The sequence below is a fragment of the Lepisosteus platostomus genome, chromosome 2, assembly GCF_059453375.1.
Source record: "Lepisosteus platostomus isolate fLepPlt1 chromosome 2, fLepPlt1.hap1, whole genome shotgun sequence".
NCBI lineage: Eukaryota > Metazoa > Chordata > Actinopteri > Semionotiformes > Lepisosteidae > Lepisosteus > Lepisosteus platostomus.
The window spans coordinates 33,085,567-33,364,629 of record NC_142612.1 but is presented as its reverse complement, the minus strand read 5'-3'; the positions used below and the strand labels follow the sequence as shown (position 1 = coordinate 33,364,629).

The window sequence follows — 279,063 nt, the reverse complement described above, 5'->3', positions numbered from 1 at the left end:
CCTGACTTTATTTAGATGTATTTAATGTATTAAATTGTGACAGCTCTTTTACAAGTACAATCAAGAATAACTTGTAATGATGCGGCGAGTTGAAAAATAGCTGCATCTGACTGAGAACACACAAGGAGGTCTCAGGCAGCGGTGAGGTGAAGAAAAATTTAACAAGGCACGCGACATATACTCAACACTCAGGGCTGAAAGGTGGTAGCGGTTAAATACAGCTTAAGTGCTGAAACGACAAAAAAAGTGCAAAAAATAGAAAGCTCACTGGCGAAAAAACTATGAAGTAGCAAACGCACAGCAGCTCAGCTAATGACAGAGCCCTGAGTGATGAAACTAGTCAAAAGACTGCTGTTAAAGTCTGCCTGAGTATGTTCTAACAGCTACAGGAGGTGTCCTGTCCCACATGTGCAAGTGGGACTGATCAGCTGCTTACCCCGGGACATGACATAATTGAGAGGTTTTTGTAAAGATGGTACTTTTCTGATTTATAAAGCATTAAAGATTAATGAAATCTATAATATTTCTTTGTGCAATGCCATTACAAATTACTGTACTGTACAGTTGTTTTGTAATCAAATTTCAGTTCCAACTGGTAAAGCTGTTATTAATGATTAATGAGGACAGAAAAAGAAAACATTATGTTACCAAAATAATTTTAAAAGCTAATTAAAACTTAATTTTAAAAGATCAGCCGTGTTTTAAGTGTGATCAAAGATTGCAAATACTTTAAAATGCTTCAAGGTCAGTTTTTCATTTTGAACTTCCACAACTTGTCAAGAATCCCCGTGATGCCTCCTCTGAGAGTGCTCAGTGGGTGGTGTGCTGATTTTGTTGAAAATACTGTGATTTTTGCTGAATTTAAGCATGTTACTTTGATAAAACTGAATTATCATAAATTTAAAGAGCAAATGTAAATTATAAAACAATCAGGAGGAAGACAGTGCACCCAGAATTTACTGATTGTAAAACTGGCTGTATTTGGAGGATCTATAGGCACAAACTCCCTTGAATACAGGGAATATGGAACCAGGGCTGAGTCTGGACCAACCCTAGCCTGGTCCTGAATCACCCTGCAACTCACAACTGGCAACCCACTGAAGCTAAGCAGGTGTGAGCCTAGTCAGTACCTGGATAGGAGACCTCCTGGGAAAAACTAAGGTTGCTGCTGGAAGAGGTGTTAGTGGGGCCAGCAGGGGGCGCTCACCCTGTGGTCCATGTGGGTCCTAATGCCCCAGTATAGTGATGGGGACACTATACTGTAAACAGGTGCCGTCCTTCGGATGAGACGTAAAACCGAGGTCCTGACTCTCTGTGGTCATTAAAAATCCCAGGGCGTTTCTCGAAAAGAGTAGGGGTGTTACCCCGGCATCCTGGCCAAATTTCCCATTGACCCTTACCAATCATGTCCTCCTAATAATCTCCATCTATGAATTGGCTTCATTACTCTCTGCTCTCCTCCCCACTAATAGCTGATGTGTGGTGAGCGTTCTGGTGCACTATGGCTGCCGTCGCATCATCCAGGTGGATGCTGCACATTGGTGGTGATGGAGGGGAGACCCCATTACCTGTAAAGCACTTTGAGTGGAGTGTCCAGAAAAGCTCTATATAAGTGTAAGCAATTATTATAAATTATTATTATTACTTGCCTTTATGTTTCCCCTCAAGTCTGAAACCTCTGACCTGATCTCTATTTGTCAGTGACACAGCTTGTACTTTATTTCTCACCATGAGACTGAACCTTTTCTCTATATACAGTCTTGCTACAAGACCTGTCTGTCCCAAAACCAGACCAGATAACTCTTTCCAAGGTTTGAACTTTCTATACCCATAGGCTTGTGGTAGTATGTTGATGGCAATCCTCTGACTTTCATCACGAAACAGCTGGATCCCTGTATAAATTAATTACTAACTACCAATGGACTGAATGAACTCCTGTTTGTGACATTTTTATGATCAGATTGCAAACAAGGGATTTGTCTCCTAACTTCATGTAAATATAGAAAACCTATCAAGTTTTCTCCCTGAACTGTACTTCAACTGCCCTCTAGTGGCGTAAACCAGCATTGACAATTTAGATCCAGCAGCTCTGTTACACTAGACTTCCAATCCAGTTTTTTGCTTCAGTTGTATGTGTGTTGATGTACAGCAATTTCAGGTGAAAAGCATTCTTAAATCAAATTATTCTTCTTATCAATCATAAGATTAATTAACCTATAGAATGTAAGGTAATTAAGCACATGGATTGAAAACTGGTTAATAATCAGGAAACCTCAGATCATTTGGGGTGATGTAAGTAGTGGTGTGCTGCAGGGATTTGTTTTGGCCTTATTCATTTTTCTAGATTGATCTTTATCCAAGATGCTGATATAGATAAATTAAATTTTGCAGATGATGCAAACATAGAGGTAGTGGCAAACAGAAACAGCAGTAAGTGAATTATAGAAAGTCTTAGATATAATCAAGTAATGTACAAACACTTGCAAATGCAACTGGAATTTAATGGTAATCTGTCAAAAGTGATCAACACAGTAGACTAAACTGAAGAGGGTTTAGGTTGTCTTAGAAGATTTTACTGTGTACTTATTTCTGTATCCTTCTGTGTCCAATTATTTTGGGGAAAATAAATATATAAGGAAACAGAATGATTCAACAAATAACTAGGAGTGTGGAATGTAATCCCGGACAAATTATGCAGATGCAGAATTATGAAGATCTACAAAGCACTAGTAAAACATTATTTAGACTGTTGTGCTCTGCTTTGATCACCAGGATCAACCTTTTGAATTTTCTCCATGGTATTATGCCACACTTGTTTTGAAGGTTTGCATTGTTGCCGCCAACAATTTTTCCATAACACCATTTCACTTTTCAAATCTCTTATCATCTGTGCAGTTTTCCTACACTTTGACTTTAGGGTGTCCCCACAAAAAATCTAAAATCTGTTTTTGAAATCACTCAATCCTAAAATTGCATCATAATTGTTGGGGTCAATCCTTTAGTGTTCCTGTGCAAAAAGCAGATCGGCTCTGTCAATAGGACAAAATAAGTTGTTCACTGTTTTCTTGTATCTTGTATGTAAAAAAGACACATGAAAGCACATCCCAGAAAAAAGAATGAAGCACCTGTGCAACCACTCAGTTCTTTTAACCATGTCCTCACACTACATAAAACCACAAGCTGAGTAATTCCTCCTTTAGGAGGACAGTGTTCTGCAAAAGCATGCATCATTGAAATAAACTTTTCTCCAGACTGAGCAGCTCTGCTGAGCAGACACCCACAACCTTCTTCCATCTTCAAAGACCTGTCACTAGCCACAGTCTCTGTTGAGTGTAAACTCCAGGCCAATATTGACTATTGCTTTGCTTAGCTAACTTGCTGTGCTTTGCTCAATCACTCCACTCCACCCTAATCAAAGACTAGTGGCTTTAAAAGAGTGATATGGTGAATTCCGATTTTTAGAATACTTTTCTTCCTCTGAAAAGATGAATTATCAAATTTCAGGCTGTTGGCATTCAGGGAAATGATAGTGTTTGGACTGAAAATTGTTTAATAAAAAACTGCACAGATAAGGTGTGAATAACACAATTTGGAATGATGTAAGCAGTGGAATACCATAGGGATCTGTACTAGGACCACTGCACAACTTAGTTTATATTCATGATCTAAATCTTGGTGTAGTTAGTTAACTAGTTCAGCTTGCTAATGACACCATACTAACAAAAATTGGAGAAGCTGCAAATTAAATTAAAAATAGATAATCTGGCACATGGCATTTAATGTAGAAAAGTGCAGGGTTTTATATGAAGGTAGCAAAACCATAAACTAAAAGAGTCTACTTAAAAAATGACATTCACATTCACAAATCATGTTTGCATAGGTTTCCTCCAGTTGCTCTAGTTTCCTCCCACAGTCCAAAACATATTAGTAGGTTAGTTGGCTTCTGGGACAATTGGTCCTATGTGTGAGTTTGTGCATGTGTGTACAGTATGTGTCTGTGTGTGCCCTGAAATTGACTGGCATCCCTTCTAGGGTGTATCTTGTCTAGCACCTGTTGCTTGCTGGCTTAGGCAGATACTGTATAGCTGTTTTTAGCACCGGCTCAAGGGATTACACCTGTAGAGTTCCGAACAGAGACGATTACGAGGGGACATGATACAAGTAATTAAAATAGTCAAATCAGTAAGTCAACCCAGTAGATGTCTTTAGAATGAAAAGTGAAACATAAACTAGAAAACACAAGTAGAAACTATGTGGAAGTGCATTTAAAACCAAGAACTGGAAGGAAGCACTTATTTACCCAAAGTGTTGAGAGAGCTACCCAGCTGATACCCTGGCTTCTTTTGAGAAACATCTGGATGCAATCTTTGGATCAATTAGGTACTTACTTCCAAATGCACCAGATGGGCCACATGGTTTGTAACCTTTCATATGCTCTTAATCTATGTTCTTATCTTTCTGATGTACAGTACCTTTACCTGTAGCTTTGTTTGGAGAAATATTTAACTTTCACCCATTTAGCTTACACCCATTCCATTCAGAACTATAAATGGAGGTAGTAGTAGTTTCATCAGAAGGACTTTGCTAATTCTGCAGTGAATTTGCAAAATGTTACCAAATGTCTCACAATCCATTATAGAGTCAGCAAAATACAGGACTTCCATTTCAGTTATGACCTTGAAACTAAAGAACTGTGAGAGTACAGAATCTATACCTCAGTTTCTGATCAATTTAGTGAGAGGAATGCAGCAAGCCATTCTTTAAGGTGAATCTATTTTGAAAAAGATATGTAAGTGACAAAGGCAAGACACTGAAGATCAAAATTAATTTTCCTTTTTTAATTACAATTAAAAATTGATTACTTTTATCTCCAATTTATAGAGCTCCCAAAATGGTGATTCTCCACCATGTCCTCAGTGTACCCTGTCATTTTCCTAAATAATATGCAAGACAGGAGGCCAAGCTAAAAATCAATACAGTTTTCCTGAGGCCACTTGGTGGTTTTATTATTCCACGGCATTCTGGAAGTACACAACAGGAAGATAAAACATTTGATAAAAGACAATGAATTGTCATGAGTTACACGACAATTGTCATGAGGATTAACTTGCAAGTCTGCATGAATTCTGAGGCGAGAGCTGTCCAAAGATCACATGACGTAAACGAAACCAAGTAGGTTTTCGTTCTGTTACTGAGGTAGAGTTAAAGCTGACTTTGTCTGCAGCAACGCCTGTGGTCTGAAAATTACTTTATCTGCCTCATGAGGTGAGATTGCAGGTTTGCTAGTGTACTTGTATAAGCAGTGTTTTAAGGTGTTTTCTTGCTTTATTCTTTCTCTCTTGACTCTACATTGTCCGGTTTATAACTAATTTTGAAAACTATCCATTGCTTACAGTCTTGCTTGTAAGAAGTGAAGACTTTTACACCTGTTAAAATATGGCATCTGTTAAAGAGTGCTACAGAAATAATATGATACAAGGTCATAGTGGCTTTCAAAAGCTGGCTTTCATTTACTCAATAACTTCCCCACTTCCAGAATAGAATGTTGACACTTGCAGGTGTCAAGTCAGTGTGAGAGAAAAGTACTGTAAGTGCGTTGCAATGACAATTATTTGGGCACTATGGACAGTCATTGATGGAGCTCTTTCTGATACCACAAAGCATGCAAGGTCAGGGGGGGAGCTGGGTATTTTCATTGGAGGAAAGAAAGGTACTCTGTAGAAATCAATTGATGGTAAACAGCTGTTTGTGAAATCATTAAAAAAGAACTGTGCTGCTTGTGTCTATTTATTTCTGTAGTGGTATCTGGTAAAATACAGAATTATTTTTTAAAGATGTTATTCCAGAACCTTTCAGAATCTCACATAACCATTCTACATTGTATTTGAGGCAGCTCCTGCAACAAGCTATCTCTCTCCTTTCTGTTCAGAAGTTTGAAGAGGCTGCCCTTCTGGTCTACAGCCTGGACCTCAAGCCACATACTGAACTGCAGAAGATCAAGCTTTTTCTGTGCAGCTCAGGTGTGTGATTCTCTGTCTATACCAAATCCTTATAATAACTAAATATTTAAAAAATCGCTCCAAAGACCCACTGTTGTACAGTACTTCTGCCTTTAACTTATCATCTTTTAATTTTTTAGGTTTTGCTTCTTGGTTTTTTTTCTGTGTTTTGAAAGTCATTTATTGTAAGAAATAGCACTTACTGTAACTAAAATTTGGTTTGACTGACCCCTTAAAAAATAATAAAAAAGTATTTTGCCTAAAGGCAGTGCATAGATATTCAGAATAACGTTACAACTATATCTTCATTTGCTTGTTGCTTTCATTGAGTAGTGTTGAAGGGTCGAGTCACTTTAATTCTCTCCTAAAGGATATTGATTTAGACAAGAATCTATAAAAGAATAGAGACACAACATGCTTTTACCCATCATTTAGAAACTGCTGATTTGGAGAAATAAGAAAATGCCCATTGCTTCCTTATATATTGATGGATTATATATGGATTATGGGTCTCTATGTATTTCATGCATTACAATTTGATTGCAGATTTGTTCAATCCATACAAGGGAGCCCTTGGCGCAGCTCATTGTAATAAAATGGGGATAAGGCAGTCCCACTAGGGTGTAATGACAAGAGATTGGCCACTAGAGGCCATCCAAATTTGCCTAATTTAAAAACTCAATATAATCTTAGAAATAGCTGAAAGAGGTTACTGGGCTCATATTAACTAATGAATTCCAGCTACGTACGGGAGGTTTGAACTCTTTTTTAACACGGGTGCTCAACTCCAGAAGGTCTTTAAATCAGGGGATCCCAGTCCTGGGCCTGAAGGCCGACTAGCTGCCGGTTTTCATTCCAGTCCAACTTAATTGTTCAGCTCTGAAGCCTTATGTGAACTTTTAAATTGGAATATTTTTTTTTAGTTTACTTAATACATGTAATGGTTAAAAGCCAAATTCCAACATATTTAAAAACAGAAAAAAGTCAGACAACTCAAAGAAATCCCATTATTCAGTCCATTAAGGGTGCACACTCTGTGGGACAATCTGCTGGTGAACTCCAGGTCTGGATCACCATTTTTTGGTCACATTTGGAGTAATTTCTCCCTCTCATAAATAACGTAGGCATCAACTTGTCATGATCGTCATCCTTCCTCTTAAGGACGCTTTGACCCTTTCGAATTTCAGTTAATTATGTGCACCTGCCTGTTATTAGTTAAGCCTGGCGCTTTCGCTATTCCTCGCTTAGCATTGGAAGATCGACGCCACAAGGCTTGCCTATTCCCCGGGCTCGTGGGTAGCCCATGGGTAGGCCTTATTCCCTGGCGTCCTGACCATCTGAGTCTGGGGCTGGCAGCGCCAGGCCTCGTTATCCTCTTTTTAACTCCCTTTTCCTGTTCCGGATCCCATTCTGGATTTTAAGCTTGTATGTCTTGGATGGTTCTCCTGGCACCATGACCCTCGAATGCGCCCCAGTTTCCCTTTTGGACTGTTTGGACTTATTCGCTTGCGAACTTGGCCCCCAAGTACCGGATCACCGTCATCAAGACACCTGTCTGTCATCCTGTCCTGATACTCAGTGTATTTTCCCAGTTGTCCTTTTCCAGTTACAATGGATATTAAAGGTCTACACACCCTTAATCAAATTGCAGGTTTTTGTGATGTAAAGCCAGAAATCAAGATAAATCATGTCAGACATTTTTCCATCTTTAATGTGACCTTGCAACCAACAAAATTCAGGAGAAAAACAAATAGATAATTATTAGGAAAAATAATTGAAATTAAAAACCTATGACACCCTGGTTGCATAAGTGTGCACCCCCCAACTAATACTTTGTGGAAGCACCTTTTGCATTTATTACAGTATTAAGTCTTTGTGAATAAGTCTCTATCAACTTTGCATACCCGGACTTTGTAATTTTATCCCACTCTTCCTTGTTAAAAAGTTCAAGCTCCTTCATATTGCCAGGGGATCTCCTGTGTACAGCTCTCTTAAGGTCATTCCACAGGTTTTCTATGGGATTGAGGACTGGGCTCTGATTGCACCATTCCAAGACTTTGATCTTCCCTGTCTGAAGCCATTCCTTGGTTGACTTGGATGTGTGCTTTGGGTCGTTATCATGTTGGAAGTTATAATTCCTCTTCATCTTCAGCTTCCTGACAGTGGCCAGCAGGTTTTGTGCCAAAATATCTTGATATTTGGACCTATTAATTATCCCATCTGTCTTGACTAGAGCCCCTGTCCCATCTGAAGAGAGGCAGCCCCAAAGCATGATGCTGCCACCACCATGCTTCACAGTAGGTATGGTGTGCTTTGGATGATGAGTTGTGTTGTCTTTGCACCAAACATATCTTTTAGAATTAAGGCCAAAAAGTTCACCCTTTGTCTCATCAGACCATAAGACATTTTCTCCATGTGTTTTAGGGTGATTGAATGTATTTTTTTGCAAAATGTAGAAGGGTTTGGATGTTCTTTTTTGTGAGAAATGGCTTCTGTCTTGCCACCCTACCCCATAGCCCAGACGTGTTCAGAATAGGGGAGATTGTTGTCACATGCAAAGAGTGACCAATACCTGCCAGAAATCCCTGCAGCTTCTTCAATGTTGCTGTAGGCCCCTTGGTAGCCTCCCTGATAAGTTTTCTCCTTGTCCTGTCATCAACTTTGGATGGTTGTCCTGATCTTGGCAATGTCCCTCTGGTGCCACATTTTCTCCACTTATTGATGATAGTCTTCACAGTGCTCCACGATACATCCAATGCCTTTGATATTATTTTATACCCCTCTCCTGATCAGTACCTTTCAACAATAAGATCCCGTAGATGTTTTGTCAGCTCCTTGCTATCCCAGTAAGATGCAACCACGAACATTTCAAGGAAATCCTACAGGAACAGCTGATTTTTAATTGGGGTTAATCAGAATCACTTTCATTGATGGCAGGTGTGTGCCACTTACCTTTGGACATGATTTTAAATGTGATTGGTTAACTCTGAACGCAGCTACAGCCCCCGTAATAAAAGGGTGTGCTCACTTATGCAACCAGGGTATTGTAGGTTTTTTAATTTCAATTATTTGTTAGGAATTAGTAGTGAGGACCCTATGCAGAAAACCAGGGCAAACTCCAAAAGGCGTAGTCAAAAGAACAATCTGAGGTCAGAAAGCCGTAGGTAATCTAGCCGGTGCTAAAGTACAAATAACCAGAGGCGGAGTCGTAATCCATAAGGAAGCTGAGAGTCAAAACCAGAACGAGAGCAAAAGTACCAAAACCGAAACCAGGAGACGTAGATGGAGAACAAACCAGGATCAGGAATCCAACAACCAAATAGTAAATAACAATAAGACTGGGAGTAGCTCTAGCCAGGAAAACCCTACGTCTGTCTCCTGAGGGCATAGGCCTTATCTCCGACACCTCCCACTTCCTGAGCCCGGGGTCTGGAGGATCTCACCCTGTCACCCTTGGACCTCCATCTTTTGGCCGTGTTTGTGTTTTCCCCCTTCCCGGGAATTTTAACCTTGTCGCGTCCCAGGATGGATTACTCGCCGCTGGACTCCCGGACTGTGTCCTGACCTGCCTTTGGACCCGTTTGGATTTGGATGCCATTCTTTGTCTCCCCCGCTGACTGTCTCACGGATTGTCACTATTATTTTGTGCACTATTAAACCCCTGTGTGTTTCCTTTTACCACGCCTCCTGTTTTCTCCAGCTCTTACCGCATCATATCATACAAGACCTGGCACGGATCTCAGTACGTGGCCGTAACATTATTTGTTTTTCTCTTGAATTTTGTTGGTTGCAAGATCACATTAAAGATGGAAAAATGTCTGGCATGATTTGTTTTGATTTCTGGCTTTTCATCACAAAAACCTGCAATTTCAATAAGGGTGTTTAGACTTTTTATATCCACTGTACTTCTGAATTATACCATGTCCATAGAGTTCTAAACTATGCACTTCACGGGACCCTGGACCAGCACCCGTAACACAACTATTGTAACAATATATATAAACACAACCATCAACAACAAAAACACTGCAATGCTGCCATTACAGTATTAACAGTCAGTTCTTAGAGCTCATGTCACTGTAGATAGTGCTGCTATTACAGTACTAACAGTTTCTTACAGTTCATGTTCATCACTTTACTGCAAAACATTTTCATAAATTTCCCTGCATTTCCAAAAAATTATCTGCAAGTACCGAAAACTACCTCTTGAAATTAGAAGAGTAATTGAAATGAAAAAAATGGCCACTTTGCTGACCTTCTCAATAATCAGGACTTTGCTACAGCAAGCTATTGTGGTCGTATCATAAAAGCTGAAACTTTTGTGACTAGACAAAACAGAAACGAAATCTGCCACTATCTATAGAGTTCCCCTATTAATGACACACGGGGACTGAAACCACTGTAAATTAGCACTCTGATGTACAATTAGTCTGAAACTTAGTGTGTAAGTATTAGATCTTCAATCCTTGACTTTTTCTGAATATTGGAAAAAACATATACCAATAACAGTTGCATGTTCCTCTCATTCATTTAAATACAGGTATCAAAAGAATCATTTTTACTGTCACAAGATGTGTGTTTACTGCACAGAGATACAAAACTTGTCTTCCATTAGGTGTGTTCTACATTGCTACAGAGCTGTAATAAGCCTTGGGGTTCTCAATTTACCTGGAATAATTACTAATTGATAGTTAATTATTATTGCTTATCTAATGTCCGAGCCCTCGACACAGAGCTCGTTTTAAGGCTTAATTTGATACAAAAGGTTAGATGGCATAGCAGCTCATCACTAAAATTAAACTATCAAAAATTAGAACACGGGATCTTACAAACTCTCGGAGTAAGGATGAATAGTAGCTTGTTTTTGTTTTTGCAGCTACTGAAGAAGTTTGGAACACTTCCTGATTTGATTACTGAAGTCAGTGGCTGTTTCCTTCTGGGTTTACCACTGAAGACACACTGAGTTTGAAAGTTGGAGAGTACCTGAGCTGCACAGACTGCTTTAAATAATTACTCAGGAAAATCATTTATACATTCAGTCTTTAATTATAGTAGATATACTACTATTGTTGATGAAAATTCTTTTTCAATTTTTATTTATGTCAAAAAGAAGATTTTATTTATTTTCCAAATAAATGTAATGAAATCAGACTAATAGCACATAAAAATAATGTTTGTATGAAAAAACACAGTTTAGAATAGAAAACGAGAAGCATTTTTTCTTGTAAAAAAGGACTTTTAGTTCATTTCTTGATATGGGTACTTTTCTGACATTAAAACATTTTATAGTTGTTAGTATTACTCAGAGAAATGCCCGTGTCTAGATCAGAAAAACATTAAATATTTATAAAATGAGTAAAATTTTATGAGTAAAATTAGAGGTGTTAACACATTGATGAAGATTTATTAGGTTTCGTTCATAGTATGTAGCTATTATTTTTGTTAATTGCTGGAAAACAGTAATTATGTGAAGATACATTTTCAGCATTCTTTTCTTTGGTGGGAATATGTGCATAGTTATTTACATAGATAATTGTGTTTTCCAGTTAGAGTACGTGATGATGATGAATATTGTATGCAATGTCAAGGTGTTTTGCACATGGCCTTTAGTCCTTTAGTCCTTTAGTCCTTTAGTCATTCAGAGAAAAGAAGAAAAATGACAATGAATGACTTAATGTACACCATTACAGATTTGTGCCACAAATATTTATTTATATTCTAAAAAAAGATCTGTATTTTGATAAAGACCTTGTGCTGACGTCCAGTGATGTGTCCTGCTTATGCTAGAACCTACGGTGTGCAATTCATTTCGCAGTGGAGTCTGGAACTCAAACCTGTTAACTCACTGTTTTGGTATAGTGATGCACTCCGCTGGGGGATTTTATTGCAGATGGCCTCAGTGTCTCAACACTGACCTCATCTCCTCTAATGTCTTCTGCATACAAGGAGAGATGGGCACCCAACAGGACTGCAAGAAGCTGAAATGAGACAGTATTGAAGTATTGACCTAACATTCAAATTGGCCCAGCTGGAGAGCATAGAGGAAGATTACATTTTGCCAATTTTTCTGCTGAAAGGGATACCATCACCTGCCACCACCAGGCCCAATGAAGCTTTGAGAGCACATGGGCGATCTGGAGCTGAGATACAATTCTTGTAAGATATAAGTTTTAAAGAGGCATTGGAGTTGACATTAAAATGCAGAGACAACAAATTTGGGAAAGTAACAATGACTGCTTCACTGAGGCCGCTTTCACTTAAAATAATGCTTTAATTTATGGAAGGTTATACCCATGGTAATTATAATTAGAGAGACCCAACCCAAATCAGAAAATAATTGGAAAATGCGTGGTTTCATGCCAGCTTGTTCTGGGGGGTGGCAATTTATCAGAATGATGGTAACTTCTGTTTCTAACACAGTTGCTTTCATTTCTTGTTTTGTTCTGAAGCACAGTACAGAAAACTGTTTACTACCTTTGTTTTCGTCTTTTTTGGGCACACAGTCAAGCGTCTGAGCAAACTCAAAGCATTAGGCTATTAGAGGTTACTTACGTAAATTGAGAACCACAGTTTCCTTGAGCAGGACGTTAAAATTTCTATTCTGTCTGCTGGCTTACATTCACTTTAATAGAGTCCAGCAATGCAGAAGCACTGAGGTAAAACTGTGACTTGCCTGTGCAGTAGCCCTGTGCAGGGGTACGAGCTCCTGCTGTAAACTGTATGTCTCTTTTAATTCTGCAGTCAAACAGCATGCAAGTGGACACAGTTGTCTGTGCTTTTGTTCTACTGCTGAGACAAATTCAAACTCAAGGTAAGAGAAACAACAGCTCCAGTAAATAGTAACAACAGAAAATATCTGTAGGAAGGTAGTAGCCTTATCATTGCTGTTAAGAGCAGACAGAGCTGGATGGTTTTTATCACTGCCCTTGGTCATGCTCATGTCTTTGCATAGCACAATATGGCAGAACTTGGTGAAACATAAAAGCAACTTCATACCAAAACCTTGCCAAAAGACACAATTATTAAAATGTGCTCCCTTAAATGTCTAGAGAGAACACTGGAACTACACTGATAATTATATTTAAATGTTTATTTATTATTTCTTAATACTTATTTTGGTCACAATTCAAGTGTACTTGCCATTCATACTCTATACTTTACACTACAGAGAAGTGCATTCAAAAACTGTTTTAGCAAAAAGACTGGGAGTCTGGAACACAGTACTTGCCATTTTGCTAATGCCAATACTATGGTATCTTTCAAGAAAAGGCTGAATGAGATCTGTAGATTAAATCTGTAAATCTGTAAAAAATTACTTTTTTTTACTAAGTAACTAAGTTACTAATTACCTAATGGGCTAACGGAACATTTGGCCCAAGTAGTCAAACAGGTTGATAGCAGTTAAATACTGGCCTCCTCCCATTTGGAATATTACTAAAGTTATTAATTTGTCCATTTTTTCAACTTTCATTTTTAATTAGTTTTTGGAGGAGATCATCATAAATTGTGCTCTAGCTCATAAACAAATGGTACACAATGGAAACGTTTAATTATGTCACAATACTCTTTTTCGATAACAATGTTTAAATTATTTTTTACAGAAACTCAGCATGTAAGTTTTATCACGGGGACGGATGTGTCTCTACAATGTTTGAACTGGACAGTTAAGGAAGTAGTGCTTGAAAAATGGGAATTCAAGAGGACCAGCAGGACTGGGTGTTCGGTGACTTTACGATCTGAAAACAATACTGTAAGCAGCACTTGTGGTGATTCCAGAATAACAATAATGAAGGAGAAAGACAGTCACTTTCTTCACATATCACACTTTCAGAGTTCTGATGAAGGGAGTTACAATTGTGAGGTTACTGAGCCTAATGGAACGCATATGATGAATTTTAGCATATCTGCACAGGGTGAGTGAAAAGATTGCTGACACTTGACAATACCAAATACTCTGTGTGTGGTGTGTTTTTTTTTCTTTTTAAACAGTTCATCATTTTCTAAAGTCACATTCATGACCAAGAAATTGAGAAAACAATGGAGACTCTAATAAAATAAAATTTAGTTTAGATGAATGCAGCAGAGCATATGGATGGGACTTACAAAGTTAAAAATAACACACAAACACTGTTGTATTTTTTTTCTGGCTGCATTACCTGAATGCAGAAAGGAGACCCACTGCTTTGACCCCTTAGACTCCTCGGCCTGGAACTGTATACTCAGCTACACTGTGTCATCAGTGTACATCACAAACCTTTTATTTAACTACCCTGTCTTACCTACTGTAGTACCTTGTGTGTAAAAGAATTTTAAAAATGTTCATAGCAAGTTAAAGATAAGTCCACGGTTATGGGTAAAGTGTCCTCGAGTGTCCTAAAACCATGGAGTGTTTCTACAATTGCAATAACATCTTACAGTTTTTGAATTTATCTACAAAAGAGTTAAGTGCCTTAATTCTACTTTTTTTCCTCAGGTAATGAAAGTGACGGAATAGTATCTAGTGAAGCCAGTTTGGACAAACACTTGGGGATATATGCTTCTGCTGGAGTTATAAGTGCTGCATTGATTTTAGTCATAATTTTCATGACAAATATAAAATATAAAATCAGGTAAGAAATTCAGATTTCATTTTTATTAAAACTTAAGTGATTTTGAATTTATCATGGTGTTTATGTGTTCGTGTACTAGAGCACACAGTGAACCCCGTTCTCAATTGTTCAATGTTAATGATAATTGGTTCTCCCCTGGAATGTTGATTTAAATTGAATAATGAATTTTTACTCTCTTTGCAAGACAGCATTAGAATCCCTTATAGTTTTTTTTTCAATTTAATTCTAATTCTGTATTCGTGTTTACAGATATTTGTAGAAATGTCTGCTAATTCTGCAGTGAACATATAAACTTACAAATTATTACCATCAGCACACCATTTTGTACTATACATACTGGTAAAATATTCATATAAATAAATAATAATAGTAAACTTAGATCAAATACAGAAGCACATAGATCAAAATACAGAATGTCAACCAGTGGACATGCATCTTAACAATACAAATGAGCATATACAATTAAAAAAAATAATTGCCTATGCAATCTGGCAATTTAAAAATGGTTAAATGAGATGGCATTAAAGCAAAAGAAATTAAAAATATTGAAACTGAAAATCTCTCCAATAAGAGTAAAAAGAAGAACTACTATATATCATTACAAGAACTGAAAAAGATACAAGTGCTCATTGGAAGTGTTTTGAGTACTCTAAAGCATTATAAAGAAATAGGATAAATAAATCTCAAAACAATAAATAAAGATGGAATAGGTGCTGTAGGAAGAATACATTTGCAAAGAAAATACACAGACAGGACCATATTAGACTTGGATCTCCCCTAAAGATCTGCCCTGAAAGGATGCATTTATTAGAAACACAAGACATAAGAACAGTTTTATTACAATTTAAACCCTCAAGCAATTGAGTGAGATTCTACAATGAGTCTGCACTGCCATGATAACAGTGAATTACTGATCTTACAAGACGCTGCACAATTATGTGTACAGTATATCAGTACAGTACAGTAGCTGCAAAGGCATGAAAACAGAAATGTTCCATATCTCTTACTAAACTGCTTGTGATTTAATTTAATCTTAAAGGAAACGCAGCAAGAGAAAGAACTCTGCATTTTACAGCGAAGAGGTAATTAACTTTTAACATGATAAATTCATGCAAGGATGCAAAATGTTTTTACATCCCATTCAAAAGAAGGATATTTTAGAGATAAATCTCTTTTATACTCATTGCTTGAGACATGCATTTTGAAGAGCACATGGGCAATTAACTCTTGCAGTTAAACACCTATCTGACATCTATTTCTAACCAAACCCCAGTACAGGATATTGCACTCAAAGATTTCTTTTGAAATGTGAATAAGAATAATGTGAGAAAGTTCCTACTGTATATGCTTTTGACTAATATGTCCAAATTTTATAATGTAATTATAAAATGTAGTTACATTTTAACTATTGCTGCAGTCTGCTGTTAAAATAATTTGAACCTTAATAAAGATATTGTCATCATTTCTCATCTGATTATTCTGCTTGCAGAACATTGCTCACCTTTAAAGAACCTTACTTTGGCTGAATGACTACAGAACCCTAGCTAGCTAGCACTCATGGGGGTGTTACATGTGTATTTATCTATCTAATAGATTTACTGGACCTATATTGTGATTTTAATATAATGGCCAGACACTATGAAATTGCAGAACAATCCATACTTAATTACAATTACTGGCATTCTGATTGGAATTACTGGCAGTGCAAAATATAATTGATTATATACTGTATGAAGATACAGAACCAAGCAATGAGAAATATATATTTTAGTCTGAATTTACATATTTATCTGGGTTTCATGTGCAATTCAAAAATATAGTTACCATTAACTGTTTTTATTGTTTGGTGGAAGTCTATAGCAAGTATTTTGTCACATCACAACTTTCAGCAGTTTTCAAATACATTCATGAATTTTGAATAATATTATTCTCTTGACTTTCCCTTCTCTGATGTCTGCATGCACTTGTCATTAACATTTTTGGTTATTCATAGCCCATGTATTCTGACACCCACACAGCACTAAACTAAGCGTAGCCTCCAGAGCAGGTGATAATGTTATACTTGTGAACAAGATGTCTCATGTTAATGAAAAGTAATGAGTAGCTATGAATATGAGAACATATGAAACAGCTGCATGTACCCATGATCTTTATATGTGACAATTAATCTGCAGGTTTCAGATAGGTATTGAAGGTACTTATTACAAGTTAAAATTATCCCTTTAGTTGAGCAATATCTCCAGTTCCCAAGGGGGTTGCTTTCTATTAGTAACTTTTCTGGATATACTGTCCTTAAAGATGCAAATATAACACTCCTTTCTGCACTAGTAAAATAACTTACAAATACATACAGTATATAAAGTCACAACTATGATAATGTGCTCTGCTGAAGGCTTATGACTGTTTTGGCAAAATATCTGTCTTTAAAGCCTGTGTTAAAAGTCTTGAGCACTCAAGTTAAAGACATTTAGTAATCTTTACATCTCAACAAATTATGTTTTTTCTTCTTTTTTGCAGGATCTGCATGACTTTGAACCATATTCTGTATATATGGAAAAGACCAATACAATCTACAACTTATAAACTGGGGTGAGATTGAGGACAGTTCTGTGACATAGTGCAGGACAAATATAGAGACTTGCATGTATTAATGGCTTTACTGTTGTTTTGCTCTTAATATTGGACAAAGATAGAAAATGTACATTCTTTATTAAATATGTGGAAAGGTTTTTTGAAATATCGAGAACTCTCTTGAATAACTAGTAAATAGTAAATAAACTAGTAACTAGTAAATAAAAAGCAATTACTACTTTGTGTATGACACAGAAGATAAGACATTTCCATTAAGGATTTCATTTTACATCATCACTCACTGCTGTGTATACCAGATCCTTGATGGCCCTGTGCTGAAAATTTGAGTTTGAGCCCCCAGCCGAATAGTATTTCACTCTTATTTTTCCCTCAAGGGACTTTCTAACAAATATATAATTGGTAAAACTCCTTTGTATCTCATAAATTGATTTCCACTGTCTGTGTCATCATACAATTCAACATACTGTATTTTTATCAGACCAAACCTCTTAAGATCAGCTACTGGATTTGGTTGCAATATTTTCAGTTTGCCCCTGCCAGGGACCGGAACAACCTGAAGAGAAAGCCAGAGCTTTCATACCAGTGGTCATTTTTGGTTGTGATTAAATCTTTCCTGCCTGATACTCACACTTGTTAGTATGCTCTTATTTTCTGCTATGTTTACTTTTTTGATTGCTTGATATATATTGACTTTTGTGTAACATTGGTCTAGGTCTACAATAGTTAGGCCCTCATTGTAAATGAGCCTTTATTTTCGACGGATTTATTGGAAAAATGCAATTCAATTCAATTATTTTTATATGGCTTCTTTCACAACAAGGTTGCCCCAAGGCACTTAACAAAGCTGTGTGACAATACATGACGTTGCAATACAGAAAGAGAAAAGGCCAGAAGACAATGGAGAAGAGGAACCAAAAACCTCTAGGGGCACAAGTTCTCTTACGACCACGCACAGCACCTGCCATATTGAACCTCATCACCTCGTCAATGTATCACACCTGCCTCCTTCACGAGTTAAACCCTTACATCCCACATTCCCATGCTCTGTATTGGAGTGTCTTCCCATAGAGAGCTTTATCTCCTGGTCAGCCATCCCGGCTTTTTCGACCTAGATCTTGACCTTCGGATTTCACACCACTCGGACCATACTTTTCAGACTTGTTTGCTTTCAAGAATACCAACACGCACTGCATTGGGTCCTGTTTGTTCATCGGTGTTCAGCCCTAACAAGGTCAACTGGCTGCCCAATCCCTCTGGGCATGCTAAAATTATGCAATTCAAAAAAAGTACTAAGTGTGGAGTATTAAGCATTCCATCATGTCCTTCTGTGGTAGTACTCCATGCGGATCTCTAAAGATCAGCAAATCCTTCTAAATGATAGCTGTATTCGCGATGTCCCTCTTGGATCTATGGCAGTGATGCAGCATCCAACTCAGATGGTGCCCAGCCTGGGGACATGTGGGGAGGAGAATAGGATAGTTTGTTCAGAACAGATGTATCTACCTGGCAGGCCAACACTGAGACACACAATGGCATGTACAGCAGCACCAGCAGTGATAGTTGCAACGGGCCATGATGTAAGGTGTGAGTAGGCTAGGCTGAAGTAATACGTTTTCAGTCTGGATTTAAATCTTAAGATTGACTTAAACATGTTTTTTATTAATATGTGGAATAAGAAGAAGACCTGCATCTGTGATCTAAGTGGGTGACTTTGATTGTATACATTTATCAGCTACTTGGTACCTAACAGGAAGCCACAGGAGAGAGCTAAGTATAGGTGTTATGTGGTCGTACTTTCTACTCCTAGTAACAATTCTAGCTGCCATGTTTTGAATTCGCTGTAAGGTGTTGAAAAGTACAATAGGTGCTCCCTGATAGTAGGGCATTACAGTAATCTAATCTGCTGTATATAAAAGTATGTATTAGTTTCTCTGTCTTGAGTGGAGAGGAAATGCCTTGGTTTGGAAATATTTCTTAGCTATAGGAAGCATGCCTTCGATTCTGCATTAACATGAGAGTTAAATGAGAGCCTTGTGTCTAAGATGACGCTTAGGTTACATGCAGAGTTGAGTGCTGAGGCTATAGCAGTCCTATCAGCATGGTTGCCTACAAACAACAGAAGCTGACTTTTATCAGAGTTGAGTGACAAACATTTTTCACACATTCAAAACTTTACTTCATTAATGCAATTAGCTAAAGTGACAATTGATGAGTTGTCATTAGGTGTAAATGAAATATATATGTATATTTAAGTGTCATCAGCATATGAATGAAAGTTAATATTATGCTTTCGTATTATCCTACCTAGCGACAAAATGCACAGAGAGAACAATACTGATCTGTGCACTGATCCCTGTGGTGCTCCAAATTTTACTGGTGACAGTGACGAAGCAGTAGAATTATTAGATATTTGAACATAGTGAAAATGGTTAGTTAAATAGGAGGTAAACCACTTAAGGATGGTTCCATATACAGTAGGCCAACCTCAGACTCAAGCCTGTGTAATAAAATACAATGGTCAACCGTGTCAAAGGCAGACCCAGAAAACACAAGCACTGTTGCATTCCCTGTGTCAGTTGCTAACAGAATATACAGTAATTTAGAACTCTTGTTAATGCAGTCTCAGTACTGTAGCCTTGGCAGAAACCAGATTGGAATTTCTCAAGTATATTATTTGAATCCAGATATGACTGAAGTTGGGCCACAAGTATTCTCTCAAGAATTTTAGATAGAAATGGAACATTTGAGACAGGTCTGCAGTTGTTAAGAACTTGTGAATCCAAATTTGGTGTCTTAAGCAGCGGTCTAACCACCATTACCTTAAATTGATCAGGTACAACGCCCGATGCAAGGGACATGTTCATCATACTAAATATAGGTCCTGCAAGTACATCGAGGGAATCTTTAACTAGTTTGGTGGCAATGGGATCTAGCGGACAGGTGGTGATTTTGTCTTAATAATTAATTTCTTTAGTTCTTGTTCATTAACTAATTGAAAAACATTGAAAAGATGGGCACATTGCTTTTGTACCAGACTTCTTTGTAGCCTGTTTGATTGTATTTGAAGTCTGATGTTGTTAATTTTATTGTTAAAGAAGTCCATGAAATTGTCACTACTAAAGTTAGCTGGTACGGTTGAATCTGCCTTATTTGTTAGATTAGCTATTGTCTTTAATAGGTAGTGAGGGTCATTTTTATTGATTTCTATAAGTTCAGAGTAGGAAGCTGAATGAGCTTTCATATAGGTGTAGCGGCGAGGCTTAATAATAAGACAGAATTAAGTGTTTCTGAGCTTTCCCAAATTAGGCCTCATTTCTCTGTTCATCTCTGTGGTGCAGCCACAGAGAAACCATTCATGCAAGGTGATTTAAGGTCCAAGGACAGCTCCCAAAGGGGGATGCACTTAGCTAAGCCTGGCTATCATGATCAATGGTCATCCATTGGTGCCCATCTGTCTAGGGAGTGCGAGTTGGACATCTGGATTGCATTCCTAAGTGTCAGGACTAAGTGACTCATATCTCACCTTGATCAACCAATCAGGGACTGGTAGGGCCGAGTAACCCACGTGGGACTCTGATGCCCATGGAACTTTCAGCCAATCAATGAGCTGAAGTTCCTCCAGGTAAAAACAGGCAACACAGAGAGCCTGGGAGATTCAGATTCAGATTCAACAAGATTCAGAAGGGATTCTGGAGAGGATTCTGTGGACTGTTCTAAAGGGAATTCAAAGGAGAATTCCAGGGCAGGACGGCCCAGGAGCAGAAGGCTCCCAAGGGCAGGACATTCTCGCAGCGCGCCTCCTGACCATCCTGAGACTCAGCCCGGACAACCACGGAACGGCCAGTGTGTCCGAGTGCCAGAACTTTCCTTTGTTCTAAGAGTCTAGAGTGGAGGTTGCCAGAGAGTAACCAGCAGCAGGCCTCGTGAACAGGTCGGAACTGTGGAAAGCTGAATCACTATTCAGAACTAGCTCTTCATCAGGAACGAACCGGTCCTCTTCCTGATTTGCTGGGACCCACAGTCATCTTTTCTCCTGTGCACAAACTTTGCTAGTTAAAGCCAACAATGAGCATCAGCAGCGCACCGTTGCAAGCCGCACAGCACAGCCTGGCACCGAGCCAGAGAGCGCGGATTGGACAGCAACAGCCTGCAACTGTTTCTTTGTGCCCGCAGGAGATCTGAATCCCCAAAGATTGGATGAGTATTCAACTTCAATGCATTACAGCTCAAGAATTCAATTGTTATCCCAACCAGTTGATATCAATTTAATTCCTAAGAGTTATGTACTTGTTTCGAGTATCTAATGTAGAAGTTATAACCAAGTTCATTTATGAAACGGTCTTAATGAATGATATACTGAACGTATGTCCTCTTGATATATGTAACACTTCGTAACTGATTGAATATATATCTTTTGTATTCTGATGACCCTCTCGATAAGATCTGTTAGTTTAAGGCATATTCTATGTATTAATAAATGTATCCTCGTGTATTAGTACCTGTGTGAGTGCGTTGTTTGAGTTATGTCGCATGGTTGGACTCTAAAGCCATCAAAAGAATCAACTTTGTGATTTACTGCTACAATTAATAATTGTCTCAGTAAATGCCCAAACCCTACAGAACTGGTGCCTTCAGAGAGCCACTATGATTACATATTTGGCGTCCCTGAACCGGTTTTCCCTACATAGGGCTTTCTTATATTGTTGCAGGCTATCAGTCCATGCCGACTGGAATACTTGCAAACCAGTGGCCTTCCATTTGCGCTCTAGCTTGCGGCACCCCTGTTTAAGGGATCATGTGTGATAATTACACCATGGAGAGTGTCTAGTGGTTCTGACTACCTTAGTCTTTTAACGAGGCTATTTAATCGAATCAAGAATTATAGTTCTTATTTTCCAAAGCCTATAAGATCTAGCTTAAAGCCAGCAGTTACAGATTATATCAAACATGGATATCCTGTGTGGACACTGTAGATGTTAGGGAATTATTAAAATAATTAATTAATACCTAGTAATGCCCTTTTGAATACCTTTTTAAGCAATTATCCTTGCTTGAAAAGGCACCTGGTTACTAATACAACATTCACAGGCATTTCTACCTTAAGGTCTAGATGTGGGTATTGTGAAATGCAGCAGTGTTTTAAATTATATAACTGTAGACGAGTCTAATAGCCCCCTCATATGTGACCCTGTGGATTACTGTACAGCAGCAGAATACTGCATGTCAGTATCCCGGACACCCATAGATGGTGTTACAGTTATGTAGAGTCTCACTACAAGAGTTGTAATTTTTAAATGCCTAATAATAATAATAATAATAATAATAATAATAATAATAATGTATGTGGTTAAGTACTGAGGTAATTGAAATATTAAAGTCTTTAATTCATTTACAGTCAGTTGAATGCCTTGCCACATGTTAGGGACGTAATCAGTCTTGGTTACAGGAAAGTACTGCAGAGATGGGGCCTGTTCTGCGGTAAAAATGTGCTCTACTGTTTATTTTCAGCTTCATCTGTTTCATCTCTGATAATGATCAGAATTGTGTTTCCCTCCAACTCAAGCGGCAATATTACGAGTTTACATTTAATTGTCCAATATGCTCACAGTGAGCTGTAAACCACAGCTTACTTCGGTTACTCTTGTTTTGCAAATTGATGTTAATTGAGATTGGGGCTGAAATCAACTCAATACACTCCTGTTTTCAACAGACAAACCTTGACAGGAGTGAAATTTGGAAGAGATGCTGAGCTGTTAACCTGTGTATTAAACAGCCCTGGTTTATCACAAAGAACCACATTCAAACTTATACTGTAGTTCTCACTGACTTGCTCTCTTGTTCCTTGAGTACTAATGGATTAGTTACCATTTATTAACTGCTATGTTAAAAGAGTCTCACATTTTAATTTTGGAACATGTGAAGCAAATCTCATAGTCTCTTTTGCAAATATTAAGGGTTAACAAATAAAATGAAATTAACTTGTTAGAATTTTTCAATTAAGTAATTCATCTGTGGATTAAGACCCTTCCTGTCAATTTGATGTCGAATGGCTGGTTGAAACTGAATGTTATCACAGCACAACCAACCATGTCAACCAGGTCAGAAAGATTAACCCGATATCTGTTTCAGTCTTAAAGACGTAGCTCACCACAGATAGGAAAATGATTCTTTAAGCACTTAAAAAAGGAAAATGTGGGAAACTTCTTTAAGCTTCAGGATGGGAATGTGACTGTTATCAGCAAATGGTAGGATTTCTTTGAAAGCTGCAGACGAGGCATTCAGGAATCTTTCCAGAAACGTATTTTGTTAAAAATACGTTTTTTTTTCTGTGATCACTAACAAGCGCCTCAGTGCAATGTAAGGGTATAGGCAATGGGCCTTAAAATACACGTTCCCATCAAGACAAGCTGGATCAGTTTAGATCAAGCCATGTACTGCACCGAGTAAAGGTTTAGACAGCTCTGTGGCTTGACTTTGAGATTGTCAAAGAATACAAACCGTTGATCCCTCCATTGGGGCCCTCTTTTCTGATCGCCCTATCATCTCATATCGCCGACCACCTTATCACCTCCCTCTCCACCTTTGTTCTCCCGCTACTTTACCTTTGCCTACTGCCCTGTCTCTCTCACACCTGAAGAAGGCTCCACGGCCGAAACTTTGTGTTCTCTTTCTTCTTTTTTTCAGCATGGAATAAACCTATTACTTGTTCCTTTGCAGCCTACGCATGCTGACGCAGCTACCCACCTGTATTTTGTTAAATCTGGATAACTAGCATCACATGTACTGTAACAATTCACAAGAAAGGATAAGACAACTGAGCTAAAGAGTCTGAAGTTCACAGAGTCCTTAATTCCCTACAGCAGACTAGAAGTGCTGAAGGTGTGGGAATTCATTGTGCAGTAATACATAAAGTAGGTCTCTAGAATGTTGTATCATCCTTTGGATGGGAAATTGTATTTTAAGACCCATTGCCTGATTCATTGCATCGCATTGTACTCAGATTTGGTTGTACTCAGGCGTGGGATTTGGGTCCCAGTCATTGCGGGGGCGTAGGTTCAAATCCCACTGCTAGCTCTTTTGAGAACTGGGAGTATGCAGACCTTAGGTGTTATGGGCCCTCTCACTTCTTTGTTTCCTGCCCCCTCCCCCTCTGCCCAAGGGCTGGTTCAGACTGGCTCAGCAGCCACTCACACCTCTGTGCCTTAGTACCTAAACTGTGTTAATTGCTTCCTGTCAGGACGGCCAGTGTGTTCTTAACCTGTTGCTGATTGTGCCCTGTTTGTCTCTCTTCTTAGAAAGTAGAAAATCTTGGGGTGGAGGCATACATTTCACAATCCTGGCAACTAATACAACCTAATTAATCACAGCCTGTTCCTCCTTCAACGGTTTGTATTCTTTGACAATCTCAAAGTCAAGCCACAGAGCTGTCTAAACCTTTACTCGGTGCAGTACAAGGCTTGATCTAAACTGATCCAGCTTGTCTTGATGGGAACGTGTATTTTAAGGCCCATTGCCTAATGCCCTTACATTGCACTGAGGCGCTTGTTAGTGATCACAGAAAAAAAAAAGGCACTTTTATGGGTGGGCCTTCGCCGCAGCATAGCTAAGTGGTCTTAGACACTGGATATTAGCGTCCAGTTCCTTCAGGGGTACTGGTTCAAATCCCACTGCTGCCAGAGCACATTGCAACACACTCGACGTATTTTAATGCCACTTTACAGAAAAATAGCAGGAACAAGAGAGGCACATAGAAGCCTTCTAAAAGGAGGGCTTCTACGCCAGTGAGAGCACACTGGCTTCATGTTTCTTAGGTCTTTCAGACTCTTCAGGGCAAACGCCGTAAGTAGCGCATGGTTGTATTTGTGAAAGGTGAAGGGGCAGAGAAGAAGAAAAACACTCCACAAAACAAAGCAGTCAGTGAAATAGTTTTCGATTGAGATCAGTTTGCCTCCCAACCTTTTTTTACAGTATGATATCTTTAAGTAATATATATGTAGTCCGACTATACCACCCTCAATACAGGTGAGAGAACTTTTTCCTACAATGCTCAGGTTCTTTTTCTTTTCCAGACTAACATAACATCACTTTATTAGCCCTATACAATGTATTGCATTAGGATTTTGTTTTTTGCATACCCCAGCTTGCTCTCCATGAGACACACAGACACAGAGAGAACCCTGGGGTCAGATCACAGGGTCAGCTTTTGTACAGCACCCCCGGAGCAGTTGGGGTTAAGGGCCTTGCTCAGGGGCCCAATGGCATAGGATTCCTCTGACAGCTGTAGGATTTGAGCTAGCAACCTTCTAGCCACAGGCACAGGTCCTTAGCCACAGAGCCACCACCCAGCTCAATAATTCCCAGGGAAGACACCAACATGACTTAATCCGACATGTATTCAATTCAGACAGGACAGAAGCACCAAACAACTCCAGCCGTGTTAGGTGAATGCCTGTACACAAACTCCAAGGAACAAAAAGTTAAATGTGACCAATGAAGCCAATGCTTTCACAAGTATTGAAGCCACCCACTCACTCCATTTCTGAAAGGCCACCCAAAAATGTTTTTGTTGTAAGGCCAGCCACACCAAATTCAACTCAAATAATAAGTTACAATCTCCGGCCACTTTCATTTTGTGTATGTACAGTAAAAGCAAAAGAATTTTACCAGAAAAACACTTACATACCACATTGCATTACCTACTTTATTGGCTTACAGTACATACACTTTCTTTCCCTGTGCGCATGCATCAACTAACACCGCTGGATATATAGATTCATTATTTGTATCACTACAGGAGGGATGGAAGTTCTGGAAACTATCACTATAAAAAACTCCAAACCATCTGCTGTAATACTTGATCAATCCAAGCGGGAAGAAAATAAAACTAAATACATTACTGATCCCTGTCTTTCTCAGCACTCATCCAGTACAATCTCCCATCTCAAGTTCCCAGCACAAGAAAATATGCCAGTAGGCAAATGCAAAACACAGGTCTGCTCTGCCCCACTCATTCAAACCCCAACTTTAAAATCATCCATCACCACATAAGAAAAGCAAGCCATAGTAAAAACCCAATCCAACCTGTGGCCACCCAAGCCAGCAAAAAACACCACAAAGACCTGCTATTTCAAATGCTTTCTCTTTACAAGCGATCTTGTGGATTTTTTTAAATCTTCTGTGAAATGCTTGAGGGAAGATGACAAACGGCTGGCTGCATGTCAGACTCCTAGAGACAGATTTTCCTGAATGCAGACCTGTTGCGCACACATGCAGTAGCTTGTCCTCTTTCTAGTGGGAAGCAAAGCCACTTTTCTACTCAGAAGGACTAGAGAAGGGAGTGAGTGGGAAAGAAAAGCAGCAAAACAGAGTGTGTCCCCAGGTGGGCACAAACCACCAACCTTTCACTTAACAGCCAAACATGCTGACAGGTTGCACCACAGAGATGGTGCCACACCTGCCTCTGGGTGTTTGGACAGTGAGCACAAAGAGTAAGGAGACGACGGACGCGAGGTTTCGAAAGTAAAAGTAGCCAGCAATACCATTAAAAATGCATACTTCCATTCTTGTCTTGTCAAGGAACTCAAAGCACCTGAAATACAGGCCCGAAACATGCATAACAGCAGTGAACAGAAGGAGACAGGAGCACAGGAAGTTGGCCTTGTATAACATGCGATTCCTATAGGCTATACATTGTCCTCTTTATTCAAAGCTGAGGTCCCTAGGTGACTTGAGTCACTCAAGTCCTTTTAAAGCAGAAAATAACTTAACTATTTGAACAGAATAAAGACTTAACTAGTTCAGTTCAGTAGATAATTAGATTATTGTAAGTAGCTCTGGTTAAATGAGGATCAGCAGATGTCACAGCATCCTAGGACTGAATATAAACAGCCTAGATGTTAAAGTCCATATAGGCATACAGTATGATCATGGATTTCCTACAGTATATTTATCACTCATCTTTCCATTTCAGTAAGAATACAAATCCAGCAAAGGCACATCTCCTTTTTGATAGAATCCTGTATCAACAATGTTTAAACATACTGTACAACACAAAACATATTAGTGAAACGGATGGAGAGGTTTCTAAACTCAGATTCAAAAGATGACTTTCCAATTATCAAGGACTGGTAGAGACAGTAGCTGGCAGATTAAAGATGAATATAGTCAGGGAATGTCATTTTGTAATTAACACTTTTTTTCTAACAGATTATTACAAGTGATATCTCACAGTCTAAAATTTGTATAAAGTGTAGTATATTAAAAAGTCCCCTAAATTTGTCATCTACCCTACATACCAACCGCCACTGAGAAAAAAATCCATTATTGCACTTAGTGTGTAACTTTGATCTAGCTCAAGCACTATCAGAAGGGTGAGATTTTTGCAAGTAAATGATCTCTCTAATAAACAACTAGGAAACCTTGAGCAAATATTGTCCAGTTGAAGTGTAAACATATTATTTCTGACATTTTTGCAAGCATGCATTTCCTCAGTTACAAATGCTTTAAGCAAAACATTGTGTCTTAGTCTGTGGTTTTAAAGAAGAATAATTTCTTTAAAACATTGCATAAGAGGGTATAGTAACAGATGATTGGAGCAGCATTTGCACCATACAGCAAAGTAAAATAAAACAGAAGGTTTAATTTGTTTATAAAAATAACAGAAGCTTTCATAGTGAGATTGTCCTTTCAGTCAAACAGTAGCACAGGAAACGGATGAATGCTAGGCATTAAGGGCTTTGAAGAACAAACGTCTGAATCCTTATAACTGCCAGATTAATACACATTAACATTGGATTTAAATAGTCCGCAGAACACATGTGCCTAGATGTAAAATTTCATTCCTCAGTTTATTCTACACAGTGAGGTCTAACAAGACCTTGTTAGTGACCAAACAAGGTCTTCTAAACATTTTTTCATTATATGATCTTTCACCTCCCTTGGGGAGCTCTTTACTTTCCAGCAGTTTAGGAAATAGTACATAGCTGAGACAGAACTGCTCTGTGAGATTCACATTGTTATAGCATCCAGGTGAAACAGGTGACAGCTCTTGGTCCTGCAACCTTAGTGGTTTGATTGGCTGGATCGACTGACATTACAGCAGGTTGTTTGGAAATCCAAATACGTGTAACAGCAAAAACCTTCTCTTTGATTTTGGTTATCCTCAAATGGTAGTAATTCTTCTAGAGCAGGTCGAACTGTACAAAATGAAAACAGAAAATGTTTGTGTGGGACACAAGCCTAAAAAATATTTTTGCATGGTGTTTTTTTGGGCAACAGTCTACTCTGGTTCTGTTTTGTAACTAAAGTACATGTCCAGAATTCAGCATCTGTGTCTTGCATTTCCTGTAACACATGATTATTTAAACCTTGTGTATAAAACAGGCTCATCCTTTTCTGCTTTATGTGTGTTACTGATGCAAGTCCCATATGTTATTCATATTGAGAAGAGTTCCATTTAGAAGTGTGAACTCTATTGTACTGTTTCTTTTCTTCTTGTGTTATTCTTTTTAAATGGACAGTCTTGGGGAAGGGTGCAATCTGAATGCTTTTCTCTAAATAGGGACTTTTTTGCATTTAAAAATGAACTTTGAAAATAATGTTGGTTGTCATTTTTCCAATTTCATGTTATCATTCATGGGAGAAGATGTAAATGTGTTAATATAAATGATCAACATACTATTTGTGTCTGTTCTTTAACATTAAAAGTTAAATGATGAATTCAGCCTTGAGCAGAACCTATTTTAATTACTGCTATTCAATAGAAGTTATTAACTGCTGTTTGGGAGGGATAACAATGACAAGGCCATCTCACACAGCTGTTCCTAATCACCATCATTACAGAAATATATATAGATCACCATACTTGGTGAGAATACTGACCAAGTATTTCAAACATTCTAGGACGTTGTTGTCAATAGTGAAAATTAATTAAAGACTACATGCAAGACAATTGTGAAAATACAAACTGTGATGAGGCAGGTGTTTTGAGACAACTGCCTTGTTACAAAGAACAGTATGTGACCAGTGGAGTCATGCACCTTTCCACAACATCAAACATTTCTCACGTCTTCCTTGAGGTCCATAGCCAAGTGTCTGGATGTTTGTGTTTATTCCGTTTGTGCTTGGAGATGTGTTATTTCCTATTTCTAGGATGGTCAATAAACTTTGTATAAGTTTTCCCTCATTCAAAAGGGTGTTCATTATTTAAATGCTCAGTTAAACAGCGCACCAAAGTAGCTCATGAACAAGTTCCACTACCCCTAACTCATGGTTATTATTAATAAAATTTTACTGATGGAAAAAAGAAATGCAACACCTCCTCCTCCACATTCTGGCCCTCCTGTCTGCATGGAACGGGCTGAATAGTGTCTCATCCGTAAAGAGGACCTGATGCCACTGCTTACGAGTCCAAAGAAATGTTATGTTGTACAATATTATGTCACTAGAGGCCGCTCTAGCATTTGTTTAGAAAATACTGGAAAAACGAATGATCAAGGAGGATCACACAGGAAGTGGTTAAATTGTGGTTGTATATATACAGTATGTTAAATTGAAATAATTAGAACTTCACAATAACTTATTTATAGTTTATTCCTATAACAATAAACATTTCTTCTAAAAATGTCACTGAAAATGTGATAGGCATAATCCCTGCAGTGGACTGGACCGTCGCCCTTCGATCCCTTCCCAGCAGCAGTTTCCACTTCCTTCCATAACAGCTGTATAAGGGGGGAACCCGAGGCATTTACTCTCTTTCTCCCTTGTGGCATGCCAGGGTTACCTCACAGCTGTGAGTTCCTTCTTCCATCCCCCACCTGCCAGCGCACCTCTGTATACAAAAGGGCAAAACATATCTCTCCTTACTGCTGCAACTCGCCTTCTGTCAGCTCATCCTCTCCCATCCTCACTCTAAGTCAACCAATTTGCCACAATATCATAAAATCAAACATCAATTACTTCAAGTAGGCAGCTGCATCTGTATGTGTAGGCTGCAAAGAACAAGTGAAGCCTTACTCCATGGTGAATAGTGAAGAAAAGAAAAACAATGTTTTGGCTGTGGAGCCTTCTTCACTGTATATATACGATATAACTGTTTTACATATATGTTTTACACATACTAGAAGACTGCATGGAAGACTAGAGCTTGTTGCTAATTGAAGAAATATAATGTAACCTATCATGATTTTTTAGGCAGTGGAAAGAGGGGGGTGAGGAGGCTGTTGTCTTGGCTCTTCAGGAATCGTTAGCAAGTTTTATTATTCTTTTTATTTATAGAGGGCTTGCTATTGAAGGAGGGGGGAATTGTGGGGGGTAGGAAAAGCGGGATGAAACGAAGAAGAGAGAGATGCTGTTCCGTTCCAGGAGGGAAGAGAGCATGCAGAGGTCTCTCAGTGATATTATGGGGCTTAAAAGGTGGGAAAGTGTTAGAGCCAGAGAGGGAAGGGCAAGGGGCACAGCAAGAGTCCATGTTGGGGAGGATCGGATCACTACAATAACATTATATGCTGTTTTATTTACTTGTGGTATTTGAAGTCTCTAATATTGGAAAAGACTAATGTCACTATTGTAACTCCATTTGCAGGTGACGTAGCCAACTATGCCACCTACAGATTTAAGAGCTTCTCCCCTCAGGAGCTGTTGGATGTCCCAGAGCCACTGAGCAACAAAATGTCTCATTAAGCCCTTTGTCCAAACACAAACATGAATTTGATCTGGAACACGAATGGAAGTAGAAGCTATACATGCAGGTACTCACAATCAGTAAATATTTTTTTAGTTTTTGGTTAAATCCAAATTAATGTTGCTTTTTCTACTGATGTTTATTGAACATTAAATAATACAAACAAAGGAAAACCTGTTACAACACAGGCACTGGTTGCAGAGCTGCAGCGAGAGACAGGACAAGACCCAAGCGCTGGGCTCAAAAAAGATCCAAGAGAGATGAGCAGTTAGTGAGTAACGAAGGAGAGATTACCTAAGAGAAGGCAAGGAGATGTACCCGAAAATAAAAGTAGAAAAATCATCTTAAATTAAGCACATGATTGTCTCAGTTCAGCAGAAAATAAGCTGTGAGACAGTGACGCATCAGCAGAAGCTAACATGGCAGCTGTAATGTCAGAGTGCCGATGAAGGAATGAATTCTGCCTTAAATATCCTGCTTAATGAAATGATTGCCCAGTGGGTTGGTTGCCACTAGCAATGGCAGGACACAAGCAGCTCCCAGCACGGCCATGATAGTACCCCCTTCCAACAAACAGGCACTGGATAAATCTTGAGGACAATTTAAGAGAGGTCAGGTAGGGTGTATGGATCCTGTGCAGGACTCAGGAGAGAGAGAGATCACCAATCCAAATCACTAAGCAAAAATGAAACCAGGAAGCAAGTGAGTAGGTCAGAACACGGGAAAGACAACGAGAGGGCAACAATCCAAAACAAAAGGCAAAGTCGAAAACGAGTGGCAGGCTAGAAGATAAAATACGGAAATTAAGTTTAGTAAGACAATAACTTGCACTAGAGAGCTCTAGGAGTATACACAATAGTAAGCGGGAAGTGAGGAAAGAGGGGAACTAAAATAGTGACAGGAGTAAACGTCAATAGGTGTATTACTTGTGGTGTAAGCGTTTGTTAAACATGGCGCATGTGGGAATGCAAGATGGGACAGAGACGTGTGTGGAATGCATAACAGACCAGAAGGATAACGGGCATGAAATGCTCAGATTGATTGCGAATTGTTAATTTCCCAGACTGGAAACAAAGTATGTTTTTCAGGACCTCTTTGTTCCCAATGAAACAGATACTAAAGACATCACTGGGCTCTGTGGGAGTCTAGGATGCAGTTAAGGATGATTTCCACGGTGTTTTTCACAGGCAGAGAAATAGTTGGAGACCCAGTAGAGATCATTGCAGGTTTCAGCAAAGAAACATAAAACATCGAAGATATCCATCTAATTAGAGATTGCGATAAAGCCAATCACCTGTTTTGTGATATTGTACTGGCTGATGAAGGGGGCAACCAGAGAGAAGGTGTAATGTAGAGAGCCACATCCATTGTTCAGGTCTTAAGGGGGGGTGGCCCTTTGACAACAGATGGCTGTCCTCTTCTGTGGCTGGATGGCCTGAAGGGGGGCCGTATTATGTGCCAGACTCCTTCTAAGTCTCTGGCAGCTTGGGTGGCGATGGGGACATTAATTCATTCGAAAGACAATCTGAGCAGAGGAGGCTTGTACTCATATTGGCATTCAAATGGTTAGATGCCTGAGGACGAGTTTAGTAGGATATTTTGGGAAAATTCTGCACATGGCAAGAGGGGTTCCCAATCATATGGAAATGTCAACACTTGACAACATAGGTAAGTTGCCAATTTTTCATTTGCATGCTCTGTTTGGTCATTGGATTCTGGACAGTATCCAGAAGATAGGTTGACTCTGATTCCCCGTTTCAGGCATAGGGCTCTCCAAACACATGACATGAACTGGGGACCCCTCTCGGAAACTATGGTAGTAGAGAATCCATGTAGCCAGGACACTTTCTCAAAGAAGATGTCTACCATCTGAATGGCAGATGGTAGTTCTTGGACTTGAACAAATTGTGTGGCCTTGGAAAACGGTCGACAACAGTCAGGTTTACAGAGTTGCTGCAGGATCAAGGATTACATGATAAAGTCTGCCAAGATGTGTTGCCACAGACAGTCGAGAATAGGTAGGGAGAGGAGATGGCCTGCTGGTGCTTGCCGGGAGTCCTTACTTTTATTGCAGACAGAACAAGCAGTGACAGTCTGTTGAGGTGGAATTATGGGCATAGGTTTGTAAGGATTTTTGCCAGGAGCGTGGATCCTTGACAGTGCATCAGCTTTAGTGTTCTTTGTTCCTGGTCATGGGAAATAATGAAATAATGAAATCAAACCTGGAAAAGAAAAATAATCAGCACACTTTCTGTGGGTTGAGACATTTAGCCTTGCAAAGGTTCTTGTGGGTGTTTAGAATGTTTCCATTCTTCTCCACTCTTCTAGATGTGATCTCCTACATCATAGTTTTGCTTGACTTGGGACATTTTCTTGGAGAAATAGCAAACTGGGTAGAGCTTAGGTGGCAAAGCTCTGTGAATGGATGGCTATGACATCAACATCTGTGGTGTCTACCTCAACCACAAAAGGTTGAGTGAGGTTTGGATGTTTGAGAACAGGGGTTTAGATGAATCACTTCTTTAAATTTTTGAAGGCCTTATGTGCCTTGTTTGTCAATTTTTTGTGGTTAGCTCCCATTTTGGTGAGATAAGTAATAGGAGCTATTACGGAGCTGAAGTATCAAAAATATATATAATAGTTCTCAAACCCATTTAAAATGAATTTGTTTTATTTGTAGATGGCATGTTCAACAGCTGCTGCCTTTCCAGGGTTCATGTTAAGGCCCTCTGGGGAAATGATGAAGCCCAGGAAGGCCACCTTTGCCAAAGGAATTCACATTTTTCTAGATTAGCATTGAGGTGATTTTCCATGAGCTGTGGAAGGACCTTGCAGACATGATGGACATATTCGAGAATATATTAAATGTAATCTAAGTAGAAAACCAGAAAGTCATCAAGGAAGTCACAGAAGACTTGGAACCTCTAACACTGCTGGAGCATAACAGAGACCAAAGGGAATGACAAAGTATTCATAGTACCTTGTGTGTGTGTTAAAAGCCAACTTCCATTCATCTTCTTCTTTTATTCTGATTATTAGATTAATTCTACTGAATGTAGTTGCCTGGTAGGCTCTGTCCAAGAGAGATGGGATGAGGGGGAGAAGGTATTTTTGTGGTGATCATATTAAGTCCCATATAATTCAAGCATGCTCATGGAGAGCTGTCTTTTTTCAGAACAAAACAGGGTTGATGGGCCCTGTTGGAAGATTCTCCTCCATATAGGTTTTTGTGGCTTTAGTTTCATGAAAAGAAAGAGAGAATAGATGGCCCCTAGGAGGGGTAATTTCCAGAAGGAGATCAATGGTGCAGACATAAGCATTGTATGGTGGTAGGGTTTGAGCCTTTTGTTTAGAAATAACATCAGCAATATCTTGTTAAGCAGGAGGCAAGGCTAAGATGGCAGACAGGTCTTAAAGCACTTCAAACCCCAGGCTGTGAGTTCTGCTGATGCTCGGTCAAAGCTGGAGTTTTGGCTCTGAAGCCCGGGGAAGCCCAGGACTAAAGACATTGAGGTGAAGAAATGCAGAGGAGTTTGATATTTTCCTCGTGCTGTACCACAATACTGAAGGTAAGGGGTTTGTTTTCTTAAATTGCACCAGACCTGATTCCAAAAGACTTCTATCTATGACTTGAATAGGTAGAGGAGGTGAACATGAAACAAGGGGAATGCATAGTTTTCAAGAGGTTTTGATATTCAGGAAATTATCTGTGGCATAGAATCTATAAAGGCTTCACCCTGGCAGCTGACTGATACGCAGACCACACGTCATACTCAGCACTCAGCAGACCCTCCCCTTTGTCTCGCAAGCGGGTGTTTCCCTGATGGATCGGACACATGGAAACATTTTGTTTAGAATGCCAGCAGTATGTACAGAGGCCCTTTTGGTTGCTCTTCATATATTCAAAGGAGGGTAATCAGGTCTTGCCTAATTGCATTGGCTCTTCCATTGTCTTTCACTGCTTGTTTATCTGATTTCACTTCTCGTGGAGGGTTGTTAAAAGTCAGTGATGAAGTGTGTCCAGAGACAGGGGCTGCTTTTGCAAACATCAGTCTCACTAGAAATACGATGGCTACTTCGGTGCACGAGATTGCTAACAATCTACAAGAGCAGCTTTCAGAGAAAGCGACCAAATTTATTGCATATTCACTTGCCGTTCGTTGCCGTTCAGGATTTTATGCTAAGATTAGACTTTCTTGCATTAAAGAAAAGAGCTCAAGAGGCAAAGCAACAATAGGCTAACAGTTTGTGATGCAGACCTATTCTTATTTGAGTTTGTTAGTTTTTATTTATTTCAATTCATGTATTTATTTCAATTCATTTTGTGCAATTTACTGTAGTTACGTTGCCAAAAATTACCTCAAATGTTTGATCTTATTTTTATCTTGAATACATTTTCTTTTATTAAATGTTCAACCATATTCTTAAATAGAGGAATACTGAAGCAATATTTTTTTGTATTGGCTACATTCACTTGCCTATGTGGAAACATTTATAATAAAACTTTAATCAGTATTTATCTCTGCATCTCATTTAGGCGAGCTGCATTTTTCAAATTCTCACGAGAAAATCACTGAATTGGCTGTACCTGGAATCTCTAGAATAATTTAAAAGCAGTTCCTGAGACAGAGGTTGGCTTTACACAGACCCTCAGGGTTAAAAATAACAGTGAGTATTTAAAGGAAGATATGGAGGTTAGAGAGATCTTCTTGTACAACTAAATCACAGGAAGATTATAGTGGGATAATGTTGGTAGCGGACTCTGTAATTTTCCGGGTCGGGATGGCAGTAAACAAGAAGGCGGTTAATGAGTGCACCTGGCCAACTGGAATCAAACAAGTGGGGCTCTTGCCATTGATATCTGGGGAACTATCCAGTTATGGCTCGTGTGCAGAACGGCTTGCCACGCTATCAGAAAGGGGGATCCTTCCCACTCTATTTCTATCTCTAGGATCATGAATGACAACGTCCCCATCTACAGGATGATCCCTCCACTAGTACCTTTTTTTCTGACTACCCCATCTTCTCATATCACTGATTACTGTAACGGGAGCATTCTTTCAGGACCCTATGCAGATGACACAATCCGGGGTAGAGTGAGGAAAACACGGGGAAAAAGCATGTGGGAGTCGGGGATGAAAACAGGGGGCGTGTCCATGGTGTGCTGGGGTTCGGGGAAGGTGTGGCCGAGGCAAACAATCCAGAAATAAGTCCAAGGGAGAATCCAAGAGTAGGCGAAAATCCAAAATCGGGTGGCCCGTCCAAGATGAACAGATTAAAAAACGGGAACCAGGTCGGAACCGGCAGGAACAGGAATTTAAAAGCTTGACGGGACCAGGCGCTTCCAGGTCCTGGACTCACCTGGTACAGAAACCAGTGTAGAGCCCGGAACAGAGGAGGTGTCTGGCTTTTAAGGGTAACTGAAAAGGGGTCTGGAAGAGGGAGCAGGTGTGGGAGATGAGTAAAGAACAAGGAAGGGCTGGAGCGTCCTTAAGAGGAGGGGTTTACGAACGTGACAACTACCTAATCTGCATAATCATCTACACAGCAATTCAGAGCTCCCTTGACTGTGCACAGCATCCACACCGGACGCCTTCCCCTGCAACAGAACTTGCTGCATCACCTGTAAATATATATCCAATACCACATACATTCAAGGTCCTCTGGACAATTCTGGATCACTCAATGTCATTTTGTATTAGCAACCCTATTAACTGCATCTCTTGTAGAAAATGCTCAACTGTTTACATTGGTGAGACAGGAAGGAGACTGGGAGACCATTTCAGGGAACATGCCTGGACTGTGAGGAGTCACGATCATACTGATCTCTCCGTCTGTCTCCTCACAGAGGGGTTTTGGAACTCCTAGTGCAGAAAGACATCTGAAACCAAAATTATCCTAAAATAATCCCAAAATAATCACATAGAAAAAAAAACCTGACAAGATGTTTTGGACATCATGAAAGGAGAGTCTTTTATGAAGTGGGCTTTAGTGCATGGGAAGGTTTTACAAATAGGACAGATTATGATACATTGGCAGGCATAATGGTAGATAGATTGCCGGGGAAAGGTTTTGTGTTACAAGATATTTTTCAAGAATAATTTAACCCTCACCACTAATGGAACGACATAATATGGACAGATTCATCAGATACAGAATTCACAGAACAGTGGAGTGCTGAGTTTGAGAAAATGACAAGTTCAGTGGAGGTGTGCTGTAGAATGGCATGATGGGGTGTCAGAGGGCTCCAGCAGGGGGCTTGAACCTGCACTAAACATGAATGCAAGCTGTAAGAGGGACTTTGGCATTTTGGAAAACTTGCTTAATGTTAAGGCCAGAGAAATAGCAGTTGAGGGATGCTAATGTTTAAGGAGAACTGGTCTTAGCAGTGGCTAACAAAACTAGATTATCAGAAGAAGTTTCTTCTATGGCTAGGTGAGAGCTGTGTATTGTGAGAGAATGGTTACAATAAGAGATGTCATATTGCAGACCCTGGAAGAAGGAGGAAGAAAGGGTTGAACAGGAGGCAAGGTATGTATGGACATTACAAATACTAGTATTAGAGTTAGGAAAGTATATAGGACTTTGGAACAGCGAGGAAGAAAGTTGTTACAGTGATGAAAAGTAAAATGAACTTTTGATATTTTCGAGGACAGGAAAAGGCTTAATCTAGAACAACAGATTGATAACTTGAAAGGTTATGTTTGCAGGTTATGACAAATGCCAGGTTCAATAGGAGAAGAAAAGCCAATTTGGTGGTTTTTTTTTCCAAAGAAGCTGTTACGCAGCATTTTAAGGTTAAAGATGTGGACAGGAAAAAGGTAGATTTGGAAAAGCTTAGAACTCCCCTGATAACAAAGCCAGAGCATTTGCTGGGATGGTGAGTTATTCAGTCATTGTATGAGGGAGGCAGGGAGGTGTGGTATAAAGACACTGTTCCTCAAATTTTGGGTTGTTGAGTAGTGTTATACTTTGTGTGGGATGCAGGTAAATTTAACAATAGGCAAACTGCTTATAGGTGATGCAACAGGGAGGCTGGTTGAAAAACTGATACCTGGAGCTAGTTCTATAAAATAATTTATCCTCAATTCATAACAACTGGAGGAAACAGCTGTGCTTCCCAAAGCCATCTGGTGCAGTAGCTAGTTTCCAGTCCTGTGTATAGTTGTTTAACTAATACCCTTAACTTTTATATACTTTTACTTCCACTGATATTCATTCGTGTTGCCTGTATTTCATTTACTTCATAGAGTATTGAGATTTATTTTATTATGCTGATATTGCCATGTGGTGACATTCTTCTTTTCCATCAGCTCTACAAAAAGCATATGTAACAGTAACTGTGTGTTGTGGGGCCTGGAAAAACTGATGGCAGCAGAACAGGTGTGGCTGCACCCTGGCACAGCTGCAACACTGTGCCCACCACACCTGTATCACCTCCAGGCCTTGCTGGTTACTCATTTAAGGAAAATAGCTCACATTTATAATAACATAGTTCATGGTGACTCTTCTCATGATGTCCTCAAAGCTATGAGAGAGAAGGAAAAAAATTAAAGTTATTAATTACTAATCATACTTTATAGTTTATACTTATATCTGACTTTATTTAGATGTATTTAATGTATTAAATTGTGACAGCTCTTTTACAAGTACAATCAAGAATAACTTGTAATGACGCAGCGAGTTGGAAAATAGCTGCGTCTGAGAACTCACAAGGAGGCCTCAGGCAGCGGTGAGGTGAAGAAAAATTGCAAAATATACTCAACACTCAGGGCTGAAAGGCGGTAGCGGTTAGATACAGCTTAAGTGCTGAAACAACAAAAAAGGCACAAAATATAGAAAGCTCACTGGCGAAAAAACTATGAAGTAGCAAACGCACAGCAGCTCAGCTAATGACAGAGCTCTGAGTGAAGGGTGAGGGAAGTATTTCAAGGTAATGGAAGTAATAAAGAAATAGTAAACTAGTCAGAAGACCGCTGTTAAAGTGTGCCTGAGCATGTTCTAACAGCTACAGAGGTGTGCAGTCCCACATGAGCAAGCGGGACTGATTAGCGGCACACACCCGGACATGACATAATTGTGAGGTTTTTGTAAAGATTATACTTTATATTAGATTCTTTTTCTTCATGGAATGCCAATACAAAGTACTGTACTAGAGAGTTTTTTGGTAATCAAATTTCAGTTCCAACAGGTGAGAAAGCTGTTAATAATGAATAATGAAGGTAGAAAAAGAAAAAATTATGTTACCAAAATAATTTTAAAAACTCATTAAAACTCATTTAAAAAGATCAGCTGTGTTTTAAGTGTGATCCAAGACTGCAAGTACGTCTAAATGCTTCAAGGTCAGTTTTTCATATTGAACTTCCACAACTTGTCAACAATCCCAGTGATACTTCCTCTGATAGTGCTCAGTGGGTGGTGTGCTGATTTTGTTGAAAATACTGTGATTTTTGCTGAATGTAAGCATGTTACTTTGATAAAATTGAATTATTGTAAATTTAAAGAGCAAATATAAATTCTTATATGATTGTAGCGGCAATGCTTGTTAATAAGACAGAATTAAGCGTTGGTATGCTCCTAAAAGAGGCCCCATCTCACCCTCCATCTCTGTGGTGCAGCCACAGAGAAAGAATTCATGCAAGCTGATTTAAGATGTTTTCTTGTGATAAGAAACCAGCTCCCAAAGGGGGATGCACTTAGCTAAGCCTGGCTATCATGATCAATGGTCGGCCATTGGCGCCTATCTGTCTAGGGAGTGCGAGTTGGACATCTGGATTGCATTCCTAAGTGTCAGGACTAAGTGACTCATATCTCACCTTGACCAACCAATCAGGGACTGGCAGGGCGTGGTAATACCACGTGGGTCTACAATGCCCGCCAAACTCTCAACCAATCAGCACACATCTGGGTCTTGATCAAAAAGGGAGCGCAAGCTCAGTTCTGGGCTCTCCTTGGCCATTTTCGCGCATCCTCAGAGACAATCACGTGACAACTGCTGTTGTCTGCAAAAGGACTTGGACTTTGTTCAAAGCGCGAGGCCGAAGATCCCGTACGTACTCAGAATTCTACCAACGTGAATGCTCCGCTTGATCAACGGCAGCCTACAGTTGGACCCTCGTCGACAACCTGAATAGCTTATTCAGAAGCAGCGCTGGACCGGGAACGAACCAGTTTCTTCCCAGGCAAAAGAGTGACTTGTGAGGACTCGCGGTCACACTCTGTGCATAGAGACTTTCTACTAGCCAGCCGGACTGCTGGTAGATCCCCTCGGAGCAACGACTGCCCTGCGCGCCGCAGTCAGATTCCTCCGCCCGTCCTACTCCGAGCTGCACCTCGACTGGTTGGCCGGTAGCCAGAGGACGCCGTCACAACGCCCATTGGACAACCGCTGCAACAGAGGCTGCAACAGAGCCTGTCAGCTGGTTTGGTGTTCGTGCCGGGAAACTCCAAATCCAAACACAGTGGATAAGTAAACCCCATGTTCTACATTGCGTCTCGAGAATTCAATTGTACCTCAACACAAGTTGTTATCAATTTAATTCATGAGTAATGTATTTACTTCCGAGTTTAGAGTAACAGTGGGTAATAACACTGATTAGCGATTTGGTAACCGAACGATATATATTGACATATATTCTCTGTTGTGTATCTCTTTGTGTTTGCATCTCTTCGAGATTATATACCTTGTATATTGATTACCCTCACCGTAAGGTCTGCCGCTCGTATCCAGGCAGACTAGTATATGTTTGTTGCACAGTTATATTAATAAATGTATCCCGTGTATTGAACCCGTGTGTGTGCGTTGTTAGTTGTTCTGACGATTGATTTTCTAAAAGCCCCAACGAACAACCTCGTGATTACTGCTACAATTAATAATTGTCTCAGTAAACCCATCAAAACCTCTACATGATCAATAGGAAGACAGTGCACCCAGAATTTACGGCTTGTAAAACTGGCTGTATGTGGAGGATCTATATGCACAAACTCCCTTTAATACAGGGAATATGGAACCAGGGCTGAGTCTGCCTTTATGTTTCCCCTCAAGTCTGAAACCTCTGACCTGATCTCTATTTGTCAGTGACACAGCAGGTGTTGGCTTGTACTTAATTTCTCACCATGAGACTGAACCTTTTCTCTATATACTGTCTAGCTACAAGACCTGTCTGTCCCAAAACCAGACCAGATAACTCTTTCCAGGGTTTGGACTTTCTGTACCCATAGGCTTGTGGTAGTGTGTTGATGGTGATACTCTGATTTTCATCAAGAAACAGCTGGATTCTTGTATAAATTAATTACTAACTACCAAATGGACTATGTGGACTGAATAAACTCCTATACTGTATATAACATTTTTTTATTAGATTGCAATCAATGGATTTATCTCCTAACTTGGCCAGCATTGACAATTCAGATCCAGCAGCTCTGTTACACAAGAGGTCTAATCCCGTTTTTGCTACCGTTGTATGTGTGTTGATGTACAGCATTTTCAGGTGTAAAGCATTCTTAAATCAAATTATTTTATTATCAGTCATAAGCTTAATTAACTTACTAAGAACATGGATAGAAAATTGGTTAATAATCAGGAAACCTCAGATCATCTTAGAGACGCAACCACCAGTTGGGGTGATGTAAGTAGTGATGTGCTGCAGGGATCTGTTCTGGGCTCATTCATTTTTCGAGATTGATCTTTATCCAAGATGCTGATATAGATAAAAAAGATATTAAATTTTCAGATGATGCAAACATAGAGGTAGTGGCAAACAGAAATTGCAGTAAGGGAATTATAGAAAGTCTTAGATATAATCAAGTAGTGTACAAACAATGCAAGTGGAATTTAACTGTAATCTGTCAGAAGTGATCAACACAGTAGACAATACTGAAGAGGTTTTTAGGTTATTTTTGAAGATTTTACTGTGTACATATTTCTATATCCTTCTGTGTCCAATTATTTCGGGGAAGGAAATATACTGCATAAGCAAACAGACTGATTCAACACATAACAAGAAGTTTGGAATTTAATTCCAGAGAAGTTTTGCAAGTTCTACAATGCACTAGTAAAACATTATTTAGACTGTTGTGCTCTGCTTTGATCACCAGGCTCAAACTTTTTAAAATAAAATTATTTTGCTTTTTCTCCATGGTCTTGTGCCACACATGTTTTGAAGCTCTGCATTGTTGCCACCAACAATTCTTCCATACTGCCCATTTTACTTTTCAAATCTCTAGTCATCTGTGCAGTTTTCCTACACTTTGACTTTAGGGTGTCCCCACAAAAAGTCACAAATCTGTTTTTGAAATCACTCAGTCCTCAAATTGCATCAAAAGTTTTGGTGTGAACCCTTTAGTGTTCCTATGCTAAAAGCAGATCAGCTCTTTCAATAGTACAAAATAAGTGGTTCGCTGTTTTCTTGTATCCTGTATGTAAAAAAGACACATGCAAGCACATCCCAGAATAAAGACTGCACCATCTGTGCAACCACTCGGTTCTTTTAACCATGTCCTCACACTAGTGTACATAAAACCACAAGCTGAGTACTTCCTCCTTTAGGAGGACAGTGTTCTGCAAAAGCATGCATCATTGAAATAAACTTTTCTCCAGATTATGCAGCTCTGCTGAGCAGACACCCACAACCTTCTTCCATCTTCAAAGACCTGTCACTATCCACAGTCTCTACCAAGTGTAATCTCCAGGCCAATATTGGCTATTGCTTAGCCAATAACTTGCTGTGCTGAACTCAATCACTGCACTCCACCCTAATCAAAGGCATTTTCTTAAATAATATGCAAGACAGGAGGCCAAGCTAAAAAGCAATAGTTTTCCTGAGGCCACTTGGTGGTTTTATTATTCCACGGCATTCTGGAAGTACACAACAGGAAGATAAAACATATTATAAAAGACAATGGATTGCTATGTGTTACATGACAGTTGTCATGAGAATTAATCTGCAAGTCTGCATGATTTCTGAGGCGAGAGCTGTCCAAAGATCACATGACGTAAACGAAACCAAGTAGGTTTTCATTCTGTAACTGAGGTAGAGTTAAAGCTGACTTTGCCTGCAGCAGCACCTGTGGTCTGAAAATTACTTTATCTGCCTCATGAGGTGTGATCGCAGGTTTGCTAGTGTACTTGTATAAGCAGTGTTTTAAAGTGTTTTCTTGCTTTATTCTTTCTCACTTGGAGATGGAAGACCAGGGGAAGAGCTGGGCATTTTCATTGGAGGAGAGAAAGGTACTCTGTAGAAATCACTTGATGATAAACAACTATTTGTGAAATCATTAAAAAAGAATTGAAAGGCTTAAGCAAACAGCAGAATTGTGCTGCTTGTGTATGTTTATTGTTGTTGTTTTATTTGGTTTGACTGACCCCTAAAAAATCATTAAAAAGTATTTTGCCTAAAGGCAAGTGCATAGATATGCAGAATAATGTAAGCAGCAATAACTATATCTTCATTTGCTTGTTGCTTTCATTGAGTAGTTAGTGTTGAAGGGTCGAGTCACTTTAATTCTCTCCTTAAGGATATTGATTTCGACAAGAATCTATGAAGGAAGAGAGATACAACATGCTTCATATAACATGCATCATTTAGCTGATTTGGAGAAATAAGAAAATGCCCATTGCTTCCTTATTTATGGTTTATGGGTCTTTATGTAGTTCATGCATTATAATCAGTGCATTTTAATTTAATTGCAGATTTGTACAATTCATACATGGGAGCCCTTGGAGCAGCTCATTGCAATAAGAAGGGGATTTGCCAGTCCCACTAGGGTGAAATGATAAGAGAATGGCCACTAGAGGTCACCAAGTTTGCCTAATGTAATACCTCAATGTAATGTTAGACAGCTACATTTCCAATACACTATATGCATTCACAGTTTCCATTCACTGGAATGCAAGGAGGAAGAAATAGCAGAAAGAGGTTACTGGGCTCATATTAACTAATGAATTGCAGCTAAGTAGGGGAGGTTTGAATTCTTTCTTAACATCGGTGCTTAACTCCAGGAGGTTTAAAATCTTCACCTCCACCTTCTTTCAAGCAAAGAAAAGGTTTTTCAGAGGGTAAGAAAAGCAGTAATCTTCTGCCCCAACAGGAATTCCAGGATTGACGTTGTGCAACCCAGGTTTGTAAGCTCAGAGCTCTCTAGATCAGAGGTTCCCAGTCCTGGTCCCGAAGACTAGCAAGCTGCCCGTTTTCATTCCAGCCCAACTTAATTGTTCAGCTCTGAAGCCTTATGTGAACTTAAGTTGGAATAATTTTTTTAGGTTACTTAATACATGCAATAGTTAAAAGCAAACTTCTAACATATTTAAAAACAGAAAACAATCAAACAATTCAATTTGCATTATTTAGTCTACTAAGGGTGCACACTCTGTGGGACAATCTGCTGGTGAACTCCAGGTCTGGATCAGCATTTTTTGGTCGCATTTGGAGTAATTTCTCCCTCTCATAAATAATGGAGGCATCAACTTGTCATGATCGTCATCCCTCCTCTAAAGGACGCTCCGACCCTTTCAAATTTCAGTTAATTATGTGCACCCGCCTGTTATTATTTAAGCCTGGCGCTTCCGCTATTCCTCGCTTAGCATTGGAAGATCGACGCCACAAGGCTTGCCTATTCCCCAGGCTCGCGGGTAGCCTTGGGTAGACCTTATTCCCTGGCGTCCTGACCATCTGAGTCTGGGGCTGGCAGCGCCAGGCCTCATTATCCTGTTTTTAACTCCCTTTTCCTGTTCTGGATCCCGTTCCAGATTTTAACCTTGTATTAGATGGTTCTCCCGGCACATTGACCCTGGACTGCGCCTTGGTTTCTGTTTTGGACTGTTTGGACTTGTTCGCTTGTGCCACAGCCCCCAAGTACCGGATCACCATCCTCACGACCCCTGTCTAACATCCCTTCCTGATCCTTCAGCGTATTTTCCCAGTTGTCCTTTTCCAGCTACAATGGATATAAAAAGTCTACACACCCTTTTTCAAATTGCAGGTTTTTGTGATGTAAAGCCAGAAATCAAGATAAATCATGTCAGACATTTTTCCATCTTTAATATAACCTTGCAACCAACAAAATTCAGGAGAAAAACAAATAGATAATTATTAGGAAAATAATTGAAATAAAAAACCTACAACACCCTGGTTGCATAAGTGTGCACCCCCCAACTAATACTTTGTGGAAGCACCTTTCGCACTTATTACAGCAGTAAGTCTTTGTGAATAAGTCTCTATCAACTTTGCACACCTGGACTTTGCAATTTTATCCCACTCTTCCTTGTAAAAAAGTTCAAACTCCTTCATTTTGCCAGGGGATCTCCTGTGCACAGCCCCCTTAAGGTCATTCCACAGGTTTTCTATGGGATTGAGGTCTGGGCTCTGACCGGGCCATTCTAAGACTTTGATCTTCCCTTTCTGAAGCCATTCCTTGGTTGACTTGGATGTGTGCTTTGGGTCGTTATCATGTTGGAAGGTATTATTCCTCTTCATCTTCAGCTTTCTGACAGAGGCCAGCGGGTTTTGTGCTAAAATATCTTGATTTTTTGAGCTAGTCATTATCCCATCTATCTTGACTAGAGCCCCTGTCCCAGCTGAAGAAGCCCCAAAGCATGATGCTGCCACCACCATGCTTCACAGTAGGTATGGTGTTCTTTGGATGATGAGCTGTGTTGTCTTTGCACCAAACATATCTTTTAGAATTAAGGCCAAAAAGTTCACCCTTTGTCTCATCAAACCATAAGACATTTTCTCCATGTGTTTTAGGGTGATTGAATGTATTTTTTTGCAAAATGAAGACGGGTTTGGATGTTCTTGTTTGTGAGCTTCTTCCCTGCAGCTTCTTCAATGTTGCTGTAGGCCTCTTGGTAGCCTCCCTGATAAGTTTTCTCCTTGTCCTGTCATCAACTTTGGATGATTGTCCTGATCTTGTCAATGTCCCTGTGGTGCCACATTATCTGATTGGGTAACTCTGAACACAGCTACAGACCCCGTAATAAAAGGGTGTGCTCACTTATGCAACCAGTGTCTTGTAGGTTTTTTAATTTCAATTATTTGTTAGGAATAAGTAGTGAGGACCCTATGCAGAAAACCAGGGCAAACTCCAAAAGGCGTAGTCGAAAGAACAATCCGAGGTCAGAAAGCTGTAGGTAAACTAGCCGGTGCTAAAGTACAAATAACCAGAGGCGGAGTCGTAATCCATAAGGAAGCTGAGAGTCAAAACCAGAACGAGAGCAAAAGTACCAAAACTGAAACCAGGAGATGTAGACGGCGAACAAACCAGGGTCAGGCAGCCAAAAACCAAGTAGTAAATAACAATAAGACTGGGAGTAGCTCTAACCAGGAAAACCCTACGTCCGTCTCCTGAGGGCATAGGCCCTATCTCCGACACCTCCCACTTCCTGAGCCCGGGGTCTGGAGGATCTCACCCCGTCACCCTTGGACCTCCATCTTTTGGCTGTGTTTGTGTTTTCCCCCTTCCCAGGAATGTTAACCTTGTCGCGTCCCTTTGGACCCGTTTGGATTTGGATGCCATTCTTTGTCTCCCCCGCTCACTGTCTCATGGATTGTCACTATTATTTTGTGCACTATTAAACCCCTGTGTGTTTCCTTTTACCACGCCTCCTGTTTTCTCCAGGTCTTACCGCATCACATCATACAAGACCTGGCACGGATCTCAGTCCGTGGCCGTAACATTATGTTTCCTAATAATTATCTATTTGTTTTTCTCTTGAATTTTGTTGGTTGCAAGATCACATTAAAGATGGAAAAATATCTGACATGGTTTATCTTGATTTCTGGCTTTTCATCACAAAAACCTGCAATTTCAATAAAGGTGTTTAGACTTTTTATATCCACTGTACTTCTGGATTATACCATGTCCATAGGGTCCTAAACTATGCACTTCACAGGAGCCTGGACCAGCACCCGTAACACAACTATTGTAACAAAATATATAAACAAAACCATCAACAACAAAAACACCGTAATGCTGCCATTACAGTATTAACAGTCAATTACAGCTCATGTCACTGTGGGGACTGCTGCCATTACAGTATTAACAGTCCGTTCTTACAGCTCATGTCACGGTAGATGCTGCTATTATAGTATTAACAGTTTCTTACAGCACATGTTCATCACTTTACTACAAAACATTTTCATAAATTTCCCTGCATTTCTAAACAATAATCTGCAAGTACAGAAAACTACCTCTTGAAATTAATGGAGAAATTGAAATGGAAAACAATGGCCAATTTGCTGACCTTCTAAATAATCAGGACTTTGCTACAGCAACCTACTGTGGTCATATCATAAAAGCTGAAACTTCCGTAACCAGACAAAACAGAAACAAAATCTGCTACTATCTATAGAGTTCCCCTGTTAATGACACACGGGGGGACTGAAACCACTGTGAATTAGCACTGTGATGTACAATTAGTCTGAAACTTAGTGTGTAAGTATTAGATCTTTAATCCTGGACTTTTCCTGAATGTTGGGAAAAACATATACCAATAGCAGTTGCATATTCCTCTAATTAATTTAAATACAGGTATCAAAAGAATCATTTTTGCTGCCACAAGATATTTTTACTGCATGGAGATACAAAACTTATCTTAGTGCCTCCTACATTGCTACAGAGCTGTAATGAGCCTTGGGGATCTCAATTTACCTGGAATAATTACTAATTGATTGTTAATTATTATTGCTTATCTAATGTCTGAGCCCTCGACACAGAGCTCGTTCTAAGGCTTAATTGGATACAAAAAGTAAGATGGTATAGCAGCTCATCACTAAAATTAAACTCACAAAAATTAGAACACGGGAAACTTTACACTTACAAACTCTCGGAATAAGGATGAATAGTAGCTTGTTTTTGTTTTTGGAGCTACTGAAGAAATTTGGAACAGTTCCTGATTTGATTACTGAAGTCAGTGACTGTTTCCTTCTGAGTTTACCACTGAAGACACAGTTTGAAACTTGGAGAGTATGTGAGCTGCACAGACTGCTTTAAATAATTACTCAGGAAAATCATTTTTACATTCAGTCTTTAATTATAGTAGATGTACTACTATTGTTAATGAAAATTATTTTTCAATTTTTATGTTAAAAAGTAGATTTTATTTATTTTCCAAATAAATATAATGAAATCAGACTAATAGCACATAAAAATGATGGTTGTATGAAAAAACACAGTTTAGAATAGAAAACGAGAAGCATCATAACTTGGAAAAAAAAGGAATTTTAGTTCATTTCTTGATATGATTGTTTAATGCAAATGGGTACTTTTCTGACATTAAAACATTTTATAGTTGTTAGTATTACTCAGAGAAATGCCCGTGTCTAGATCAGAACAACATTAAATATTTATAAAATGAGTGTAAAATTAGAGGTGTTAACACATTGATGAAGATTTATTAGGTTCCGTTCATAGTATTTAGCTATTATTTTTGTTAATTGCTGGAAAACAGTAATTATGTGAAGATACATTTTCAGCATTCTTTTCTTTGGTGGGTATATGTGCATAGTTATTTACATAGATAATTGTGTTTTTCAGTTAGAGGACGTGATGATGATGAATATTGTATGCAATGTCAAGGTGTTTTGAACATGGCCTTTAGTCCTTTAGTCCTTTAGTCATTCAGAGAAAAGAAGAAAAATAACAATGAATGACTTAATGTACACCAATGTACACAGATTTGTGCCACAAATATTTATTGATATTCTAAAAAAAGATCTGTATTTTGATAAAGACCTTGTGCTGACGTCCAGTGATGTGTCCTGCTTATGCTAGAACCTACAGTGTGCAATTCATTTCGCAGTGGAACCTGGAACTCAAACCTGTTAACTCACTGTTTTGGTATAGTGATGCACTCCACTGGGGGATTTTATTGCAGATGGCCTCAGTGTCTCAACACTGACCTCATCTTCTCTGATGTCTTCTGCATACAAGAAGAGATGGGCATCCAACAGGACTGCAAGAAGCTGAAATGAGACAGTATTGAAGTATTGACCTAACATTTAAATTGGCCCAGCTGGAGAGCATTGAGGAAGATTACATTTTTGCCAAACTTTCTGCTGAAAGGGATACCATCACCTGCCACCACCAGGCCCAATGAAGCTTTGAGAGCACATGGGAGTTCTGATGAATCCAGTGCAAAGAGACACCTTTATCTTATACCTTCATCTTTAAACTCCCTCACTATGTTCCCTTACTCTACAACTTATTAGGTCGGAGCATTATCATCGTACAGCCTGATCTTTATAGATCTCAGCAACTAAGCAGGACAAGACCACGTCAGTAGTGGGTTACCATTAATGCCTTAAGCAATAATACTGAACAATAGTGATCAACTCAGAAGTACATTGAACATGAACCTAACCGTCCTGTAAATTTTGTTTGAATTTTCCTGTGAGCTTCACCAAACCTTTGGTTATGCCTCTAAAAATAAAATTATCTGTACTCTTTTTCTTTTTACTCTTGATTTGTGAATATTGCTACACATCTACAACACATGGAAGAGAGTCACAGTTCGTACTGGAGACAAATCTGAGGCCGCTTTCACTTTAAATGATGCTTTAATTTATGGAAGGTGATACCCGTGGAAATTAAAATTACAGAGACCCAACCCAAATGAGAAAACAATGGAAAATGCTTCTTCTGGGGGTGGCAATTTATCAGAATGATGGTAGCTTCTGTTTCTAACACAGTTGCTTTCATTTCTTGTTTTGTTCTGAAGCACAGTACAGAAAACTGTGTACTACCTTTGTTTTTGTCTTTTGTGGGCACACAGTCAAACGTCTGAGCAAACCTGAAGCATTAGGCTATTAGAGGTTACGTAAAGTGAGAACCACAGTTTCCTTGAGCAGGACATTCAAATTTCTATTCTGTCTGCTGGCTTACATTCACTTTAATAGAGTCCGGCGATGCAGAAGCACTGAGGTGACACTGTGACTTGCCTGTGCAGTAGCCCTGTGCAGGGGTATGAGCTCCTGCTGTAAACTGTATATCTCTTTTAATTCTGCAGTCAAACAGCATGCAAGTGGACACAGTTGTCTGTGCTTTTGTTCTACTGCTGAGACAAATTCAAACTCAAGGTAAGAGAAACAACAGCTCCAGTAAATAGTAACAACAGAAAATATCTGTAGGAAGGTTGTAGCCTTATCATTGCTGTTAAGAGCAGACAGAGCTGGATGGTTTTTATCACTGCCCTTGGTCATGCTCATATCTTTGCATAGCACAATATGGCAGAACTTGGTGAAACATAAAAGGAACTTCTTAATTTAGAATGATGCAAGCACTGTTAATTTAAACTCAAAGGAAAATCTTGCCAAAAGACACAATTATTAAAATGTGCTCCCTTAAATGTCCAGAAGGAACACTGGAACTACACTGATAATTATATTTAGATGTTTATTTATTATTTCTCATTATTTCTATTTTGGTCACAATTCAAGTGTCCTTGCCATTTATACTCTATACTTTACACAACAGAGAAGTGCATTTAATTATGTCACAATACTCTTTTTCGATAACAATGTTTAAATTATTTTTTACAGAAACTCAGCATGTAAGTTTTATCACGGGGACGGATGTGTCTCTACAATGTTTGAACTGGACAGTTAAGGAAGTAGTGTATGAAAAATGGGAATTCAACAGGACCAGCAGGACTGGGTGTTTGGTGACTTTACAGTATGATAACAATACTGTAAACAGCAGGTGTGGTGATTCCAGAATAACAATAATGAAGAAGCACGACAGTCACTTTCTTCACATATCACACTTTCAGAGTTCTGATGAAGGGAGTTACAGGTGTGAGATTGTTGAGCCTAATGGGATGCATACGATGCATTTTAACGTAGCTGCACAGGGTGAGTAAAAAGATTGCTGACACTTGACAATACCAAATACTCTGTGTGTGGTATGTGTTTTTTGTTCTTTATAAACAGCGCATCATTTTCTAAAGTCACATTCATTACCAATGAGAAAACAATGGAGACTCTAATTAAATAAAATTTAGTTTAGATGAATGCAGCAGAGCATATGGATGGGACTTACAAAGTTAACAATAACACACAAACACTGTTGTATTTTTTTGTCTGGCTGCACTACCTGAATGCAGAAAGGAGACCCACTGCTTTGACCCCTTAGACTCCTCGGCCTGGAACTGTATACTCAGCTACACTGTGTCATCAGTGTACATCACAAAACCTTTTATTTAACTACCCTGTCCTACCTACTGTAGTACCTTGTGTGTAAAAAATGTTCATAGCAAGTTAAAGACAAGTGCACAATTATGGGTAAAGATTTTAACAAAATTCAAAAAGTGTAATCTCAGTCTGTAACTGACAAAAGAATTCAGTGCTTAATCAAGACATATTTAGAAGAAGATATTACAAAGCGACACATTGACATGAGTGACTGTTTATAGGCCAACAATACAGGCAGTATGTGGTACAAAAAAGTATTCATCAGATCTGTTCACGACTTGGTTTGTATCATTCAAGGTGGTTTCCTTCCTGTGTTCAAAGAAAAGCAAATTAAGAAACAAATAAAAAATCACTTTTGAAATCTGAAATTGAAGTGAGTGTACATTATATACACCCATTCAACTCTGCTGTCCACATGTTCACTGAGTTAGATTAACATGGCTGGCTTCCTTCCCCACAGGCAGAAACACGTGAAAAGTCTTGGATGGTTTAAGACAAGGGTGTCCAAATTTTTTTATTGTGGGCCAGATATAAAACAAAATATGGAGTGGCGGGCCACAGGCTACCCCTAATAATAAAAATAAACAAATAATACCCGATATAAGTGCATTCCAATAACCAAATTGCCTTTTAATTAAGGATACCACCGTAATAGGTGAGTTTTTATGCATTTCGTACTGTAAGCTTGAAATGACCTATATAAATAATAATATTATCTCATTTTTATATAACTGTAAGATTTCACAAAGTTTAGTCACTAGTGATGACTCTACTAATGGGAACAGTGATGCTGTGCCTTGGACTGCAGAATCGCTATTGAGTCAGGTGTGAGTGTTGTTGTGGAGATTCGGAGCACATCACAGACACACTTGCCTCTGAACTTGGGGGAAAAGTATTCATTTTATCAGCGTGGCTGGAATCTCCTGCATTCGCTGTCAATTTTTCGATTCTTTGGTTCTGCGATTTTGAAAAGCTTGCTAACCTTAAGGTACAGAAATAAAGTTTTGAGATTTGATTTTATCCGATGGCGACACCTAATGTTCAAAATAGGAACTGCATATTTTACTTCATACTGGGCCAAATCTAATTATAGTTCTCGTGGGCCGTTTCAGTAACAGTGGCGGTCTGCAACTGGCCCGCGGGCCATAGTTTGGATACCCCTGGTTTAAGACTTCGGTCCAAGCTACTCAAATTTGAGTCAAATCCAACCCTTAACATTTCACTTTCTCAATCTTTTAGCGCTCAAGTGTCCAATAACCATAGAGTGTTTCTACAATTGCAGTAACATCTTATGGTTTGTGAATTCATCTACAAAATAAGAGTTAGGTGCCTTGACTCTACTTTTTATTTCTTCAGGTAATGAAAGTGATGGAATAGTATCCAGTGAAACCAGTTCGGATGCACGATGGAGGATATATGCTTCTGCTGGAGTTATAAGTGTTGCATTGATTTTAGCCATAATTTTCAAGAGAAATATAAAAGCAGGTTAGAAATTCACCTACCACCTTGCTCAATCACTCCACCCTATTAAAGTATTTAAGCAGTATTCCTTTTGAGCTTTCTACCTGCTTTGGTGTTCTCTCTCAGTCTACACGGCTCCTGATCTTTCACATTTTGAACTACTCACCTTGGATCTGGCCTGACGTTCGGACATTCCAAGATAAAGGACTTCTGACTCCCGTTTTCGACAACTCTTTGGATTGCGACTTTGTTTTGGCTGCTGTCTCGCCTCCTGAACTGGAACAGGGTCCTACTCCATCTGCTCTGTAAACCCATCCGCAACAGAACCCTATTCTCAATTGTTCAATATTAACGATAATTGGTTGTAATGGAAAGTTACTGAGAGAAAGTGTTTTATCCTAAAAATGTTGTTTACGGGCAGAGCTGTGCTGCAGAAGCAACTGGATTCTTAGAACAAAGTGAGATTGCACCCAGCGAGTCAAGGGCATGGGATGTTTTAATAACGTTTATCTCTGCCGCATGAAAAAGGTAGTTTTTTGCGTAACTACTCTCTTTCTTTGCTTAAAGCAGAAACCTATAATGAATGGAAAATTACTCCTTCGCCTATCCTTGAAGTGTTGTATCAGCAAAAGATATAAAACAAGGCACCCTCCCGACGCGCTTTGAATCTGCTTCCACTGTCTGCACAGTCAGAAGGATGCTGTTCCCATATTGCAGTATGAATAAATGTCCTACTGAATGAATGAGAACACCTCTTCTGGTGTAACGCTGCTCTGTAGAGGTGAAAAGGATCCGATGCAGATGCAGGAGTCGCAGGGAGGTAAGTAAACGTACCGAGCAAATCCAGGAGCTGAGTCGTAGTCTGAAGGCGAAGGTAAGTCGAGATCCGGTAAAGGCACTGGTGGCGAACAATCCAAAACGTGAGACAGAATCGAAGTCGAAAAGAGAGCTACAGGGTCAAATCCAAAACAAGCAATGATAGCAAACAATCCAAGGGGCGAGACGAGATCCGAAGTCCGAAGGCAAAAGGTGCAGGCAGAATTCCAGGAAGGCAAAAGAGGGGTAAGAACGCTAGGCTGAGCAACCAGTAGAGAACTCAATACCGAGCAACGGGAATCAGGTACGAATGGTATAAATAACCCGGCGTGCCGCACGGTAGAGCAATTGCAGGTGTGTTAACTCGTGCGGCGGCGCTTGTTAGTAGTAATCCGCTGCTGGTGCTGATTGGCTCACTTACGTGTAGATCTCCGCTGGCTGGTGGTCGTGACAGTACCCCCCCCTTCACGGGAGGCTCCCGACGCCCGAGACGGCCGATTAGGATAGTCCCTGTGAAAGTCACTGATTAGTGTAGGGTCCAAAATATCCTTCTCTGGAACCCAAGATCTCTCCTCGGCACCAAAACCCTCCCAGTCGACTTAATACTGAAGGGTACCGCGGTTCCATCTGGAGTCAATGATCTTGTGGACCGTATAAGCCGGGCGCCCCTGAATGCGACGAGGAGGTGGCGGGCGATGTTGGGGAGCCGCAAGGGGCGAGCGGTAAACAGGTTTCAGGAGGGAGACATGAAATGAGGGGTGGATTCTGAGGGTAAGGGGGAGAGCAAGGCGGAAGGTAACCGGGGTGATCCGGAAACGAATCCGGAAGGGACCAAGGGCGGTGTGGGATTGGAAGCGGGTGAAGGAGGCCAGCCTTCCTAGAGCGCGGAGTCTTGCTCCTGGCACAGACCGGGCAAGCCCGGACGTACTCTGCTGCATCAGATCGCATGGAAGGCCACCAAAAGTCCCTGGTGAGGAGGTCCAGAGTGCGTCTGCATCCCGGGTGGCCGGCAAACCGGGAATCATGTCCCCACTGCAAAACCGCAGAACGTAAGTTGTTCGGGACGAAAAGCTTATCCGGGGGGCAGCACAGAGGAACTGTAGTTCCGTTGAGGGCACGCCTGACCTGATCTTCAATGGAGCAATGAATCGCTGCCACGATTCTGTTAGGAGAGATGATTGGTTCAGGTGTGTCATCCAGGTCTGGGGGGTCATGGAGCCGAGAGAGTGCATCAGCCCTCCCATTCTTGGAGCCAGGAGTGTAAGTGATAACAAAATTGAATCGAGAAAAGAAAAGTGACCAACGGGCCTGACGCGAGTTGAGGCACTTGGCAGATTGAATATAGGACAGGTTTTTATGGTCCGTGATAATGACAAAGGGGTGCTGAGCCCCCTCCAGCCAGTGTCTCCATTCCTCGAGGGCCAGCTTGATAGCTAGGAGTTCCCGATTGCCCACATCATAGTTAACCTCAGCAGGAGAGAGCTTCTTGGAAAAGAAAGCACATGGATGAGGGAGGCGATCCTCTTCGAGGCGCTGGGAGAGGACTGCACCAACCCCATGGGCAGAGGCGTCAACTTCAACAATGAAAGGCCGGGAGGGATCCGGATGCCGTAGGAGAGGAGCGGAGCTAAAGAGACGTTTCAAGCGCAGGAATGCCTGGTTAGCCTCCGGATTCCATTTACCCCGACTAGGACGGTTGCGGGTCAGAGCCGTAATGGGCGCCACCACGGAGCTAAAGTTCCGGATGAATCGCCTGTAGAAGTTGGCAAAACCTAGAAAGCGTTGGATTTGCTTCAAATTACGTGGCACAGGCCAATCATTGATAGCTGCCACCTTGGCTGAGTCCATCTCGACTCCAAGAGGAGAAATAATGTAGCCCAGAAAGTGAATCTTAGAAGCATGAAAAATGCATTTCTCAAGGTTGGCGTAGAGCTGGTTGTCGATGAGTCTGGACAAGACCTCCTGGACGTGATGGACATGTTCCTGAGGGTCGGTGGAAAAAATGAGGATGTCATCCAAGTATACCAAGACAAATTTTCCAATAATGTCCCTAAAGATGTCATTTATGAAGGATTGGAAGACTGCCGGGGCATTAGCGAGTCCAAAAGGCATCACCTGATATTCATAGTGGCCTTGCGTGGTCATAAAGGCCGTCTTCCACTCATCCCCTTCACGGATCCTGATTAAATTATAAGCCCCCCGTAGATCTAGTTTTGAGAAAATGGAGGCTCCACGTAGGGACTCCAGAGCGGCTGGGATTAAAGGCAAGGGGTAGGGATGTTTGACTGTAATGGAGTTCAGGCCTCTGTAATCAATACACGGCCTCAAGGAGCCGTCCTTCTTCCCTATGAAGAAGAACCCAGCACAGGCTGGGGACGAGGAGGGACGAATAAAACCAGAATTCAGGGCCTCCTTGATATAATCCTGCAGGGCTTCATTCTCTGTCTGAGTGAGCGGGTAGATCCGTCCTTTGGGTGGGAGTGCTCCTGGAAGCAAATCTATTGCACAGTCATAGGTGCGGTGAGGGGGGAGCGATAGAGCTTTCTGTTTGTCAAAGGCTTGCTTCAAATGTGCATATTGGGGGGGAATAATAGAGTGTTCTTCCAAGAGGTTTACTGAAGCAGCAACCTTGAGTGGAGGACGACAACAGTTGTCACGACAGGCATGGCTCCAGGCAATGATCTCATTCTTGGCCCAGGAGATGGGGGCATCATGCTTTTTGAGCCAGGGAAGGCCCAGGATCACAGGGTAAGCAGGGGAGTCCAGGAGAAGGAGTGAAATGTCCTCCACGTGAGTGGCACCAACAGTAAGGGATAGGGGAATGGTCTGCCAGGAAATACGTCCAGGAGCGATCGGTGACCCATCCAACGTTTGAATGCAGATAGGGGGTGAAAGCGGAGCAAGAGGAATATCCCACTTCTTAGCAAAAGAGGCATCCATAAAATTCCCAGCTGCCCCTGAAGGTGCGTGTCCATCCAGGAAATCTCAGCTGGGAATAAAGGCCCTGAAGAGGATTGTGAAAAAACAGCACTACTGACACTAACAGTAGGCAGTGGGGGAGCTCGAGGTGGATGTGGGGGTCTCAAAGGACAAGTAGCGAGCAGGTGACCCGACGCAGAGCAGTACAGACACAGCCCCTCCTGACGGCGCCTTTCCTTTTCCTCCAAGGACAGGGGTGCATGTGGCAGGGTGGGCGTCACGAGGGGAGGACCCATGGGGCGCACAGGTCTGCTTCCTGGGTGTCTCTCCGCTCTCCGCAGCCGAATGCGAGTGTCCAATTCAACTACCGCAGCGATAGCCGCCTCTAGAGACCAGGTTGGTAAGGACATGAGCACCAGGTGGTCCTTTAGATCCTCCGAGAGACCCTTAGCGAAGAGGCAAACCAAAGCTTCCGGGTTCCAGGCAGACTCCGTGGCGAGGGCTTGGAATTCAGCCACATAATCTTGCAGTGGTCTGTCGCCCTGGCGAAGAGAGGAAAGCCGAAGGCAAGTCAAATCCGGGTTGCTTTGAGAAAAACGCGCCTGGAGACGGTCAGCAAAAAGCTGAAAGTCAGAGAACAGCTGATCTCCTCTAGCAAGCAATACTGCAGCCCAATCCAATGCTTTGCCTGTGAGCAAGGAAAGTGCGAATCCGATCCTCTGTCGAGAAGTAGAAAAACGCTCAGGCTGCAGCTGAAAAGCCAGGGAGCACTGGGCAATAAAGCCCCTGCAGCCTGCAGGATTGCCGTCATACTTCTCCAGGAGTACAAATGGTAAAGTTGAGGGAGTGGTGGGCGGGGCCGCGGTGGTTGGAGCAGGTGTTTGTAAAAAAGGCGTTGTAGGAATCGGTGCGGGAGCCGGCGAAACAGGGGAAGAAAAAAAGCCAGGCGACTTGGTTAGTGAGCAGTTGGAGAGAAGATTGAAGCTGGGCGATGGTTTGGGATTGCTGCGGGAGAAGGGAACGAAGGGTCTGTGCGTCTGCGGGATCCATAATTCGGCTCGGTATTCTGTAACGCTGCTCTGTAGAGGTGAAAAGGATCCGATGCAGATGCAGGAGTCGCAGGGAGGTAAGTAAACGTACCGAGCAAATCCAGGAGCTGAGTCGTAGTCTGAAGGCGAAGGTAAGTCGAGATCCGGTAAAGGCACTGGTGGCGAACAATCCAAAACGTGAGACAGAATCGAAGTCGAAAAGAGAGCTACAGGGTCAAATCCAAAACAGGCAATGATAGCAAACAATCCAAGGGGCGAGACGAGATCCGAAGTCCGAAGGCAAAAGGTGCAGGCAGAATTCCAGGAAGGCAAAAGAGGGGTAAGAACGCTAGGCTGAGCAACCAGTAGAGAACTCAATACCGAGCAACGGGAATCAGGTACGAATGGTATAAATAACCCGGCGTGCCGCACGGTAGAGCAATTGCAGGTGAGTTAACTCGTGCGGCGGCGCTTGTTAGTAGTAATCCGCTGCTGGTGCTGATTGGCTCGCTTACGTGTAGATCTCCGCTGGCTGGTGGTCGTGACATCTGGCTCTTCTTTGATAAAATTCCATGACACGGTTCTCCCCTGGAATGCTGATTTAAAATTGAATAATGAAATTTACTCTTTGCAGAACAGCATTAGAATCCCTTTTTTCAGTTTAACTCAAATTTTGTATTAATGTTTAATGTATTAATTTAAATTATATTAACATATTAATGATGCATGCCTCACCTAATATATTGCTTGACTGCATTTGTTGTCTTTTCATATTGCATAAGGAATCAAATGCATGTTTTGAAGCCTCAGTCCATGATAATACTGGTCCTGAAAAACAAAACAGTCACATAGTTGGGCCTAAAGAGAAAATCAGATAAAATACCCAGTGCTTAAACTGTAACAAATATATTACTATTGTTTAATGTCATTCTTAAATGACAATGTGAAAGCTGGAGATTTAGTTGGAATGTAAAGTGTTTTAAGAGCAAGATATTGCAGCATCAAATCCATAGTGTGTGACCTACTGACAGCACTTAATTTTTTCAAGTACACTCTGAGCAGAATCATTCAAGGGATATCAAAACCCTCTAAGCAGTGTTCGTCAAAGCAAAAACTGGTGATGGAATAGTTGCTGCAAGCAGAATAAAGAATCTTATGTTTGCAAAAAAATACACAGATAGGATTATATCAGTCTTGGATCTCCCCTGGAGGTCTGCCCTGAAAGGATGTTTTTCAGTAGAAACACAAGACATTAAAACGAATAATGAAAAGGAAAGAAAAGAGTTTGATGATACATTCAATTATACATTCAAACCCTTAAGCAATTAAGAATTACAGCCTTTCCACTGGAGCTGGAAATCTACGATTAGCCAGGGGAAAACTGAGTGAGATTCTACAATGAGTCTGCACTGCCATGATAACAGTGAATTACTAATCTTATAAGAAGCTGCATAATTATGTGTACAGGATCTCTCTGAAGCATTTTGTGGCTGAAAGGTAAGGGAAACAGAAATGCTCTATATCTCTTATTAAACAAAAAAATAATTAACTTTTAATATGATAAATTCATGCAAGGAAGCAAAATGCTCTTAAATCCCATTCAAGAAAATAATATTTTGGTGATGAATCTCTTTTATACTTATTGCCTGGGACATGCATTTTGAAGAACACATGGGCAACTAACTCTGCATTTGAATATGTTTTTGACATCTATTTCTAACCAAACCCCAGTACAGGATTTTGCTCTCCAAGATTTATTTTAAAATGTGAATAAGAATAATGTGAGAAAGTTCCTATATGCTTTTGACTAATATGTCTGAATTTTATAATTTTGTTATAAAATGTAGTTACATTTTAACTATTGCTGCAGTCTGCTGTTAAAATAATTTGAACCTTAATAAAGATATTGTCATCATTTCTCATCTGATTATTCTGCTTGCAGAACATTGCTCACACTTTAAAGAACATTACTTTGGCAGAACCCCAGCTAGTTAGCTGTTACATGTGTATTTATCTATCTAATAGATTTACTGGACCTATATTGTGATTGTAATATAATGGCCAGACATTATGAAATCACTGTGCAATCCATACTTAATTACAATTACTGGCATGCTGATTGGAATTACTAGCAGTACGAAATATAATTGATTATATGTGAAAAAAATGGGACCAAGCAATGGGATAAAATATATTTTAGTCTGAATTTATATCTGTATGGTTTTTACCTGTAATTCAAAGATATTGTTACCGTTAACTGTTTTTATTGTTTGGTGGAAGTCTGCATAAGCATTTTGTCACATCGGATCATCAGTAGTTTATCAGTAGTTTTCAAATACGTTTATGAATTTTGAATAATATTATTCTCTTGAATTTCCCTTCTCTGATGTCTGCATGCACTTGTCATTGACATTTTTGGTTATTCATAGCCCATGTATTCTGACACCCACACAGCACTAAACTAAGCATAGCCTCCAGAGCAGGTGGTAATGTTATACTGTGAACAAGATGTCTCATGTTATTGATCAGCAATCTAGTGCTGAGTATGAGTAGCTTTGAATATGAGAACATATGCCCATGATTTTTATACTGTATGTGACAATTAATCTGCAGGATTAGTTATTGGAGGTACAGATGTAGCCATTCAAAATGCACGGTAAAGCCCCATTACCATGGGAATTGAGCTACAGGCTACCGCAGTACGTGATTCTCTGGCCAAAATGATCAACAGGTGGCACTTGTGGTGCATTAGTTATTAGTGAAATTATTTCTTCATTTAATCTCTGTACTGTGCATGTTTAAAACTGCTTAATATGGAATTTTACAACTGAATGGGAATTTTGGTAGCTGAGCATAAAAATAACAGGAGCATAATGTCTCTGAACGTCATAAACTATATCAATTTGAGAATATAAAAATATTATACAAACCGTATATGGCTGGTGGTGGTAGTTTAAAAAAATACACAACAGTCCCTGAATTTCTTATATAGCTCAAAGTATTACTGCAGTTCTCTTTCTTTGTAAACATCTGCATCAATTTGACTCATTCACTCATGATTACTTTGGAAACATTTTGCCTGTCCCTTTAAGCTCTGGGACATGTTTCGAAGTGGCATGTTGATTCAATGGCCTTGGTACCTGCCTCGTATTCTGGACGCCTGTGTTTGATTCCTGCTCAGGGCACACATTTTCCTTTAACAAGTAAAGATTCCTTTAAAAAAAATAGTAAATATTATGGACACACTATAATGATTTTCTTTTTGGTATTTCTAAATATCACAACGTGTTCAAAGTTAAGTTATATTGAGTGGGCAAACGTGAATACCGTCAACAGTGGGAGTAAAAAACAGTTCAACTGGTTTAATTCAAGTCAATTCAAAATACCTTCTTCATTCAAGTGGGACAATTAATCGAGAATACCGAAACGGTATTAAAAAGGTCTGCTGAAACTGAACTATAATAACGTATCTGATCATTATTAACACTATGAATTTATTAATAACAACTAATAATTTCAAATTGCTTTATTTTGAAATTGTATTTTGTTCAGGGTGTTTTGTCACTGTTTTCACAACCTTCGCTTTTTTTATTAAAATGCCTTTTGTGAGACAGGGTGTTCCAGACCTCTCTTTAATTTCTGAAACTCCCTCTGTATTTCCTGTTTTCACAGAGATAAGAATAAACTACATATGCAAACCTTTTCACAGGTTGAAAGATGTTCTGTACTCAATAGCTCTTTCTCCACAGTATGCGTTATGTTACATTTTTAAGCATCAGTCAAAGCACTCTGAAGACAGTCAAAAAATGTAACCAAAAAGTGTGGGTGAGACTGGTACCTGTCCTGGATAAAACGGTAAGAAAATAATTGGGCTGGTGGATTTACACTTGTAAAAATGTTCCAATTTTAATGCGATACATAAGATATTATTAATAATATTAATAATGAATGACCTTGGACAATCTGTAAGATGAAGAAAAATGGTGGACACATGCTGAGTCTTTTTTCAGTTTTTTCAGTTTGGAATGAACTTTTACGTATTCAATGAAGCTCCGCAGTTCTTTAACATTTTGTCACAAAGGCTAGGAGTGTTACACACCGCTGTGTTTGTTATGTAAAATATACAGTTTTGCTTGGGGATGGGGACGGGATTTTCAGTAGCATGCCCTCTCTTGTCAATGTTTGTTATGCTTTAACATAAGGCAATCGGCAATCAAACGTCCTGTTTTTATAAACACTGTACTGTTTTCTGCACTGTAGTTTTAAAACAAAGACATGCCACATGCATACAGTGTAATGCTGTATGGTTTTAAAGTATTGTGGGAAATACATTTATTTGTACTGTATCAAAGTGGACCTCATTCGCAGCACCCTGCATTACAAACTGTGAGCGTTTCATTGTCTATTGCAAAATAGACAACGCTGCTGCTGCACCCACTGGGCTTCGAGCTTTGAGTCACCTACTTCTTCGACTAGCTTGCAGGAAAATAACTGAAGAAATTTACTATCTAACCATTGCAAAGGGTGCAACTGCAGCAGCCACAAATAAATATTTTTTTTTCTCCTGATCATACCTGTAACACGTTTCACTTCCTTGTGTAACAATGTCTTTTCCGAAATATAAAGCTTCTTTTTTTAAGAATTCGCTACCAATACGTTTCTGAGCGCCGTTAAGAATATTAATTTAATTTAATTTAATAAATGTATATGTATTCAGCTGGTTGTATCAGGGTATTAATTTTATATATCACAGTATTTAAATGTTCAATATACATTCATGTTCTCATAGCGGGGTACTGGGCTCCCGACCCCCCTGACAGACAAAGGTGATACGTGTGTTACTAATTCAAAGGGAAGCCTGTGGCAGAGTTCAGCGCATTTTAAATTAATAAGAGGCTATGAACAGCAGCAGCACCTGTATCAATGTTAGTGGTTTTATAATAAATATAATAATTATTATTATTATTAACAATAATAATAATTAACAAATAATATAATGAATCGCATTTCAAAAAGATTAACTACAGAACGTCTTCTTTTTCTGTTTCAGCTTAATGGGGCAAATACAAAGTCAAATCAGTCAGGATCTCGGAGTTTATCAAGTGCAAAAACATTTCACGTAACAAAAACGTGAAAAAAGCAGACCTTCAATTTAGATCAGGTATCTCTGTAGGTGTCCGAACAGTTCAATGAAATAAGCTGCTGTCACGGACGTCCAAAGGGACTAACCATGGGGAGCAGGAGAGCGGAAAAAGACCCATATGCGTAGCGACGAGACGGGAAAAAGGCCCGGGCTCATTAGTGCAAAGAGTTCAGGAATGCCGTATAGAAACCTATGCCCTCAGGGAGCGGACGTGGGGCGCCCTGGTGCTAGGCGGGTCTCAGGACATCCGAACATCAATGCTGAGCCAGGACAGAGTGCAAGACCCAGAAATATATAGCCCAAGGGAAAGAGAGGGACAGGAAGGACAGCAGACCGGAAACTAGGGACAGGACAGAGAAGGAGTGCCCCCTGGCTGCAGAGGGCGTGACAGCTGCAATACAGTCAGACAGATTTTAAATTCTTGAAGCAAAATAAGCTCTTTAAGGTTTGTCAAAATCAGATTATTTGCAATCAGTACACAACTTCTCAAAAGATACCCGTTTCTCTCATCCATAGGTTTGATTTTTTTTAAATTTTGAAACCTTGGATGGTATGCCTCAGGGACTCATTCATAGTGTAATCCAAATAAAAAAACTGCTGGGCACACCATGATCTTCACATGCAGGTGTGAAGTAGAGTTAAGAGTCTCTGTTTTAAAGGGTTTTGGATTTTTTGTTACGGATTGGCTCCGTACATTAGACCCTATGCGAAGCGGTAAGGGCTGAAGGAAACAGGGGGCGTAATTCGGGGGGAAAACACACAGGGTTTTAATAGTGCAACAAAGTAACTGTGACAGTTCGGGAAACTGGCCCCCAAATCCGAGCGGGTCTGAAGGAGGGTCAGTGCACAGTCCATGAGTCCAAAGCCATCAGATCCTCAGGCATACAGCAGCCTGGTGATAGGCGGGGCCTCGCGACATCCAAACTCTAATGCTGAGCCCTGACCACTGGAGGCACTGGGAATAAATGGAGGGAGACAAAACAAGGCACACCTGGAGAATATACCAGCAATCACGCAGAGCTAATTACGGGAGTAGTGGAGCACCCTCTTGGGGAGGGATGTCGACTATGACATTTGTGTTAAAATTTGTATTTGTTGTAACTTTTAATACAATGGTGAATATAATTGAGGTTCTATGTTTTAAAGTTTAAGCTTTTAAAATCATGCAATGTTTAAGTTAGGCAGGGACATGTCATTGTTTCTTATTTTTGATTTTCTTTAAAAATTGTTTTAAAAATCAGCTTCCCACTTCCACCTTGCCGTAACTATAGTGGGGATGTTCAGGATCTTTGATTTGTTTTGTGGAGTTACTTTTTTTCCTTAGTTCACGCGTGCTGCACTTGGGGTTGTTAATATTACTTATTATTATTGTTAGATATTAGTTGTATTAAGGGTAACTGTGGTGTCCATCATGGCATTCGGTTCATTTTACTCTGCGCCTGACTTTGGAGCAGTTTGAGAAATGTCGCAAGCCAGATGTTAAATCGATAGCGGGTTTTAGTCTCTCGGTTTACTGGGGATGTATTGGATGTTAAACTGAGGAATCGATATACCCCCACGCCCCAGAAAGGTAAAGGTGATAAAGGTGATAAAAATACATTCAAAAGTGTGCAGTATGTTAACACAAACTCTAACAGAGCCACTTGTGAGAGCAAGGTGACTTTCTGCTCAATTACGTGAGAGCTACAGCACAGTCAGATAGATCTTAAATTCTTTAAGCAACATCAGCTGTTTGTCAAAATCACCTACTTTGCACAGTACACGACTTCTGAGAAGATATCTTTTTCTCTCTTGCAATTTCACCCAAGGTTTATTTTTTATAATTCTGAAACTTGGACAATGTGCCTCAGGGACTCATTCATAGTCTATTCAAAATAACCCCCCCTCCGGGTCTCATCTCCCGCTGTTCCGTGAATCCATGAAGTCAGATCCACAGATATACCAAAACAGTAGTGCACATGGCAATGAATGGCAGTGAGTTCATATACTGTATAAATATACTGTATATACAGTATGAGACAGTACGATACAGTATATGTGAAATATTTTTTCTTCATCCAAATTTAAAGTTAAAAAATATAACTGTAATGTAAAAAATATAGCCAAAAGGATCGCTCTAAAGGTGAAATTCCAAGCTAAAAAGACAAAACTCAACGTGTCTTCTCTGTAACACTTCAGTTTACAGCTCGTCCATGGTCATTCATTATTAATAATATATTCCTTATTGCCTTTAAATTGGAGCATTCTTACAAATATAAAAAGAGGTGATACACAACGTGTATCCTCTATAACTCTTCAGTTTACAGAATATATGGTTTAAAGTTTTAAATTTAAAGTTAAATTGTTAAATTCTGAAATTTGGATTAAGACAGAATATAGATTTTCTCAATTCGGATGTAAACCTCAAAGAGATACATCACATTTACAATAAGCTATAATAGTGGACTATTTTTATCTATTCAGCTATGTAAGCTGTAACAAACCAAAAGTAATTCTCTGATCGGGCTTTGATTGGCCTGGGTGCAGCACGCTACATTACAGTCTATTGCCCATTACGACTATAAGGACAATAAAAGCTTTTTTTTAAAAAAAACAAATGTGAAAATGTTTCCAAAACATCCATTTTACCTGCTTAGTTACGTGAATCCATATTAGTATTACTATCAAGTGGTATCTTTTTTTTTACAATAATACAGTAACAGCAAGTGGTGTTCTTACTACGTACTCTTAGAAAAGGATAAAACGTTATAACTTTTTATGAAGTACAGTATAAACTTTATAATGTTAGAACAAGTACATTAAAACCATAACCCACTGTAAGTCACCAAGTTAAAGACTTTGATGCATAAAGTATTTATGAAGAAAGTGGAATACTGGTGTGTACTTTTTTATATTTAGCTACCACTACCATCTACTGTGTGTACATTAGGTACATATTACATTATACTAATGTTTTTATTTTCAGCTACCAAAATTTACCTTTGGATTTTCTGCAAGTGGAGGTAAACCTGAAAGAGGCACATCATGGATAAAAATAAACTCTTTTTTATATATCCAACTGAGCAATCTTGCTTTTATAAAATTTACCTACTTTTAATTTGTGTTTAATTAATGTTTAACATGCTGTAATACACAGTTTAGTAAAACTAATAAAAGTCTAAGCAGTACAACTTAAATTCTTTAATTGGAAAAAGATTGTCCGGGATATGAAACCTGGTGTTTTCTGGCGAAAGCCCAAATTCTTCATATGCCATGTTAAGCTTCCACCTGGCGGTTTCACAAAGTAGTGCAACCCTATTTGAAAAAAACTATGCCCGCAGCCCCTGAACTGCAAACTACTGCAGTATTCCCTGTGCATTTTGAATGGCTGGATCTGTACTTATTACAAGTGAAAATTATCCCTTTAGTTGAGCAATATCTCCAGCTCATTGATAAGACCTGAGTGCAGAATTCATGTTATCTCCCAAGGGGGTTGCTTTCTATTAGCAACATGCTAGAACAATTCTGGATATACTGTCCTTAAATATGAAAATAACCCATCACAAAAACCCATCACATATCCTCCAAGTCAGTGGTTCCCAGTCCTGGAAAATAAAATCCCTGCACTATAAAGATAACTTACAAATCCATATATAAAGTCACAACTATGATCACGTGCTCTGTTGACTTGGAAATTATGTCTCTTTTGGAAAAATGTCTGTCTTTAAAGTCAGCATTGACATTATACAAGTAACATGGTTGAACATGTCTGTGCTAAAGGTCTTGAGCACTCAAGTTAAAGACATTTAGTAATCTTTACATCTCTAATGAAAATTATGTTTTTTTTTTCTTTCTTGCAGGATTTGCCTTACATTGAACCATAATATGTATATGTGGAAAAGACCAATACAATCTACAACATGTAAACTGGGGTGAGATTGACTGAGGACAGTTCTGACATAGTACAGGACAAACATAGAGACTATCATGTATTCATTACTTAACTACTGTTTTGCTCCCAATATTGGATAAAGCTAGAAAATTAATACAAATCTTTATAAAATGTTGGAAGATTTTTTTAAATATCGGGAACAAGAGAGTTCCCGATATTTAAAAAAATATTCCAACATTTTATAAAGATTTGTATTACTTTTCTAATGGAAAATTAATTCTTCAAATTCTTCAAATTAATTCTTCAAAACTTCAAATTCTAATGGAAGTGTCTTGTGTGACATATACAAAGTAGTAATTGCATTACATATTTGCTAGTTATTCATAACTAGCAAATATGTAATGCAATTACTACTTTGTATATGTCACACAAGACACTTCCATTAAATACTGTATTTCATTTTACATCATCACTCACTGCTGTGTAAACCAGATCCTCGGTAGCCCTGTCCTGAATAGTATTTCACTCTTTCTTTCCCTCAAGAGACTTTATAACAAATATATAATTAGTAAAACTCATTTCTATCTCATAAATTGATTTCCATTCTCTGTGCCATCATACAATTTAACATATTGTATTTTTATCAGACCAAACTTCAGAAGATCAGCTACTGGTTATGGTTGCAATCTTTTCAGTTTGGCCCTGCCAGGGACTGGAACAACCTGAAGAGTAAGCTAGGGCCCACCTTCTTACCTGAGGTCATTTTTGGCTGTGATTAAATCTTTCCTGCCTGATACTGTGCATCAAACAGCTTTGGTTTATCATTAAATACCACATTCAAGCTTATACTGCAGTTCTTACTGACTTTCTCTCTTGTTCCTTGAGTACTAATGGACTAGTTTTCACTTATTGACTGTTATTGTTACGATCCCTGCCTCCCGGCAACATGGCCTTACTTCATCAGTCTACCTATCAGTTTACTTATTCACCACCACACCCCCGTCTCATCCTGTACTTAAACACCTGTCTTTTCCTACCTCCTCGCTCGGTATTAGTTTTCCTTTCGAGCTTCCTAGTTGCGCTACTCCTTCTTCTGCTTTGTGTCTTTCTTGGTTTTCGGATTACGGTTTTTCACCCTTAAACGACGGTTTTTCGGATCACGGCTTGGCTTCAGTACTCACTCTCTGTTTTGGATCTCTGGCTTCCCCTGGACTCTCGGGTTGCTCTATTATCTATGGTTTCGGATCACGGTTCACGGTTTGGCTTCGGTAACTCGTTCCCTGTTTGGATCTCTGGCTTCCCCTGGACTCTCGGCTCGTTTCTTCGACTACGGCTTTCTTTGGATCACGGCTCCTGCAAGTAGGTTCCATCACTGGTTTCGGTTTCTCTTACCGAATCTCTTAACAGAATACTGAGCCATTTAACATGGACCCAGCGGAGCAAGAGGAGATTCGCTCGGATTTGGATCAGCACTGGCAAGCCTTACTCCAGTTACAGGCTTCCGTCCAACAGATTTCCGCGCACCTGTTGGCAATGCCGTCTACCAGCAATCGAGAAAGTAACGCTGGAGCTGCCGCTTCATCTCTGCCCCCGCCATCTCCTACACCTGATCACGGCTTGGCTTCAGTACTCACTCTCTGTTTTGGATCTCTGGCTTCCCCTGAACTCTCGGGTTGCTCTATTGTCTACGGTTTCGGATCACGGTTCACGGTTTGGCTTCGGTAACTCGTTCCCTGTTGGGATCCCTGTTGGGATCTCTGGCTTCCCCTGGACTCATACGAATCGCTAACAGTTATGTTAAAAGAGTCTCATATTTAGAATTTGGACCATGTGAAACAAATTTCCTAGTTTTTTAGCAGTCCTTTTAGGTAACAAAGAGAGGGCGTTAGAAAGTCTTTGACGCTACAAAGAAGAGCAGCTGCACATAGAAGAGGGATGCACACATCCAATTTCCCAAATCTCTCTTTGGGCTATGTGGGGAGTCCTCCTGCAGGCTGCACCACACATTCCCCTCATTTCAATAGCGGTTCGCCGGGCCAGTTTCTATGGTCCTTGCCTAGAGCTAATCAAAGTCTCTGCACAGTACCTCCATTCCACTGCCAATGGCTCGTGTGATCTGCAGTTCCTGGACCCATGGTTCCTCTCCTGTGTGGTCTCGCAGCCTGCGATTCCCTTGCACTGCCTGTCCTGGGTCGAGGGCTTTGCGGAAAGAGAGAGTGCCCCTCTATTCAGGCTTCGATCTTCTTAGCCCTTCCGTTAGCCACTCCCCCCCCCACCCAGGGGGTTTTCCGCTGCTTATCAGGAGGAGGCTTGGGTCGTTTGAGAACTGGGAGTATGCAGACCTCAGGTGTTATGGGCCCTATCACTTCTTTGTTTCCTACCCCCTCCCCCTCTGCCCAAGGTGTGGTTCAAACTGGCTCAGCAGCCACTCACACCTCTGTGCCTCAGTACCTAAGCTGTGTTAATTGCTTCCTGTCAGGACGGCCAGTGCGTTCTTAACCTGTTGCTGATTGTGCCCTGTTCGTCGTCTGCATGAGGCGATCGTCAGTGCTCGCGGAACAAAAGAGAAGGGGGCGCTTTTAGGGCTTGGCGGTCGTGCTTCGACCAAAGCCATCTTCTGAGCACCTTAGAAGACGCTCAGACGCATCCAGTACACACCATAAGGAGAAACACGTTCCACAGCAGAGGGATGACACTTCTACTTGAAATGCGAGCTCTTTCAGAAAGAACAAGCACAATATAAATTAGTGCAAGAGTCGACTCTGGTGGGACTCGAACCCACAACCTTTGAATGCCTTCGCATACACCACGTCTAGAAGTCCAATGCGCTATCCATTGCGCCACAGAGCCACTGTGCACCTGACCTTTCACCCGAACCTTTAACCCTACCGTTCTGTGACATCACCAGTTACTTCGGAATTCTACACATTCCTGTATCCACGGCACGGAGGACAGTGACCAGATCTGAAGCAGGAAAATCAGAAGCAACAGACGGTGATAGGGAGGAGGATCAGCTGGAATACCGATCGTATTGTACACTGTCACAAGAGGGGTTCCCGTGCGGATCCTATTCCTTCTGGAGGCAGACTCTGTCCTGAGGTTCCATAGTGTAGTGGTTATCACGTCTGCTTTACACACAGAAGGTCCTGGGTTCGATCCCCAGTGGAACCAAGATCTTTGCTCCTCCTAACCCCGTCCCTCGAAAGCCATCGCGTCCTTCCTTTAACGTGATGAGTAAAATAGTAAAGATGTCTCTACCGTGAAATACTTGCAGCCTTAATGGTGTCAGAGCAAGGTGATCGCTCGGACGTGGTCTACTCCTGCCTCGTGTACGACTGCGCTTCCTAGCAAACACAAAGGGGATGCTGGTCTCCCTCAACTTTTCCACAGTTCCTCTTCATCTCCCAGAATCACCAATGCACTCACTGACTAGAACAAAACAATATCACACGAGTTCCCCTTTTATGTTCTAAGTACATCAACATTCACTATTACCCCAAGACACACAAAACCAGCATCTGCAGCCCCAAAAGATACTTCCAAGGGCCACAATGGATTCCCACGGGTCAGCAGTCCTTTTAGGTAACAAAGAGAGGGCGTTAGAAAGTCTTTGACGCTACAAAGAAGAGCAGCTGCACATAGAAGAGGGATGCCACACATCCAATTTCCCAAATCTCTCTTTGGGCTATGTGGGGAGTCCTCCTGCAGGCTGCACCACACATTCCCCTCATTTCAATAGCGGTTCGCCGGGCCAGTTTCTATGGTCCTTGCCTAGAGCTAATCAAAGTCTCTGCACAGTACCTCCATTCCACTGCCAATGGCTCGCGTGATCTGCAGTTCCTGGACCCATGGTTCCTCTCCTGTGTGGTCTCGCAGCCTGCGGTTTCCCTTGCGCTGCCTGTCCTGGGTCGATGGCTTTGCGGAAAGAGAGAGTGCCCCTCTATTCAGGCTTCGATCTTCTTAGCCCTTCCGTTAGCCACTCCCCCCCCCACCCAGGGGGTTTTCCGCTGCTTATCAGGAGGAGGCTTGGGTCGTTTGAGAACTGGGAGTATGCAGACCTCAGGTGTTATGGGCCCTATCACTTCTTTGTTTCCTGCCCCCTCCCTCTCTGCCCAAGGTGTGGTTCAAACTGGCTCAGCAGCCACTCACACCTCTGTGCCTCAGTACCTAAGCTGTGTTAATTGCTTCCTGACAGGACGGCCAGTGTGTTCTTAACCTGTTGCTGATTGTGCCCTGTTCGTCGTCTGCATGAGGCGATCGGCAGTGCTCGCGGAACAAAAGAGAAGGGGGCGCTTTTAGGGCTTGGCGGTTGTGCTTCGACCAAAGCCATCTTCTGAGCACCTTAGAAGACGCTCAGACGCATCCAGTACACACCATAAGGAGAAACACGTTCCACAGCAGAGGGATGACACTTCTACTTGAAATGCGAGCTCTTTCAGAAAGAACAAGCACAATATAAATTAGTGCAAGAGTCGACTCTGGTGGGACTCGAACCCACAACCTTTGAATGCCTTCACATACTCCACGTCTAGAAGTCCAATGCGCTATCCATTGCGCCACAGAGCCACTGTGCACCTGACCTTTCACCCGAACCTTTAACCCTACTGTTCTGTGACATCACCAGTTACTTCGGAATTCTACACATTCCTGTATCCACGGCACGGAGGACAGTGACCAGATCTGAAGCAGGAAAATCAGAAGCAACAGACGGTGATAGGGAGGAGGATCAGCTGGAATACCGATCGTATTGTACACTGTCACAAGAGGGGTTCCCGTGTGGATCCTATTCCTTCTGGAGGCAGACTCTGTCCTGAGGTTCCATAGTGTAGTGGTTATCACGTCTGCTTTACACGCAGAAGGTCCTGGGTTCGATCCCCAGTGGAACCAAGATCTTTGCTCCTCCTAACCCCGTCCCACGAAAGCCATCGCGTCCTTCCTTTAACGTGATGAGTAAAATAGTAAAGATGTCTCTACCGTGAAATACTTGCAGCCTTAATGGTGTCAGAGCAAGGTGATCGCTCGGACGTGGTCTACTCCTGCCTCGTGTACGACTGCGCTTCCTAGCAAACACAAAGGGGATGCTGGTCTCCCTCAACTTTTCCACAGTTCCTGTTCATCTCCCAGAATCACCAATGCACTCACTGACTAGAACAAAACAATATCACACGAGTTCCCCTTTTATGTTCTAAGTACATCAACATTCACTATTACCCCAAGACACACAAAACCAGCATCTGCAGCCCCAAAAGATACTTCCAAGGGCCACAATGGATTCCCACGGGTCAGCAGTCCTTTTAGGTAACAAAGAGAGGGCGTTAGAAAGTCTTTGACGCTACAAAGAAGAGCAGCTGCACATAGAAGAGGGATGCCACACATCCAATTTCCCAAATCTCTCTTTGGGCTATGTGGGGAGTCCTCCTGCAGGCTGCACCACACATTCCCCTCATTTCAATAGCGGTTCGCCGGGCCAGTTTCTATGGTCCTTGCCTAGAGCTAATCAAAGTCTCTGCACAGTACCTCCATTCCACTGCCAATGGCTCGCGTGATCTGCAGTTCCTGGACCCATGGTTCCTCTCCTGTGTGGTCTCGCAGCCTGCGGTTTCCCTTGCGCTGCCTGTCCTGGGTCGAGGGCTTTGCGGAAAGAGAGAGTGCCCCTCTATTCAGGCTTCGATCTTCTTAGCCCTTCCGTTAGCCACTCCCCCCCCCACCCAGGGGGTTTTCCGCTGCTTATCAGGAGGAGGCTTGGGTCGTTTGAGAACTGGGAGTATGCAGACCTCAGGTGTTATGGGCCCTATCACTTCTTTGTTTCCTGCCCCCTCCCTCTCTGCCCAAGGTGTGGTTCAAACTGGCTCAGCAGCCACTCACACCTCTGTGCCTCAGTACCTAAGGTGTGTTAATTGCTTCCTGTCAGGACGGCCAGTGTGTTCTTAACCTGTTGCTGATTGTGCCCTGTTCGTCATCTGCATGAGGCGATCGGCAGTGCTCACGGAACAAAAGAGAAGGGGGCGCTTTTAGGGCTTGGCGGTTCTGCTTCGACCAAAGCCATCTTCTGAGCACCTTAGAAGACTCTCAGACGCATCCAGTACACACCATAAGGAGAAACACGTTCCACAGCAGAGGGATGACACTTCTACTTGAAATGCGAGCTCTTTCAGAAAGAACAAGCACAGTATAAATTAGTGCAAGAGTCGACTCTGGTGGGACTCGAACCCACAACCTTTGAATGCCTTCACATACTCCACGTCTAGAAGTCCAATGCGCTATCCATTGCGCCACAGAGCCACTGTGCACCTGACCTTTCACCCGAACCTTTAACCCTACCGTTCTGTGACATCACCAGTTACTTCGGAATTCTACACATTCCTGTATCCACGGCACGGAGGACAGTGACCAGATCTGAAGCAGGAAAATCAGAAGCAACAGACGGTGATAGGGAGGAGGATCAGCTGGAATACCGATCGTATTGTACACTGTCACAAGAGGGGTTCCCGTGCGGATCCTATTCCTTCTGGAGGCAGACTCTGTCCTGAGGTTCCATAGTGTAGTGGTTATCACGTCTGCTTTACACGCAGAAGGTCCTGGGTTCGATCCCCAGTGGAACCAAGATCTTTGCTCCTCCTAACCCCGTCCCACGAAAGCCATCGCGTCCTTCCTTTAACGTGATGAGTAAAATAGTAAAGATGTCTCTACCGTGAAATACTTGCAGCCTTAATGGTGTCAGAGCAAGGTGATCGCTCGAACGTGGTCTACTCCTGCCTCGTGTACGACTGCGCTTCCTAGCAAACACAAAGGGGATGCTGGTCTCCCTCAACTTTTCCACAGTTCCTGTTCATCTCCCAGAATCACCAATGCACTCACTGACTAGAACAAAACAATATCACACGAGTTCCCCTTTTATGTTCTAAGTACATCAACATTCACTATTACCCCAAGACACACAAAACCAGCATCTGCAGCCCCAAAAGATACTTCCAAGGGCCACAATGGATTCCCACGGGTCAGCAGTCCTTTTAGGTAACAAAGAGAGGGCGTTAGAAAGTCTTTGACGCTACAAAGAAGAGCAGCTGCACATAGAAGAGGGATGCCACACATCCAATTTCCCAAATCTCTCTTTGGGCTATGTGGGGAGTCCTCCTGCAGGCTGCACCACACATTCCCCTCATTTCAATAGCGGTTCGCCGGGCCAGTTTCTATGGTCCTTGCCTAGAGCTAATCAAAGTCTCTGCACAGTACCTCCATTCCACTGCCAATGGCTCGCGTGATCTGCAGTTCCTGGACCCATGGTTCCTCTCCTGTGTGGTCTCGCAGCCTGCGGTTTCCCTTGCGCTGCCTGTCCTGGGTCGAGGGCTTTGCGGAAAGAGAGAGTGCCCCTCTATTCAGGCTTCGATCTTCTTAGCCCTTCCGTTAGCCACTCCCCCCCCCACCCAGGGGGTTTTCCGCTGCTTATCAGGAGGAGGCTTGGGTCGTTTGAGAACTGGGAGTATGCAGACCTCAGGTGTTATGGGCCCTATCACTTCTTTGTTTCCTGCCCCCTCCCTCTCTGCCCAAGGTGTGGTTCAAACTGGCTCAGCAGCCACTCACACCTCTGTGCCTCAGTACCTAAGGTGTGTTAATTGCTTCCTGTCAGGACGGCCAGTGTGTTCTTAACCTGTTGCTGATTGTGCCCTGTTCGTCATCTGCATGAGGCGATCGGCAGTGCTCACGGAACAAAAGAGAAGTGGGCGCTTTTAGGGCTTTGCGGTTCTGCTTCGACCAAAGCCATCTTCTGAGCACCTTAGAAGACTCTCAGACGCATCCAGTACACACCATAAGGAGAAACACGTTCCACAGCAGAGGGATGACACTTCTACTTGAAATGCGAGCTCTTTCAGAAAGAACAAGCACAGTATAAATTAGTGCAAGAGTCGACTCTGGTGGGACTCGAACCCACAACCTTTGAATGCCTTCACATACTCCACGTCTAGAAGTCCAATGCGCTATCCATTGCGCCACAGAGCCACTGTGCACCTGACCTTTCACCCGAACCTTTAACCCTACCGTTCTGTGACATCACCAGTTACTTCGGAATTCTACACATTCCTGTATCCACGGCACGGAGGACAGTGACCAGATCTGAAGCAGGAAAATCAGAAGCAACAGATGGTGATAGGGAGGAGGATCAGCTGGAATACCGATCGTATTGTACACTGTCACAAGAGGGGTTCCGGTGCGGATCCTATTCCTTCTGGAGGCAGACTCTGTCCTGAGGTTCCATAGTGTAGTGGTTATCACGTCTGCTTTACACGCAGAAGGTCCTGGGTTCGATCCCCAGTGGAACCAAGATCTTTGCTCCTCCTAACCCCGTCCCACGAAAGCCATCGCGTCCTTCCTTTAACGTGATGAGTAAAGTAGTAAAGATGTCTCTACCGTGAAATACTTGCAGCCTTAATGGTGTCAGAGCAAGGTGATCGCTCGGACGTGGTCTACTCCTGCCTCGTGTACGACTGCGCTTCCTAGCAAACACAAAGGGGATGCTGGTCTCCCTCAACTTTTCCACAGTTCCTCTTCATCTCCCAGAATCACCAATGCACTCACTGACTAGAACAAAACAATATCACACGAGTTCCCCTTTTATGTTCTAAGTACATCAACATTCACTATTACCCCAAGACACACAAAACCAGCATCTGCAGCCCCAAAAGATACTTCCAAGGGCCACAATGGATTCCCACGGGTCAGCAGTCCTTTTAGGTAACAAAGAGAGGGCGTTAGAAAGTCTTTGACGCTACAAAGAAGAGCAGCTGCACATAGAAGAGGGATGCCACACATCCAATTTCCCAAATCTCTCTTTGGGCTATGTGGGGAGTCCTCCTGCAGGCTGCACCACACATTCCCCTCATTTCAATAGCGGTTCGCCGGGCCAGTTTCTATGGTCCTTGCCTAGAGCTAATCAAAGTCTCTGCACAGTACCTCCATTCCACTGCCAATGGCTCGCGTGATCTGCAGTTCCTGGACCCATGGTTCCTCTCCTGTGTGGTCTCGCAGCCTGCGGTTTCCCTTGCGCTGCCTGTCCTGGGTCGATGGCTTTGCGGAAAGAGAGAGTGCCCCTCTATTCAGGCTTCGATCTTCTTAGCCCTTCCGTTAGCCACTCCCCCCCCCACCCAGGGGGTTTTCCGCTGCTTATCAGGAGGAGGCTTGGGTCGTTTGAGAACTGGGAGTATGCAGACCTCAGGTGTTATGGGCCCTATCACTTCTTTGTTTCCTGCCCCCTCCCTCTCTGCCCAAGGTGTGGTTCAAACTGGCTCAGCAGCCACTCACACCTCTGTGCCTCAGTACCTAAGCTGTGTTAATTGCTTCCTGACAGGACGGCCAGTGTGTTCTTAACCTGTTGCTGATTGTGCCCTGTTCGTCGTCTGCATGAGGCGATCGGCAGTGCTCGCGGAACAAAAGAGAAGGGGGCGCTTTTAGGGCTTGGCGGTTGTGCTTCGACCAAAGCCATCTTCTGAGCACCTTAGAAGACGCTCAGACGCATCCAGTACACACCATAAGGAGAAACACGTTCCACAGCAGAGGGATGACACTTCTACTTGAAATGCGAGCTCTTTCAGAAAGAACAAGCACAATATAAATTAGTGCAAGAGTCGACTCTGGTGGGACTCGAACCCACAACCTTTGAATGCCTTCACATACTCCACGTCTAGAAGTCCAATGCGCTATCCATTGCGCCACAGAGCCACTGTGCACCTGACCTTTCACCCGAACCTTTAACCCTACTGTTCTGTGACATCACCAGTTACTTCGGAATTCTACACATTCCTGTATCCACGGCACGGAGGACAGTGACCAGATCTGAAGCAGGAAAATCAGAAGCAACAGACGGTGATAGGGAGGAGGATCAGCTGGAATACCGATCGTATTGTACACTGTCACAAGAGGGGTTCCCGTGTGGATCCTATTCCTTCTGGAGGCAGACTCTGTCCTGAGGTTCCATAGTGTAGTGGTTATCACGTCTGCTTTACACGCAGAAGGTCCTGGGTTCGATCCCCAGTGGAACCAAGATCTTTGCTCCTCCTAACCCCGTCCCACGAAAGCCATCGCGTCCTTCCTTTAACGTGATGAGTAAAATAGTAAAGATGTCTCTACCGTGAAATACTTGCAGCCTTAATGGTGTCAGAGCAAGGTGATCGCTCGGACGTGGTCTACTCCTGCCTCGTGTACGACTGCGCTTCCTAGCAAACACAAAGGGGATGCTGGTCTCCCTCAACTTTTCCACAGTTCCTGTTCATCTCCCAGAATCACCAATGCACTCACTGACTAGAACAAAACAATATCACACGAGTTCCCCTTTTATGTTCTAAGTACATCAACATTCACTATTACCCCAAGACACACAAAACCAGCATCTGCAGCCCCAAAAGATACTTCCAAGGGCCACAATGGATTCCCACGGGTCAGCAGTCCTTTTAGGTAACAAAGAGAGGGCGTTAGAAAGTCTTTGACGCTACAAAGAAGAGCAGCTGCACATAGAAGAGGGATGCCACACATCCAATTTCCCAAATCTCTCTTTGGGCTATGTGGGGAGTCCTCCTGCAGGCTGCACCACACATTCCCCTCATTTCAATAGCGGTTCGCCGGGCCAGTTTCTATGGTCCTTGCCTAGAGCTAATCAAAGTCTCTGCACAGTACCTCCATTCCACTGCCAATGGCTCGCGTGATCTGCAGTTCCTGGACCCATGGTTCCTCTCCTGTGTGGTCTCGCAGCCTGCGGTTTCCCTTGCGCTGCCTGTCCTGGGTCGAGGGCTTTGCGGAAAGAGAGAGTGCCCCTCTATTCAGGCTTCGATCTTCTTAGCCCTTCCGTTAGCCACTCCCCCCCCCACCCAGGGGGTTTTCCGCTGCTTATCAGGAGGAGGCTTGGGTCGTTTGAGAACTGGGAGTATGCAGACCTCAGGTGTTATGGGCCCTATCACTTCTTTGTTTCCTGCCCCCTCCCTCTCTGCCCAAGGTGTGGTTCAAACTGGCTCAGCAGCCACTCACACCTCTGTGCCTCAGTACCTAAGGTGTGTTAATTGCTTCCTGTCAGGACGGCCAGTGTGTTCTTAACCTGTTGCTGATTGTGCCCTGTTCGTCATCTGCATGAGGCGATCGGCAGTGCTCACGGAACAAAAGAGAAGGGGGCGCTTTTAGGGCTTGGCGGTTCTGCTTCGACCAAAGCCATCTTCTGAGCACCTTAGAAGACTCTCAGACGCATCCAGTACACACCATAAGGAGAAACACGTTCCACAGCAGAGGGATGACACTTCTACTTGAAATGCGAGCTCTTTCAGAAAGAACAAGCACAGTATAAATTAGTGCAAGAGTCGACTCTGGTGGGACTCGAACCCACAACCTTTGAATGCCTTCACATACTCCACGTCTAGAAGTCCAATGCGCTATCCATTGCGCCACAGAGCCACTGTGCACCTGACCTTTCACCCGAACCTTTAACCCTACCGTTCTGTGACATCACCAGTTACTTCGGAATTCTACACATTCCTGTATCCACGGCACGGAGGACAGTGACCAGATCTGAAGCAGGAAAATCAGAAGCAACAGACGGTGATAGGGAGGAGGATCAGCTGGAATACCGATCGTATTGTACACTGTCACAAGAGGGGTTCCCGTGCGGATCCTATTCCTTCTGGAGGCAGACTCTGTCCTGAGGTTCCATAGTGTAGTGGTTATCACGTCTGCTTTACACGCAGAAGGTCCTGGGTTCGATCCCCAGTGGAACCAAGATCTTTGCTCCTCCTAACCCCGTCCCACGAAAGCCATCGCGTCCTTCCTTTAACGTGATGAGTAAAATAGTAAAGATGTCTCTACCGTGAAATACTTGCAGCCTTAATGGTGTCAGAGCAAGGTGATCGCTCGAACGTGGTCTACTCCTGCCTCGTGTACGACTGCGCTTCCTAGCAAACACAAAGGGGATGCTGGTCTCCCTCAACTTTTCCACAGTTCCTGTTCATCTCCCAGAATCACCAATGCACTCACTGACTAGAACAAAACAATATCACACGAGTTCCCCTTTTATGTTCTAAGTACATCAACATTCACTATTACCCCAAGACACACAAAACCAGCATCTGCAGCCCCAAAAGATACTTCCAAGGGCCACAATGGATTCCCACGGGTCAGCAGTCCTTTTAGGTAACAAAGAGAGGGCGTTAGAAAGTCTTTGACGCTACAAAGAAGAGCAGCTGCACATAGAAGAGGGATGCCACACATCCAATTTCCCAAATCTCTCTTTGGGCTATGTGGGGAGTCCTCCTGCAGGCTGCACCACACATTCCCCTCATTTCAATAGCGGTTCGCCGGGCCAGTTTCTATGGTCCTTGCCTAGAGCTAATCAAAGTCTCTGCACAGTACCTCCATTCCACTGCCAATGGCTCGCGTGATCTGCAGTTCCTGGACCCATGGTTCCTCTCCTGTGTGGTCTCGCAGCCTGCGGTTTCCCTTGCGCTGCCTGTCCTGGGTCGAGGGCTTTGCGGAAAGAGAGAGTGCCCCTCTATTCAGGCTTCGATCTTCTTAGCCCTTCCGTTAGCCACTCCCCCCCCCACCCAGGGGGTTTTCCGCTGCTTATCAGGAGGAGGCTTGGGTCGTTTGAGAACTGGGAGTATGCAGACCTCAGGTGTTATGGGCCCTATCACTTCTTTGTTTCCTGCCCCCTCCCTCTCTGCCCAAGGTGTGGTTCAAACTGGCTCAGCAGCCACTCACACCTCTGTGCCTCAGTACCTAAGGTGTGTTAATTGCTTCCTGTCAGGACGGCCAGTGTGTTCTTAACCTGTTGCTGATTGTGCCCTGTTCGTCATCTGCATGAGGCGATCGGCAGTGCTCACGGAACAAAAGAGAAGTGGGCGCTTTTAGGGCTTTGCGGTTCTGCTTCGACCAAAGCCATCTTCTGAGCACCTTAGAAGACTCTCAGACGCATCCAGTACACACCATAAGGAGAAACACGTTCCACAGCAGAGGGATGACACTTCTACTTGAAATGCGAGCTCTTTCAGAAAGAACAAGCACAGTATAAATTAGTGCAAGAGTCGACTCTGGTGGGACTCGAACCCACAACCTTTGAATGCCTTCACATACTCCACGTCTAGAAGTCCAATGCGCTATCCATTGCGCCACAGAGCCACTGTGCACCTGACCTTTCACCCGAACCTTTAACCCTACCGTTCTGTGACATCACCAGTTACTTCGGAATTCTACACATTCCTGTATCCACGGCACGGAGGACAGTGACCAGATCTGAAGCAGGAAAATCAGAAGCAACAGATGGTGATAGGGAGGAGGATCAGCTGGAATACCGATCGTATTGTACACTGTCACAAGAGGGGTTCCTGTGCGGATCCTATTCCTTCTGGAGGCAGACTCTGTCCTGAGGTTCCATAGTGTAGTGGTTATCACGTCTGCTTTACACGCAGAAGGTCCTGGGTTCGATCCCCAGTGGAACCAAGATCTTTGCTCCTCCTAACCCCGTCCCACGAAAGCCATCGCGTCCTTCCTTTAACGTGATGAGTAAAGTAGTAAAGATGTCTCTACCGTGAAATACTTGCAGCCTTAATGGTGTCAGAGCAAGGTGATCGCTCGGACGTGGTCTACTCCTGCCTCGTGTACGACTGCGCTTCCTAGCAAACACAAAGGGGATGCTGGTCTCCCTCAACTTTTCCACAGTTCCTGTTCATCTCCCAGAATCACCAATGCACTCACTGACTAGAACAAAACAATATCACACGAGTTCCCCTTTTATGTTCTAAGTACATCAACATTCACTATTACCCCAAGACACACAAAACCAGCATCTGCAGCCCCAAAAGATACTTCCAAGGGCCACAATGGATTCCCACGGGTCAGCAGTCCTTTTAGGTAACAAAGAGAGGGCGTTAGAAAGTCTTTGACGCTACAAAGAAGAGCAGCTGCACATAGAAGAGGGATGCCACACATCCAATTTCCCAAATCTCTCTTTGGGCTATGTGGGGAGTCCTCCTGCAGGCTGCACCACACATTCCCCTCATTTCAATAGCGGTTCGCCGGGCCAGTTTCTATGGTCCTTGCCTAGAGCTAATCAAAGTCTCTGCACAGTACCTCCATTCCACTGCCAATGGCTCGCGTGATCTGCAGTTCCTGGACCCATGGTTCCTCTCCTGTGTGGTCTCGCAGCCTGCGGTTTCCCTTGCGCTGCCTGTCCTGGGTCGAGGGCTTTGCGGAAAGAGAGAGTGCCCCTCTATTCAGGCTTCGATCTTCTTAGCCCTTCCGTTAGCCACTCCCCCCCCCACCCAGGGGGTTTTCCGCTGCTTATCAGGAGGAGGCTTGGGTCGTTTGAGAACTGGGAGTATGCAGACCTCAGGTGTTATGGGCCCTATCACTTCTTTGTTTCCTGCCCCCTCCCTCTCTGCCCAAGGTGTGGTTCAAACTGGCTCAGCAGCCACTCACACCTCTGTGCCTCAGTACCTAAGGTGTGTTAATTGCTTCCTGTCAGGACGGCCAGTGTGTTCTTAACCTGTTGCTGATTGTGCCCTGTTCGTCATCTGCATGAGGCGATCGGCAGTGCTCACGGAACAAAAGAGAAGGGGGCGCTTTTAGGGCTTGGCGGTTCTGCTTCGACCAAAGCCATCTTCTGAGCACCTTAGAAGACTCTCAGACGCATCCAGTACACACCATAAGGAGAAACACGTTCCACAGCAGAGGGATGACACTTCTACTTGAAATGCGAGCTCTTTCAGAAAGAACAAGCACAGTATAAATTAGTGCAAGAGTCGACTCTGGTGGGACTCGAACCCACAACCTTTGAATGCCTTCACATACTCCACGTCTAGAAGTCCAATGCGCTATCCATTGCGCCACAGAGCCACTGTGCACCTGACCTTTCACCCGAACCTTTAACCCTACCGTTCTGTGACATCACCAGTTACTTCGGAATTCTACACATTCCTGTATCCACGGCACGGAGGACAGTGACCAGATCTGAAGCAGGAAAATCAGAAGCAACAGACGGTGATAGGGAGGAGGATCAGCTGGAATACCGATCGTATTGTACAGTGTCACAAGAGGGGTTCCCGTGCGGATCCTATTCCTTCTGGAGGCAGACTCTGTCCTGAGGTTCCATAGTGTAGTGGTTATCACGTCTGCTTTACACGCAGAAGGTCCTGGGTTCGATCCCCAGTGGAACCAAGATCTTTGCTCCTCCTAACCCCGTCCCACGAAAGCCATCGCGTCCTTCCTTTAACGTGATGAGTAAAATAGTAAAGATGTCTGTACCGTGAAATACTTGCAGCCTTAATGGTGTCAGAGCAAGGTGATCGCTCGGACGTGGTCTACTCCTGCCTCATGTACGACTGCGCTTCCTAGCAAACACAAAGGGGATGCTGGTCTCCCTCAACTTTTCCACAGTTCCTGTTCATCTCCCAGAATCACCAATGCACTCACTGACTAGAACAAAACAATATCACACGAGTTCCCCTTTTATGTTCTAAGTACATCAACATTCACTATTACCCCAAGACACACAAAACCAGCATCTGCAGCCCCAAAAGATACTTCCAAGGGCCACAATGGATTCCCACGGGTCAGCAGTCCTTTTAGGTAACAAAGAGAGGGCGTTAGAAAGTCTTTGACGCTACAAAGAAGAGCAGCTGCACATAGAAGAGGGATGCCACACATCCAATTTCCCAAATCTCTCTTTGGGCTATGTGGGGAGTCTTCTGCAGGCTGCACCACACATTCCCCTCATTTCAATAGCGGTTCGCCGGGCCAGTTTCTATGGTCCTTGCCTAGAGCTAATCAAAGTCTCTGCACAGTACCTCCATTCCACTGCCAATGGCTCGCGTGATCTGCAGTTCCTGGACCCATGGTTCCTCTCCTGTGTGGTCTCGCAGCCTGCGGTTTCCCTTGCGCTGCCTGTCCTGGGTCGAGGGCTTTGCGGAAAGAGAGAGTGCCCCTCTATTCAGGCTTCGATCTTCTTAGCCCTTCCGTTAGCCACTCCCCCCCCCACCCAGGGGGTTTTCCGCTGCTTATCAGGAGGAGGCTTGGGTCGTTTGAGAACTGGGAGTATGCAGACCTCAGGTGTTATGGGCCCTATCACTTCTTTGTTTCCTGCCCCCTCCCTCTCTGCCCAAGGTGTGGTTCAAACTGGCTCAGCAGCCACTCACACCTCTGTGCCTCAGTACCTAAGGTGTGTTAATTGCTTCCTGTCAGGACGGCCAGTGTGTTCTTAACCTGTTGCTGATTGTGCCCTGTTCGTCATCTGCATGAGGCGATCGGCAGTGCTCACGGAACAAAAGAGAAGGGGGCGCTTTTAGGGCTTGGCGGTTCTGCTTCGACCAAAGCCATCTTCTGAGCACCTTAGAAGACTCTCAGACGCATCCAGTACACACCATAAGGAGAAACACGTTCCACAGCAGAGGGATGACACTTCTACTTGAAATGCGAGCTCTTTCAGAAAGAACAAGCACAGTATAAATTAGTGCAAGAGTCGACTCTGGTGGGACTCGAACCCACAACCTTTGAATGCCTTCACATACTCCACGTCTAGAAGTTCAATGCGCTATCCATTGCGCCACAGAGCCACTGTGCACCTGACCTTTCACCCGAACCTTTAACCCTACCGTTCTGTGACATCACCAGTTACTTCGGAATTCTACACATTCCTGTATCCACGGCACGGAGGACAGTGACCAGATCTGAAGCAGGAAAATCAGAAGCAACAGACGGTGATAGGGAGGAGGATCAGCTGGAATACCGATCGTATTGTACAGTGTCACAAGAGGGGTTCCCGTGCGGATCCTATTCCTTCTGGAGGCAGACTCTGTCCTGAGGTTCCATAGTGTAGTGGTTATCACGTCTGCTTTACACGCAGAAGGTCCTGGGTTCGATCCCCAGTGGAACCAAGATCTTTGCTCCTCCTAACCCCGTCCCACGAAAGCCATCGCGTCCTTCCTTTAACGTGATGAGTAAAGTAGTAAAGATGTCTCTACCGTGAAATACTTGCAGCCTTAATGGTGTCAGAGCAAGGTGATCGCTCGGACGTGGTCTACTCCTGCCTCGTGTACGACTGCGCTTCCTAGCAAAGACAAAGGGGATGCTGGTCTCCCTCAACTTTTCCACAGTTCCTGTTCATCTCCCAGAATCACCAATGCACTCACTGACTAGAACAAAACAATATCACACGAGTTCCCCTTTTATGTTCTAAGTACATCAACATTCACTATTACCCCAAGACACACAAAACCAGCATCTGCAGCCCCAAAAGATACTTCCAAGGGCCACAATGGATTCCCACGGGTCAGCAGTCCTTTTAGGTAACAAAGAGAGGGCGTTAGAAAGTCTTTGACGCTACAAAGAAGAGCAGCTGCACATAGAAGAGGGATGCCACACATCCAATTTCCCAAATCTCTCTTTGGGCTATGTGGGGAGTCCTCCTGCAGGCTGCACCACACATTCCCCTCATTTCAATAGCGGTTCGCCGGGCCAGTTTCTATGGTCCTTGCCTAGAGCTAATCAAAGTCTCTGCACAGTACCTCCATTCCACTGCCAATGGCTCGCGTGATCTGCAGTTCCTGGACCCATGGTTCCTCTCCTGTGTGGTCTCGCAGCCTGCGGTTTCCCTTGCGCTGCCTGTCCTGGGTCGAGGGCTTTGCGGAAAGAGAGAGTGCCCCTCTATTCAGGCTTCGATCTTCTTAGCCCTTCCGTTAGCCACTCCCCCCCCCACCCAGGGGGTTTTCCGCTGCTTATCAGGAGGAGGCTTGGGTCGTTTGAGAACTGGGAGTATGCAGACCTCAGGTGTTATGGGCCCTATCACTTCTTTGTTTCCTGCCCCCTCCCTCTCTGCCCAAGGTGTGGTTCAAACTGGCTCAGCAGCCACTCACACCTCTGTGCCTCAGTACCTAAGGTGTGTTAATTGCTTCCTGTCAGGACGGCCAGTGTGTTCTTAACCTGTTGCTGATTGTGCCCTGTTCGTCATCTGCATGAGGCGATCGGCAGTGCTCACGGAACAAAAGAGAAGGGGGCGCTTTTAGGGCTTGGCGGTTCTGCTTCGACCAAAGCCATCTTCTGAGCACCTTAGAAGACTCTCAGACGCATCCAGTACACACCATAAGGAGAAACACGTTCCACAGCAGAGGGATGACACTTCTACTTGAAATGCGAGCTCTTTCAGAAAGAACAAGCACAGTATAAATTAGTGCAAGAGTCGACTCTGGTGGGACTCGAACCCACAACCTTTGAATGCCTTCACATACTCCACGTCTAGAAGTCCAATGCGCTATCCATTGCGCCACAGAGCCACTGTGCACCTGACCTTTCACCCGAACCTTTAACCCTACCGTTCTGTGACATCACCAGTTACTTCGGAATTCTACACATTCCTGTATCCACGGCACGGAGGACAGTGACCAGATCTGAAGCAGGAAAATCAGAAGCAACAGACGGTGATAGGGAGGAGGATCAGCTGGAATACCGATCGTATTGTACAGTGTCACAAGAGGGGTTCCCGTGCGGATCCTATTCCTTCTGGAGGCAGACTCTGTCCTGAGGTTCCATAGTGTAGTGGTTATCACGTCTGCTTTACACGCAGAAGGTCCTGGGTTCGATCCCCAGTGGAACCAAGATCTTTGCTCCTCCTAACCCCGTCCCACGAAAGCCATCGCGTCCTTCCTTTAACGTGATGAGTAAAGTAGTAAAGATGTCTCTACCGTGAAATACTTGCAGCCTTAATGGTGTCAGAGCAAGGTGATCGCTCGGACGTGGTCTACTCCTGCCTCGTGTACGACTGCGCTTCCTAGCAAACACAAAGGGGATGCTGGTCTCCCTCAACTTTTCCACAGTTCCTGTTCATCTCCCAGAATCACCAATGCACTCACTGACTAGAACAAAACAATATCACACGAGTTCCCCTTTTATGTTCTAAGTACATCAACATTCACTATTACCCCAAGACACACAAAACCAGCATCTGCAGCCCCAAAAGATACCTCCAAGGGCCACAATGGATTCCCACGGGTCAGCAGTCCTTTTAGGTAACAAAGAGAGGGCGTTAGAAAGTCTTTGACGCTACAAAGAAGAGCAGCTGCACATAGAAGAGGGATGCCACACATCCAATTTCCCAAATCTCTCTTTGGGCTATGTGGGGAGTCCTCCTGCAGGCTGCACCACACATTCCCCTCATTTCAATAGTGGTTCGCCGGGCCAGTTTCAATGGTCCTTGCCTAGAGCTAATCAAAGTCTCTGCACAGTACCTCCATTCCACTGCCAATGGCTCGCGTGATCTGCAGTTCCTGGACCCATGGTTCCTCTCCTGTGTGGTCTCGCAGCCTGCGGTTTCCCTTGCGCTGCCTGTCCTGGGTCGAGGGCTTTGCGGAAAGAGAGAGTGCCCCTCTATTCAGGCTTCGATCTTCTTAGGCCTTCCGTTAGCCACTCCCCCCCCCCACCCAGGGGGTTTTCCGCTGCTTATCAGGAGGAGGCTTGGGTCGTTTGAGAACTGGGAGTATGCAGACCTCAGGTGTTATGGGCCCTATCACTTCTTTGTTTCCTGCCCCCTCCCTCTCTGCCCAAGGTGTGGTTCAAACTGGCTCAGCAGCCACTCACACCTCTGTGCCTCAGTACCTAAGCTGTGTTAATTGCTTCCTGACAGGACGGCCAGTGTGTTCTTAACCTGTTGCTGATTGTGCCCTGTTCGTCGTCTGCATGAGGCGATCGGCAGTGCTCGCGGAACAAAAGAGAAGGGGGCGCTTTTAGGGCTTGGCGGTTGTGCTTCGACCAAAGCCATCTTCTGAGCACCTTAGAAGACGCTCAGACGCATCCAGTACACACCATAAGGAGAAACACGTTCCACAGCAGAGGGATGACACTTCTACTTGAAATGCGAGCTCTTTCAGAAAGAACAAGCACAATATAAATTAGTGCAAGAGTTGACTCTGGTGGGACTCGAACCCACAACCTTTGAATGCCTTCACATACTCCACGTCTAGAAGTCCAATGCGCTATCCATTGCGCCACAGAGCCACTGTGCACCTGACCTTTCACCCGAACCTTTAACCCTACTGTTCTGTGACATCACCAGTTACTTCGGAATTCTACACATTCCTGTATCCACGGCACGGAGGACAGTGACCAGATCTGAAGCAGGAAAATCAGAAGCAACAGACGGTGATAGGGAGGAGGATCAGCTGGAATACCGATCGTATTGTACACTGTCACAAGAGGGGTTACCGTGCGGATCCTATTCCTTCTGGAGGCAGACTCTGTCCTGAGGTTCCATAGTGTAGTGGTTATCACGTCTGCTTTACACGCAGAAGGTCCTGGGTTCGATCCCCAGTGGAACCAAGATCTTTGCTCCTCCTAACCCCGTCCCACGAAAGCCATCGCGTCCTTCCTTTAACGTGATGAGTAAAATAGTAAAGATGTCTCTACCGTGAAATACTTGCAGCCTTAATGGTGTCAGAGCAAGGTGATCGCTCGGACGTGGTCTACTCCTGCCTCGTGTACGACTGCGCTTCCTAGCAAACACAAAGGGGATGCTGGTCTCCCTCAACTTTTCCACAGTTCCTGTTCATCTCCCAGAATCACCAATGCACTCACTGACTAGAACAAAACAATATCACACGAGTTCCCCTTTTATGTTCTAAGTACATCAACATTCACTATTACCCCAAGACACACAAAACCAGCATCTGCAGCCCCAAAAGATACTTCCAAGGGCCACAATGGATTCCCACGGGTCAGCAGTCCTTTTAGGTAACAAAGAGAGGGCGTTAGAAAGTCTTTGACGCTACAAAGAAGAGCAGCTGCACATAGAAGAGGGATGCCACACATCCAATTTCCCAAATCTCTCTTTGGGCTATGTGGGGAGTCTTCTGCAGGCTGCACCACACATTCCCCTCATTTCAATAGCGGTTCGCCGGGCCAGTTTCTATGGTCCTTGCCTAGAGCTAATCAAAGTCTCTGCACAGTACCTCCATTCCACTGCCAATGGCTCGCGTGATCTGCAGTTCCTGGACCCATGGTTCCTCTCCTGTGTGGTCTCGCAGCCTGCGGTTTCCCTTGCGCTGCCTGTCCGGGGTCGAGGGCTTTGCGGAAAGAGAGAGTGCCCCTCTATTCAGGCTTCGATCTTCTTAGCCCTTCCGTTAGCCACTCCCCCCCCCACCCAGGGGGTTTTCCGCTGCTTATCAGGAGGAGGCTGGGGTCGTTTGAGAACTGGGAGTATGCAGACCTCAGGTGTTATGGGCCCTATCACTTCATTGTTTCCTGCCCCCTCCCTCTCTGCCCAAGGTGTGGTTCAAACTGGCTCAGCAGCCACTCACACCTCTGTGCCTCAGTACCTAAGGTGTGTTAATTGCTTCCTGTCAGGACGGCCAGTGTGTTCTTAACCTGTTGCTGATTGTGCCCTGTTCGTCATCTGCATGAGGCGATCGGCAGTGCTCACGGAACAAAAGTGAAGGGGGCGCTTTTAGGGCTTGTCGGTTCTGCTTCGACCAAAGCCATCTTCTGAGCACCTTAGAAGACTCTCAGACGCATCCAGTACACACCATAAGGAGAAACACGTTCCACAGCAGAGGGATGACACTTCTACTTGAAATGCGAGCTCTTTCAGAAAGAACAAGCACAGTATAAATTAGTGCAAGAGTCGACTCTGGTGGGACTCGAACCCACAACCTTTGAATGCCTTCACATACTCCACGTCTAGAAGTCCAATGCGCTATCCATTGCGCCACAGAGCCACTGTGCACCTGACCTTTCACCCGAACCTTTAACCCTACCGTTCTGTGACATCACCAGTTACTTCGGAATTCTACACATTCCTGTATCCACGGCACGGAGGACAGTGACCAGATCTGAAGCAGGAAAATCAGAAGCAACAGACGGTGATAGGGAGGAGGATCAGCTGGAATACCGATCGTATTGTACAGTGTCACAAGAGGGGTTCCCGTGCGGATCCTATTCCTTCTGGAGGCAGACTCTGTCCTGAGGTTCCATAGTGTAGTGGTTATCACGTCTGCTTTACACGCAGAAGGTCCTGGGTTCGATCCCCAGTGGAACCAAGATCTTTGCTCCTCCTAACCCCGTCCCACGAAAGCCATCGCGTCCTTCCTTTAACGTGATGAGTAAAGTAGTAAAGATGTCTCTACCGTGAAATACTTGCAGCCTTAATGGTGTCAGAGCAAGGTGATCGCTCGGACGTGGTCTACTCCTGCCTCGTGTACGACTGCGCTTCCTAGCAAAGACAAAGGGGATGCTGGTCTCCCTCAACTTTTCCACAGTTCCTGTTCATCTCCCAGAATCACCAATGCACTCACTGACTAGAACAAAACAATATCACACGAGTTCCCCTTTTATGTTCTAAGTACATCAACATTCACTATTACCCCAAGACACACAAAACCAGCATCTGCAGCCCCAAAAGATACTTCCAAGGGCCACAATGGATTCCCACGGGTCAGCAGTCCTTTTAGGTAACAAAGAGAGGGCGTTAGAAAGTCTTTGACGCTACAAAGAAGAGCAGCTGCACATAGAAGAGGGATGCCACACATCCAATTTCCCAAATCTCTCTTTGGGCTATGTGGGGAGTCCTCCTGCAGGCTGCACCACACATTCCCCTCATTTCAATAGCGGTTCGCCGGGCCAGTTTCTATGGTCCTTGCCTAGAGCTAATCAAAGTCTCTGCACAGTACCTCCATTCCACTGCCAATGGCTCGCGTGATCTGCAGTTCCTGGACCCATGGTTCCTCTCCTGTGTGGTCTCGCAGCCTGCGGTTTCCCTTGCGCTGCCTGTCCTGGGTCGAGGGCTTTGCGGAAAGAGAGAGTGCCCCTCTATTCAGGCTTCGATCTTCTTAGCCCTTCCGTTAGCCACTCCCCCCCCCACCCAGGGGGTTTTCCGCTGCTTATCAGGAGGAGGCTTGGGTCGTTTGAGAACTGGGAGTATGCAGACCTCAGGTGTTATGGGCCCTATCACTTCTTTGTTTCCTGCCCCCTCCCTCTCTGCCCAAGGTGTGGTTCAAACTGGCTCAGCAGCCACTCACACCTCTGTGCCTCAGTACCTAAGGTGTGTTAATTGCTTCCTGTCAGGACGGCCAGTGTGTTCTTAACCTGTTGCTGATTGTGCCCTGTTCGTCATCTGCATGAGGCGATCGGCAGTGCTCACGGAACAAAAGAGAAGGGGGCGCTTTTAGGGCTTGGCGGTTCTGCTTCGACCAAAGCCATCTTCTGAGCACCTTAGAAGACTCTCAGACGCATCCAGTACACACCATAAGGAGAAACACGTTCCACAGCAGAGGGATGACACTTCTACTTGAAATGCGAGCTCTTTCAGAAAGAACAAGCACAGTATAAATTAGTGCAAGAGTCGACTCTGGTGGGACTCGAACCCACAACCTTTGAATGCCTTCACATACTCCACGTCTAGAAGTCCAATGCGCTATCCATTGCGCCACAGAGCCACTGTGCACCTGACCTTTCACCCGAACCTTTAACCCTACCGTTCTGTGACATCACCAGTTACTTCGGAATTCTACACATTCCTGTATCCACGGCACGGAGGACAGTGACCAGATCTGAAGCAGGAAAATCAGAAGCAACAGACGGTGATAGGGAGGAGGATCAGCTGGAATACCGATCGTATTGTACAGTGTCACAAGAGGGGTTCCCGTGCGGATCCTATTCCTTCTGGAGGCAGACTCTGTCCTGAGGTTCCATAGTGTAGTGGTTATCACGTCTGCTTTACACGCAGAAGGTCCTGGGTTCGATCCCCAGTGGAACCAAGATCTTTGCTCCTCCTAACCCCGTCCCACGAAAGCCATCGCGTCCTTCCTTTAACGTGATGAGTAAAGTAGTAAAGATGTCTCTACCGTGAAATACTTGCAGCCTTAATGGTGTCAGAGCAAGGTGATCGCTCGGACGTGGTCTACTCCTGCCTCGTGTACGACTGCGCTTCCTAGCAAACACAAAGGGGATGCTGGTCTCCCTCAACTTTTCCACAGTTCCTGTTCATCTCCCAGAATCACCAATGCACTCACTGACTAGAACAAAACAATATCACACGAGTTCCCCTTTTATGTTCTAAGTACATCAACATTCACTATTACCCCAAGACACACAAAACCAGCATCTGCAGCCCCAAAAGATACTTCCAAGGGCCACAATGGATTCCCACGGGTCAGCAGTCCTTTTAGGTAACAAAGAGAGGGCGTTAGAAAGTCTTTGACGCTACAAAGAAGAGCAGCTGCACATAGAAGAGGGATGCCACACATCCAATTTCCCAAATCTCTCTTTGGGCTATGTGGGGAGTCCTCCTGCAGGCTGCACCACACATTCCCCTCATTTCAATAGTGGTTCGCCGGGCCAGTTTCAATGGTCCTTGCCTAGAGCTAATCAAAGTCTCTGCACAGTACCTCCATTCCACTGCCAATGGCTCGCGTGATCTGCAGTTCCTGGACCCATGGTTCCTCTCCTGTGTGGTCTCGCAGCCTGCGGTTTCCCTTGCGCTGCCTGTCCTGGGTCGAGGGCTTTGCGGAAAGAGAGAGTGCCCCTCTATTCAGGCTTCGATCTTCTTAGGCCTTCCGTTAGCCACTCCCCCCCCCCACCCAGGGGGTTTTCCGCTGCTTATCAGGAGGAGGCTTGGGTCGTTTGAGAACTGGGAGTATGCAGACCTCAGGTGTTATGGGCCCTATCACTTCTTTGTTTCCTGCCCCCTCCCTCTCTGCCCAAGGTGTGGTTCAAACTGGCTCAGCAGCCACTCACACCTCTGTGCCTCAGTACCTAAGCTGTGTTAATTGCTTCCTGACAGGACGGCCAGTGTGTTCTTAACCTGTTGCTGATTGTGCCCTGTTCGTCGTCTGCATGAGGCGATCGGCAGTGCTCGCGGAACAAAAGAGAAGGGGGCGCTTTTAGGGCTTGGCGGTTGTGCTTCGACCAAAGCCATCTTCTGAGCACCTTAGAAGACGCTCAGACGCATCCAGTACACACCATAAGGAGAAACACGTTCCACAGCAGAGGGATGACACTTCTACTTGAAATGCGAGCTCTTTCAGAAAGAACAAGCACAATATAAATTAGTGCAAGAGTTGACTCTGGTGGGACTCGAACCCACAACCTTTGAATGCCTTCACATACTCCACGTCTAGAAGTCCAATGCGCTATCCATTGCGCCACAGAGCCACTGTGCACCTGACCTTTCACCCGAACCTTTAACCCTACTGTTCTGTGACATCACCAGTTACTTCGGAATTCTACACATTCCTGTATCCACGGCACGGAGGACAGTGACCAGATCTGAAGCAGGAAAATCAGAAGCAACAGACGGTGATAGGGAGGAGGATCAGCTGGAATACCGATCGTATTGTACACTGTCACAAGAGGGGTTCCCGTGCGGATCCTATTCCTTCTGGAGGCAGACTCTGTCCTGAGGTTCCATAGTGTAGTGCTTATCACGTTTGCTTTACACGCAGAAGGTCCTGGGTTCGATCCCCAGTGGAACCAAGATCTTTGCTCCTCCTAACCCCGTCCCACGAAAGCCATCGCGTCCTTCCTTTAACGTGATGAGTAAAATAGTAAAGATGTCTCTACCGTGAAATACTTGCAGCCTTAATGGTGTCAGAGCAAGGTGATCGCTCGGACGTGGTCTACTCCTGCCTCGTGTACGACTGCGCTTCCTAGCAAACACAAAGGGGATGCTGGTCTCCCTCAACTTTTCCACAGTTCCTGTTCATCTCCCAGAATCACCAATGCACTCACTGACTAGAACAAAACAATATCACACGAGTTCCCCTTTTATGTTCTAAGTACATCAACATTCACTATTACCCCAAGACACACAAAACCAGCATCTGCAGCCCCAAAAGATACTTCCAAGGGCCACAATGGATTCCCACGGGTCAGCAGTCCTTTTAGGTAACAAAGAGAGGGCGTTAGAAAGTCTTTGACGCTACAAAGAAGAGCAGCTGCACATAGAAGAGGGATGCCACACATCCAATTTCCCAAATCTCTCTTTGGGCTATGTGGGGAGTCCTCCTGCAGGCTGCACCACACATTCCCCTCATTTCAATAGCGGTTCGCCGGGCCAGTTTCTATGGTCCTTGCCTAGAGCTAATCAAAGTCTCTGCACAGTACCTCCATTCCACTGCCAATGGCTCGCGTGATCTGCAGTTCCTGGACCCATGGTTCCTCTCCTGTGTGGTCTCGCAGCCTGCGGTTTCCCTTGCGCTGCCTGTCCTGGGTCGAGGGCTTTGCGGAAAGAGAGAGTGCCCCTCTATTCAGGCTTCGATCTTCTTAGGCCTTCCGTTAGCCACTCCCCCCCCCACCCAGGGGGTTTTCCGCTGCTTATCAGGAGGAGGCTTGGGTCGTTTGAGAACTGGGAGTATGCAGACCTCAGGTGTTATGGGCCCTATCACTTCTTTGTTTCCTGCCCCCTCCCTCTCTGCCCAAGGTGTGGTTCAAACTGGCTCAGCAGCCACTCACACCTCTGTGCCTCAGTACCTAAGGTGTGTTAATTGCTTCCTGTCAGGACGGCCAGTGTGTTCTTAACCTGTTGCTGATTGTGCCCTGTTCGTCATCTGCATGAGGCGATCGGCAGTGCTCACGGAACAAAAGAGAAGGGGGCGCTTTTAGGGCTTGGCGGTTCTGCTTCGACCAAAGCCATCTTCTGAGCACCTTAGAAGACTCTCAGACGCATCCAGTACACACCATAAGGAGAAACACGTTCCACAGCAGAGGGATGACACTTCTACTTGAAATGCGAGCTCTTTCAGAAAGAACAAGCACAGTATAAATTAGTGCAAGAGTCGACTCTGGTGGGACTCGAACCCACAACCTTTGAATGCCTTCACATACTCCACGTCTAGAAGTCCAATGCGCTATCCATTGCGCCACAGAGCCACTGTGCACCTGACCTTTCACCCGAACCTTTAACCCTACCGTTCTGTGACATCACCAGTTACTTCTGAATTCTACACATTCCTGTATCCACGGCACGGAGGACAGTGACCAGATCTGAAGCAGGAAAATCAGAAGCAACAGACGGTGATAGGGAGGAGGATCAGCTGGAATACCGATCGTATTGTACACTGTCACAAGAGGGGTTCCCGTGCGGATCCTATTCCTTCTGGAGGCAGACTCTGTCCTGAGGTTCCATAGTGTAGTGGTTATCACGTCTGCTTTACACGCAGAAGGTCCTGGGTTCGATCCCCAGTGGAACCAAGATCTTTGCTCCTCCTAACCCCGTCCCACGAAAGCCATCGCGTCCTTCCTTTAACGTGATGAGTAAAGTAGTAAAGATGTCTCTACCGTGAAATACTTGCAGCCTTAATGGTGTCAGAGCAAGGTGATCGCTCGGACGTGGTCTACTCCTGCCTCGTGTACGACTGCGCTTCCTAGCAAAGACAAAGGGGATGCTGGTCTCCCTCACCTTTTCCACAGTTCCTGTTCATCTCCCAGAATCACCAATGCACTCACTGACTAGAACAAAACAATATCACACGAGTTCCCCTTTTATGTTCTAAGTACATCAACATTCACTATTACCCCAAGACACACAAAACCAGCATCTGCAGCCCCAAAAGATACTTCCAAGGGCCACAATGGATTCCCACGGGTCAGCAGTCCTTTTAGGTAACAAAGAGAGGGCGTTAGAAAGTCTTTGACGCTACAAAGAAGAGCAGCTGCACATAGAAGAGGGATGCCACACATCCAATTTCCCAAATCTCTCTTTGGGCTATGTGGGGAGTCCTCCTGCAGGCTGCACCACACATTCCCCTCATTTCAATAGCGGTTCGCCGGGCCAGTTTCTATGGTCCTTGCCTAGAGCTAATCAAAGTCTCTGCACAGTACCTCCATTCCACTGCCAATGGCTCGCGTGATCTGCAGTTCCTGGACCCATGGTTCCTCTCCTGTGTGGTCTCGCAGCCTGCGGTTTCCCTTGCGCTGCCTGTCCTGGGTCGAGGGCTTTGCGGAAAGAGAGAGTGCCCCTCTATTCAGGCTTCGATCTTCTTAGGCCTTCCGTTAGCCACTCCCCCCCCCCACCCAGGGGGTTTTCCGCTGCTTATCAGGAGGAGGCTTGGGTCGTTTGAGAACTGGGAGTATGCAGACCTCAGGTGTTATGGGCCCTATCACTTCTTTGTTTCCTGCCCCCTCCCTCTCTGCCCAAGGTGTGGTTCAAACTGGCTCAGCAGCCACTCACACCTCTGTGCCTCAGTACCTAAGCTGTGTTAATTGCTTCCTGACAGGACGGCCAGTGTGTTCTTAACCTGTTGCTGATTGTGCCCTGTTCGTCGTCTGCATGAGGCGATCGGCAGTGCTCGCGGAACAAAAGAGAAGGGGGCGCTTTTAGGGCTTGGCGGTTGTGCTTCGACCAAAGCCATCTTCTGAGCACCTTAGAAGACGCTCAGACGCATCCAGTACACACCATAAGGAGAAACACGTTCCACAGCAGAGGGATGACACTTCTACTTGAAATGCGAGCTCTTTCAGAAAGAACAAGCACAATATAAATTAGTGCAAGAGTTGACTCTGGTGGGACTCGAACCCACAACCTTTGAATGCCTTCACATACTCCACGTCTAGAAGTCCAATGCGCTATCCATTGCGCCACAGAGCCACTGTGCACCTGACCTTTCACCCGAACCTTTAACCCTACTGTTCTGTGACATCACCAGTTACTTCGGAATTCTACACATTCCTGTATCCACGGCACGGAGGACAGAGACCAGATCTGAAGCAGGAAAATCAGAAGCAACAGACGGTGATAGGGAGGAGGATCAGCTGGAATACCGATCGTATTGTACACTGTCACAAGAGGGGTTCCCGTGCGGATCCTATTCCTTCTGGAGGCAGACTCTGTCCTGAGGTTCCATAGTGTAGTGGTTATCACGTCTGCTTTACACGCAGAAGGTCCTGGGTTCGATCCCCAGTGGAACCAAGATCTTTGCTCCTCCTAACCCCGTCCCACGAAAGCCATCGCGTCCTTCCTTTAACGTGATGAGTAAAATAGTAAAGATGTCTCTACCGTGAAATACTTGCAGCCTTAATGGTGTCAGAGCAAGGTGATCGCTCGGACGTGGTCTACTCCTGCCTCGTGTACGACTGCGCTTCCTAGCAAACACAAAGGGGATGCTGGTCTCCCTCAACTTTTCCACAGTTCCTGTTCATCTCCCAGAATCACCAATGCACTCACTGACTAGAACAAAACAATATCACACGAGTTCCCCTTTTATGTTCTAAGTACATCAACATTCACTATTACCCCAAGACACACAAAACCAGCATCTGCAGCCCCAAAAGATACTTCCAAGGGCCACAATGGATTCCCACGGGTCAGCAGTCCTTTTAGGTAACAAAGAGAGGGCGTTAGAAAGTCTTTGACGCTACAAAGAAGAGCAGCTGCACATAGAAGAGGGATGCCACACATCCAATTTCCCAAATCTCTCTTTGGGCTATGTGGGGAGTCCTCCTGCAGGCTGCACCACACATTCCCCTCATTTCAATAGCGGTTCGCCGGGCCAGTTTCTATGGTCCTTGCCTAGAGCTAATCAAAGTCTCTGCACAGTACCTCCATTCCACTGCCAATGGCTCGCGTGATCTGCAGTTCCTGGACCCATGGTTCCTCTCCTGTGTGGTCTCGCAGCCTGCGGTTTCCCTTGCGCTGCCTGTCCTGGGTCGAGGGCTTTGCGGAAAGAGAGAGTGCCCCTCTATTCAGGCTTCGATCTTCTTAGGCCTTCCGTTAGCCACTCCCCCCCCCACCCAGGGGGTTTTCCGCTGCTTATCAGGAGGAGGCTTGGGTCGTTTGAGAACTGGGAGTATGCAGACCTCAGGTGTTATGGGCCCTATCACTTCTTTGTTTCCTGCCCCCTCCCTCTCTGCCCAAGGTGTGGTTCAAACTGGCTCAGCAGCCACTCACACCTCTGTGCCTCAGTACCTAAGGTGTGTTAATTGCTTCCTGTCAGGACGGCCAGTGTGTTCTTAACCTGTTGCTGATTGTGCCCTGTTCGTCATCTGCATGAGGCGATCGGCAGTGCTCGCGGAACAAAAGAGAAGGGGGCGCTTTTAGGGCTTGGCGGTTGTGCTTCGACCAAAGCCATCTTCTGAGCACCTTAGAAGACGCTCAGACGCATCCAGTACACACCATAAGGAGAAACACGTTCCACAGCAGAGGGATGACACTTCTACTTGAAATGCGAGCTCTTTCAGAAAGAACAAGCACAATATAAATTAGTGCAAGAGTCGACTCTGGTGGGACTCGAACCCACAACCTTTGAATGCCTTCACATACTCCACGTCTAGAAGTCCAATGCGCTATCCATTGCGCCACAGAGCCACTGTGCACCTGACCTTTCACCCGAACCTTTAACCCTACTGTTCTGTGACATCACCAGTTACTTCGGAATTCTACACATTCCTGTATCCACGGCACGGAGGACAGTGACCAGATCTGAAGCAGGAAAATCAGAAGCAACAGACGGTGATAGGGAGGAGGATCAGCTGGAATACCGATCGTATTGTACACTGTCACAAGAGGGGTTCCCGTGCGGATCCTATTCCTTCTGGAGGCAGACTCTGTCCTGAGGTTCCATAGTGTAGTGGTTATCACGTCTGCTTTACACGCAGAAGGTCCTGGGTTCGATCCCCAGTGGAACCAAGATCTTTGCTCCTCCTAACCCCGTCCCACGAAAGCCATTGCGTCCTTCCTTTAACGTGATGAGTAAAATAGTAAAGATGTCTCTACCGTGAAATACTTGCAGCCTTAATGGTGTCAGAGCAAGGTGATCGCTCGGACGTGGTCTACTCCTGCCTCGTGTACGACTGCGCTTCCTAGCAAACACAAAGGGGATGCTGGTCTCCCTCAACTTTTCCACAGTTCCTGTTCATCTCCCAGAATCACCAATGCACTCACTGACTAGAACAAAACAATATCACACGAGTTCCCCTTTTATGTTCTAAGTACATCAACATTCACTATTACCCCAAGACACACAAAACCAGCATCTGCAGCCCCAAAAGATACTTCCAAGGGCCACAATGGATTCCCACGGGTCAGCAGTCCTTTTAGGTAACAAAGAGAGGGCGTTAGAAAGTCTTTGACGCTACAAAGAAGAGCAGCTGCACATAGAAGAGGGATGCCACACATCCAATTTCCCAAATCTCTCTTTGGGCTATGTGGGGAGTCCTCCTGCAGGCTGCACCACACATTCCCCTCATTTCAATAGCGGTTCGCCGGGCCAGTTTCTATGGTCCTTGCCTAGAGCTAATCAAAGTCTCTGCACAGTACCTCCATTCCACTGCCAATGGCTCGCGTGATCTGCAGTTCCTGGACCCATGGTTCCTCTCCTGTGTGGTCTCGCAGCCTGCGGTTTCCCTTGCGCTGCCTGTCCTGGGTCGAGGGCTTTGCGGAAAGAGAGAGTGCCCCTCTATTCAGGCTTCGATCTTCTTAGCCCTTCCGTTAGCCACTCCCCCCCCCACCCAGGGGGTTTTCCGCTGCTTATCAGGAGGAGGCTTGGGTCGTTTGAGAACTGGGAGTATGCAGACCTCAGGTGTTATGGGCCCTATCACTTCTTTGTTTCCTGCCCCCTCCCTCTCTGCCCAAGGTGTGGTTCAAACTGGCTCAGCAGCCACTCACACCTCTGTGCCTCAGTACCTAAGCTGTGTTAATTGCTTCCTGACAGGACGGCCAGTGTGTTCTTAACCTGTTGCTGATTGTGCCCTGTTCGTCGTCTGCATGAGGCGATCGGCAGTGCTCGCGGAACAAAAGAGAAGGGGGCGCTTTTAGGGCTTGGCGGTTGTGCTTCGACCAAAGCCATCTTCTGAGCACCTTAGAAGACGCTCAGACGCATCCAGTACACACCATAAGGAGAAACACGTTCCACAGCAGAGGGATGACACTTCTACTTGAAATGCGAGCTCTTTCAGAAAGAACAAGCACAATATAAATTAGTGCAAGAGTCGACTCTGGTGGGACTCGAACCCACAACCTTTGAATGCCTTCACATACTCCACGTCTAGAAGTCCAATGCGCTATCCATTGCGCCACAGAGCCACTGTGCACCTGACCTTTCACCCGAACCTTTAACCCTACCGTTCTGTGACATCACCAGTTACTTCGGAATTCTACACATTCCTATATCCACGGCACGGAGGACAGTGACCAGATCTGAAGCAGGAAAATCAGAAGCAACAGACGGTGATAGGGAGGAGGATCAGCTGGAATACCGATCGTATTGTACAGTGTCACAAGAGGGGTTCCCGTGCGGATCCTATTCCTTCTGGAGGCAGACTCTGTCCTGAGGTTCCATAGTGTAGTGGTTATCACGTCTGCTTTACACGCAGAAGGTCCTGGGTTCGATCCCCAGTGGAACCAAGATCTTTGCTCCTCCTAACCCCGTCCCACGAAAGCCATCGCGTCCTTCCTTTAATGTGATGAGTAAAGTAGTAAAGATGTCTCTACCGTGAAATACTTGCAGCCTTAATGGTGTCAGAGCAAGGTGATCGCTCGGACGTGGTCTACTCCTGCCTCGTGTACGACTGTGCTTCCTAGCAAAGACAAAGGGGATGCTGGTCTCCCTCACCTTTTCCACAGTTCCTGTTCATCTCCCAGAATCACCAATGCACTCACTGACTAGAACAAAACAATATCACACGAGTTCCCCTTTTATGTTCTAAGTACATCAACATTCACTATTACCCCAAGACACACAAAACCAGCATCTGCAGCCCCAAAAGATACTTCCAAGGGCCACAATGGATTCCCACGGGTCAGCAGTCCTTTTAGGTAACAAAGAGAGGGCGTTAGAAAGTCTTTGACGCTACAAAGAAGAGCAGCTGCACATAGAAGAGGGATGCCACACATCCAATTTCCCAAATCTCTCTTTGGGCTATGTGGGGAGTCCTCCTGCAGGCTGCACCACACATTCCCCTCATTTCAATAGCGGTTCGCCGGGCCAGTTTCTATGGTCCTTGCCTAGAGCTAATCAAAGTCTCTGCACAGTACCTCCATTCCACTGCCAATGGCTCGCGTGATCTGCAGTTCCTGGACCCATGGTTCCTCTCCTGTGTGGTCTCGCAGCCTGCGGTTTCCCTTGCGCTGCCTGTCCTGGGTCGAGGGCTTTGCGGAAAGAGAGAGTGCCCCTCTATTCAGGCTTCGATCTTCTTAGCCCTTCCGTTAGCCACTCCCCCCCCCACCCAGGGGGTTTTCCGCTGCTTATCAGGAGGAGGCTTGGGTCGTTTGAGAACTGGGAGTATGCAGACCTCAGGTGTTATGGGCCCTATCACTTCTTTGTTTCCTGCCCCCTCCCTCTCTGCCCAAGGTGTGGTTCAAACTGGCTCAGCAGCCACTCACACCTCTGTGCCTCAGTACCTAAGGTGTGTTAATTGCTTCCTGACAGGACGGCCAGTGTGTTCTTAACCTGTTGCTGATTGTGCCCTGTTCGTCATCTGCATGAGGCGATCGGCAGTGCTCACGGAACAAAAGAGAAGGGGGCGCTTCTGGGGCTTGGCGGTTGTGCTTCGACCAAAGCCATCTTCTGAGCACCTTAGAAGACTCTCAGACGCATCCAGTACACACCATAAGGAAAAACACGTTCCACAGCAGAGGGATGACACTTCTACTTGAAATGCGAGCTCTTTCAGAAAGAACAAGCACAGTATAAATTAGTGCAAGAGTCGACTCTGGTGGGACTCGAACCCACAACCTTTGAATGCCTTCACATACTCCACGTCTAGAAGTCCAATGCGCTATCCATTGCGCCACAGAGCCACTGTGCACCTGACCTTTCACCCGAACCTTTAACCCTACCGTTCTGTGACATCACCAGTTACTTCGGAATTCTACACATTCCTGTATCCACGGCACGGAGGACAGTGACCAGATCTGAAGCAGGAAAATCAGAAGCAACAGACGGTGATAGGGAGGAGGATCAGCTGGAATACCGATCGTATTGTACACTGTCACAAGAGGGGTTCCCGTGCGGATCCTATTCCTTCTGGAGGCAGACTCTGTCCTGAGGTTCCATAGTGTAGTGGTTATCACGTTTGCTTTACACGCAGAAGGTCCTGGGTTCGATCCCCAGTGGAACCAAGATCTTTGCTCCTCCTAACCCCGTCCCACGAAAGCCATCGCGTCCTTCCTTTAACGTGATGAGTAAAATAGTAAAGATGTCTCTACCGTGAAATACTTGCAGCCTTAATGGTGTCAGAGCAAGGTGATCGCTCGGACGTGGTCTACTCCTGCCTCGTGTACGACTGCGCTTCCTAGCAAACACAAAGGGGATGCTGGTCTCCCTCAACTTTTCCACAGTTCCTGTTTATCTCCCAGAATCACCAATGCACTCACTGACTAGAACAAAACAATATCACACGAGTTCCCCTTTTATGTTCTAAGTACATCAACATTCACTATTACCCCAAGACACACAAAACCAGCATCTGCAGCCCCAAAAGATACTTCCAAGGGCCACAATGGATTCCCACGGGTCAGCAGTCCTTTTAGGCAACAAAGAGAGGGCGTTAGAAAGTCTTTGACGCTACAAAGAAGAGCAGCTGCACATAGAAGAGGGATGCCACACATCCAATTTCCCAAATCTCTCTTTGGGCTATGTGGGGAGTCCTCCTGCAGGCTGCACCACACATTCCCCTCATTTCAATAGCGGTTCGCCGGGCCAGTTTCTATGGTCCTTGCCTAGAGCTAATCAAAGTCTCTGCACAGTACCTCCATTCCACTGCCAATGGCTCGCGTGATCTGCAGTTCCTGGACCCATGGTTCCTCTCCTGTGTGGTCTCGCAGCCTGCGGTTTCCCTTGCGCTGCCTGTCCTGGGTCGAGGGCTTTGCGGAAAGAGAGAGTGCCCCTCTATTCAGGCTTCGATCTTCTTAGCCCTTCCGTTAGCCACTCCCCCCCCCCACCCAGGTGGTTTTCCGCTGCTTATCAGGAGGAGGCTTGGGTCGTTTGAGAACTGGGATTATGCAGACCTCAGGTGTTATGGGCCCTATCACTTCTTTGTTTCCTGCCCCCTCCCTCTCTGCCCAAGGTGTGGTTCAAACTGGCTCAGCAGCCACTCACACCTCTGTGCCTCAGTACCTAAGCTGTGTTAATTGCTTCCTGTCAGGACGGCCAGTGTGTTCTTAACCTGTTGCTGATTGTGCCCTTTTCGTCGTCTGCATGAGGCGATCGGCAGTGCTCGCGGAACAAAAGAGAAGGGGGCGCTTTTAGGGCTTGGCGGTTGTGCTTCGACCAAAGCCATCTTCTGAGCACCTTAGAAGACGCTCAGACGAATCCAGTACACACCATAAGGAGAAACACGTTCCACAGCAGAGGGATGACACTTCTACTTGAAATGCGAGCTCTTTCAGAAAGAACAAGCACAATATAAATTAGTGCAGGAGTCGACTCTGGTGGGACTTGAACCCACAACCTTTGAATGCCTTCACATACTCCACGTCTAGAAGTCCAATGCGCTATCCATTGCGCCACAGAGCCACTGTGCACCTGACCTTTCACCCGAACCTTTAACCCTACTGTTCTGTGACATCACCAGTTACTTCGGAATTCTACACATTCCTGTATCCACGGCACGGAGGACAGTGAACAGATCTGAAGCAGGAAAATCAGAAGCAACAGATGGTGATAGGGAGGAGGATCAGCTGGAATACCGATCGTATTGTACACTGTCACAAGAGGGGTTCCCGTGCGGATCCTATTCCTTCTGGAGGCAGACTCTGTCCTGAGGTTCCATAGTGTAGTGCTTATCACGTCTGCTTTACACGCAGAAGGTCCTGGGTTCGATCCCCAGTGGAACCAAGATCTTTGCTCCTCCTAACCCCGTCCCACGAAAGCCATCGCGTCCTTCCTTTAACGTGATGAGTAAAATAGTAAAGATGTCTCTACCGTGAAATACTTGCAGCCTTAATGGTGTCAGAGCAAGGTGATCGCTCGGACGTGGTCTACTCCTGCCTCGTGTACGACTGCGCTTCCTAGCAAACACAAAGGGGATGCTGGTCTCCCTCAACTTTTCCACAGTTCCTGTTCATCTCCCAGAATCACCAATGCACTCACTGACTAGAACAAAACAATATCACACGAGTTCCCCTTTTATGTTCTAAGTACATCAACATTCACTATTACCCCAAGACACACAAAACCAGCATCTGCAGCCCCAAAAGATACTTCCAAGGGCCACAATGGATTCCCACGGGTCAGCAGTCCTTTTAGGTAACAAAGAGAGGGCGTTAGAAAGTCTTTGACGCTACAAAGAAGAGCAGCTGCACATAGAAGAGGGATGCCACACATCCAATTTCCCAAATCTCTCTTTGGGCTATGTGGGGAGTCCTCCTGCAGGCTGCACCACACATTCCCCTCATTTCAATAGCGGTTCGCCGGGCCAGTTTCTATGGTCCTTGCCTAGAGCTAATCAAAGTCTCTGCACAGTACCTCCATTCCACTGCCAATGGCTCGCGTGATCTGCAGTTCCTGGACCCATGGTTCCTCTCCTGTGTGGTCTCGCAGCCTGCGGTTTCCCTTGCGCTGCCTGTCCTGGGTCGAGGGCTTTGCGGAAAGAGAGAGTGCCCCTCTATTCAGGCTTCGATCTTCTTAGCCCTTCCGTTAGCCACTCCCCCCCCCACCCAGGGGGTTTTCCGCTGCTTATCAGGAGGAGGCTTGGGTCGTTTGAGAACTGGGAGTATGCAGACCTCAGGTGTTATGGGCCCTATCACTTCTTTGTTTCCTGCCCCCTCCCTCTCTGCCCAAGGTGTGGTTCAAACTGGCTCAGCAGCCACTCACACCTCTGTGCCTCAGTACCTAAGGTGTGTTAATTGCTTCCTGTCAGGACGGCCAGTGTGTTCTTAACCTGTTGCTGATTGTGCCCTGTTCGTCGTCTGCATGAGGCGATCGGCAGTTCTCACGGAACAAAAGAGAAGGGGGCGCTTTTAGGGCTTGGCGGTTCTGCTTCGACCAAAGCCATCTTCTGAGCACCTTAGAAGACTCTCAGACGCATCCAGTACACACCATAAGGAGAAACACATTCCACAGCAGAGGGATGACACTTCTACTTGAAATGCGAGCTCTTTCAGAAAGAACAAGCACAGTATAAATTAGTGCAAGAGTCGACTCTGGTGGGACTCAAACCCACAACCTTTGAATGCCTTCACATACTCCACGTCTAGAAGTCCAATGCGCTATCCATTGCGCCACAGAGCCACTGTGCACCTGACCTTTCACCCGAACCTTTAACCCTACCGTTCTGTGACATCACCAGTTACTTCGGAATTCTACACATTCCTGTATCCACGGCACGGAGGACAGTGACCAGATCTGAAGCAGGAAAATCAGAAGCAACAGACGGTGATAGGGAGGAGGATCAGCTGGAATACCGATCGTATTGTACACTGTCACAAGAGGGGATCCCGTGCGGATCCTATTCCTTCTGGAGGCAGACTCTGTCCTGAGGTTCCATAGTGTAGTGGTTATCACGTCCGTTTTACATGCAGAAGGTCCTGGGTTCAATCCCCAGTGAAACCAAGATCTTTGCTCCTCCTAACCCCGTCCCACAAAAGCCATCGCGTCCTTCCTTTAACGTGATGAGTAAAATAGTAAAGATGTCTCTACCGTGAAATACTTGCAGCCTTAATGGTGTCAGAGCAAGGTGATCGCTCGGACGTGGTCTACTCCTGCCTCGTGTACGACTGCGCTTCCTAGCAAACACAAAGGGGATGCTGGTCTCCCTCAACTTTTCCACAGTTCCTGTTCATCTCCCAGAATCACCAATGCACTCACTGACTAGAACAAAACAATATCACACGAGTTCCCCTTTTATGTTCTAAGTACATCAACATTCACTATTACCCCAAGACACACAAAACCAGCATCTGCAGCCCCAAAAGATACTTCCAAGGGCCACAATGGATTCCCACGGGTCAGCAGTCCTTTTAGGTAACAAAGAGAGGGCGTTAGAAAGTCTTTGACGCTACAAAGAAGAGCAGCTGCACATAGAAGAGGGATGCCACACATCCAATTTCCCAAATCTCTCTTTGGGCTATGTGGGGAGTCCTCCTGCAGGCTGCACCACACATTCCCCTCATTTCAATAGCGGTTCGCCGGGCCAGTTTCTATGGTCCTTGCCTAGAGCTAATCAAAGTCTCTGCACAGTACCTCCATTCCACTGCCAATGGCTCGCGTGATCTGCAGTTCCTGGACCCATGGTTCCTCTCCTGTGTGGTCTCGCAGCCTGCGGTTTCCCTTGCGCTGCCTGTCCTGGGTCGAGGGCTTTGCGGAAAGAGAGAGTGCCCCTCTATTCAGGCTTCGATCTTCTTAGCCCTTCCGTTAGCCACTCCCCCCCCCACCCAGGGGGTTTTCCGCTGCTTATCAGGAGGAGGCTTGGGTCGTTTGAGAACTGGGAGTATGCAGACCTCAGGTGTTATGGGCCCTATCACTTCTTTGTTTCCTGCCCCCTCCCTCTCTGCCCAAGGTGTGGTTCAAACTGGCTCAGCAGCCACTCACACCTCTGTGCCTCAGTACCTAAGGTGTGTTAATTGCTTCCTGTCAGGACGGCCAGTGTGTTCTTAACCTGTTGCTGATTGTGCCCTGTTCGTCGTCTGCATGAGGCGATCGGCAGTGCTCACGGAACAAAAGAGAAGGGGGCGCTTTTAGGGCTTGGCGGTTGTGCTTCGACCAAAGCCATCTTCTGAGCACCTTAGAAGACTCTCAGACGCATCCAGTACACACCATAAGGAGAAACACGTTCCACAGCAGAGGGATGACACTTCTACTTGAAATGCGAGCTCTTTCAGAAAGAACAAGCACAGTAAAAATTAGTGCAAGAGTCAACTCTGGTGGGACTCGAACCCACAACCTTTGAATGCCTTCACATACTCCACGTCTAGAAGTCCAATGCGCTATCCATTGCGCCACAGAGCCACTGTGCACCTGACCTTTCACCCGAACCTTTAACCCTACCGTTCTGTGACATCACCAGTTACTTCGGAATTCTACACATTCCTGTATCCACGGCACGGAGGACAGTGACCAGATCTGAAGCAGGAAAATCAGAAGCAACAGACGGTGATAGGGAGGAGGATCAGCTGGAATACCGATCGTATTGTACAGTGTCACAAGAGGGGTTCCCGTGCGGATCCTATTCCTTCTTGAGGCAGACTCTGTCTTGAGGTTCCATAGTGTAGTGGTTATCACGTCTGCTTTACACGCAGAAGGTCCTGGGTTCAATCCCCAGTGGAACCAAGATCTTTGTTCCTCCTAACCCCGTCCCACAAAAGCCATTGCGTCCTTCCTTTAACGTGATGAGTAAAATAGTAAAGATGTCTCTACCGTGAAATACTTGCAGCCTTAATGGTGTCAGAGCAAGGTGATCGCTCGGACGTGGTCTACTCCTGCCTCGTGTACGACTGCGCTTCCTAGCAAACACAAAGGGGATGCTGGTCTCCCTCAACTTTTCCACAGTTCCTGTTCATCTCCCAGAATCACCAATGCACTCACTGACTAGAACAAAACAATATCACACGAGTTCCCCTTTTATGTTCTAAGTACAGATGCAGCCATTCAAAATGTGCGGTAAAAACCCGCGGTACGGTAACCTACCCACAAGCCACCGCGGGGCACCGGAGGGTACCGCAGGGCAAGTGATTGGCTGGCCAAAATGACCGACGGGGCACTCGTGGTGCATTGGTTGGTAGTGCAAAGATTTAATCATTTAATGTCTTAACTGTGCACATTTTAATCCGCTTAGTTTTGAATATTTATATGGATTTTACCAAATTTTAGTAGCTGAGCATAAAAAGAAGAGGAGCATAACGCATCTGAAGGTCATAAACGATATTAATTTAAAACATTACTGTATGTAAACTGTACTGTGTATGGCTGGTCTTGGTAGTTTAAAGAAAAAATACACACCAGTCTTCCATTTCTCCCTAAACATTTTAAGCATGAAAGTTTTATGAAACGGTACCCAAATATGCGATTGCTGTATAGAATGAATTTTAATTAAAAAAAAATATTTAACACGAACATTAAGCTGTTTACATCTTCCGCCTGAGAACAGTCACCCGTTGCTACCCAACGCAGAATGGTGATTGGCTGACACCATCTGACACCCCTCTGATTGGAGAAAAAAGACGTGCTGGTTTGCTATACCAGTAAGAGGATTTCTTTCTATTCAAAACGTGTATTTTAAAAGTTTAAGAAGTAAAAACCTTACAGCGTACACAGATTTCTAAACTGATCAGGATCGTTATCTTTGTCTTATGCATAATAATGTTCACCGCTCTGTCCAGCAAATTAATAATAAACTTTATTTTATATAGCTTTTTAAACGAATAAGTAATTAGATTGCTCATAAACCTAATCACTTGCTTTTTCTTTTTATTTAGGCTCAGATTTCAACTATAGATCGTATTATTAATAACCATAATAACAACCAACCAACAAAAACAACCATATAAACATAATACCAACCAAAAACATAGATAACAACCACAATACAAAATCAAATAATCAAACCATTTTACACTCGCAAGTCCTCCAATTATCATAATCCCGCCCCTTATGCAAAACCAAACCTTCCTCCCATCCCAGTTTATCCTGTTTATCATAAACAAAATCCACCTCAATTTTCAACATAAAGCATTACACAAAATCAATACCTCAACACTCCATACTCAACAACGATAATTCACAAACAGCCAGAACATGTAACTACACATTCCCAAACATACCTACTTTCCATAGCCCCGCCCCTTATGCAAAACCAACATCCCTCCCCTGTTCTCTCTCTCCCCTGGCGGTTGTAATTGTTTTTATTTTCAAATAAATTTTAGCAAAGTCATGTATTTTAAAAATCTTAAGATTTTTCTATTTATGTCTTTATTTAGTGGTTTCATTAGTGACAAAGGCTAAACTTTCTTGGAAAAATGTCTTTTATGTAAACTATGTTTGCTATTAATTCATTCAGGGCTAAAATATGTTCATTGTCTTCTAATGAAAGAAGGGTTCCTTTCGCCGTAGTCGGGAGCCTAGCCTTTAACTAGTAAGTACTGTATTTACTGGGTTTTTGAGGGGGGGGGGGTGTCTTTCGCTGGAAATCTCGCCTCCTACTTTGAAAATACCCGTGAAACCGGTTCAATTCGTCACAGCCAGCACTCCTGCAGAGAGTTGGGTTGTACTTGCAGTGTATACAGTACACGCGTTATGCTCTTCGTTAATGTCTGTGAAGTTTTATTTAATCTCTGAGCCATACTGATTCTTCTGGAAGCCAGTTTCCGCCAGGGAGTAAAAAAAAAAAACACACTATGGTATTCTCTCCAATGCAGTGCAGTTAAAAACATACCTCTGATGCTGCTCCTAAATGAATATCGTTTATGACCATCAGAAGCTTTATGCTCCTTTTCTTTTTTCCAGTGGATTGAACAGGGAGAGGCATTTCATGATGTACTTTTCACTGATGAAACAACAGTGGCTCTGGAACAGTTTTCAACCAAGTCGTTTTATAAAAAGGGGAGATATGTACACGTTACTGAAGCTAAAAGTTTAGCCTTTGTCGCTAATGTAAACACTAAATAAAGACATATAGAAATCCCTACGTTACAGACTGTATATGGCTGGTATTGGTAGTTTAAAGAAAAAATACACACCAGTATTCCACTTTCTCCCTAAACATTTTTAGGATCAGAGTCTTACATGTGGTTATTTCGAAAACGTTTGTACGTGCTCCTTCTTACCATGTTACTGTTTACCGTTACTGACCATATTAAGTTTAAGTGCCTGTGGGCACTTTTCCTGTCCGTAGGGGGTGGACCGTCTTTCATTAGAAGGTTAGTCTGTTCTACTCTGAGAATGTAGGGGGGGTGGGAAGTGCCCGCGGTCATTTAATTAGTATTAAAATCTTAGTTATCTTTCTAGTTCACAGGTTTGCATGCATAATTTAATTTTGAAAGCCACTGAGACATCAGGTACTACTGTTGTATTTATGAAAAAGAAACAAAACAAAAAACATACTAACAACTGTGCCATCCTACTCCTTAGTTAATACATTTTATTATTCATAAACAGTTAACATTGTTAGCAAAATATTTTGAATTAATTTAACCCTATTTTTTCTTTAGTTTTGTATTTAACTTATTATATGATAGTCAGACTTAATGTATATTTGAACAATGAAAATATATATTTTTACAAGATTTTACATTAAGCACTTAAAATTAATATGGTTAATAATAGTAAACTGTAACATGCTGTAACAAGATCGGTTAAACTCCGAAGAAAATCCTTTCAGAGAAAATGTTTCAGGTGTGAAGAACAAACCTGTTCCCACACACCCTGCCCCCACTACCATTAGAATATACACAAACATTTTAGCGTTTCATTCTGAGCAGAAGACCCTCACACCTGAAGAGTGCTGGCTGTGACGAATTAAACCGGTTTTACAGGTTTCAATCACAGATTGGGACTCAGTAAAGTAACACACAGCGCCACTGGATTTGATAATACTGTACCTAACCAAAATCCGCAATATGAAAACAGAACCTGTGTAATTGTTGATAGATGATGTACTCGTAACATTTTTTCAAGACGAACTACAACATTTAAAAAATGACTTGTATGTACTTGATATCTCTAATCAATCCACGGGTTCCAGCACAAAACGAAACTAAAACGCATACCGTTTAGCGCTTCTTATTAGTTGCTCAAAAGTAATTTGACCGTATGAAATGCATAATATAAACCTAGAAACATATACGTGAGCAGTACTTAAGCACTGTAGTATCGGTGTTAAGACATACCTCTCAAATACTGTAAATCAAGTTAAAAATATCTCAAGACCGATTCTGGTCGTAATGAAACCATGTTTCGTGTATGTTTTCTTTTTCATCTTGAAATAACTCATTTCTAAATACCTTTTTCACTGTTAACATCTTGTAGCAACTTTGCGACAAAATATACACTCTGACAGTTCATCCTGCTACCAACATTAAATAAAACAAATCTTAAGATTTCTATATTTATGTCTTTATTTAGTGGTTTCATTCGAAGCTTACAATGTTTAGGGAGAAATGGAATACTGGTGTGTATTTTTTTCTTTAAAGTACCGAGACCAGCCATATACTGTATGTTTATGTTAAGATTTCCCTTCAGTGGTAAAATTAGATATGAATATTCAATACTTAAACGGGCACAGTTAAGACATTAAATATACATATACATATTGTATACAGTACAGTTTGCATACGGTAATATGTTTATGTTACGCGATTAAAAAATAAATAAATAAAACTGAAAGGTCCAGCACCAGCTGGATTCAAACACACAACCTGCCAGTTGGTAGTCACGCACCTAGACCAGTAGACTACAAGACAGCTCGCATAAGCAGGCAGGCGAAACAGCCCTCCCGCAGTACACGGATATAATCATACCATTATTAAATTCTTGAGATACGCGATTCCATATTATATTCCCTTTAAATCAAATTCTAAAAGTATGCTTGTTGACTCCGGTATCACGTTAGTTAAAGACTTCGAAGCTTACAATGTTTAGGGAGAAATGGAATACTGGTGTGTATTTTTTTCTTTTCATGATAGGTGTCGCATTTTAAATCATTTTCGTAGTTAGAAATTATGAAACGCCCTGTTAAAAGCAAGGAAGCTTTTGTGCCCGTTGAAGTAAAACAAAATGCCTGACAAAGTATGGCTTGGACAGATTCCAAGTGCTTGTACAAATGTGCTAAAGAAATTATACTTTGAGTATACAGCTTGTCCAAAGTCAACCATTATTAATACTATTAGTAATATCTTCAGTAAAGGCTTTGATGCATAAATATTTCTGATAAAGGTAGGTTGTGTACTTTTGTCCAACTGAGCAATCTTGCTTTCATAAAATATACCAACATTTGAATGACTGATGATTACCATGCTGTAATACACAGTTCAAAATTAAAGGCTCGAATGCTGTACATGAGAGGTTAAGCTCCCCCTGGCGGTTTTACAAGGTGACGCCGGATAGCTAGTCACGTGACACACGTGATACCGCGTGATACCCCGGTGGGCGTGTCGCGGTATGCCGTGAAATACCTCACCCATTTTGAATGGCTGCATCTGTACATCAACATTCACTATTACCCCAAGACACACAAAACCAGCATCTGCAGCCCCAAAAGTTACTTCCAAGGGCCACAATGGATTCCCACGGGTCAGCAGTCCTTTTAGGTAACAAAGAGAGGGCGTTAGAAAGTCTTTGACGCTACAAAGAAGAGCAGCTGCACATAGAAGAGGGATGCCACACATCCAATTTCCCAAATCTCTCTTTGGGCTATGTGGGGAGTCCTCCTGCAGGCTGCACCACACATTCCCCTCATTTCAATAGCGGTTCGCCGGGCCAGTTTCTATGGTCCTTGCCTAGAGCTAATCAAAGTCTCTGCACAGTACCTCCATTCCACTGCCAATGGCTCGCGTGATCTGCAGTTCCTGGACCCATGGTTCCTCTCCTGTGTGGTCTCGCAGCATGCGGTTTCCCTCGCGCTGCGTGTCCTGGGTTGAGGGCTTTGCGGAAAGAGAGAGTGCCCCTCTATTCAGGCTTCGATCTTCTTAGCCCTTCCATTAGCCACTCCCCCCCCCACCCAGGGGGTTTTCCGCTGCTTATCAGGAGGAGGCTTGGGTCGTTTGAGAACTGGGAGTATGCAGACCTCAGGTGTTATGGGCCCTATCACTTCTTTGTTTCCTGCCCCCTCCCTCTCTGCCCAAGGTGTGGTTCAAACTGGCTCAGCAGCCACTCACACCTCTGTGCCTCAGTACCTAAGCTGTGTTAATTGCTTCCTGTCAGGATGGCCAGTGTGTTCTTAACCTGTTGCTGATTGTGCCCTGTTCGTCGTCTGCATGAGGCGATCGGCAGTGCTCGCGGAACAAAAGAGAAGGGGGCGCTTTTAGGGCTTGGCGGTTGTGCTTCGACCAAAGCCATCTTCTGAGCACCTTAGAAGACTCTCAGACGCATCCAGTACACAACATAAGGAGAAACACGTTCCGCAGCAGAGGGATGACACTTCTACTTGAAATGCGAGCTCTTTCAGAAAGAACAAGCACAATATAAATTATTGCAAGAGTCGACTCTGGTGGGACTCAAACCCACAACCTTTGAATGCCTTCACATACTCCACATCTAGAAGTCCAATGCGCTATCCGTTGCGCCACAGAGCCACTGTGCACCTGACCTTTCACCCGAACCTTTAACCCTACTGTTCTGTGACATCACCAGTTACTTCGGAATTCTACACATTCCTGTATCCACGGCACGGAGGACAGTGACCAGATCTGAAGCAGGAAAATCAGAAGCAACAGACGGTGATAGGGAGGAGGATCAGCTGGAATACCGATCGTATTGTACAGTGTCACAAGAGGGGTTCCCGTGCGGATCCTATTCCTTCTGGAGGCAGACTCTGTCCTGAGGTTCCATAGTGTAGTGCTTATCACGTCTGCTTTACACGCAGAAGGTCCTGGGTTCGATCCCCAGTGGAACCAAGATCTTTGCTCCTCCTAACCCCGTCCCACGAAAGCCATCGCGTCCTTCCTTTAACGTGATGAGTAAAATAGTAAAGATGTCTCTACCGTGAAATACTTGCAGCCTTAATGGTGTCAGAGCAAGGTGATCGCTCGAACGTGGTCTACTCCTGCCTCGTGTACGACTGCGCTTCCTAGCAAACACAAAGGGGATGCTGGTCTCCCTCAACTTTTCCACAGTTCCTGTTCATCTCCCAGAATCACCAATGCACTCACTGACTAGAACAAAACAATATCACACGAGTTCCCCTTTTATGTTCTAAGTACATCAACATTCACTATTACCCCAAGACACACAAAACCAGCATCTGCAGCCCCAAAAGATACTTCCAAGGGCCACAATGGATTCCCACGGGTCAGCAGTCCTTTTAGGTAACAAAGAGAGGGCGTTAGAAAGTCTTTGACGCTACAAAGAAGAGCAGCTGCACATAGAAGAGGGATGCCACACATCCAATTTCCCAAATCTCTCTTTGGGCTATGTGGGGAGTCCTCCTGCAGGCTGCACCACACATTCCCCTCATTTCAATAGCGGTTCGCCGGGCCAGTTTCTATGGTCCTTGCCTAGAGCTAATCAAAGTCTCTGCACAGTACCTCCATTCCACTGCCAATGGCTCGCGTGATCTGCAGTTCCTGGACCCATGGTTCCTCTCCTGTGTGGTCTCGCAGCCTGCGGTTTCCCTTGCGCTGCCTGTCCTGGGTCGAGGGCTTTGCGGAAAGAGAGAGTGCCCCTCTATTCAGGCTTCGATCTTCTTAGCCCTTCCGTTAGCCACTCCCCCCCCCACCCAGGGGGTTTTCCGCTGCTTATCAGGAGGAGGCTTGGGTCGTTTGAGAACTGGGAGTATGCAGACCTCAGGTGTTATGGGCCCTATCACTTCTTTGTCTCCTGCCCCCTCCCTGTCTGCCCAAGGTGTGGTTCAAACTGGCTCAGCAGCCACTCACACCTCTGTGCCTCAGTACCTAAGCTGTGTTAATTGCTTCCTGTCAGGACGGCCAGTGTGTTCTTAACCTGTTGCTGATTGTGCCCTGTTCGTCGTCTGCATGAGGCGATCGGCAGTGCTCGCGGAACAAAAGAGAAGGGGGCGCTTTTAGGGCTTGGCGGTTGTGCTTCGACCAAAGCCATCCTCTGAGCACCTTAGAAGACTCTCAGACGCATCCAGTACACACCATAAGGAGAAACACGTTCCCCAGCAGAGGGATGACACTTCTACTTGAAATGCGAGCTCTTTCAGAAAGAACAAGCACAATATAAATTAGTGCAAGAGTCGACTCTGGTGGGACTCGAACCCACAACCTTTGAATGCCTTCACATACTCCACGTCTAGAAGTCCAATGCGCTATCCGTTGCGCCACAGAGCCACTGTGCACCTGACCTTTCACCCGAACCTTTAACGCTACCGTTCTGTGACATCACCAGTTACTTCGGAATTCTACACATTCCTGTAATCACGGCACGGAGGACAGTGACCAGATCTGAAGCAGGAAAATCAGAAGCAACAGACGGTGATAGGGAGGAGGATCAGCTGGAATACCGATCGTATTGTACACTGTCACAAGAGGGGTTCCCGTGCGGATCCTATTCCTTCTGGAGGCAGACTCTGTCCTGAGGTTCCATAGTGTAGTGCTTATCACGTCTGCTTTACACGCAGAAGGTCCTGGGTTCGATCCCCAGTGGAACCAAGATCTTTGCTCCTCCTAACCCCGTCCCACGAAAGCCATCGCGTCCTTCCTTTAACGTGATGAGTAAAATAGTAAAGATGTCTCTACCGTGAAATACTTGCAGCCTTAATGGTGTCAGAGCAAGGTGATCGCTCGGACGTGGTCTACTCCTGCCTCGTGTACGACTGCGCTTCCTAGCAAACACAAAGGGGATGCTGGTCTCCCTCAACTTTTCCACAGTTCCTGTTCATCTCCCAGAATCACCAATGCACTCACTGACTAGAACAAAACAATATCACACGAGTTCCCCTTTTATGTTCTAAGTACATCAACATTCACTATTACCCCAAGACACACAAAACCAGCATCTGCAGCCCCAAAAGATACTTCCAAGGGCCACAATGGATTCCCACGGGTCAGCAGTCCTTTTAGGTAACAAAGAGAGGGCGTTAGAAAGTCTTTGACGCTACAAAGAAGAGCAGCTGCACATAGAAGAGGGATGCCACACATCCAATTTCCCAAATCTCTCTTTGGGCTATGTGGGGAGTCCTCCTGCAGGCTGCACCACACATTCCCCTCATTTCAATAGCGGTTCGCCGGGCCAGTTTCTATGGTCCTTGCCTAGAGCTAATCAAAGTCTCTGCACAGTACCTCCATTCCACTGCCAATGGCTCGCGTGATCTGCAGTTCCTGGACCCATGGTTCCTCTCCTGTGTGGTCTCGCAGCCTGCGGTTTCCCTTGCGCTGCCTGTCCTGGGTCGAGGGCTTTGCGGAAAGAGAGAGTGCCCCTCTATTCAGGCTTCGATCTTCTTAGCCCTTCCGTTAGCCACTCCCCCCCCCACCCAGGGGGTTTTCCGCTGCTTATCAGGAGGAGGCTTGGGTCATTTGAGAACTGGGAGTATGCAGACCTCAGGTGTTATGGGCCCTATCACTTCTTTGTCTCCTGCCCCCTCCCTGTCTGCCCAAGGTGTGGTTCAAACTGGCTCAGCAGCCACTCACACCTCTGTGCCTCAGTACCTAAGCTGTGTTAATTGCTTCCTGTCAGGACGGCCAGTGTGTTCTTAACCTGTTGCTGATTGTGCCCTGTTCGTCGTCTGCATGAGGCGATCGGCAGTGCTCGCGGAACAAAAGAGAAGGGGGCGCTTTTAGGGCTTGGCGGTTGTGCTTCGACCAAAGCCATCCTCTGAGCACCTTAGAAGACTCTCAGACGCATCCATTACACACCATAAGGAGAAACACGTTCCCCAGCAGAGGGATGACACTTCTACTTGAAATGCGAGCTCTTTCAGAAAGAACAAGCACAATATAAATTAGTGCAAGAGTCGACTCTGGTGGGACTCGAACCCACAACCTTTGAATGCCTTCACATACTCCACGTCTAGAAGTCCAATGCGCTATCCGTTGCGCCACAGAGCCACTGTGCACCTGACCTTTCACCCGAACCTTTAACCCTACCGTTCTGTGACATCACCAGTTACTTCGGAATTCTACACATTCCTGTATCCACGGCACGGAGGACAGTGACCAGATCTGAAGCAGGAAAATCAGAAGCAACAGACGGTGATAGGGAGGAGGATCAGCTGGAATACCGATCGTATTGTACACTGTCACAAGAGGGGTTCCCGTGCGGATCCTATTCCTTCTGGAGGCAGACTCTGTCCTGAGGTTCCATAGTGTAGTGCTTATCACGTCTGCTTTACACGCAGAAGGTCCTGGGTTCGATCCCCAGTGGAACCAAGATCTTTGCTCCTCCTAACCCCGTCCCACGAAAGCCATCGCGTCCTTCCTTTAACGTGATGAGTAAAATAGTAAAGATGTCTCTACCGTGAAATACTTGCAGCCTTAATGGTGTCAGAGCAAGGTGATCGCTCGGACGTGGTCTACTCCTGCCTCGTGTACGACTGCGCTTCCTAGCAAACACAAAGGGGATGCTGGTCTCTCTCAACTTTTCCACAGTTCCTGTTCATCTCCCAGAATCACCAATGCACTCACTGACTAGAACAAAACAATATCACACGAGTTCCCCTTTTATGTTCTAAGTACATCAACATTCACTATTACCCCAAGACACACAAAACCAGCATCTGCAGCCCCAAAAGATACTTCCAAGGGCCACAATGGATTCCCACGGGTCAGCAGTCCTTTTAGGTAACAAAGAGAGGGCTTTAGAAAGTTTTTGACGCTACAAAGAAGAGCAGCTGCACATAGAAGAGGGATGCCACACATCCAATTTCCCAAATCTCTCTTTGGGCTATGTGGGGAGTCCTCCTGCAGGCTGCACCACACATTCCCCTCATTTCAATAGCGGTTCACCGGGCCAGTTTCTATGGTCCTTGCCTAGAGCTAATCAAAGTCTCTGCACAGTACCTCCATTCCACTGCCAATGGCTCGCGTGATCTGCAGTTCCTGGACCCATGGTTCCTCTCCTGTGTGGTTTCGCAGCCAGCGGTTTCCCTTGCGCTGCCTGTCCTGGGTCGAGGGCTTTGCGGAAAGAGAGAGTGCCCCTCTATTCAGGCTTCGATCTTCTTAGCCCTTCCGTTAGCCACTCCCCCCCCCCACCCAGGGGGTTTTCCGCTGCTTATCAGGAGGAGGCTTGGGTCGTTTGAGAATTGGGAGTATGCAGACCTCAGGTGTTATGGGCCCTATCACTTCTTTGTTTCCTGCCCCCTCCCTCTCTGCCCAAGGTGTGGTTCAAACTGGCTCAGCAGCCACTCACACCTCTGTGCCTCAGTACCTAAGCTGTGTTAATTGCTTCCTGTCAGGACGGCCAGTGTGTTCTTAACCTGTTGCTGATTGTGCCCTGTTCGTCGTCTGCATGAGGCGATCGGCAGTGCTCGCGGAACAAAAGAGAAGGGGGCGCTTTTAGGGCTTGGCGGTTGTGCTTCGACCAAAGCCATCTTCTGAGCACCTTAGAAGACTCTCAGACGCATCCAGTACACACCATAAGGAGAAACACGTTCCGCAGCAGAGGGATGACACTTCTACTTGAAATGCGAGCTCTTTCAGAAAGAACAAGCACAATATAAATTAGTGCAAGAGTCGACTCTGGTGGGACTCGAACCCACAACCTTTGAATGCCTTCACATACTCCACGTCTAGAAGTCCAATGCGCTATCCGTTGCGCCACAGAGCCACTGTGCACCTGACCTTTCACCCGAACCTTTAACCCTACCGTTCTGTGACATCACCAGTTACTTCGGAATTCTACACATTCCTGTATCCACGGCACGGAGGACAGTGACCAGATCTGAAGCAGGAAAATCAGAAGCAACAGACGGTGATAGGGAGGAGGATCAGCTGGAATACCGATCGTATTGTACACTGTCACAAGAGGGGTTCCCGTGCGGATCCTATTCCTTCTGGAGGCAGACTCTGTCCTGAGGTTCCATAGTGTAGTGCTTATCACGTCTGCTTTACACGCAGAAGGTCCTGGGTTCGTTCCCCAGTGGAACCAAGATCTTTGCTCCTCCTAACCCCGTCCCACGAAAGCCATCGCGTCCTTCCTTTAACGTGATGAGTAAAATAGTAAAGATGTCTCTACCGTGAAATACTTGCAGCCTTAATGGTGTCAGAGCAAGGTGATCGCTCGGACGTGGTCTACTCCTGCCTCGTGTACGACTGCGCTTCCTAGCAAACACAAAGGGGATGCTGGTCTCCCTCAACTTTTCCACAGTTCCTGTTCATCTCCCAGAATCACCAATGCACTCACTGACTAGAACAAAACAATATCACACGAGTTCCCCTTTTATGTTCTAAGTACATCAACATTCACTATTACCCCAAGACACACAAAACCAGCATCTGCAGCCCCAAAAGATACTTCCAAGGGCCACAATGGATTCCCACGGGTCAGCAGTCCTTTTAGGTAACAAAGAGAGGGCGTTAGAAAGTCTTTGACGCTACAAAGAAGAGCAGCTGCACATAGAAGAGGGATGCCACACATCCAATTTCCCAAATCTCTCTTTGGGCTATGTGGGGAGTCCTCCTGCAGGCTGCACCACACATTCCCCTCATTTCAATAGCGGTTCGCCAGGCCAGTTTCTATGGTCCTTGCCTAGAGCTAATCAAAGTCTCTGCAGGGTCAGCAGTCCTTTTCGGTAACAAAGAGAGGGCGTTAGAAAGTCTTTGACGCTACAAAGAAGAGCAGCTACACATTGAAGAGCCCTATCAATTCTTTGTTTCCTGACAACTCCCCCTCTGCCCAAGGTGTGGTTCATTCTGGCTCAGCAGCCACTAGCACCTCTGTGCCTCAGTACCTAAGGTGTGTAAATTGCTTCCTATCAGGATGGTCAGTTTGTTCTTGACCTGTTTCTAATTGTGCCCTGCTGATTTTTTTTGTCTGCATCAGAAAACTTGAAGTGTAAAATCTTGGGGTGGAGGCATACATTTCACAATCATGGGTACTAACGCAACTTAATTAATCACAGCCTGTTCCTCCTTCTATAGTTTGCATTCTGTGACAATCTCAAATTCAAGCCACAGAGCTGTCTAAACCTTTACTCAGTGCGGTATGAGGTTTGATGTCATCTGTATTGACGGGAAACTGTATTTTAAGGCCCACTGCCTAATGCCCTTACATTTCACTTAGGCGCTCATTAGTGATTGCGGAAAAAAAGAGAAGAAGGCACTTTTAGGGCTGGGGTCTTGGGTTTGCGCAGCCGAGTGGATTTTTAGGTTTCAGGGGGGTGGGTTCGAATTCCTCCGGTTCCAGAGCGCATTGCATAGCATAGGATGTGTTTTAAAGCAACATCATAGCAAGATATCAGGAACAAGAGAGGCACGTAGAATCTTCTAAAAGGAGGGCTTCTACACCAGGGAGGCTTTGCGTTTCTTAGGTCTTTCAGACTCTTCTGGGCATTTTCTAAACTGCTGGTTAGATGACGCGAACAAGCTATCTAATCACCAGGACTGATCCGCTCAAACGCCAAAGTAGTGCATGGTAGTAGGTGATGGGGCAGAGAAGAAAAAAAGAACACTCCACAAAACTAAGCAGTCAGTAAAACAGTTTTTATTTGATTTCAGTTTGCCTCCCGACCTTTCTCTATTATGTCTTTAAATAAAATAAATGCAGTCTGACTATACCACCCTCAATACAGGTGAGGTAACTTTTTCTTATAATGCTCAGGTTCTTTTACTCCGCTGACCCATACTAATTCACAGGCAAGACACCAACTTGACTTAATCAGACATGTACTCAATTCAGATACACCAAACAACTCCAGCTTAGACTAAGAAGCCAATGCTTAAAATAAGATAGCGAAACAATCCACTTGCTCCTGAAGGACTGAATGCGTCGACCAAATCCATTTGTTGAGCACCTTAGAAGACGCATCAAGTGCACACCATAAGGAAAAAGGCAAGTAACAGCAGAGAGGTAACACTTCTACTTGAAATACAAGCTCTTTAAGAAGAGCAAAGACACTGCAAGTTAGTGCAGAAAGTAACCCTTGGGGGATTTGAACCCACAATCTTTAGATGCCTTTTTATATCAATTTTCAGAAATCTAATGAGCTATTCATTGCACTGCAGAGCAATGCCCTTCCTTGTTTTTCACCTGACCTTTTAACCTTACAATTCTGTGACGTCACCAGTTACTTTAGAATTCTGTAAGCAGTTTTAATGTCTGCTTTTGACGCAGAAGAGCCTGTTCAATCCCTGGTGTGAGCATGTTTGTTGCTCGTCTTAACATTTTAATTCCTTTTTCATCTCCACTGTCCAATCACATTACATCACAATCAGATGCTGATTAGTTCTTGAATAAAAAGATAAGAAGGCACTTTCATGAGTGTACCGCAGGGTTAGTGTGGCCCAGTGGTCAAGTTTGCTAGTTTTGATGCTTTAGTTCCTTCAAGTTAATGGGTTGGAATCCAACCAATGCCAAAGCACATTGCAATGCAAAGAAGCATTTTAATGACACTGTGCAGAAATCTTATGAAAACAGAAAAAAGCCTGAAAGAAAGAAATCTTTTACACTCGTGAAAGCATGCAAATTTTGCATTTGTTAGATTACACATGTAATAATAATAATTCCTTATACGTATATAGCGCTTTTCTGGACACTCCACTCAAAGTGCTTTACAGGTATTGGGGATGCCCCTCCACCAATGTGCAGCATCCACCTGGATGATGTGACCGCAGCCATAGAGCACCAGAACGCTCCCCACACATCAGCTATCAGTGGGGAGGAGAACAGAGTGATGAAGCCAATTCATAGATGGGGATTCTTAGTGGGCCATGATTGGTAAAGGCCAATGGGACGCAGGAGTTCCACCCCTATTCTTTTCAAGAAAAGCCCCAGGATTTTTAATGACCACTGAGAGGCAGGACCTTGACTTTACAACTAGTCTAAAGAACAGCGCCATTTTACAGTATAGTATCCCGCTCACTATACTGGGCCATTAGGACCCACACAGATCGCAGGGTGAGCACCCCCCCGCTAGCCACACTAAAACCTATTCCAACAGCAACTAGCTTTTTCCAGGAAGTCCCCCATTCAAATACTGACTGCCATTTGGGTTGCCATTTGTGAGATGCAGGGTGATATGGCTTCTGGCGTTTACAGTACTCTATATAACTCTTCAAGGCTTTTAAAACATCTTGAACAAATTTTCTCATCACCAGAAATTATGCTTTCAAACACAGTTAGTATTGGAAGGTTGTATTTGCTCCTAACAAGTTCCAGATTTTCCAATTTCCTATGACAAAAGTTTAAGAGAGATTATCGCTCTCTACAGACAACAAAAAAAAAACACAAGAAACACAAGGGACATGTGTATGTATTGTGAGTCCAAGTTGGGCAGCACACGCTTAAGGGTCTTTGCTGCAAGTGGATCCCCAATGTCACCACACACCTTTCAGACCACTGGGCAAATTTTCTGCTCTACCATTGGAGCTAATTCTTCTTTTCATGTACTCTCCTCTGAGAGTAGTGCTGTATATGGCCCCCTCCGGGCCTCTCTTCCATAGTAATACACTAAATGAGAGCCTTTTGGACTTTTTTACCTGCCTTGTTATTGTTTTTGACACATTCCATCTAAATAACAGCTCAGCTGAGGGTCTCTAACCCCTATTATTTGCAGTTCCCAAAGCCCAGAGACCAGTCCGCCCAAGCTACACAACCCTTGACCAGTCCCCTGTACCAGTTCCACTCACAGACTGTTTTGTCACTGTCTCAGCCCTGGCCTGTTACATGGACTTAGGTCATCATGGTATTGACAGATGCCTTATGGGAATAGGAGTTCCACTGCTACTAAGTCCCTCATGGGTAGTATCAGTGCCAGGATACCCTTCAATTTTGTGTCAGTTTTACAATATCTGTGCTGGTGTGACAGATGCACACCAAGCTCTGTCAGTGTCCAGGTTCTACAGTGTCCTCACTGCCATAGCATCCACAGGCTAGGACTCTGGTACCTTCTGGTATCTCCAGAACCATAGCACACAATTTACAGACTTCTGAGCCTTGGCTCGGCAAAGTCTTTACCTTTTGTAGTACATACCCACCTCTCTTGGTCTTTGACCTGAGTTTAACAAAAAAGTTTCAAGGAGAAATTCTTATATGCTACAAAGTCCTATCTGTTCTGTTCTATATCATGTCCTATAAAAGAAAATCCAACATGTTTCACCATTTCCAAATCTGTTTAGTCTTGTTATCTAGGTATGCTTCCTTCTGTCTCCCTGAGGAAGAAAGGCAGCACAGTCCTTCGGTTGTCTGGAACATCCTTTTCAGTCTCCAGAGTCCTACACAACTTGTTCTTTTGTACTCCGTGGATAAGCGCTACAAAAATACAGGATAGAAAAAGAAAAGAGCCCCCATGTCTCCTTGCTCCAACCTCTGAAATCTACTCTTCAGTGGCCAAAGCTTATATATCCCCTCTCAAACCAGAACTCTAGGGTTTGAATAAGTGGCCAGGGTCTCAAGGTGATCACAACAGGTAAGGAGTAAAGGGGAGACAGGCATCTTTCAAACCAAATAACTGTTAATGATCAGGAGGCACAGAGCATTGTCCCAGCTTCTCCAGGATAATCAGGTAGGATGCCTGGAAGGAGGTATCAATGAAATACTGATCACACTGTACACTGCCTCACTACGTTAGTGCATTGTAATGTGCAGGGCAATATGTACAAATTGCAAATACCTAATAATGAATTATCTGATTACAAATATTGACAGTACTATAGCAATGCACTGTAATATTGGTTGAAATCATAAGTGACAACAAAGGCAAACGCTGAGCTTGGATGAAAAGTGGACTGTGGAAAAAATGTTTACCCCAGTCTAAGTAGGCATGAGAAGTTCAGTAAAGTCAGTTTACTCTGATAATATACACAATATGTGGTGACAGTAGCCCATGCAGCAGGAAGTGAATGTGTCAAACCAGTTTCTTAGTATCTGAGAAGAACAGACAATGCTCTTCTGGATCTGAAGAGGTTTGTCTAAATGTAGGAGAGCTGAAGAGCCTTGATAGTTGTAACAGTTTATTAAGTATAGTTGTATAGCTATAGTTGTTGTTAAGGATTGTTGTAACAGTTTGTTAAGCACTGGAAGTCTCAGGACATTCAAAGACATGACAGAGAACTAGTGTTTAAAGGTTTTATGCTTCTCTGCAACTTTGAACCTGGTGATTTGTGGTAAGCTTCCCCACGTTGTCTGAGAGATCAAAATAATGTGTTAACATAAACACTCAAACACACACTTAGATCCTCTTCTTGCTCTAAGCTTCCCCATTTGTTCTTAAAGTTTGTGTTTTCTACTGTCGTGGAATTTTATCGAAGAGCCAGGAGAGGTATTCTCATTCACTCAGTAAGGTCTTTATTCATATTGCAATATGGGAAAAAGGCATAACCCGTCTGTGCAGAGAAGTGAAAGCTGATTCAAAAGCAAGCAGGGAGAGCCCTTGTTTTATATATTTTTTAAGCTGATGCAACACTTCAAGGACAGGCAAAGCAGTAATTTTCCATTCCTTATAGGTTTCTGCTTTAAGCAAAAAAGAGAAGCTATTCAAATAGTTTCTCATACTCCCTTCTTCAAGCAGCAGAGATAAACATTATTAAAACATCCCGTGCCCTTGACGTGTTGGGTGCTTTCACACTTTGTTCTAAGTATCCAGCTGCTTCTGCAGCACAGCTCTGTCCGTAAACAACATTTTTAGGATAAAACACCTTTTTCAGTAACTTTCCATTACACTACCTACAGAACTAAGTGCATTTGTCTATACTAACAATAATCTGTCAGGTGTTTGACCAGTCTTGAATTTTATCAAAAAAAAATATTTTCATTTGCCGCTTCTGTGGTCTATGCAAATCCTCTTAATCAGGTGTCATCTGAAAAGTTGACTAGTTTAATAACTATCCATATCCATATCAAAATCCATATCTTTGGCATACATTAGGAATTAGCAGAGGTCTTTGTACATATCCCTGTGGTACATATCCCTCACCCCAATTTGAGCATTCTTCATTTATCTTTTTCCTTTATCTACATCTCCTGGTTTCGATTTCAGTCAATTTTTTGTGTGTCATTGGAGGAAAGCCTCAGTTGATGCATTTAACTATGACTAAACTTTTGGGAATAATTTCATTCCATTCATATATTTTTATTTACAGAATCAGGTACACACAGAGAGTAGAGTACTTTACTTTATAAGAGTATAAACTTATTTTTCGTATGAGAAAATGCAATCTGCTATAGAGTAATTTATTTGGTTACTATGAACCAAAAGACAATACAGTAAATCCTAAAATCTTACAAATGCTTATATTAAATGAGGCAATAAAAAACAGAAAGCAAGACTGTTATGACCCCAAGTGTCTAGGGGTAAAGGGGTGTAACATTTAGGATGGATTTGGATGCAGGTGGATTTCTGGTGAGGGACTTAGCAAGCGTGACAACAAGTTTGGTGCAAAAAGGATTTATTTTAAAGTGAATACGTGAGTGGTATGTAATAGGACACAATAACACACAGGGAAAGGGAACTAGCATGGTGCAAAGAAAAGAAAATAACAAACAAAATGGAGCTGGCTAATAAAATGAGGGGAAGCTGACCTAACTACAAAACAAAACCCGAAGCACTCGGTCTTCTGTGTCTTCTAACACCCTAGCTAAACCTTCAGTAACTACTCAAAACCATACAAGACAAAAGGCACTCACCCTCCCTAAATTAGTGTTACTAATACAAAGATCAACTACATGTGTACAATGTACCAAACAACCTAAACTAACCCTTAACACAAAAGTTCACACAAATACACAAGTGACTATGAATATAAATAAGTGAAAACAAAAGAAGACACAAGGTATAGGGTACAAAGGAGCACAGAGGTTGATATAACACGTTTGGACAAGGTAATGGCGAAATAAAGGAAAATACAAACAAAAGTACAAAGAGACAAATACAAACCAACAAAGCTGAAGCTATACGAAAACACACACACACAAAGCGAAAGGAACGAAAACGGAGAAGCAAAGCCGAAGCAATACACATAATCACAAATACAAATTGCTATCCCAATATGTTCGGTAGGTATTGTAAATGCAAATGGTTGGTGTATGTGACTCTCTTTTCGTTCTCAGTAAATAAAATTTACTGTAGTAAACATGTGACCATCTTACAACAAAATCATAGTTGGTGTTCAACACAGTAACCATAACATTTAGAAACCGTTCACTTTTAATGCATTTCAGAAATTAAAAGTCACTGCAGAAACTTTGACGTCTTGCCTGTTCTTGGCATCTTCTTCCTTTAATTTTTTCTTCTGCTGTAAAATGCTGCTCAATTGGATTTTAATCTGGAGATCGACTTGGCCAGTCTAAGACATTCTAACATTTTTTCTGATAATATATAATATAATGTTTTTTAGCTCAAGAGAGCCATGTATGATATTATCTCCTCTTTGCCTCTCAGGTGAGCCAGTGTTTTTGGAAGATTTGCAATTTCTTTTTTCTCCACACCCTAACTTCTCCATCACTTTGGTAGAGGTCTATCTTGGTCTCATATGTCCATTAAACATTATTCCAATGTTTTGTCTTAGTGTTTCCAACCAATCAGTACTACCGTAATAGGTTTAAATCATGTGATATATCCTTCTGCTGTCTTACTTTTCTAGGAACTTTGGTTTTAATAATATTAACTTTTATCTATAAAGCGACTTTCCAAACTCAAAGATGCTGTACATACTGAGTAAAGAAAAAGACAAAAAAAGTACCAAAGAAATAAATAAACAAGAGCATACAGGTTTTTATTGATGTGAGCGATCGGACGTAAACCTGGAATGTGTTGATGAGCTGCTGAGGAGGCAGCTTCAATTCGAAAGAAACTAACAGAATTTCTCAACAGCAAATCCAGACTTTGCAAGAGCTTCATTTAGATTATAGGAAAAACAGTTACGTTACATTACAGAACTTTTCTATTAGCAAAAAGAGGATCAGTGGGAGATGCTCCTTGAAAGATGAGAGGCTGAAGATAATGGAGTAGAGGTCCTTAAGGGCTGATGTAGAAAAGGCTTAAATTGGTCATACCCAGATCTTATTTTACATTAATTTTACATTTGAGAAGAGGTGGAAGGATGGAAAACATTTTAAGGAAGTCCAGTAGGAACTGAGGGTGTGAGGTGCAAATATAGATAGAGTAGTATTTTACATCAGCTGGAGGTGATACAGGGGAATACAAGATCTGAATAAGGAGGACCTGGATGGGGATCTTGTTAGAATCCAGGGATAATATCCTAAACTTTGAAAACATGAAAGAGAAATCAGAAATATTATTGAAATTACATACAGGGATGTGAGCTGCACCAATTAGAAATTATTCTTAAGAGAAAGCCTTTGGGATGACTGAGGAGTTTCATGATAAGTTTAGAAGATGTTTCTTTGTAAAGTATAAATGGCAACATTATATGAATTAATAAGCATTCATTGTTTCCAATTGTGGCCCCAAAAGAAGCATCTATGAAAACTGGAAACTGAATAAAGAGGAGCAATGATAAGAAGGAGAGAGCTGCAGCTGTAAAAAACTTTTCGGAAAGAAGATTCATCATAAAAAACAACTCATTCCATTTTTTAAACTAAGCACCACCACCAAGTTTTACCTCAAATTGCAAAGTAGGAGTGGGGTAAGGATCACACTAATGATGCAAGTTTGAGAAGATGTGAACTAAAAGGTATAGCCTGCATGGCATAGTTTAGGTGGCCCAGCAGAGACAGAAGTTCCTTACGTGCAAAATGTAACTGTCAGCAAGGTGGGAAAATACAATGGGATGCAGTCACGTGGAAGGTAGGATACCAGTCAGAGCTGGGGCTGAAGTGATGGCATCAGGAGCAGCAGGGGCTCTTTTTGAACTTTTCTGCGTGGCCCGATGAATGTGAGGAGAGGCTCAGTCGGTCAGCAGGTCGACTCTTTGTACCTGATTAGATGACATCATCAGGTGATGCATACGTTTACTGGAACCCCAGGATTTGTTTGTTGGACACCTTTGATAGGTAAAAAGCTGCAACTCTCCTAGTTGTATATCGTGAACAGATTTTGGTTTAAAGGAGAGTATGATGAGGGTTTTGCTAAATCCAGTTAACAAAGGCAGGAAAGGTCTCATCCACTTTAATACATGATCTGCAAACGTCACAGTACGTTTGTGTTCGTCCAGAGCAGCCTGAGTTTGAGAAATAAAAGAAGGGCTGTGAGGCTGGATTTTTTTATGGTGACTGGATGACAATGGCAAATTCCGGTCTTTGGAAAGGTATGGAATCTTTGAAAGTGACTGGGGGATAAGGCTGGATGAGGTTAAAAAACGAATGACTGAGATGGCAAAACAGCAGATGAAGCACCTGCAGGTACAGGGAAAACGTGGATTATGATTGAGATCCAAAAATATTCATTGGAACAGCAAGCTGGAATATCCATTGCAAAGTGAAAATAAACAGCAGTATTAATTAAGGTAGGGAAAAACAGAGTTGCAGAAAGATGTATCTCAATGAGAGAAGGGGATCGTGTACAGTATTTCTAGTATTTTAGCTGAGATGATGTCACGAGTGATTGTGAATGACTGGCAGCTGAGACTGAATTGGTGCTACAGCTATTTAATAGCTCTGAATTTTAAATGTATTTGCATCTTTCGATACTGTGTTGATGATTAAAATACTGAAGGAATGGAAATGGTTATAATCCCTCCCGAACTTTCATTATAAACTCCATTTACTGATACAACCTTGTTCTTTTGGTCCCAGCAGTTAACCCATTTCCTGTCACCATTTACCAAAGGGACACAAACCCACCTAGTGCACAGATGAAGAGCTCTGGTAACTCCTTTGTAAGCTGAGGGTCTGAGTCAAAAAGCCAAAGAACTCAATGGTCATTGATTATTAATTTGGCTCAAGCTTTTATCAAAAGTGACTTCATATGCACAGTCTGCAACTGTACTGTAAGCAACTGTGTTGCTAAAGGGTACAACAGTAATGCTCCTCCTGTGATCTGAACCCACAACTTACCAGTTATTAGTCCATTGCATGGATTATTAGTTCAGTCCTGCATAGATGGTGCTACAGCTATTTAATAGCTCTGAATTTTAAATGTATTTGCATCTTTCGATACTGTGTTGATGATTAAAATACTGAAGGAATGGAAATCTAAAAGATTTTAATTCATTAACAGTCAGTTTAATGCCCTGCCACATGCTAGTGAAGTAATCAACAATGCTCAGTCTTAGTTGCAGTAAAATACTGCAGGGCTGGATGCTATCATATGCTAAAGAGGTGCTCTAAGCAGTAATCATTCACTTTGACATTAAACAGCTTTCACTGTTTATTTTCAGCTTCTGTGTGTTATGTCAGATAATAATCAACTGTTTCCATATAGTTCAGATGGTAGTATAATGATTTACACCTTAACAGCACTTAGTGCCGAAAACCACAACTTCCTGCAGTGACTATGGTTTTACTTTTGAAAGGTTAAATGGTATCAAGGCAGGAACTCAATTCACTATTTGCAACGGATTACTTTTAACAGGAGTGGAATTTGGAAGAAACACGGTGCTGTTAGCTTGTACACCACAACAGCCTTAGTTTGTGACTAAGAACCAAATTCAGGCTCAGAGTTCTCACTGATCTGCTATCACGTTTCTTGTGCCTCAATGGATTAATTACTGGTTATTTGACTCACATGTTCCAAGAGTCTGACTTTTAGACTTTGAAGAACACAAAACTAACGTTGTATTCTCTTTTTCACGCAAGAAGTTTCAACTAACAAATATGAATAATTGTAAAGGTTGGAATTTTACATTTAAATGAAATATTACATTTGTGATACTGAACATTATCATTGTGAGACAGGTCATGGTCAGAACTCTTTAGCCAATATCTGTTTTAGTCTTAAAGTAGGAGTTATCTAACTGTCACGATTATAGTCCTCCCTCCTTAAGGGTGCTCCAGCCCTTTCACTTAAGACTTTATTCTGTGCACCTGATTCCTATTCCCAGCCCACCTTAAAAGCCAGGCGCTGACGCTCATCCGGGCTCTGCATCTGATTTCCGTATCGTGCGAGTCCGGGACCTGGAAGCGCCTGGTCCCGTTAAGGTTTTAATCTCGGTTCCCGTTCCTGTTCCCTGTCCGCCGGTTCCGACCCGGCCTCTGGTTTTAATTCCGCGTTTTGATGGATCTCCTGGTTTTGGACTTACCCTTGCGTTTTGGATTCTCTCTAAGGGCTACTCTTTTGGATTGTTCGCCTCGGCCACACCTCCCCCGTGCACCAGCGCACCTTGGACACGCCCCCCTGTCTTCAGCCCCGTATTCCTGCATGACGTTTCCCCAGTGTTTCCCCACTTCTTCGGATTGTGTTGTCCACATAGGGTCCGGAAAGAACTGTCCATTACACTAACTTGTGCATAAACTTTGGGACACCACATTGCTCAATCAGCTCAGACTGCTTTTTAGGAACTTTGCTATCACAGCTCACCAAAGATATGAAAAGGATCCTTTAAACCATAGTTGTATAATGTCTTTATGACCTTTATAAATGTTGATTTCCAAAGCATTCTAATTTGACACTTCTGCTGAATATTTGCCTCTAGATCAGGTCAGGGATTTGCAAAACACATTGAATATTGTTACAGGCTAAGGTAGTGAAAATGGAGGTGTCTCTAGGAGTCTAGACACAGTGGGTAATACCTACTGTAACCTAGTGTTGCTCCACTTCCACTTCTATTTTCCAGAGCTTCAAACCAAGAGATGTTTACTTAGTTGTGCTCAGTGTGAGACATACCGGTCAAAATAATCTTCTGGTTTACCTTAGTTATTTAAGTTCTGGGTAAATGGTTAAGTGTCAACCAACATTCCAGACATATGAGATCAGATCAAGACAGAGAAAGGAGGGAAAAAAGAGAAGACCATGAGGGAAATACAGACTGCAAGAGAGAGATGAGACAAGAGCAGACAGAACTTAAAGCATGTGCCAGGCAAAAGTTCTTCGTTCGACAACATCCAAAAACACCCAATTGAAACAAAGTATTTGAATCTTACTAAAGAGAGTTACTGTAGCTATGCTGTAATTTGTAGGGAACTTGGTGTTCCTGAGTGAAGAATTTGTCAGTTTAGAACTGCCACTCCTGCTTAGTGGGTGCATTTTAGAATAGGGAGATAGGCTCTGGGATATAATTTTGTGGTGTCTGGATTAGAGAAAGACAGATTTAACTGTAGGTTATATTCTATTTAGTTTAGAAGTCAGTCTTGGGTGCCAACAGAAAACCTCTCCTGCGCATAGTCACTGTCTTGACCCTTCTCAAGAGTTCACCTCATTTAGTCTTCCTCACTAGCAGTCAAGTGCCTGATTGATCTGCCACTTCATTCTCCACTACTATGTACCATTTACAAGTGCCTAAAATTGAATTGTCTGATTAGTAATATTAACGTCACTGTAGCAATTCACTGTATCAGTAATATAGGTAACAACAAACCTGACTGCTGAGCTTGGATGAAAAGTGGACATTGGAAAAAGTGATTACCCTAGTATATGCATACAGCAAGTAGGCTTGAGAAGTTCTGTAAAGCCTGTGCACTCTGATAATCACACCACGTGGTCATGGTGGAAAAAATAGCCCAGGCAGCAGGAAATGAATGTGTCAAGAAATTTTCTCAGTATCTGAGAAGAACAGACAATGCTCTGCTGGATCACCAGTGGTTTATCTAAATGTAGGAGAGCCTGGCTGACTCGGACAGTTGCCTTGTAACAGTTTAGTGAGCACTGAAAGTCTTGGGACTGTTGAAGACATGACAGAGAACTGGATAATTAAGATTTTATGCTACTTTGCAGCTCTGAGTGTGGTGATTCATGGTAAGCCCATGTCTTTCTCAATATCCCAGGTGTATCTAAGATGTATATTGAATTCTCAGGTACTTTTTGTGTTCCTTTGAGTTTTAACAGAGCATTAAAGACTTGTGATTTTCAGACTGGATTTAAAATGTTACTGTCAAGTATTTTGTTATTTTATGTTGGATTCTCATTAACAAAACATTTTTGACTTAGTATATTTTAGTACTTAAGGGGCATGAAACATCTCAGTAAATCAATATGTATATCAAAGCTCAGTGTCCCATAAAATTTACTGATTCTTCACAATGACATTTTAGAGGAATGGTCACAAACCAGAGGGGACCATTTGACCCATCTAGCCCATTTGGTAGTGAGAAGTTAATTGATCTGAGGAACTCATCCAGAAGCAGAGGGTATCAGCTTTACAATATGCCTGGGCAACTTGTTCTACACTCCCCTCAACCCTTTGTGTAAAGTCCACTGTTTTGACTTTTTCAGTGACTTTGATGATTTTGAAAACTTGTATGACTTCCCCTCATAGTTTCCTCTGTTGAAGACAGTTATTTCAGAAAGTCAGTGTAGGATATTCCTTAAAGTCCCTTAATACAATTGTTTGCTCTTTACTGGACTGATTCCAGAGCACCATCATCTTTATTGTAACCTGGTAACCAACAAATTAACATTCTAAAACTCTAGAATATTAAAAATATAGCAAATTCTAAATGAGGCCTGTCTAGTGCATTGTACAATTGTAACACGGTATCCCTTAATTTGAATTACATACTATTGGCCAAATAGTATGTTAACTAACAGTTTGTTTGCCTTTTATTGCTTCCCCATATTGTCTGGGAAATGGAAATGATGTGTCAACATAAACCCTGAAGTGTCTTTTTGTTTTTCAAAAGTAGCTTCTTTTAGCTCAAAGCTTCCCACTTTGTATTTATTGTTTTTATGTTGTACTTGCAAAACTCATTGAAAAACTTGCATTTTTCTACATAAAAAATAATCTGTCAGGTGTTTGACCAGTCTTGAATTTTAGCTAAATGTTTTGGATTTTCATTTGCAGCTTATACAGTGCTTGCTACTGTATTTAATTATCATTGTGAGACAGGTCAGGTCAGATCAGGTATCATCTGATAAAATGACTAGTTGAATAACTACACCAGAATCTATAACAGAAATATAAATTAGGGAAACAGCAGAGGTCCTAGTAAATATCTGTGTGGTACTCCACTATTTACATCACCACAATTTGAACCTTCATCCCTCATCTACACCCTCTGTTTTTATGTATTAACCATTTTAAAACCAAATGCATACATTTCCCTTCCTGTTGTGAGTTTTAAATACACTTCCAAATAGTTTTCACTGGTGTCCCCTGGTTCATGTTTCACTCTTGATTCTGAAGACGTCCACTTGGTCAACTTTGACTAATACTGATTTCCCTTGTAGGCAATGCTGCTAATGTCACTGAAGAAAAGCTACAGTCAACACCCATAACATCAACTAAACCATTGGGAGTAATGGGTAATCTTTCATTCCATTCACATGCTTTTATTTGCAGTATCAGTCATATACAGTACAATGTAATGAATTTGCCCCTCAAAAGAAAAAATGGTTATGTTTATAAATTTATTTTAATGGGAAAGTAGAATATGATATAAGGTAATTCATGACAACAGAAACTAAATCAAGTAATTTCAGATTTAAAAAATAGGGACTGTTTTAATGAGAAAGAAAACAGTCACATTACATTTACACTGACAATTTGCATTTACATTGCCAACCAAACATATTGGGATAGCAATTTGTATTTGTGATTATTACATCAATATAAAGCAATATAAATGAGTACAATATTTATTTTATTATTGCCAATTCCAGGCATACTTGTGACCATATCACAACAAAATCAAACTTGCTGTTCAACACAGTGACCATAACAACTAGAACACTTTCACTTTAAATACGTTTCAGAATGTAAAAGTCGTTGCAGATATTTTGACTTCTTATCTGATCTTGGCATGTTTTGCCTTCAGTTTTCTCTTCAGCCTGTAATATACTACTCAATTAAATTTAAATCTGGAGATGGATCTGGACAGTATACTATTTTCTAATATATTTTCCTAATGAACTTAAGTGAGCTATGCATTACATTACCTCCTCCATTACCTCCTCCAAACTCCTCCAGTGTTTTTTTGGGGCATCTGCAGTTCCTTTTTTTCTCCACACCCTAACTGTAACGGGAGCCAGTCCAGGCTCCCATGAAGCGTAGTTCAGGACGTAAGTAAGAAAGTGGAGAAGGACATCAGGGGAAGGTACAGCGGGATAAGATGGGTAGACAGACAGTGGGGTGTGACGACAGTGATCCAGTGCTTGAGGGGTGTGGTAAGTGCAAACAAATCCAGACAGTCCAAAGGGGGAATCCGGGGCGCAGTTCAAAGTCCAAAACAGGGGGATCCATCCAAGAAGATACAAACAAGGTTAAAATCTGGAATAGGATCCAGAACAGGGACAGGGAATAAAACCAAGGTAACGAGGCCAGGCGCTCCGAGCCCCAGATGGTCAGGACGCCGTGATGAAACTATGCCATCGGGTCTCATCAGTAACAAGATCTTATATTGAATACTGTATGTGACTTTATAGACCCACTCCCAGTGTAGGAGTCATATGTTGCCAGGGTCTAGTGTGAGTTAGTATTCTAGCTGCAGTTTTGAACATATTCTTGTTGAGAAGAGAGGTTTGGATCCCATAGAGCAGTGGTTCTCAAACCTTTTTTGGACCAAGTACCACCCCTGATCAAAGCATCCAAGTACCATCTACAAGTCATCTTCTCATATGAACTAAAGAAAATCTCAATGACCAACATGAGCACGCGCACACACTCACACACACATATCATAAAAATAGCACTGAGCACTTAGTTAATTTGTATCGTACCACCTTGTAGCCATTTTCTGACACTTGCTAACACTAGCAGTGCTGTCTGTGTCAGGTTCAGTGTCAGAGTGTCCTTGGCCAATAGGGTTACCATACATCTGGATTTTCCCGGCCATGTCCTCTATTTTGATCCTTATATCTCCGTCTGGGGGGAATTTTCAAATATGCAGAAACGTCTGGGATTTCGACCCCATTATTTTCACCATGAAGAATAATTAACAAAAGTTATAAAGATAGTTAGAAAGAGAGAATTTCTTAACTTCTCTAGTTCACTTCACAACTTACGTTATCATTTAGTTTTCGTCCTGTACGTGTATGATTATGTCATGAGAGAGCGAAATTGGGCATCAATATCAGTGTCTTTACTCAGTCTGTGTAGTGCAGAAGCATTCCCTCGAAAGGGTCCCTGTTTTGTTTCTCGTTTTCCTACTCTCAAACACAATGTAAGTGTAAATTCACAGCAGAACTAAAAATAACATTTCCATGTTGTCGAAGTGGCAGAGAAGACTGGGAAGCTGAATGTTTGTTGTGTAAGGTGCACTTGACTTGCAAGCTCATGTTGACTCAGAAAAACACATAAAGGCAATTCGAGGAGAGAGTTTGTCAACCAAATTAACAGATTATTTTGTAAAATCTGGCAGCAAAACAGAGGATACTGTAATTGCAGCAGAGGGGATCTATGCATTTCACACAGTTAAACATCATCACAGTTACTTTACCAATGAACATTAAACATGGGATATTTTGAAAAGCCTCTTCATCCCATTCCTCTTCCCAGATAAGGTAAACCTAGTGGCCGATGTATAATCCTCCTTGTTCTCAATGGGTGTGCATGATCTATCGGAGCTGGCATCAGTACTCTTGGCATCTATTCCTTTCAGCCATGACATAATACTTGATTTTTACGAGGTATTCATTTTCGATCACTTGTTCTGTTGGTGAATGTGGCTCTAAGCTGTGTCTCTGAAAGCTCGAGAGGAGTATGAACGCTCAAGTATTAGGGCGTGCTGTATCAACGTAGCTAAGTACGTAGGCTGCGTAATTGACACAAACAAATTTTATTTCACGAGGAATGACAGCAGCCGAAAGCTTGGGAGAAATTAGAATCGTTTATTGTGATGTGGAGATTTGGCGTAACCCGCTTGGCTGAGGGCCAACATCCCGGCCGTTGGACGGGGAGGATAGGACCCCCATGCGACCAATGGGGTAGCTGCAAAGGTGGAGAGGGGGTGGAGGAGGGATGCAGAAAACGAACGAGGAAGAGGAGAGGGTGACGTTTGATATTTATGGAGACCGGTTGCTTACGTCGGGATTAGTGAGAATTGCAGCAGCTGTGTCGAATGAGCGCGGCTGCCTTCATTCCTCCCGAACTTTCATTAAAAATTCCATTTCACGAGGAATGACAGCAGCCGAAAGCTTGGGAGAAATTAGAATCGTTTATTGTGATGTGGAGATTTGGCGTAACCCGCTTGGCTGAGGGCCAACATCCCGGCCGTTGGACGGGGAGGATAGGACCCCCATGCGACCAATGGGGTAGCTGCAAAGGTGGAGAGGGGGTGGAGGAGGGATGCAGAAAACGAACGAGGAAGAGGAGAGGGTGACGTTTGATATTTATGGAGACCGGTTGCTTACGTCGGGATTAGTGAGAATTGCAGCAGCTGTGTCGAATGAGCGCGGCTGCCTTCATTCCTCCCGAACTTTCATTAAAAATTCCATTTCACGAGGAATGACAGCAGCCGAAAGCTTGGGAGAAATTAGAATCGTTTATTGTGATGTGGAGATTTGGCGTAACCCGCTTGGCTGAGGGCCAACCTCCCAGCCATTGGACGGGGAGGATAGGACCCCCAAAAGAACCAAGCGGAACCCCCAGTCACCAGTGCAGAAAAACAAAAACAAAAGATTATTGGGCCAATTCAGCCGAGGAGAGAAAGTGCCTGCTTGAGGATATCGGGGTTAGTTTTAATGTATGCATGGTAAGCCTCGGAGGATTAACGGCCGAGTTGCTTGATGAGATACTCGGGTATGCCTTGGCGAGCGGTGGAGGATGCGGCCCCTGATCTAAAGGAGTGCCTGGAGAATTGTTTAGGACGGTATCATGATACAGCCCTTCTCATTTGCAAACAGAGGGGCAGTAGGCAAAGCTCCGGCAGAGGTGCGAAGATGTGCGTAATGGGATAGAGGCTCGTAAGGGCTTATGTAGGAACAGAGTTTGAAATAATAGATTGAGAGTGGCGGATCTGAATTGGTTGGTTTTGCTTTTCTTGAGATAGAAGGTCAGTGTCTCGGAAGATAAGATGGAGATGTTGGATAAGCAGGGTTGAGGAGAAGGATCGAAGGATGTGGAATTAGCGGTAATTTCGGAGCACCTTAGGAAGATAAAGAAGGCTAACAAGAATAAAGATTCAAGAGGGCGGTCGACCCAGGGTGAGTGGTAACCTGACAACGTTGATGCAGGTTTCAAGGATGTCTGAGGTAAGTGGTGCGCGTAGGTTCGGAAGTGGTTTCCAAGCCACTGAAAGCCTTTAAGGAGAGCGATTTGAGGGTGGATAAGGGATGGACAGATCGTGCCGAAAAGGAGTGGATGCCGCACAGGTATACTTTGGTGGTGGATGCTCGTACCTTGAGTGAGTTTCTACGATAGTGAACGAAGGATGATACGGTGAGAATGTCGAAAGAACGGAATGTTATGTTCGCGGAGAGGTGGAAGGATTGGAAGCCCTTTCAGGCAGTGTAGTAAGAATCGAGAGTTCGAGGGGCAATCCCTAAGAGGATAGTTTGCTGGGCCGGCTGGAGATAGCGATGGAAAGGATAATTCAGAGGAACGTGAGTTCCGAATAGGGAGATACTGTGCACGGGTTCGGTCTTGCATCTGGTGCCAAGTTCCTGAAGCGAGAGAGAGAGTCGGCTATCTCATTAAGGTGGCCTGGAATGTAAGCAGCTACGTGGATGAGTTGATGTGTGAGAGAAATCCATTTAAAGCGGCAGAGGAATTTCATGATGGATTGGGATGAAGACCTTCCTTTGTTGATTATATGAACTACTGCATGGATGGCCGAATGGATGAGGATGGTTTATGTTTCCAATTGTGGCCCCAAAGAGAAGCAGCAACGACAATTGGAAATATTTCTAACAAGGCCGATGACTGGTTGGCGAAAGGGATTGGAGAGAAATCAGGAGGCCAAGGGGCCGCAAACCATTGGCCTTTGTAATAGCCTCCGAAACCGACTGAGGGGGCTGCGTCTGTGAAAAGCTGGATATCTTCAGTGTCAGAGAGGAGGTCATCGTAGAAAAGAGATATGCCATTCGAGTTGGCCAAGAAAAGCTGCCAAAGCCTGAGCTCGGATTTGCAGTTGGCTGAAGGGCTTACGTGGTGGTAAAGAGAGGGCACGGAAGAGGCGAGGTCGAGAAGGTAGACCGTCCTTGAGGGATGATACGCATGGCGTAATTGAGGTGGCCGAGCGGAGAGAGAAGTTCCCTCTTAGTGCGAAATTTGGCGGAAGAATAGATAGAGATATACATCTGGATCCTGTCGATTTTGTCGCGAGGCAGGGAAGCGGAGAAATTGATGGAATTGAGGGTGATCCCGAGGGATTGGATTATATGAGAGGGGCCAGTTGTTTTGTCCATGGCAAGGGGTACCCCTAGTTCCTAAAAAACGGAAAGAAGTGTGGTGGAGGCTCTTGCAGGTGAGGAAAGTCTATGGTAAGAAAATCGTTGAGAAGGTGGACAAGAAAAGGAAGCTTATAGTTATTCGAGGGGATCCAGCCGAGAGCTTCGGCTAAGGTACCGAAAATGTTTTGGGCTACTCCTACGTCCGAAGGTAAGGCGGACTGCGAAGAACTTGTTCCGCCAATGAACTCCGAAGAGGTGCCAGAGGTCTGGGTCAGGAGGCATAACTTTAACGGCACTGGAGATGTTGGCCTTTGCGAGCCAGGCGCCCAGACGGACCGCTATACCAATGGGATTGATGTGGTATGCAGGGAATGGGGAAGAGTCAAGTGGGCCAATCACGAAACCATTCTCGACTTTGGATGCTAGCAAGGAATCAACGGACTGGGGATCGGCGGTGGCAGATTGCAAATTTTTGCAAAAGATGAAGGAAGAAGGAATTGTGCACGGGCCTGGTGAGAATCCGAAGGAAAGGCCGTTGAGTAAGATGTGGGTGGAAGAGGGGTCGGGGTGATGGAGCGGGCCAAAAGCAAGAGCGGGGATGTCGATTGGGGTAGACAGAAAAGCCAGTAGTCTTTTGGGAACGCTGAAGGTGGAGCGAGCATGGAAGGGCCGGCGGGGGCAGGCAGAGCGAGCATGAGCTTCGCCGCAGAAACTGCGAATGTGAAGGAAGCGACAAAGGGGAGAGGTACGTGTAGAGGAATTGAAGATGTTGGGAATTTGTTGGCCTCTGATCATCACGATGGGGCGACCGCGAACATCTTTGGACCAGGAAGGTTTGAAGAAGACCTGGCGGGAGAATAGATGCTGTGGGGGAGAAGGGGCGGAGTCGAGGTTGGGCTTGCGGACGGTATCTGGGCAAAGATTTGATGAATGTGTCCAAGAGGAACAGAAGTCGCAGGAAAGAGCTTGGACACCGGTGAAAGTGCGGCAGTAAAGCTCAATGTCGAGGGCTCCCCAGTAGGTGCGCTGGTTCCGTTGGAGTAGGCGGGCAGTGGCCTCGGCCAGGAACTGCTTATGGTAATCATAGAACAGGGAGCCCTCGAAAAGGACGGATAGATCGGGGATGCTGTGCATGTAATCGTCGAGTTCCTGACGACGTTGGGCGGAGCACGTGATGTCGTGGAAAATGCTGAAAGCCAAGCAGAAGTCGGAAATTCGAAGGACTGAAGCAGAGTGAGGGTCAGAAGATTTGAGAGTAACGGAAATCGAGCCGCAGTCGACTGTTCTAGAATCGGAGTTGTAAGTGGAGGAAGAGAGAAAGTGAGCTAGATTGACGTCCGCACCTCAGAATTTGCTGCCGGAGTGAAAAGGGAATGGGAGGAGGACTAAACTTTAGTGTGTTAGGAGGAGCTGGGAGAGGAACGGCTGTTCGGAGAGGAAAGTCCTTAGTAAAGGGGAGATTGGAATCCAGGGCCGAAGGCATGGGATGACGGATGCCGTGTTGGACACCGGGGAATGGAGAAGATGAGGAGAGAGGAAGAGCGGAAAGCAGATTGTGGTAGGAGGGGTTTGACGGATCTGGGGCCTGAAGCTCGGTGGCTTGGGATATGGAAGCCGAAGACTGTTGGGAATTGAAGCAGGGGGCTGCGTTAAGGACTGAGGAGGCTGCCGAGTCGTCTTGGACGCCAGGGGGTGGGGGAGGGTAAGGGCCGCCTGCTAGCTGAGCTGGGGGTCGTTTACTAGCTGGCCTTCGGGCCATGGAGACAGCAGCATGGGCCGAAAGAAAAGAAACCAGGGCCGAAGACACCAAGCTGGCGGAGCTTGAGCCGTGTTGGACGCCGGAGGTAGAGACAGGAGAGTGCAGAAATTAGATTAAGCGGAGAGGGGGGGGGGGGGAGGGGTGTGAGCCTGGGGCCTTAGACTCGGCAGCAAGGAGTTTAGGGCAGGAGGCTGGGTGGAAGAGGCTAGGTGCAGACTAGAGACAGACACGGATATATCAGGACAAGACAAGACAGAAGATGCGACAGGCAGAGGCGCGGGCGGCCTCGGGGTCCTCACGTTGGGATGAGTGGCGGCGGCGCAGGTGATGTCATCAGAGAGCGCCGGGGGAAGCTAGGGAGTTGATGTTTCCTTGTGTAGACTGCGGTTAAGTACGGGGAAAACAGAGCTTTTTTTTTTTTTTTTTTGGAAGCGTTTCTTTTAAAATGGACGCCATGTTTTCGAAGTATCCTCCGGAGGCTTGCTACGGTCCGGTTGGAAATCGCGAGAGATGATCCAGGAGAAGGGGGAGCCGATGTGCATGAAGCGCGGCGGCAGGGACATCCTCGAGAGAAGCGGGGGTTATTTGGAGATTTTGCCGTGGAGGAATGGGAAGGCTGGGTTTGTAATGAGAGAGGGACTGCGACGGCGGGACGCAGTCTTCGGCGAGGAGTTGGATCTTGTGAGGACTGGCTGGGAGATGAGCGGCGCTGATGTGGCACGGCGGCTGAAGGAGGCGATGAGACGGAGGTGGGGGGAGCTGTGGGGGGTGGACTGGACGAGAAGGGTAGGAGAGTCTCCTGCGCTGCAGAAAAGGTCTTCATCGGAGCGGCGGATTTGTAGATCTATGAGAAGGGAGCACGGATTCGAGCTAGGCAAAAACAAACCATGCAGAAAACGAACGAGGAAGAGGAGAGGGTGACGTTTGATATTTATGGAGACCGGTTGCTTACGTCGGGATTAGTGAGAATTGCAGCAGCTGTGTCGAATGAGCGCGGCTGCCTTCATTCCTCCCGAACTTTCATTAAAAACTCCATTAAAACAGAAAATATGAAAACCCTTCTCAAGCTTTCTGAAACCAATTAAGTAGACTACATATTAAAAATGTATACCATTTTTAATTATTCAATTTTTAATTCCCAATTTTTCAGTGCACACAACAAATTTCCAGGGTAATTTGGTGTACCACCTGGGGGCGCTCCACGTACGACAGTTTGAGAAGTTTTTCCCTTACAGCTATTGACAATTTTCCTGTCATCAATTGCGAAAGCTGCAGGACATTCCAAATTTTTCATTTTTTGTATTTTCACTTTGACTTTGGACATGAAACACTGAAGTCAAAGAATAAACAGATTAAAAAAAAAAGGTTAACAACCCAACAATGAACACCGGTCCATCAAAAGACATCTATCAGCCAATTGTCCTAATATATGTGCTCTTTCAAAAAAACAGTTCAATGCAGTTAATTTATTTAATCAGCCCAAGAGGATAGAAGTGAATTGATTCAAAACTAGAAGAGTATAGTATTCATTGTGTAGGTTCCAGTTTAACATTCATTCTTTCAATACTTTTGGAGAGCACTGTACTTCATGTTAAGCTTTATGTTAGTGCTGCACTAATTGAAATAACAGTAATGTAATGGTGCAGCTAAAGTCCAGAATATGAATATTATGAGTGCGTGAGATGCACAGTAATGGCAAACAAGAACAAATGCAAAGAACAAAATACAACAAGGAGAGATAATTTCCCTGCTGGTTGATAAGAAGTTTACAGTTTTACATAATGTCACTTTTTTGTTTTTACATATTACTGTATATGCAAATTCCACTACAAAAATATATTAACTCCTCTGACAAAACTACTCCAGCACAACCTACAGCCTTGCCTCCCAGCATGCCTTGCAGCGATTGGACAGCTGAGATTGGCCAGTGAGCTCTGGTGATGTCCAGGTCCCATTGTACCCAAACAGAGTGACCTTCTCGTTCTGAGAAAGGTTGGTCTCCTGATTCCCACAATAAATCAATGCATGAAAAAGTGCTAAGACCACTCATCATGATGCTAATTACAGTGGCCAAACAGAGATGCCAGTAAGCTTAAACACCTTTCTGACAGTCCAGGGATCCCGTGGAAATACACAGAAATTGTAAATAGGAAGAAAGAAGCAGGAAAATCCATCCAAGAAATTTGTTGTTCAAACGTCTGATGGTTTGTCAGTATCTGCAGTACACAGACGTCACAAGTCAGTGGATCATCTGGCTAAGAGAAGATTTTTAATGTGAGTTACCAAGCTGACTAGTATGAATAAAAGCAAGACAGCAGTGTAATAATGAAGAATGGTCTAAAAGACTGCAGATCGAGTCTCACTTTGTACAGAAAACTTGAAGAAAGATGAATCTGTAATACAAAAAAGAGAAAAGACATGGACAAGACACCCCTAATTGCTTAATAAAAAGGCAAGGAGATTAAAGCAGTGCAACATTAAGGAGCAGAAGTTACAGAAGTTTTTTGTAACAATTATGAAAAAATATTATTTGTTCTGTGTAAATATATTACAAATGTCATCCCAAGAATAAAATGAAATCTAAACACAACCATCATATGTCTTGAAAGTAGCTATTTATCAGGCAGCCTTCACTCTGTTACTTTTAATACTGTGACCATTGCCAATAACTATTATATTTTCTCATATTGATAATTTGTCAACTTTTCGTTGATGTCAGTAATATGATAATTACTGAAAATCAAATAATTATAATTGAATACTACAAAACACTTGTTGCCTTTTAGTCAAAACACTGAGACAAATACATTTTTTCGTCTTTCTAATTTAGTGTTTTAAGCACAAATTTGTTTTTACTAAGGAAGGACACACCCCACATGAACAGTGAACACCCGTCCATTCCGGGCACACACACACACATGCAACACACCAGGGCCAATATTCCCAAAAGCCAATTAATCTACTGTACTAGTACTGTATGTCTTTGGACTGTGGGAGGAGACCAGCGCACCAGGAGGAAAACATTCAAAATCCACGAAGTTGGCACCCCAGTTCACTCTTCCGAGTACCCTAGTGTTGAGAGGCAGCAAAGCTAACCACTGTGCCACCATGGTAGCCGAAGTCATGTGTTATTAATTCCATTTTATTTACACAGAACACAGAAGTGAGATTTTTGAACTGGACAGGAGTGTTGATCTGATGTGCACAAACCAGACCTGGAACAACATGATATTTGTTGTCTGGAAGAAAAAGAAAGGAGGGAAAGAGGAGTGTAATATAGCAAAACGTACCAGTGAGCCAGAAGTTAATTCCTGTAAGGATGGAAAAAGGATACAAAACAGACAGAATGGAACATATCTGCACATCCCTCATTTTCAATACAAGGATGAAGGGATTTACTACTGTGAGGTAGTTTATAAGGGAGGCTTGCACGCTTCACAGATCAACGTGTCTGCTAGAGGTAAGAAAAATCTCTCGAATTGACGGATTTTTATAAAGTGTCTCCACAAATTTTAGGTTTTACTGTGACATTATGATGGAATGGAATTCTTAGAAATGATTTGAAAGTTTTTGTTTTGTAAAAAATAGATCAGATTCCAGTTGTTTATGAACATACTTTTCATCATTACAACCATCTCCATCACATTTCAGTATGCAAAGATAAATTATTCTGGAACTAAAACTCACGCATTCCACTGCAGTGCTTTCTGCACCTGCTTTGGAAAGCCTGAAACATGACATTTAGCTGACATATTTAAATGCATTTCAAGGCGTAAGAAAGTTCTGTTCTTCTTGAAGGCAGTTCCACTGTGGTATGTACAGTATTTATGTTGAACAGCCCTCAGAGTTCAACAGCTCAACAGGATTCTGGAAACTCCCGTGGTCAGTTAGAAAGACTGAACTTTTAAATTTTCATTTCACCTTACACAAGTGAATTGTAAGTATAATTTATTATGTTTTGAAAGCAGCTTTCTACAAGAATGAAATGGACTGTATAAGATATTGTGAGAAAGCAGTTAGTCCAGATAAAATGGAGATTCCTATATGGACTTTCTGTGTTGCTCATTTGATGAGTCTGCAATCTGGAGGTCAGAAGGCAGATACTCTGTGCATGCTACTAGCCTGAGGGAGAAGAGCTGAGAAGGTACTTAAAGAACTAAGAGTTTTTGAAAACATTCAGTCAGTAGCTTATAGAGGAACTTAGATTTTTGTTTGGTGTTTGTTTGGTTTGTGATGTCTTTTTTTGTTCCCTGCACTCTAAACAGAATAGCTCTGGTTTTAACCTTACAGCTATTATAGCTATATGTGTGTCTATTGTCCTTGACCATGTGATCTAAACCCTATTTTAAATATCTTGTTACAACAAGCCCAGTGGGCTGTCACAATATATTCATCTTTAGAACATATATTCAGAATATCCAGATGTGAACATTTTCTGGAGTAAGTTTTGAATTGACAGCTATCTTGCCTCTCTTCCTCAAGTTCCACCAAAGATAAATTTGGTGTATGACATCACCCAGAAGATGGCCACTTGTACAGCAGCAAACAGTAAACCAGCTGCCAACATTTCCTGGATTGGAGTGTCGAACTGGACCGAGAAAACCACCAAGAACCCAGATCACACGTACACTGTGGAGAGCTCGGCCAGCATCCCTGACAACACATCCCTGCAGAGTGTGTCCTGTGTAGTTGAGCACCCAGTTTGGAAGGAGGATGTACATAAGACCCTCGGACTACTTCTTGAAAGTATGTCACATGCTACTAAAAACTTTACAGTGAAGAGAATTGCTTAGTCTGTCATTAGTTTGTATATTGCAAGTTTAGAAGCAAACAAGAAGTTGATAAAAAGGAGTGAGATGACTTTTAATAGCACAAGTGTCACAGGGCTCAAATTACAAAGTACAGTAAAGTCTCAAGTCTTTCAGTTCACCACTTTAATTTAATTTCTCAGTGTTTGAGTTTAATATGGATTAGATTTATCATTAGTCTGTGTTTTTTATTCTGTACATTAGACACTGGAAAGTGCATTTGTGAGATTCCGGAGTAATTCATTCTCAAAGAAATTGTCAAAGGGATTAAGAATGTAAAAATGTACAGGAAACAAATCCTAACCTTTCTATCAGTGTCACTTGTTCTGTGAGTCATTTTGACTCTATTATTTTTGGTGCTGAGAGACAAATCTGCAAAGAAACTAAAATGAGTTATAGCCAAAACCTTTTCAGGTTCTGAAATGTATTACCTTTTTCCACACAAGGAAAGAAAAAAATCAACAATTAGTTACTTAATTTAGCTTTGAAATATCCAAATAAATTGCATTTTTTTTTAGGGCGGGGGGGGGGCAGCAAATATGTTGCCGTGTAGCGCTCGATACCTCTGTGCTAGCTGTGTGGAGTTGGTATGTTCTACCCGTGTTCACATGGGTTTCCTCTGGGTGCTCTGGTTTCTTCCCACGTTCTAAAGACAAACTGGTAGATTAATTGACTTCTGGTGTGAGTGCATGTGTGTGCCCTGTGGTGGACTGGTAGCCCACCCATTCTGTCTTCCACCCATTGCTAGTCAGGTTAGAATCCAGCTTCGCCGCAACCTTGTACTAAATAAAACTTTTTTTTTAGAAAATGGCCAAATGTTTGTTGATGCAGCAATGACAAAGTACATTTTCTTTTAGATCTGGGTTTGTCTTTCTCATCTTTCCCTCTCACGTGGACGATCATTTCTGTAAGCTTATCCAGCTTAGTAGGTCTTAGTCTTGCAGTGTCCTTCTTTGTGAGAAATCATCTGAGCAAAATCAGGTGTGTATCATTAGCCTTTTTTACACATTTTATTTATTATTTAAATTAGCATTCCTGTGAAACTGCTGCATGCTGCAAACTGTAAATGTAAAACTCATATTAGTTTGTGACGTAACAAATGTATTATCTTACAGTATTATCATTATACTGTTCTTGCAAGAGATCTATTTTCTTTTCATGGTTTGCAATTTCCCACAAAAACAAAGCTGTCATTGGGTGACTCTGGCCACATAACTGCAATTAATCCTCTTTAAGGAGGTCCATAGAATGTAAGATTTTGACCTGAAATGGGGTCTACATACTGTATACAGCAACAAAACAGAATGAAAGGGGGGAAACTGCTTGTTGTTTGCCAGAGATACAGTATATGGTTAAGTGCTTGCAAAAGGCTGTTTCTCCACTCTTCATTCTGTTTTGTCACTGTACTCCCTAAAGTGCTGCTGCTGTGATCATCTGCACATGTGTCAGTAAACCTTACCAACATGGATCTGAACTGCGTGACACTGGAATTTCATTTGTTCAACACTTTGTAATAACAAGTAAAGAAAACTGCCTTTAGTTCTTTATAATTTGCAATATTTTATGTGCTACCATTTGCTAGTACAGTAATCATAATGCAATTAAATATTTTGTGTTCCATAGAAATTGCTGCAAATCCAGCATTCCTGTGTCAACTCTAAAAAAAAAACAGGTAAATGAAGTGTGAGATAATTTTACATGAAGTGGTTTCATTGTCGTATAATGTCATTTCCTTCCCTCATGTTACTCTAAGAAGTGGATGTAATGGGAATGTTTTAAATAACATCATTAGTTTGTTGCAACTGTCGTGTTATTGCTCAGGAAAGATAAAATAACAGTCAAATTAAAGAAACAGCCATCAGTGCTATTACCATTGTTCTATATTTCCCACAGTCAACATTAACAATTCTTGCAGTTTAAGAAATTACAATGAATTGGTGAATTAATCAATCTAATAAAAACTTCTGATCAAGTTCATCAAGCCAGCTGCCCTCTCTATCTAAAGGACATTGGCTTCAAGTGAGTCATTGATAAATTATGTCACCTCGAGGAAGTGAGACTTGACTATTTACAAAAACCTGATCAAGATATTTCTTGCTTTTTGAGAATGGTGCTTAGCTTGACTACTTCATAGCTCCAGGGTTTGATCTCTGTGTTAGACACATGTCTCTGTGGGTTTGCATGTTCTCCCATGTTCTCTTGGGCTGTGGCCAGGCACACTGGTTTTCTTTTACCTCACAAAGACCTGCAGCTTAAGGCTGCCTGGCTACTTTAATTTGTGCCATTCTTGGAGGAGGTTGTTCCCAGTACAAGTACAGAGTCTGGGTGTATGAGACTGTGGGTCCCTGGGACTATGGAGAGTTAAAAGCTCGATGAACTGAATGGTTTTCTCTCATTTCTAACATTTCCATTACAGACTGGAGTTAAACACCTAAGAGGTATTAATTAATATGGGCATCATTTTGGATTTATTGCATGACGTTTAGCCAGTCATCTATCCACCTTTTACTACATACAGTATCTTTTGTACATATGTATACAAGATTATGCATAACAGAGTCCTATAATCCATGCTGGGGACAGGTGACCATGTAAACCATGAGGAATAATTTCTATGTTCCTTGCGTGTGACCAGGTTTCAGGTAGTTAATGAAGGAATGGTGACCATTATATCGCCTGTTAGTAGAGCAGTGCCTTGCTTAGTAGTCTGAGTGCAGGATTCATGTTACCACCTGTTGTCCCTCAGCTGCTTGCTCTGCATGAGTAATTTGCAAGAACATTTGTGAGTACACTGATACCAAATAGCTTTGCTCTGATCATAAATTCTCCCTCAAAATCTAAACCTATGCAAACCCTGCCTATTGGCTTCAACGCAAGTAGCGTTGAGCCCTCAAGGTAAATGCGTACATTTTTTGGACACATTACACCTCCAATTAATGCTTTGCCTCATGCTTATTTCACAGGATCTGCAGAATGATGAAACATGTACTGTGTATATATAACCGACCAATGCAGTCTTCAGGACATTAAATGAAGTGTGGCTTGATGGATCAAATGGGAATAAAGTGATAGATTTCAAGACACACGTGACAAAGACAGATTCACACTCGCCTTGGATGCTCAAGTGTTCATCACTTACACCTGTGTAATCTCATTGGTGGCCCTGTCCTGTCAACTTGGGTTCGAGGCCTGAGCCAAACCAAGGAAACAGCAATCCAGTTCTTGCTCATTTGTACTCATTCTTCCTTGTAGGACTCCTGCACAAGTCAGAGTCTGGCATATAAACTCAGTAAATCACTGTTTTATTAAGCAGCTGTCCTACAAGGAAGAATGAATTAAACAATTATGATGTTTAGCTCTTGTTTTCACTTATTTTCTACACTTCCTTCAGCCCAGAAATAGTGTAAATGCACACACCAAAGAATACTGCATGACTTCATTTGTACCCTATGTCCTTTTTTCCTCAAAAAACTTTTTCACAAATAACAGCTAAACAGCTTCTCAAAACCATATCTCTCAAGACTGTCAACTTCAGGCTCAAGTCCTTTCATCGCCCCTGCAAGAGACTGAAACAACCTGCAGAGTGAGCTGGAGCTGCTGGCCTTCATATCTGAGGCTGTTATCAATTATGTGGTTAGAACTTTCCTGCCTGAAACTTGCACTTCATAGCACGACCACATACTGTTAGATTCCACCCTGTTATGCTGTTTGCTTTTTAATAAAGGTCTTTTCTTTCACTTTTGTGTCTCCTGTACATCTGCAGTATAACCATAGGAGCTTCTTAGACAGGTTGTCATTGCTAATGTAAAACTGTTGTCAGCTGATTTGTCTAGTCAAATAAAAGGTTTACTTTCCAAAGCCAGTGAGTAAAAGGATTTTAAAATATTATTGATGTTCTGTTTATACTGTATGGTAATTAGTAAAATCAGGGTACAAGTTAATTTGTTATTAACAATGAATACAGTACAGTATTTACCCTTAAGTACCACATAAAGAAATGCTCCTTGTTTGCAAAGTTGTCTAGTTACTAATACAACATTCACAGGCATTTCTAACCTCACTCATGTGAAGTTGTGGACATTGTGAACTGCAGCAGTGTTTTATGCTGCTGTAGATGAGCCTAATGGCCCTCTGGCATGTGCAAATATTCTGTTCTTAAACCCACATAATCTAGGACTGTCTCTGAACAGAAAGTTCTGAAGTTTCAAATCATAACCACTTCCTGTTTCCACTAATTAAGGTGTGAGGTGGTCTAATCAACTCCCAGAAACTTTGGCTGAACTGTGTAACTCCAGTGTTGTGACCCTGCAGATTACTGTACAGAGGCAGAATACCTCATGTCACTATTTTCACAGATGGTCTTACAGAGAGAGGCCAGCAGAGTGTGGTACAGACCAGTTAAAATTGTGTTTTTTTATTTAACTGACACAAACCTGCTCTCTGGATCTCTGCAGTGAATCCATTTCTTTTCACTATTTACAAAAGGAACACAACAATGTCTTAATAATTAAATATGGAAGTCATGGTAATCTGAAATATTTAAAATCATTAACAGTTACTTGAATGCCTTCCCACGTTAGGGAAGTGATCAGCAGTACTCACTCTTGGTTACAGTAAAGTACCCAAGTACCCAAGTACCCACAAATCAGCACGCGACAGGAACAGTAGATACCGGGCCTGCAGCTCTGTTCTACCAGATACTAGCAATTACAATAGGATTTGCCCATCTAGTTTAAACCCCCCAAAAAACATCCACAATGGATAAAAAAAGCAAATTAACAACCTAGTCTCCACTAACAAGAAAAATAAATGCAATGGAGGACTCATGACACAGTCACATCTTTGTCATGTCCTTGTCATTTCCCCCCCAGAAAAAACGCAACACGCCATCCTTAAATCAAGAACACAGAAACACCCCTCCAGGATTCTCTTCCACACTGTCATCCACTGTGATAGTCTCCTGGGGACTTCCTCAACTCACTCCAGCATCCAGTCTGGAAAAAAAAGTCTGGTGTTAGATTAGAGTCTAGGGCCCAGTTCCTGGTATAACCCATAAAAGCAAGAGAAGTAATACTAAACTGTCTGTAGCAAGGGCAGCAGGAACTGAATTTTCTTGAGTGTGGTGTGGCTATTAACATAATGACCCCTTCTATTGATTTGATTAGACTGAAAATGAAAATACAGATGTTGTAATGGAAATGAGGTTTATGTAATTAAAACAGAAATTATTCCTCAACCGTGTAAAAACTAACGACCAGTTTTTACATTAATTTATATGACAAAGAAGAGGTTTGTCAGGAATTTCTTGAAAAAAATTGTAGTCATGTAAACAAAATATATATCTTTTCTATATTTCTTTTCTTGTATTTTGTATTCTGCCATTCAGCATACTATAAAGTCTTTTAATGGTTTTACGCTCTACTATATATTGTACCTTGTACATGTAATCTACATTATCTACAGTTAATTACCTGGTTTTATTTCAGTTAGTTGCAAAGATATTGCTAATTCCAGGAGACATTTTCTTAACTATTGTGTTAATAAAATATCAAAAGTGTATATTATGATTTTGTTCAAATAAGACAGTAAATGTGCCACTAGGTGTCGCCATACAATAGTTTCCAGCAGAAGATGTAAGTTCAGTTGGTTGCATAAGCAATGTAAAGTTAAGAATACTTTCAAACATTAAGAAATCAACCACATTGTCATACTGAACTGTGTATAGGTCCTACAATGCTTCAAAACATATTTGTATAGGTAAACATTCTAAAGCATTTTCTCATTATATAAACACATCTAAAAGTATTTGTTCAGGTGGGTAGCTGCGTCGACATGCGTAGGCTGCAAAGGAACAAGTAATAGGTTTATTCCAGTGCTAGCATACTTAGTTAAAAGTATGTGTGACTAGTGATGTTTAGTAAGACCTTAACCTTTGATTTGGTAAATCCCTAATGGGTGTGTTGAACCACAAAGGAAATAAACATATACAATATGCAATTATAGTTTAATTCTTTCATAAGGCTGCATTCCACATTTACACTTTTCTTAGAACTTGAGATTGCAATCAACAGAATGTTTATTTAGTCATGTAAAACTGACATTATAAGTCGTTCTCTGGTCCTCCCCTTGAATACAGGTACTTCAGATGAACAGGAAATGCAAACATTATGATTCATTTCCTTATCAAATCATGCACCGGTTGACCTTTCCTCAGCCATATATTTTTGTTGTTGCTGTCGATGGTATTGTAAAGAAACTATTTTGGCACATAAATGAAAGCCAGCGATTATATTGAGACTGGCACTCGTTAGTTCCTTGTGTCACAGGGTGAAAGAAATGAGTCTCTGTTAGGGTGACGGATTGGTATTTCCTTGTTCTTAAGATTCGCATTGATCAAAGTGCCTTGTGTAGACACTCGTTAATTACCACACAGTTCAGAGTGGACATGCGGGATTGCAAAACAAGTCTGACTGGGCCTCGGACTGTGAAGGAGGCTCTGAAACGGGGTGCAACTACACAATGCATCATTACGCCTGGCCCTCTGTATACAGCCAGTTGATCAATAAGCCCTGAGCAGTTAGCTCTGCTCACACCTAGCAATTACAAAGGCTGCTAGGACCCTTCTTCCTTTGCCACAGGTTCTATGTCCCAGAACCACCAGCGCATCTTCATACCAATGACAGATATTATTACTGTTTAAGTGCCCTTTTTATTTTCTAGTGACTACAACATTCATCACTACCCCAAAACCACTTCCACAACACAAAAAGTATCTCAATGGGGAAACTTTTGATTCCAGAGGGTCACCAGTTAATAAAAAAAGGCACTTGAAAGTCTGTATTACTCCATGCAGCACAATTATATCTATATATTCAAAAAATAACATTCATTCTCAGCAGTCTCTGAAGGGAAGAGGAAGAATAACTGGTCCAATTGCCCTAGTCTGTGCAGTGGCCAGTGTTACACCACGGAAAACCAGGGAGTGAGGTGGACTGTCCGTCTTGTGTAGAGGAGCTCCTTGGAGGAAGAGAGCACTGTTCTGTTAAAGTCCAGGCTTCTTATGTCCCCTCCTGTCTGCCCATTCCCCTCAGTGAGGTTTTGCCACTGTCTCAGTCAGGGGCAGTTGTGTGCAGCTTATTACAGGGGAAGCTTGAAGAAACAATGCAGATGCAGATTGCCTTTTGTTTGCTCTCCTGCCCCCCTCTGCCCGAGGTGTGATTCAAACTGGTTCAACACCAGTTTCAACACTTCCATGTTTAGCTGTGGAAATTGAGCTAACATTATGCTCCTCCATTCTGGTCAACTACCTCCTGCCCCACCATCTGCCTTTGATGACTTTGATTAGGGGAAGGAGACAAACACACAGGGAAAGGACAAACACCGATACTGAAAAAAAGACCAGGTGTAAGTTCTCATAACACCTGAGAGAAGAAAGACTAACACAAATACAGGGGGGTTGAAGGAGAGCATTTAAAGAAGAATTGTATTTTGGGCATGTTATATATTTATTTAATTACAAACAATTTAATCTCTAAAAACCTCTCTTATTTTAGTGATGTGATATTGGCTTCTATGTTTTATAGTGTGAGATTTAGTCCAATTTAGTGTTTTATTGGATAGAGTATGGAGCTTAAGTTGTGTAAAAACAGGAATAATCTTTGCAGCCAGCAAGAAGGTTCTAAAATAAAGCAGGTGGATATTTGCATTGAATTTATAACTTAATAGGGTGTCACACATCTAATCACGTACTTAATAAATGTCATGAGACTTAAAGTGCTTCTACAGTATGAATCATTGTTCATTTGTCAATGCACGACAATACAGTCAGCAGTGAAATGCATTTTCTGCAAGCTCACCAAAGAGAGATAGGACAGAATTTGATAGGTTACAAGAAGAATACAATAAATTATACATTAACAATTTACAAGATTATGCAATAAAAAAAACCGTAGGCAACGAAAAAACCCAGGCGAGAAAAACGTTTGGGTAATTACTGGTGGCTGCTTGCAGGCTTCGGTGTCGTTTTCCAGACGGTAGTAGGGAAAACTGATTGTGGTATGGGTGACTGGGGTCCTTGAGTACAATCCTGCCTTTCTTGTGGCATCTAACAGAGTAGATATCGTCCATCACAAAACGTACAAAGAACCCTATGCAGGTCGTGTCCAATGCCTGGAGCAAACAAATTCAATAGGGCAAGACGAAGTCGGAGTCGGGTAAGCAGGCACTGTCGATAGCCAAAGAAGCAGAAAAGAGTTTAGACAAACCCAAAAGAGCAAGACGAAGTCGGGGTCGGGTAGGCGGGTAGTATTGATATCCAGGCTAGAAAAAAGGGTTTTTGCTTTGATCTCAAACGAGAGATGAGGCTCAGGAAAACAGTTAACTATATAATACCATGCAGTGAAGTGATAGGATGATAAATTTGTGCGCTGTCGTTTTCGGGAATTGGATCGGTCTGGTGTCTGATTAACTGTGGTCGTAGGAATGCGCCGGCATTTGTGAGAATTAGAAAGGTTAGGTGTCTGATTATGTGAAAGCGTGACATCCTCGATGTCTGGTAGCACGCAGCCGGTGATAATCTGCGCTGATTTCACCACCTGCAGTACTTTGCGATCCCTGGCGGAGCAGCGCCCATACCAGGCCGTATGCAGCCAGTCAGGATACTTTCAACAGTGCACCTGTAGAAGTTAAGATAAGCTCACTTTATTAGCCCTATACAATTTCTTGCATTAGGAATTTGTCTTTTCACATACCCCAGCTTGCTCTCCATGAGACACACAGACAGGTAGAGAAGCTTGGGATTAGAGTGCAGGGTCAGCCATTGTACAGCGCCCCTGGAGCAGCTGGGGGTAAGGGCCTTGCTCAGGAGCCCAACAGAGTAGGATTCCCCTGCCGGCTGCGGGATTTGAACTGGCAACCTTCTAGCCACAGGTGCAGATCCTTAGCCACTGAGGCTTGGATATGTGACGGCATGCCAAACTTCTTTAGCCTGTGAAAAAGAATAGGCACTGCCCTGCTGTTTTGAGTCTTTCTTTGTTAAGAATGGACGTGTGAAATTAAATTGTATATTATCCCTGTGAAGTAAAAATGGTTACAGAATTACTAGACACTGAAATGTTTACCTCTGTGTTCATTTTCATTATCAAGGGTGACAGTCTGTTTGTAAACTATCTCTATCAAGTTCTGATGCTGTGTGAAAGAGTAACGAAGACTCAATGTGAGTTATACAATGAAATGTTGCATTTATATATTAGAAAATGTTCCAGATTCTGATATCTGGATATATACTGGATATATCATTTTCAAAAGGTGTTGCATTCAGGTTGTACTGTATGGCTACTTAAAGAGGTTATATAAAGAGGTTATATATCAGTGAGGCTGCTCTCATGTGTCCCTATAAGCAAAAGTAATTTATTTTGGGAGAACAATTCTTTGCAGTACACTGTTCTCTATTTTTAGGACCTTTATCTTCTCTCTGTACAAAAGAAAAACAGTTCCTCTTGAACTTCCCTTCTCTGTAGCGATTTCATTACACTTTCAGAAAGTTGTGATGTAATTCACTCAAAATAAGGAATAACTTGCCGGAATACAACCCAACCAATTAATGTTGGCTGCTCCAACACTATTTCTGCAGTCCAACAACTTTCTATCTCTCATAATAAACTATAATAATAATAAACTTTATTTTATATAGCGCCTTTAAAGGTGGCTTCTCAAAGCGCTTTACAGGATGACAACAACAATAAATAAGAAGAATACACAAGATAAAACACAATTACAATATATAGAGGAGACCGTGGATGGTGGTACTAAGAAAAGCAGAGGGGTGAAGAATGGAACCAGTTAAGTAATGGCTTTTCTGAAGAAGAGGGTTTTGAGTCTGGATTTGAAGGAGTTTAGAGAAGGTGACTCTCTGATATCCTTGGGGAGAGAGTTCCAGAGCTTGGGGGCATAATAGGAGAAGGCCCTGTCACCCATACAATATAGACGGGCTTAGGGGAGAGTAAGGAGAGCAGAATTAGAATAGCGAAGGTTGCAAGGTGGGGAGTAGGGCGATAATAGTTCAGACAGATACTGAGGTGCCAAGCCATGCAGAGCCTTATAGGTGAGCATGAGGATTTTAAAGTCTACACGGAATTTAATAGAAGCCAGTGCAAGGACTCCAGGATAGGAGTGTAGCGGCAATGCTTGTTAATAAGACAGAATTAAGTGTTGCTGTGCTGTCTTAAATGAGGCCCCATCTCTCTCTTCATCTCTGTGGTGCAGCCACAGAGAATCTATTCATGCAGGCTGATTTAAGGTGTTTTCTTTTGATAAAGAACAACTCCCAAATGGGGACGCACTTAGCTAAGCCTAATCAATGGTCATCCCTGGCACCTATCTGTCTAGGGAGTGCCAGAAGGACATCTGGACTGCATTCCTAAGTGTCAGGAGTAAGTGACTCATCTCTCACCTTGATCAACCAATCAGGGACTGGCAGGGCGTGGTAACACCACGTGGGTCTCCAATGCCCGCCAAACTCTCAACCAATCATCACACATCTGTGTCTTGGTCAAAAAAGTAGCACAAGCTCAGGTCGGGGCTCTCCTTTTTTTGGCCATTTTCACGCACCCTCAGAGACAATCACGTGACAAGCAGTGTTGTCTGCACTGGGACTTGGACTTTGTTCTAAGCGCGAGGCCGAGGATCCTGTATGTACTCAGAATTCTGCAACGACCAACGTGAATGCTCCGCTTGATCAACGGCAGCCTACAGTTGGACCTTCGTCAACAACCTGAATAGCTTATTCAGAAGCAGTGCTGGACCGGGAACGAAACAGTTTCTTCCCGTGCAAAAGAGTGACTTGCGAGGACCCGCGGTCACACTCTGTGCATAGAGACTTTCTACTAGTCAGCCATACTAGTAGACCCCTGGGAGCAACGACTGCACTGCACGCCGCAGTTAGATTCCTCCGCCCATCCTACACCGAGCTGCGCCTCAACTGGTTGGCCGGTAGCCAGAGGACGCCAGGACAATGCCTATTGGACGACCGCAGGGGCAGAGTTTGCAAATGAGCCTGTCAGCTAGTTTGGTATTCGTGCCGGGTAATCCAAATCCATACACAGTGGATAAGTAAACCCCATGTTCTACATTGCGTCTCGAGAATTTAATTGTTACCTCAACACAAGTTGTTATCAATTTAATTCAAGAGTAATGTATTTACCTCCGAGTCTAGTGTAACAGTGGGTAATAACACTGATTAGCGATTTGGTATAGCCGAATGGTATATTGAAGTATATTCTCTGTTGTGTATCTCTTTGTGTTTGCATCTCTTCGAGATTATATACCTTGTATTTTGATAACCCTCACAGTAAGGTCTGCCGCCTGTATCCAGGCAGACTGGTATATGTTTGGTGCACAATTTATGTTTAATAAATGTATCTTGTGTATTGAATCTGTGTGTGTGCATTGTTAGTTGTTCTGACGATTGATTGTCTAAAAGCCATAACGAACCACCTCGTGATTATTGCTACAATTAATAATTGTGAACACTTGCACTAGACCTGGTTAGGATTCTGGCTGCTGGATTTTGGACATACTGCAGTTTGTTCAGAGTAGATTTAGATACCCCAGCAAGTAGAGCATTACAGTAGTCAATTTGAGAGAACACAAATGTGTTGATCAGCTTTTCAGCCACAGTTAGTGAAAGCATAGGGTGTAGTCTAGCGATATTTCTGAGGTGAAAAAATATGTTTTGACAGTACGCAGCACATGTGGGTCAAATGTTAAGCCAGAATCGAATATAACCCCAAGGTTTTTCAATTTTGATTGAAGCTCAAGTACAGAACTATCTACAGATAGGGTTACAGGACTGGATTTGAACCATTTGAGAGCAGTGTCAGAAACTCCAAACACAGTCTCAAGACAAGAAAGTAAGATGTTATGGTCAACAGTGTCAAAAGTAGCACTGATAGATATAGAGTATAGAAAGAGAACAAGAAGTTATTAGAAGATCGTTAGTGACTTTGACCAGGGCAGTTTCTGTGCTGTGAAGTTGACGGAAGCCAGATTGGAGGGATTCGAAAAGGTTGTTTATCATGAGGTGGTTATGTAACTGAAGTGTGACAGCACATTCTAGAATTTTAGCAAGAAATGGTAAGTTGGAGATGGGGCGAAAATTGTTAAGATTGTCAAGAGCCATGTTAGGCTTTTTTGGCACGGGGGTAATGGCAGCAGTTTTGAGAACCTTTGGTACAATGCCAGTGCTCATGGATTCATGTATAATATTGAGGACAATGGGACAGAGAGAAGAGAAACAGGACTGAAATAAAGTTGTGGGAATGGCATCTAAAATAAATGTGGTGGGTTTCATGCGTGTAACTAGTTTGTTGAGGGATGCTGAGTCAAGAAGAGAGAAGCTGGAGAGAAGGGAACCAGAGAAGCTGGATGAGGAGGGAGGAGGTATGGAAATGATATGCGTAGTGGAGAGAATGTGATGCCAGACGTTGTCAATCTTAGAACTAAAGAAATCTAAGAAATCTAAGAATGTGTTGCAAAGTTGCGAGTAGTCTGTTGATGAGAAAAGATGTCTGGGATTGTTTCGGTGATTTTCAATGATGTGAGAGAAGTAGGTGGATCTAGCAGACTCTATAGTAACCTTATATTCAGATAAGTAATCTCTCCAAGCCTGATAATGTACATTTAGGCCGCCTTCATGGATCGCAGATAGTTGTTGTACCAGGTGGCAGGGCGAGAGAAGGAGATGGGTCTCTCATCTTCTCTCAACTCTAGTCCTTCATTTCTATCAGCACCTGAGACTTCCCAGCAGAGTACATACAAAACAAAAATATGATTCTTACTGAAATATCTGCTGCACCTGAACTTTGTTCCATATTGGTTGTTGGGGTGATTCTATACTGTTGTACATGTTGTGGAAAAGATGGTTTGAGAACTGTGGTTTGTACTCCTGTTGTTCTTGTGCTTTTTTCATTTTCAAGGACAATTTCGAAAACTATTGTAGCAAAATTCTCAGTTGATTGTAACACAAAGGGAAGCATTACTAGTAATTAAAGGTTAAAAGTTATGAAAGTTAAATAATAAAACTCCCCCATGTTTGGAAATTTCTGCTAATGCTTGTAAAAAATTAATAAGACAAGAGATTAATGGGCAAATATTTATTACACAAAACTACAACCAACATAAAACTAATATTTACAACAGGAGTAAGTTCTGCTGCCCAATTACATGTACTGTAGCTTTCCTTACTAGAGCTCTAACATTGATCTACTGTAGTATCTTCAGAACTAGAGTTAAGTCTCTGTCTTGACGAAAGTAAGGCTGTTTTTAGAAAATCAGTTATTATCCACTGCTTAAATTGTACTCTAAACGGAGGCTGAAAGGAGGCAGCCTTTGATACCAATAATTCAGCATATAAACAACAAAAAGTAAAACAAGAGTAACAGTCGCAGACAGGCATGTTTCAAAACACAAACTTAAACAGTTTCACAATTAAACATAGAGCACCTTTGCCTCTATTTAAGTTGTTATTCTTCAGTGCCCAAGTCCCCGACTCTGTCACTGTTGAAACTGGATGTAGTATTGGCTCTCCTCCCTTCTACCCTCTCCAGCTGCTTTCTTCTGTCTCTTTTGTGGTCTTTCTTCTTTGTGCTCCACTGGCCATGGGGGCTCAGCTGATGCAAACTCAGGGGAGCAACATGGTTGAATGCCGACTGTGGTGGCAAACTCTTTCAATGGAACAATCAACTGGTCACGTGGGCAGGAAGTCATGTCACACCAAAAGAGTGTTAGTCTAAATTATACCAAGCACCTGTAAAATCTCTTCGACCAGAATTCGCACTGAGCATCTCTAAAGATAGGTATTGCCAATCTACGTGGCCACAAGGCCACCCATTGACATTAGAATGGAGGAAATATCCTTTTTTTCCCCATGACCTTGGACTGATTCCTGGATCATAAACATATCTGTTGATAGTGTTGGACATTGATTAGATTGGGAATGCATTGAGTTTATCTGCCAAACTGTGTGGTGTCTGAACATTAAAGGGGTACGTATACATTTAATAAAGCAGGGACAAAGACTTCATAAGGATCCCTCAGAATTTAAAACTAATTCATTAGAACATAATCATCATTACAGTCCTCTTTACTAGACACTTTCAGTGCTGCAGGTGGCATGATGACAGTGGTATATTCACAGTGGTCATCGCAGGGCTGCACAAACGTTCTGACCCCCTCTCCATGGTCGATTGTAGCATACAAAACGTCCTCTTTCTGTCATAAGAAAGATTTAAAAAGGAACAATTGAGTGAGGAGATGGCAGCGGTTAAAAAACACCTTCCACTCTAATAAGATTACACCTCAGTGATTACACATCAGCACCTTCTTTTCTCTGTGAATGGCAGTATGCTGAGGTCTATTACAGCAAAATCCCCAGCCAATACCCTAGGTTCTTTCAAGAAATTCCTGGATGGGATCCTTGGATCTATTTGTCACAAACTACTAAATGGGTTGGATGTGCTGAATGGTCTTGTTTGTAGCTCTTTTTATGTTTTTATGCAAAGGATTGTGGGAGACTGGAACAAGATTATTGTTCTAGACAGTTATTGAAGCTGAGACCCTGACTTGTTATGTTAGTAGTACAGTACATACTATTTTCCAACATAGACAGTGTATGTTTAATCAATGTTTTCAATATAGACAAGAAAAGGTACAATTGTTTGTGTATTTGTCTAATCAGATTTTGTTTATCTATTATTATGAGTTAGATGAAGATCAGATCACACTTAGAAGCAATTAGTTCAGGAATACAAATTATTCCACACAAACTGTCTCACAACTTTGTGTTTCATATTTTCTACCTACAAAACACAAACGTGATTAAAAGGTACTGGAGTGCCCATGTTGCTTGCTGGGATGACCCTGAATCAGAAGAAGTAGAAAACAAATGGAATGAAATGTAAGTGCTAGTGTGGCCATCAAGAATGTGATATGAATGCAGAGTTGTTAGCGTGTGATGAAAGATTTCAAAACACGCTTCAAGAAAAGCTCACAACGTCTAAGGGAAACTTGCCTGTTGTGATATTTGTATCACAACAGCTTTGCACATTGCAATTAATTATTTGTGTATAAAAATGAAGGCTAAGGAACTATAAATATATACATATATAGATATATATGTATAAAGAATATACATTTAAGAAAACTTTTGAGGACTGTATTTGTTGTTTCATTCTTTTTTTTTGCCTAACACATACACAGTTAGCGGCTAGTACGACAGCTGTGGTCATTACAGTGTTTACACACTGATTAGGACCAAAAGCAGTAGCAAGTGATAGCATTTGAAGCATTAACAGGAGCTAACAGGAAAGAGGGCCAGACAGACTTCCAGTCTGCCTTTAAGCTAGAGAAAGGACCTTAAGCTTTGGGAAACCTTCCTAATTTTAAAACTAGGCATTTAAATTCCATGAACGCAAACAAATCACGATCCTTTAGTGTGTTTTGTTAGAGAGGGATGTCCAAGCACAATGTATAGGAAACATCTTCCTGATTCAGGGTCAACAGTGCAAAGTACAGAAAAGCACAGGGCCGCTAATATCAACTAAATCCTATAACACAAAAAATATAACTAACTAAAACAACACAAAATGCCAATAAAATCATAAATCACAAAGTATCACTAACCTAATAATTAACTAATAAATACTAAATAACTGAATATGTAAAACATAATCATTTTGAATTATTAAGCCTCAGTTCAAGTACTAAGTTTAAAATTCAAGGAGCAAAACAAAACAGAACTAACATGTTTGCTCTTTTAATTTTTCTAAATTTAACTTCTTATTTTTCAACTACAACTACACAATTAGCAACAAACTCACAACATTAATGATTGTGTTTAGAGGGTTCCATGATACCAATGAAAGCTAGCCAATTAAACAAAGGTTCTAATTTTTGTAACAGGCAAATTTAATTTGCAACCTTGGTGTACAGTATCACCACTGGGATATTAGTTTTACAGTTTTGAACACTGGATTGTAAACTCTTTACCACTCAGATATTTTGTACAGTATAGTACAAAGTATAGTTTAAATAATTTTTCATTAACTCTTGACAAAAACTCTTCCTAAACTAAGATTCTAAGACCAGTGCTAAACTAAAATCTTTTACGTACTTGTAAAATACAACATTGACACAGCTGATGCCTTTATTCTGTAAAACATTTTATGATAATTATGATAAAATATAACCACAGTCATATGTGATCAGAGCTGTCACCAGTGGAAAACTGATTAGGATAATGATCCCAATCTGCAGAAAACTCCCATACACACAAAGAGATACAAATGGCTTAAGGAACACATGAACACATTATTAACACAGCAACACTTGTGAGCACACAGACGGCGGCTTCAAGATACTTTTGCTTCAGTGAACATGTATTTATTTCTGTGACAAAATTTTTAAAAAGCATATTTAAATCACTTACAGACACAGTGCATGAGTCCCCATGTGTGGGCGCAAGGTGCATAGCCCATTATTCCACCATACAACAAATGCATGCAATGAGCACCTGCTTTTAGGCTTTTTAGTTATTCTATTAATCATTGTTTTTTTTTTGCTTTGTGGTTGCTTGACAGTTATACCAGATTGTGAGAAACCAACTGAATAGTCATTGAGGATTTTCTGTACAAGCATGTCTAAACCATTGTAGATTGCTTAATCTTGGTAGATGTATGACATTTGTTTTTTAGGATTTTTTCCCTTAATCATTCACCACTTGCAGACCTACTATACAACATTGTTGTACATCAGTCCTTGTAGTTCCACCTGCAGATATTACAGATTCAGACACTGCAACATATGTAAAGCACTTGCGTGCTTTCTAGATCATGTTTGCTGAAAATATTCTCTAGTTTCTCAGTGATGAAACCTAATAGATTTCATTTCAGATGGAACATCTGAGTCAGTTACTTAACATCTATTACTAAAGGATAAGGTCATAAGTTCAGTTTTGCTTTGTGACTCACAAAAAATATAGGCTTAGTCCTTGCAAATGATAAGTTACTAACATGAACTAAAGAGGTGTAAATCTTACAAAAAGAATTTACAGTGTCTCATAATATATTTAGGAACCAATAATATACAACACATTTTTCCAGTCCAGAATTGAAAAATTTAGAGGGGTTTAAAACTTTAGAGGGGTTTACTCTATCTTTCTATCCTTCTGAGTGGGACGAACCTCTGATTATACTTTTTATTTGTTTGATTCATTTTCTGTTATGCCTGAAGAATCTTGGTAAAGAGATGAGGAAGGCAGAAGGCCAAACAAATAGCAGAAATAACAATAACAATAACAATAACAATGGAACAAGTGGAGGTGTGTATTAGGTTTGGGTTGTTCATGCTTGATTAGGGGATGCATTCTTATTCCAGGAAAACTCAGTTTCCGACTCACACTCAGTTTCCACGAAAACCATCATTACATCTTTTCACATCAGAGATGTGATGTTTCCTATCTGGTGGCTTTGCAACCCACCCGGAACAAAGCTTTTTTGATAATGAAACACTGGTGCTTTCAGATGTTGTGGACCTTACATAAACTTGGCAACGTATTGCTCTGCTACTAGTTTAGCTAGGAGAGCTCCAAAAATAACTCAAAGCATTTATTTTACTTTACTGTATGTACAGTAATTATTGTGGCTAAGGATCTGCACCTGTGGCTGGAAGGTTGCCGGTTCAAATCCCACAGCTGGCAAAGGAATCCTACTCCGTTGGGCCCCTAAGCAAGGCCCTTAAGCCCAGCTGCTCCAGGGGTGCCGTATAAATGGCTGATCCTGCGCTCTGACCCCAAGTTTCTCTCCCTGTCTGTGTGTCTCATGGAGAGCAAGCTGGGATATGTGAAAAGATGACTTCCTAATGCAAGAAATTATATATGGCCAATGAAGTGATCTTATCTTATCTTATAAAGCAGAAATATTTCAACATTCTTCTGTAAAGAAACAAGGAGTGTGGATGTTAAATAGCGGAAGCAAATTCCAAAGTGAATTTAACACTTGCAGCACTGTGGTGATGTATTATTAAAAAAGGAATCTTCTTCTTCTTCTATTTCATAAGGTATGAAGAGCTTTTACGAAACTATTTCTTGATGTAACACTAAGACTGAGGAATATTTATCTAAACAGAAGCAATGGGAGAGGATGATGGTGGATGCATACAACATTTACACTGAAGAGCGAAACTACTGGGCAATCAGAACCATATCAATAACCCTTTCTGTTCAGTTAGACACAGTTAATGAATTTCTGTGCTGTCCCCCGGGTGCCTTCTGCAAATTTAGACAGAACTGGATAAAAAAATAGTTATACCCACATTGTTTGCATCTGCAGTACTGCTGTCATTTTCCCCTAAATTGAAAGAAAAGAAAAAAAAAGGTCATAAAAATGAATGTTCAGAGTTGAGAGTAGACCAACTTAGCATGGAAACAGAACAACAACACAGCTGGAGGAAGTATGTTTTTAATGTAACTTCATTGCAAAAACTCTACTACTTGCATGCTATCTTTGTTACATTAGAGATAGGGATCTGCATTGTAAGCATTGCTTGGTGTGGATTGGGAGGTGCAGTGCTTGTTCCTGTTTGTTTGGGGGTAAGAGGTGTGTACATACAGTACATCACACTTGACAAGGAACTAATAACATTGGCTCATGCAGCCTGCACTTACAACATTACATAATAAAGCCTTTATTTCCCAATTGTCTTCAAACACATGGAACTGACTAGCAAGTAATGCACTTCTTAACACAGGATTAGTTTTAATTAAGATACTATATCTGTCAGACTCTACCTCAGACGATCAGCAAAGGCTGAGCGCCTGGTAACTCCTCAAAAACTATTGGCTCTAGCTTGTCCTTCTGTGGAGCTATGGCTTCTGTGATCGTCTCTAATTTAAAGCTTTCTTAGACTCCTTACTTGAAGATTATGATGTACACTCATCTTATATACATTGAAATCACTGTGCTGTCTGTGAGAGTCCTATGGTCTCGAACAGAAGAAGAGTCTCTGGACAAAACATTAGCGACATCAGATCCACAGAGAGATCTTTTTTCCAACATTTTTCATGTCACATCTTCAGCAGAATCAATCTTTGCATCTGGACATTCAGGGAGCAGAGTGTGGAAACACAGCTTTGCCGCAGTTTTATATATTTTTTTATTTTAGTTTGATTTATTTTTAGTATTATTTTTGGATTCTTAATGAGGGCAACCAGCCGGAACCAAGCTGGACATTTTATGATTTGATAGTTGTCTCACGTTGCTCACACACTTCTCAAATTAATACTTTAAATAACTTATTTTGTTTTTTTATTTTTACCAGGTACATCACTGAAGAACAAATTTTCATTCACAACAATGACCTGGATTCTCAATTATATATCAGTGCACTGACTGGAGCAGTCTGAATGAACTACCTTTTTCAAATGTATTTCTATTAGCAAACATTTAATGCTCTTTTTTTAAAACTGTAAGTCAACAGCATGACCACAGGACCAAATGTATTACCCACAAAGTCTATTCTTAGTTTACTTTCTTACCAGTTCTGTGTATGTGTGATTAGTATATATTAGACCAAGATATGTAAGAATAATTCAAGACAAAGTTCTATATTAAATACTTTTAGCATAGAGGAATAAAACATTTGAGACAAACTAGAAAAGGTTTAGAAAAACAAATCACCTGGGTCTAGTGAATTTTCACTATTTGTTCTTTAGGAAACAAGTGATGTTATTTATCATTTGTTTAAAAAAATGGTCTAATTGATACTAAAGACAGTTAAAATGCACTGTCTGAAAAATCACTAATTGGGTGTCTATGTATGAAACAAACAACAAAACCTAGCCAGGTAATTAAATTCCAACATGTCAGATGTCTATAGAATTGCAAGTTTTAGAGTCAATAATTAGAACTAGATCTCCTGCATGATCATGGAATTTCAGGGATAGGCAGCAAGAATTTAGAATAGGCAGGTTTTGCTTAATATTGAACAAGCAACATCCTTAATGAATACCAATGGGCCATACTGTGATATGGTATATTTTTTTTATTTTTGTGAATCCTTTCGATGACGTTGGTCATAAAGGATTAATACTCATAAAACTGGATTTTTAAAATCCTCAAAGGCATTGACAATGTCAACTGTAAGAAGAAGAGCATTTAAAATTGAGAACAGGAGGCAATTCTATATTCTATATATAAAGAAATGGCAGGAACAGATCCTTGGGTGAATTAGCTACTGACTACCAATTACTTTACTCCTACAAGGATAAAGGGTTACTGTACTCATTGTTCATATCATTCTATAGACTTAAATGCTTGTAGTAAGGAAAATAAATACCTTATTTTACTGTAAAACCAGTAAATTTAAAAAGCAGCAATAACAATAGAAGTAATAAAGACAAAACAGTCAAAGACAGATTGTGTTCATTTTAATTTTTACATCTAGCTCAAAGCTATTTTTTTTAATTCATGAGGCAATTTAATTAATTCATTCGATCATAATTACACCTATTGCACCATTTAAGATACTGATCAGCAAGTAAATTGAAATATTACCTGTGGCATCTTCTTTTGTTTTCCTAAGAAAGAAAAACAGGTATTTTTACAACATATTGTCTCATATTTGGAATATGCATATTAAATTAGGTTTACAAAAAAACAATAAAAAATAGGTTTCTTAAGTAGACAAACAAATTAGATATTTGTAAGCAGGGCTAAAATGTATTTATTTGAAATGACTTCTTAATCAAATGTTATTTATGACAATATGTTACAACTTACTGCGTGAAGTTACAGTACAGTATGTTCTCCCTGTGTTCATGTGGGTTTGCCCTGGGTGCTCCAATTTCCTCCCACAACCCGAAAACACCGGTACATTAACTGACTTCTGGTAAAACTGGCCCTCAAATGAGTGTGTCTGTCTGCCCTCCAATGAGCTGGAGTCCTGTCCAGGGTGAATCCTGCCTTGTGCCCATTTAATCGGTTGTTCACTTAGTTGGCCTCCATTGCCACTGTTGGCCTCCATTGCCACTGTTCCCAGATCATTACTTACTGGAAATTATAAGTTACCTGGAAAACCTGGCGGACTATGAACCTCCATGAGTAGAAATGATTTTTACTAGTTGTAAAAAGTAGCAGAATGCAAATGCACAGAGGGACACAGACGGTCCTTGCAGTAAAACTCAGTTGTTTTCCTGTGAGACATTCAACCTTTTTTAATCGGAAAAGCCCTTTTCAAGAATTCCCTCTCTCTTTAGAAATTACTTTTCCTCCCCCTAAACTGAAGTCTATCTTTATCATAATGTATATAAAAATAATGCTGCCACTATTGATTCTATAACAAATATTAAAAGCAGAGCTGGGTCAGAAAGTTTACTTTAAGTTAAATTTTAGACTTCCCTTTAATTCTGGTGACCCAGACGATACATCCTGGACCCCTTGTTGACAGCCCAAGTTTTACTGTTACAAATCAGAGAGCATGTGGTAACTTCGGTCTAAAGCACAAACTCTTTCTGTGCAGCAGAATTTGTTGTCACTTACAAGATCTACTCCATTGCATAAAATGCTTGTATAAAATTTCAATAGCAGATTGCAATTCATGGAATTATTTTTTGGTAATAATTATTGCAAATGTACATTTCAATGTGAGAATACGAGGCAAAAGAATCGATAATAATCAGTGACAATTGATAATGGACTATAAGGAAATTTGTGACAGACATGGTCACAAAATTGCTGGAGGTGAACGTGCTCATTAATTGAGCTTGAGCTTTCAGTTGTGGTCAAGGTCAAAAACAAATATGTTCCATGATCTCAAATGAAATTAAACCAACAGCTACTGGCCACTTCTCACAGCAACATGAGAAATCCAAGGAGGCCTGCTGTAGCCACAGTTGCTAGAATATTTTCCAGTGAGGATCAATAAGTCAAATATACAGTACTGTATGGTATTATGGTATTCTTGCAGTATTACATAAATTGCTGAAACAATTGAAATTACTGTAGTATTGGTGTAAAATCACTATGCTTGTGTTGATCTTCTGTAGTTTAGAATTAAATGGATAAAGCCAGGGGTGGGAGTGACGAGACTTTTACTGCAGTCCTGATATGAACAGCAAGATGCCTTGTAAATAAGAATTTAACATGTCTGTCTGTACATAAATGTGGTATGTGAGCTATGTTCAAGAGTGCAACAGCAAAGTCATGGATGTTGTTCTGTGAAGTGTGTAATCGAGTACCTCATGCAAATAAATCTTTGTTTTCAAAGAAGGATGGAGCTGGGTATGAGTGCTGGTTATCACATGTATCTGTATGTTGATGAAACATTAATCTGGACAAATGTTTGTGCTGTAGTGAGTAAGATATGTTCCAGTGTGCTAGGACAGTGTGGAGGGAATATAATATTGCTACAATGTCAGATAATGGAGTTCAGGGATGAAACCCTGTGCTGCAACTGTTCAACAGCCCTTCTGCTACTGTAATATTTTCTGGATGCACTGCACAATTACCTTGTTCATCCAAATGCAGGATTTACATTTGTTGTGATCCAGGATAACATAAACAATTGGCATGCATTACACTACAAGAGTAGCCTGCAGCACATGGCAGAGTTTACCATGAAGTTCCTGCCAACATGTACCTCATTTCTCAGCCCTAGAGAGGAATTCTCTCCTGCCTGTACTGTAGGTAGAGAGTATAAGATTGCCGGCCTCCTCCTGAGGCCCTCATCAGAATGGAGTGTGATGACATCATAGGGCAGCTGGACCAGGCATGCATTAGACCTTCAAACAATTTTATTCCATGGGGCCTTTCTACCGTGGACTTCAGATACCATGTGGAAGAGCATGTGTGGCCTCAAGCTGAAGATCAGAGACTGGCACGCTGTGGTTCACGGTATTTTTGTTTCAATAAGAATATTTGTTAAGTATGAACTCCATAGTGTTTTAGTGAAGTACTTTACTTTTACATGATATTTTTCTCACATTTTGTTCCAAAATTTGTATTTTTCATTGGTTGCAGGGTTTTACTTTTGTTGTTGCAGCAGTGAGGAGTTTGGGATTTTGTGATTAGGAGTTTTGCACAAAAAAAAACAAAACAAGTTATTTACAGCATAAAATGTGCCAAAGCAATGGTAGAAACATTATTTTATAAATCTAAGAGTGAATGGACCAAATGCAAGAAGCCATCACTGTTTTGTGAGCAAAGGGAATCTATTAAGAGTTAACCGTCTCCGAGGACATCATTGGTATTCTGTTTAAAAGTTTAAATTTTAAATTTGATGTTTATAGTTTTCACTACAATGTACAGCTACAACAATCAATTTCTTGCACGTCAAAACATGTCTCACAAAAGTGAAATTAATTAGGGTGCAAACTGGATAGTGACTAACAGAATTTATTCTCTCCTTGCTTCTTGATTTTTATTTCAAATACACGCAGAAATGAGCTGACCTGGGAGTTTTTTTTTTCAGATCTATTTCACAAGGCATCAACCCATCAGTGACGTTCAAACTCTCTAATAGTATGGAGACAAATATTTCAGGGCTTTTATATTCTGACTTGAGAATTTTTAAACTGATTTTTATTTAACAACTAATTTAGAGATCCCTCAAAAAAGTATGGATTTGTGTTATTCAACTTGATTAATTTATCATTTAAAAATACTTAGAAAATAGATAAAAAGGTTTCAAAGATTTTACTCTGCTGTTTTATGTATTCTGTTGTGAAATCTGTCACACGTTGAGTCCTACAGTTCAATGCTGACAGAGGATTTAAACAGCTTCTTTTTCCAGTGCATTTTGCCCTTTTGTTTGCCTACTTTTTTCCATTTCATTGTCCATCCATGCTGTACACAATGCTAACATAGAAGGCATGCAAATATATATTGATATTCTTCTCCTCCCTTGTTTATTTTTTAGTTCTAGAAACATTGCGTGCAACGTAGACCATAAAGACCGCGGGTGCCCCGTCTCCTTCCAAAATCAATTAAATCTATCTGTCTTTCACTCGGATTCACTCTTTTATACATTTCCACCAGAGTTCGTGGAAGAACATTGTTTCAAGTTCCTTTGTGGTATTCTTTATACCAAATAATCTATCACACAGTCATGCTCTTGGTGAGTGAAAGTGCCCTTTTACATGAATACTCTAGTTTATATTATCCTGCAATAACATGCAATAAAAACAACAACAACAACAACAACAATTATAATTATAACAAAAATTACCTAATAAATTGTTATACAACTGAAATTCAGGAAAAAGAACTGTGAATAGTCAAAACAATAATTAAGAGGAAGGCATATAGTTCTTATTACCATGAAGCACAAAAGCTTTTAACTGTGCATATTTTCTTTTTTGTCTGGCAGACATGCACTGTCAGATGATTCAGATCTTTCACTCAAAAATTAATGACTGGAACAGCACCACTTAAGTACAAAAAAGTGCTGGGCTTTCCTAGCCAGCCCTCGTAAGAGGGTATTCTTCTGCCTAATATGAGTGGTGATGGAGAGGTAATGGAAGAGCACACTGACCTGTTCCTCGCACAGTAGCAGTTTCCCATATCTCAGTCCTCATTCATACACCAGATGCTCCACCAAGAGAATGATGCATTTATTGTTCAAAGTCTAGAGACTTTATCAGTATCAACAGCAGGCAAACTTCAGGTGACAGGCAGTCAGGGGATCTGAACTGAAGAGAGATGAACTGAAAGGAAAGAGAAACAGCGCGGTTATAAAGTACTGTCACTTCCTGTAGTCTTCTGCTTCTTTTAGACGTCTGTGCTATTTCTTTTTTTATCCTCCTCTGTGCCTGTTATACTTGCACTGGAACATCTGATGCAATTGAAAAAAAAACAATGTAAAACCTTTCAAAGCATGAAAGTTGATTTACATTGGAAATGTTTTGGAGCTTTGATTGCTATAAATATGAAATTACAGCAAACTTTCTGCACATTTTATTGTCCCACATAAAACCTACATGAAAGAGAATTATGGTTTGCCACAGGTAACATGATATAAAAACAATTTGAATTTGAGCTCTAACCAACAAAACTAATGATTAAAAGTCACTCCCCAGGTTTTATGCATATATACAGTACTAATTATCTATCACAACAAAACTGGTTTAACTGGTCTCCTTTAAATCATCACCTTCTCAACATTTGAAACACAAACTACGCATACAAGTGGAAACTTCATGGAAGTGCATTCAAAACTAAGAATTGGAGGTATTTCTTCACAAATGGGGTTTTGGCAATCTGGTACAAGATACCAAGCAATGTTGCTGAAGCCAAAAGAGAACAGGAGGAGCTTCTTTAAAGCCATTACCCTGGCTATTTTCAAGAAATGCCTGAATGAGCTATTAACCACCAAATAGACCAGAGGACTTCTTTTTCTTTGTTTGTTTTTTCTTATAGAACAATATTGACCACTGAAGCAAGTGATTTGTTCAGTCAAGTAGTTCAGTGCTCACTTGAAATGAAAATACCAACACACTTCGGCTCTAAGGAGCCACTTGGCCATTCCTGACTTAAATTAACTACTGAATTTATTAAATTGAACAAAATGTCCATTTAGGGGCAGCTTATTAAACATGCTAACGAGGCTCTGATCTAATTAATGTGGTTATCAATGTGGTTATGTTAAGCACAAAGCACAAAGCGATTCCATTATATAAAAGGGATCATGTTAAAGTGAAACAAATGCCTGTAAGGTGAGGAATATTTTTTAGAAAAGGCCTTCAATGAAAACATGCACAGCGTTTCAACAGAAAGTATTCCCTTTAAAAAAATTAGCCTCGTCATATTAAAAATATATACAGTACAGTGAGTATTGAATTTTTACACAAAAATTAAAACAGTTAATTGTTCAATTTTGCCTCTGTTACCTGGGGTAACACAAACCTGACAGGAAAAATGATCTGGACACCTTGAATTCACAGAGCAGATGCCTAGAAATGAGTGGAGCCAAACACAAACAGTGCTTTCTTTCCAAATTGTTTTTTTTTGCGCAGGTATTTCTCTTATTGATTTTGCATGTTATGCATATGCAAAATCCTCGATTGATACTGCAGAGAAAAAAAAACATAACTGTGATAATGAAAAGTGCAATTGTTCAGCCTTGTAATTCCTGTTTTGTGCCCGGCTTACAAACACGCCGATCTTCCAAAGCTGAGCTGTAGTAAAAACCCTGCTCCACTCCCTCTGACCACCACCCCTCTTGTGACTTTCATATTCTTTATCTCCAAAGCAGCTCACCATAAAAAAGTCTAAACAGCATGTGTGTAAGGTTATTAGGGTGAGGATAAAGGTTGGAACAACTTACATGAAAGTGTGGATTGTTAAAGATTTTTTGAAGTCTTAATGGGCCATGTATACATTTGTTAGAATTTATTAATATCACATCACAAATCATTTAAAATGTTGGAACTTCATTATAAAATTATACATATCGTTTTCCATTCCTGAGAAAACCAAATGAAACTGTGAAGCTGCAGTCTCTGAGATCTCAGGGCCGGGTGAAAGACAAGTTTCGCTCCAAGCGCAGGTTCACAGTGGAGCCTCAGGAGTCTTCGGGAAGGTTTGGTGGGAGAGAGGCTAAATGAGAGATTATGAAGTAATAATGCAGGCTGATTGAAAAATGGACATGTATGAAATCATGTGAGCCAGAAAAGGCTTGACTGGCTTGAATACAGCTGTGAGAATTGGAGAAGCGGGCTGGAATGAACCCGTCTGGATAATGTAGAGGCTCTAAGCGGAATGGGATTCTCTGGAACAGCAGCAGAGAAAGCTTGGGAGCCGTAGCTTTGGAGACAGCAAAAAATAAAAAGGGCTGAGTGGATCAGTACTGCAATGCTTGTCACTGACCACTTAGCTCAATGCCACAGCACTGAATAAGCAGGGTTAAAGCCTTAAAAAGTCTGCTCAACTGCCTGATTGAGACTGAAAAATGTATGGCCTTTGGGAGATGCTCCCTAGCAAGTTTGCACAGGGAAAGGCTGACAGCCTGTGCAAATGTGCTGGTTGCCTGTAGCAACTAACAAAGCATATATCAATGTCCATACATTTTAAATATTCTATACTAGCTTGTAGACTGTTAGCAAAATTCATGAGAGCACCTCTGTCGTGTCCAGTCTCCTTGCTAAAGAGAAATGGAAGGTTTTCCAATAAAGCCTTGTTCTCTGTGTTTTTAATGCAAATATTATGGTTGTAACGTCACAGAACTTATAGAACACAGTTGTGTTATAGTACAAATACATTTTCTTTTTATTTCTGAGCTTCCTGGCTGACACTAACGTCAACAGCTGCTTTTGCAAAGCAGCACAGAAGCTTATGTTGTATTTTTAATAAAATAAAAAGTACAACAAACAGGAGCATAAAGTTTGCAAACAAGAGGACACATTCGGCCCATCGAGCTTGGAAAGGTTTTACCAGTCAATTGATCCAAAGATTTTAAGCAGTTTCTTGAAAGAAGTAATAGTATTGGCTTTAACAATGTAGTAGCTTGTTCCAGACTCCCACAACCCTTTATGTCAAGACATGTCTCCTGATCTCCATTTTACATGCACTGTCTCTTAGCTTCCAATTGTGTCCTTTGATTTGTGTTTCATTCTTAAATCTGAAGAAGACCATTTGTTTTACGTATCCAATTCCCTAGATGTATCTGAATACTTGAATCAAGGGTCTCTTATAGTCTTCCCTGTTCAAGACTAAAAAGTACCAAATCCAAACAGGAAATTCAATTGAAATCAGGAATGTATCTGGTTGTTATTCTCTGGACACCACTTACTGCAGCATAGTGACTCCAACATACTGCAGTACGTGATGTGGAAATGGATATGTAGCAGTTCTATCTATATTGAGTTTTTTTTATTGCACTATTATCATGTAACCTTATTCTATTCTTTTAATTTTGTGATTTTCATTTCCCCCCTGGTGAGCTCACAGAAAAGACATTTCATTGCCAGAAATTACTGCTGCACGCTGTATTGTTGTGCATTTGATAAATAAACTTTAATTGATTGATTGATCCAGAAGAAAGATTTCCCCCTACTGGTCCACCAGCTCCAACTTACAGCAGAAAGCTGGTTTTCCTAGGGCCGTATAACACTATTTATAAACAATAATAGAGGGGTTTCCACAGCTTTTTACTCTAATGCAGAATTTGCTCTTCATTTGCTAAAATTGTTCATCAAAGAATGATGATGCCAATCAAACTGAAGAGAAAAAAAGGTGTAGAAATTCATGTTTTTCCATATTCAAACATAGTAATGGGTTTTGCAATAGAAGCAAATTGCCCTGGAGCATAGTGTTACGATAACGGCCTTGACAGGATGGTGAATTGTCATATTGCCATGTTCTAGGACCGGCATCTGCAGTGAAATGAATAACAAAAGCAATGTATCTTATCACAAAACATAGAGTAAAAACATTGTAAAAGTGTAAAATCACTTTGCAAATGAATGAATGTATTTAAATGCAAAAAAATAATAATATACTTTAGCTGTCACTCAAAAAGGCACCTTTGGTCCTTATGCTTGCTAAGACCAATTAATGAAACCCCTTGAGTACAATTCATTGTTACCCCCAAAACACAGTGCATAGGGTGCTGGTTAGCACTGTAAATGGGCATCATAGTCTATTCTCTCTCTATCAAATCTTTTAGACTGTGCTACAGTGCCCTACCACATTTAAACAAGCCTATATATTTACTCTGTTTACTCCTATTTACTCTGCTCTCCTCCCCACTAAGAGCTGATGTGTGGTGAGCGTTCTGGCGCACTATGGCTGCCTTCGCATCATCCAGGTGGGGCTGTATATTGGTGGTGGAGGAGGGGAGTCCCCATTACCTGTAAAGCACTTTGAGTGGAGTGTCCTGAAAAGTGTTATATAAGTGTAAACAATTATTAATTATAAACAGAGGTATTTTCCAATGTCCACAATTCTGTCTCCCCTAGGTGCAAATGTTAGCTTTCAGCCTGCATCAGATCCTGCATGATTTACCATTCAAGTTACCTGGCGCTGCCATGTTTGTGTCTCCTCTATTTTGTGTCTGGTGTTTTGCCGGCCATATGTTGTTTAGGTCATGTACTTCAGTATGTATAAAAGCATAAAAGAGCCTTAACAAAGGCATAATAAAAGGTAACATAAATGTCACAGTATTCAGGATGGTCATTTTCACATGAGAAGACACATGTAACAACATGATCTTCTGAAAAAAAGCACAGTGGATGTAACCGGATTTGTGATGAATTGCGTCACAAAGTTTTTTTGTTGAAGGTCAGACATTTAAATTAATACAAATTTAAAATCCATGAGGTTTCTGAATAGGTTTCAATCCATGTCGAAATGTTTTAAACCACAGCACTTTTCTAGAAACAGGAAATCAGTAACCACTTCTGTGAACAAACCCTTCTCTTGCATTTGACCATTACTTGTTTTGTCTTGTCAGATGGAATAACTTGTTTACTATACTTTAAAGCCTTAGATAAAAAGATTTCTTTTTTAATTGAAAAAGTACCCCTGAAATACGTGGACTGAACAAATGTGCACAGAAATGAATGACCTACTTTTAAAAATGTTGATGAAAGTAAGATTTAATATTATGGCTTTGGTTTGCTTATATTACTGCAGAGAAACGTAAGGGTACAATGTCCACAGTTTATGTTTGCAGCTCTGCTTTAAACAGGCACGTAAAAATTCACTTTCAAACTTAAGACTTCTTCTATTCTTCAGACTACGGTAAATTGGCTGTTTAATTTACGGCAAAATAAACAACGAACATTGCCTTGAAAACACGGAAATGTATGATCTTCATTTCTAATTCTCAACACAGTAATGCTGGCACACATTAATCATTCATACTTCGCGTCAAAGTTCATGTGAATCTCTCCGGTTGCGCAATCTCGCCTGCGAAGTCAGGGAAGAAGGGGAACTGTTTCACTTTCAGTGACACTGAAACTAGCCTGTCTTCTCTGGCTGCCGGGCAGCAGAAAGAACCGTCCACAGTGACAAAAGGACTACCCAGTCCCTCACAGCCTCTTGGCGTCTCATCACGACTCACCCGAGATATACCCCACACACCCCCAATATTTTCACCCGCTGACCTGCACTCTGCTCAGTGGTTACTTCTTCACTGCAATCAACGATCACCGATCCACACATTTACCATTTGATTTAAGTGGTTTTCACTCTGCTCTACAGCGACGCTGCGGTTCTAAATATCTTCATCCCTGATTGTTTTGTATTTCCTTTTGTAGTTTTACTTTTTACAGTATTTGAGTATGTATTTACTGTATTACTGCATATTCTAGAAATCACTAGATAAGGGCGTCTGCTAAGCAGAGAATTATGTAATGAAATTATTTAATTATTTAATAACGTGATCGTTATGTTGTTTTGCGGGGCGTCGCCTCTATCAAGAAATAAAAAGGTCCGAATGTTGTTGTTTTTCATTTACTGCCTTATATGGTCCGTCCTCAGCGGCAAGCTTTTCTGTGGTTTCCCAACTTTACCCCCTTCCTCTGACTTCGCAAGTCTCCAATATACTTACAGCGCCATCATATGGGCTGAGGGGATATCACAGTTTTGAGAACCTCAGATGCTCTCTGGCTTCTTATTGTTTTTCAAATTTCGTGATTTTCATCATTTTTAATTTTCAAATAAAGACAAACTCCATAGTTAAAATATTTCTGTAAAGCAATTGTGTCCTCTGTTGGCAGCCAATTAGAGCTTTTTTTTCAGATTTGTAGTAATAAATCCTAGTATTCAGAGAGCTCTCTGTCCTGAAGTATCCCAAAGGGCTTAGCACATAGCAGGGGACCCCCATTATCCACTACTGTAGTGCAGCCCCACTCGACTGATGTGCAGCGGTCATTCTGCACCAGCAGCCCCATTGCACAGCGGATCAGAGGGAGGAGAGAGAAACTGCTGCACATGATTTAGGAGGGGTCTTTCGGTAGGACAGGTTCAAACATTAAATATTAAATTTCTAAAATCCACTTCTGTAAGCCCCAGAACCAAGAGGTTCTGCTTAGCAATATGCACAGATCGGAATTTCAAAGGCCAAAATATGCATGAAAAAATTAAGTGACACAGGCGACATTGTTTCCCTCTGCCCTAATGAAAGTAGTATAATACTAATACTAATAAGTGTAATAATTGCTTACACTTACAGGTACTGTATATAACACTTTTCTGGAGTCTCTATTAAAAGTGTTTTACAGGTATAGCCCCACTTGGATGATAGGACAGCACCTAAAGTGCGCCATCCTGCTCACTACACACCAGCTATCAGTGGGGAGGAGAACAGAGTGATGAAGCCAGTTCATAGATGGGGATTATTAGGAGGCCATGATTAGTAAAGGCCAGGGGGAAATTTGGCCAGGACACCAGGTAAGCAACCCATATTCTTTTGAAGAAACTCTCTGGCCACGGAGAGTCATGACCTCAGTTTTACGTCTCATCTGAAGGATGGCAACTTTTTTTTACAGTATTCTGTCCCCCTAACATTTTTTAAGAATTGCTTCTTAGTCATAAGTGGCATGGTCACTCATAAACTCCTGGTAATATCATAGTGTGACCATAGCTGGACTCTGACTATAAAATGTGCTGTAACACTGATTGTAATTAGAGACACTGCACTGTACCCCACCTTGTGCGTGTCTTTTTCCAGTGTTCTCCAGAAATGGCAGTTTTCATCACAAATTAAACTTTTCTCAAACTTTCACTTTACTGTGCTGTGATACCTTGCATCTGTATATTTTTGTTGTTGTGATCATAAGGTGCTCTTCAGCCAGTATAATATTTCACTCTTTTCCTCTGCAAATTATATCCTTGGTGCAAACAGATAAAATGTTCTGGAACATACAGTAGCTCTTCTACGGTTGCTGCTATTTCTGGAGACTTAAATTGAAGGTAAAAGTAATAATTTGGTCAGGACCTCAGTTTTACATCTCATCCAAAGGACAGCACCTTTCCACAGTATAGTGTCCCTGTCACTATACTGGGGCATTACAATCCACATAGACCACAGGGCAAGCACCCCCTACTGGCCCCTCTAATACCTGTTCCAGCAGCAACCTTAGTTTTTCCCAGGAGATCTCCCATCCAGGAACTGGCCAGCTTATACCTGCTTAACTTAAGTGGCTGGTAGTTGGGAGTTGCAGGGTGACATTGCTGATAGCAAGACAAAAATGTGTTTAGAGGTTGGGACATAAGTAGTTTTTGAAACGTTTTCTCTATATAACACTTTTTTATTATCGTAAATTGGTTACAAAATTAGGTTGTCATACACAATTAAGTCTGTCACATTTATATGGTATTTATTTGACCCTTGATAGTAACCTTATGGTGTTTCAACACCAGCATTTTACATTACTTTCAAAGTAATTATCACAAAGATTTTTTTTCTATATTTGAAATACATATAATATATATATATAATAAATCCATTTTAAAAATGCTTGAAAATAAACTCAAAGCATGCATATGTTGATGATATGCAATATAATTTTTGTCAGGTATTAGAATGCTAGTATTATTTTTTATTGTGTGAGTTTCTTGTGATTTAGAAATACATCATGTGAAATTCAAAATTCTGTGTTATGCTTTCAGAAAAGTATTTGGAGTACTTTTATTTTTATGAGTAAAAAATAATGTATATGTTATCCCTGTTAATCTGTTCATATTTGTGTTATGACCACTACAAGAAGACAAATATGTTATTACATATTAAATAATTGAAAATATTTCATGCTCTTATTTTCATGGCTAATTAATTATTTAATAAAAATATTAACCTTTATTTAAACAAATAATTAACAAGGGAAATTATTTTTTTACAATATTGCACTGAAATTGACACTGTGATATGAAATATCAGAGTCTGTTCAAATGCAATTTATGTAAATGAACAAGTAATAGGTTTATTCCATGCTGAAAAGAGAAGAAAGAAAACACAACGTTTCGGCCATGGAGCCTTCTTCAGGTGTGGCTCCAAGGCTGAAACGTTGTGTTTTCTTTCTTCTCTTTTCAGCATGGAATAAACCTATTACTTGTTCCTTTGCAGCCTGCGCATGATGACACAGCTATCCACCTGAATTTTTTTTGTAAATGTCTTGTTTAGTTTGCTGTCAAAAATGGAGAACTGACATTAGATATACTTTTGCAATTCCCTGTTCGGAAAAAATATTTCTTACAGAATTTCAGTTTGTGAGTGTCACTGTGGAGAAGGACCTGTTTCTGTTTGAACTGAATATCTAATGAGGCAGTGTTAGAAAAATGGAAAATCAAGAGGAACAGAGTATTGGGTGTCTTTCCAGTTTGAGCTGAATGAAGCAGAAGTACTTGTGGAGACTCCAGAGTAACAATAATGATGACGAATTCTCTTAAAATATCATACTTTCAGAGTTCTGATGAAGGAAGTTACAGGTATAAGAATACTGGCACCAGTGGGACTGAAACACAGTATGACTAGTGTCTCATGGCACACATTATCTGGTATTTGTATTATACAAAGTAGTGAGATGTTATAGGTGAAAAGCAGAAAGCACAGCTTCAGAAATTATTTTAGTTCCAAGAGAAGGCACTGGTTTTTACAGCACTGTTCTGCGTGATGGTGCTGGAGAGGTATCAGACGGACACTGGTCTTGGTCTTCTTTTGAATAGCTTTTAAACATGTTAAAGTAGCTGACTGTTATGGCCCACAGGATAGATTCACAGCTTGCATTCAAAGAATCTGGTGTTTAGAGATGACAGTCCTTAAAACAGCTGTGTTCAGCGACTGAGTTCAGAACTCTAAAAACATTTTAAGAGAAGTTGAAGTAAGAAGATTAAAGTGATACAAATAATTAACACTTCATGTGAAGATAATTTAAACACAATAGTATAATGCCATGTGCTGCTCAGCATCAGTACATGTTACCTCTATTTATGAGACAGGAGTGTTGCATGTTTATTTTGAAGAAATTGAAAATTAGACTTATGGTAAATTACTTAAACCTTGTAACTGGACTCCAGATATTCATGTACTTATTTTAATAGGAGACCTACATCCCGTGACCCCTCTGGAATACTCCACTGAGCAGCACATCCAGCTGCCAGGGCTGATAATGACCAGATGTCCATTCGTCCATTCGTGGGAATGGTCCTCTGGAGGAAATTTCGGTGGGTCTCTTCAATACAAACTGAAAGCCAAGAGTAGAGTCAGCTGGCTCAGAAAATAGGAAGCTGGGGCCTAGAGTTCATGAACCATAAATACACTATGAGGCAGAAGAGGAATACAGAAAGAGGAGACAATATTCACAATTGAATGAATAGAGATCTCTAGCAAATGCAATTTTCTCAAAAGTTTTCATTCTGTTGGATTCTATTTGTGTTTGTCTATGTGTGTACACGTGTGGGCTGGAAATACATTTCATTAGAGTGCAATGCAGAAATTACTTTAGACAACTGAAAAGTGAACACCCAGTGGACAATGGTGAACATGAGTTGACGACACCGATCACATCATTTAATTTTGAAACTGAATTTTTTTCAAGACCATTTATTATTATAATTTCGATTCTACCCCCTTTATCTCAAGCTTAATCAGTTGACTAGAAAACTAGATGCATTGAGTAAATACTGTATATTTAACGATAACCATGGTGACGATAGTTTTTTTTCATGTTGTAGGAGTGGAAGATTGCTTAGGCTGGGTGAGAAGGCTGGCTTGCCTTTCCCAGAATACCTGTGCTGTGCCTCGCTTCTCTGAGTGTTACGGATGCAGGTGTAGTTGCTGCCCTTTGCTGGAGTTTGGCTGACCGTTAGAAAGGTCTCCAATTCTCTTTGGGGTCCCTCTGACGTTGCTTAGAGAGTCAGCAGGTATATGTGTGCCTAATAGACTGCTGTTGAATTATGCTGGAGTAAAAAGGAGAAGATGAAATGTGTTCTGCTTTGCTCAAGATGATTGCAGTATGTAGGCATATGCACTATAATTTTAGAAAGAAAAATGTGCGTTTCTGATTATCTGCCAATTTTAAGTTGTTTAGAGTTCAAAGACACCACAGGTGGTGCTCAGATACTTGTCTGAATCAACAGGGTTCAGAGCATCTTGAACTGCAACCTCTTGTATCATTCATGATTCAGATTCAGATTATTATTATACACTTCTATGAAGAAAAATCATTTTATGTTGTTACTTGTATATATTTCTAATATAATCATATAATCTCCCTAGGGCCATTTACATTGGTGGAGATTTCAGGGGGCAGTACATTTGAAGTAGTGATCAGGACTCTGGATAACAGACTGGAGGGCCATGGGCTTGAATTGCAGGCAGATCGCTGTTACTGCTGTCAGTAAAAGCATTTCACTCAGATGGAATAAAATTAAATGTCCTGCTGCATTATATGAGTCCTGAGTCTTTGTAAATGAAACTTTATTCTCAGTTGCTATAGCTTGTTATACAATAGATTAAAATTAATCTAGTACATTCAGCGGTGAAACCATTAGAAGGATCTGAAATAATTAAATAGGATCAAAACCTATAAACTTGATTTTTTATGGTATAGTATATATAGAGAGATTTTATAGTATTCTGTATGCATGGCAGATGATGTTCAAGTATATCTCTAACTTTGCAGAACTCTTCAGTAATCAGTGGTTCTGTGGCATCAAGGGTTATTTTTGTTAATGCATTTCCCATTTCAAGTCAGATGTACTGTTTGATTTTTTACAGATCTGAGACACTGCAGTGATACGCAGTGTTATGGATTCCCACATCACCGTTTAGGAGCAGCATGGTAAACTACTTCTTCTCTGAGGATACTTGTTTTATGGGTCACTATTAGAGTAATTCTTTGTTCATCATAGACTCAAATAAATCAAGATCATTTAGTGCTTTTAATTTAGGGGTCTGAATGTTTAATACTATGTTTAATAGAATGTTTAATAATGTTTAACAGGCAAAACCCAATGTGAGAGGGTCTAGTATTGGTATACCACCTTGGAAGTAATTATATTATATCTACACATTTGTAGACAATTTTTGTCAGTTCCCCACAAATTATGTTTTTTTTCTCTTTCACCCTTCAGTGTTTCAGCAGACTTATATTTTCAATAAAGTGATACAAATAAAGAGCTGTCATGCCTAAAGGAATACCTCATGAGTTTTATTATATAAGAGTGCTTTCTTATTGATTTGGAAATTCTGATTTCCTTTATTGTGGAATCTATAAGGTAGAAATCTCTATTTTAGTGGTCCACTGTACAGTAAGAATAGGTAAATTTGTTGGCCATTCATTTGTGAGCATCCATTTGGGGACGGAGACTTAGTCCTGGTTGGGATCTGTTTTATTTTATAGAAAACAGGTTCCTTTCTTGGCCTATTTTAGGTCTAGATGTTTAATGTTTAGAGTATAGGGACGGACTAGTAGGCTAGTATAGGCTAGTATTTTCTAGTCTGGTGTAGACGTGCTGCATTACACTCTGTAATCCCCAACTGTAGAAAATTTCATCTTTCTAATTTGCTTGCATAGTAGGAGGGTGTCAGGACCTGATTTAATAATCTCCAAAATTTTAACTTTACACCCCCAGGTTTGTTACAATACTAATGTGTTTATGCTAATAAACATATTATACTAGATACTAGTATAATAATACTAGAACAATTAACTCTAATGAATTAATGGAGGAGGTACTATTTGAATTTTCTTTAGCAACGTTTCAATTTTTATGGAAATGAAACACTTCTAGTTATGGACATATAATAGTACACATGCTATATGCACAGAAAAAGGACGCAAAAAGCCCAGCAACCTGAATTATTAAAACCAAGAGTATAGCTGTCATAATACGGCCTAAGGTTTGCATGCACCAGTCCAAGCCCAGGGGTGATGAGACATCTACCATGTCACAGGTGGCTCAAGGTGGAGCTCCCTTGGATATCCTCAGCGCAGAGAGACTGAACACCACAAGATCATGCACACACGGCACCCTCTGGGACTGGGGTCGCTGAGGGGATATTTTTCAACAAAAACACCCAGATATAGCTTTGGAAAGGAGAAGTGTGACAGTGATACAGATTTATTTGACATTTTAAAAATGAATTTTGTAAATAATGTAAAAAAAAATTAAAACAATCCCAAAAGTACTGATATTTTTTCTTTCCAGTCCAATTTGTATTTCTAATCGTGAGATCAACGTGAATGAAAATACAATAGATAATGTGTTCTATTTTCGGGTAATCCCATGCACAGCTTTGATCTTTTCAGAACACAAACTGGCTTTGTCTTCAATCCATTGTTTTCAAGTGGACAGGGAAATTTCAGAGTGCAAAAGCCAGCATTTATTTGCACATTTCTTTAAGGAAATAACTGCATGAAAAACTGCAGCCCCTTGAGATCACCAAACCCCTTGCGCAATCATTTGAGATGCTTTTTCAAGCCTTTGCTGGAAAATCTTGCAAACTTACAGAATGGTTCTGATATCAATTTTTTCTTCAGCATTTAAATGCGGTCAGTCTGCAAATTAAACTGGCCAGGCTATGATTTTACACTGGTTACACTGATAAAGTCCTTGGTTGCATTGGTCATACTGTACGTTTTGGGTCACATCATTCTGCATGGTGAAGTACTGTATGAAAGTGTATGAAAGGCCACACGTGCCAACAAAATGTTTCTAGAACCACCAGAACTCCTTCTGCTGCTTTCCACCATCAGTTACATTATCAGTAAACTCAAGAGAGCCAGTTCCTGGGACAGCCAGGCAAATCCAGGCCATGACATGACTGTATCACCACTAACCTTATAAACATTTGCTTGGAATTACAGAAACCAGCCAACAGAGTTTTGGAACAGTTTTATGGACTGATGAGGCCAACACTGTCATGTAAGACAACATTCATAATATTTTAGTTAGGCAGTAGAGATACTAGGTATCTTCCATCACTCATTAATGTGTTACAGAAACTATGCAGTCACTGTGAAAGTATTATTAATATTATCCATTATTATTATTAATATATATCTAACTATATGTACTGTAAGATAACCAGAGGAAGGGTCATCCAGGACAGGTATTTTAGGAACAATGTGCTCACTATTCTTGACTTAGACCTGACCAAGATGGCCGCTAAGAGAAGTCAGCTGACCCGCAGATGGAAAGGGCTTAGTCCGAAAAACAATGAGACACAGGTGTGTCTCAGCAGGAAACAAAATATATGTGCCCTGGAAACAGTGAACCAGTGCGGAAGCCAGTTGGTGAATGCGTTTGGAGGAGATAGTGGAAGTCGGTTGGTATTGGAACAGATTTAAGGATAACGGATTTACGGAAGAAATAAAGGTTTACGGTTTACAGTTTGTGATTTGGATACAGCGCGGATTGGTGGAAATTTATGGACTTTGGAACTCGGACTGAATAAGGATTGAGAGAACGGATTGCAGACTGGCTTGGAAACAGAGAAAAACTCCACGAAAACTAAAGAAGAGTGCGTGGTGTGAGTACTTTTGTCTCTCTAACATAAACCTTTCCCCCGGAGGTACCAGAGTACCTGCAACGAAAGCGTTCTTTCAGGACCCTATGCAGATGACACAATCCGGGGAAGAGTGGAAAAAACATGGAGAAAAAGAATGCAGGGGTCAGAAATGAATACAGGGGGCTTGTCCATGGTGCGCAGGTGTTCTGAGGGGTAAATCCAAGGCAAACAGTTCAAAAGGGAGTCCAAAGGTAAATCCAAGACGAGGCAAATGTCCAGAGCTGGGCGGTCCATCCAAGACGAAGACAAATGGGATTAAAAACCAGAGCGGGATCCGGTGGAGGGTCGGGGGGAAAAAGAGGGGAACGGGACCAGACGCTACAGCTCCTGGACTCGCCTGGTACAGGAACCAATGCAGAGCCCAGAAGAGAGTGAGCGTCTGGCTTTTAAGGTGGGCTGAATAGGAGGCTGGAACAGGGGGCAGGTGCACAAAATCAACTCAGAAGTGAAAGAGCCAGAGCGTCCTTAAGGGGGAGGAACTACAATCGTGACAGTACCTGTGTTAAAAATCCTTCAATTTAATAATAATTTCCTAAATAATTTATTCTATTTTTACATATTACATGTTGTATTTTGTATTATTACTATGTAATAAGCTGTTTCAAACTAGAGGTGTATTAAAATTGTACTCCTTGAGGAATAAAAAGGATGATAAACATCCTTTGCAGCCCAAGCTACACAACAGTCCCTTGAAAAAGAGGTTTTAGTTCTTTCACCACCACAGTATTTCACCATGTTTTATTTAATTTTTCATTTCTGCTTTTCAGTAAAATGAACTCAAAAGTGAAAGAGCCAGAGCGCCCTTAAGGGGGAGGGACTACAATCGTGACAATAAGAAGGCCAGTTTGAGCAAGCCCAGAATGTGGTTTAACCATGACACTACAGTTAATGCTCTTTTGAAAAGAGCCGTGGGGTTTTTCATGACAAAATAGTTTGGGCCTCAGTGTAATGTCTTATCCACAGGACAACATCTAGTTTAGTACAGTGTATCCAGTCCATGTCTGGTGTCAGAGCAATGGTTTTGATGTTAGGGGAGCTTTAACTCCCATATTTGCTAGTCATATGGAGTTGCAGGGGACCTTTAGCTGATCCTGGTGTTAATTTCAGTTGTGCTCCAGCTTTAACAAAAGTGTTGCAGGACCGTGACTCTTACTATTACTGATCCAGGTGCAGGACCAGGTCCTGACCTGCGATAGCAACCCTCATAAATGTCTCTCTTCCTCAGTCCGCTTTGCGCTTATTGGACCTCTCCTTCCTCCTTATCTACACCCTCTCAGCAGCTCCTTGGCTCATTCTTGTTGAAGGCTGCCATTCCCTGAGTCAGGGGAATTACGCCAAATAAACGTTTAGACATTCAAGCACTAATTAGGATGTGGCCAAACTGTTGAAAAGAAAGTAAAGTCATGAGACTGTTGATTACTGGCATTTATTTCTGCCCTTTCCTACTGATAGCACTCAAGCCTGCAAACTTTAGAGCTTACCAAATGTTTCTTGAAAGGTTTAGCATTACTGTAAAATTGTTACTAAAGCTAAGTGCAAAAGAGGGATATACAGCAACAGTTATTAAAAAAGACATTAACAAAGAGGAGGGGTCAGAAATATTTTCCTAGACCTTCCTGTTTATCCTCACATCTGTCATTCAAGGTGGCATGATGGAGCTCACCCGCAACAAGCTAACAAACTCCAAGGTGAAACTATCTTCCTCTCTCATCCTCCCTGGGTTAGAACACTAGGACAGCTCCTTCTGCCCCTATAACCTTAAATGAAGTGATACAAGATATAAACGAACAAGCCCTGCCAGACTTGAGTGAGGTCAGAATCGTCCAGCAGCTACCTGCCCACAAGCCAGAGGTGGGTGGCTTCTCTGGTCGACATCAGCAGATGACATGACTTTCCGGAATAAGACCAGCTGTGCATAGTCCCTCTTTTGAATTCTTCCAGTAAGTTGCTGTGACACACGTGTGGTATAAAAAACTTACACCGAGGGGATCCTCTGTGGCTAGAGATTTCAATTCCTAGAATAGGAAAGCGAAAGTAAAAATGTGACCAGTCATTCCCATCAGATAATCCCCTCCCAAAAAAGAAAGTAATAAATTGGGATCATTCTTACAGCATAGCCTCTCATTATCTATTTATTCTTCAATGTACAACTGAATTAAAATTACTACAGAATAAATGATATTTTTCTAACTGGCTCCAGAATGCCCTAATTCTAGAATGGGCTCAGATCCCACAGTCACACAGTAAGAACAGCTGTGCAGAATGAGTGGAATCCCCTGCATTGTCAAACCATCTCTATGTCTTGAGGTTAAGGCAGTTCATGACAAACTTCAGAGAAGTTGCCAGCTGCTGTAAAGTCCAATTAATTGCATTATGAATTGTTATGGACAGGACAATGCATGTGGTTAGCATTGCTTAATTGCTTGCAGTGCTGGGGGCCTGGGTTGAATTCCTGGGGTGCCACCTGATTGGAGTTTGTATGTTCTCCCTGTGTTTGCTCCCACAATCCTCCCACAATCCAAAGACATAGTGGTAGATTAACTGCCTTCTGGGAAAAATGGCCATGGTGTCAGTGTGTATGTGTCTGTGTGTACACTGAGATGGACAGGATTCATCCAATACTGGGTGTATCCTGCCTTGTGCCTATTACCTGCCAGGATAGACTCTGGCTCCCTTGTGACCCTGTATTGGATAAAAGAATTAGAAAAGGGATGGAATGAACATTCCTTTTGAGTTACATAATTTTCCATTTCTGACTGCATCCTAAGAGCACAAAACAAAGAACATGAAATGTTACAAACAACAGGAGGCCATTCAGCTCATCTAGACTGTTTGCTAACTAGTAGTTAATTAGTTCAGGGATTTCATCAAGCTGTTTCTTGAAAGAAGCCAGGCTATTAGCTTCTACAATGTAGTTGGGTAGCTTGTTCAAAACACAAAATTATTTGGGTAAAGCAATGTCTCATGTTCTCAGTTTTAATTAATGCAATCTTTACACAAGCAGCCTTTCAATAAATACCCGTGTATTGTAATGATTGATAATGATTGAGAAGCACAGCTCTCGGAGGGCATATCTTCTGGTTTGTGCTTCACCAGTGCTAAACTGCATCACTTCGTGAAGTAAATGTGTCAAGAATTCAACTATGAAAGCTCTTGGGAAAACGTCAAACAAAAAAAAATACTTGAGTTGCTTGATACCAGGTTTGAATAGATACTATGACCACCGGAAATTCAAGTTTGAGACCGGTGTGGTAGAGCATGTTCTCTTATCTGAAATTTGACCAGTACTGCATACTGGTATTTTTTTAAGCAAAGAGCTTGGGACGGCGGTACAGGCAAGCCAGGGTTGGATTTCTCTAGGACGACAGCGGTCACATTGCAACAGAGTGCGCGTCAGTTCGACTGCCCTCCTTCTCCCCTGATAAGGCAGAAATCTCTCACAGAGCTACTACAGTAGCGGTTATCAACGAAAGTAGGGGATATCCTGTTGCGTCATGTACTTTTGCGGCACTCGGACGTAAAAATACTACTGTAAAACGTCGACTCATAAAATAAATATCCTTTAATTATATTTATATATGTACATAAAGACTGATGATTACGCAGGAAATTAGCTTCCTGGAACGCGTATAACGAGGAACAGAATCCACCTTTTAACAAATTTCCTGTGAAGGGAATCCACACCTTTCACCTGCAATGTGGAAAGCGTTAGCACAGTGAAGGTGTTCCCGTTTTGCTGCACAGAGTTCCTCAGTCCACGGAAATGTGGTGGGCATTCCGACTGTGTTCGGCAGCTCGGTGTTGCCAAATGTGTGAAATATCTGACAACATTTCATTCTGTTGTCTTCTTAGGAAACCTATAGCTAGACATCACATTGAGCACAGCTGAAAAAACAGCGCAGTCACCGAACTTTCATTTCTGGAAGTTGGGCGTTTTTGAGTTTTGTTTCCCCAGTTTATTTAATTTGTAAATAGGATATCCAATTCAATATCAGCGGCACACTGGCGTCAAGACCCAGTCTCGACTTCACATACCATCGATCTCACTAACCCCCTCGAAACTGTGATTCAGTACTACGCTTCCCGTAAAGCCCTCTCTTCGCGGACAGAGGTAGCGCCGCTCGCTTCGCACGAAGACATTAAATGTCATCCCAACCAATACTAATAATAATTTATGAAGTAGTACAAAGAGTACATTTCTAATGTGAGCAGCTGCAGATGAACAAATATATATATATATTTTAAAAGTCATAATAACTCCTGGTCTTATAAAAGTAGTGTTTATTTAGTAAAAGTCACTTTACTCATCCGAGATCTTTACTAGGAATGCGCACCTTTCTGGTTAGAAAGTTTAATTATCTGGACAGATAATTTAGGTGCAATCATTTTGTGTTAAATTCTGGATTTATAGACGCAGGTGTTGACCATAGCCTTATCTAGTTTTAGTAGGCAGTTGTAAATGTACAATGTTTGTGCTTTTTTAGCAGAAAAAATAAATTGCTTTTCCAGCATTCATCCTTGAAAGACTGAAATACCATAAGGCTTGCACATTTCAGTTAGAATGTGCTTTTATATATGACATCAGGAAGCATTTCTTTATTGTGGGAGTCTGAAACAAACTACACAACCATGTTGATGATGATAATAATGTCCTCCCTGATGAAACAGATGAGATTCTTTGATCATTTGGCTACTAATAATCAGGTGGGCTAGATGGGACCAAAGACTTCCTCTCCTTCATAATCTTTCCTATCACTGTTTTAATTTATTGAGTAAAGTCACTGATTTCATTATTTCTTTTGCACTTTTATTATAGATAAAATCAGAGATTCACTGTGCTTTGTGTTTTCTGTGCTGAAGAATTTTGTGGATGTGGCAGAAACAAAACGAGATGAATGTGAGGGGAAACCAGGCTAATAACTGGAAATCTTCACATCTTTGAAAGAAGAAAATATTAAAACCGAAAACACCCCACTCAACAAAACTGAATCATTTTTATAAATACAGTATGTACTGTAACACATCCTCTTCCCCTGGGACACCAAGCTATCTGGACTCCAACCTGTGAGTTTATTTTAGTGCAGAAATGTCAGGACATGTCAGGAGTTGTGCAGAGAAGGAATTCTGCTGCAATTAGTACACTTCCTGCTCCTATTAAAGTTGTCATTCCACTTCATCGTTGCTTTCCTGTGCAGGGAATCATCACACCTGTCACCTGTAGTGTAGAAATTTGGCAGTGCAGATGGTTCCCATTTTTCTGCATGGAGTTCCTCAGACGTTCCTGAGAAATGTGATGGGCATTCTGACATTTCCCAACCCATCATTTAAAATTTGGTGGAAACTCTGGCAAACAGCATTTCAGTGTTCTATTTTTTTTTTGACCAAGCTAAAAGACTAATTTAATAACTCAAATTAATGAATTGCTGCATTGAGTTTCTCAGAGTTCCTCAGCAACTTCAGAGCTCACGTGAGTTATTTGATTTGTCACGATTTTCGCATGGAGAAACCTGTTCTGCTTCTGCTTGTAATTGATTTACTATTGACCTTTCAGGCAGCTTCCTCAAGAGTCCCAGTGAATCACTGAAAGGGGGCAATGTTAATGGGGAATTTTCCTTTTTTAAGTGAATTGGTAAAGACCCTTAAATTCCACACCTAACAGGAAATATAGACTTGAATTTAAAGTTCAGTTGGATGCTGAGAAAACATTTGACTTCTCACAAAAAAGTGACACATTCCGCTTTCCAGCACAGGCACCTTCCCAGATGCCTCCGATGCCTCTAGTGTTGCAAGGTGAAAGTGCTTTATTAAGCAGAAGAATGTTTCAAACTTTCTGAAATTAACAAATCAACAGAAAGAAAATCATTGGTTCAGTTGGTTCTGGTTTACTTTCCTGTGTCTTGGATTTCATAATATGCTCTGTTTTTACAGAAGGGATTTTTGTACCATTAGCCTGCTGCTAATTCCTGAAGACTAAAAACTCCAGTACTTGTTAGTTTCTAATAATTTACTCCAATTTTAGTCAATGTTATTACGTTTGTGTATTTGTAAGTCATTAATAGCTATGTTGCAAACACACCAGTACCCGATATAGAAACAGTATGCAATGCTAGATACAAGACCCTTCTGCAACACTGAATTCTACATTGAAATGTTATTTATAGTCTTTAGATGTTACTTACGTCCCTCAATGAATAAAGTGTTAAGGAACTTTTTCCCAAATTTGCACATTCAAATTAAAAGGACTTTATTGGCATGACTGATTAATTACAGTATGGCTAAAGTGGGTACAATAAACACAACATTTATACATCTTTGCATTGAGACATTTATATACATCACATAAAACATTCATGACAGACTCGCTCTCTGCTTCTCAGGTTGTGACAGATCACATCCTGGACTGCAGCTCTATCGGGTTTCCTCCCCTTTCACCCAGTAGGATTGAGAGCTGTTCTGATTCTGCCAAGTGGGAAATTCTGGAATTAGATTTGTTATTTTAGGAAAAATGTAATCCCAGAATATTTCTTACAGTGCAACAGAAAGTACATTTCTGTCACTGTTTCTCCCTGCTTGCATTGGGAGTACAACCAGTCCTTTCAGGTTTGCCTGTGCGGCCCAGTTTCTATGGCCAGGCTGTGGTCAATGAGCCTGTACTTCTTCACAGCTGTTTCCCTTTGCTGTCTCGCACTCTGGTCAGATACTAACCTAGTGTTAATCTTGTCTTCTTGTAATCTTTTAGCATTCCAGTTTGTATTGTGTTTGTGTGTGTGTCCCATTGTGTCCCAGGATGAAGAGGGTCCCCTCCTGTACATCCAGGGCTTTGAGATTCTTTGACTTGAAAAGCTGTATATCAGTACAACTAATTATAATTACTATTACTATAATCACTATTATAATTACTACTAATTACAAATTTAGCACTAAATGTTTATACTATAGACAGAGTATGTTTTGTATTGTCACCTGCAACATTTGTTTTAAACTGACTCATGAATGAATTAAAAATAAGTAACTACTGTATGTGGATCTTAAACCTTTAAGCACATATAGCAGACATGGTGGAAAAATAATACTAAGAATGTCTTCACCAACATGCCTTTAGTTTTCATGTCCTAGTCATCCCACAGAATCTCGTAATTCACAACTTCCCGAAACAGCTCTGTTTTTACATTATCTCTGCATTCCCCTGTTCTGTCTTCTCTATCACCTCCTCATGCTGAACCTTTTTTTTACTTTTAAACTGTAGTGTGTCTCCAGTCGTTATTTCATAATGAACAGAAATTCAGAGGAAGTAAGAATGAACAATTTAATGTTGGTACTGTTCATTTATTAAAAACGAAAAAAACAGTTTTTCACAATACGCATTCAGTCTCTGGAGAGACTGGTTTGTTGGTTTTTGGAATTTACTCAACCTTGCGGCCTACACAGTCCCATGATATGCTCTAGGTTGCTGTGACCCTTACCAGGAATAAATGGTTTTCTGATAATGGAAGGGTGGGGGGTTCAGAAGTAGGCCTAACTGGGCCCACAGAGAGGAATCATGCCACCATTTCCCCAACTGGTATAGAGTGGTAAAGTAACTTGCTCAAGGAAACAAGAGCAATGTGTACACACTTAGCAGCATCATCAAGACCTTGTAGTCTGACCTCATCAGATTTCAGAGACTAAGGGTTAAGCCCAGTCAGTTATAAGACAAGAGACCTCTAAGAAAAAACAGGTTGCTGCTGTAAGTAGTGCTGGTGGGCCAATAGGTGGTGCTCTTGCCTCTGGTGCATAATTTCCAAACTAATACCCCAGTGTGTTACCTGGGGATGCTGGAGCACAGTCAGCCTCCAGATGAGGTGCTTTATCAGAAATGTATATATCAGAACAGCAATTTAGAGCTTGGCACACGGCAGGCAACACTACGAGCTGGTAGGACACCAGGCTATCATAAAGCTCAATCAATTTGAAGACATCAGCTGTAAGAGAGCAGCATAACAACCATGCTTGCAATATTTACACCCGAATACAAATACTTGTATCCTAATAAATACTTGTCAGATCATGTGGGATCTTCCTCTTTTATGCATTTTTACTGCAACTGCCATATTAGCAAACATTTGTTAATACAGTTTTATTACGTGAACAGATGAAACTGTCTCCAACGCTGTCCAAGCAACGAAGGCATGATAGACTGAGTGCCACCAGGTCTGAAATAGGTTGGTTAACTCAGGGTATCTTAATAACAAAATTCACACAGAGAAAGGTTACCATAAGAGAACTGTGGAGGCCATTCTACCCATTTACAGTAGCTTGTTATGCTGCTAGTAACTAATTCCAGCAGCCATATCACTCTGCAACTCACAACTGGCAATCCACTAAAGCTAAGCAGGTGTAAGCCTGGCCAGTACCTGGATGGGAGACCTCCAGCGAAAAACTAAGGTTGCTGCTGGAAGAGGTGTTAGTGGCGCCAGCAGGGGGTGCTCACCCTGTGGCTCATGTGGGTCCTAATGCCCCAGTGTAGTGACGGGGACACTATACTGTAAACAGGCACCATCCTTTGGATGAGATATATAATCAGGATGAGGTCCTGACTCTCTGTGGTCATTAAAAATCCCAGGGTGTTTCTTGAAAAGAGTAGGGGTGTAACCCCGGCGTCCTGGCCAAATTTCCCATTGGCCCTTATCAATCATGGCGCACTATGGCTGCTGTCACATCATCCAGGTGGATGCTGCACATTGGTGGTGGTGGAGGGGAGTCCCCATTACCTGTAAAGTGCTTTGAGTGGAGTGTCCAGAAAAGTGCTATATAAGTGTAAGCAATTATTATTATTAATTCATCTGGGAATCATGATCAGCCTGTTCTTGAAAAAAGCCAGTGTATCAACTTCAACAACATGATGATAGCTTGTTCCATACTACCACAGCTCTTTATGTAAAGAAGTTTCCAGTTCACAGTTTCCATTTTTGTGTGCTTTGTGTTTCTGAATCAATGGGTTGGCTTCCATAATGCACAGATCCAGATAAAGAAAAGAATATTGTGGACTAACTTATTGGTTTTAATGATGGTGTTCTCCCTGTTTTAAAACAATAAACCCAGCATCAAACATGTTGAAGTTTAAGTAAGTAGTTGGGTCACTATGCATAAGCTGGATTCCGTACTGTAAAGAAGAGAGACAACGTTTTGGCTGTGATGCCTTCTTCAGGAGTCCCAGCTGAAACGCTGTGCCTCTTTTCTTTTCAGCATAGAATCAATCATGTTGTACTTGCAAGGCAGAGATGAGTGTGGCAGTAGCTTCATTACTTTTCAGAGAAAAGAAAATGGAGAGAGAGAACAATAAAGTAGAAATAAGAAAAAAATAAAATGCCCAGGAAAACTTAATACTGCACAGTATATGTTTCTCAAGCAGGTCTGGTTAAGGTATAGGGCATATATACTGTAGGTAGGTTGAACTGTTGTTTCCATAGCATTCTATAATAAAAACAATATTCTCAACTGAAAAAAATGTTTCTCATGATGCAATAGAACAACCCTTGTAAATTACATGAAACTATAAGCATTTCCGTAACAATTAACTACATTTACTGAAAGCTTGGACTGGATTGTCCCTGAAGAGGAAACATGAAGGGAAACGAGTAAATTCTTACTACAAAAAAAACAGAACTACTTACTTTTTAAGCAGGCTTTTTACAAGTAATGAATCAGCCATAGTTTACATTACTAAGGAAATTTGTTCTTAAAGAGAACATTGCAAGATTCATGATTCATTAGTAAATATGAGATGATTCCTGGCAGTAATTCTAAGGCATAACATGGAAAATGTATAAAAGACAATCATAATGTAGCCTGCTGTTACACACATATGGTCTGTGTATGACAGTGTTTTAAAAGATAAGTCAACTAGGACAGATACTCCTATTTGTAATGGTGGGAAACAACCATACTCTAACCACTTCATCCAGTTCAGGGCCCTGGGGGAGCTGGAGTCTATACCCACAAGCATCTGGTGCAAGGCAGGATATGCCCTGGACAGGACGCCAGTCCAACACAGGTCACACACAGACACAAACATACACACTCACACCAGGACCAATTTCCTCCCCCCCCCAAAACAAAACTACAAAAAACACCTGAAGAAGGCTCCATGGCCGAAACGTTGTGTTTTCTTTTTTCTTTTTTTTTCAGCATAGAATAAACCTATTACTTGTTCCTTTACAAAAAACTATGTCTTTGGACTGTGGGAGGAAACCCATGTGAATAAAAGAAGAGCATATAAACTCCATGTACATACAGTAGCACCCCCAAGTTCAGGAATTTAACAAAGGGCCCCAAAGATTATTACAAATTATTAAATTGTTTTTGTTATTCAATTTAAAGACACACTGCTTGTGTTGTGGTTTGGAATCTACAGATGTATTACTGACAGTAACAAAGGGGAAGTCCGATCATTGAGGGAGCTTAAATACTGAACTGACGCTACTCACAGTCATTTCAGTGTTTGTGACTGTGGAGTGAAAAGTGCCTTCGGGATATTATTGGAAGATAAACCAGATACAACTGCATCACAATGAAAGCTACAATGGGATTATTTGTTTTCGTGATCTTGATATGTTCAAAAGGTAAGCTGAAATGTATATTTTATTTACGACTTTTATTTCTTTAATTTGAATGAATGTTTTATGTTCTACATCACCTTGTCTTTTCTAGTATTATACGTTCTGAAAACCTGAGTGCAGATTTTTTATTATTAAAAAACATAATTCGCTGTGCTAAAACTGTAACTGAATGCATGTTTTGGATCATTGTCATGCTGGAGAGTGCCCATTATCAGTCAAGATCGTGATTACACCCGTCGTATCAAAGGCTTCTGGATTCAGACACGCAAGACACTCGGGCAGCAGACTCGGGTGAAGAGTGCTACTCTCCCTGCTCCTCCCGAAACTGTATCCCATTCATTATCCCTGGAAATCTGTACCCCCCTCCGCAAGGCTCTGCAAAACGTCCCAGGATAATCAGTGATACAGGCAGTTCCTGCGTGCATTGTTAGTGCCTTATATCGTTGCTTGTGTGTGTTTATATCGGTTTCTCCGTGTGGTTAATGCGTTTGCTAGTAATAAGAGTAATGTAATAATGTTACTGCCACCTAAGAATGAAAGCTAAAGTTATCTTTACACAGGACAAGGAACCCGAAAGATAGTAAACAAAGGTTATGTGGAGCATATTTTGTCCTCATGTGTTACATGAAAATCGTCTTATATTTATATTATATTGATCAGGTTCCCAGGGAATACTGAGTTGGATACGACACCACATTTGCAAGACAGTAGAGATCTCATCACCGAAAAAACAGGTCCTCTGCAGTGGAAGTTTCACACGGTCTAGATAGGGGGTGATGTCATTTCTGTAATTCCTCCGCAGCACTGCACACTATTGCTCAAAGCTCTGCTCTAATAATCGTTGATACTTACTGCTGATATCAAGGCAGCCATTACATGATTTCTTTGTTTCATTGCAGCAGCCCTGTGCGCGAACGTAAAGGCGTTTGGAACTACTAAAGCGTATGTACACGAAGAGGTGACCTTTTCCTGCACCCTCCCGGAAACGGCCGGCGTTTTGCAAGTCACATGGCAGAAGACTTACAAAGACGACCGAACTGCCGAGAACCTGGCAACCCACAGTGAAAAATATGGAACTACTATCTTACCGTCATACTCGACGAGAGTGAACCTCTCTGACGCCGACCTGAGAACGACAAGAATAACTCTGCGGAATGTGACACTGGAAGACGAGGCGTGCTACATATGTTCATTTAATGCCTACCCAAATGGATCTATACGAGGACAAATCTGCCTGACTGTATACAGTAAGCTTTATTTATTATTCAGTAACAGAGCACATTACGAAATGGCACGCGGTAAATTATGGAAACTATTGTCATGATAAACTGTAGTTATTACCTGGAGTTATTAAATTAGAACTGTTGTCAATTCTAATCTCAATTCTGTTATAAATCTTCGATTTGCACCTAAATATATAAACTAAACTGTAAACTACTTGTACAAAAACATAGTTGATTTTGACCCAACGTTTTGGCCCAGACGTCGTTAAGCTTAATGAGTAATTAATGTCTTTCAAAAGTAATACTGAATGCTATACGAATACAGCCGTGTCAATCTGTATTCATAAAGATAAAGACAAATTGTTTACATTAACAGATAATCTCCAAGGTGTGTTTATATGTTGGAGAGTTTGATTAGTTTCAGCCTATCGTTTCCATGACATCGTACTAAATAAACACAGAGCATGATTTAGTTGGCGTTTTTCAACCTTTTTGGGGAGTTTTAGTGGTGACAGGTAATGTACAGCTTCATATTTTTCTCCGTCAGTAAACATCACATGACGTGAGATCATCCCCTGTACTTTTTGAAGTACTGCTTTGACACTTACACATGATTCAACAGCTTTAAAAACAGAAATGAAACCGAAAGTATTGTGAATTTGGGAATTCCTTTAACATTCTCGCAGTGCAACATACCTGCACGTACAGCACTACTAAGCTGTTGTCATGAAGATAAAGTTATATTTGCTGTATTGTAATTTCAGGTAAGCCCGAAATCAGAGCCGAGCAACGTGAGATTTCATCCTCGGCTGTTTCGGAAAAGAAAGTGATGTTCATGTGCTCGGCCACGGGCAAGCCGGCCCCCGAGATCCGATGGAACGTTACAGAGAGCCTCGCCAAACTCGCCGCCCAGCAGAGCGTGGAAAACGCCGACAAGACCCTAACTGTAACCAGCAACCTCACACTGGAGCTGTCACAGTTGCAAGACGGATATGTAGACTGCATTGTCAGCACTCCTGGACAGACAGAACAAATTCACAAGCGTATATACTATGAAAAAGAAAGAATACCAGGTGAGTCTTGAAGTAAGCGCTATCCTGTACGTGTATATGAACTGCACAAGTGAACTACACGGGTGGCGCAGTGGTTTGGTATCACTGCCTGGCAGTGCTGGGGCCCTCAATTCAGTCACTACAGTGCTATCTGTACAAGAGTTTGTATGTTCTCCCTGTATTTGTGTGTTTTTTATCTAGGAGCTGTTGTTTCCCCCACAGTCCACAGACATACAGTACTAGAAAGTTAATTGGTGTCTGGGAAAAGTGGCCCTAGTGTGAGTGTGTGCATGTTTATGTCTGTGTGTGCCCTGAGCTGGACAGTCCAGGGTGTACCCTGCTGTGTTCCTGCTGCCTCCCCTGCAACCCTGTATTGGGTTAAGTGATTAGAAAATGGATGGAAGTAAACTGCAAAAATGAAGCATTGATTTTCCAGCTCCAAAACTAAAATCATAGCAGTTATCTGTCACATAACATTTTCCTTTCAGCTCATCATAATCACTAAATCTGTAAAAATAATGACATCATACACATCAGTCTGCCATGTTGGTATATGAGCTAATGAAATGTGCTTAACTGATATTTTTCTAAGAGGACTGTAGTGCTGAAGTCTACAGTAGATCTATACCTGTACATTCTAATATTCACTTTACAGACTAGTCTTATTTCTTAATGCTGGTACAGTATATTCTGTACATTGCGCCTGTGTTTTCCTTTCACATTGTTTTCAAAAATATGTTCTCTGGATGACTCACTCTGATGTTGTTACTGTATTTGAGATAGTACCTAGGAAACTTGCTTATATAAAAGGGGTTTACCACTTTTGTCGAGAAGACACAAGACAAGTTTCCTTCCTGGGACTTACCACTTCTCATGTGTGAAGTGAGCTGTGTGACTTCTTTAGCGCAGCAGGGGCGATTAACACAAACCTTGAAATTGGAGCCACTTCAGATTAATACTGTCTAAACAAAATGAAAGTAAAAGAAGTACTTGGTGTTTTCCAAATAAATCCATTCCCGTAAATCCTGCAGAACCGCATGAGTTTGACTGTAAGAAGTAAGCAGTGGAAGGGGCTGACGAGCTTTTGAAAAATCTTGGGCACTTCAGAGCTTTAGAAGGGAAAGGTTTACTGAGGTACTTTCCTTAAGGTGTTTTTTCACATTTCTGTCATATGACGATGTCAGAGTGAATCTGCATGAATGACACATCAGGTGCACCAATCTCTTCCTTTAGGGGTCAAATGATGAGAAAGTGAAGGGTTGTGCTCATACAGTGTTTACTACCTTTGCAGGCTCTATTTATTCTAATGGAAACAGTCACAAAAACGGAGTCTTACATTAGCATTCTCATGGATTGAAAACAGAGGCTCTGAAAGTGGTCCCTAATGTTCAGGAACGTAACAGGGAAACGCACAGGATGGTGTCTTTACAAATGAAAGAAAAAGCTTAACATTTTTACTGATTCTTTTGCAGAGCCTCCTAAGGGCCATTCTTTTGAAGTCATGGGCATCGTCATTGCGGTAGTTCTAATAACCACTGTGGCTGTCATTCTGGTCATGAGGAAAGCAAAACGCACTGGTAAGTTCAGACCAAAGCCATTGAATTAGCTTTATTTCTGTTGTAATAATTCAGAATCATTAGCTATATGGTAGGGATTGCCTTTACAGTTACCATGTACTGGAAACTGTAAAAGTGAGAGGTTCAAAATTGAGGAAATGGTATTGATTCTGTAATATTTTCTTTGTTAGGTGTCATCAGGAAACAAAAGCTCAAACCTGAAGAAGACAAGGAGTCTCATGAAAGTATTAACATGTTAAAGGTGTGATTTGTCTTCTTTGTTTGTTTCATAAGGGCCTTGTATGGAATTAGCCTCAAATGGAAGGCAGTGGATTGGAGAGAGATGCCCTTTTTTTATATGTGCAACTGAAGCTGGCTCACAACAGCCTGTCGCAGGTGACCAGATTTTGTGATCTCAGTGGAAAGGCATAGAGTCCATGATTTTTTTTTTTAACAAAATGATTTCACAGAATGAAACAAACTTCATATTTGTTGCACAAACAATGTATGAATTATGTTAAAAGACAATAAGGATGTCAAATTTGCTGCGCTTTTCTGAAACACTACAATTGCTAACATGTTTGTGCAGAGTTGCTTCAGATGAGTTTCTTTATGGCTGCTAGAAAAAGCATCTTGTCACCTTCTTGTGATGCATTTGCAAGAGACCTCTGCCTTATTTGATTACCAGAATTGGAGAAGGAGATCTGCAATGATATAAGGATGTGTCTTACAAGACAGCATCAGCTATAGGAAGCGTTTCTTATTTCCTTTCTAGTGCCCAAATCAAACCAAATCCTGCAGCTTTGGGAACAGACTGAAGTCATAAACCTTTAATCAACGTGTCTGTTTTGAACTGATGTTATGACATAAATGTAAACTGAGTGTCTTACAGGCGAGTGTCTGCAACATAAAAAGGCCAAGAGCATTTAAAAAATCATAGAAGAAACTAAAAACAGCACTTAAATGTTAGATAAGGAGATAAAATGTTTAAAATACAAATTTGTAGCAATGGAGTTGTGTGGCTAGGGGAAAATGTCAGGGGTTTTATATTGTTTTGTTTGATTGTTATTGTGCGGAGGGTAGTTTTGCAGTTATAAATTCGCAATAAAAATTAAACCAAAATAAAAAAAAACTTAACAGAGAACAATAGATCAAAAGCAATAGGAATATAATGAATTTCTGCTGCGATGAGATTAAATGTCTTGTCCAATTCAGGGCTCACATGTTAAGATTTAAAAAAGTCATGAAAACCACACTGTCAGTGTTCTACCTCTGTAACTGTTTATTCCATGTGTACTGTTGCACTTTTGTGTATATATGTATGAAATGTATTTAATGTTATATTTTAATTTAACTACATTACAAAATGGTTTATATATGTAATAGTGTTATAAGTAATGAAAGATGTTAGAAGAAATATCCCTTTGGTAACTACATGTTTTCAGTATTAATAGGTATGTGTTGAGGCAAGCTGTTTCCTAAATTGTATTATGTACAATGTGTTCGTTTTTCATTGCTTGCAATGTTTTTCCAATAATGCAGAGTCAATGCACAGCCTAGTCACAGTTTCTCTTCTTATGCCTTTTTATTATGGTTTTTTTTTGAGGGAGAGGTGGATTCAATATAAGAATGTAAAAACGAACAAATAAATTTTAACTTAAATTAAATTGTATTTAAGTAAAAAATAAATTTTAATCCTGTGGACACAAACTCCCTGGAATATTCCACTATATACTGTTTAGGTCCTTTCCTGCTCTTTCCTGAGACCTAAACACAACTCTTCTCTTTGTTTCTCCTCAAGTCATTTTCCAATCTTCAGATGACAGTAACCTTGTTTCCTTGACTACCTGTATCTCAGCAATACAGATTTCCCTCCTTCCTCTATTGTCAGTTAAGATTGTAAATTGTATGTTGAAATGTAATTTGTAGCCAGTTGTTATATTGATACTGAATCAGGAAGTTGGAGAAATAAAAGAGAAAGAGCTGTAAAATAAAATAATGTGTTTAAAAGTATGCTGTGAAATAAAATGTTTTGAAACTGGACAGTCTCTGTACTGGTACCTTAGGGGATGGTGATAAGTGTTGACAAAAAAAAAAACAGAATTGCTGCAGTTCCAGAATCCAGGGTTCAAGTCTTGCACTTAATTTTGTCTGTGTGGAGTTTGTATGTTCTCTTCTGCTAAGGTCCAGCAGGTCAGATGAATTGTCCCTCATGAAGAAGATGCCTGGCTTTACTATCTCATTATCTCACCATGAGCAGAGTGGCTTTTCAGAGTCTCTACTCTGTGCCAGTTTAGCAGGAAGTGTAATATGACCAGCAAAAAACAGGGCTTGTCCAAATGTATGGTGTTTCTTTGGAATTTAGGATAGCACAAAATATTGGAAGAAAATTGATAAATGAATCCTGGCATACATTACATTTTGGTCTATTGCTCCTCATTTGCAGCAGGGTCACAGAAGTCTCTGATTATCAAAGGATATTTGGGACTCAGGTGGTAGCTGACTTGTCAGGTGTATTTTCATTAGGGTTAACGTAATGTGTACACATGGTTGTAGTTTTCATAAATGTATGGAGGATAGGCAGCTTGTGCTGGGTCAGCTGTGACATCTGCTGTGCCACATTAACAATGACTAACCCCATTTCTTCTTCATGACTTATTTTTGCTTGATGATTGAAGACACATCACAAAAAGCTTTCTTTTCTGATGTTACAAGCTGAAGTTAAAACTTGATGTGAACAGTCAGAGGAACATACAGTATGTATTGCAGATCGCACAGTCCTGCAGGCAGAATAATCCAATTTCAGGCACTGATTGCTTTCAAGCTACAGTATATAAGGTAAGAATATACTGCATGTATCATCTATAAAATTAACTACATTATCTTGGGTTTTGACCTTTTTTTCTAGATGAATGTGGGTAGTTGGAAAGAAATAAAACCACAGTGCACAAATCATGTTTAAAAATTATGTAATTTAAAACTTCAGATTATGTAATTCAGAAGTATTAAACAAGATCACTGCATTTTGGTTTCATTTCTTTATAAGCAAACATCCTGAAATATTATTTAAATCTTGTGAACTACAGTGGATATAAAAATTCTAAACACCCTTTTTGAAATTGCAGGTTTCCAGGAAAAAAAGCCAGAAATCAAGATAAATCATGTCAGACATTTTTCCATCTTTAATGTGACCTTGCAACCAACAAAAGTCAAGAGAAAAACAAATAGATAATTATTAGGAAAAATAATTGAAAAAAAAATTTTCAATAGAGTGTGTAGACTTTTTATATCCATTGTTTATAACACTGTATATGTCCACTGTATATAACATCCTTTTCGTACACCCATAGCATGTTGTACAGTGACTATTGGTAACATCATGACATTCAGGTTACATTTTTATTAGCACAGTTACTCATATCAGATGAGTATTATGATTACCAATTCTTCAACATTTAACTTGTGCAATTGCCCTGTAATTTCCAGGAAAAATGTTTAAGTGTAAGGTATTTGTAAAGACTAGTATCTAAAAGCAAGTCAGCCATAAATCAATGTAGCCTTTGAGAAATGAGTTATCAGAAAATCGCCTACATGTCTGGTGGGAGTTTTATTTTCACAGTTCTTACTTTTCATGTGTGGAAGATCCCTGCTTTTGGTAAAGTGGCTCAAGGGACATTTGCACATAAACCACTCCAAAGACAGGTTTTTTAAAAGCCCAGGTGATTTCCTAGACTTATTATGTCTTTTAAAAAGTGTAAACAAAGGACTCTTATGATACAATGAACAAAAACTGCCTTAAAGAGCAGTCCATCAATACTAGAACATAAATATCAATATCTCCCAAACTACTCACTCCACAATACACACACTGTGACCACCGTGAGACACTCTTTTATACACAGCTAACCACACAATCAAAACCATGTGAGACTGTACACATTTCAGTTCTTCAATCACCTAATCCGTGAATTCAGGTGAGGGTGTTTACATACTTAGAAACGATTTTCTTTGGCGTCCTCTGGTGGTTTGATCCATGGTCATGACAGTTCTACGTACAGTAGTGCCATTGAGTCAAACCTGGCGCAGTCAAGTAATGAATTGTAGTAGTAGTAGCTACTACTAATGAAGTGTCATATCAAAATAACATATAAGGCACATCCCTGAACAACGTACTGTAGATTTCAAATGTTTAACGTTTAATTAAAATAGCTTTATGCTTCGGGACACACTAGCATGTTGGAAAAAATTGGGTTGGATATTAATGATGTCTGTAACTACAATTTTCTATACTATTGTATATTTTTACATTACGAATGCAATTGCAAAAGAGGGCCCTGCTTTCTGTGACTCCTGCTTAACTTCAAATGTTAATCATTATCAAATATTAATCAAATTCCAGTTTCAAATGTTTGAAATTTATGCTGGGAACAACAAATTATGCAAATATGCAAGATTCATAAAAACTGATTTATCATAATTTAGGAGTACATAGGTAAATAAACTTTAACCCAATCAAGTTTCAAGTATTATGGAAAATGTAGAGAATATTTACAATTAAATTGACTTTTTTCACTCAACTTGTACAGTTTTTATAAATACAAATTCTGTTCCAAAACTAATCTTGATTATTTGTGTCATGGAGCGAAATATTTGGGTGTGAGGCAATAACTGACACACTGACTTTAACATTTCATGAAATGGATAGTGTCTCTGTAAGGGCTGTGCATTTGTCTTTCTTTGTACATTGAGTTTCCCATCAACCAAATGTCCTTCTAGTGGAGACAGTGGGACAGCTGTCAATCAACAAGGATTAAAGGACACACTGGTTGCTTAGGGACCACTCAGTTCCTGCACAGTATGGGATGGCACGTTAAGGTGTGAGGGGGTACTGAGCCAGTGCTGACAGGACCTGGGCCAGAGGGGGCAGGTAGAGGGACAGAGCTCCATGGCACCTGGTCATGTGCATGCAGGAAGTTCTGCCAACACCCAAGACATCATAACCATTTTTCCACCCCCATCAACCCCTATAACAAGGTCTGAGCCCTGGCTAGGAGGACCATATGCCCCTCTTTTTAGGATTCAGAGGTAAAAAAAACTGACAAGGGAGAATTTAGGGGACACAGTTTGCAGTACTGAACACAGGAGAGGACTCGACAGAGAGCAGTTGAGAAAAGCTCTGGCATCTAAGACTGAGAGATGTAGTATTCCAAGGGCAAGTCTTAAATATTTGCAGGTATTAATTATGATGTCACTGTCAAGGCAATGGTCTGATTGACAGGTCTGTCATTGGTTGTGTTTCTAGGTGGTTAGCAGTACTACAGCCTGTGCAGGTATGATAGTGCTGGTCTTTAGCTACAATCGTGATTCTGGGAGATATAAAGTCTATGCTGCAGGGTAAAAGGGTCCTAACACTGTTAAAATTGCTAGTCAGCAACATTTTCTGATTTATACATTACTTTTCTGACAGTAATACATCAGATTACGTTACAGGTAACAAAAAAAGTGCCCAGTATTCTATAATGTAAGGGGTAGATAAATAAGATCTGATTTATGATGTGGAAGTGCCAAATGTCCGGTTCTTTATCTGCTGCGGAGTGGCGCAAGACAGGAAGCTTTTGGCCGGGAGTGAGTGGATATACGGATATTAGGTGGCGTTCTCAGTTTAAATTTACATGCATTCAGTTCAGAAGAAAGTAAAAAGATTGCAAAAAGATTGAACAGCTAAGGCATACTGTACTACATCTATTCCAAATGAAATGGTTGAGAAGAAAGCAGATAAAGTACCCAGTAATGATACTGATGATCCAACTAGTCTTTGTAGTTGTAACACATTGCCAGTTAGAGAAAAGACAGCTCTCTTGCAATACAAAGAATTCAAAATTAATAGTGGCCCAATAACATCATTAAACAGGTTTAATAAAGGTATAAAAGAAAAACCCAGTGAATCACGGATAGTAAGGGCTGTTCTGAGAATTATCAGACTTGGGATATTCAAAGAAATGCTTTGGAATAAGGAAGATTTAACCCTTACTCGACTGAAAAACTTTTTGAGAGTCCACCTGAGGGAAAGAGCTGCAACAGAGGTGTTTCAAGAGTTGATTAATGCCAAGCAACATGAGAAGGAAAGCACTTTCTCTACTGCATGATGGGACTTAAACAAAAGGTTTTACTGTCATCACAAGTGGAATCTAGAATCAAGTATGATAAGCAATTAGTACAGGGAGTGTTTCTACATTCAATCTATAAAGGAATAAACGATATATATGAGAATATAAGGCGGGATATGAAACCATACTTTTGTGATCCCAACATTAAAGATGACATTTTGCTAGAGGAAACCATAGAAGCCTCAGAGGATGAAGCTGAGAGACTGAAACACTCAGGTAAATATCCTCACTACAAAATTTCAAATGTTAATGTTAGTGTAGCTCACAAACAGTGACTAGCCTAAACTTCAGCCTGGATTGATTGCTCAATCAGGTAGCTATACAGGAACTGAGTTCACAACTGTAGATGCTGACAAAGTACCTTGAAAAGCTGAGGGATGCTGAGAGAACTGATACACATCAGCACAACTCCAAAAGCAGCACATCATCTCCTCATACAGAAAACATCAAGGTCTGTCTTGAATGCACCCAACGAGGAATTCAGCATTGCTTTAAGTGTGGAATTGCTGGACACAAGGCAATAGGTTGTGTGACTCATCCACAGTCATCGTGACACGGGATGTGGTCACAGCAAAGGGACAACCAGTGACCGAGGGAACACTGATGTCCCTGGCTTATGTAAATTAAAAACAGAAAACAAACAAGAAAGTATGAATGAAATGCAAGTCAGTTGATACTCAAGACAGAACAACAACCATACATTTTACCATACCTGTTAAATGAATTACACAATCTCAACCTAGGTGACCTCAACACATTGTCAAACTAATTGGAAGGAAATGTTTGTTCAATTGCCTTCTGAATGACGTGCCAAGTACAGTTCTGCTTGATACAGGAGCTCAAGTTAGCCTGATGGAAAGAATGTGGATGCAACAGAAATTACCTGACCTACAACTGAGGCCTTTAGATGAACTGATCAGACCAGAAGAAAGCATCAATGTTATTTCAGTGACCTGCACCACAATTCCATTTGAGGGGTGAGCTGAAGTTGATGTCAGCCTGAAGCTAGATGGGGAAAGCCTTCAAACAATTCGAGTTCCTTTTCTAGCGAGGAAACACCCGATAATGGGTGATAGAAGAAATCATCAACAGTCACATGGACCAAGAGGGAAAACAGACGAAAAGCACTGATTGATTTGTTGGGTGAGGCTACCAATTAAGAAATATAAAATTGAGGCATTAGTAAATACAATTCAAAAAGGGTCAATACAGCCATGTGAAAATAGCCTCATAGTGAGAAGTGGTAAGAAGCCCATCTGTATTAGAGTCTACAGACGATAGATGTTAAGTGTCAAGTAGGATGTGGGAAGATCTCAAAATAACACTATCACTTTATTCGAACAAATAGGACCAAGTCAAATTCCTGTTGGACTTAATGTGTACAAAGGAGTTTTAAAATTTTCAAAGGTTCTTCCTGTGTAATTAAATCCCAGAGTGGAATTCAACACACACACCACTGTACTTCCAAGTCGTACTCTCTTGGGAGTCTTCAAAGCATTAAAACAATGTTTCCATTATCTCAGTCAGGACTCAGTCATAAGAACACCAAAACTGGAGAGAAAAGTTCAATGCTTGGAGTAGTGGTTGCCAAACCCAACCCTGTGAACATGCTTGAAGGTCTCTCCAGTGACGGAAAACCAGAGCAATGGAGCACTCCTGTGAGTCTGAGCCATCTCAGCTTAGACCAAGAGAGAATCATAAACAAAATAATGCAAGAGCAATGTGATGTCTTTGCAAAGACTGAAGATGACATAGGGTGTATCCCTGAATTAAAACTGAAAATTATCCTTGCAGACAGAATACAAGTGCAGGAGAACTACACGTCTATACCAAAGCCATTGCTAAAGGAAGTCAAAAATCTGTGCAGGACTTGCTAGCTAAATACTGGGTCACAAAAACAAAAAGTTGTTATTTCTCTCCTGTAGTCTGTGTCAGGAAAAAGGTGGAAGCCTGCGTCTCAGTGTAAATTATAGAGAATTAAATAAAAAGACAATTCCTGATAGACACCCACTCCCGCAAATTCAGGACATTTTAGACTGCCTAAGTGGCTTTTCCTTGTATCCCCACATTAGACCAGGGTCATGCTTATCATGAAGGATTCATGGATGAGAAGTCCACACATTTCAAAGCATTCATTACTCCTTGGGTCTTTATGAATGGGTACGTATACAATTTGGATTAATGAATGCACTTGCAAGGATACTAATGTGTACAGTGTTTCTCCATACATTCACACTGCCATGGAAACAAGTGGAGACCTCACTGAGTCGATACAGTGCCCTCTGGCTTTAACAGTCTTAGTTTATAGGAAAGAGATGATGCAACAAGGACGATACTAATAATAATTCCTTACACTTAATTAGCACTTTTCTGGACACTCCACTCAAAACACTTTACAGGTAATGGGGACTCCCCTCCAGCACCAATGTGCAGCCCCACCTGGATGATGTGACGGCAGCCATAGTGTGCCAGTACATACTCATAGTGTGCCAGTACACACACCAGCTAACAGTGGGGAGGAGAACAGAGTGATGGAGCCAGTTCATACATGGGGAATCAATAGGCCATGTATCAAGAGGCCATGATCGGTAAAGGCCAATGGGAAGTTTAGCCAGGACTGGGGCTACACCCCTACTCTTTTTGACAAAGATCTTGGGCTGTTTAATGACCACAGAGTCAGGACATCTCATCCGAAGGACGGCAAATGATAATTAGCAAGTATCAGGGTGTGTCTTTGTCTTCCTCTGTCTTTTGTCCTTCCCTTCCAGAAAGGCTTATGGCTACAGCTGAACAGCTAAACAGATTGAATAATGATTCTAATGATTTTTATTTATCAGGTTGTGTTTTTTTTCTTCTTCTGCCTCTCATTTCTAGTCGATACCCCAGAGTCATCAAACCCAGGCTGTGTTAACTGATGGGTGCCTAGAAAAAAACAACAACGATGCAATGATGATTGTTGTTGTCCTAATCTCCTCCATCTCCTCCATGATGGTGGGGGAACACAAGCAATTGCTTCAGCATCAGCTATACTATTGGGCTGGTTAAATAAGAATGTGAGAGCTCCTAAATACAAGGAGTTGCCATAGAGAAAACAGATAGAGAGAGATATTCTTGTAGATCCTTTGCAAGCCAGGAAGTGGGCACATATGTTAGCTGTATTTTCATTTCCTGAGATAAGTTACTTTGGTATTACAGATTTCTGTTGAGTGGTGCATGAATCCAAGAGGGAGGTATCTTTTTTCTGTCTTGTTCTGGCTTTGTTTAGGGTAAGTCTGGTGTTAATATTGAAGATCATCATGATTCCACTTCCTGCCCTGCAAAGTCCTTTACTTCATGTAAGTACATAGAAGTCTTATTTCCATATTTGTTCCGTGAGATTTGTGTATGTGTCAATTCACAATTATGCATTTATTTGTAACCCCTGTAAACTGCAAACTGTGAATCCTTGTTGCCTCTGTTGGTTGAGTTATGATAGTCTGACTATTGAAAAAAACCCTGTGGGTTTCAATGCTATGTCCTTTTTGTCATTGACACTGTGGTTCCTGTGGAACCTGGTATCTTATGAACATGAGACTGTAGAATCGGGAGGTCGTAATCCTCTGCAATAGTAGAGGCAGAGTCAGATGACATTTTCTGTCTTTAAAAGTATTGCATAACCAATACAAACACAAAAAGCATTCGCATGGAAGGAAGTTTTCTTTTTACAAGCTTAAGCAGACCAAAGAGCGAGAGTTTTCTGTTTTTTGTCTTTTTTTTTTCAAACTACAGAGATAAAGTATTATTTACTAAACGGACTACAATCAAGTAGGGGGAGACCAAAAAAAGATCATTTTACTGATTGTAGTTTACAAAGCTCCTTTATGTGACTTGAGTTTGTTTGACATGAGAAGGAAGCTGCTTAGAGCTTTGTATTGTACGTATTCTTTTAGGACAAATACACTTTACGGTAATGTAAATTGTTTTGAAAAAAATGTTTTTTTAAACTAGCGAAAATAAGTCCTGTGGCTTTGAATGCTGTGTTCCTTCTGTCACTGATATCATGTTTGCCCCCAAAATCAAAGTCTTTTTTTCAAAGTTTTTTTGAGAATCTCCTAATTATAGAAATAAGATGTGATAATTAATACTCGTTGATGTAGTTAATTTTGCTCCTTTTTGTTTAAAGCTACAAAATATGATGCAATGAATTTACCAAGGATATAGTATGGATCGTGTTCCCAAAGTGCAGGAACTTTTCTTTGCTTTGTAGCCAATTACGCCACCTAGCAGTTCTAAGGGTGCTTTGTCCCTTTTCACTGCTACAGGTTTCTTTATATCTCCCAGTACCACCAATTCATTTACAGACTAGACAAACAGTAAACCCTTTTTATTACAGCCTATCAATCTTGTAGTTAAACGACACAGAGACACATAGGACACTCTCACTCACAGGACGCTGAACACCATGGACCCCAGGTACCAAAACACCAATGTCCCAAAGGACCAGTGTTGTGTCCCTGTTTTTCTGGAATAGCTCCAGTCAGTGACTTGGCATGCCTCCTTCCACTGCAGAGAAGAAACTCTGTATAGTCTTTCAGTTGTCTTAAGCATGCTCTTCAGTCACTGCCATACCACACCTTGTGGTCCCTTATGCACCACATTGCCCTGTTTTCTGCAACAGCCTGAAATGTTGCAAATCAATATTTGACATAAAAATGTGCTTATGGGTAAAGTGTTGAAGTACATGATGCCTGAACTAGAGAGTTGTTGTATTCATTTGGCAATTGAAATTATTTCCCTCAGCTTTCTTATTTCAATTTTTCAAATCTATTTTTCATTTATTTCATTTTTCTATATTTCTATTTATTCCTTTCTTTCCAGGAATATTAACTGAGAATAAAATGGTGATTTTAATGACAACCAGGCGACATATAAAGGCACTAATTAAAACAACTGGAGTGCAGTTTCTTGCACAAGGGTACAACAGCAGTGCCCTTCTTGGAATCCGTAATTCAGAGCTCTAACTTTTGCATTGAGATCTTTTATTACAACAATGCATAGTTCGGGCTCACTGCAGGTTGGAGTGAACTTCCTGTTTCTTTTCAAAATACGATATTCGAATCGAGATGGCAGGAGTAACCAGTTTCACTTTCATTTAGTTTAATGAAACACCAACGTAAACTAAACGCTCGAAGCAGATAGGTGAAAAGATTTTTTCAAACTCCCCAATCAGAAAGAAATATTCATAAATGCGCGGTCTGCCGTTTTACAGCCTAGTTTGAAACAGCTAAGACTCAGTTATATTCCTTCTCATCTCGCGCAACCTTTATTTTTCTTTTAACGTTTTAGTCATGATTTCTTTGGTTAAATATTTGTTTTGGTTCTCAGCAGTTGCTGCTACTGGTAAGTTTTCAAGCTTTTTTCAATATTTTAAGAAGCTACCATTCTCATGGAAGTGTCTGAAAGTGTCAGAAAACCAGTTTAATCTGAGTTTCGTCTGGTTTGTCCTTAAGACACTGAAAAATAAGTTTGTTAATTAATCCGAGAGCATGATTTAGCGACAGAAATAAACCTGGCAGTCAAACGACTTTATTTTTATTTTTTTGCCAGCAACAATAAATATGAACCGAATAATAAATAAGAAATACATGTGCCATTTTGATTGAAATTTTCCATTCCATAGACTGCAGATTTCTCACTTTTGACTATGGTTATATAACATCTACTGAATGAAACACAGTCTGGACCTGATTCATTATTGTGTTTCTCACTCAAGAGTTAATGTTAGGAAAACCTGAAATATTAATCGCTGTATTTTGTTAGATGTTTATGATTAAGTTTAAAACTTTGCTAAATCACAGTTCAAATTTGAATGTAAAACTGGACTGGAGTTTCGATCACATTCATGCTGGCTTTTGTTTCAGCTCTGCTGTTAGTTACACAATTGAACCTTTCATTGACTGAATAATACAATTGATTTTAATGGTTTGACAGTTTTCAGCTTTTAAACATGTTGGAGGTTGTCTTTTAACAATTGCCTTATATTAGTATCATACAATTCCAAACATTTGAGAAGATAAAAAGAAATTATTAGTTCAGTTAAGACTGCAATTAAGCTAATTTAAAATAAGATCACTTTATTGGTCATATGCAATTTCTTGTATTAGGAATTTGTTTGAGACACACAGACAGGGAGAGAAGCTTGGGGTCAGAGCACAGGGTCAGCCATTTATACAACACCCCTGGACCAGTTGGGGTTAAGGGTCTTGTTCAGGGGCCCAATGGAGTAGGATTCCTCTGCCAGCCACAAGATACGAACCAGCAGCCTTCTAGCTACAGGCACAGATCCTTAGCCACAGAGCCACTGCACCACCCCAGGAAATCAGCAAGCCTTCAGGGGCATGGTGTAGAAACCCTGAATAGCTGATTGTCCAGATCTCTTTAAAACAGCAGCACCCTAAGAGCTGGAAGAAGCCATTAGGTTGGACCAGTTAAGCCAATACTGAGCTCATTCAGGCCTTTAAATGCCAGCAGCACTGAAAACACATAGATACCGCAGCCCTTCTTGACCAGAACTGGGTACCCCTGTAATGCAGGGCCCAGGAGGGCCACAGTGTCTTCTGGTTTTCATTCCAGCTCTGCTCTTCATGACCTCATCATTAACTTCAGACCAGTCGTGAAGATCTACAGATTTGGAGCCAGGCTGACACACAGCAGATACACCAAGCTTTTCACTACTAATCAAAGATCACTAGAATCCTGCAAGTTAGTCTTCGAGCCTCCTAAATGTTTATAGAAGCATTATTTTTTCAAACCTTTCAGCTTGTGTATATTTTGCCCACAGTGCTGTGATTCTCTGTCTTTTGTATTTTTTCAAGAGCTCAGTGCAGTTTAAAGTCTGCTTCACTCGGTTGCCAAAAGGGCATTTTGCTAATTGACCATTGATTATTGATTATAGATTACTGATTGAGTGCTTTCTGCTGATTGATTATAGATTATTTATTTGCTATTATGGGTTTATGATTCATATCTACTTATTCAAAGGGTCCCCGGAATTACAAGTTGAATAATGACTAAAAGAATTAAATTGGATTAAAAGCTTTTGAGTTATTTCTGAGGATGCAGAGAGTTGGTGACACAGCAGGAGCCATAGCATGAATGTTTGCTTTTCTGGTGAAATCGAAATTTTTTCAGACAGTGGGCCTTTACTTCTGGCTCAGTTCCCTTCATCACAGCAACAACCAAGATGATTCCAAAGTAACTGTTTGTGATATTTCTCCCCAACTTGCAGGGTCATCAGAGCTGGTGAGGACACAGCGGATTGTCTCAGCAGTGTTGGGACAGGATGTGAGTTTCTGCTGTGAGCTCACACAGCCCAAGGATGTCTTACAAGTGACCTGGCAGAAGCTGACAGCACGTAAACCTGAAAATATCGCCACTTACAATAAACGTTCAGGAGCAAGGATCATCAACTCTTTGAGTGGGCGCTTGGGTTTTCTACAGACAGGGCTGCAGAAATGCTCAGTAGCCATCAAAGGGGTAACAAAAAAAGATGAGACATGTTACAGCTGTTTATTCAATTCATTTCCTGAAGGAGCCATTGCAGGAAAAACTTGCCTTTCTGTCTACGGTAAACTCCTACTAAAAATAATATATACATCTGGGTGTGTGCACATGTGATTGATTTTCAGTTGACCAATTTTCCTTTATGAGAAACACAAACCACATGATTTGCTTCATACACATTAACCTCTGAACAAGGTGCACACTTATTCCCACACGTAGCAGTAAGTGTTTGATTTCTTTATGATTTCATTTCATATTGTAAATGATATTGAAGGTCCACTCTTTAAAATTACCTTCTTATTTTTTCAATGCTTTCCAGAGATCTATGAGCCCAGATTTGAAGTCAGGACATTGGAAGCTGATGCCGGTGAAATACTCTCGCTCACATGCTCAGCTACTGGCGCTCCAGCACCAGAAATCTCCTGGAATATTAAGGAAGAGGATATTCTTGAAAACTCTGAGGAATACAGTGTCACTAATCCTAATGGCACTATCACTGTAACTAGAAATGCCACAGTTGACATATCTAGGCTTTCTGGCACAGAGATACTGATTAACTGCACTGTAGGTCACCCAGGTTGGGAAAACAAGATGGAGCTTTCCCAGCTGATTAGAACTGGTAAGAACTACCATGGTGTGCAGTTAATATACAGCAGTGCCAGCCTTTCCTGTTTCTAATTCATGTCTGTCTCATCTGAGACCCCCAGAGTTAGTGTTCCTCTCGATAGGAGGATACTTGGCTGCACATTTCATTCAAGCATAGCAGATTTAAATAATATAATATAATGAACTTGAACTTGAACTTTATTGCCATATGTAACCGGTACTGGTACAATGGAATTCTTACTTACAGAAAGTCTCTCAATTGTAAAACAAGTGTAAAAAACAAAACAAAGTGCAAACAGTGCATCAAGACAATGTACAAACAAACAATAGACAATGTGCAAGTAAACATGTAGACAGTTTGAATGTAAACAATACAGACGTGTAAACAATGACTGGAGATGTGCAATAGATAAGAAATCATAAAGAGGTAGATGGTGATGGTGTAGGTGTGGTCCGAGGGGGATGGCTAAATGTGTTCGCCAGTCTCACTGCTTGTGGATAGAAGCTATTGAAGAATCTAGTGGTAAGTGTCCGTATGCTCTTATATCTCTTGCCTGAGGGCAGTGGGGTGAAGAGCTCATGCCCGGGGTGGTGACTGTCCTCTGTGATGGCCAGAATTCTACCACGGCAGCGAATAATAATAATAATATATTATATAAAAATATAATATTAAATAATATTTTCTGTTTTCATGTTCCGTGTTATTGGAAGATACGCTACAGTTATTGCAGTGAAAGAATAAACCGCTCTTGTGCTTTTTTCAGGCAAGTCCCTTATGATGACACAGAATGACAGTGTCACCACACAGCGAGGTGAGCACCTTAATAAGGAATAAGATTCCAGCTGTTGTGTCAGACAGTCACTAAAGGTCTTTAAAGCAACTTTGTGTTAAGTATGTGTTCAGATTAAATTCTTTACAAACTGTCAGGAATGATTAGCTTTTCAAGGAAGAAAATTTGTATAGAAAGTCCAAAAAGAAGTCTGACTAAAACATTCCGCGGGTATGTAAGCCTACCAAGAAATCATTGCATACCATCTTCAGATTCATTTGATATCTCTCTCACAATGAATTTGAGCATCTTTATCTCCCTTGGGTTATTTGTCACTCTGTTGATTCCAAGAAGACAACAGCTAGCAGACTGTAGCACAGCTAAAGCAGCCCTTTCTGTGAGGGTACAGAGCACTGAACACATCTCTACTGAACAGCACCATGGGTGGCCTCCCTGCACACCGCCCTGCCACTTTCAGACATTCAGCTGGCACATTGAGAGGGTACTTGGCTGGCTTTATATCAGTTGAGTTACCCTTGCAGTCTAGAGCTGTTCCAAAATGACATTCTTCCATTATTATCTGAAAACAGGAAACCTGGGCCTGTGAATATGGTCTCATGATGCAGTTGTGGAGCTTGAGTAATCCAGAAAATTGTTACAGATCCCCTTTCTGGATTGACATAATTCAAGCAGGGTTACACTTTTCAATGATACAGTTGGGCACTAATGTATCTTCTGTATCCTGAAATAAGTAGTATAAATTATTTTTATTATTATAAATTGTCTAAAGAATCATGCCGCTACCACACACATCATCTTGCTAATAGCAGTTATTCCGAAATTGGGTTATGACTTCAAGGCTTTCTGTGAAACCAAGCACATGACAAAACACAACTGGTTGTCGCTGAGCAGTTAATAAAAATCTACTTTAAATTAAAGTGGCTGGGAGATGATAGATTGTGTTAAGTATGTCTTATTCAATTCTTTACAAACTGTCGGGAATAATTAGCTTTTCAAGGAAGAAAATTTGTATAGAAAGTCCAAAAAGAAGTCAGACTAAAACATCCTGCAATTCTTTCCCGCAAATTGAAAGAATGAAAGAGAAGTTACAAATGAGAAGAGCCCGTCTGTGGTTGAAGTTGGAAGTAGCTGGGTCTGACATAGTCCAATAGCTGAGGTATTACCGATCAATGATTGTGCCCTTCAGGATTTAATACACTCCTCCATGCATAGTGCCTGTGTCACTGTACTGGCCTGCAGATCAGACAGTCTGCAATCAGTCTAACATGATGGTTTCATGGCTGAAAAAAATCCAGGTCAAGTGCGTACAGAAGTCTTCCCTGTGACTGGGACCTATACCAGCCCATCCAGACCAGTACTTTTGGCTCTGGAACTGAGAAAGTGGAGATGGTTTGATAAAGTCCACCTGGATGTACAGATCCTCCCTGATTCCTCACGATGGGTGACCCTGATGTGTCACTCTTGCAGTGTCTTACCCCACTGATACCAGACTGATACCTGGGGCTCTGTCACCCAGTATACACCCGGTTATCACAGTGTAGCCACACTTGTCTCTCATGGTTTTATTAGCCTTTCTCCTTGCCTCACACATTAGTGACCTGCTGCTTAGGCTCATAATTAACATGTTTATAGCAGAAGCCTATCGCTGAACATGGGACAGTGAAATTCCTGCTTTTGCTGAGCAACAGCAGGTTTTCCTTCTGCACGAGGGCAATGAACAACTTGGAGGTACATTACTTACCATTCGCAGCAAATCATTTTAAATCATTAATAATTTGAATGTACAGTATATAATGCTTTTCATCCTAAAGAATTCTAAAGAGTTTGAAAGCATGTCAGAGCTTGATATCACTGCAAAAAGCTTTCTCGGATTCATCGATTATTGAGAAACTTTTTAAAAAACACTGCTGTTTGTTGTTTTTTCTTTGCAGTTTCGGTTGCTTGTGTGATAGTGGGTTTTTTTTTGGTTGTAATAATCTGTGGAACTGGAATTCTGATACACAGGAAAAGAACCTCTGGAGAGAGCAGGTAACTCTTTTACTGCTGTTATTAACTATACACTCATGTGGAGTACCATGACAGTATTACCATTCAACATTGTTCCACAACAGAATACTACCATTCAATATTATAACACAACAGAATACTACTATTCAGTTTCATACCTCAGAAGAACACTGCCATTCAACATCATATAATTACAGAGTAATACCATTCAGCATTACATCTCAAAAGAGTACTGTCATTCAACCTACTGCCATTCACCAAAAGAAAATCTTTGGGGAATTACAAAACACATGTTTTGAATAAACTTAATTCAAAAAGAATTCAATGCAAATTAGCTATATACTGTACTGTACATACCGCTATTAATAACTGTGTCAACCAACTGTTGCATGAGCTCTCAAAGCTCAGCCATCTGCAGCTCTGAGCAACGAGTAGCCCTGGCAGTGTCTCACCCCATTCTGCTCTGGAAATGAAAGGGTGTGATGTCTACCATGCCTTCTTTTTGTTTTGTGGGAAGTCTCACTTTACAGTTGGGAGTTACCATAGAGGTACAGTAGTATCACAGAAATAATGCCAATCTTGTTATGCTGCTTCTAATTTCAGTATGAAATCACCCAAAGGCAAAGACTTTGAAGCTCCAAGTATTTCACCCCGTAAAGGGACACCATACAAAAGGTAAGACCTGAGCACCACCCTTTGTCTTTGCAGACGTCGTAACAGCATAACAGCAATTTTTAATCGTAATGCTCAATTCCAGATGGAGAATGTAAAAGACAATGGAAACTGGGAACTAGTTTGAAGAGAGAACTGGATTTGATCTCAATACTATATCATTCTTCTAGACCAACGCTCCTCAGTCCTGGTCTGGCAGTAGCACAGATCTTCTGGTTTCATTGCTTCTGCACTCTTAATTATTTAATTGAATCAAAAATGGACTTAATTGGTCTGAAACTGGGGACTGAAAAAATAAAATTCTACAGTATATCACTTCTGTATCATTTACATTTAATTTCTCATATTTCAGTTTTTTTGAAGACAGTGTTTTATTGAATTCACAATCTGCAGCACCCAGTTCACAGGGGAAAATATCTGTGAATCTCAGTTCTCTGAGGAAGGGAACTCCATTCAAAGAAAAGATGTAAGACCTTTTGTAGCTTTCCAAATAATCACATTTGTCATTTTTACTTTAGAATTTATTACAATGCAATCAATTTTTATAATTTAACACTTGTTCTAGAGAAAACTTATTTTATAATTGTATTTAAAATGCTACTCAAGCAATTAGGCAATATTAAATAATTAGCTTAGATTTATTAAATTTAAAAAAAGAAACTTAATGTTGTTAATTTCTATAATAAATTTAGGAACAGTCACAGAAATGCAGTGATGTCCATTCAAGATCAGCTGAAGTGATCTCTTCTCCTTTTCCTGTCTCTGTCACAATGTTCTCTCATTGACCTTACAGCTGGCTCTGTTGAGTCTGTATGAAGGAGATACCCAAAGGTGATAGGGGTGTTGTTTATAATGTTATATGAACAAAATGTTTATTGGTAGTGTTTACATTTTCTTAAATTAAACCAGAATTCCTTGCCTCATGAGATAAAATACCAGCAATTCAGACTACTTAATACTACAAACAATATCCTGACAAAAAACAAGTATTATTAGTAAGAATAGGATATCATGCTTTTTAACCATTTAAAATAAACCTTCACCAAATATAGGCATTGAGAGTGTTTTGAATGTGTAACAAGTTACAAGATAATGACAATAAATTAAAAAATCAAAGTCCTTAGTAAATGTTACACAAAGAGAACATTATATCAGAATAAAACATGAAGGACATTTATTCTGATTAAAATCAGTAACCGCAGCTCATTTTAATATTTCAGTTGTTTTGAAGACCAGAGTTTATTGAATGAAGAACTGAAGGATCCCAGTTCTCCAAGAAAAGAATCTTTTACTCCCAGTTCTGTAAGGAAAAGGACTCCATTTAAAAACATTATGTAAGTATTCTGGTTTCTTTACGAGTAGGTACACTTGTAAATTTTACTTTAAATCACTTCAGTTTCACACTTTATTACTATCCTGTAGGGGAAATTTGTGCGGTGTCCAACACAACCAGATAACAAAACAACCAACAAAAAGGTCAGGACAAAAAACATTTCAGGAATGTATGCCATGAAAACTAGAATACAATAATTTCCATTATGCAGATTCATATTACAGAGTGGACAGGTTTTCATGGTATGTCCATTAATATTTGGGGCACAGAGATGTCTCCCAGATGCAAGGAGGGTAAATTCACTGTGGAACTTTATTAAAGTAACTTTATTAAATACCATTTTATTTTTATTTTCTTGATTCTTCAGGAATCAATTAGCTGTCAAAGAGTCTTTAAGTTCCAGTACTTTCAGGTATGTGATACTTTGTAGAAGTAAAAGGTAGATTCCTGATTACACTACTTCATTGCTTCCTGAGCTTTTAAATAGCTGTGTTAAGAAATTAAGTAATGCCCTTGACCAAAAAAGTAGGCTGCTGTGAGTTTGTAAGATACATTGTCATTTAATAATAATAATAATAATAATAATTGCTTACACTTATATAGCGCTTTTCTGGACACTCCACTCAAAGCGCTTTACAGGTAATGGGAACTCCCCTCCACCACCACCAATGTGCAGCCCCACCTGGATGATGCGACGGCAGCCATAGTGCGCCAGAATGCTCACCACACATCAGCTATCAGGGGGGAGGAGAGTAGAGTAATGAAGCCAATTCATAGATGGGGATTATTAGGAGGCCATGATTGGTAAGGGCCAATGGGGAATTTGGCTAGGACGCCGGGGTTACACCCCTACTCTTTTCAAGAAACGCCCTGGGATTTTTAATGACCACAGAGAGTCAGGACCTCAGTTTTACGTCTCATCCGAAGGACGGCGCCTGTTTACAGTATAGTGTCCCCGTCACTATACTGGGGCATTAGGACCCACATGGACCACAGGGTGAGCACATCCTGCTGGCCCCACTAACACCTCTTCCAGCAGCAACCTTAGTTTTCCCCAGGAGGTCTCCCATCCAGGTACTGACCAGGCTGCTAACCCGATTTAGCCAAGATATCACACTAAACTCAAGATATCTGAAGTGCGAAAGAAAACCACCTCATTTTAAAAATAACCCACTTAACAAGAAACACTTTATCAGTACTTGATTGCAATGAATGACCACCTTATTATGTACAAATCACAAGAAAACTTTTAAACCAATCTGCAATTTTCTGCAAAATTCTGCTGTTTTTCAACAACAGGAGCAATTAAGTCAGGTCATCTGAGGAAACCAATAAGTGTGAATAGTCTGGTCTAATGCCAACAGCATCAGCTCCTAACCCGATTTCATCAGATCTTGGAAGCTAAAATTATCTGGGAGGAGGTACTTGAAAGGGAGACCTCTAATTAAACCCAGCTTGAAGTGGCACTGTTTGACCATTAGGTGGCACTCTGTCCCCAGGAGCATGGTAAAGACCCATGGTAAATGGGGGCATTGTGCTGCAGGACATCCTGCAGGTGAAATGTTGATCTGAGATCCTGACTGCTTGCTTCCCATAACACTGTTAACAGCGTTGAGTTTAGGGGTATTCTTCTCCTTAATCCATCTGAAGTAATTTGTTCTATCAGTTTTTACTAACCTTATAATCAATTCTTATCATTGGAGAATCTAACAATCTAGCTCTCAGTTTTTTAATGAGGCTAAAGTTTAATGTATTTTCAATTTTTTGTGATTTGGAAAATTAGTTAATTCCTCTCACTGTTTATGTACATACTATAGATACTGTACATTATTACTATAATGCATTCACTTACAACATTTAAAGCTTTGTGCATGTGCACATATGTTTTGAAAATGATACCTTCCAAGTGCTCAAAATACACAGACAAACAGAACTTAAAAGTAAGAATTCCATATTTTTTACAGGCTGTCCAAAAGTCCATCTGGGAAGAAGACCAATTCTAAAAGGTAAGAGGATTTGAGTATACTGTAGCTCAGTTCTGTTATAGTACAGGAGACTATGACAGTATGTTATTTCAATATTCTTATTGCAAACTGCCAATTAATGGGTGTTTTACCTGTCACTTGTGTGACATATCACAATTACCATTGTAGAAAAAATGTGGAAAAAATACAGGACTTTCTTCAAGGTGGATCGTGAGAAGTGAAATGTTGTTTTCTGGCGTTGATTTAATATTTTAAACAGTAGTATCAACGACATGTTCAGCAATGAAAGTGCTTCAGACTCTTATCTGAATTTTGATCACAGCACACAAACTGCATTAGAATTTGCATTCCATATCCAACAAGAAATTTGTTAACATGATAACAAATGGTTTTGTATGATCGGGACTCCCAAATGTCCCCTTTAATTCAACTGGTGAAGCAGTTTTTCTCTCCTCTCCCTGACCTGCTGTGCAGTGGGACTCATCTGAGTAACATAGAGGAGGGCTGCACTTCAGTAGGGGACAAAGAGGGTCACATCCTATACAGTACATCCAGGGCTCTTATGCTTTATCAATTTAAGAAATCATTACTTATTAATAATCAATTAATCAATTCTTATTATTATATTCTTGGAAAAACTGACAAATTAACTCTTGTTTTTTTTGTTCTTATTTAGATTATAGTTGGATGTTTCAAAGAAAAACAGTGGAAATCTTGATTTGGAATTTTTAGCAGAAAGCATTAAAATACAGACATTACTCCATAAATAAATACTTGAATTGCTTTCTTTATTACTGTACATTTTTATGTGGGTTTACAACATTATTCCAAAGGATCCCAAATTCCCAAAATGCACTGACGAATGCCCAAAGATGACCTGAACTTAAAATAACAATTTAATTTCTGTTGTTTTTTTTCTGGTGTTGTCCAGAAGTCCATCGGGGAAGAAAGCCAGTTCTAAACGGTAAGATGATTGCAGGATCCTGATCATAATTATTATAATAAAGAATTATAATAGGACAAGAAAACTATAACAGCAAGTTTATTTGAATCAAGCTAGGTTTGTTCTTGCATAATTAAGTATTTTAAACACTAATTTCAATGCAGTCCTAATCAGTAAAGCACACATCTGATGTGGTGGATGAAGTGGGTTCCTTCCTGTATGAAAAGTGCTTTAAGGAGAATGCAAGGAATTATTATTGTAATTATCAACAAAACACAGAGATGTGGCTTTGTTAATGTAATATCTGTCTTCAATCTAATATTTTTCTTTTGTTTCGAAATTTAGTTTGGATTTTCTAAAGAAAGAGACACCGCTCAACATCTGAAGACAACTAAAATAGATTACCTTAATCAGCAGCTGAGAGGGAACAAAAGCTTAACTTTGTCTGATCGGATAGCTTGCATTGCAGCGGAGAATGGCACTTTGTTTCTGGTGACACATTACTTCTTGTAAAAAAAAATATTTCCACCTTTGAGTCTGGCTTCTGTGCATGTTAATGTGCTAATGTACTCTATCTTGTGATTATCGTTGTTTAAAAAATAAGTCAAACCCAAGATGAATGAAGTGCTTTCCATTGAAAATCAATGAATGCAAACAGGATCTCAACTCCATTGTAATTTATTCAACTGTGAATGTTTCTACACAGAAAGTCTTTGTCAAGACAGAGCTTTGTAAATTATAATGGGTACTGAGAGTGTGTTTTCTATGTTGTTTTTTTATTGATTATGTCTTTGTTTAAATGTTTAAATGGTGGTGTTTTCTTAAATGGGCTCAAATGTGTCATTTCTGTCACATTCTTCTACCTAGATCTTGAAGGACAGTTTAAAAAAATGATTATGCACTACAGCCTATGACAATGTAATACTTTTATTTCTTTGTCATTTATGTTCAGCTATGTATATATTTTTTATCTCAAAACTAATTAAAGTTACAGAGCCTGGAGGAACAGGAATGAATGTTTTTGTGTCCTAAAAATTTTATTTTTAATTTGATAGTAAAAGTTATGCATGCTTAACATTAATACATTTTAGATGCAATTTTTGAAGAGCCCACTAGAGATCAGCATAGTATAATAACTGATTGAGCTGAACCTGAGTTAGATTATGTCTAAATCAAGATTGAATTAGTGATCATTCTCAGGTTAATATTTATAAATAGATATAGTACAGTTGTTCTGAGGTAATTGTTGATGTACGGTATTGTCACAGTGCTTAATTCCATGATTTCACTGTTAAAGTATCACCTTTCAAAAAGAAGTATCTTACAAATATCAGGATTCCTATAGCCCACATTTTATCAAAGCCCTGCCAAGCACAAAATCATAAAGGTGTTTAATCGGAGCACATTTCTGTATGTAAGCTGGACAGTAAGTAAAAACATAAAAGGAAATTAAGACATGAAGAAAACATGTCAAGCAACCATGACATCCCAGAAAGGACGTCTCTGTCCTCTACTTGATGATGTCATGATTTTCCTAAAATGACAGGATATGTGTGTTTCCAGTTAGAATGTCCCATGTTTTGGGATCTCTGACCTGGTCCTGGGAAGCCCCAATCCAGTTGTGCTTATTGGTCACCTGTTTGTAAGGTTTTCTTGATAATAAGCGTACAATGTTAATGAACTAAACAAGTAATGAGCTCAGTTAATAGACCATGTGTCTTTGCGTGGTGAAGTATACTCAGATCCATCTGTCCATTTTCTAACTCCTTCTTTCAATTTAGAGCTGGATAATATCCTAGCAAGCAACAGGCACAAGACAGGGACCCTTGAGGGGTTACTAGTCCATCACAGGCTAAACGCACACACAGAGACACACACATCCTCACACCTAGGCCCAGTTTTCCTAGAAGCCAATTAACCTATCAGGACGTTTTTGGACTGTGGGGGTAAACTGGACCACGCAGAGGAAATCCATGTGAAAACATGGGAGAACATACAAACTCCACCCCAGGTCTGGAAATGAACACAGGGCCCCAGCATTGTGAGGCAGTAATGCTAACCACTGTGCCACCACACCACCCTGGATACTTAGATTTTGATGTCATCAATCAGAAAATTATTCCATGTCTTCAAAGATTGTCTACTTCATCTATTTTACGATGACGCACAAAGCCTACTGGACTGGGTCTCTCCAGGCTAGTGGTTAGAGATCACTGCAGTATACAAAAGTGCAGAACTCCAGTCCAGGCGGATCTCCATTTCTGCTGGTTTTCATTCCCACTCTGCTCTTAATTACCTGGTAGAGGTCATCTTTAACTTAACTGGACCAGTTCAACACTCGTCAAAGGTCTTTCACAAGTCCCCTAGAAATCCTGTTGGACTCTGAATCTTGAGGACTGGAGTTTTGGAGTTTGGAGCAACAATATGCATGATTGTGGTTTGTGTAATGCCTTGGGAATGTTTCATTCATTATGGGTTTAGTCATTTAAATAAAGACCTACATCTATTTAAGGAAATTCTCAATTGGCCTTTTCTTGCACACGTTTTTTGGGGTTTGGGGAGAGTAAATATTTAGGTTATAACGGCGAGGGCAACCCTGCTCCTGGAGATTCATAGTCCATCTGGGTTTATAAGTCACTTTAAGCTGTCAGTTTGACAGTTTCAGTCTGGTAACCAAAGCAGGTGCTTTGTTCCATTTAGTTCAGAGTGAGATGATGTGAAGTGAAATGAAATGAAATGTTTACATCATGTAGATGTTCTGAACCTTTGTTGGCCATGCCTGATTTAATTAAAGTAAATTGGTCAAAATTTCAATTTTTCAAACCTTTACAAATTGATGATTCATGGGTGCTGCACTGTAGCCCTTTCAGAACGAGGGTTATGTCACTGTAGTGCACAACAACATGCTGTGAAAAGTACTGTTTTCACTGGTGTATTGTTAAGCAGGCTACAAGGTTCCTGTGACTGATGTACTGGAATGAAATGAAACTTCTAGAAATAGAATAGGAAAAATACACATTGTTTTTAGAAATGCAATGTTTTATTGTAGTGAACTTATCTGAATTGTATCATTTATCTTTGTCTGTTATTATTTCTTACTGTGGTAAATCTAGAGTATAATTATACATGTATAATTACTAAAGGAAAAAGGACTACATACAGAAGCATGGTATTTTAGGGACTGTAATGTTGACCTTGAAAAACAAGTGACTATATATAGTTTTTAGTAACTACCACTGAATGCCTACTGTATTTAATAAAAAGTCATTCATATACCGGACATACCTGAAAATTCAGCATTTGTTAAAAGTTTTGGACCAACTTTATATATTCCTTAATGTCCACTAAGCTCAGTGTTTGTGCTTTTAGTTTAAAATTTGACTCAGATATGGAAAACACAATAGAGTATGTGCAAAACAATATCAGTTGCTAGTTTGCCAACTTGTCAGTGTGCAATGTAGTTAGATGAAAAACAAGATTGTTCAAAACTACAGAGCATATTTATGGATAGTAGTTCAGGTGGGTAGCTGCGTCAGCATGCGTAGGCTGCAAAGGAACAAGTAATAGGTTTATTCCAACGTTTCGGCCGTGGAGCCTTCTTCAGGTGTGTCATCCTGCAACTTACAACTGGCAGGCCACTGAAGGTAAGAAGGCATGATCCTGGCCAGTACCTGGATGGGAGGCCTCCTGAGAAAGCTAAGGTTTCTGCTGGAAGACATGTTAGTGGGACCAGTAGGGGGCACTAACCTTGTGGTCTATATGTCCTAATGCCCCAGTTTAGCGATGGGGACACTATACTGTAAAAAAGCACTGTCCTTAAGATGAGATGTTATACCAAGGTCCTGACCCTCTGTGATCATTAAAACTCATAGGGCATTTCTCAAAAAGAGTAGGGGTGTTACCCCGGTGTCTTGGTCCATTGGCCTTTACCAATCATGGCCTCCTAATAATCCCCATGTATGAATTGGCTTCATTACTCTGCTCTCCTCCCCACTGATAGCTGATGTGTGGTGAGCGTTCTGGCGCACTATGGCTGCCTTCCAGGTGGGGCTACACACTGGTGGTGGTGGAGGGGAGTCCCCATTACCTCTAAACGCTTTGAGTGTCCAGAAAAGCCTTATATAAGTGTAAGGTATTATTATTATTATTATTATTATTATTATTATTATTATTATTATTTTAACTATTCATATTTATATTATTATAATTCAAAATTATTATTGTACTGTGATACAAGGGTGTTGTTTAAATATAAAGGTACTGTACCACTTTTATCATTAAAATACATTAGCAAAATTGAAAGAAAACACATTTAATATATCTTGTTCAATGCTATTAATCAAATTAAAGAAGCTTGGTTTTTAAGTATATGTGCAGACTTCATTTTGTGTTTTCGGGGAGGCGGGGAGGCGGTAGATGTTTACTTTTCGCTTCAGCCCAACAAACTAGGGGCGGGACATTTTAAACACTGGTTTGTTATAGGAGCCCAGCAACATGGTTTTCGTCGGTTTTCATAGTAATTCGTGTCTGAAGCTAGCACAAAACTTTTACGCAGGTAAGTCACGACAATTTCATCTAATTGTTATCGGTTTTAAAAGTAGCTATGATAATATTCTATGCGTTTGAAAACAAATCGCTTTTTCTGGTTTGCTATCAGAGTGCATTGCAGAGATAAGAGAAATAAGGACAGAAGCAAAATATGCCAGAAATAAAACTGCAAATAAAGCAAATTTGCTTTTTAAAGCCACGAACTCAGTAGTATTTTGTAAAACAATTTTGGTCAATAACACGGTGCTGCGGATGTTAGAAAACTAGTGTTCGTGCGGATTATGTTTATATCCATTAAACGGATGATGCTTTATCGATTTAAATTCGAAAAAAGTAATTTTCAGATTAATTTCTCAGAATAATACTATATAATAAATCCAGTTCGATTAACTTTCAGTAAGTCTGTCTAAATAACTTTTTACTGAAAATGAAAATCAGATAATTTGAAAACATTATATAATAAACGTAATTTATATTTCATAGGACATTTTCCACCCCCGTTTTAATAATAGATATGATTAACTAGTAAATGTTATTTTCTTGTTGTAGGTTTCTTTTTATTATGAGCCCGATAATGATTAATGACTCGTGGTTACACTGAACATTTCAGTATTATCTTGTAAAATAATTAATGCATTTCATTGGTGTTGTGTGCTACTGTCGATGCAACAGTTTCCAATACTGTTTTCCCAATACGCCGTAGGCGTCAATATTGTCTATTGAAGAGGCATCTGCGCACATTCCTAAACGTTCACAAAATCGAAAAGATCTGCGAAAACCGAACCTGTAAACTTGTGTCCTGCGAACTCTAAACTGTGCGACATCAAGATAAATGATATTGCCAGTTTTTCCTAGAATAGACTCTTGCTCAAACTGCATGATCTTCTGCGGACCCTGCCAAGACTCACGTAAATGCCTGCTTCATGAATGAGAATGAGCTCGACTTGAGTTTTGTTATATTCAGTCTACACGCCTAAACACAGCGCGGTTTCGAGTATCTGGGTTTTAAAGCTGCAGAAACAGTTTTGTATAATTCAAGCAAGATGTCTCTGGAAAGGAGTAACGTAGGCTAGGTTTCCCCCTCATGTCTTTAAAAGTCTAATATTGCGATGGATGTTGCGAAACCTTTGTTATATTTTTTAATAGAAAATTGATCCTCTGGTCAAATGTGTTGTCTGCTACAATCTGCTCCTCCTCAGCAGCTTTTACTACATTTGTCCATGTAATTCCAAAGAAGAAATTTCAACATTTCTGCTGTTGAATCTTATTCACGTGTGAGGGAGAGAGGGTTAGGTACAGTAGCTGGAATTAAAAGGGACATCTGTGGCCACAGATTTTGGCCATTTACTCCACTCTTCCTGTGTGCCCATTCTCACCTGCTCCGTCTTCTGTTCTCCTGTGTTTCATATTCCTGCCACTTTCCTCTCTCATGCACTCACACCTGAAGAAAGCTCCACAGCTGAAACTGCTTGTCTTTCTCTTTTTCAGTTTGGCATTGACTTTTACCCTCCTAATGCTGCTGCAGCCTGTCGCTGTTATTAATTCAGGACAATCAAAGCACTGATAGAATTACCAGCGCAGAAGTAAAGTATAGAACAAAACGGTTAATAACATTTCTTTCTTTCTCCACAAGGCAGTAGACTGGCTTCAGTGTTTGTTTCTTTCTGTCCATTACTACTGGGGCTGTGCTTGTAACTTCAATTGGACGTCAGTTAATATTGTGAGGACAAATATCACAATTTGAGATATGTCATGAGATTGCCTAAGCCTATTTGAAAATAATATATATATGAGTATCAGATCAAAATGTAGAAATGACAAAATCATGGTAGGTTTTCACATAAAGTAAGGAACAACTTGTAAAGGATTCTAATTAATTTATGTAATTGCTCATATTAAAAATTACAGTTTGTTGCACAATTAATCATCATATTAAGAACATAAATACTGACCCACAATCAAGTTTTATTATACAAAATTGCGATGATTACACAAGTTGTCTTTCAAGATTTGTTTTGCATTTTTTCTTTGTAAATCCCTTTTTTTATTCTGCACAAGCTTTCCCCGAACAAAGTGTCCTTTCACAGGGGGCAGTGTTTCAACTCTGACATCAGACCTTTGCTAGAACTGTAGTCTCCGTTCTTACAGTACATCCAAACAATATCGGCGCCGATAATGCCTGAAATATTTTGTCTGACAAAAATACATGTTCAGAGCACAACACGTTTATTCCTGCAGTCCTCTGTCTCTCAAAATCTGAACAAAAAAAAGTGAATAATGCACAGTTCACCCTGGTCTTGTGCCAACTCTGTGTCTGCTGGATCTGTTTTCTCTCTGCTGGTAATTGCTGGTGCTGCTAATTGATGCTCTTGATTAATCTGCCTGTTGACTTGTTTCTGTATTTTACTTCACGTATACTGTTCTGACAACTTGGGGATACAGGAGTGTGCATTCTTAATCTGTCGAAACTGCTGTTAATAGTCAATTTAGAAGAGACAGATGGAAATGAAAATCCATCAGACTCTTCCACAGTGGCCTTTTTTTCTTCTTGGAGAGATTGCATTTCAACTGAACCCACCAGAATAACAGTAGTTCTGTAACTCAGAATGGTACAGGGATGATCTTACAAATCCAGTCCAGCTTTTTCAGAGTGGAGATCACATTTAAGACATGCCTTAGATTTCAGAACTTGGCTTGAGTGAAAACTTGCAGAGACTGGGGTCCCCCTAGGACTTGGGTCAGGAATCCCGTCTCTAGAGCCTTATTGTCGGGTATTTCTCCATATTATTTAACATCACAACATACCCGATCACTGGGATTTATTCAATTTTAAGTAATCTTTCATCTGATCTTTTCTGTAGGACATTTTTATGTCTGACATTTGTGAGTAGATCTTTTCTGTAGGACATGTTTATGTAGTGCCTGAAGAGACCTTTCAATGTTGCTATACCCAGAACCAAAGAGTGAAAGTTAAGCCTATTAAGCAAGTTCATATTGTGCATTTGTAATACATGATTGTCAGGGCACTAACTACTGGTTGTTTTTACTGAGAAGACATCACAGCACAAGGTTATCCTACCTCATAACAATTAATTCTTAATTACCCATGATGTCAAGGACACTCTGAGACTTTTCCTGCTTTGTGTGGAACTTGGTATACATCAGGTTGATACTGGGTATGAAAATATCCTTTTAATAATAATATGTAAAAATACAACCAATTTCATCATTTCCTCCCATTTTCAAGCAGATCCGTAGGAGGAAGCTGAGTCTTGGTGTGCCTCAGAGTTTTCTTCCCTAACAAAGAGCTCGTATGCTGTGGGGCAGCTCGGGTCAGAACAGATGGTGAGGAGGTTCAGTCAATGTGGGTGCTGGTTAAGGAAGTGTCCAGACATTGCTGGTTTGAGATGGTCCCCTGTCTCAGCTATCAAAAGAAAATTCCACTTGAGTTGAGCAGGCTTTAATCCAGGAGTTTTTAATTCTTTTATTTATAAATCCTTTTATTTATAAAGCTGGGTATTTACCAAGTGAAGTACCTTGCTCAAGAGTACACTAGCTGTGTCCCATCTGGGACATGCACCCACAGTCCTTGGGTTTAGAGCTCTAAATATTCATCACTCCATGCTGCACTTGCTCCTACTCATTCATAGTATGAATGCACTGTGTGTGAACTGTGAAGTGAACCAGATTTCTTTCAAAGTTCAGAATTCATCAGCCCATACCTTTTGAGGAGAAGTGGATAATGGTACCAAGGGCATTGTACTAGTCAGGTGATGATGCATTCTGGGTATAAAAAGGCTTGCAACATGTGAGGTTTCTTTAGCAATTCTGAATGGGATCAAGTCTGCTACAGTTCCCAAAACAAAAGTAGCCTGAACTTTTCACACTAGGTTGCGGCCAGGCATCCATTGTGGTTTAATCAGGAATGCCATTTTGCTACATGTGTTCGCTGTCTTCAATCACAAAAATTTTAAAAAAGTGTTATGAAAAGAAATCCTACAACTGTATCACAATATGGGTTTCCAACTTTGAAGCCTAATTATCATAAGGATGCGACATAGAGGAAACTACACACGATACAGTATGTACCAAGGTCATAAGAAATAAACCCAATGTAATAATTTGTTAAATTATACCTTGTATGTACAGCTGGCAAGTTCTATGCATTTATTTGTTGTGGCAATTAAAAAAAAATAAAGTTTCTAATGCAGTTTTGAAACTCTTAAAAAGTAAAAAAAAGTAAAGCGTGAGGAGTCAGGTCTTTTCATGGCATTTTTTTATTCCATGTTTTGTAGGATGTATTAACGCAGGGGTTCCCAGTCCTGACCCTGGGGACACTGCTGAGTTCTGTTCAAATTAATCTTTATAAATGTACTGATTCCTCAATTGACACAAAACGTTTGTTTCTATTCATAATCTTTATGATATTAAGTTACTTATGAAACACACTCTTTAAAAGGTAACCCTTCACACGTTTAGGAACGTTATTCGGTTAAACAAGGGATCAGTAAATGTACTGAGAGCTCAGCTGGAATGAAACAAGGCAAGGTCCAGGGTTGGAAACCCCTGTGCTCGAGGTTCAAACACTTTAGTTTTTTACTCTAAGGGTACACAGCTGCCTTTCTGTTTTAATAGTGCTCCACCAGACATTTTCTTTAACTACTCAGAAGAGGCCCAGATGATCTTCTAGCAAGGTAAATAAATCTGTGCTGTTGCACATGTTGACAGAAGTGACAGTTTGGCATGGAGCAGCTGCAGGACTTCCCTGCACCAGTGATGATGTGTTAATGAGCGGGCAAGGATCCCGATGGAGAGTGCCAGGCCAGCATTAATTTTCTAAGGGGCTTTGGAGAGAACTTCCACTGGAGCGCTCCTGGAGCTATTGTGTTTAAATCCAGATGGCAAATGTCATAAAACCCTCCACAAAAAACTACCTGAAAGTGTTTGTTGCAGGTCTACAGGTATGGGTCTGTTAGATCATTGACCTGGTAGCTGTTGGAGCATGTGTAATTGGCTTTTCATTCTTAAACTGAGCTCCAGCCGTGCAGTAGCTAACCACAGGCATTTCTGTAAGCCTTGTGTCATGCACATGTGTGATTTTTATTATTACAAACACTGATTAAGCGTCTGTGGCTGAAAATCAAAATGAACGTGACAGTATACAGCACGGGCTTGCTCCATCACATCGTGAAGTCTAGACATGAATGTGGTGCCATGCTATAATTTTTCTATGAACTGAAGCTTTAAATTGTAGAGATTCCAAGTAAAGGCTGACGAAGGCTCAGGTTGTTAGTATATAAAGGTCGGTTCTTCATGTCAGCCTGAAATGCCCCTACATTAAGTCCCAGAGATTAATCTTTAATTAATGTGGTGTGATAGTGGGTGTGTTTCCTGGGGTGGCAGAGCTGTCAACGGAGAGTGATGTTGCTAACCACAGCTGAACAGAGTTTGAGAGCTGATGAGCCTCAGCTGTTGGAGGGCTTTAAGTACAAGCCGAACACTTCCCTGAGCTGAGCCAGGCTGAGACCTCAGTCCTGAGCTAGCCACAGGCGAGAGCGGGCAGGAGATCCGGTCTCCCGTATGCGGAGGCTCGGCAGTGAGGGAGCCAGGCCAATGCAGGATGGCAGCGGGTGTGAGGGGCTTCGGCCTGGCTCTCTCGATAAGGGGAGAAGCAGAAGAGCAATAACCTCGGAGGAGAATGAAGATTTAAGATGAGTGAAGGAACCCCGATAAGGGGGAGAGATATGATGATGACAGTCTCTGAGGAGACTATGAACACAACTGTGAAAGGAGTTTTGCCCGATAAGGGTTGAAAGTATGAGCAAGAGTCCCAGAGGAGATTGTAGAGCAGAACTCCAATGAGAGGGTAAATGGAGTAAGAGGTTCCAGTGGGACCCGAGTGTAACTGTGGAACTTTAATCCCGAAAGGAACTGGGAAGAGCGACAGTCCCAGAGGGGACTGTGTAACTGTGCGATCATAGGCTTAAACTGTAGACGATCCGGAGATTTAAAGGGACGGCAGCCTGTTATAGTGTGTAAGAACAGAGCTATCCAGAGGGTCAGAGGGCTGGAGTACATTAGTTGAGTGTGTGTCAGAGCTGAGAGCTTGCTGGGAGCTAATAGCGAGAAATGCGCTGGTGGTTAGGCACAGGACAAGGTGCGCCGGCAGCAGTGTGTGTGATAAAGCAGTGGGGGCCGGCCACGGGTGCAAGGTGTACCATCAGCTGGGAGGGCACAGTCCAGGGCATGAGGGTGACACACCAGAGAGGTCATGTGAGAGCTTAGGGAAAGTGCGCTGGGTCTCGGCACGAGTTGGATCTGCTAAAGAGACACTTGGGTGTTTCTGGTGAGCGAGGTCTTGGCGTGACAGTGAGGCACTGTTGGTCTCTGAGTGTGTGAGACCCAGCCTGGTGGCGTCACAAGGTCGGCAATGGCTGGATATGGACCCTGGAAGTCTGAGGTTATCTGAGGGGAAGAGCCCGTAGCCCTTGTGGGGGTGCAACAGCGAGGGAGCAGGAGGCTCTGTGTCATCTAGGAGGAGGGAGGCTCCTAGCTGAGGAGTGTCATCAAGGGTTGGAGGTGAAGCTTGTTCAGCCTGGGAGTCTGCGAGGGAAGGGCTCAGCGAGGGGAGAGAGAGCTGTAGAGGACGGTGGTGTGAGCGAGCTGGAGACTCTTGAGTCTGAAAGACCACAAGCTGGATCGTAGACGTCTCTGAATATGTAGGCTGCATCTCCTGGTGTCCTGATGAGGGGGCCAAGAACATCACCACTTTCAGGGGAGAGTGTGTGTCAAGGAATAGAGAAGTGCAAAAAGGTTCCCCAACAGGCTGTGAGGGGCAATGGATATGCCTGTTCGTATCAAAGGTGGCTGCCACTCCCCCTGTGGCGTCGGACACTTAACGGGTTTGCCTTGTTGTATATTATGACCCATGTAAGTGTATGGTACCTTGCCAAAGTCTTTGACTTTTGGCACAAATAAAACAGGCTGGATTATATGGTCTTCATATTTAGGATGCAATACTGCTACAATTTCCATGAATTTCCACATGTAGTCATACTTGGGCAACTTCTCAGTTTTGAAGAAAATGTGTAAAAGACTGGATATTTAGGAAGTGCCCACTTCTTCTCTCATTCCGATGGCTACAGTGGAGAATTAACTTCAAAACCTCATAACCTTTGCTGTATGTTTTCTTATTGTGACGTACAGTAAGTGTTGTACCGTTGTCTTTAAATTAGTAATAACAATTAGGGTGAATTGTGTGTTGCCAACTTTGTGCCACAAAACCATTCATATTCTGGCCAGTAAGTGAAGGGAGGTTACAAGCAGTTAATTTACTTCCAACTGCAACTTAAGTAGAATCAGAAAAAACTGATGAGTGAATTTGTACTTCCCTTTTGCTCAACAGACTACAATGTATGATGCTGTGCTTCACCGGTGCCTACTTTTATGTGTATTACTGATGCTGCCGTCCAGACTACAAGGTATGCTACAGCTTTTTTTTACATTTTCAATTAGTTTTTAAGAAATTTGTTTATGCATCTATGAATTTGTTGGTCCAATCCAGTTGTGAGCAGCCCTAGTCCTAGAGAGCCAAAATCAGTGGCCTGCTTGTATCTGAAAACAATACATTGCATTTATTTGGCAAATGACAGGCTCAGTTAAATTTGTGGGAGCTCAAGTGGAATAGAAGCCACATGACCCTGAAGGGCCTGGTTGCCCATCACTGCAGCATCTAGCATAGAAAAATGCTTCAGTTAATTTTCACCATTGAATTTAAAATATAGGTGCTGTAGCCACTATATGATCCATTGTAAAACAGAAATTGTAATTACAGGAATTTAGAAATTCTATTGAAAAAATGAATCCCACTCTGCCCTCAGCAGTGCTTAGCCATTTGTGCACCAGGAATCCCTGTCATTATCTGTCATTTTGTGATCCAGGCTCTAAGCACAGCCTGTACTCAAGTGAGCACTTTTACTACTTGCTTCACTTATTAAATTGGAGAGTACAGTACGTGTTGTGAGTGTCTTAAACAGACTACCAATCCATGTCACTGAAACCGATACCATTACTTTTTTTCAATAGATGGCTTGTTGAGATCGTCATATCAGTTAGCTAACTGGGCTATGTTTTGAAACCTTTCTAATTTTATGAATAATTAGCAGGCTTTGTTTATCAATCACATCTGACTAATTGGCAGATGTTGCTTAACTTTACTCTTCCATAAAGCAAACTGGCTCCTTTTTCCACAACAGGGATGACCTTGTAAAGGAGAAAGCCAGAATTACAAGCTTGGTCTTCACAGTAAATCTGGAAATATGTGTTTGGGAGGTACCTCAAAGCACTGCTTGTGATGCATAATTGTAACTCTTGTCTGCTTACCTGTTCCAGGTGAAGTCACAAGTCATCAATATGTAAAAGGCATATTGGGAGAACAGTTTACCATCCAGTGCAACATCAGCTTACAACCTGGGGAGTCAGTGATGCAGGTCAGATGGCTGGATGTGCAAAATAAGACTCTGCTTTCATACATCATGAATGAACACAAAACTGAAACGGAGGGTCGAGTGTTTGTAAATTTATCTCGGCCCGATGCGAGTGCCATTACATTCAGCTCTCTATCCGTAGAAGACGATGGTTGTCATAGGTGTGCCTTTGATGTGTACCCTAGTGGACTACAAGAAGGAAAAACATGCATAACAGTCATTGGTAAGTCATTCACAGAAAGTGTCCTGACCTGTTTCTGTTTTTTATGCAAAGAAAGCAATTTGACTGTGGAGGAAAATATCTAAATAAACAGATAATTTTTTAAAAGTGCTAAACTAAAGGGTATGTCAACATTCAAAGCTGCAGGTTTATCAATATTAACTTTCTTAGGCTATGTACCTGCCCATTTATCTGATTTTCACAACAGCCTTAAGAGTGTTGGCTCTTCCCTCTATATTCACATTTGTATCAGATGCAACATCTTCTCTGGGAGTGGTTAAATTTATTAGAAAAATCTATTTCCTCGGTACTAGATCATGATTATTCAGCTCCTTCAGAAATCCCTCCATTCATTTTTATTGAGAAAGCTGGCGAGCGTTATGTTAACACTTAAAACAAGTGACGATTCTGCAAGCAGACTGACAATGTAACTGCATAGAGTAGATGACACAGATGAATACCATTCTGTTAATGTTTTGATTTTTTTAGCTGCGTATCAAACTCTTGATTCTTGTTTATTGTGAAAAAGTGGAGCTTGATTTTCTAAGTGTGCTTGTGATCTGGAAACAATCTCCGTGTTAGTTTTTAATAATATAATTTGCATGATAATTAGCTAGGTATTTTATTGGTTTAAATTCTGTTAGTGTAGTGTTTAAATTGTGCATTATACTTAGTATGCTGCAATAAATTATACCATATATTACTATACAAGTGTGACTATATTGTGTTTTCCTTGTCTTGTGAAGTACATGCAGGAAGAAAATGTTTTTTTCCCATTATGATTGTGAGAGAATAAGATGCTTGAATATTGAATATTTTGGCATTTTCAATATAGCCCCAAAAGTTGTGGAATGGGGGAAATAGCAGTGTCTTACATGTTTATTTTTTTTAACCTAAAGAAGTTATGTTAGCAATTGAAAACCAAAGTCTTTAAATGATAGCAGGCCTCATAAACGGATTGAGAAGTTGTTTTCCTGTTTGGCCACAAAAAGAGCCCATGATCTGTGGCACAGCTCCAGGCAGGAGCCCTTGCCAGCTGGAAAGTCTCACATAAGAAACTTCTTCTGCGTCCCCTTTCTGCAGCGGTTACTGCTGAATACACTAAACCTCACTTCCACAGCTGGTCTTTGCACTTGCTGGTCTTTATTAGGCAATTTTATAGATGTTTTCGTGGCAAATTTAAAAGGCATAAAAATGATAATTCTGCAAGGATGTATGTATTTTCAGTTTTTCACATGTGTTTTCCCTTTTGTGGGCAGATTGTGATTACGGCGGTCCTTTTACATAGGCAGTTTTACTTGTCCTATATCATAAGGGTGTCTTCAGGTGGGTCGTTGTCTTTCAAGTCTGAAATGTATGCATCTGGTGTGTCCACAAAACCAGACGTAAACTATTGAGAATCATCCACATTCAAACACATTGCCCGTGATAAGGACAGAGTGGAAAAAAATCCTGGCATTTAATAGCTTTGGATTTTTTTTTATTTTGCAATAGATTGTGAAACTATCTGTTTTGATACTTTCTCACGTTCTCAAGTTACAGGTGCTAGGCAAGGGGACAAGAGTTACACTGACCAGAGTACCTTCGCGCAGTGATGCACCTTGCTGATTTAGAAAAGCTAGGGAAAAAGGCTTTGAATGTATCAGAATTGGAACTCTTGATTCCTGAATTGAGTCATTCCCTTACTTCGCTTGAATGACCACAAGGATTTCAAGTTTTTGCGAAGTGTAAAGGCTGTGACGGTTCAGGGCCTGGGCTAGCTATGACTGCTTTAGCAATGTGGAGGCCCAGTAGCCTGACAAACCAGTAACTGAGGTTTGTGGTGAAAAGAAGATATTTTCCACACAGACTGAAGTGGTAAGGGGTAAGCCACTCCTGGAAGTAACAGCAAAATGACTTCTTCACCAGAAGAATAGACATTGGTTAACAAATATGTATCTTTCTATGACATAAAAAACAAACATTGCTGTGTCATCAGCAAATATTCTTTCTGTTGGAATAAAATATACACAGAGTATCTGAGTTAGTCTAGCATGGGGCAGGGGGTGTTATCTTATGTTATCACAGGTGTTATGACAGAGATATCTAGTATCTCTGTGAAATAACGAAAAGCCCTCAAATCGGAACACATTGCCCTGATTTCTGGTGCTTTTAAATAAAGCTGAATTTCTGTAATTCACATGTTTCACAACCCAGAAAAGTCTGGTATTCCCAGAGGTGTTATTTGTGTCGATAAAAAGAAAATGGCTTGCCAATAGCCATATCACCCTTCAACACACAACTGGCAGCCCTGTTGAAGCTCAGCAGGTGTGAGCCTGGTCAGTATCTGGATCGGAGTCCTCCTGGGAAAAAAGGTTGCTGCTGGAAGAGATGTTAGTGGAGCCAGTAGGTGGTGCTCACCCTGTGGTCTATGTGGGTCCTAATGCCCCAGAATACTGAATGTGTTAGAACTGTACAGAATATTTCCAAACATAGCTCAATGGCTATTTTTTGACAAGGCCATCCCTGCCTTTCAGTTATTCCTGAAATGTCACACACTACAGGTGTCTGTCTTTCTGCAAGGAGTAAGTTTGGAATGAACCCAAGTCAGGTCAGGTCCTACAGCACTGATGCCAGGATTTCTCCTGTTCTGTTCTTCCAGCTGAGGTGAAACCAGGCAGCAACAAGACTGTGGTGAGCGGGAAATCCACAGACTTGCAGTGCAGCTATGGGGTCGTCAAGCACGTCCAGCAGGTCCTGTGGAGAAAAATCACTCCAGGGTCCAAGGCGGACATTGCCTCTTACAGCAAGATGGACAAAGGCAGTGTCAAGGACCTCTTCAAAGACCGCTTTACGATTAGCCACGGTCTGCAAGAAACCAGGATCTCCATCTCGCCAGTGAAACCGGAAGATGACGCCTGCTTCTCATGCGAGTTCAACACCTACCCATACGGGACCAAGAAAGGAGTCACTTGCCTCACTGTCTATGGCAAGTGTGCTTGACTTTAAAACGCTGTTCTCTTTCAGAAGGTTTTAATAGAACCTGACAACAGTGGCCTCAATGTTTTTCTTTAGCTGTATTTCCTGTAATTGGACTCGAGGTCAGAAGATGCTGGAGGCTTGTGTTATTTAAAATAAAAATAATAAATATCGGCACTGTCAGGAAGTGGGCACATTAAATTACAGTCTAAAAGAGCTGATAGTGGGCAAACAATAATTAACTATTTGATGATGCAAGAACTATTTTGAGGAACATCATATGTCCTTATAAAGGTATTTTTACTAAACATGATTATGTGTTAATAGCTTGTTCAAAGCAGCCACCACTCTTGCTTCTAATCATAGCAAAGCTATATTTTTTTCCCTCTATAGTACCCTTTCGACCCTTACAGACAGAGGAATTTGCCTAATTACAGGTCATACAGCGTTCACTGTTCCTTTTGGCCAGACTCCCTAGGAGTGCACACTCGTTGGTGGGTCCCAGAATATGCACAGCATATCTGCATAGTTCCCCAACATGCAGAACTTGAGTTAATAACCTCTGCAAGGCTCTCAGCCCTTCTTGGTGATACAGATACTACTCCCTGTTTGTTGTAGTGTCACCTATGGGTGATACCCATACTTTTCAGGAAACTGAAGTCATTTGTAGATCCTCATCTTACTAGGAAAGGCGATGAGCTAAGGAAATGATTAGTTGCTTTTGACTGTTGTAATTCACTGGATTAAAGATTCTAAAGAAATCCTGTCCCTGAGATCTGAAATGTGCTATTACTTCTATAAAACTCAAGAGAATAGGTCTTAGGGTACATATATTGTACATATATTTGTTGAACAGAATTGCCAGTTGTAAGTGACCCCTCATAGCCAAGCTGCACAACTGCTTTTAGGAAGTATCACAGTTCAGCAGCTTTAATAGGTCTTTTAAAATCACCAGCAGCTTTAGACCAGGGAAGACATTAACGTTCTTTCAGTCAGATAATTTGTTAGAACTATGGAGCAGATTCCAGTGCCTGTCCTTCTCCACCATTGTTTCCCAGTATGAGAGGTTTGATCAGTGTATAATAACGAGAGCGCTGTAGTGCCACATAGTTTTCATCATTACAACTGTTGTGCATTAAAGTTTTAAATCGCCTAACAAAAAATAAAAGCACCGGTACTTTATGTGCCTTATTTAGTGTTTAATTGCTGTTATGTTTATATGAAGTTTGTTGACACAGTAGAAGATGTTTTTACACAAAGGGTTGTGGATGTCTGAAACACGCTGGCCATGTTGAAGAAAATGATAAGCTGGTTTCTTTCAAGAAATGGCTGGATGAGAGTCCTTGGTCCTTGGATTACTTAGCAATTAGAATGTTTTAACATTCAAAGACTTTTGCAAAATGTTCTTTATTCATAATCATGTGAAATTCACTGAGAATTCCAAAATGTATCTCTTTTCTAGATGTCTTGCAAGATTATTTGCAGCAAAATTGATTCTCAAAGTCTTTGCTCTGTAACAGAAGGCTTTAAAAATCATTCTACTAATTGGTTAATGTGATTTTGTCACAGAAATGCACAGAAAAGTGTGCTAAAGATTCTTTATTATGGAACTGTCAGATGCCAGCTGAAAAGCAAATAAGACATTTAGAAAAAGGATTTCTAACAAACCATGAAAGAAGCTATTGTAGCAATTTAATTAATTCAGATCACAGCCTACAGAGTGAATGTATCCTGTTTCTGTTCACATACTACAGGGTCTTTCTGTTGTGCTCTTAGTAAACAGCTATTCTTCTGTTTCCAGATGATGCATCTTCTTCCAGTTTAACACTTCAAACACCAAAGGCATGAGCAGTTGTACTGTTGTTTTCAGACAGTTCAACATCATCTTTTATTTAATCCATTTTGACTCCTGTGTTTTGTAATGGTTCATTAATATTGAAACCGGACTAGCCTGTTAGTCTAAACAGGCCCTGCCAACAGTATTGCATCTGCAGAGACCGAGTTGTGTCTATAGCAAAACTGTCTACTATTGCAATTTATAATTTATAACTATAGTGAAATATATTGCATGTTATAACAATCTTGTAGTTTTTGGACAACTAGTCAAAAGTGTTGGTGTACCTCTTAATATTATAGAGAGACAGAATACCAATCTGTTGTTGACAACTGGAGAATCAGGTACCAGTTCCCATCTCAAGCACAAACATGGCAGGCAAGCTGGGCACCAAACATGGCCCGTTCAGAGCTAAAGAAGGTGTAAAGGACAATTTGTTTTCATATGAGCATTATACGAGGGTTAGTTATAAAGTAATGCTGCCTGAATATTCTCTCATTAGCAAAGTGGTATTGAAAAGTGTAGCAGTGTAGTGTGCTGCCAATGGGGACTCTTTAATTAGCCTCATATCCGCAAGTTCCCTGTAAAATAATGACCATAATGACCATTGTAGCTAGTAGTGTAATTCTGATATTTTAATATGTTAAGCATCCTTAAATAGTAGAGACTCATAATCTAGGTTTCATATGTCCACTTCTATTTTGACAATTTTACCTGAACTCTGACGAAACCAACAGTATAAAACACGCAGGTATTTTATTTTAGAGCACCTAGCATATGGATTAAAAGGACGGTGAAGTATCTGTTTACACACCTGGGGGAAAAGTGTTGGTTTATGTTTTGCAGTATGAATGTTTAATGTTATTCATTCTCTGTGTTTCAGTTTTGCCAAAGCCTCAGTTGGATTACAGATCTCTAGGACCTGGAATCATTGGAGCCAACTGTTCTGCTGTCGGGAAACCAGCTCCGGAGATTTCATGGAATGTAGAGACTGACAACAGGACGTTTAATGTTAGCCATTCCTCAAAAGACCGTGCAGATGGAACCACACTGGTCATAAGCACTTTATTTGTGCAAGCCAGTTTATTGGATGAGAAATCCGTCAAATGCATAGTCCACCACCGAGGCCTAGAATCGCCTATTGGAGTTACTCTGAACACCAAAAGTGAGTCATTTTCTATTTATTTAAGCCCCCGGATTCAGCTGTTGAAGGATTCTTTAGCACAACCATCCTAAAGAGCTGTTAAAAATTTCAGGTTGTGTTGTATACTGGTGTGTCTGTTTGGGGTCCTCAGAAGTAAATAATAATGATAATTTCTTGCATGTGAATATTATATTGTATTATATATGTGTGTATTATACACTGGATTAGGGACTTTCTCACAGAACACAGATCAGCTTCAGAGAATTCACATCAACAGTGTATTATCAGATGAATTGGTTTTAAATACAGGTGCCTCTCTAATAATAATCCTTACACTTACATAGCACTTTTCTGAACACTCCACTCAAAGTGCTTTACAGGTATTGGGGACTCCCCTTGAACTGCCCTCCCACCAATGTGCAGCCCCCGCCTGGATGATGCGATGGCAGTAAAAGTGCACCAGTCCACTCACCACATGCCAGCTATCAGTGTATACTTTGTACCACAATTCAGTTCTCAGAATGGCAGGGAGTAACACTCATCCACTCTGTCCTCATTGTGTAATGCAAAGTGTAATTCCTTAAAAAGTTTGCCACGGTAATTTGCTATGATATTTTTGTGGTGTTAACCTGGATTTACTTATCTTTCCCCATTGCCATGGCTTGAAAAGGCTTTATTGCAAATGACAAGTTTATTGTCATTAAAAGTACCCTTTTTTCTGCTTTTATCATGGTAGCTCACTGAAAGGTTTCACTATGTGAAAATGCTGAATCTTGCCTGTAGAAAGATAACAGGCATCGCTGTCCCTCTGCCCCTGACCATGGCTGCTGGCAGGCTGAGAGAAAACGCTCTCTCTAGACGGTAGCAAGTGCTGCTGCTCCCCAAGGCTCAAGCCTTGGCTCCTCCAGCCTGCTGCTGGAGAATTCTGCACTGTCTGGGTTTTTGGAACCGACTGTTAACTTTCATGAGTGACAGAAATAATTGGTGAAGCTGCCCGTCTTTCTTCCTGTGATTCATTTCTCTTCAATATTCACAGATTGTATTAAGTTATTTCGATGCCAAAAAAATCTTGATTGATTTGAGCACTGGACCATCGGAAGGCAGAACATCCACCTTCCTCCTTCTTCCTTGCTCATGTTCCGGACAAGTGCTACAGTATGTACTCAGTAGCACTGAATGCAGTAGACTGCTGTGCGCTGTTGACAGTTTTTCACAGAGTTTAAAGATGGAAGTAGATCCAGTTATACTTGTTATTCAAGTGAGGTGGTGTTTGCATGCCACCAGAGGCTTCAGGTTTCTTGTTTCCCTTCCGCACCTGGAAGTCCTAGGAGGGAGGTGTCTGTGAGAACGCAGTGGGGTGAGACATCGTGCAAAGGCAAGCTGACCTTGATCAAATGTCCAGTGGCATCCACAGATCCCCAGTGCTTTTTCTTGACTCGCCCTCATTAACCGGTTTTGTTTGTCAGCATTTCTAGTGGCATCAAGAGAGAAGGTCACATCCGCTTCCTGAATATCTGGCCCTAAAATTAAAGTTTGTAATGCAATACCCTGCTCGTAAAAGGCATAATTCATTTATACTATGAATACACAATCTCTCGTCCAGCACAGCCAACAGAAGAACAAAGATAATAATGAAGTGTGTTAGTCACATATCAGGTCACAGTTCTTAGTTTTCCCCTGTGTGATAGTATTTATCACAATCTGCAAGAATTTTTTTTTCCATCCTGGAAATACAATGTCATGTAATATAATTTGTCAAGTTGTTATAATCAGATGGAGCAAACATTATCTTGTTTGAGTTTTGCATTTAAAACTATATGTACCATCTCTATTAGCCTTTGACCAGCAATATAAAACCCTTAGAGAAGTTATAAAGCTGATGATGATGTTCTCTGTAAGGCCATGGAGGGATTCTTGGTAGAATTATTTCTGACAGAGACAGATGTTATGACCGAATGTAGCAGTTCAGTAGTTATTTTAAAATAAGGAAGAAAAAATGATGAATCTTTTCCATAGCATGGATGTGGACAGGCCTTTAAAGGTCCTTTTCATCATAAAAGTGCCCCCGCTAAGAAGTAGAACAGCCACGTGATATTTGTTGGGGGGAAAAAAAGCCTTTTTCTGAACTAAGTGCTCGCCAGCGGTAAGCGCCATATCATTTGTTTTTCGAATCCCATCTGTGTCAACATTGTACCACCCTGAAAGGTCTTTCTTGAAAATAAACACATACAGCCTTTCCAGAAAGTTACTGTGCGTTGGCTGAATGGATCAAACTGAGTTACTTTTACAGTTAAAGTGATGTAGTCCTATTTCCCTACTCTCTGTGAAAACACATATGCCGTGCCACAGAAAACAAGACAATTTTGTTGTTTCTTATTCCAACCATTATCTCTTCCCCACAGCCACTCAAGAGTCTGGCAAAATAAAATCTCTGTGGTAGTGTCTGGTGTGGGCTGGCACATAAGTCAGAGGTGAAGAACACAGATTTGCGCTCCTAGTGGCCTGTGTATTGTATGAACAAGTCTTCGGTTCTCCCACCCAGACCCTGGGCTCATGGTCGCAAAGCTAACTAATTAAGAAATCATAAGTACTGTATCTTACGTTCTTATGAATGGAAATCATGCTGTGCCAGTTAAGTTGTCTTTGCTGTTCCTCCCCGTTATTTCAAACCATATTTAACATGCAGTCCATGAATGCCGAAATCAAGAATTTTTCATATCACTGGTTCGACAGTGTTAACATAACAGTTTGGAAATATAATAAAATACTAATCTCAAATTCCAGTCTGTCAGTTTAGAAAGATGTGTATGTACTTTTTCATCCCTTTTTTAAGCAGCTTCTGTAAGCTCCCACCAGCTTATCTGTTTGATTGATATTTAATATCATTCAAATAACTAACATTGGAATAGGTCTATAAACAGTGGAGGTTGAAAAGACAGTGGGCAATAGGTTTTTTTTGCTTGTTTGATATAGATAGGCTAAAGTTTACAAGACTGTTACTTTTATTAGTGCAATTTAATACAGGTCTTCATGTAAGGGAATGTGTGTTTTTCAAGTGGTGGAAACATTTTATTTAGCAGAAACTAATTTTAAAATCGATCAGGTTGCAGAATCTCCAGCTAATAGGGATTTACAATATTCCAGATGAAAACCAAAAAATCAATATATTTGATGAAGACAGATTGTTTATATGGATATTTTTATGTATTAACATTGAACTTTAATGTTGTTAATGTTGTTCTGATACAGAAATGTTTCTGTCACATTCAGTGAATTACTGATTTATGGTTGTCTTCTCTTTATTGTATAAAGGTCCTGAGAATTGCAGTTTATGTTCACAGATCTAGCAGAATGTCACAACAGGCTTAGTTAATCGTAATTTTAGATGGATTTTTTTTCATTTGTTGGCTTAAACACTCAAAAATGCAACTTTGATGCATTAGGAACTGAGCGTGCTGGCTCTGATGGGACTTTTGTCTGTTCCTCCTGGCTGAGCTCGTAATTTTTCAGCTGGATTTTTTAAGCGAATTTAACACAGCTACTCCAAGCCAGGAAACTAAAAATAAAAATTCTGACACTTAGATAAAGATTCTCATGACAAAAGCTCTTGAACTTTATCAGCAGTATAAACTCAAATTAAACATGGCAAGCTAAGTGGGAAAATACTTTCACAGATGAATCCGATTATCACTTGTCATTTCATTTCCTGTTGGGAATTTCTTTATGTTTTCCTTGTAATATGATGAACTTCTAGGCTATAACGATTTGTTTGTATCTTGACATTAAATCTTAATCTTAAATTAACATTACTTTGTATTTTTGGTTTTCCAGATCTGTAGAAGTTACTTCACCACTTATCATGTGGTTTGTGTTTGTGTATAATGTAATTGGTGGGATGTTATTCTTAAATAAAATAATGTTCCTAATGTTCAAATAATGTTAATGTGCATAAATAAAACTGGACCGACCCTTAATCCACCAAAAGTTTTCAAAGGGATCTCCAGTCCCAATTTCTCAGACTGGTTATGAAATCTTGGTAACAAAATAAATTCATTGACGGTATAGAAAAATTTAACAAATTTCAAATTAAGCACAAAATCAGGAACCTTGTGAAAGTACTGTAAGTCACCATGTTGTCGTAAACCCCTGGTCTCTCAGTTGTCACTGTAATGAATAATGTAATGGGATGAATGAGCAAATAAGTACGGGTTGTGCAGCAGACATTTCTATGGAAGCCTGTTTCCACCAGGGAGTAAAATAAAACACACTATGGTATCTCGCAATTGCGACTTAGTATCTCAGAATTCCGACTTAAAAACTCAGAATTTCGACTTAGAAACTCAGAATTCCGGCTTTATATCTCGCAATTGTGACTCTTTATCTCACATTTGTGACTTCGAAATAGCCCACATTTCATTGTCTGTCCTTTTGTTATTGTAAAGGATTCGGGTTCCAGGGCTTGTGCCCTCGCCGTTCCCACCCTAGTTCATGCATCCCTGTTATGCGCAGGGGAGGGCGGTGCTGTCACCATACTGCAACCAGATTGTAAAACCTGTATATCGGCCGGTCCATTACACTAGATTCATAAATCGTACAGGATCATAGGATCTGTAGGCCTGAAGACTTGTCTTGTACAGTGCCCTGATAAAAATAAAATTTATTACACTAATTTTTATGGAATCCCATTTCCGCCAGTAAGGCTTCCATAGTACCTGGATGGAATAGTGGACGGTGGGCTTTTTTAAAAAGTTTTTATTTAAACACCAGAAATACAAAAATGGAGACTTTAGACCATTTGGAGAATGTTAAAAAAAAGATACAGAAATAAACACTTCACATCCAGAGGAATTCACAGTTATAAAAGCTGAAACTTGTACTTTTTACGTATTTCCATTGTATGTCCTTTTTTACTTAAAAAAGAAGGTCTTCTGTAGCTCAGCTGGGAAGACCTGGGTTCGAGCCAATGCAGTGAGTCACGAACTAGGGTGGGAGCGGCGAGGGCACAAGCCCTAAAACCCGAATCCGTTACAATAACAAAAGGACAGACAATGAAATGTGTGATGTTGTGAAGTCGCAATTGCAAGATATAAAGTCGGAATTCTGAGTTTTTAAGTTGCAATTCTGAGACTGATTCAATACTGATTGCCTCGTTCTGAATCGCAGAGCATGGTGCTGTGCATACCCTGACATTTTGTCTTATTTTGTGACGAAAATTGAGGTGACATTTTACATGTGACAGTGTACATTTAACTTTATTGTAGTTTGAAATTCACTCATCAATGCTGATTCTTTCGAACGCTGAAATATAAAAATAGGGTTGCAGTTCCCCTTTAAGGAGATTCTGTAATTGATTTTTAAAAATCAATTCCAGTGTGGTTCAACATTATTAGAATATGGAGTACTGCTTGAATAGTACTTGAAGATTTTCTCAGAGTGCATGGCAGTGGAAATCATAGAAATTATTTAGATTGTGTTGCCAAAGTACCCATGTTTTTTGTACACTAGGCAGTAATCACCAGAGGTGGCTGGAGTTTGCTAATCAAGTTAAGGAAATATATGCCTTTGTAGACTATATTAATGATTATTTTTAGTGTATGTGCAATCAGTGAGTTGTGACCATGTTAGTCAATAACGGTTTCCTTAATGAATATCAACTACACTGTTACAAAATTAGAAACATCTCCATTTTTTAATTAAAGGCCTAATTTTTGAATAACACTTTAAAATGAACTGTCAACTAGAGTAAAGAGTCTTTACTCTGCAAAGTATTTATAGCGGGCCTTCTGCAATCTCTAATCATGCTTGATTATGATGGCAGTTTTGCTAAGCCATTACTTGGTGTCTGTAGTGTTGTCTTCTAAGGATTTGTATAGATAATTTGCTTAGACAAAAAAAACATGTCAGGGGCAACTCTTGTTTTTCCTGGTTTGTTGCCAAGAGTTATTTCAGTCACATACAATTATGTGACTTAAGGTTTTATATATGAAGTACTTAAAAAGACGGAAATATATTATATTGTTTTTCCCAAATGTTAAAAAACCCAAAAAAGTAAAACAAACGCCAAGAAACACGTGTTTCATTTTTCCAGATGTTGATATTCAGGGTAAAATGGCAAAGAGTGTGACTACAGATATGTCATAGAAACAGACTGTAGTACATGACTGAAGTTTTTTATGGGTAATACATGCTTAGTAATGTAGTATTATTTAATACTCTTGTCTTAAATGGTATAAACATTAAACTTTTGCTTAAAGAATACATATTTTACACATTCAATTCAAATAAGAAGTGGTTCTAGTTCAGGTGGTTTAATTAATATAGTAGCTAACAACCCACACACAGTGGAACGTTCAATGAGTGATATGATTAACTATTATCAGCCTGGCGACAGAGGTGTGTATCAGAATATTCAACAGCTGAATCCTTGGGTTGATATATAGGTACCAAGAGCCCACTGGTGCTCTGTTGTGTCCTTCGTAGGACATGACTCTTATCATTTTTGTACTTCCAAGCACATCTTAGTTTTAAATATTGACTGATAATCTGGGGCCTTTCTAAGTATTGTACAATTCACATCATAGTTGTATACTCTGCATTCTACAAAATGTTTAATTGTTACGATGTTAGACATATTCTGTAATTTGTATCTTTCTGGTTGTTATCGTTGGAGCAGGACTTCAGATAGTTGTGACTGCAATACAGAATGCTGTTTTGATTAACTACTCTTGGAGAGGTTTTTTTAGACATTGGGATACTACCATTACAGTATGGCATGTGATGTTTTATTGATTAAAGCTGTTACATAGATTCTTCTCTTGCCATGAATGGACACAGGTTCAAATGTGGGAAGTGAAACACCCAAAACTGCCGGGGAAACAGTCTCTTGTTTGAATCTGCTGGACGTGGAAAGGAAGTGTTTGGAAGTACATCTATTGCTCTGCAGTGATGCCCATCTCACACTGTCACAGGCTGTCACAGTCCATGTCTTGTGTGCTTCTGTTACAGTTGGGACAGCTCTGACGATTCTCATCACAGTTACGGCAGTGGCAGCCCTACTTGTTCTGTGCCTGTGCATATGTCTGTGGAGATGCTTCTTACGCAAAGACGATGGTAAGTGCCTGTCTGAGATTTTCTTTTTCAGGTCATTAGGTCTTGATCTGAAATGTTGCAGGTTTTAAGTGTCCTTTTTTATTGTATCTATTTGGCAATGCAGCGGGAGGCTCGGTATTGCTTGTTTCAGAGGAAGGTGTATGCTGTGATTATTTCTCCAGCAGCAGTTAAATATCATAGGAATAAACCAGGCTGATTGGTAACTAAATTCTTTTGACAAAGAACCACATTTTCGGTGTTTTGAGAGGCTTCACCCATTAAAGGCACTGGCTCTCAGTGAAGATTGAGCTATATTATCCAGTAATGGCAGGCTCGTGCCTGGGTCACATCACTACCCGGCAGTGACGTGGGTTCTGTAAGTGGCACATCCTGTGACATGTCAACATTTGATTGGCTTAAAAGGTGCCATAAGTTAAGACTTAAAATCTTATCAGTTTCAAATTAGATGGTTATATAACAAACTAATTGTTAAAAGCACAGATTCATAAAAAAACACATTTATATTTTGTCTGTCTAGATATTTCATCAAACTGTGTTTTCAGGTTTTCTGTTTAATTACTTTTACATTGTGTTGAATAAAATATGCTATCCTGGGACTCAAAATAGCATTTATAAAGATGGAGTAGTTGCAACTGCTTAAGGAGCTCATACTTTGTCTGAAGGATTCAGTTGATGGTTCATGATTGAGGAAGTATAAATCAGAAATGATATTAGTGAAAGAAATGATATTAGTGAAAGTTGTAAATAATTGTTTCCTTTATCCACTTATCTTGGCTTTATCCAGGGGAATGTTGTGTTGCAGTTCACCTACTCTTTGTAAAGACTTTGAGAATCATAAATTTGAATTTCCATCAAAAGAAATACATTAACTTAGTTTATTAGCTATTGGCAGGTCTTCCTCACTTCCTCTTTAAGACACATACCGCTTCAGTGAATTTCCATCAACAATCCATGTGGGATTTAAAGCCTTTTATCTTTGTTGCTATGTGTAGAGAACATCTCCAATAACAAAGGGTGTAACTGATTTGGAAAAAAAACTATTTGAAATGGCTTGAAGGAATTCACATCTTTCATTTTCATGCCATATAACAAAAAGGTAATCTGCCTCCGGTCAGAGAAATCAAGCTCCACAGAGACAGGAAACCCCTTGGCTACAAGAACGTGAGGCCAAAAGGCCTGACCTGTGAAGCAGTAAACATGTAGTGAAAGGGGTAGAAGCAGGAAACAGAAACTCCAGCCCAGTTCCTTTGCCTGTCTTAATGATTTGTTGCTCCATCTTCACCCTTCTCTATGTTTTGAATGGGACTGATAAAGAAAACACTGCCGCAGGAACACCCATTGCAGCTCATGGGCACCTTTTTAATCTTTAGTCTTTTTTTACGTAGTGAGTGTGAAACCTTCAGGTCTCTTTCTCGAGCAACCAATATAAATTAGGTAATGACAACAAGAAACAGCAATTCAACAGGAAAATAAGGGAATGTTCTAGAGCACAAACTGGGATCCGTGATCGAGATACTGCGGGTCCGGGCCGTGGTCACAGTGCTGCCGAGCCATGACCTGGATTCTCCCGCTGGCTGCCCTCTGCTGACTTTGGGAGATGCGTTGGGATTAGGAGGCAGGGCTCTCTGGGTTACTGGAGATGCAGCAACTCCTGCAGGCAACGCCGCCCTTGTGGTGCTGCTGGTGAAGGACACACCTCTTTCCCCACAATCAGCCATCACTGAACCTCCTGGAAAGGCCTGAATTAGGAATGAACACTTGGGAAACAGGACAACTCCCAGCTCATGCCATTTCTTTTCTTTATGTGCACAGCTGGGTGATGAGCTCTTCCTTCCCAGGATGCATTGCTCACTTCCCTTCACCTCCTGCAGCCCACCCTTGTGCTGTCACGCCCTCATGAGGGAGTGCTGACTGACCTGCACCTTGCACAGCCAAGCATCAAAGCCAAGGAATGACTGAATTCTTCTCATAGCTACTGAACCACCACTAATATACAGATTAGGGATATGGGGTATTGTCTATATGCGATGAATTGTAATGATTGATTTTGGGTGAATTAGAGTTTTTAGACAATTGTTTTTTTATTTTCTTACATGCAGAGGGCACTTTTTGTGGGCACTTTTTTGAAAATTGTGTTTTTAGCTTTCTGCCTTTTTTTACCAAGTGAGATGTTGTAGTGCCTCATATTCTCTCTTTTTGACATTCTGCTGAATTAAAACAATTGAACCTGACTCGAAAGAGTAAGCAATGTTTCATTGATAAAATAGAAATAAGTGTGGATCTGTAGTGAAAAGAGTAAGATGCTTACTTAATTAAGCCTGTTACTATACCAGACATTACTATACAAATCAATGACTCATTTGTGCAGTGAAGACTTGCAGGCCTTCTGTACTCTCCAGTGATACAAAGACCACACAAAACCAGGTGCACAAATTAATTTATACTGGAGTCTTGTTGGCTAATATGAATTGAGACTCTTTCATTAAGACATTTCTTAGAAAGTGGTTATAACAGCAAACATGAATGTTCTTATTAGGAAACAGCTGTGATTTTATGGATTTGTCTATAATGTGTTTAAACTGGCTTAGGGCCACCTTTCTTACCACTGAAGTAAAGGCATCAAATATGAATTAGTGATAATTGCTGCTTATGAAATGAAGTGAAGGAGCACAGACATGAGCTAATCACAACACTCTAATTTGAAGTGTTTTGTGGTTCAACACAGTGTTGAGTGCTTCTGTCTCCTCAGGCGGCTACCACAGAAAAGCACATTTACTGGAGTAGCTTTCAAAGGCTTCTTGTAATTGAAAACACAGGAAATCCTTAAAATATCCCTGAGTTATAATAATTATTATTATTGTTGCCATTTATTTTTAAATCAGCTTCACTCAGTGAATTTATTATTTAGTAATAAATAAGCTTCAAATGTTGCTGTTCAAAGGGTTATTTTCCACATCCACAGTGCTGACGTTTTCATGCCCACATGTGGAGTCTGTCCTTTGTGACAGAGCACAGTAGGTCTGGGGCACAGGTAGTTCTAATGCCCACTGTTAGCTGAAAAGAAACGTTGCCTGAGACTGAAGAACAGGCTCCTGTCATAAAGGACTGCGTACCTTTGTTTCTCACACAGTGCCACTGGAAGAGGCTGCCACACAGAGCTCGATGAGCACAGGGTGTAGGTCCACGTCCGACAAGACTGAAGCGCAGTTTTTCAAAAGCCCTTGAAATGTTTTACTACTAAGTCTTAACAAGTTCTGACAAAGTTTACCCCTGTTTGGCAATGCTCCCATTTAAATATAATTATACCTTTTCTTTACAAGAATCTATATTTACAGACATATATTTTGTTAGTAAGTGAGCTGGCAGGAAGCTGCTCAGGATGAAGTCAGTTTTGGGTAAAAACCTGATGAACAATAATAGCAACAGTAGCAGAAAACTTTTCCTTAATTTCAGAAGAGGGAGTCTGCCACCCGCGGTAGTCTGACTCAAACAGACACGCCACTCTTCCTCTCTGTGTCCTCTCGACACCTGAAATCCTTTGAGTGATTCAGTGATGTGCATCTTAAAAGTCTGCTCAAACAGCCTTCTCAATGGATCCCAGTATTCATTATTATTATTATTATTACCTGTCTGATTGTTATTCAGCAGAACTTACATAGAAATTTATCATTTTTCTAGAGCAGTTGAGGTGAAGAAGATTGCTCAAAGGTACAACAACAGTGCTCAACCGCAGGTTTCAAACCCAAAACCTTCCAGGTTTATGTCTAGTTTTAAGAGTCTCTGTTCTTCACTTTCTCAGTGGAGCCCTTTCCAGTAGCTGGAGATGTTACACACTTCCAAAATAGAAAAGGAGTGGCAATGTTGACTGATCTTACCGCACAGTGAACTTTGTAATCGCAGAAATATGGGAAAATGTACACTTGCATTGACAAAAGACCCACTGACTAACATCCACCACATTTAGAGTTTACTTTTGAATTCTCAAGACTTGATTTCACATTTTCTCTTTTGTTTTTTTAATTTCAGCAGACGAAAGAAATGGTAAAACAAATATTTAGGTTTCAATCCTTTTGGTTTTTTAAATTTAATTAGAAGACAGGGTAAAACAAACATTGCAGTTTCAAGAGCTATCATTGTGCTATTGAAGTCCAGATTATAAGAAGACTTGCAAACTGCACGCATGGAATCCTGTGGAGACACATCGTCAAGTCTTGTGCAGGCTGTTAATTTACAGGTGGGTTGAAGTTAAAAGTATGCCTTGCCATAAAAGAACCTCAAAAATACTTTTTTTCCCCTCCAGTTTATGTTAAATATGTTATGCGTTACGGTTAACAAACAGAATGAGCAAACAGACTTACGAAAGGAAGAGGAAGTAAAGGTTGCTTAGTAAATGTGGCCTAGAAGAACTGAAGATTTTTTGGTGCACTTGCGTGTGCATTTCTTTTTAGTAAACGGAACAATAACACATTGGTACCATTTGTTAAACTTTACCATTCATGGGATAAATTTACAGTTTGTGTGCATAGAAATGTTATATTATTGTTCCTGTTGGCGCCAGCAGCCAAATCACCCTGCAACTCACAGCTGGTAACCCACTGAAGCTCAGCAGGTGTGAGCCTGGTCAGTACCTGGATGGGAGACCTCCTGGGAAAAGCTAAGGTTGCTGCTGGAAGAGGTGTTAGTGGGGAAAGTAGGGGGCGCTCACCCTGCAGTCTGTGTGGGTCATAATGCCCCAGTATAGTAATGGGGACACTATACTGTAAATAAGGTGCTGTCCTTCGAATGAGATGTCAAACCGAGGTCCTGACTTTCTGTGGTCATTTAAAAATCCCAGGGTGTTTCTTGAATTTCCCGAAATTTCCCATTGGCCTTTACCAATCATGGTCTCGTAATAATCCACATCTATGAACTGGCTTCATCACTCTGTCCTCCTCCCCACTGATAGCTGGTGTGGGGTGAGAGAACTGGTGCACTATTGCTGCTGTCACATCATCCAGGTGGATATTACACATTGGTGGTGGAAAGTCCGCATTACCTGTAAAGTGCTTTGAGTGGAGACTCCAGAAAAGTGCTGAAAGTTTAAGGAATTATGATGATGTTGTTTTCTGCCCGAGTGGCATGTTGTCATTAGGATTAGGGGTATGACCTTTTGTGTGGAATTTGCATGTTCCCCAGATTTGTGTGGGTTTTCCCTATGTGCTTCTCTTTCCTTCCGCTTGTGAGAGACACTCTGGCTGGGCAAGTAGGTGTCTCTAGGTTTTACGTGTGCAGTACAATGGATAAACTTCCACTCCAGGGTGCGCCCTCAACTTGTTCCGAGCTTCCAGGATAGGTCCCATGATCCTTGTCAGGAGTCAGCGACTTTCTGATAATGGGTGGATTGAGAGGCAAGACGCAGATCTTGAAGAAATTCCTGTTGGTGCTGTGCAGTGATAATTGACCCATATTAATCAAAGGGCAAGAAGAGCAAATCAGGGCTCGAAGGACAGCACCTGCCTGTAATGTCTTTGTAGACATTAGCCCAAAGTGACAGTTTCTGGGAACTCCCTGTTGGCATCTGTTTGGACGCCTCTGATTTAGAATACTAAAGATGAGGACAGGGAATATTTTACAGTCCTCACCTGTTCTCCTGGTTTATAAATACACAAGAACATTAGAAGACCTGATTGGTGATCAGATGTTCATTGATTCAAGTATCGTTTCCACCCACCAAACTATCCAGAGGAAGCCAAAGTACCAACTTCAACAACATGGCTGGGTTGCTTTTCCACACTCCCACAGCCCTGTCTCTCCTGTTCCTTTAGTGGTTTTAAATACACTTCCACGTAGTCTCTGTACTGTACAGTATGTGTCTTCTGGTTTGTGTTAGTGCTGATGCTGAAGAAGTCTGCTGCTTTGAATTTGTAAGATAACTGATTTTCCACACCAGTTGCCTGTTAAAATGAGACTAAAACAATGTCGTTTCTGGCAGTGGAATGCAACTAGGCTTAAATGTGACCATATAAAAAAACGATGTATGCCCTTTATTTAAATTTATGTCAGGTGTTTTCTTCCATCAGCACTTGTATCTGGGTGGCCAGAGAGACCACAGGTCTCATAAAACAGAAAAGCAAGCTGTATGTGTGGGACCTGCAAATCTGTCAACCAATGTCCTTGTGGTTAACCTAACCGCATGGCCAGTCTGCCAGTCAGTGCAAGGACATGGGACACCGTTTTGAATAACTTGTAGCTCAGCACTGCTTGCATATTTCCATAAACGAAAGATAGAATCTGAACAAAATAATATAGAAACTTAAACTAATATTAGAAAATCTTGTATCTCAGGTTACGTTACGTCTCTAACGTCTCTAAATACGTTATTTTTTAAAGATTTCAACAATTGCTTTGAAACATGTAGTGCATAACTGCTAAAGTGTAAATTCTTCACACAAACATCTAAACTACTCGCTTCATCATAAAAACCTTTAAACTGTCACTCTATCATTAAAGCAAAAGCAAAGGAAAGAACCAAAAATACATATTTTAAGACTTCTATTTTAATCATTGAAACTAATATGAAGTAATTCTCAATATTCCTAGCAAAGTAAAAACGAATGATAAGAAATTATTTTAAATATAGTATATGGAGCTTTAAATATAATAATGTAAAAGTTCAGGAAGAGGTCAAATCCTATTCCCCTGTGTATGAAAATCATGCCGATTGGCTTGCGCATCTCGTTTCACACCCCACTCTCTGCTCTATCTTCACTCCTGCAGCAGCTCCCTGGCTCATTCCTTCATTAAAGGTGAGTCTGAAATCTGTATTTTTCATGAATTTGCTTAGTATTTGGAATAGGTTTTTATGTGTCATCAGTCATATTTAAGAAGCGGAACAGGTGATTCAGAGATCTGCATTTTGTATGGAAATACAGTAAACTGTGTTAGTAAGTTGCCATCTTAATTTTTTGTTTTGTGTTGCTCATCTTTTAAAAAATTATGTCAAAACAATTGTAAAAAATTGTAATGTGCACTGTTTGCCTTGAGGTGGATTGTGCAATCTCTTAAACCTTGATGGATATCTCACTTAAAGTTCCAAGGTTATGATGAATATGGAAAGAGAATGATTGGGCTCTACTCAGAAGATAAGAATTTCCTTCACAGATTATGGTACTTTATTTTTAGAGCCATTTGTCTTTTATACTTTAGGAAGTTATGGGAGTTGTCATTTCCTCTCTCCCAGTGGAGGATAGATTGCACTTTTAAAATCACATTATTGTCACTGAATAGTCATATTGGATGATCTTTTAGAAATATTTCAGGGGAAAGGATATTTTCTCTGTACATTAGATTGTCTGTTTGGAGGAATGTTTTTGAATGTGAAGACTGTTGCATACCATTTTGAAAGGAGTTTGTGGACTCGAGGGTATAACAGCAGCCAAGACCCCTGAACCCAAACTCTTCAGCTAGAGAAAAGCACTTCAAATAAACTGCTCCAATTTCAAATTACAGATTCAATGAAACTGTAGATATTCTGCTGTACAAAAGAGTCTCTTTATCACTGTGAATCTGTTCTAATTTGATTAGTCTGTCTAAATAAAGTTTAAGACCAGGTTAGATTTAGATGAAAATGTTTTGCACTGCAGTGGCACTTGCTGGTGGAAAGATGTAACTGCAGACATTGAACTATGAACAAGTCCAATAGGTCAATGCTGTGCTCTTAGGATCAAGGTTTTTGTGGCTGCTATGGGAACATATTCAACATTGTTTATGATGTGTGTTCCATGTATTTTAATATAAACAACCTCAAAAACTTTTTTTGTCTTATGCGTATCCATTATCTGCACAAACTTTGCCCATTATTCCATGTAATGTCCACTTTTGCCTGATTTTCTCCCATAGTCCACAGACGAGCTGGTAGGTTAATTGGTTTCTGTAGAACTGGCCCTGGTGTGAGTGTATGTGTGTTCCCTGAAATGGACAGGTCTCCCATTCACAGTGTATCCCACTTCACTCTTCTTGCCTGATGGGAAAAGTTCCGTCTGCCCTGTGACCCTTTACTTGTTAAAGTGGTTAGAAACTGGACGTATGGATATCCACTCTTTCTTATTAGGACTCCATCCCTATTTCAAGTTGAGTACATCTTCTGTAAGAGCCCTGGCACCCTGCATAGACGGTTTGGTGGGTCTGTTGGTATAAAAATGGAAGACACTGTATTCGCTCAAGAGTAAGTCGGTTTGTTTGAACATTATTGACTTCAGCTTGTTAAAGGTTGGGTTCTTTCACAGTGGCTACAAGAAATTGGGCAAAGTACTATTAGTAAATTCAGCTAAATATGTCTCCAACTCAGAAACATATGTTTCCCTGAAGCATGCGGTGTGGAGAACCCATATCTGCATTCTGGTCATTCCTTCCATGTCCTATATTTAACATGCTCGGTTTGTTTAGATTTTCAAAATTACAAATAAGACAGACTAACATCATTTTTTTAAAAGAAAAGAAAAGAAAACAGACCTTTAAGCCACTATAGTATGGCCAAGAGCACCGAGAGTCTAGACAACACTCTGCAGCTTGTAAGAGCTACTGTTAGGAAAACCAGTCTGTGTTCATTCCCTCTCTTCTTGTGACTTCAAATGTTTGTCAAGTTAATGTATCTTGTTTATTGTCTTGTATATTGTTTATATAACCTTTGTGAATATAAGTCATGCCTTTAGTTTTCCTCAAGTAAGAACAGTTTAAAAAATCATCTTTACTTTGAGTTTACCTCTCATAAAACATCCAAAGCACTTTGCAATTGTACAATTGCTCAAATCATAAAGCAAATAGAGAATAAGTAGCTCACAAGTGGTAAAAGATGTTATAAAGAAAAAGAGCCAACTAAAAATAGTGTTCAGTTTTGAATTTAAAAATGTCAGCAGTGTTACCCACATCCAATGTGCAAAATAAGAGAAAGATACCAAAAGATACCTCTTTATATTCACTTGGTCACTTGATCTCTTTAGTTTTGCACAGTTGATTTACATTGTCAATGTTGACAGTGCATTTTAAGATTGTCCACTGAGGGAATTTGTTTGTGGACACACAGCACTTCTGTACATTTAAATATAATGCACACACCCCCAGAAAAATGCACATCACTCTATTGCACATGTATAACGCATAACAACATATAACATTTATAACACATTACAAGACATATTGCACACAAGTGGATTGTAAAGGTAAAAATTGTGTTTATCCTTGCCATTTGCATTGACAGCTTTAATGGATAGTGGAACAAAGGAATGTTTGTATCTGTTTGACTTACATTTGGGAACCCTAAAACATTTGCCAGAAGGAAGAAGTTGGTATTCAGAATTAAGGATGTGGGAAGGATCTGATTTTTTTTTCTGCCTGTTTGATTATGCTTTTTCAAAGATTGGCTAGAGGGAGGGATGCTGTTTTACTCCCATGACCTTCGAAGCTGTCTGGATGAGGCGGGTAATCTGCAATCTCAATTGAACTGATAAATTACCAAACCACACTGAATAAATACCATATCTGATAATGCTCTCGATTACAGTATGTAAAAAGAGTATCATTATTTCCTGTTGAACCTCAAACACTCTTAATCTTCGCAAGAAATATAAGTGCTGCTGACCTTTGGAGCAAACACTCTCAACATGAGTAGTCCAGCACAGGTTACTGTCTATGTGTACACCTAAGTACTTATATGAGTGAAAGGTTGTGGATAACTACATGTGAGTGATCGCCAACTGCTCTGTGATCAAAAATGATTTATTTTGTTTTATTAACATTCAAAATTAGTCTATTGTTGTCGCACCATTGCACAAACCTTTGGATTTCTGACATGTACACAGATGAACTGCTTCCTCTATGCATTAAGCCAAGCACAGCTGTATCATCTGAGAATTTGAAAATGATGTTGCTTTAACTAGTGCTCGTGCAATCATTTGTTTAAAATGTGAACAGAACTGGAGAGCTCAGAAAGGCTTTTATTGATGTTGACATACTGTGTAAGATTTGTTAAAAATGAATGGTCCCATCTTATAATGTTATGGTTAACGGACATTTGATTCAACTTGCTTATCAATAGATGGGGCTGCAGCATATTAAATGCAGAGCTGAAGTCCACAAACAGCATCCTAGCATAGGCATTGGGGTCCTCTAAGAACCAGTTAATTAATAATAATAATGTTAATTGCATTATCGGTGCCCCACCGGTGTTTATATGCAAAATGATATGGGTCCAGTACCGTGTTCACTTCTGAGTACAGCAAAGATACCATGATTCTCTTAAAACATTTCATAACAACATATGTCAGTGCTACCGGTCTGTAGTTATTATTATCCGAGGAACAAGGCTTTTTGGTTACTGGCATGATTATTTCTTTTTTCCACAGCGCTGGAACAGAGTGAGAGTCAACAGACTTCTGAAAAATAGGGCACCATGCTGGTGTTAATTCCTCTGTGCAAGTTTTTAAACGAGAGGCAGATCAGGACCTGTTGCCTTTTTCACACATCTGTGCTTGAAAGATTGTGTGGTCATCTGCGGACTTATTAGAAGCCTACCAGTACTACTGTCGACTGTGATAGTATCTAATACACTATCACATGCACCAGAGATGTTTTTTAACTGAAATTTAGTCAGTGAGTCATCAAAATTCAAAAAGCTGTCTCCATTTCCCCATATTTGGTTAAGGCAAGTTTACTGTGGGGGCTAAAGGCACAGACTGATGGTTGTAAATGCTGATTTACTTTCTATTGTCCTATGAGATTAGTAAAGTAGAAAGATTGTTTTGGGAGGGTTTTGGAATCTTGATATCTGTCCAGAGTGTTCTGAAAGTTCTCAGTCCATATTGTGTAGATTGCCAATACAATAAAAACCTCCCTCAAAATATCCATTAATACTGGTATGTATACCAAAACATACATCCAAAATTTTTAATAGAAAAGACCTTAGACCTCGTATCCTAGACAAACCGACAGAATATTCGGTTCACATGTCTTATTTCTTCAGTAGATCAGCATCACCACTCCTGTACACATGGCTGTATAACTCATGTCAGGTGAAAAGCAGCTCTGCCTTTCTGAGAGCCTGGCACCCACTCAAGTATGAAATTGTCTGCAGGATCCTTTTTTTTTCAAGGAAAAAAGGAAAACATCTTCCAACCAGAGTGCTGTCTGAGCTTGTGTCTGCATACTTTTAGATCCCTTTTATTTTATCTTTAATTTTTTGACAGAAACGATTTATGCTTGACCCTACTCTGATACTTTAAAAATAACAATTCAATATAAATGAAAAAATCAGGCAACTGTTTTATGATCCTTTATTAACCATGTCATTCAGCCCTCCGCTCGGCAGTCCAGAGCCCTCACCACAGCTCCCCAGCATAGCCCACAGTGACCATGGTGAAAACAGTGACCACAGTGTGATTTCCAATTCCAATTATGCATCCGAAAGACATCCTGTTGCAGTTGCAAACATCCTTCCACTATATCACTGGGTAACACATGAAAGAGTCATTTTTTTCAGATTTTGCTGTAATCATTGGATCCTCTCCAATGCAAAAACAAGTTCAGGCCATCAAATATTCCTGTCTTTGATGCTAAAATTAAGAATTTCTTTTTAGATTCTCCTCTCTCCTTCCAAATATATTGATACTTATTTGGTGGGGGTAATGTTGAATTTTCTGACCGTAGCTGAAGTTGTTGCCAAGGCTGGTCTTTCAGAGAGTACTCCAGGTATGTCCGTTTGTGGGGCGCATCCAACAAACCATCTTGGAAATCCAATAATCTTGGAATTTACCTCTGGATTTTTTTTGAAGTGTTGTTGAGTTTTGCTTGAGAACATCTTATCGTTTTGAGAAAATGATTAGATCTCCTGCAAGCATCTGAAGATTTTTCTGGTGCTCTCAAGTGGTTCTTCAGCTCAGATGGACATTTTAGAAACGTCTTGCTTGACTTCCGCATTAGGTGCTACTAATTTGCTAAGGTACCCTTTCTCTTGTTTTTGTTAAAAGTGGACCATATTACTTTGATTAAGGTTAAGAGGCATCTTGCAATGCAGCTCACAGTGAATCTCTTTTGGTTGTTATTTTAAGGGGTTTCTAATTTTTATTGAATATCTTCAGCTGCAGATGTCTTCATTGGATGGCCTAATCCTGATTCTCCTCCGGTAGTTTTTTTTCTTTTTCAAGACGTTTTGAAATGTTGATTTTTGCTATGCTTGTCCTCCCTGCAGTGGTTCTGTTTGAAATTTTCTTCATCCTCATCTTCACAATTGCTTGGTTTTCCATCCCAGGCAGCTCTCTCGTCTTCATCTGGGTTCATGCCTTCTAACCCAAGATCCATAATGTACACTCCAAAAGCCGGAACTAAGGCAATACATTCTCTTGGCCCTTTTAGGTTTTCGTTATTAATGCATTAATGCATTAATGAAACCTGAGCAATTACAGACACCTGACAGCCATTACTTTTGCTCTTCTGAAATGGGGGGATTGAATACAGCAGATGGCATTGTTCTATCATGGCTAAACATGTATGCAAAATGAAACCCAGAAACAAAAGCTGAAATTCTATACTTCATATTTCATTAGTACTGTACACAGCAAAAATTACCAATTTCAATTCACTAAGTATACTTCAATACCTGCGCTTTTTACTGTACATAGAGAGTGTCTAAATATATTACAGATGAGAGAACAGGAAATCGACATTAATTTCACAATGTCATATTGTCATATTGTAACGTCCCTCATTCTGCAAGCATTGTCCTGAAACATCTGACAAACGAGGATATGAAAGAGTACAAAATGTTCAAAAGCAGTGTGTTTTAAAACAATACTCTCCCTCAAACCACAAAGAAATTTTTTGAAACAACATTGATATGATTTAATTGCTGGGTCACACTCATGTAGACTTGATCTCCCCTTCACTGAACACATTTTTTGTGTTGGGAAAGACAGGTTGTTTACAACAGATTTACTGTTTTATACTGAGAAGGATTAAATATGATTTTTTGAGAAGCTGTCTTTACATTAAACAGTAAATAAAATATGTTTGATTTTGGTTTTGACTCAGAATTTGTGATGAAAAGTTGGCTCTATCTCAGGTTTCCTAGGATCATGACAGCACCTCTTGGGAAAGTCATATTGGATGTTCTCCTTATCATTCAACTTCTGCATTTATCACAAAGTTCACCTACTGCAAATATGTTGTTAGCATGTCAGATCTGGATTACATGTATTAGCAATCTGCTTGCTTGTAGAGAGTTTTAAATTTACGTGTTGTATATGGAAAAGATTTAACAGGAACTTTAACCTTAAAAATTGGAAGCAGAACAGGCAGCACTCATTTGGAGTCTAGAGGTAAAATGCTAAATATACAGTACAGCAATATAAAGGGAGAATGATGGGATGCTTAGAAAAGAGCTGACGGTAACACAGGCTATATGTATTAGGCTTAGATGCATATGGATATAGCCAGCAGCTACCTTTATATCACCCTGCAACTCGCAACTCACAACTCGCAACCCACTGAAGCTAAGCAGATGTGAGCCTGGCCAGTACCTGGATATAAGACCTCACCCTGCAGTCTGTGAAATGGGGAAATTATGCTGTAAAAAAGGTGCTGTCCTTTGTAAAACCAAGTTCCTGACTCTCATGAAAAATCTCAGGGCATTTCTTGAAACGAGTATGGGTGTTAATCCTGGTATCCTGGCCAAATTTCCTCCCCAGTCTCCTGATGGACCCTAATAATCCCACTCTATGAACTGGCTTCATCACTCTGTCCTCCTCCCCACTGATAGGTAGTGTTTGGAGAGTGTAGTGGTGCACTATGGCTGCCGTGGCGTTATCCAGATGGGGCTGCAAATTGGCAATGGTAGTGTCTCCACGACCTGTAAAGTGTCCAGAAACGCACTATATAAGCGTAAGGATATTTCATTTGTCGATGAGTAAGCGTTACTATGGATAACCACCAGGGGATGCTATCCCACCACTGCCACCCTAATGCAGAACATGCTTGCTTGTGGCAGCTTAGCTCCAAGGGCCTTCGCACATAAATTACTCTGATGTCCTGAAGGTCCTGGAGTGAAAGTCTCCTGGTTTGATTTTTTAAGATATTCAGCAAAATAACGAACGAAGGACTTCTCATAGTAACTAGGTTTATTCATGCGACCTGGTGTTTGCAGCAGTGTGGAGTGGTGGTCCGGATGAACTCCTAGGTGAAGGTTAGATGCTCTGCTGGTATGTGCGTGAAGCCAGTTGCTTCACTCAGGTTGATTCAGGCAAATGTCCAGCTGTATCAATGGGTACAAACGGAAGACATGTAGGATGAAAGTGTCAACCAAATAGATCACTGATGCCATATGTAAAGAGCTGCAGGTTTTTTGTGGGTTGCAAAAAATGTGTTTATATTGACACATCATTTACATCTTCTAGACAATTTGGGAGCCATTTAAATGAATAACAAATGCTAGGAGATTAATTTAAAGGCATAGATTTTAAATCAAGGGATGCCAGAATACCACCAATATGACCAAGCTAAATTCCACAGTGAGCCTACATTTAATCTCACCCTGCATGGAACAGAAAAGTGTGCAAGACCATTGTCAGTCCGTTTCAATTACCGCACAGTGTAGTGCGTTCACTTTCCATGACGTGCCCAGAGTTCTCCCATGTGACTGAGTGAGGAATAACACCTTCTCATTGGCCAGTCCATTAGGACCAATCAGCACACTATTTAAAGCAAAATGGAACTGTAAAGACAGAAACCGAGAAGTTCTGCTTTGGTTAAAGCTTTTTTTGTTGTTGTATAGGCCAGTAGTTATATATAGCTATATACTGGGGAAACACGTTAATGAAACTGGATTCACACCTGGTGAAATTCTGCATAAGTTACTGTTATTTTAGAAAAAACAAAAATAACCTTTTTAGTCCAATCTAATTTTTTATTTATATTGTTAATTTATTATTACTGCAACAGTACATGTCTCCATGCCCCAGGGAAGTTACATACAAAAAATGTGAAACTATAATTTATGTACTTGAGTACTTAAAAAATACACAGAGACAAACATAAAAGTGTTTGAATTATTTTATCTTTATTTTTTAATTTTTTAAAGAATTAGTCAATATGCAAGACCACATACATATATGTAATGTGTATATTTAATACATAGAGTACTAGTGTCAATTATTATTTTTAATACTGACAGTACTGTATCATCATATTTTAATATTTTGTAATATAAAATCGATTTTTAATAATACAATATTAAAGCTATTAAATTTTCTGTAGATGAAGCTCATTATTAGTGTGATCCTTTAAACTTCCCTTCCGTGTTTGAGTTTTTCTTAAAGAAACAGATGTGAAACAGATGAACAGAAGAAAATGTTTTGGCAAAATTGTAGGGGTGAATAGGTGGCATTTGGACTAAAAGGATCCCAGACATGCATTTGTTCTGATAAGAATTAAGATCTTTTTCATGGACTGTCCAGAAAGGAATTGTTAAGAAATCTTTTGATCCAAGCATGAGGTTTGACATCTTGCAGATTGCAGAAAGCTCAGTGTCTTAGTGTAAAACAGAAATGATTTTCTTTTAGTTTGATTCTTCTCTCCTTTTTCTCAGATTGATTTAACTGATGAATACAGAAGGAAGCTGACGAAGAGGCTGCTGATGACATTGACGCTGACGGCTTTAACAATGAGCACTTTGGACATTTTCACAAGCAAAAAAGTTTTAAATGTCTAGGAGAAAAAATGTGTGCTTCAGACATGAAAATAGAAATATTTATTTTCAAAATCACCCTACATTTATTCTGGTTGAATATACAGTATATGAACTAATTAAATTAATTTTCAAACCCACATTAAAGAAGGCCAAAATGTTCTGTGTCTTTTTCTACTATTCATCATAGAATTAACCTCTGCTTTTCATAATGAAATGAATGGGTTTTTTGACCGAAACTGTTTTATAGTGTGCTGTTTTTATTTATTTAATTGCTTCCTTCTTCTGTATCCTATTGTTTTATAGCAAATTTGTTTTATCTTCTGCAGTCTGCTGTTTTCTTGGTGCCATTTACTCTCCATCAGCGTGTTCTACAGGTTCAGTGAGATGTCCCACTCTGACAACTAAAAAATATCACCCCACGGTTTTAATTTATTATTATTAGACTATGAAATAAAAATAGAGAAAAAAGAAACTAATAAAAATGAGTACGTGCAAATGTAAAAACAAACTGAGGTACAGGCACGGGTGTGATTGAAGTAACTTGGAGGGATGCCTGGTGACAGATGGTCTCACATGCAAGTTGATGTGAAACTATTCAGAGTCTTACATGTCAGAGGCAGCATTCCCAATTTGGTGCAGGTCTCCACCACTTGTCTCTGCAAAGGGCTAAGATTGGTGTTATATGGTTTTGGTTTAATTTCAGGTTGATACTTTCTGAATGTATTCAACTCGGCAAGGAAATTTTGTTTTTAAACACAAGCATGTACGGTGCTGCAGCAGTTTCAGAAAATACAAAAGCCTGTATTCTGTGCATCTACCTGGTAAAGCAGCTGGCACAGCATTGAAATCTGATCTACTGTACTAAGGAAAAATATGACCCATTGGCAGAGTATAAGTAACAAATATAACTGGCCTCAGGACTGATCCTAGAGGAACACCTGATAACACCAGATTTTCAGGATGCACAGTGTCCAGTTTTTAAAAACCGCTCCCTTTCAGTTCCTAGAAATGGAAATTAGGATAGTCCAGTCCAGTTAGCCCAGCTGCATTTGTAACTGCGTGATGTTGTAGCGTGGCTTCCAACTGTGGTCTCACAGATGTCCTCGAACATGCTATGGGACCCAGCCAGCATCAGTTGGTAAAGCACTGAATCAGACAGGGGTAGCAGTGAACCACGTCTGATAAGACATTCCACAATAGCCCACACACATTCAGTGGAGTTTAGGTCTAGGGACTATACATGCCAAAATATACATGCCTGCGTGCTCTTTGTGATGGACTTACATCCTGCCCAAGATGCCTTTCAGTCATACACCCTGATCTTCCAGATCGGACCCCAGGCTACCACAATGCCAATTCCGGTTTTTGGATGATGATGAAATGTCTAGTTCAATTATATTTTGACTCATTTTATTATTTCAGTTTGTTGGATTTTTTACAAAGAAAACTAACTTTTTTTGTTCTTCGGCTAAGTGCTTTGGTGGGGCATTTCCTTATGCCTTTATCTTTGCTGTTTTTATTTAAACTTTTACTTTAAATAAATCTTTGTGCAACTAGCATGCATTTGGTTCAATGTCTGGATTTGAATGTTTGCATATATTTATTAAGCATATTTAGATGTGTTAAAAGTGAATTAAAATATCATGTAGTGATGTCAAATACTTTTTAGTAGTTTATATCTGAAGTGTTTTGTATTTTTTTGTTTATTTCTACTCTCATGTAGAAGATAGATTAGTTATGAGGAATCATGAATGTATGTTTGTTTTTATTTGCATTTTGTGTATCAGACTTTGGATTTATGCTGTTTGGAATGTAAGTAAGAGTATATATTATATACATTACATTACAAAAGAGTCATAGCTCTTTATATGCTATTTTGTACTTAAATACTTAAAAACTCATTGTATTAGTTTTTAAAATAATTTCACACTTTATTCTGGTAAAAAGTAAAGTGGTCGATTAAAAGGCATTGTATTGTAGTCATTTAAATATAATCTTAATTTCTTTGTATTGATATCCTGTGCCACTCCAGAGCTCAATTTTCAAGCTTAAGAAAACTAATGTGTGAAGCCTGAGTTCAGCTGGCTCACAACAGTGTCTGCCTCATCCTCAGAGCACAGCGCACAGCACTTCAACTCTCCATCTCATTCACTTAACGCAGTTAAGAGTTGAAGAAAAACAATATTGCCATTATGATCTGACAGATGACAAACATTTATTGCATAGTTTTTATATATTCAGCGCAACAGTTCATGGAGAGAATGGTGTCCAAACATTGTGTATGGTATTTTGGGAGTAACGTCACAAATTCTGGTCTGTTTTCAGAATATCGGTGTACCCCGTGTGTAATAATAGACAACGTGAAGGGCTTTAGACACTTGGAGCTCCCTTTTAAGAGAAGGGCTCAAATTTTAATCCCAGTGGCAGGTTTGGCCACCCAAAGTTCACAGAAGCAGGAAGTGGGTCAGAACAGAATGACGGTTCAGCTTGTGTTTAACTCACCCTGATAATGTGCAGATATGCAACAAGACTAACCAGACTGACCAGCTTCGGACAGTTGAAAATGAAGCCTTAAAATGTCTGTGTGTATGTGGGGGTGTTCCATCATCCCTTTCGTGATCAGGGACGAATGAAAATAAGGATTATTGGAAAGTCCCACCACTGTGGGATCAGAAAGATATTAAAGATGTTTAGACGTGCGACATCCTACTAAGCACCTTACTGTATGAAAGCAGCATGTTTTTTTTTGTTTCCTTGGATGATGGATGTTAAAAAAATATACTACACTGAAGCTGTAGATGCCTTAATAAACTGACTAACACACCTGGGAAGAGATGTTTGGGGTACGCCATGTGCTTTACTCTTTTTAATTTGTAACACTAAATAGAAATTTGCATCGTATTTCTTCAGAATAAACTGCTGTTTCTGCTGTGTGAAGTACAGCAACCGTTGTCATCTTGTCCACAGGCTGGGTCTGTTGACTTCTCACTGAGTGTGCATTGCATTGCCTTCAATAGGCTTCCTGAGCTCAATCACTTGCCTGATGCACTGTTTCCAAACTTGTTGACTTGTTCATTTGTGTGCAGGATGTTGTAGCATTTCCTATTTCAGCTACTTCATACTGTTAGATCTGATACACTTTTTAAGTCTTCACAAGCCTAGCCAGTGTTTAGCTTTGTTCCCTTTTCACACATTTTTGATTGCGAAGGTATGACGACATTCGTAGAGGGCTGGTCTCAAAGGGACTATCAGGATCCTCCCTGTATTCCTCGCCTCCCTCCTTTAACCAAGATACTCCTAAGTGTTCTCTTTTGCCTTTAGGTAACAGGGCTCATCCGAACTGTGAATTTTGTTCACTTCTGCTCTTGTACCCATTTGTGTGAAAGATGCCTGTGTTTTTATTAAATCAAGCAAACAGTTGTTTTTCTCTTAGTCCTATTGTCACAGAGAGTTAAGGGGAAGAATTCAGAGTTAACACACATACTTCAACACTGCTGTTTTGGCCATGTTGGTCTCAGACCTCTGACACCTGCACACCTCGGTTTGAGTGCAGCCCCGCCACTTCAAATAGTCTGAACTGAAATATTTTTATATTACTATAGATAAAAAGCACTCTAGTAAAATCTGAAAATCATAGCAGTAGTATATCATACTAAAGAGTAGAAAGAAAGTAAATAGCACTGTTCTGATTATTCAGGTGTCAAATTATATTTTTACACAATGTTGTGTCACTGTTTTGAAATTATATAAGTATATATTCCTTTGTAAAGGAAGTGAATGCCACTGATTTTGCAATTGAAAGCATGCAGTGCCACGGTCATGACTTACCACCATGTTGAGTTGAAAGCAGCGCAGTAGATTTTGCCTGGGAAGGGAATAGCTGACGTGTTTCAATTGTCCTCAATGCTTTGTGATGTTGAGAAGTGCTGCATATGCGCACACTTCCTCCCAAAGTACAGTGTGGGCTGGTTACAGTTATGCACATTCACATCTGACTGGAAATGTGGGGCATCTAGAAAAAAAAGCCTTTGGAGGAAATTACTGGGTTTCTACATCCCTGCTAGTTCTGAAAAACCCTGGGAGCTTGACGAGAAACATTCTGAACCATCGTGTAAATGCTCAGGTCAACTGTGTTAAAGATGTAGAACATGATACTCTTTCATGGTACAGTACCTTCCCATCCTGTGTTTTAGTTTCCTTTGCAGTCGGGTATGTGCAGAACATCTCCTGATTGAACAGGGACTTTATGTCTTTGTTCAGCTAGTTGTTGGCCTGTTAAATGGGGTTGCCTGAATCTCGTCTGATCATTCTTAAAAAATCTGAAAGCAGAAAACATTTTTAAAAAGCAATTATAGAGGCCGTAAGAAAAGTGAAAACTCGTCTTAGTCAAACTCATTTCTATGTGTGAATTTCACACCTTACCCATTTTAACGGATGTCTATTCAGCCACTCTGACTTACACATAAAGGATAAGCAACTGGGTTTTTTAAGAACGTCTGAAGATATCCATCCATTTCCTGGATACTTTATCCCATAGAGGGTCATGGGGGATCCGGAGCCTATCCTGGCAAGCTCATCTAAAAATATTGTTACAGCTATAGGTGATCAGGAAGTGTCTCTTAAAGTTTGTGACACATGGCAGAATAAACACTTCTAGCTTCAAAGCAGAGGGGATGTTTGCTGAGATGTATCAAAAAACAATTGTAAAGGTTACCTTGGCATACCTACGAAATTAAGTCGTGTGTTAATGATTGTCACTGAGCAGTACAGAAACACGCCATATAACATCACATTAACACCACACAGAGAGGAGAGACAACCAGAAGGAAAAGGGAAGAAAGAAAGGACAAGAACAGAGAAGATTAAAGAAGAAGAGAGAGGAGAGAAAGAAGATCAGACCACAAGAGAGGAGTTGGAACTTGAAGCTTGCACCAGGCGAGAGCCCCTTCATGATCATACAACATCTTACTGGAGCATGTAAGTACATGTATGTGAACCTCGCTAGAGAGAGCTTCCTATTTTGTGTTTTTATAGAACTTGTGTTTCCTGGTTAAAAGGTACTACAGCTAGAGATGTCATTCCTGCTTAGGATGCATTTTTAGAATAGGGAGATAGGCTCCCATTTATTTTGTGGCTCCTGGATTTGCAGAGAGAGAGATTTAACTGCAGGTTGTATTGTATTTATTAAGAAGGCAGCTTATCTCTTATCGTGGCCTCTGTAGGCATTATTTAAGAGTTCAATACTTAGTAGTAGTCTGGGTTTTTTTGGGTGATTAGACTGTAAGGCCTCTGGAACACCTTGTTTGTACTTTCTGGGAATATAGTAACTTGTGTGTTGTATGTTCTGTTGTGTGTAATGTAGTGTTTGTATTGTCATTATTGATAAACATTTGTTTCACCAAGCGTGCCTGTATTATTAGTCTTTACAATAAAGCTGTGCCAGATAATAAAGAATTCATGTGCCTCTAATTATACCAACCGCTTGGGTATATTCTGGAGAAATCGCTTACAGGTTGGAGGTTATGAATATTTATTTTGCTTATTGACTAAGCCAGTCAGTTCCTGATTTTCAAGTTCAAGTTCATTGTCACTATACTCATATACAGGTATATGGTATAACAAAATGCTATTTAGCTAACTCTCAGACTAAAAGTAGTACAAAAAAACAACATAAAAGAAAGACAGAGACAACAGGCAGTGTGCAAAACAACAAAAGGTAACAGGTAATGTGCAAAACAACATCAGATGTGCAGAAACATGCATCAACAGAATTAAATAAAAGAATAGAAAGTTATGGGGAGTGAGCTTTTTGAAATGTAAGCTAGCGGTAGATTTCAATGTGTGTTTGAGTTTTTGGTAAGAAAGAAGGCACTGTGAGGTTCAGATCATAGGTGAAAGGTGAGGTGAGAGAGGCTGGGAGTTTAATAGTTTGATAGTGTGGGGGTAAAAACTGTCTCTGAGTCTGGTAGTCGGGGCCCGAAGGCTCCAGTACCGTTTTCCAGATGGTAGAGGTTCATACAGTCTGTAACTGGGGTGTGTGGGGTCTTTGATGATGCTTAGAGCTTTCCTCAAGCACCATCTGTCATAAATGTCCTGTATAGATGGGAGGGAAGCCCCAGTGATGGACTGGGCAGTTTTCACCAACCGCTGTAGGGCTTTGCGGTCAGCAATACTGCAGTTGCCATACCACACTGTGATGCAGCCTGTCAGTGTGCTTTCTGTAGTGCATCTGTAAAAGTTAGTGGGGACATATCTTAGCCTTCTTCTTAGGAAGTAAAGGCGCTGTTATGCTTTCTTGATCAGACAGGTGGCATTGAGAGACCATGTGAGGTCCTCGGTGATATGGATGCCAAGAAACTTGAAGTTACTGACCCTTTCCACTTCAGTCCCGTTGATGTGGATAGGGGCATGTCCGTTTTGCAGTTTCCTGAAATCAACGATCAGCTCCTTGGTTTTGCTGACGTTGAGGGTGAGGTTGTTGTCTTCACACCACATTGTAAAGAGATTGACCTCCTCCCTGTAGGCCCTCTCATCATTGTCTGTGATCAGACCTACAACTGCGGTGTCAACAGCAAACTTGATGATGGGGATTGGTGTTGTGTTTGGCCTTACAGTTGTGGGTGTAGAGGGAGTAGAGTAATAGACTAAGCACACACCCCTGGGGGACCCCAGTGTTCAGAGTTAGTGTGCCGGAGGTGTGGTTTCCAAGCCTGACAGCCTGAGGTCTGCCTGTCAGAAAGTCCCGAATCCAGTTGCAGAGGGTGGTGTTGAGACCCAGTGCACTGAGTTTCTTGACTAGTTTCTCTGGAATGATAAATTCCATGATGTGTTAAAAGCTGAGCTGAAGTCGATGAATAGTAGTCTTGCATATGTATTCTTTATATCTAGATGGGATAGGGCAGTGTGTATGGCAATGGAGATTGCGTCATCTGTGGATCTGTTGGGCCGGTAGGCAAATTGGTATGGGTCTAGTGTGTTTGGAATGGTGTCCTTAATGTGCTTCATGACCAGCCTTTTGAAGCACTTCATGATGACAGGTGTTAGTGCCACCGGTCGGTAGTCATTAAGACATGTCACTGTGGTTTTCTTGGATGATGGTGGTTGTCTTGAAGCAGGTGGGGACAATGGCTTGGGCCAGAGACATGTTGAAATGTCTGTGAATAAACCCGCCAGTTGATTGGCGCAGGCTCTGAGGACGTGACTGGGTATGCCGTCAGGTCCTGCAGCCTCGTGTGTGTTCACTTTTAGCAGAGATCTCCTCACCTCATCTGCAGACAGTGAGAGCAGCTCTGTTGACTGGTTCTGGGTTGCTGGCTTCAAACCGAGCATAGTAGGTGTTGAGCTCATTAGGCAGGGAGGCATCATGGGCAGGTGCACAGACGTTCTTCCTCTTGTAGTCTGTGAGGGTCTGTATACCTTGCCACACCTTGGGTCATTAGTGGTGAAGTGTTCCTCTAATTCCTGTTTGAGTGTGTTTTTTGCATGTTTAATACCATTGTTTAGATTGATCCTGGCTGACCTTAGTTCTGATTTACTGCCCGATTTGAATGCTGCATCCCTTGCTTTGATTAGGATGGGAACCTCACTGTTCATCCATGGTTTCTGGTTAGGAAGAGTTCTTATTTCTTTTGTGAGTGTAACATCGTCAGCACATTTCCTGATGTAGCTTGTGACTGACGATGCATATTCCTGTATGTCGGTGTATGATCCCTGTGTGGCAGCCTCTTTAAACACACTCCAGTCAGTGCATTCAAAACAGTCCTGCAGGACTGATTCAGCTTCTTCGGGCCACACTTTCATCGTTCTGACCACTGGTTTCACTCGCCTTTGCAGCTGTCTGTATGCCGGGAGGAGAAACAGAGTGATGTGGTCTGAGTTACCACAGTGGGGGAGGGGTACTGCCTTATAAGCATTCTGAATCTTGGTGTAAACGTGGTCCAGAGTGTTTTTTCCTCTTGTTGGGAAGGAGACATGCTGATGGTATTTTGGGAGAACGGATTTAAGATTTGTTTGATTAAAGTCACCGGCGACGATAAAGGTTGCGTCGGGATGTGCAGATTCCCGTTTCACCATTATTGTAACCCCCCCTCCCCCCCATTTGTAACAATATAAAATAAACATTTCCTTGAACTGTGGTATAGACCCACGTTAAATTAAACTAATGACCAAAAAATAGTGGAAGTGTCCAGTTTCACAGCTGTCTAATAACTGGGCAGTGCCCTGGGTGAGTATCTGGGCCAGGCCTGCCTTGATGTACAAGGTCAAGGAATTGAGATTTTGAGTCTGCTTGTTTTTATACTCGATGAGAGGTCACACATGATTGGTATTCATAATTTTTGGGGGGATTTCTTTAATTTCAAATCAGAGGAGTTTAGAGACATCATGACTTAACTCTTACTTTGCTCTAGAAAGAGATGTCCTCATTAAAATGAAAATGAAAGCAGATAACATATGCTGAGATTGGCATGGTGGTGCAATGGTTAGCAGGGCTGCTTTGCAGAGAGGGGACCCTGGGTTCAATTCTGGGATGCTATCTGTTTGGAACTTGTACTGTATGTTCTCTGTGTGTTTATATGGATTTCTGGTTTCCTCCCACAGTCCAAAGACATACAGTTGTTATTTTTTTGCAAAAATAAATGTTATTACAGCTCTCAAAGTAAATACAAGCTTACACTGGTATATGCAATGCGTTTTAGTACATACCCACTAGTTTCTAGATACAATTTCAATGGGCTATGTTACGATCCCTGCCTCCCGGCAACGGAAGAGGCAGAAGTAGGCGTAGCCCTACTCCTTCAGTTTACCTATCAGTTTTCCTATTCACCACCACACCCCTGTCTCTTCCTACTTATACACCTGTCTTTCCCTACCTCCTTGCTCAGTATTGGTTTTCCTTTCGAGCTTCCTGGTTGCGCTACTCCTTCTTCTACCTTGTGTTCTTCTTGGCTTTCGGTTTACGGTTTTTCCCCTTTTGACTACGGCTTTTCGGATCACGGCTTGGCTTCGTTACTCACGCTCTGTTTTGGATCTCTGGCTACCCCTGGACTATCGGATTGCTCTATTGTCTACGATTTCGGATCACGCTTTGGCGTCGGTAACTCGTTCCCTTTTGGATCTCTGGCTTCCCCTGGACTCTCGGCTCGTTCTTTCGACTACGGCTTTCTTTGGATCACGGCTAGGCTTTGTCAGCTCCTGCAAGTGGGTTCACTCACTGTAACAGCTATTTAAGGTGTGCTAGCACTTCTGGCCTCAAAAGGCCTTCAGCATTTAGATCTATTTACAATACAACAGTTCACATGGAGGAGAGGTAGTTTACTCCCTGTTGTGTCCATCTGCTACCTGCCAGGCTCTTAAACTGTGACTGAACATTCACACGAGTTGTTTAAGGCAGGACATCTTATTCTTTGTTTTTGTGAAAGGCCCACAGTTCTTTCCATGATTCCCTTCACAGTGGAGACTCCCCACTTGCAAATGGCTCTCCTTGTTCTCCCTCTCAGGTCCGCATGTACACTGTCTCCAGCTCCTCTTCTTTTCTTATCTGCTTTCTGCTTGCAGTAGCTCTGTGCTTCTTCCCTTGACTGCTTACCACCATTCCACCTCCGAGCTGTACCTGTTCTCCGATGCATCAACATGAATCCACAGTTTTACACTCTTTTGAAGGATGTCTGCTTGTCACATTCCTCTAGGAGGTGTACTCCCTGTAAGAAACAAACTGAGAAAGGGAGGGAGGCCAAGTCGTGCAAGACCCTCACGTTGGTTATTAGCACTTCCAGGTTTAGCTGTCATGGTTCCAGGAGCTGGAAAGGGATTTTCCAAGAGGGGTATCTTTTTCTTCCTCTCTGATGCCAGATCTGGTCTGGATCTCTTCTCTCCTTTCTTTTTCCCTAATTTTTCAGGGGATTTACAGAGCTTTTCCTCCCCTTTCTCCTCTCTCTTTTCCAGCACTAAGGGGAGTGGTGATGCAGTAGGCTCTGTTTCTCACCTGGCCTGTTTTCTCATCTCTTCCATGTTCCCTCATGTGGGCCTGGGTGCCAGCTTGCTTGCCTGTGTGACCTGGCTGTAGGATGGCCTGCTTACCTTGCAGGTGCCCCTCTATGCCACATTCGTCCACAGTGCTGGAGAGTCAAGACCATGTTTCCTCTCCTTTTCCACTTGTCCACTTCTCCCCTTCAGGTCTCAGATTACTGGATCGACATCAAACAGCACTTTCAAAGGTCCGCTGCCTGGAACACACATGCTCATCATTAAAGCTTCCTTTCATCTGGCACCAGTATTAAATGGTAGCATGAACCCTTGACAGAAAGCATCTTACGAATCAGCAGGAGATCTGATAATAAATGAGAAGCCATTTCAAGGTGTTTCTCATTAGAGTGCCTTTGACTGCTACCATCTGTATAACTGAAATGCATAGAGAAAAACTTCATTTGGCAATTTCTCATAATTTTGCAGCCGGTTCTAAACATAGTTTTTTTTATCATCAACTTATTTCAGTGTTTTCAGAACATGTACATCACATAACAACTAAAGCAAAATGAGTAAAATTACAGAAATACAAATAAATTACATGGGCTAAACAGTCTCCCTCTGACGGTGATATTTAATGTTCTTATTGTAATTCACAATTTGACCATTACTTGTCAATTTCCTATTTTCAATTTCCTACTAACCAGTTTCAGTTTTGAAATCTTCTGTTGTCTAATAATTAGACGTTTACAAAGCAGTGGACACAAAAATCTGAAACTAAGTAGAAGCTTTGTTTGTGTTTTTACAGCTGTAATTATGACATTTATCGTTTGGTTCCACTCACCTCTAGTCTTCCTCATTCTATACTTCTTGTTGTACTGCAGTTCTAAGTGCAGAAGGTTGTGTGGTAACATTAGCCTTGCTAATTTGCCTCAGCTACAGGTCCCTGTGAAAATGTAATGATCATGATTTTTTCAAGTTAAGGTAAGATGAAGATTATTTCAAGATAAGGTAAGATTAAGATCGAGATCAAGATCAAGATTAAGATATGCAAGTTACCTGGGCAAAAGACATTAGCTACATATAACAATAATGGTGCAGTGGTTAGTATTGCTGCCTGGCTGAGGCCCTGGGATCCTCCAGGTATTCTAGTTTCCTCACATAGTCCAAAGATAAACCTGGCCCTGGTGTCAGAGTGTGTGTCTGTGTGTGCCCTGTGATGGGCTGGCATCTTGACCAGGGTGTGCTCTCCCTTTCGCCTTGCTTGCTGGGATACACTCCATGCTATTTTTAGGTATTTATTAATGATTTGCATATTTTTACAAAGTTTTAATCATTGTTTAGTGGTTAATGTAGACCCGGACTTCTATAAAAGTGCATCCGTTATGAACTTCCATTTTTAAAATCCTTCTTCCCGACTGTACAGACTCCTCAACGTTTCCATTTTTCTTATCAGTGATTATTTCTTCCTCCAAAACATAGTTAATAGGTTTTTATATGTCTACTTTTGTCTATTTCACAGATAAGGCGTCTGCTACACAAAAAAAAGTTCTTGCTAAGATAACGAAAAAGAGTAAGAAAGGAAGAATACTGAATATGTTAGAAGTAACAAATTAATCGGATATTATCCATTTTATTTTAATCCATTAAGTTATCCATTCATTGCAGTCATAATCTGAGATGTCTAAAAATTTTGCAAAGCTGTGCTTTACGTTTTTATTGACTTCTCTGAATTGAGGAAAGGTATTGATGCAAATTCAAACATGTTGCTCCTTCTCCAGATGGTTGTTTTAGGACACTGCCCAAATAACAACTTAATGTCCTTATCAGAATGTTTCCCAGACTCGGATCCAAACACAGCCTGAGAAACTAAGATCTGAATTCTGTCCTATTTTTTAAATGTTCTGTCATGTTTTTATATTTCCACATCCTCTTCCTCACATTAAAATGGGTAGTTTTATCAAAAACAGAAAAAGTAGCTGACGTAAATGTTCCTAATAAATGGTTTTAATGATTCACACTATTCATGTTTAAAGGTTTAAAGTTTTTTTTTAATAAAACACACACTGCTGTGCAAAACTCTTAAACTTCTTAGGCACAATAAGAAGTGATAATGCATGCATATTACAAATTCACCTGATTCAAAACCTTTGCATGTGTTTTATACTAAGTTATCAACTTGGACATATTAAATGCAGTTCTAACAAAAGTTCGGGAGGGATTAAGGCAGTTGGACTAATTAAGATCAGCTGCCTCAACCTACAACTAATCCTGATGTAATCCTCGGATTCCTATATATACACCACACCTCTCTCCCTCCTCCTCCGCGCTTATTTTGCTTCTGAAATGTGTCTTGTACCACGGCAGTTTAATTCACACTGATCACAGTCTTCAAAAACACAATGACAGCTCAAGGCTCAATGAGCAGCTGATCCAAAGTGTTGTAGAACTAATGAACCTCATTGATCAATCAAACTATTTGAATTAAATGTCACTTACACCTCTCCACACATCTGCATGGATAAGACATAAACTATATGTCACTTACACCTCTCCACATATCTGCATGGATAAGACATAAAAGAGAAGCATGGACTGTAATCCATATGTAAACTGAAAGAAAGTTATGATTTAAGAGCATAAGATCAGTTACAAATGAGAGGAGGCCATTCTGCCCATCTAGGCCATTTGGTGGTTATTAGGAAATTGATCTCGTCCAGATGTTTATTAAAGGAAGCCAGGGCTTCGGCTTCAAAAACATCACTGTGTAACCTGTTCCATACTTCCACAGCCCTTTGTGCAAGGAAGTGCTTAGTTCTTGGTTTGTAATGGACTTTCATCGCATTTTGTAATTTTTTAGCTTCTATTTTTTTATTTAATCTTGTGATCAACCAATTATGAGATGAGTGTTTGTAAATTACTATAAGAATAAAAGATTTTCCCATTACTTCTTGGGGGTTCTGCATTCTAGCGAGGCTGGACTATGTGAAATACTTTGTTTTCTATGAATGTCAATAAATCTCATCTGATAGCTGATGCCCTAAGGGAAGAAAAGCAGATGAAAGGTTTAAGAGGATGAAGGCATGATAAAAATGTTCCAGTTCTGCAGCAAACTGGCAAGCACTGCCACTGATAGAACAATGGAAAGCATGACTAGACCAAATTAAAAATGGTCTTTTAGACTGTGATGTGAAACATAATTCTTGTATCACTGCTTTGATAAAGAAATGGAAATACAAACTTCTTCTCATCATGACTAATACGATATATCTTAACAGTGATAGGTTGAGATGATGTGTGTTTTCTGATGTGTGATGTCACTATACTGCTATGTAAATGCTGGTTTAATTTGTGAAGTGAAATGTGACTTTCTTTTGTGAAGTGACTTGTTCTTGATTTACTTAACATGGCAGACAATAAGCGCAACGCAGGATTCACACTGGATGGGGTTCCAGTGCACACACCCAAATGAGAGACAATTTAGCAATCCACACTACTATACGATGGGGGGAAACTGGTGTACATTAAAAAAACCCAAACAGCCACAGTGAGAACATGCAAAATCCACACAGATGGTGCCCCATATGGAAACAAACATAGGAGCTACAGTAGGAGCTGTGAAAAAGCAGTCCTGGTGGCTAGCCATGATCCATTGTTATTTATAGTATAACCATGGTATTTATTAGCATTCAAAGTGTGAAGATAGCAGGTGTGTTTAACTACCTGGTCATCATGTTGATCTTGACCTCTCATGGCAAGACCCCAACACTCCCTTCAATCACACACAGTAAATTCTCCAGCCTAGCTTCTGCTAATGCAGCCCAAACAGGATGATGGACAGTATTAGAATGAGTTACAAACATCAAAATGGATTGCTAGCACATGCAGAAGAATCTGTGGACAGGACTGCATCAGGACTAGTCCTTGACAGTGTTCGTTCAGTGTTTAATAATCAAATAGGGTGGTGGATCAGATTATTTTGCAAGAAATGACCAATTTGTCCCGGGATGAGAAATATAAAGGTTCTAATAAGTCATGTGAAGCAAATGTCAAATAATATCCAAGACATCCTGTTCCCAAAACACAGGAACGTGATGTCTTGGATATCTTAGGTACTGAACTGTTAGCTAAACTGCTTTAGCTAACAGTTCTGTAGCTAACAGTTCTGTACGTAAGCTCAAACCAAACAATGTAATTTTTATGGATGGTAAATTTGCAAAGTTGTCAAGGTAAGTGGGGCTGAAGTAATTGTTTTCAATTATCAGAAGAAAAATATCAGGTAATTATTTGGAAATGACTTACTAATGGGATGAACAAAGGAAATAAGACCTTAAAATGAAGCACAAAACCAAAAAGCTTCATATTCACAGAACAGCTCAATACTGTAAATGCTGAAAGACTGTGACTCATTAATGGCAGTCAAAGTACGTGACTTTATAGAACAGTGCACAGCCAAGAAGAGGGTCTAAATAAAAAAAAATTAAAGGAAAAAACATGAAAGTATGAATTTGAATTACGGGAAGGAAATAAATTATCTTAATCTTGCTGTTAAACTGAAAAGTCAGCAACCAACTCTTGCAGGTTAAAGTGCAGCTCATATTTGTTATTTGAAAATGAATCATTTGTAATTGTTCTTATAATTGTTCAGTTACTGTAAAGTAACTGTAAAGTGTAAAGTCATTATTGTTCACTAATTATTGTTCACTAAAAAATAACTTCAGCCTGGAGAGTAAAGAGACTTATCAAAAGGAAATCTCAGCCCCCTCAGAGCTCATCTGTGCATTAAGTACTCAGTCATGGAGCAGGAGGACAGATAAATATATTAAAATATGACAAGGTAAAACTTTGAACTTGAGACCACACTTTGCCATTTTTATGTATGTTCAGATCATTAATGCCTAGGGTCTGTTTTGCCCTTCGGAGAGCTTACCAAATTCATTTGTTTAAAGTGAAGTTGGGTGAATTGCCCACAGAGAGTGTGTTTGTGCCCAAAATAAGAACTTTTTAGTGGAGCACTAGTAAAACTGTAAAAACTGAGAAATATAAACAATAGAGTGAATGAAGGATTCAATTTTCCAGGACCAGAATATTAATGATCTTCAGATATGGATCTTCACATCACAGTCATGAGCCATCTGTCTTTCCATCTATACCCAGTGATTTACTGAGGCCAAGTGATACGTCATCTTCATTGGTTAGTGTTCTTCAAATCTGCATCCATTCTTCCTGCTCACTCACTTATTCAAATTTGTTTTTCTCCTGTTAGAGCCAATTTAGCCCTTCTCCAAGCTCTACAGTAGGCAAAGTTTTAAAGGTAAACATGACAATAAAACCTGCTGGAGGGCAGGTTTACAGTCATCAAATATCTCCAGCACCACTGTACCTCTCCTCGGCTCCCTGACTCACCATGGAGATAATTGTCAGCTCCAGAGAGCAAGAGAGACAGGCGCAGTGGGATACAGGAATGTTGTGTGAAGCTCAGACTAAACTTTCTTAACAACCTCGTTGTTGTTTTTTATCGTTCCTATACTTTTCTGAGTGGGATGTCTCAGTTGGTATATTACATCTTTTTAATGTGGGAAGAAAACAGGAAATGTTTTAGAGTCCCTGAAAGAACATGCTGAGAGAGATGCAGTCTCATTGTTTCCCTCATTTCTCTCTCTTTGGCCAAGGACGACCCAATATCCTTCACTTTTCATCTGTTTTTGGATGAAAAGTTCCAAAATATATTCAAAGAACAAACATCATAACAAGTGTAGACATATTGTTTGTACAGACCATATTCAAACATATTTTGAGGTGTTGTAAAGGAAAATGTTTCAATGGAGGAAAAGAACATTAATTAAAAGGGTCTTTCAGCCATGTTTTTGTCATGTTGAAGCCTGACTTAGGGTAACAATAAAAATGTGAATAGTTCAATCCTGTTTATTTGTATGTGTATTTAACTTAAGACATGTAAATTATCAATAATAATATGATTTGTTTGCCAATAATTGTTGGTTTTCAATACACCCCTGATTTTAACAGTTCCACAGAAAAAAAAAACATTTGTACAGTATTTCTACATTTTTATTTTTATTTTGATATGCTGAAATATAAGAAAACCCAAATGTTTTAATTTTTCAAAATTGTCACCTGTAGACCACAGACATAGTATTTAATAAAAGTAATACAACTAATTACACTATACTTATACTTTAAATTGGTCTGAGTGGGGAGCAACATCAGCATGCATTATTTTCTATTGCTAGTTTTATGCTCTACCTAAAACAAGACACATTAAATGCACTTTACAATAAAGCAAAGCGAAAATAATAGAAACACTTGCATTCATAAACAATTAATTCAATAATTTAAACAGAAATAAAGACTGGGTTATAGAAGTCCAGTTTTCATTGAGTTTTAAGAAATTATTTCAAGGTGCTGACTGGCTTGAAGCATCTAATATTCACTGACAGAAAAGAAAGCCCTGTGTTTGGGAGCTGTGTTGGGAATCTGATAGCAGGTCCATGGAGGTGTGTATAAATATTGGAGTGGGGAGGAACCTGGAACAAGCAGTCTATCAGAACTGTTTCGTTCGTACCAGCAGGACAGAGGAGCTGCCATGGAGTCCAGGATGGGTCCAGGCTAAGCCAACATCTCTGTCAGCTAGGCAGAAGAGCAATTCAGGCTCTCTCTAAACTGTACAGGCAGCTTCGTCCCTAAGCTGTACAAGTAGGACATAGATGAATGTGTTAGTGCTCTAGCACTATTTATTTATTCTAGATAGAATAAATATCTGCATCACGTCACCATCTACCATCCAGGTCTCAACTTCACTCTTGGTATATCTTCTACTTCTCTTCCTCCTCTGGACAGAAGTCTATCAGCTTCCTTCCGCACTGTCTCACAGACTTTGTCATTTGTGCACTAATGAGAGTAACTCTCAAAGTAAAGCCATCACTATCAGGGATCTCCCCTACCTCATAGGACTCCAGTTGCCCCAGTCAAAAACAACCTTCAAAACATTAGTCTTATAATGAATCCCTATATCCAATCCTGTCCTGTACCCTGTACACAATCCACTTCTTCTCTTCCCCCCTAAACCCTGTCTATGCCTCAGGTCAACACACAAAACATCTCAATTTTCAACTGGAAATTGCACCAATCAGCTGTTACTGCCAATCACTTGACCTGCACAGGGTTCTTGTGCACAGATTTCTTTAGTGTCCACAGATGCCATGCAATCACTTTGTGCTGCAACAGAAGCCAGTGTGCTGTAACTTAATGCCCATATACTGTATTTAGTTCAATTGAGATCGGAGGGGGAGTGAGTCAGAGAAAGACTATTCTGGCTTTCTGTGTCAGGGGCCACCGAGCAGCTTAATGTCATTTCTTAGAAGAAGAAAAAAAAGTCTGCGTGATATATAATAACGCCTTTTGCATTATTTTCATTTCTCACATTTTTTAAGATGTAAAAGTTGCTTTGATTCATATTAACCACTTCCCCCTTTCCCACAACACACCGTCGTCATTGTCTGGATTCTGTGTGAAGTCAGAGCTGATGTGTTGAACCTAAGCAATGTTTAAACCATAAGACACATTCCTAGTGACATCTGGAGAGACATTCAGCTGCACATCATTTTATCCCTTAGAATTTCACAAGGTATCTGGTTGTCTTAAATGGCCTCATTCTCACTGAAAGGTCCTGTGGGCACTCTCATTCTTTCTACAAACTTTCTTACTTTTAACTTAAACATAATGGGTTAAATAAGTTCATAAGTTCCATTGTATTGGAGTGTTTTTTTAATTGTGGTAAATGTAATGAATTCCTTCTTTATTGTCTCAGCATCTTTACTTTAAAATTATCCTGCCAAACATACACTGTTAAAGTTTAGAACTTTAAGAATGTAGGCACAGCAAACCATTTAGGAGGGGTTTATAAACAGTACCATGGGAATGTAATTAAGATTAAGAAAATTGGTACACTGAGCTGCATTTAAAGCAATCAAGTTTCATTTCTTCTTTTAAACCAGGGTGTCAATCTCACTTCCTGGAGAGCTGGGTGTCTTCTAGTTTTTGTTCCAAACTGAGTAGTCAAATAAACAACTCACCAATTTATTTTCTTAATTCGACATATAAAATTACATATTTCTTAGATCTTTGTCACGACCGCCAGCCAGCGAAGATCAACTCATAAGAGTACTAACCAGTACCAGCAGCGGGTTAATAATAACAAGCGCCGCCGCACGTGTTAATCCATCAGCACACGCTCTACCTTGCAGCAAGCAGCACTATTTATACCATCCAAACCCATTTCCTGCTGCTCGGTATTGAATCTTCTCGTAGAGAGCTCTACCTCGCAGTTATTTCAACCTTGTTTCCTATATTACTCCTGGATTCTGAGCTACCCTTTGCCTCTCAACCTTGAACCTCGCCTTCCGCATTGGATTGTTCGACTCTCTTAGTATTTCCTGGATTTTGAACTACCTTTCGCTTTTTGACCACGATCTCACCTGACGTTCTGGATTGTACGCCTGCCTCGATATCTACCTGCTCCTGCATCTGCATAGGATCCGTAGCTCTAAATGGGGGATTGCTTACAATCTTTCACTGTTGATCACTGAACAAAAGTCAGTAAAAATTCAGTTACCTGTAAAACACCTTCAAGACAGGTCAGCAGTGTTAACAAGTGCACTGTTAATTAAATTAGACAAGCTTTGCAATTCAGAAGTAACAAGCAGGAGAGGGCTTTCCAGGAATGGAGTCTGACACTCCTGTTCTAACCCTTACCCCAGCTATCCTAAGGTCAGGATAGTAACTGAGCTATAACCAACAGGTCAGCACAGGCTCATAAGGAGGGTTCCCAAATCGGGCCAATTAAACAGTTATCCCACCAGCTTTTGAGTGGGAAATGGAAAATGTACATGAACATGTAAAACCCACTCAACAGAAGCAGTGGACTCTGGGCCTGGAGGAACACAGATGCTTCAAATTTTATTTCAGCCAAGTTCTCAATCACAGAGTAACTAAGTTCATTTGATTTTGAGGCAATTTGTTTTCTATCATCTCCTAAACAATGTTATGGATTAGTTATTGATGGCAGCCCCGTGCCTCTGTTCATAGAAATGCCCTCATCCAGCTGTGTTGCCAGACCTCATTGGAGGA

General features: G+C 41.2%; 4 protein-coding genes, 2 long non-coding RNA genes and 52 other non-coding genes across 70 annotated transcripts; 31 read left to right on the top strand and 27 right to left on the bottom strand.

The window, feature by feature from the left end:
* Window positions 1–49,603: 49,603 nt before the first annotated feature.
* On the top strand, window positions 49,604–52,554 carry LOC148676320 (uncharacterized). The gene is made up of 3 exons (XR_015926381.1): window positions 49,604–49,957; window positions 50,420–50,731; window positions 52,427–52,554. It is a non-coding gene; the product is annotated as an uncharacterized LOC148676320 (long non-coding RNA).
* Window positions 52,555–69,065: 16,511 nt separating this feature from the next.
* Window positions 69,066–69,158, bottom strand: trnar-ucu (transfer RNA arginine (anticodon UCU)). Its single transcript has 2 exons — window positions 69,122–69,158; window positions 69,066–69,101 (listed from the first exon to the last, which is right to left on the bottom strand). It is a non-coding gene; the product is annotated as a tRNA-Arg (tRNA).
* A 248-nt stretch (window positions 69,159–69,406) lies between these two features.
* On the top strand, window positions 69,407–69,479 carry trnav-uac (transfer RNA valine (anticodon UAC)). The gene has a single exon. It is a non-coding gene; the product is annotated as a tRNA-Val (tRNA).
* Window positions 69,480–70,781: 1,302 nt separating this feature from the next.
* On the bottom strand, window positions 70,782–70,874 carry trnar-ucu (transfer RNA arginine (anticodon UCU)). The gene is made up of 2 exons: window positions 70,838–70,874; window positions 70,782–70,817 (listed from the first exon to the last, which is right to left on the bottom strand). It is a non-coding gene; the product is annotated as a tRNA-Arg (tRNA).
* A 248-nt stretch (window positions 70,875–71,122) lies between these two features.
* On the top strand, window positions 71,123–71,195 carry trnav-uac (transfer RNA valine (anticodon UAC)). Its single transcript has one exon. It is a non-coding gene; the product is annotated as a tRNA-Val (tRNA).
* A 1,302-nt stretch (window positions 71,196–72,497) lies between these two features.
* On the bottom strand, window positions 72,498–72,590 carry trnar-ucu (transfer RNA arginine (anticodon UCU)). The gene is made up of 2 exons: window positions 72,554–72,590; window positions 72,498–72,533 (listed from the first exon to the last, which is right to left on the bottom strand). It is a non-coding gene; the product is annotated as a tRNA-Arg (tRNA).
* A 248-nt stretch (window positions 72,591–72,838) lies between these two features.
* On the top strand, window positions 72,839–72,911 carry trnav-uac (transfer RNA valine (anticodon UAC)). Its single transcript has one exon. It is a non-coding gene; the product is annotated as a tRNA-Val (tRNA).
* A 1,302-nt stretch (window positions 72,912–74,213) lies between these two features.
* trnar-ucu (transfer RNA arginine (anticodon UCU)) lies at window positions 74,214–74,306 on the bottom strand. The gene is made up of 2 exons: window positions 74,270–74,306; window positions 74,214–74,249 (listed from the first exon to the last, which is right to left on the bottom strand). It is a non-coding gene; the product is annotated as a tRNA-Arg (tRNA).
* A 248-nt stretch (window positions 74,307–74,554) lies between these two features.
* trnav-uac (transfer RNA valine (anticodon UAC)) lies at window positions 74,555–74,627 on the top strand. Its single transcript has one exon. It is a non-coding gene; the product is annotated as a tRNA-Val (tRNA).
* A 1,302-nt stretch (window positions 74,628–75,929) lies between these two features.
* On the bottom strand, window positions 75,930–76,022 carry trnar-ucu (transfer RNA arginine (anticodon UCU)). The gene is made up of 2 exons: window positions 75,986–76,022; window positions 75,930–75,965 (listed from the first exon to the last, which is right to left on the bottom strand). It is a non-coding gene; the product is annotated as a tRNA-Arg (tRNA).
* Window positions 76,023–76,270: 248 nt separating this feature from the next.
* trnav-uac (transfer RNA valine (anticodon UAC)) lies at window positions 76,271–76,343 on the top strand. Its single transcript has one exon. It is a non-coding gene; the product is annotated as a tRNA-Val (tRNA).
* Window positions 76,344–77,645: 1,302 nt separating this feature from the next.
* Window positions 77,646–77,738, bottom strand: trnar-ucu (transfer RNA arginine (anticodon UCU)). The gene is made up of 2 exons: window positions 77,702–77,738; window positions 77,646–77,681 (listed from the first exon to the last, which is right to left on the bottom strand). It is a non-coding gene; the product is annotated as a tRNA-Arg (tRNA).
* Window positions 77,739–77,986: 248 nt separating this feature from the next.
* trnav-uac (transfer RNA valine (anticodon UAC)) lies at window positions 77,987–78,059 on the top strand. Its single transcript has one exon. It is a non-coding gene; the product is annotated as a tRNA-Val (tRNA).
* A 1,302-nt stretch (window positions 78,060–79,361) lies between these two features.
* trnar-ucu (transfer RNA arginine (anticodon UCU)) lies at window positions 79,362–79,454 on the bottom strand. Its single transcript has 2 exons — window positions 79,418–79,454; window positions 79,362–79,397 (listed from the first exon to the last, which is right to left on the bottom strand). It is a non-coding gene; the product is annotated as a tRNA-Arg (tRNA).
* Window positions 79,455–79,702: 248 nt separating this feature from the next.
* Window positions 79,703–79,775, top strand: trnav-uac (transfer RNA valine (anticodon UAC)). Its single transcript has one exon. It is a non-coding gene; the product is annotated as a tRNA-Val (tRNA).
* A 1,302-nt stretch (window positions 79,776–81,077) lies between these two features.
* On the bottom strand, window positions 81,078–81,170 carry trnar-ucu (transfer RNA arginine (anticodon UCU)). Its single transcript has 2 exons — window positions 81,134–81,170; window positions 81,078–81,113 (listed from the first exon to the last, which is right to left on the bottom strand). It is a non-coding gene; the product is annotated as a tRNA-Arg (tRNA).
* A 248-nt stretch (window positions 81,171–81,418) lies between these two features.
* trnav-uac (transfer RNA valine (anticodon UAC)) lies at window positions 81,419–81,491 on the top strand. Its single transcript has one exon. It is a non-coding gene; the product is annotated as a tRNA-Val (tRNA).
* Window positions 81,492–82,792: 1,301 nt separating this feature from the next.
* trnar-ucu (transfer RNA arginine (anticodon UCU)) lies at window positions 82,793–82,885 on the bottom strand. Its single transcript has 2 exons — window positions 82,849–82,885; window positions 82,793–82,828 (listed from the first exon to the last, which is right to left on the bottom strand). It is a non-coding gene; the product is annotated as a tRNA-Arg (tRNA).
* A 248-nt stretch (window positions 82,886–83,133) lies between these two features.
* Window positions 83,134–83,206, top strand: trnav-uac (transfer RNA valine (anticodon UAC)). Its single transcript has one exon. It is a non-coding gene; the product is annotated as a tRNA-Val (tRNA).
* Window positions 83,207–84,508: 1,302 nt separating this feature from the next.
* trnar-ucu (transfer RNA arginine (anticodon UCU)) lies at window positions 84,509–84,601 on the bottom strand. The gene is made up of 2 exons: window positions 84,565–84,601; window positions 84,509–84,544 (listed from the first exon to the last, which is right to left on the bottom strand). It is a non-coding gene; the product is annotated as a tRNA-Arg (tRNA).
* Window positions 84,602–84,849: 248 nt separating this feature from the next.
* trnav-uac (transfer RNA valine (anticodon UAC)) lies at window positions 84,850–84,922 on the top strand. Its single transcript has one exon. It is a non-coding gene; the product is annotated as a tRNA-Val (tRNA).
* Window positions 84,923–86,225: 1,303 nt separating this feature from the next.
* Window positions 86,226–86,318, bottom strand: trnar-ucu (transfer RNA arginine (anticodon UCU)). The gene is made up of 2 exons: window positions 86,282–86,318; window positions 86,226–86,261 (listed from the first exon to the last, which is right to left on the bottom strand). It is a non-coding gene; the product is annotated as a tRNA-Arg (tRNA).
* Window positions 86,319–86,566: 248 nt separating this feature from the next.
* trnav-uac (transfer RNA valine (anticodon UAC)) lies at window positions 86,567–86,639 on the top strand. The gene has a single exon. It is a non-coding gene; the product is annotated as a tRNA-Val (tRNA).
* Window positions 86,640–87,940: 1,301 nt separating this feature from the next.
* On the bottom strand, window positions 87,941–88,033 carry trnar-ucu (transfer RNA arginine (anticodon UCU)). The gene is made up of 2 exons: window positions 87,997–88,033; window positions 87,941–87,976 (listed from the first exon to the last, which is right to left on the bottom strand). It is a non-coding gene; the product is annotated as a tRNA-Arg (tRNA).
* A 248-nt stretch (window positions 88,034–88,281) lies between these two features.
* On the top strand, window positions 88,282–88,354 carry trnav-uac (transfer RNA valine (anticodon UAC)). Its single transcript has one exon. It is a non-coding gene; the product is annotated as a tRNA-Val (tRNA).
* Window positions 88,355–89,656: 1,302 nt separating this feature from the next.
* Window positions 89,657–89,749, bottom strand: trnar-ucu (transfer RNA arginine (anticodon UCU)). Its single transcript has 2 exons — window positions 89,713–89,749; window positions 89,657–89,692 (listed from the first exon to the last, which is right to left on the bottom strand). It is a non-coding gene; the product is annotated as a tRNA-Arg (tRNA).
* Window positions 89,750–89,997: 248 nt separating this feature from the next.
* Window positions 89,998–90,070, top strand: trnav-uac (transfer RNA valine (anticodon UAC)). Its single transcript has one exon. It is a non-coding gene; the product is annotated as a tRNA-Val (tRNA).
* Window positions 90,071–91,373: 1,303 nt separating this feature from the next.
* Window positions 91,374–91,466, bottom strand: trnar-ucu (transfer RNA arginine (anticodon UCU)). Its single transcript has 2 exons — window positions 91,430–91,466; window positions 91,374–91,409 (listed from the first exon to the last, which is right to left on the bottom strand). It is a non-coding gene; the product is annotated as a tRNA-Arg (tRNA).
* A 248-nt stretch (window positions 91,467–91,714) lies between these two features.
* trnav-uac (transfer RNA valine (anticodon UAC)) lies at window positions 91,715–91,787 on the top strand. Its single transcript has one exon. It is a non-coding gene; the product is annotated as a tRNA-Val (tRNA).
* A 1,302-nt stretch (window positions 91,788–93,089) lies between these two features.
* trnar-ucu (transfer RNA arginine (anticodon UCU)) lies at window positions 93,090–93,182 on the bottom strand. Its single transcript has 2 exons — window positions 93,146–93,182; window positions 93,090–93,125 (listed from the first exon to the last, which is right to left on the bottom strand). It is a non-coding gene; the product is annotated as a tRNA-Arg (tRNA).
* A 248-nt stretch (window positions 93,183–93,430) lies between these two features.
* Window positions 93,431–93,503, top strand: trnav-uac (transfer RNA valine (anticodon UAC)). Its single transcript has one exon. It is a non-coding gene; the product is annotated as a tRNA-Val (tRNA).
* A 1,303-nt stretch (window positions 93,504–94,806) lies between these two features.
* trnar-ucu (transfer RNA arginine (anticodon UCU)) lies at window positions 94,807–94,899 on the bottom strand. Its single transcript has 2 exons — window positions 94,863–94,899; window positions 94,807–94,842 (listed from the first exon to the last, which is right to left on the bottom strand). It is a non-coding gene; the product is annotated as a tRNA-Arg (tRNA).
* A 248-nt stretch (window positions 94,900–95,147) lies between these two features.
* On the top strand, window positions 95,148–95,220 carry trnav-uac (transfer RNA valine (anticodon UAC)). The gene has a single exon. It is a non-coding gene; the product is annotated as a tRNA-Val (tRNA).
* A 1,302-nt stretch (window positions 95,221–96,522) lies between these two features.
* trnar-ucu (transfer RNA arginine (anticodon UCU)) lies at window positions 96,523–96,615 on the bottom strand. Its single transcript has 2 exons — window positions 96,579–96,615; window positions 96,523–96,558 (listed from the first exon to the last, which is right to left on the bottom strand). It is a non-coding gene; the product is annotated as a tRNA-Arg (tRNA).
* A 248-nt stretch (window positions 96,616–96,863) lies between these two features.
* On the top strand, window positions 96,864–96,936 carry trnav-uac (transfer RNA valine (anticodon UAC)). Its single transcript has one exon. It is a non-coding gene; the product is annotated as a tRNA-Val (tRNA).
* A 1,302-nt stretch (window positions 96,937–98,238) lies between these two features.
* On the bottom strand, window positions 98,239–98,331 carry trnar-ucu (transfer RNA arginine (anticodon UCU)). Its single transcript has 2 exons — window positions 98,295–98,331; window positions 98,239–98,274 (listed from the first exon to the last, which is right to left on the bottom strand). It is a non-coding gene; the product is annotated as a tRNA-Arg (tRNA).
* A 248-nt stretch (window positions 98,332–98,579) lies between these two features.
* Window positions 98,580–98,652, top strand: trnav-uac (transfer RNA valine (anticodon UAC)). Its single transcript has one exon. It is a non-coding gene; the product is annotated as a tRNA-Val (tRNA).
* Window positions 98,653–99,954: 1,302 nt separating this feature from the next.
* On the bottom strand, window positions 99,955–100,047 carry trnar-ucu (transfer RNA arginine (anticodon UCU)). The gene is made up of 2 exons: window positions 100,011–100,047; window positions 99,955–99,990 (listed from the first exon to the last, which is right to left on the bottom strand). It is a non-coding gene; the product is annotated as a tRNA-Arg (tRNA).
* A 248-nt stretch (window positions 100,048–100,295) lies between these two features.
* Window positions 100,296–100,368, top strand: trnav-uac (transfer RNA valine (anticodon UAC)). The gene has a single exon. It is a non-coding gene; the product is annotated as a tRNA-Val (tRNA).
* A 1,303-nt stretch (window positions 100,369–101,671) lies between these two features.
* Window positions 101,672–101,764, bottom strand: trnar-ucu (transfer RNA arginine (anticodon UCU)). Its single transcript has 2 exons — window positions 101,728–101,764; window positions 101,672–101,707 (listed from the first exon to the last, which is right to left on the bottom strand). It is a non-coding gene; the product is annotated as a tRNA-Arg (tRNA).
* A 248-nt stretch (window positions 101,765–102,012) lies between these two features.
* Window positions 102,013–102,085, top strand: trnav-uac (transfer RNA valine (anticodon UAC)). Its single transcript has one exon. It is a non-coding gene; the product is annotated as a tRNA-Val (tRNA).
* Window positions 102,086–103,387: 1,302 nt separating this feature from the next.
* trnar-ucu (transfer RNA arginine (anticodon UCU)) lies at window positions 103,388–103,480 on the bottom strand. Its single transcript has 2 exons — window positions 103,444–103,480; window positions 103,388–103,423 (listed from the first exon to the last, which is right to left on the bottom strand). It is a non-coding gene; the product is annotated as a tRNA-Arg (tRNA).
* Window positions 103,481–103,728: 248 nt separating this feature from the next.
* trnav-uac (transfer RNA valine (anticodon UAC)) lies at window positions 103,729–103,801 on the top strand. Its single transcript has one exon. It is a non-coding gene; the product is annotated as a tRNA-Val (tRNA).
* A 1,302-nt stretch (window positions 103,802–105,103) lies between these two features.
* Window positions 105,104–105,196, bottom strand: trnar-ucu (transfer RNA arginine (anticodon UCU)). Its single transcript has 2 exons — window positions 105,160–105,196; window positions 105,104–105,139 (listed from the first exon to the last, which is right to left on the bottom strand). It is a non-coding gene; the product is annotated as a tRNA-Arg (tRNA).
* Window positions 105,197–105,444: 248 nt separating this feature from the next.
* On the top strand, window positions 105,445–105,517 carry trnav-uac (transfer RNA valine (anticodon UAC)). Its single transcript has one exon. It is a non-coding gene; the product is annotated as a tRNA-Val (tRNA).
* A 5,864-nt stretch (window positions 105,518–111,381) lies between these two features.
* On the bottom strand, window positions 111,382–111,474 carry trnar-ucu (transfer RNA arginine (anticodon UCU)). The gene is made up of 2 exons: window positions 111,438–111,474; window positions 111,382–111,417 (listed from the first exon to the last, which is right to left on the bottom strand). It is a non-coding gene; the product is annotated as a tRNA-Arg (tRNA).
* Window positions 111,475–111,722: 248 nt separating this feature from the next.
* Window positions 111,723–111,795, top strand: trnav-uac (transfer RNA valine (anticodon UAC)). Its single transcript has one exon. It is a non-coding gene; the product is annotated as a tRNA-Val (tRNA).
* A 1,302-nt stretch (window positions 111,796–113,097) lies between these two features.
* trnar-ucu (transfer RNA arginine (anticodon UCU)) lies at window positions 113,098–113,190 on the bottom strand. Its single transcript has 2 exons — window positions 113,154–113,190; window positions 113,098–113,133 (listed from the first exon to the last, which is right to left on the bottom strand). It is a non-coding gene; the product is annotated as a tRNA-Arg (tRNA).
* Window positions 113,191–113,438: 248 nt separating this feature from the next.
* On the top strand, window positions 113,439–113,511 carry trnav-uac (transfer RNA valine (anticodon UAC)). The gene has a single exon. It is a non-coding gene; the product is annotated as a tRNA-Val (tRNA).
* Window positions 113,512–114,813: 1,302 nt separating this feature from the next.
* Window positions 114,814–114,906, bottom strand: trnar-ucu (transfer RNA arginine (anticodon UCU)). Its single transcript has 2 exons — window positions 114,870–114,906; window positions 114,814–114,849 (listed from the first exon to the last, which is right to left on the bottom strand). It is a non-coding gene; the product is annotated as a tRNA-Arg (tRNA).
* Window positions 114,907–115,154: 248 nt separating this feature from the next.
* Window positions 115,155–115,227, top strand: trnav-uac (transfer RNA valine (anticodon UAC)). Its single transcript has one exon. It is a non-coding gene; the product is annotated as a tRNA-Val (tRNA).
* A 1,303-nt stretch (window positions 115,228–116,530) lies between these two features.
* Window positions 116,531–116,623, bottom strand: trnar-ucu (transfer RNA arginine (anticodon UCU)). Its single transcript has 2 exons — window positions 116,587–116,623; window positions 116,531–116,566 (listed from the first exon to the last, which is right to left on the bottom strand). It is a non-coding gene; the product is annotated as a tRNA-Arg (tRNA).
* Window positions 116,624–116,871: 248 nt separating this feature from the next.
* trnav-uac (transfer RNA valine (anticodon UAC)) lies at window positions 116,872–116,944 on the top strand. The gene has a single exon. It is a non-coding gene; the product is annotated as a tRNA-Val (tRNA).
* A 12,644-nt stretch (window positions 116,945–129,588) lies between these two features.
* Window positions 129,589–155,998, top strand: LOC148676267 (cell surface glycoprotein CD200 receptor 2-like). Of its 3 annotated transcripts, none has more exons than XM_088606248.1 (7): window positions 129,589–129,803; window positions 131,235–131,309; window positions 141,248–141,553; window positions 142,576–142,839; window positions 143,759–143,882; window positions 144,525–144,573; window positions 147,773–155,998. In XM_088606248.1, exons 1-7 carry the CDS (start codon window positions 129,740–129,742, stop codon window positions 147,917–147,919), a joined length of 1,029 nt encoding a protein of 342 aa, XP_088462374.1. In that variant the 5' UTR covers window positions 129,589–129,739; the 3' UTR covers window positions 147,920–155,998. The 3 variants fall into 3 exon arrangements, with proteins under 3 accessions (XP_088462374.1, XP_088462385.1, XP_088462378.1); XM_088606259.1 differs by lacking the exon at window positions 147,773–155,998 and adding an exon at window positions 145,862–146,638 and having other exon boundaries at window positions 129,591–129,803; window positions 144,525–144,568; XM_088606252.1 differs by lacking the exon at window positions 147,773–155,998 and adding an exon at window positions 145,865–146,638 and having other exon boundaries at window positions 129,591–129,803.
* A 39-nt stretch (window positions 155,999–156,037) lies between these two features.
* Window positions 156,038–173,267, bottom strand: LOC148676266 (uncharacterized). 3 transcript variants are annotated; one of them, XR_015926376.1, is made up of 5 exons: window positions 173,118–173,267; window positions 167,484–167,655; window positions 163,508–163,530; window positions 161,268–161,302; window positions 156,038–157,169 (listed from the first exon to the last, which is right to left on the bottom strand). It is a non-coding gene; the product is annotated as an uncharacterized LOC148676266 (long non-coding RNA). The 3 variants fall into 3 exon arrangements; XR_015926370.1 differs by having other exon boundaries at window positions 173,056–173,264; XR_015926375.1 differs by lacking the exon at window positions 173,118–173,267 and adding an exon at window positions 173,013–173,031.
* Window positions 173,268–191,926: 18,659 nt separating this feature from the next.
* On the top strand, window positions 191,927–197,938 carry LOC148676265 (OX-2 membrane glycoprotein-like). Of its 2 annotated transcripts, none has more exons than XM_088606222.1 (5): window positions 191,927–192,067; window positions 192,964–193,311; window positions 194,052–194,360; window positions 195,812–195,916; window positions 196,190–197,938. In XM_088606222.1, exons 1-5 carry the CDS (start codon window positions 192,016–192,018, stop codon window positions 196,306–196,308), a joined length of 933 nt encoding a protein of 310 aa, XP_088462348.1. In that variant the 5' UTR covers window positions 191,927–192,015; the 3' UTR covers window positions 196,309–197,938. The 2 variants fall into 2 exon arrangements, with proteins under 2 accessions (XP_088462348.1, XP_088462360.1); XM_088606234.1 differs by having other exon boundaries at window positions 196,087–197,938.
* A 9,198-nt stretch (window positions 197,939–207,136) lies between these two features.
* Window positions 207,137–218,957, top strand: LOC148676264 (OX-2 membrane glycoprotein-like). Of its 4 annotated transcripts, XM_088606183.1 has the most exons (12): window positions 207,137–207,441; window positions 209,330–209,668; window positions 209,924–210,223; window positions 210,975–211,022; window positions 212,933–213,029; window positions 213,612–213,683; window positions 214,033–214,146; window positions 214,901–215,014; window positions 215,381–215,425; window positions 216,978–217,019; window positions 217,930–217,962; window positions 218,287–218,957. In XM_088606183.1, the coding sequence occupies exons 1-12, from the start codon at window positions 207,390–207,392 to the stop codon at window positions 218,324–218,326; spliced, it is 1,296 nt and encodes a 431-aa protein (XP_088462309.1). In that variant the 5' UTR covers window positions 207,137–207,389; the 3' UTR covers window positions 218,327–218,957. The 4 variants fall into 4 exon arrangements, with proteins under 4 accessions (XP_088462309.1, XP_088462316.1, XP_088462327.1 ...); XM_088606190.1 differs by lacking the exon at window positions 215,381–215,425 and having other exon boundaries at window positions 207,138–207,441; XM_088606201.1 differs by lacking the exon at window positions 214,033–214,146 and having other exon boundaries at window positions 207,139–207,441.
* A 3,392-nt stretch (window positions 218,958–222,349) lies between these two features.
* On the top strand, window positions 222,350–262,788 carry LOC148676263 (OX-2 membrane glycoprotein). 5 transcript variants are annotated; one of them, XM_088606169.1, is made up of 9 exons: window positions 222,389–222,496; window positions 227,125–227,183; window positions 229,895–229,970; window positions 230,881–231,198; window positions 233,837–234,163; window positions 236,871–237,152; window positions 244,110–244,241; window positions 248,389–248,475; window positions 259,852–262,788. In XM_088606169.1, exons 3-8 carry the CDS (start codon window positions 229,901–229,903, stop codon window positions 248,466–248,468), a joined length of 1,209 nt encoding a protein of 402 aa, XP_088462295.1. In that variant the 5' UTR covers window positions 222,389–222,496; window positions 227,125–227,183; window positions 229,895–229,900; the 3' UTR covers window positions 248,469–248,475; window positions 259,852–262,788. The 5 variants fall into 5 exon arrangements, with proteins under 5 accessions (XP_088462284.1, XP_088462295.1, XP_088462253.1 ...); XM_088606158.1 differs by lacking the exon at window positions 227,125–227,183 and having other exon boundaries at window positions 222,350–222,496; XM_088606127.1 differs by lacking the exons at window positions 222,389–222,496; window positions 227,125–227,183 and adding an exon at window positions 229,266–229,419 and having other exon boundaries at window positions 244,137–244,241.
* The last annotated feature ends 16,275 nt before the right edge of the window (window positions 262,789–279,063 follow it).

Excerpts from the sequence above, each read along its gene's own strand:
- LOC148676267 (XM_088606248.1), top strand. The coding sequence starts at position 129,740 with ATGACAGAGAACTGGATAATTAAGATTTTATGCTACTTTGCAGCTCTG. Across the intron at positions 141,554-142,575 it reads GATCAACGTGTCTGCTAGAG|TTCCACCAAAGATAAATTTG; the intron begins GTAAGAAAAATC and ends CTCTTCCTCAAG. Across the intron at positions 143,883-144,524 it reads AATCATCTGAGCAAAATCAG|AAATTGCTGCAAATCCAGCA; the intron begins GTGTGTATCATT and ends TGTGTTCCATAG.
- LOC148676265 (XM_088606222.1), top strand. The coding sequence starts at position 192,016 with ATGAAAGCTACAATGGGATTATTTGTTTTCGTGATCTTGATATGTTCA. Across the intron at positions 194,361-195,811 it reads TGAAAAAGAAAGAATACCAG|AGCCTCCTAAGGGCCATTCT; the intron begins GTGAGTCTTGAA and ends ATTCTTTTGCAG. Across the intron at positions 195,917-196,189 it reads GAGGAAAGCAAAACGCACTG|GGCCTTGTATGGAATTAGCC; the intron begins GTAAGTTCAGAC and ends TTGTTTCATAAG.
- LOC148676264 (XM_088606183.1), top strand. The coding sequence starts at position 207,390 with ATGATTTCTTTGGTTAAATATTTGTTTTGGTTCTCAGCAGTTGCTGCT. Across the intron at positions 207,442-209,329 it reads CTCAGCAGTTGCTGCTACTG|GGTCATCAGAGCTGGTGAGG; the intron begins GTAAGTTTTCAA and ends CCCAACTTGCAG. Across the intron at positions 217,963-218,286 it reads AAGAAAGCCAGTTCTAAACG|TTTGGATTTTCTAAAGAAAG; the intron begins GTAAGATGATTG and ends TTCGAAATTTAG.
- LOC148676263 (XM_088606158.1), top strand. The coding sequence starts at position 229,901 with ATGTATGATGCTGTGCTTCACCGGTGCCTACTTTTATGTGTATTACTG. Across the intron at positions 229,971-230,880 it reads GCTGCCGTCCAGACTACAAG|GTGAAGTCACAAGTCATCAA; the intron begins GTATGCTACAGC and ends TACCTGTTCCAG. Across the intron at positions 234,164-236,870 it reads CACTTGCCTCACTGTCTATG|TTTTGCCAAAGCCTCAGTTG; the intron begins GCAAGTGTGCTT and ends TCTGTGTTTCAG.